This window comes from Hemitrygon akajei, chromosome 24 (assembly GCF_048418815.1).
Source record: "Hemitrygon akajei chromosome 24, sHemAka1.3, whole genome shotgun sequence".
Classification (NCBI taxonomy): domain Eukaryota; kingdom Metazoa; phylum Chordata; class Chondrichthyes; order Myliobatiformes; family Dasyatidae; genus Hemitrygon; species Hemitrygon akajei.
In genome coordinates, this window is record NC_133147.1 from 28,057,024 (window position 1) to 28,343,501 (window position 286,478).

The 286,478-nt window shown below is 52.9% G+C and overlaps 4 protein-coding genes across 8 annotated transcripts; 3 read left to right on the forward strand and 1 right to left on the reverse strand.

Moving 5' to 3' along the window:
• The first annotated feature begins 1,151 nt into the window (after positions 1-1,151).
• On the forward strand, positions 1,152-15,482 carry LOC140715603 (uncharacterized). 2 transcript variants are annotated; one of them, XM_073027972.1, is made up of 4 exons: positions 1,152-1,347; positions 9,995-10,055; positions 10,927-10,977; positions 13,999-15,482. In XM_073027972.1, exons 2-4 carry the CDS (start codon positions 10,040-10,042, stop codon positions 15,309-15,311), a joined length of 1,380 nt encoding a protein of 459 aa, XP_072884073.1. In that variant the 5' UTR covers positions 1,152-1,347; positions 9,995-10,039; the 3' UTR covers positions 15,312-15,482. The 2 variants fall into 2 exon arrangements, with proteins under 2 accessions (XP_072884073.1, XP_072884074.1); XM_073027973.1 differs by lacking the exon at positions 10,927-10,977.
• A 2,286-nt stretch (positions 15,483-17,768) lies between these two features.
• On the forward strand, positions 17,769-31,596 carry LOC140715604 (caspase-14-like). Of its 4 annotated transcripts, none has more exons than XR_012096169.1 (8): positions 17,769-17,910; positions 21,875-21,957; positions 22,372-22,524; positions 24,648-24,864; positions 27,278-27,385; positions 30,122-30,231; positions 31,086-31,234; positions 31,272-31,596. XR_012096169.1 is itself a non-coding variant. In XM_073027974.1 (7 exons), the coding sequence occupies exons 1-7, from the start codon at positions 17,874-17,876 to the stop codon at positions 31,182-31,184; spliced, it is 807 nt and encodes a 268-aa protein (XP_072884075.1). In that variant the 5' UTR covers positions 17,769-17,873; the 3' UTR covers positions 31,185-31,265. The 4 variants fall into 4 exon arrangements, 1 of the variants encoding a protein (XP_072884075.1); XR_012096171.1 differs by lacking the exon at positions 17,769-17,910 and adding an exon at positions 21,324-21,345 and having other exon boundaries at positions 31,272-31,595; XR_012096170.1 differs by lacking the exon at positions 17,769-17,910 and adding an exon at positions 21,719-21,749.
• Positions 31,597-50,126: 18,530 nt separating this feature from the next.
• Positions 50,127-75,006, forward strand: cenpk (centromere protein K). The gene is made up of 12 exons (XM_073028061.1): positions 50,127-50,234; positions 54,880-54,942; positions 59,589-59,615; positions 61,215-61,352; positions 62,257-62,316; positions 64,307-64,379; positions 65,998-66,044; positions 67,632-67,714; positions 69,430-69,528; positions 69,906-70,038; positions 74,045-74,101; positions 74,344-75,006. The coding sequence occupies exons 1-12, from the start codon at positions 50,127-50,129 to the stop codon at positions 74,500-74,502; spliced, it is 1,047 nt and encodes a 348-aa protein (XP_072884162.1). The 3' UTR covers positions 74,503-75,006.
• A 6,184-nt stretch (positions 75,007-81,190) lies between these two features.
• Positions 81,191-232,339, reverse strand: LOC140715991 (UDP-glucuronosyltransferase 2C1-like). Its single transcript, XM_073028619.1, is given in 3 exon segments — positions 81,191-82,069; positions 82,071-83,336; positions 232,231-232,339. Coding segments are annotated over 3 exon segments (1,635 nt in total). The 5' UTR covers positions 232,249-232,339; the 3' UTR covers positions 81,191-81,718.
• Between the last annotated feature and the right edge of the window lie 54,139 nt (positions 232,340-286,478).

Below are 286,478 nucleotides of genomic sequence, written 5' to 3' on the forward strand. Positions count from 1 at the left end.
AAATGGTCGATCGATCAAAGGACATCTGAAACAAATCAGAAATATTCAAAGCTTATCTTCTTTCCAAAATAACAACTATTCACTAGACCTAAAACCTCGGCTACAACTGGAATGGAGTTAACATAGTCCAATCCCTCTCTGGGGTCCAGAAAAACACACGGAGTTGAATCTTTGGGAAATAATTTTAATCGAGCTGGATATTGAAGTGATGCTAATAATCCCTTATCATAGGATATCTTCATGGTTGGAACGAATTTAAACCGCAGGTCCATAACTTCCCGTGGATAATCTTCACAGAAACGAATCTCGGAACCTTTAAATTTAAAAACTGTGTTTCCTTGCATATTTCATGAATTGGTCTTTAACTTTGAAACGAAGGAATCAGACCATAACTGACCTTGGTTTATCCGGGTCCCGAGATTTCCAAGTGAAAATTCTATGCGCTCTTTCGATGTCGGGAGGTTGAGGTAAAATACCTGGAAACAGAGATTGAAACAAGTTAGTTGAAATAAATCTCCAGTCTCAGATCCTTCCTTCGATCCAACAATTCGAATATTATTCCGACGAGATCTTGCTTCCAAATCGATAATCTCATCTTGAAACTTTTCCAAAGTGAGCTGAAATCTCCGCGATTTGACGCTTCGCCTCTTCAAGTTCAGAATTCAGGGAAATAATATTTTCCTGCACAAATTGAAAACTCTCTCGTAACGACTTCATCTCAGAAGAGGTAGCATCCAGTTTTACCGTGTTGTTGTCCATGTTTTTATCGCGACCCATCAGCGAATGTTCTAGATGCTCAGCCCAAGCAGGTGCTTCCTCTGATTTTATTCCCCTGTCCATTGCTGGGTTCAGGAAGCTGCTTTCCACTTCTTAAAGATTGTGACGTAGTAACAACTCTACCCCTCTAAGATCCGACAAATAAAAGTTAAAAATTCAACTGGGGAAAAGGAAGAACTAATTGCAGCCACACAGATCTGTGGTCACTCCATTAGACAGTAGGCGGAGTCTCAATCCTCGGTAATTTCTACGGTGAGGACATCTTCGGCAGAGCTTTGCGGGCTGAAGGGCCTGTATTGTGCTGCAGGATTTCTATGTTTCTAAATGCAGACAGCACAATGAGTTAAATTGAACCACGAAGGCAAAATTCGAAGGGTGAAGAATGCAGGACTGAAAGAGCACGAAGCATTCAGAATGAGCTGGAAGAACTCGTGACGCCATGGGACACGGGTCAGTCTGACATCGTGGGCGTCACTGAGTCGCGGCTGAAAGAAGGCCAGAGTCGGGAGCGTAACATCAGAGGATGGAAAGGACAGACGGGCAGGCAAAGGCGGAGGTGTGGCTCCGTTGGTAAGAGGTGGAATTACATCTTTGGAAAGAGGTGACAGCGGGTCAGAGGATGCTGAGTCTTTGTGGGTGGAGTTAAGAAACTGCAAGAGTGACAAAAACAGTGAAGGGAATCATATACGGGCCTCCAAATAGTAGCCAAGATGTGGGGTTGAGATTGCAAAGGGAGCTGGAAAAGGCATATAATAAGGGTAATGTCACAATCGTAATGGGGACTTCAATATGCAAGGGGATTGGGAAAATCAGATCGCAAGAGAGAAGGCTAACAAGAAGGCTTTTTACAGCAGCTTAGAAACATCTCCTCTGTACCTACTTCCAAGCACCTTAAAACTGCGCCCTATTGTGCTAGCCATTTCAGCCCCGGGGAAAAGCCTCTGACTATCCACACGATCAATGCCTCTCATCATCTTATACACCTCTCTCAGGTCACCTCTCATCCTCCGTTGCTCCAAGGAGAAAAGGCCAAGTTCACACAACCTATTGTCATACAGCATGCTCCCCAATGCCTTGTAAATCTCTTCTGCACCCTTTCTATAGTTTCCACATTGTTCCTGTAGTGAGCTGACCAGAATTGAGCACAGTACTCCAAGTGGGGTCTGACCAGGGTCCTTTATAGCTGCAACATCACCTCTCGGCCCCTTAACTCAATCTCATGGTTGTTGAAGGCCAATGTGGCCTTCTAAACCACAGAGTCAACCTGCGCAGCTGCTTTGAGCGTCCTATGGACTCGGACCCCAAGATCCCTCTGATCCTCCACACTGCCAAGAGTCTTACCATTAATACTATACTTTGTCATCATATTTGACCTACCAAAATAAACCACCTCACACTTATCTGGGTTGAACTCCATCTGCCACTTCTCAGCCCAGTTTTGCATCCTATCAATGTCCCGCTGTAACCTCTGACAACCCTCCACACGATCCACAACACCCCCAACCTTTGTGTCATCAGCAAATATACTAGCCATCCCTCCACTTCCTCATCCAGGTCATTTATAAAAATCATGGAGAAGAGCAGGGGGTCCCAGAACAGATCCCTGAGGCACACAACTGTTCACCGACCTCCATGCAGAATATAAACCGTCTACGACCACTCTTTTCCTTCTGTGAGCAAGCCAGTTCTGGATCCACAAAGCAATGTCCCCTTGGATCCCATGCCTCCTAACTTTCTCAATAAGCCTTGCATGGGATACCTTGTCAAATGCCTTGTATATACACTGCATCTACGGCTCTACCTTCATCAATGTGTTTAGTCACATCCTCAAAAAGTTCAATCAGGCTCATTAGGCACAACCTGCCTTTCACAAAGCCATGCTGACTATTCCTAATCATATTTTGCCTCTCCAAGTGTTCATAAATCCTGCCTCTCGTGATCTTTTCCATCAACTTACCAACCACTGAAGTAAGACTCACCGGTCTATAATTTCCTGGGCTCTCTACTCCCTTTCTTTAATAAGGGAACAACATCTGCAACTCTCCAATCCTCCGGAACCTCCCTCTTTCCCACTGATGATACAAAGATCATTGCCAGAGGCTCAGCAATCTCCTCCCTCACCTCCCTCAGTACCCTGGGGTACATCTCATCCGGTCCCAGAGACTTATTCAAATCGATGCTTTTCAAAAGCTCCAGCACATCTTCTTTCTTAACATCTATATGCTCAAGCTTTTCAGTCCACTGTAAGTCATCCCTACAATCGTCAAGATCCTTTTCCATAGTGAATGCTGAAGCAAAGTATTCATTAAGTACCTCTGCTATCTCCTCCAGTTCCATGCACACTTTTCCACTGTCACACTTGATTGGTCCAATTCTCTCATGTCTTATCCTCGTGCTCTTCACATACTGTAGAATGTCTTGGGGTTTTCCTCAATTCTGCTCACCAAGGCCTTCTCATGGTCCCTTCTGGCTCTCCTCATTTCAATCTTAAGTTCCTTCCTGCTAGCCTTATAATCTTCTAGATCTCTATCAGTACTTAGTTTTTTGAATCTTTTGTAAGCTTTTCCTTTCTTCTTGATTAAGTTTTCAACAGCTTTTGTACACCACAGTTCCTGTACCCTACCATCCTTTCCCTGTCTCATTGGGACGTATCTACACAATATTCCCTGGTCATTTCCCACATTTCTTCCGTACATTTCCCTGAGAACATCTGTTCCCAATTTGTGCTACAAAGTTCCTGCCTGATATTTTCATATTTCCCCTTATTCCAATTAAACACTTTCCTAACTTGTCTGTCCCCATCCCGCTCCAATGTTCTGGTAATGGAGATAGAATTGTGATCACAGTCTCCAAAATGCTCTCCCACTGAGAGATCTGACACCTGACCAGGCTCTTTACCCAATAGCAGATCAAGAACCACCTCTCCTCTTATAAGCTTATCTACATATTGTGTCAGGAAACCTTCTTGAACACACCTAACAAACTCCACCCCATCTAAACCCCTTGCTCTAGGGAGATGCCAATCGACATTCGGGAAATTAAAATCCCTCATCACAACAACCCTGTTATCATTACACGTCTCCATAACCTGTCTCCCTATCTGCTTCTCGATGTCCCTATTACTATTGGGTGGCCTATAAAAAACACCCATTTAAACCATCCGATTAAACGAAAGAAGATTTTCAAAGTATTCCAAAGACTTAATGCTCATATTATTTTTGTACAAGAAACTCATGTGAGGAAGGAGGACAAATATCGCTTTTTTAGGTCTTGGCGGGGTCAACAGTATCATTCGAATTCGAATGCCAAAGTTAAGGGAGTTTCAATTTTTATTGACTCCTCTATTGCATTTGTTCAACACGATATCCTTTCGGATCCGAATGGTAGATTTTTGTTAATTACGGGTTTACTCGGTAATAAAAAGGTTGCTATGGTTAATGTTTATGCCCCGAATGTGGATTGTCCTGACTTTTTTAAGTCCTTATTTACTTTTTTACCTAATTTAAATGAATATAAGTTAATAATGGGTGGTGACTTTAATTGTTGTTTAATTCCTTTGATGGACAAATCTACACCTATTCAGACTTTACCCAATAAGTCGGCCACTTGTATTAATTCCTTTTTGACTGATAATGGAGTTTTTGATATTTGGAGATTTCGTCATCCTAATGACAAAGAGTTTTCTTTTTTCTCACATGTTTATCACTCCTATTCGAGAATTGATTATTTTTTTATTGACTCTTGTTTTATTCCATCGGTAATTGGTTGTAATTATGATATTATAGCTATTTCTGACCATGCTCCATTAAAACTTTCTATTAATCTTACGGATACAGCTTTAAATGCTAGACAATGGCGATTTGACTCTACCTTATTGCAAGAACCGGACTTTATTAAATTTATGAAGGAACAGATTGATTTCTTCTTTTCAACTAATTCCACGGAGGATATCTCATGCGGAACACTTTGGGACACTTTAAAAGCGTATATACGTGGACAGATTATCTCGTATTCTGCTGGTCTGAGAAAACGCATTAAGAAGGAAACTCTTTTACTGGTTGATAAAATTAAAGAGATTGACAAGAAATATTCGACTACTCCTAGCATGGAACTTTATAAACAAAGGGTTGAACTTCAAATGGAACATAGTTTATTACTTACATCTCCGATAGAAAATCAATTAATGAAAACCAGATCTGATTTCTATATACATAGTGATAAATCAGGAAAACTGTTAGCTAGTCAGCTGAAGAATGTTTCAGTTAAACGCCAGATTACTAAGGTTCGACAGCAGAATGGGGATTTGACAGTTAACCATGATGACATAAATAAGTCTTTTCAAGACTTTTATACCTCCCTGTATAAATCTGAATTCCCTCAGGATCATAATACCATGTGTGATTTTCTCGGGAAATTGAATTTTCCAAAACTATCATCTGATGATCTTTCAGTAATAGATACTCCGTTTACGGATGCGGAAATTAAAGGGGTTATTTCCTCAATGAATTCTGGGAAAGCACCAGGTCCAGATGGGTATACAGTAGAATTTTTTAAATGTTTTTCTGATACTCTATCTCCTTGGCTATGCAAGGTTTTTGAAGAAGCAATTAGATTGGGGAAGTTGCCACAATCTTTTTATAGAGCTTCCATTTCTTTAATACTGAAGAAAGATAAAGACCCTACTGATTGTGCATCCTACAGACCAATATCTTTATTGAATGTGGATTCTAAGATTTTTTCCAAGTTGCTGGCTTCTAGGTTGGAGAAGGTATTACCCCAAATTATTTCGGAAGACCAAACCGGTTTTATTAAAAATCGCTATTCTTTTTTCAATGTTAGGAGATTATTGAATATTGTTTATACTCCTTCACATAATACTTCAGAATGTGTTATATCATTAGATGCGGAAAAAGCATTTGATAGAGTTGAATGGCCTTACTTATTTTATGTGTTGGAGAAGTTTAATTTCAGTCCGACCTTCATTTCTTGGATTAAACTGATATATCAAACTCCAGTAGCCTCGGTGTTTACTAATAATCAAAGATCTCAATTTTTTCGTTTATTTCGGGGCACTAGACAAGGTTGTCCTCTTAGTCCATTACTATTTAACATCGCTTTAGAACCTTTGGCAATTGCCATCAGAGAATCACAGGATATTTTGGGTATTAATCGTGGAACAGATATTCATAAGGTATCTTTATATGCAGACGATTTATTATTATTAATCTCTAATCCTGAGAAATCTATTCCAGCAGTCTTATCATTGTTGGCTCAATTTAGTGAGTTTTCTGGGTATAAGTTAAATCTTAATAAGAGTGAATTGTTTCCTTTGAATAGACAGGTCCCAAATTATGGTATTTTACCTTTTAAATTAGCTAATGATTCTTTTACTTATTTAGGGATTAAAATTACCAAAAACCATAAAGAATTATTTCGGTTTAATTTTTTACCCTTAATTGATCAGATTAAAGGTTTGTTTACTAAGTGGTCACCATTATCTTTATCTCTGATATGTAGGATTAATGCTATTAAGATGGTTATTTTACCTAAATTTTTATATGTTTTTCAAGCGGTACCAATTTTTATTCCGAAATCCTTTTTTACTAATGTTGATTCAAAAATTTCTTCATATATATGGCAGAATAAAAATCCCAGGTTAGGTAAAATATACTTACAGAAGACAAAGAAGGATGGTGGGTTGGCATTGCCTAATTTCAGATTTTATTATTGGGCAGTTAATATTAGATATTTGATATGTTGGTTGAAAGAATGGGATGGTCCTTTTGGCCCCCATTGGGTGAGTTTGGAAACCAAATCGGTTTCTGCTTATGCTCTGGGTTCTATCTTAGGGACATCTCTCCCTTTTGCTCTTTCTAAATTGCCGAAGCGAATTGACAACCCGATAGTTAAATATACCTTACGTATATGGTTTCAATTTCGGAAATTTTTCGGGTTGACTCAATTCGTGTTAAATAGTCCTATTGTATCTAATTGTTTTTTCCACCCCTCAATTATAGATCATGCTTTTTTGGCTTGGAAAACTAAGGGATTATTAAGATTTTCCGACTTATTTTTGGACAACTGTTTTATGTCCTTTGAGCAACTAGCTAATAAATATAATTTGCCTAGATTTCATTTTTTTAGATACTTACAGGTTAGGCATTTTTTAAGTACGGTACTTCCTTCGTTCCCAAATTCTCTGTCTTCAGATACTTTGGAAAGTTTGTTTGAATTAAACCCTTTTCAAAAAGGGCTTATATCAAAACTTTATAATATAATTATGAAGATACGTTCAGTGACCTTTGATAAGACCAAAAATGATTGGGAAAGAGAACTTAATCTTATTATTCCTATTGAGAATTGGGATAGAATTCTTAAATTAGTTAATACATCATCTATATGTGCCAAACATTCATTATTACAATTTAAGGTTGTACATAGGGCCCATATGTCCAAGGATAAATTAGCTCATTTTTATTCTCATATAAACCCTATTTGTGACAGATGTCAATTAGAAATCGCTTCTTTAACTCATATGTTTTGGTCATGTCCACTTTTGAGAAAATATTGGAAAGATATTTTTGATATTATTTCGGCGGTATTGAACATTGATTTACAACCCCATCCTATTACCGCAATTTTTGGTTTACCGATGATGGACTTACTTCACTTATCTCCTTCCGCCTGTCGAATGATTGCTTTTCTCACTTTGATGGCTAGAAGATCTATTTTGTTGAATTGGAAGGAAATTAATCCTCCCACGGTATTTCATTGGCTTTCTCAAACTATGTTATGTCTAAATTTAGAAAAAATTAGAAGTGCTGTATTTGATACTTCTATTAAATTTGAAAAGATATGGAGACCATTTATTCAATATTTTCATATGATGTAATGGCCCTGTGCCAGGCTTATCGGTTTTTTTTCAGCTTTAATCGTATGTATGTTGAGAGGATCGGAGTTGACGTCATTGATGTTTATGTATGCTCGTGAGATACTATGAACAGCCCTTTTTTTCTCTTTTTTAAAAGTTTTTTTTATTTTTTTTCTTCTTTGTTTTTTTTTCTTTTTCTTGATACTAGATTAGTAGATTAGCTAACTTTCTTAGATAGATTTTTTTTTCTCTTTTTTATACTATATATTATGGAATATCTAAACTTACCTTGTTCATATATATACTATATGGTTTATGTTTTGGGAAACTTACTTATCCTGTATTCATTGTTTATGTATTTCTTTATGTATAATGGGAGTCTATATATTTGTAATCCCTTACCATTATTTGAATTGTATCTCATTCATAATATTCTAAATATTAATAAAAAGATTGAAAGAGAAAAAACACCCAGTAGAGTTATTGACCCCTTCCTGTTTCTAACTCCATCCACAGAGACTCCGTGGACAATCCCTCCATGTCTTTCTCCTTTTCTGCAGCCGTGACACTATCTCTGATCAGCAGTGCCATCCCCCACCTCTTTTGCCTCCCTCCCTGTCCTTTGTGAAATATCTAAAGCCCGGTACTTGAAGTAACCATTCCTGCCCCTGAGCCATCCAAGTCTCTGTAATGGCCACAACATCGTAGCTCCAAGTACTGATCCATGCTCTAAGCTCATCTGCTTTGTTCAGAATACTCCTTGCATTAAAATAGACACATCACAAACCATCAGTCTGAGCACATCCCTTCCCTATCACCTGCCTATCCTCCCTCTCGCACTGTCTCCAAGCTTTCTCTATTTGTGACCCAACCGCCCCTTCCTCCTTCTCTTCAGTTCAGTTCCTACCCCAGTAATTCTAGTTTAAACTCTCCCCAATAGCCTTAGCAAACCTCCCTGTCAGGATATTGGTCCCGCTGGGATTCAAATGCAACCCGTCCTTTTTGTACAGGTCACGCCTGCCCCAAAAGAGATCCCAATGATCCAGAAATCTGAATCCCTGCCCACTGCTCCAATCACTCAGCCACGCAGTTACCCTCCACCTTATACAGTTCCTCTACTCACTGTCAAGAGGACACAGGTTTAAGGTGCTGGGAGTAGGTACAGAGGAGATGTCGGGGGTAAGTTTTTTACTCAGAGAGTGGTGAGTGTGTGGAATGGGCTGCTGGTAACGGTGGTGGAGGTGGATACGATAGGGTCTTTTAAGAGACTTTTAGATAGGTACATGGAGCTTAGAAAAATAGAGGGCTATAGGTAAGCCTAGTGATTTCTAAGGTAGGGACACGTTCAGCACAACTTTGTGGGCCGAAGGGCCTGTATTGTGCTGTAGGTTTTCTATGTTTCTCCCCTCCCTCCTTTCCTTCCCCTCTCCCATTCCCTCCACTACCTTGTGCTCCTCCTCCCCCGAGCCCATCCGCTCTTCCTCTCCTCCCCAAATACCTCCTCCCCCTCCCCTCCCTCCCCCACGCCCCTCCTCCCACCCCTCACCCACATCACAAACAACCCTCCCCAGTCTGGCCCGGGTCACAATGCCTCCCTGTCAGTGAGGGCCCTGAGGGGACGGGGGAAGGGCAGACATTGCCTGGACCCTGCCAGGGTCAGACCCCACCTCAGTCGGGTCAGAGACAGAGAGAGAGGGAACGGAAGAGAGGGTCTGCTGTGGGGAAAGAGAGCATCGAGACCTGTGAGGGAAAGTGAGGGAGAGGGAGACGGGAGGTGGAGAGACAGAACATCAGGACTGAGAGAGCCTCAAGCCCGCGACTGAGAGAGCGAGCAAAGGCAGGAGGAGAGAGAGGCCGTTGAGACTGCGAGTGAGAGAGTCGGAGAGAAGGAGAGAGAGCACCTCAGGATTGTGACAGAGGAGGAGGAGAAGCCTCAACAGGGCTCTCACCCCCTCCTCCCAATGGCTCTACTCCTGTCGTGGAGAAACATAGTGGTGGGTGAGGCAGGGAACCCCTGTTCGAGGGTGTCAGAGGGAGCAGAATGCTGCGAGTACCTCGGGCAGATCCTCCTCGCTTCCTTTGGCTCTGTTATCCTCGTTATCATCATCATCAACACCATTCTCATGGTGAGAGTCTTCAATAGTCAACACCCCCCAGATTACCCATTCTCCCCTCCCCTTCCCCCACACCCTCACCCTCCCCTCTCCGACTGTGTGTGTGTGTGAGAGAGAGAGAGAGAGAGAGAGAGAGAGAGAGGGCGAGAGGGAGAGAGAGAGAGAGAGAGAGTGAGTGAGTGAGTGAGTGAGTTCCAGCTCTCTTTGTGACCTGTGACTCTTCATTCTACAGGTTTATTCCAAGTTCCCGATCGCAGCCATTGGTCATAAACGCAAGATGGTTCAGAGAGAACGTGAGTGTTGACTTGGAAGCAACGTCATGGTGAAAGGGCAAAATCTGCACCGTGGATCCATCACCATTTCCCTCTGTCCTGGGGGGCGGAGAGGCAGAATGGGGTAAAGAGAGAGAGAGAGGGGAGGGAGAATGGTGAGAGAGAGATATAGAGGGGAGTGAGAATGGGGTAGAAATAGAGGGGAGGGAGAAAGAATGGGGAGAGGGAGAGGGGGAATAGTGGCAGAGAAACAGGAGAAAGAATGGGAGAGGAAAATGGAGAGGGAGAGGAAGGAAGAGAGGAAGAATGTGGAAGAGAGAGGGGGATGAAGAGTGACAGGGAGAATGGGAAAGGGACAGAGAGAGAGAGAGAGAGGGGGGGGAGTGAGAATGGGGTAGAAATAGAGGGGAGGGAGAATGGTGAGAGAGATATAGAGGGGAGTGAGAATGGGGTAGAAATAGAGGGGAGGGAGAAAGAATGGGGAGAGGGAGAGGGGGAATAGTGGCAGAGGAAGGAAGAGAGGAAGAATGTGGAAGAGAGAGGGGATGAAGAGTGAGAGAAAGGGAGAGAGAGGGAGAGGAGAATAGAGGGGGAAGGGAGAAAGGGAAAATGAGAGGGAGAAAGGGAAATAGAGGAAGTAAACGATAGTGAGAAGTGGGGGGGAGACGGAGACGGGAATGCTATCCATAGACACTCACTACAGAGAGAGAGAGGGCAGATGAGGAACTGTGGAAATGAGAGGGAATAACAGAGGGTTGTAGGAGGGAGTGAGTGAGTTGGAGGTTTTACAAACAAGCGAGGGGTCTGTGTGAGTTGTGAGGCACACTCCCTCCCTTGGCAAGGGGTTGGTGAGGGAGTCATACACTGACTGAGGGTCTGTGTTCCTCCGCAGGTAGGGGATTCCTGAGGCTGGAGTCCTCGCTCCTTATGGGAGCCGCAGCAGGTAAGTCCTGGGGAGGTGGAGGGGGGCGTAAATGCAGCTGATCACATCAGTCCTCCACGAGATTCCTCATCCCTCCCCTTGAGGTTCCACTCCCTCAAGGTGTTAAATCAAGAGATCTCTCTCTGAGATTCCTCAACAGGTACAACGGGTGTGTCACACAAAATGCTGGAGGAACTCAGCAGGCCAGGCAGCATCTGTGGAAAAGAGAACAGTCGATGTTTCAGCGGGACAGAAGTTCAGTCCTGTTGAAGGGTCTCGGCTCAAACCGTCGACTGTATAGATGCTGCCTGGTCTGCTGAGTTCCTCCCGCATTGTGTGTTTTGCTTTGGATTTCCAGCATCTGCAGATTTTCTCTTGTTTGGGACAACTGATATATCCCTCTGTTAGAGAACCCTCTCCCACAGTGGAGCAGTGGGGTGGGGGGGGGGAGGAGGACAGGAAGGTTGAATTGTGGAATTTTTTGGGAGCAGTACAAAGTATATATATCTCACTGTCTACAACCCTGAGATTTGTTTTCCTGTGGGCATACTGAACAAATCTATGGAATAGTAACTATAACCCAATGAAAGATCAACCAGAGAGCAGAAGACAACAAATGCAAAAAAAAAAAAATCAGAAATAAATAATGAAATAATGAGATAAAGAGTTCCTAACGTGAGATCATTGGTTGTAGAAACATTTCAATGATGAGGCAAGTGAGTGTAGCTATCCCTTTTTGTTCGAGAGCCTGATGGTTGAGGGGTAGTAACTGTTCTTGAACCTGGAGGTGCGAGTCCTGAGGCTCCTGTACCTTCTACCTGATGGCAGCAGTGAGAAGAGAGCCTGGCCTGGGTGGTGGGGATCTCTGATGATGGATGCTGCTTTCCTACAGCAATCTTTCCTGTAGATGTGCTGAATGGTTGGGAGGGTTTTGCCCCTGATGTACTGGGCCAAATCCACTACCTGTTGGAGGATTTTCCACTCAAAGACATTGGTGTTTCCATACCAGGCTGTAACGCAGCCAATCAGCACAATCACCACCACACATCTGTAAAACGTTGTCACTCTCCACCACACATCTGTAAAACTGTCACTCTCCACCACACATCTGTAAAACTTTGTCACTCTCCACCACACATCTGTAAAACTTTGTCAAAGTTTTAGATGCCATGCCAAACCTCTGCAGGAAGTAGAGGTGCTGCTGTGCTGATGCCAATTGTACGGCAAGAGATTTGGAGGGGTGTGCAGATCGCTGTGTTCAAGGGGCAGAACAGGGGAGGTGTCAACGGACCTCAGGGGTCAGTACAGGAGAGGTGTTAGACGTGGGACCTCAGGGGTCAGTACAGGAGAGGTGTCAGACGTAGGACCTCAGGGGTCAGTACAGGAGAGGTGTCAGATGTGGGATCTCAGGGGTCAGTACAGGAGAGGTGTTAAACGTAGGACCTCAGGGGTCAGTACAGGAGAGATGTCAGACATGGGACCTCAGGGGTCAGTACAGGAGGGGTGTCAGACGTGGGACCTCAGGGGTCAGTACAGGAGCGGTGTCAGACGTAGGACCTCAGGAGTCTGTGGACTGAGATCCATTTGCCCTCCCTGAATTACACAGCTCCCCAGTCATCCACAATATTAATCTTCGCCACCAATGTCACCTCATTTCATGTTGTCTGCAAGCTCACTGAGATTGTGTGGTTTGATCGGGTGTGAGGTTCATGGAAAGTTGGTGTTGTGGTCAGTGTAGAAGGTTGTCGTTGGTTACAACAGGACATTGACAGGATGCAGAGCTGGGCTGAGAAGAGGCAGATGGAGTTCAAGCTGGAAAAGTGTGAAGTGATTCACTCTGGAAGGTCAAATCTGAAGACAGGACTCTTAGCAGCGTGAAGGAACAGAGGGATGTTGGGTCCTCATGCGTAGAGCCCTGAAAATTGCAGTGCTAGATGATGGGGTGGCTAAGAAGCTGTTTGGTGTGTTGGGCTTCATCAGACCAGAGCCACGAGATGATGTTGCAGCTCGACAAAACTCTGACTGGAAAACACTTGGAGTTTTGTGCTCAGTTCTGGTCACTTCCTTACAGGGAGGATGTGGGAGCTTTCGAGAGAGTGAAGAGGAGATTTACCAGGATACTGCCCAGATTAGAGAGTGTGTCTAATGAGGAAAATTTGAGTGAGCTGGGGCTTCTCTGTCTGGGTTGAAGGAGGATGAGAGGTGACTTGACAGACGTGTACAAGATGATCAGAGGCAGAGACAGAGTGGACAGCCCGAGACCTTTTCCCGGGGCAAAAATGGCCAATACAAGGGGGCAAAATTTTCAGGTGTTTGGAGGAAAGAACAGGTAGATTTTTTGAAAATACAACCGTGCTGGGTGTGTGGAATGTGCTCCCAGAGGCTGACACATCGGGTATTTGAGAAAGTTTCAGAGAGACACTGGAAGATTGAACACTATTAAACACTACAAATTACAGTAAGTATATATAAAATAAATTAAATAATTAGAGGAAAAAGAGAGGGAAAATACTGAGTAAGGATTCACAGGTTCACTGTCCATTCAGAAATCTGATGGCGGAGGGGATGAAGCTGTTTCTGAATCATTGAGTGTGTGTCTTCAGACTCCTGTCCCCCCTCCGTGAGGCAGCAATGAGACGAGGGCTGGTCCTGGGTGAGGGGCGTCCGCAGTGACGGATGCTGACTTTTCGAGGCATCACCTTTCGAAGGTGTGCTCGATGCTGGGGAGGCCAGTGCTGAGTTCACAACTTCCTGCAACTTTTCCCTGATCCTGTGCGGCCTCGTGGCCCCGCACATCGGTCTCGCCCGAAGCTCTTGTATCCTGGGAAGGGGGTGCGTGTCGAGGGCTGGTTTTGGTGTAGGGGAGTGGTGTAGGTAGATCAAGGGTGTGTTCAGGGGGTCGAGAGTGGGGGGGGGGGTTGTCTTCTACCATGACACAAACTGAATCATGTTTCGCTTTCTCTCTCCTCCCTACCTCCATCCCATCCCTTCCCTTCTCACTCCCCTCCCTCCCCCTACTCTCTCTTCCTCCTCTACCCTCAGGCGAGCCTGCGCCAGTCCCTCCCTCGCTGCCCTCCTGCCTCTCCCCCTGCCCCTCCCCTTTGCCCCAGGCGAGCCGCGGCCTGAGTGGAGGAGATCCACCGCGGGGGACGCCCACCCCAACACCCTCCCTCGCCGACCCCGAGGAGGCAGAGCCCAAAAAGGGGCTGAGAGGCGACTCTCGCTCCCTCCCCCACACTCGCCTCTGCCCCCCTGCCTCCCAGGGGCAGCCTGCCCCTCCCTGTGGCTCCGTGAGCCCCCCCACCTCACTCGGCAGTGTGGCCTACAATGGAGGCAGCGACCAGGAGGAGATGGAGACGGACCCGCCCTCCCCCACCCCCTCTCTTCCTCACTACCCTCGGGATTACCACACCTCCCCCTCCTACCGCTCCTCCCACCCTTCCCCATCCCTCCGCTCTCGTGCCACCAACTCCCTCGTCTCTCACCATCCCTCCCTCTCCCTCGACTCTACCCATACCGCACCCAGCCTCATCTCCCGGCGTTCCTACTCCCTCGCCTCCACCCGCCCCACCCCCTCCCTCATCTCCCGGCCCACACCTTCCCTCGTCTCGTCTGTCCCCTCCCAGTCCCTTGCCTCCTCAGAGTCCACCTCCCCCTCTCCTTCATCCTCCCCTTCCCCCTGCCCCTCCGTCGTCCAGCAGGATTCCCGCCCTCCTACCTCTGTGGGCGAGGAGGAAGAGAGTGAGCAGGAAGGGTCGGGTGAGGAATACACTCCTCCGCCCACCATCCACCTGGTCCCCAACCCCCGCCTCCATCGGGCTCTCCCTCCCCATGAGGGAACCACACTTCCTACCAGCCGGTTGCCCCTCCCCTCCCCCTCCTCAGCCTCGCCCCCACACCCTCCCACTCTCCCATCGGGATCCCACCCTCCCACCTCTGAGGAAGAGGATTCATCCTCGCCCCACACTCCTCATCCGGGTGAGGAGGGAGGTCGACTCTGGGACGGTGGGTGTGTCCACCGGGTGCTCCCTCACTCTGAGGGGACGCTTCCCCGGGGTCGCCTCCCCGTCACCTCCCCCCACTCCGTCCTCCTGAGGGGAGGGGAAGAACAAGTCCGAGTGTACCGCCGGGTTCCTATTGCCCACCGCCAGCTGAGGACTCAGCCCCGGGAACAGACTCCACCCTCCCCTCCCCCTCCCTCCCGCCCCCTTTGCCCCCATCCTTCTCTTTGGCCAAAGGCCCACCACCAGGAGCCGGGAGCGAGTGTCCCTTCCCCACGGGACGGCCCACGGGGGCCTGTGTGTGACGCCAGGAACCGGGGTTCTCGGTTCTGTCAGGGGTGGGGTGAACAATAGCCCCCTCCCCCCACAACACAAATCCGAGGCATCACAAGGAAGAGAGAAGGATCCTCGACATCCCCTCCTACCACTGACACCCTACTTCCCCACCAACAGACTCTTCCCTCGCCCTGGACTCCGAACGTCTGCGGGGACAAGATGCACAGATCGAGCTCCATAACAAAATAAAGTGTCAACATTAACTGTCTGGTCTCTGGGTCGTCACTGGGAGGGGAGGGGCGAGGCGTGAGGGAGGGGTTTGAACAGGAGGATGGGGAGTGTAGGGGTTACAGAGATAGGGAGGGGGTGAGGGAGTGGTTTGAACAGGAGGATGAAGAGTGTAGGGGTTACAGAGATAGGGAGGGGTTTGAACAGGAGGACAGGGTCTGTAGGGGTTACAGAGATAGGGAGGGGGTGAGGGAGGGGTTTGAACAGGAGGACGGGGAGTGTAGGGGTTACAGAGATAGGGAGGGGGTGAGGGAGGGGTTTGAACAGGAGGACGGGGAGTGTAGGGGTTACAGAGATAGGGAGGGGGTGAGGGATGGGTTTGAACAGGAGGAAGGGGAGTGTAGGGGTTACAGAGATAGGGAGGGGGTGAGGGAGGGGTTTGAACAGGAGGATTGGGAGTGTAGGGTTACAGAGATAGGGAGGAGGTGAGGGAGGTGTTTGAACAGGAGGACAGGGAGTGTAGGGGTTACAGAGATAGGGAGGGGGTGAGGGAGGGGTTTGAACAGGAGGACGGGGAGTGTAGGGGTTACAGAGATAGGGAGGGGGTGAGGGATGGGGTTGAACAGGAGGACGGGGAGTGTAGGGGTTACAGAGATAGGGAGGGGGTGAGGGAGGGGTTTGAACAGGAGGACAGGGAGTGTAGGGGTTACAGAGATAGGGAGGGGGTGAGGGAGGGGTTTGAACAGGAGGACAGGGTCTGTAGGGGTTACAGAGATAGGGAGGGGTTTGAACAGGAGGACGGGGAGTGTAGGGGTTACAGAGATAGGGAGTGGTTTGAACAGGAGGACGGGGAGTGTAGGGGTTACAGAGATAGGGAGGGGGTGAGGGAGGGGTTTGAACAGGAGAACGGGGAGTGTAGGGGTTACAGAGATAGGGAGGGTGTGAGGGAGTGGTTTGAACAGGAGGACGGGGAGTGTAGGGTTACAGAGATAGGGAGGGGATGAGGGAGGGGTTTGAACAGGAGGACGGGGAGTGTACGGTTTACAGAGATAGGGAGGGGGTGAGGGAGGGGTTTGAACAGGAGGACGGGGAGTGTAGGGGTTACAGAGATAGGGAGGGGTTTGAACAGGAGGACGGGGAGTGTAGGGGTTACAGAGATAGGGAGGGGTGAGGGAGGGGTTTGAACAGGAGAACGGGGAGTGTAGGGGTTACAGAGATAGGGAGGGGTTTGAACAGGAGGACAGGGTCTGTAGGGGTTACAGAGATAGGGAGGGGGTGAGGGAGGGGTTTGAACAGGAGGACGGGGAGTGTAGGGGTTACAGAGATAGGGAGGGGTTTGAACAGGAGGACGGGGAGTGTAGGGGTTACAGAGAGAGGGAGGGGTTTGAACAGGAGAACGGGGAGTGTAGGGGTTACAGAGATAGGGAGGGGGTGAGGGAGTGGTTTGAATAGGACGGGGAGTGTAGGGTTACAGAGATAGGGAGGGGGTGAGGGAGGGGTTTGAACAGGAGGACGGGGAGTGTACGGTTTACAGAGATAGGGAGGGGGTGAGGGAGGGGTTTGAACAGGAGGACGGGGAGTGTAGGGGTTACAGAGATAGGGAGGGGGTGAGCAAGGGGTTTGAACAGGAGGACAGGGAGTGTAGGGGTTACAGAGATAGGGAGGGGTTTGAACAGGAGGACGGGGAGTGTAGGGGTTACAGAGATAGGGAGGGGTTTGAACAGGAGGACGGGGAGTGTAGGGGTTACAGAGATAGGGAGGGGTTTGAACAGGAGGACAGGGAGTGTAGGGGTTACAGAGATAGGGAAGGGGTGAGGGAGGGGTTTGAACAGGAGGACAGGGAGTGTAGGGGTTACAGAGATAGGGAAGGGATGAGGGAGGGGTTTGAACAGGAGGACGGGGAGTGTAGGGGTTACAGAGATAGGGAGGGGTTTGAACAGGAGGACAGGGAGTGTAGCGGTTACAGAGATAGGGAAGGGATGAGGGAGGGGTTTGAACAGGAGGACGGGGAGTGTAGGGGTTACAGAGATAGGGAGGGGTTTGAACAGGAGGACAGGGAGTGTAGCGGTTACAGAGATAGGGAAGGGATGAGGGAGGGGTTTGAACAGGAGGACGGGGAGTGTAGGGTTACAGAGATAGGGAGGGGTTGTGGGAGGGGTTTGAACAGGAGAATGGGGAGTGTAGGGTTACAGATATAGGGATGGGGGTGAGGGGGGGTTTGAACTAGAGGATGGGGAGTTTAGGGTTAAAGAGGATGTATTTGTTCCGGGTTGGGAATGGGCGTGTCAGAAATGCTGCAGGAAACCACGGCACAGACCCACCCTTGTACGAATCTCAACCCGACCCTGGCAATCTGGGAACGTTGCCAGTGATTAACGACTGACCAGACCTGCCCACAATACCCCAGACGTTATGGGCTTGCTGTATTCCCAGTTTCCGGAGGAAAGAGGTGATTTATCCGTACCTATGCAAGAAAGCCAGCTGATTCCAGGAAATGAGACTCCCCTTCCCGGAATCGTCAGGAGTTGGGATGTGGGTGATGGGGACGACACAGAGGGAGAAGGAAATAGGGGAGGGGAAGAGTGAGACAAAGAGTGTGAGGATAGGGGGGAGAGGGAGGTGGGAGAAGGGTTGGGTGGAGTGGGAAGTGGGAGAAGGGTTAGGGGGGCGTGGGAGGTGGGAGGTGGGAGAAGGGGTGGGGGTGTGAGGATAGGGGTGAGAGGGAGGTGGGAGTTGGAGTGGGGGTGTGAGGGAGGTGGGAGAAGGGCTGGGGGTGTGAGGATAGGGGTGAGACGGAGGTGGGAGAAGGGAGGGGGTGTATGGAAGTGACTGGCCCGGATGTTTGGAAGATGATTTGGGAAATCGGAAAGGTCAGGAACAGGCCGAATTGAGGTGGTGCCGTCCAGCCTGTGGAAGATTTTGCACTGGGTCAGAGTGGAAAGGTCAGGCTGTGGAGGTCGGAGGTGAGGGATGGGCCGGTTCAGGTCACTGCTCCACGACCTTTACTCGGCTCTGCGCTGAACTGAGGCTCTGTTCTGAACGTCATTTGTCTGTGTTCATTGTTCACAAGGTTTCTGCTTTTTCTCTCTCTTTGCCCCTAGGGGTGTGACGATCTTTGTTAAGGGTTTTATTGGGTATCTTTGTCTTGTGGCTGCCCGTTAGGAGACAGATCTCAAGCTTGTAGGTATATACTCCGATTCTAAAATGGACTTCGGATTCTCTGAGCGAGAGGATATCACGAAGCTGGAGAGGGGGCTTTCATTCAAAATGCTGGTGGAACTGAGCAGGCCAGGCAGCATCTGTGGGAAAATGTACGGGCTGAGACCCCTGAAACGTTGTCTGTACTTTTACTGGACCCTCCAACAAACTGCAATTGACCATAAGACATAAGATCCAAATTAGGCCATTCAGCCCATTGAGTCTGCTGCACCATTCCACCCCATCCACCTGCCTTCTCCCTGTAACCTTTGACACCTCAATTAATCAAGTACATGTCAACCTCCGCTTTAAATATAGCCAAAGACTCGGCCTCCACAGCTGCCTGTGGCAATGAACGGGCTCAAGAATCCCTCCTCACCTCTCTTTCACCATCCTCTGCAAGTTCCAAGTTGCAAACTTCCGCAGCCGTCCCATTGAAAGTGTCCTGACTGGTCGCATCACCGTCTGGTTCAGCAATTCCAACGTGCAGGGGCGCCAGTAGCTGCAGAGAGTGGTGGGTGGATCAGGGCACAACCTTCCCCCACCGTCTGTCGTATCTGCAGGAGACGTTGCCACAAGAAAGCAACATGGATTATCAAAGGAATCCCAAACGACCCACCTACTCACAGCTCCCACTGGGCAGGAAGTACAGATGCCCCACATCAGGGACAACAGTCCCACATCACCAGGCTCAGGGACAACAGTCCTACATCACCAGGATCAGGGACAACAGTCCCACATCACCAGGCCCTGGACAACAGTCCCACATCACCAGGATCAGGACAACAGTCCCACATCACCAGGCTCAGGGACAACAGTCCCACATCACCAGGATCAGGGACAACAGTCCCACATCACCAGGCCCTGGACAACAGTCCCACATCACCAGGATCAGGACAACAGTCCCACATCACCAGGCTCAGGGACAACAGTCCCACATCACCAGGCTCAGGGACAACAGTCCCACATCACCAGGATCAGGACAACAGTCCCACATCACCAGGCTCAGGGACAACAGTCCCACATCACCAGGATCAGGACAACAGTCCCACATCACCAGGATCAGGACAACAGTCCCACATCACCAGGCTCAGGGACAACAGTCCCACATCACCAGGATCAGGAACAACAGTCCCACATCACCAGGCTCAGGGACAATGATTTCCCTTCAAGATTTCGATTCTTAAACCAGCCGGAAGAACCCTAATCACGACCCGGTACAGCAACACTGTGACCACTTCGACTTCATTGTACTAAATTTCTTCATCTTAACCCTGTCACCCCAACTGGGGCAGAGGCTGCCGTCCGCAGTTCGTCAGAGTCCTCTGTCCTGGGCCAGTCTTTCTAGTCCATGTAAGGCCCAGTGTATGCCGTTCGGCCCATCAATTCTGTTCCACCATTTCATCATGGCTGACCAGTTTCCTGCTGAGCCCCATTCACCTGCCTTCTCCCCGTAATCTTTCACTGATCGAGAATCTACCAGCTCCCCTTAATTGCCTCTATTTTGAGGGTGTGCCCTCTGGTCCTAGACTCCAGCACCATAGGAAACGTCCTCTCCATGTCCACTGTATCGGGGCCTTTCAACATTCAATATGTTTCAATAAGATCCCCCCTCATTGACTGATCGAGAATCTACCAGCTCCCCTTAAATGCCCCAGTGACCTGGCCTCCTCTGTTGTCCGTGGCAACGAGTTCCACAGATTTACCACCTTCTGGATGAAGAAAATCCTGCTCATCTTTGTTCTAAATGGACATCCCTCTATTTTGAGGGTGTGCCCTCTGGTCCGAGACTCCAGCACCATAGGAAACATCCTCTCCATGTCCACTGTATCGGGGCCTTTCAACGTTCAATACGTTTCAATAATATCTGTCTGTTCTCTTCGATTAGAAAATAGTCTATGCTTTTATTCCTTCCAGTAACGTGCATGAGCATTTAGGTTCAAAGCAAGTCTATTATCAAAGTATATATTTGTCACCATGTACAACCCTGAGATCTGTTTTCTTGTGGGCATACTCAACAAGAATATCGAATAATAACTAGAGCAGAATTATTGAAAGACCACCCAATTAGGGCATTAAACCAAAGGACAGATACAACACGTTGCAGAAATACAAAAAGAAGAAATAATAATAAATAAATAAGTGAGAATGAGATGAAGAGCCCTTGAAAGTGGGTACATAGGTTACGGGAAGAGTTCAATGACGGGGCAAGTGAAGTTATCCCCTCTGATTGAAGAGCCTGATGTTTGGGATAGTGACTGTTCCCCGTCAGGCTTTTCCGCTCACAGGGATGAGGTCTTTGGAGATTCTGTTGATGTGTCTGTAGTGTTGGGTTTCGAAGGGATGGGGTTTCTAGCCCCATGTTCAACCCTCGTTCTTTCACAGTCAGGCTTGGGACCGGACACGGTGGGGGTGTCGTTTTGCAGTAAAATGGAGTTTGTCTTTTTGTTCTTGTTGTGTTCTCCCTTTTAAAAATTATACTTCTCTTCTGAATGTTGCGATTCTGATGCATTGCTGGCAGTTCTGGACTCCTCCTCCAGCGGAGGTTCACGAGAATGAAAGGGTTAACGCGTAAGGAGTGTTTGGTGACTCTGGGTCTGTACTCGCTGGACTTTAAGCAGAAGAATAGGGCGGGGAGAGATCTCATTGAAACCGATCATCCATCAACAACTCTCCGAGACGTGAGGTGAGGTATGGGAGGAGCCATGGTCTGTGGGAGGAGCCACAGGAGCAGTCAGCAGGGGGGCGTGTCCAGACAGGTATATGTAGTTCACCACAATACTGAAAGCTTTAGTTCACATTTTTGACGAATTGGGTGCTTGCTGTTTTCTTTGAACAGGTTCCGTGCTGTCTGCAGGAGGACGATTTCAGGGTTGGACACTGTAGACATACTCTGAGAATAAATGTACTTTGGATCTTTGAGCAGTGTCTGGGATGGGATGGGATGGGTCTTTAATGATGTTACGAGAGCACCAAAGGCATCAGGAGTTCCAGATTGTTTCCAGGTCCGGTGGTTGAGTTCCAATGATGTTCTGAGCCGTGCTAATCACTGGAGTGTTTTGTGATCTGTCTTGATGCAGCTGGAACACCGTACGGTCACTCTGTGTCAGGATGCTCTCTTGTCACACATCAATAAAAGCTGGCCAGCTATTTTTTAATGTCTCCTCTGTCTTATGGGATCCAGGGCTTTGTTGACCTTGAATTTGTTTCCTCAGAAGTGGACAGCTGTGCCTCGGAGTCCCCTCGTCAGGGCAATGATGTGTCGTCGTCACCGAGAGCCTCTGGGCCGCAGGATCAGGTGGGTCAGGGAGGAGGGGGTGGACGCGTCTGGTGAAACGGTTTGAGCTCATTACACAGCAGAGGGCGGTGGGGGATGTGGGGAGGAATCCTTTAAACAGCATGGGCGTTGACCAGACCCTGGGTGTGGCATCACACGGGAGTCCAACTCGCAGGGCACATGGGAGGGGGGCTAAGGAGGCCGGACGTGTGGGCGCGGTGAGTTGCCCGGCTGGCAGACCAGCGAGGACGTTGAGAGTCTCGTCACAGACTCCTTACAGGCAGCGGCAGGAATTGAACCCAGATTGCTGGCGCTGTGAAGGCGTTACGCTAACCGCGAAGCTACTGCAGATTCATTCATTGAAGCTGTTCAGGGGTTTGTAGGTAATGGTGGGGCAGGAACGTGACGTGACGTTTCCCCTGTTCCATCCCACAGGATGACCGCTACAACATGTCCGGAGTAAGGAAGGCCTTCATCCTGTGCGTCACAGAGGAGAGACGAGGGGCCACAATAGATCTGATTAATCTCCAGGAAATATTGCAGAGCTTGGGTTTCGAAGTGTCTAAATGTATCAACCCCTCTGGCGAGGTGAGGTATCTTCATAGTGATCGTTCACTGCACAGGGTCAATATTTCCCACTCACTCTCAGAGAAACTGGGGGCATTAATCCGACTGGCGAGGTGAGGTATCTTCATAGTGATCGTTCACTGCACAGGGTCAATATTTCCCACTCATTCCCAGAGAAACTGGGGGCATTAATCCAACTGGCGAGGTGAGGTATCTTCATAGTGATCGTTCACTGCACAGGGTCAATATTTCCCACTCATTCCCAGAGAAACTGGGGGCATTAATCCGACTGGCAAGGTGAGGTATCTTCATAGTGATCGTTCACTGCACAGGGTGAATATTTCCCACTCACTCCCAGAGAAACTGGGGGCATTAATCCGACTGGCAAGGTGAGGTATCTTCATAGTGATCGTTCACTGCACAGGGTGAATATTTCCCACTCACTTCCAGAGAAACTGGGGGCATTAATCCGACTGGCAAGGTGAGGTATCACAACAGGACTTGTCAATCTGCCCGTAAGTCAGTTAGGTTTTAGCCCTTTTAATTCAGTACATAATTCCTCAGGTCACACCCGTGTTGGGAAAGGGGTTCTCAACTTTGAGAAGGGTTGAAGCCGGAACAGGTTTGTTATTGTCACGCGTACAATGAGGAGGAGATGCCACCTCTTTGCACACTGTGGCCTTGTGAAGAGGGTCTGCCGAAGGTTGCAGGGAGCCGCAAGTCACTACGAGGAGGAGGGGAGATGGACCGGCCGTGATAAAATGGCGGAGCAGACTCCATGGGCCAAACGGCATAATTCTGCTCCTTCGTCTTAAAGTCTTATGATCAAACCCCGGCATCTGCTTGGCCGAGGATTGCTCTGATCTCCCGGGAGGGGTGGGACACGCAGTGACAGACAACGAGTGAGACCCCAGTGAAGGATTCCCAAAACGTGCTGCCCCAGTTCCATTTGCCTGTACTTGGCCCGTGTCATAGGATACCACCCACCGCGTGACAATTTACCAATTTACTAACTTCTTATCGTTTTCTGTTTTTACGACTTCAAAGATCTGTATGGGTGGGAAGCAACTCTAATGTTTAGACTGTGCTTGTTGTTGTGTAGTTAATATTTCAGTAATCCTGTGTATATACTGGCTAATTAAGCATTCCTGTTCATTTAAATAATCCATTACAGGTTATATGTATAAATACGTGAATTGCACAATTCTGTCGTATTCAATGCAGTTTGCCCTCTCCAGGAAGGGTGTTGAGGCATTGGAGAGGGGGCAGAAGGGGATTACCAGAATATTGCCTGGTTTAGAGGGCCTGAGCTATCACGAGAGGCTGGATAAACTTGGGTGGTTTTCCCTGGAGTGCCGGAGGCCGAGGGGGATCTGATAGAGGTTTACAAGATTATGAGAGGCATCGATAGAGTAGACAGGGAGTATCTGTTTCCCAGGGTGGAGATGTTTAATACCAGAGGGGCATGCATTGCAGGTGAGAGGGGGTGGGTTGAAAGGGGTAAGTTTTTTACCCAGTGCCTGCAATGCACTCCCTGCTGTGGTGGTAGAGGCAAACACATTAGAGGTTTCTAACAGCCGTTCGGATCGGCAGGTAAATGTGAGGAAGATGGAGGGATTAGTGATTGGGTGTATTTGATTTACTTTTCAGCTGGGTCAGCACAACACTGTGGGCCGAATGGCCTGTTCCTGTGCTGTACTCTTCTACGTTCTATCATTGTGGTGAACTACATTTACCTGTCTGGACACGCCCCTCTGCTGACTGCTCCTGTGGCTCCTCCCACAGACCCCTGTATAAAGGTGATGGGGCACTGCTCCCCCCTCAGTCTCCAGGATGTTGTGTGGTGGTCTCTTGCAGCTAATAAAAGCCTGTCGTTTGCCTCCCGTCTCCGAGAGTTATTGATGGTGCATCAATCATGCTACCACGTGACACGTGCACGCCTTGCATGAAGTAATCCCAAAGTTAGACCCACATTCCCGGACTCCCGTGTCTTCCTTTGAATTAGTTTAATGTTTTGAAATGTCAAACCTGTACTCGCTCGGCATCTGAACCCAGTTTGGATCCAGGGCGAGGAGTGATGGTCCCTCGAACCGTGGCCGGAGGGGCAGTAAACAGGGGCATTCACACCTTGGCTCTTCACGCAGGAAATCCTCCCCTCCCTGGAGAAGTACCGAGACAGCATCGAGGACGAAGTCTGCTGCTCCTTCGTGTTCATTCTGGCGCACGGGTCGGAGGGCAAGGTGAGGGGTCGTGACGGTGAAGAGGCTGACCTTGAGGAGATCTTCGACATGTTCAACAACGAGGAGTGTCTTCATCTGCAGCAGAAACCCAAGGTGTTCGTCATCCAAGCCTGCCGAGGAGGTGAGACCAGAGAGACAGAGAGAGACACACAGACAGAGAAAGAGAGGAAAGCAAAGAGGCAGAGAGAGGGAGACAGAGACAGAGAGACAGAGAGAGAGACACAGACAGACAGACAGAGAGAGACACACACAGACAGGCAGAGAAAGAGAGGAAAGCAAAGAGACAGAGAGAGTGACAGAGACAGGGAGACAGAGAGAGACATACAGACAGACAGACAGAGAGACAGGGAGAGAGAGAGATTGACAGAGAGGGATAGATAGACAGCCAGAGAGAGAGCGGAAGATGAGATGGGGAGAGACAGGCAGTCAGAGTAAGAGACAGAGAGACTGTGTGAGAGAGACAGAGATATGAGATATGACAGACACTCGGTGAGAGAGAGAAGGAGACTGAGAGGAGAGCAGGCAAACCAGAGGAGAGGAAAGGGGGAAAGAGAGGGAGTGATACGAGAGTGATGGGGGAAGGTGAGATGCGGAGGGGGACGAGAGGAAAAGGGAATGAGAAGGGATGGGAGGGGTTAACAGGAAGATTAGTGGAAGAAGCAACTTGGGGAACTTAGGCAAATTCACTGCACGTCTCACCACACCCCCCTCCGTAACGGGGGTGAGAGAGGGTAGAGACAGAGAGAGGTGAGGGAAATGAAGAGGGAGAAAGAGAGAAGGAAACAGAGGGTTGAGGAGAGAGAGAGAGAGAGTGACAAAGAGGGAGAGGTACAGGGGTCTCGGGATTATTTCCAAATACAGCTTTCCCCAATCACCCAGATTCGTACTGACGGGTGGAAGATATTCCTGTACCACTCCGACAGGACCAAAACCCCCCACACAACAGGAAGACGTGTCCTTCCTCAGTACTGGCACAAGGTCAATCAGGGTCGGGTGAGAGGAGTGGGGTAGGGTGAGGGGAATGGGTGATGGGGGTGGGATAGGGGATGGGGTGAGGTGATGCGGTTGGGGTGAGTGTTTGGGGTAAGGGTTTTGGGGTGGGGGATAGGGTGAGTGGGATGGAGTGAGGGGATAGGGTGGGGGTGCTGGGGTGGGGGGAGCTTCACTCTGTGTCTGACCCCGTGAGTGTGTGATGGGACGATGTGGAGGGAGTTTCACTCTGCGTCTGACCCCGGGAGTGTGTGATGGGACGGTGTGGAGGGAGTTTCACTCTGCGTCTGACCCTGGGAGTGTGTGATGGGGACGGTGTGGAGGGAGATTCACTCTGTGTCTGACCCCGGGAGTGTGTGATGGGACGGTGTGGAGGGAGATTCACTCTGAGTCTGACCCTGGGAGTGTGTGATGGGGACGGTGTGGAGGGAGATTCACTCTGTGTCTGACCCCGGGAGTGTGGGACGGGACGGTGTGGAGGGAGTTTCACTCTGTGTCTGACCCCGGGAGTGTGTGATGGGATGGTGTGGAGGGAGATTCACTCTGAGTCTGACCCCGGGAGTGTGTGATGGGACGATGTGGAGGGAGTTTCACTCTGCGTCTGACCCCGGGAGTGTGTGATGGGACGGTGTGGAGGGAGTTTCACTCTGCGTCTGACCCTGGGAGTGTGTGATGGGGACGGTGTGGAGGGAGATTCACTGTGTGCCTGACCCGGGAGTGTGTGATGGGACGGTGTGGAGGGAGTTTCACTCTGTGTCTGACCCCGGGAGTGTGTGATGGGACGGTGTGGAGGGAGTTTCAGTCTGTGTCTGACCCCGGGAATGTGTGATGGGACGGTGTGGAGGTAGCTTTACTCTGAGTCTGACCCCGGGAGTGTTCGATGGGACGATGTGGAGGGAGTTTCACTCTGCATCTGACCCCGGGAGTGTGTGATGGGACGGTGTGGAGGGAGTTTCACTCTGCGTCTGACCCTGGGAGTGTGTGATGGGACGGTGTGGAGGTAGCTTTACTCTGAGTCTGACCCCGGGAGTGTTCGATGGGACAGTGTGGAGGGAGTTTCACTCTGTGTCTGACTCCGGGAGTGTGTGATGGGACGGTGTGGAGGGAGGTTCACTCTGTGTCTGACCCCGGGAGTGTGTGATGGGACGGTGTGGAGGGAGTTTCACCGTGTGTCTGACCCCGGGAGTGTGTGATGGGTTGGTGTGGAGGGAATTTCACCCTGTGTCTGACCCCGGGAGTGTGTGATGGGACGGTGTGGAGGGAGTTTCACCCTGTGTCTGACCCCGGGAGTGTGTGATGGGTCGGTGTGGAGGGAATTTCACCCTGTGTCTGACCCCGGGAGTGTGTGATGGGACGGTGTGGAGGGAGTTTCACCCTGTGTCTGACCCCGGGAGTGTGTGATGGGACGGTGTGGAGGGAGTTTCACTCTGCGTCTGACCCCGGGAGTGTGTGATGGGTCGGTGTGGAGGGAATTTTGACTTTATGTCTGACTATGGGATTGTGTGATGAGATATATAATGGAAAGTTTTTATGTATTTTTCTAGATAAGAAAGACCATGGTACTGTTTCGTCCGGCTTCCGCGCTTTGTCTTCGGAACCTGAGGAACTCCCGATGGTTTCCGACACCTTTGTCGTGTATCCCTCACGACCAGGTTAGTTGTGTCCTTGCTCCATCGTCAATCCCAATCCGCCCTGAGTCTGCTCTTCCCTGTCCTGAATGCCATCCACATTCCATTCCCAGGCCTCCAAAGCATCCACAATTCCAGTCTTCCAAATCCCCATCCCAATCTACCAAATCCCCATCCCAGTATACCCAGTCACAATCCCAACGTATCCAACATTGCAATTTTCACAATATGCTTCCCAAAGAATGCATAATCCTTATCTCCCCAATCCCCACCCCAAAACATCCACGATTTCAACTTCCCATACCAACCCAAAATGCCCAGGATTCTGCTCTTCCATTACCTCATTCCAAAGTGTCAGCAATTCCAGTTTTCCCAATCCCCATTCCAAAACAGTCAATCTCACATATTCCAGACCCAAATCCCAACCCAGGAAACGCCTGACGAAGGGTCTCGGCCCAAAACGTCAACAGTGCTTCTCCCTATAGATGCTGCCTGGCCTGCTGTGTTCCACCAGCAATTTGTGTGTGTTGCTTCAATTTCCAGCATCTGCAGATTTCCTCAAGTTTCCCCACGAAAGGCCCTAACACCTGGATTTCTCCCAGCCTCCATTTGGCAACATGCATAGCAAGATCCCACAGTCAGTGATTGTTGGACCCCTATGGTTGTCCAAGGCCCCCCCTCTACCCCACATCCCAGGCAGGGAGTCTTACTCCATACTGGATCTTCATATCGTGGGGAGGGGGGTATTGAGGCGGTACGGTTGTCTTCCTAATGAGTGGTCAAGGAGGGTTGAGGGGCCAAATAGCCTCTTCATGGTCATCTGTTAGAGCTCAGCTGTCCATCTGTGCTACATGTTGCACCTTACAGCCAGGGTTTGACACCAGTTTCTGTGCCTCTCTTCCCCACCGATTCACGCAAACATTTTCATTAACTGGTTTATCATTGTCACGTGTACCGAGGCCCAGTGAAAAGCTTTGCAGGCCGTCCATACAGATCATTTTACCACCACAATGCTGCCGGTATTCAGGGCAGCAATGAAGGGTCTCCATCTCGGACAGTGTTCAGGGCTTCCTTCATTATGTCAGTAGCTTCCTCTTCTTTTCCACGACTGTCAGTTACTCAAGTCCCAGATGGAAACTCAGGAAGACCATCGCACTCAGATGTAGAAGAATTCACTGCTGTTTCTGAAATACGCCAATGTTGTTGGTACCAATGTGTTCCAGGACCTCTGGCTGTTCTCCTTCCCACTTCAGGATATCGTGGATGCAATTAGAAACATCCCGGACCCTGGCACCTGGGAAGCAAACTACCATCCGTGTTTCTTACCTGTGTCTCAGAATCGCCTGTCTAACCCCCTGACTATAGAGTCCCCTATCACTGCTGCCTTCCTCTTCCTTTCCAAACCCTTCTGAGCCATGGGGCCGGACTCTGTGCCAGAGCCACGGCCACTGTTTCTTCCCCAAGGTAGGCCGTCAACCACCCCCCCCACCCCAAACCGTACTCAAGCAGGAGAACTTATTGTCAAGGGTACAGCCACAGGGGTGCTGTCTAGTATCTAACTCCTGCCCTTCCCTCTCCTGACTGTTACCCACTTATCTGTCTCCCCAGGCCCTGGCCCTATAGCTCCTCTCTGTCACCTCCTCACTCCCCCTGACCAGTCGAAGGTCACTGAGCTGCATCTCCAGTTCCCTAACCCGGTCCCTAAGGAGCACCTGGTGCAGATGTGGCCGTCCGGGAGGCTGGGAGCCTCCAAGATTTCCCACACCTGACACCGAGCACAGAACACTGGCCTCACACACGTTCTTCCTGTCTGTATTCTACACAGATAACCTACCGCACCTTGACCATTTAACGCCGAAGCCCCGTTGAGCCAAAGCCTTCCTACTCTGTTTCCCTCTACTCTGACGCCCACTCTATAAGGTGTCTCCTTTTAAACGCTTCTCATTGTTCTCCCTGGCTGACGTCCACGCGCTCGCGCAGTCGTGCCCTGATCAAGTTGGACTTCTTAGGTTTTTGACCACCAGGAAGCTGTCTCACACGTTCAGTAGCGCCATGTTGATGGAAAATTCCAGGAATGAAAGGTTAATCATGTGAGCACCGATTGAAAGCTCCGGGCTTATACTTGCTGGAGCGTAGAAGAACTGGGGGAAAGATCTCACTGAAACAGATCGGATTTTGAAAGGCCCAGATAGACTGGACATAGAGAATATGTTTCCAATAGCGGATGAATCTTGGGCCAGCCCCAGAAAAGACGGACGTCCCATTCAAACAGAGATGAGGAAGAATTTCCTTATGCAGAGGGTGATGAATCTGTGGAATTCATTGCTACAGACAGCTGTAGAGGCCAAATCATCGAGTGAGGTTGATAGGTTCTTGATCAGTCAGGGCATGAAAGGTTACAGAGAGAAGGCGGGAGAATGGGACTGAGAGGAAAATGGATCAGCCATGATGAGGTGACTCGAGCAGACTCAATGAGCCGATCTCTCTGTCCATTCATTCACTCCTGCGGCCTTGGTGTCACAAAATCTGCAGAGTTGACGTGCCTCCACGATCACCTGCAACCTCGGCCAGAACTGCTTCTTACTCTGGATTTAGCTCTCCGCAGGTCGTACCTGTTTATTCTTCTACAGGCCTGGGTTGCCAAACTTAAATGCCACAGATCTAGCCCTCAGCACACCACGAACCTCCCGGTTCATCCACGGCTTTTCACTTGGTTCCCACCCTGTCCTCCATCCTAATTGCTCTGTGATTCCTCGGCAGGTTACGTGGCCTATCGGCACACAGCCAAGGGATCATACATGATCACGTTCATGACGGAGGTCTTCAAAAGCCACGGGAACCAGGAGCATCTGTATGACCTGTTCGTCAGGGTAAGACAGAGTTAAGGCGATTGGGGTGTGAGGGAAGAGGGAGGGAGATTGATTTATCCCTCAGCCCCTCTCGAGTGGTACTCAGAGGGGAGAAGGTCCTCGTTTCCCTTGTTTGTCAGTTGGAATATGTCGGAGGATCTCAGCAGATCAGGCAAAGACTATGGACTGGAATAAACAGTCGACGTTTCAGGCCGAGACCCTTCATCGGGACTGGAAAGGAAGGGGGAAGAAGCCGAACAAAAAAGTGGGGAGGGGGAAAGGGGGAGGAGCAAAGGTTGGCAGGAGACAGGCGAGGCAGGAAGCAAGAATCTGGGAGGTGATTGGTGGAAGAGGGAAATGGTGAAGAAGGAGGAATCTGATAGGAGAGGGCAATGGATCATGGGAGAAAGGGAAGGAGGAGGGGCACCAGCAGGAGGTGATGGCAAGTGAGGAGAAGAGAAGGGGTAATAGGCGAGCCAGAATGGAGAATGAAGAGAGAAGGGGAGGGGAGAAATTACCGGAGGTTAGAGAAATCAGTGTTCATACCACCAGGTTGTGGACCATCCCGATGGAATAGGAGGTGTTTCTCCTCCAACCTGAGTGTGGCCTCGTCACGGCAGGAAAGGAGGCCGTGGAGTAACATGTCGGAAAGGGAATGGGGGAGGAATTTAAACGAGTGGCCACCTGCCTGTTGTGGGGGATGGAGCGAAGGTGCTGAAAGAAGCCCCCCACCATCCCCCGACCTACATTGGGTCTGACCGATGGAGATTTCCAGCATCAGTAGAATCTCTGGTGTTTGTGTTGGGTTTACCTGTTGGGCCTTGAATTCCTGCTGGCCTTTTCTCTGACTGAACCAACACGATTGGGTCTTTCAGGTGAACCGACGGATGGTGAGCGGAAAATATAACGAAAACAAGACCACTGTGGTGATGGAATCGACCCTGACCAAGGCCGTCTACCTCAAACGCACCTGATACTGAAGATTGAGGCACTCCGCCCAAACCCCTCCCCTCTTCCTCCTCCCCTCCCACTCCCCACCTGCCCTCTCCTCTCCTCCTCACCTCCCCCTCTCCCCACCTGCCCATCCCTCTCCCCTCTCCCCCTCCCTCTCTCCCCACTCCCCACCTGCCCTCTCCTCTCCTCCTCCACGCCCTCCCCCCATCTGCCCTCTTTACTCCCCACCTGCTCTCCCACACTCTCCCCTTTGCTTCCTCCCCTCTCCCCTCTCCCCTCCCCCTCCGTTCCACAGGACACACTTCCTGAGACTCAGTTCCGCTCACTCTCGTTTCGTTGTGAGAGCTCGGGCCCTGCGGAGTTTGTCGATTTGGGTGGACGTCCTGCATCGAGTAATAATGAAGACTGGCAATAAATCGGAATATTTTAATCTAATGTAGAACTTTCTGACCATTTATTCACGTCTGGGCTCTCGATGTCTCACGTTTCCCCACTCAGCTGCCTCCTCGCCCCGGAACCACTGTGGGGAAGGGGTTCCCATTGTGCTGTTGTAGAGGGAGTTTGAGGAGTCAGACCCATCGATGATTCTATATTTCCAGAAAGGATGGTGGACCTTTTTTGCTGGAGTTTACAGAATGGGGGGGGAGGTGCTGGGAGGGTCACATTGAAACCTGCACTTTTCAGCAGTAGTTTTTTTGAAAGTGTTGCTTCCTCTGACATTTTCTGTGATTATACTGAATCGCTTGAAGGGGAGCACAAATGTAATTTGTATCACGTAGGAATTTGGAGAAACAGGGAATTAACTTTCATTGAATATAATGTGTGTAATTGCATAACGGTGTTGATCAACTAATAGATCAACAAAGCTAAAAATATTTTGTTGATGATTTTCATTTGTGTTCAGTGTCTGGGGCTTCTCGCTGAAGTTTCCAACAACAATCAGCCAGCATTGATGGATTCCAGTTGCCCTGATACCACAATGTCCTGGTGAAACCTTTCACCGTGCTCGTCACTGACAGCGACAAGATCGGCCGGGAAGAAGTCTAAATGGGAATTCAGAAAATGAATCTTTAGTGACGTTGCACTTCATGGTTTTGTACGCTTGAAGCACGTTGTCGGCCAGTTGAACGTAGTTTGGTGTGCTGAGTATTATCAAAGTAGATATATGTCACCCGGAGATTCATTGTTAATTTTTTTTACTGCGATGTAGCACGGAATAGGCCTTTCTGGCTCTTTCAGCCATGCTGCCCAGCAGTCGTGTTTTATCCCCAGCCTAATCAATAACCAATTAACCTAGCAACCAGGTCCTCTGTCCGTGGGAGGAAGCTGGAGCACCCGGAGGAAACTCACGCTGTCAATGGGAGAACGTACAAACCTTACAGACAGCGGCGGAATACTCAATAAATCCATAATAGAAACAATGAAAGATTAAACATTTAACTAGTGTGCAAAAGACAACAAACCATGCAAATACAAAAAAGGTAAATAATAACAGTAAATAAATAAGCAATCTTTACCTCCCTCTTCAACGCTTGACTTCCTCACTGGAAGACCACAAACAGTGCAGACTGGAAATAACATCTCCTTGCTGACAATCTCCACGGTGTATTATCTCCTGATAGTTATCACTGGAGGAATCCAGCATACACAATATTAGTGCAGACATCTGGCGCGGATAATGGCCTGCCTTCATACAATGCTATCCACAGTTGCATCCTCCAAAGTTTCTTTTTCATTGTAACATTCAAGGTGATTGTTGCTGCCTTCATACTCTTCCTAGGTGCTAACTTATTGAAGTGGTGAAATTGTTTCATTTTCACTCCCGGTCGTTTCTGGCATCTCCGACCCCGAATGCTTGAATCTGCAGAGAGCAAGACAGTTCGGAATTGACCTAGTGCTTATTTCTCGCCAACTGTCAGTGACAAAAATCACACACACACACACACACACACACACACACACACACACACACACACACACACACACACACACACACACACAGACACGCACACACACACACACGCACGCACGCGCACGCGCACGCGCACGCGCACACGCACGCGCACGCACACGCACACGCACACACACACGCACACACGCGCACACACGCACACGCACACGCACACACGCGCACACGCACACACGCGCACACTCACACACACGCACACACACACACACACAGACACACACACACACAGACACACACACACACAGAGACACACACACACACACACACACACACACACACACACACACACACACACACACACACACACACACACACACACACACACACCCCTTCGCCGAGCAGTGCAGCCTCCGGTGGCACACAAGTCGAGACAACTGACACTTCTCCACAAACTATCGATGCAGTTTCTTATCACAAATGCAAGAGATTCTGCAGGTGCTGGAAATCCAAGACAACACAGACAAAATGCTGGAAGAACTTGGCATCTGTGGAAATGAATAAATAGTCATCAAAGAAGGGTCTCGGCCGCAAACCCCCAACACCATTCCCTCCTACCTACACGATGTCCATATCCCGCCATCTTCCTCATTAATGTGCCTGTCTAAACGTCTCCTGAAAGCCTCTAATGGATTTGCCTCAACATCATACCAGGCAGCGCATTCCAGGCGTCCGCCACTCTGAGTAAAAAACACCTTCAATATGTGCCCTCTGGTAGCAGACATTTCTACCAAGGGGAAAGAAAGATACTCTCTGACCACTCTATCTATGCTTCTTATAAGCTTATCGTCATAGACAAGTACAGCACAGAAACAGGCTTTTCGGCCCATCTAGCCCATGCCGAACCATTAACACTGTGCGCTCACATCGACTTGCACCGATCCATAACCTGCCATACCCCTCATGTTCCCCTTAAACTTTACACCTTTCAGCCTTAACCCATGGCCTCTATTTATAGTCCCACCCAACCTTAGTGACTAAAGCCTGCTTGCATTTACCCCGTCTATAACCCCTCATAATTTTGTACATCTCACACCTCCTCTCAAGGAATAAAGTCCCAACCTATTCAATCTTTCCATATAACTGAGGTCCTGCAGAGCTGGCAACATCCTAGTAAATCTTCTCTGTATCCTTTCATTCTTAGTTATATCTTTCCTTATTTGGGACAGCTCTTACAGAACAAAAGCTAATCAAGAAAATTGTCAGGATTCTCAGTTTATTTGGGACACCGTGCTGCTTAAACGGAGCAGGAGACTGTTCAAAAGTTCAACGCAGATTTATTTATCGAAGTACAGGTACGCCACCAGATACAACCCTGAGATTCTTTTCAGCAGACGATGGACTCACTTTCAAGCATTTGTCATCTCGTGTTCTTGATACTTATTTGTTATTATTTCGTTTTTTTCTTTTGTATTTTGATTGCCTTTTGCACACTGATCGTTTGTACTGTGAACGCTCAGGGACCACGCCACTGTGTCCAGCAGGACTTCCTGTGTTGCCTATGGCCTGGTGGTCAAAGGTGCTGGTCTGAAGGATAGGTAGTGCAGCAATATCCAGCTGACTGGGACTTTGCACAGGGACAGGGCCAGGCCCGCCCCTCGCAGCAGAGGGGGCAGGGAGCATCTTGGCACCTAGTGGTACTTGCTGCCCACACACAACCTGATGCTGCCACACGTGAAGCTGGTGATCAGGATGAGGGAGATATTGGGAACAGTTTTGCCCCGTCGTCCAGGGACTTGTGCATGGTGACCCATCTGACCACACTCCAGATGAAGACAGCTCAGGTGATTTCCGAGCTGGAGGAGTGGGAGATAAACATAGAAAATAGGTGCAGGAGTAGGCCGTTCGGCCCTTCGAGCCTGCACCACCATTCAGTATGATCATGGCTGATCATCCAACTCAGAACCCTGTACCTGCTTTCTCTCCATACCCACTGATCCCTTTAGCTACAAGGGCCATATCTAACTCCCTCTTAAATATAGCCAATGAACCGGCCTCAACTGTTTCCTGTGGCAGAGAATTCCACAGATTCACCACTCTCTGTGTGAAGAAGTTTCTCCTCATCCCGGTCCTAAAAGGCTTCCCTTTTATCCTTAAACTGTGACCCCTCATTCTGGACTTCCCCAACATCGGGAACAATCTTCCTGCATCTAACCTGTCCAATCCCTTTAGAATTTTATACGTTTCAATAAGATCCCCCCTCCATCTTCTAAATTCATGGGCCACACCTGCACCAAGTACAGCAACCCTGAGAGCACCTCACACCCCATGACCAGGATTTTCCCCATTTTTGATAAGGAGTGTCCTCTACCACAGTCCCAATTTCTGTTTACCTTCCCAGTCCGCTCCAGCCAATTCTTGTTGCACGCCTCGGCCCTTCCAAACCCGATCCCCAACACCTTCACGTATCAGGATCATTCGGGCCAGTTGGCAAAGAGCGTGGCTTCGCTCTTCCTGTGGTTGACCCTGGCCCCCGACGCCAGCTCAAACGGGTCGCGGACGCTAATCAACCTGCGAAATGACCTGTGATCAGAGCAGAAGATGGTGACATTGTCCATGTCCAGGGAGGTTGTCACTTGGGTCCCTCTGCAGCCTGGCAGTGTCACCCCTCTTTATGCCCTCATCCTTCCTGATGGCTTCAGCAAAGGGATCTATGCAGCACACAAATAAGACAAAGGAGAGAGGACAACCGTGCCGGACTCCAGACCTGATGGGGAAGCTGTCTGTTTCCCTCCCGTTGACTTGGACTGCGCTACAGATGTCCGTGTAGAGCAGTTGTATCCAATTCCTGATTTCCTCCCCAAATCCCATTTTGGGAGAGTACGTCCATCATGCACGCGTGTGATATCCTATCAAAGGCCTTCTCCTGGTCCGAGCTGACCAGGCAGGCGTCTACACTTCCCCCCACCCCCCACACCGTCCTGAACATAGCAGTGTGAGGCTGTCAAGGTTCTTCCATCCAGCTACAGCACAGGTTTGGGCCGGGTGGATCAGAACAGAATTGACCCTATTGGCAATAGCCTTGGAGAGGATCATATGGTCCACATTCCGGGGTGATATGGGTTTCCTGTTGTTAATGTCGCCCCTTTTTGCCTTCTGCTTGTAGATAGGGTAATGATACCCTTCTTCATGGATTCCAACATGTTGACAACTGGAAGCATAGTCTTGTACACTTCCAGCAGGATGGGGCCATCCAGTCCCACAGAGCCGAGTACAACACAGCCAGTGATCCCTTGCTGGAGTCGAAGGAATGGATGGAGTCCGTCAGCTCGGCCAGGGGCATTGGCTAGTCCAGATTCTCCCACTTGCTGTCGTCTACGACCTGCGTGATAGACGGCAGGAACTTCTGGGAGGCTGTGGTGCCAGTGGCTTTTCTGTCAAACAGACTGGCATAGAAGGACCTACAGATCCTCAATACGTCTGTCTGCGAGGACACGACTGAGCCGTCTTCCTTAAGGCTGTGGATGGCAGAACTCCCCCCCCGTGAACCTTTGGCAAGAAGAAACATGAGCACATCTCATCCTGTTCCACAGTGTGGACCCTCGATCGGAAGATAATCTTGGACTTGCATCCACCTCCTTTGAGTGCAGAAGGAGAAGTTGCTGCAACTCTGTCTGGAGTTTACGCAGCTCCCTCTGCCTCGCTTTCGGGATACCCTTGCGGATGAAGAACCTCTTGATGTTCTCCTTGGTGGCTTCCCACCGGTGAACCGGGGAATCAAAGCAGGCTTTCGAGGTTCTCCAACCTGTGTACTCCTCTGGTTCCTTAACGTTCTCTGGGGTCTCTGGTGGAAACATTCAGCTTCCACGTTGCCCCGCCTGCTTTCTGGTTCTCTTGCAGGTGACGGGTGGATCTGACTGTTAAAGTTAAGTTAAAGTCTGTCCTGAGCCATCAGGCCAGTGCTTATGCCAGTTTCTGTGGCGTGAAGCGACTGAGAGTATGAGATTCTGCCCCCCCCCACCCCGGATAGGACGCCAGTCTACCCCCCCAGCATTTTGCCGGTACCCATATTCAGAGGGGTGGACTGGAGCAGTGTGCGGTTAAGTGCCTTGCTCAAGGACACAACACGTGGCCTCGGCTGGGCTCGAACTCACGACCTTCAGATCGCTAGTCGAATACCTTAACCACCTGGCCACGCGCCACATGGATCTGACCGTGATGGACTCCAAGTGGATCCAGGAGCGGGCTGAACCGTCCGATTGTGACCAGCTGGCTTGTGGCTGTACTCTGCCTGTGGTGTCGCCCAGCTTGGCTGTTTTGACCGTTTCCATCGGGAATCTGGAGGTGCTGTCCAGCCTACCGACTGATCGCCCAGCCACACAATGCCGTTGAAGTCTCTGGCTGGGACGTCGCCGACAGCGCTGGGAGCTGCTCGAGAACGGCCAGCCGCCCACTCCGCGCGGGTGAGACGTACACATAGACAAGCTGGGGCAGAGCATTTTGGTGTTTTATGTCTGACATGAGGAGACCCCCTCCCCCAACCACCTCTAACTTGGGTCCAATCATAGACAAGGGAAAATCTGCCGATGCTGGAAATCCGAGCAACTCCGGAAGCTGGAGGAACTCAGCAGGCCAGGCAGCATCTATGGAAAAGAGAACGGTCAACGTTTCAGGCCGAGACCCTCTGGCCGGACTGGGGAAAACAAAAGATGAGGAGTCGAGTTAAAAGGTGAAGAGAGTGAAGGGAAAACCACAAGGTGATGTGAAACCAGGAGGGGAGAGGGGGGTAAAGAGCTGGGAAGTTGATTGGTGAAAGGGATACAGGGCTGGGGAAGAGGGAGTCTGACAGAAGAGGACAGAAGGCCATAGAAGAAAGAAAAGGGGGGAAAAGAATCGGAGGGAGGCGATGGGCGGGTAAGGAGATAAGGTGAGAGAGGGAAAGGGGGGGGGAATGGTGAGGTGGGGGGGGGGGGCCTCTCTGAAAGTTTGAAAAATCGATGTTCATGCCTTCAGGTTGGAGGCCGCCCAGACGGAATACAAGGCGTAGCTTCTCCAGTCTGAGTGTGACCTCATCCCGGCAGTAGAGGAGGCCGTGGGCTGACATGTCGGAATGGGAACGGGAAGTGGAATTAAAGTGGGTGGCCACTGGGAGATCCTGCTCCCGGTGTGGCCTCCCGCATATCGGTGAGACCCGATGTACACCCTATCCTCGTTATATGCGGGGGATACGTTCCTCGCAGTCGACGCATAATGTGAATTATTATTTAAATGGCGAAAATAGGGAATCGTTCCAGAGGGCTTCCTAAATATGTTTTATCTGTAATTTATTCACATTTTCATACCAATACGACACAACAGCGGTATCACAAGGCACATTTGTATTATATGCCATCAATTTAAGGCAATATTCAATGTAATAGATCATAGAAAGTTAACATATTAGGGTGTGCAGTACTCACCAACAGTGGCAGGTGTGTTCACTCCGGGAGATGAGTGGTGGTTGTGGGTGTCGGGCAACTTTACATGGAGAAGGTGGATGGTTGTGGGTCGTCAGGATCATATCGAGCTCAGCAAGGGGTGAAGGAAGACTCACAAAACTCTTAGAGCTGCCTGCACAGGTTTGAAGAAAGTGGTGAGGGTTGTTTGCTTGGCAGCGTTTTTTTTTGCTTGTAGGGAAGAAGGGCTGACGGCAGGGAACGACTGAAATGCTGACTCCGTTCTAAACTTGGGCCCATGTCCATCGCCATTTCTGCCAAGTGTTCCGACTTCCACCAGTCCCTCACCGTTGGTAAACTCCCAGCATTTTCAAAATCCTCTGTTGTTTGCAGCATCTGAGAGATAGTTCGCCGTAAAATAATACGCCTTGAATGTGGGTCACACCTTGTCGAGTGGTTGAATCAGCGATGTTGTGTTAGGCGGCAGGAAACGCACTGTTATGTTGGGATGAGTGCTGTCCAAATGTTTAGGATGGGCTGGCGCATTGTCAAAGCAACAAAAGAACTTTAAAGGCAGGATTCTGTTCCCGGCAGTAGCGTCCCAGAGCTGTGTTACCTTCACCTGATGTTGCGCTGTTTATAATTTCCAACTTTTTTTCAAATATTAAAGCGGTTCTCTGCTGCTGGCTGATGGCCCAGGACATGACGTCGGACGCTTAGGAGGCGTAGTTAAATATTTCAAGCACAAAATCCCTGCACCATAGCTAAAGCCAACAGAAGTTTAAGAGTGCAAGATCGCACATCCACACCTTGCCAAAACCAATGCGAGACTGGCGGGAGTGAGACTTGCACACGTGACGTATTGGCGGGAAAGCGGCGCTTCTCGCATAACTGTGAGTTTTGGACGCATATAAGGAGACGCTGGTAGAAATAGTTTCCTCGTATAACTGTGAATCCACATTGTCTGAAGACGCATAGAACGAGGATAGGGCGTAAATTGGGAGACCGCTTCGGGGAGCCCCGCAGAAAAAGCGGGATCTCCCTGCAGCCACCCATTTCAATTTCACTTCCTATTCACCCCTCCCATCACCTACCACCTTCGTCCTCTCCGCTCCCTCCCCCCACCACCTTCTCATCTTTCTTTCCAGCCCCGAAGAAGTGTTTCAGCCCGACAGTTTCCATAGATGGCGCCTGGCCTGGCTGAGTTCCTCCAGCATCTGGTGCGTGCTGCCTTAACTTGGGGGATTGAGAAGTTTGCCTCTCCGCAACAGAATCCCCAGGTGAGAGGCACGACGGTCATTGTCCCCCCTGACCACACCGGCAAACCCTGGGTCATTGCCGAGATGTGGTAGCCCACACTCCTGCAAGAATTCGTGTCAGCCCTGACATCGTCCAAGTACACCGCACACACTTAATGATGCCGGTTTTAAGTCCGCCATTGCCCACTTTTTACTTCTCTGTGTCACAGTCTATATTTCATGGTCCTGAGCCTTCGTGAATTCTTACGCCATCTGTGGGCTCAGATACTGACAATAGTCCTCCCCCTGGGTGTGGTGGTGTCGGTTCGGTGCCTGTGGGCAGAGGGGTTGTTGTACACCGTTTCGCCTTGGCTTTCAGTTCCTCTGCCCTCTGGTGCCGTTTGAGGCTTGTTCCTCTTCTCCCTCGGCCCTCGCCTCCTCCTTTGGCTCAAATGAAGCTTCGGCTCGGAAGAGGTGTTGGCTCTGGGTAAGTTTCTGTTAAAGTTCCCTTTTCTCTCTCTCTCTGTGAAGTGTAGTAAGTGGCTCTGTGTGTTCTGCATTCCAGATGTTGGAGTCTCACAGGGAACCACATCTGCATGAACTGCATCGGGCTGCAGCCCCTTGAAGACCACGTTAGGGATTTGGAGCAGCAGCTGGGTGTCCAGAGTAGCAGGACTGTGTCTCCTGAAAAAACCCCCACAGGGAAAGAAGGCAAAGAATTGTCATCAAGGCAGAAAACTTAACAGAGAAGGAATGAAGGATCTGACAGCAGTAACTCTGAGTAGTTTACATGGGACAGGAAAGGAATGGAGGGTTATGGGCTGAGTGCGGGTCGCTGGGACTAGGTGAGAGTAAGCGTTCGGCATGGACCAGCAGGGCCGAAATGGCCTGTTTCCGTGCTGTAGTTGTTATATGGTTACACGGGAGACCGAGGAGATCATCGATCAGAGTTACAGGGAAGTAGTTACCCCAAAGCTGCAGGAGGTGAGTGTCTGGGAGACTGTCAGGAGGAATGGAAATGAGAATAGGCAGTTAGCACAGAGCACCCCTGTGGCCATTCCCCTCAAAAATAAGTATACAGTTTTGGATACCATAGTGGGGGATTGCTGGCACTGAGCGTGGGTCCATGGTGCAGAAGGTAAAGTGGGAGAAGAAGGGAGTGGTAGGAATAGTCAGCGGAACGGACAGGAGTAGTAATTTCTGGATTGCTGCCTGTACTAGTGAGGGTAGAAACAGGATGAAATGGCAGATAAATGTGTGGGGGGCAGGGCTTCAGGTTCTTGGATGACTGGGATCTCTTCTGGGGGAGGTAGGACCTGTTCAAAAGGGACGGTCGCACCTGAACCCGAGGGGGTACCGATACTCTCGCGGGCAGGTTTATTGGAGCTGTTAGGGAGGGTTTAAGATCATTCGGCGGGGTGGGGGGGGGTGGGAACTGGAATGAAGGGACTCAGGATAGGATGGATGGTTAAAAAAAACCAAAGATAGTGCACAGTCAGACTGTCAGGAAGGGCAGACAGATGACAGGACAAAATTGCAGCCAGCAGGGTGAGTTTCAGTGCATTAGGGATGCAGATTCAAAAAGGGTAGCAAATGCTGCCCTCAAAGTGTTCTATCTCATAGAGCTTAACCTAATTTGGCAGGGGGATAGGAACCGGAGTGATAGGGCTGAGGAAGGGGGAAAACAAATAAATCAAAGATAGCGTGCAACAGAGATGATAGAAAGAACAGGCAGGAGATGAGGCTAATCACAGTCATTGGGAAGATTTACAAAGCAACAGAGGCGTGGTGTAATTAAAACAGAAAACAATAAATACTGGACCGCAAGTGTTAAATGTGAATGCGCGCAGCATTAAGAAATAAAATGGATGATCTTGAAATTCAGCTACAGGTGGCAAGTATGACATTGTGGCCTTCTCTGAAACTTGGCTAAAGAATGGCTGCCATTGGGAGCTGATCGTCCAAGGATATACGGCGTATCGGAAAGATGGGTTAGTAAGCAGAGGGGGTGGTGTGGCCCTGTGTATAAGAAATAATATTAAATCCTTAGAAAGGGATGACATAGGATCAGAAGGTGTAGGGTCTCTATGAGTTGAATTAAGAAATTCCGGGATGTGGATTACAAATTACAGCAGGAGATGGAAAAGGTGTGTCAGAAGGGCAATGTCATGATAAAAGTTGGGGATTTTAACATGAAAGTGGATTGGGTAAACCAGGTCAGTACTAGACCTCGAGAGAGAATTTGTAGAAGGTCTTAAGGGATGGCTTTTTAGAACAGCTTGTTGTTGAGCCCACTAGGGGATCGGCTGTGCTGGATTGGGTGTTGTGCAATGATCCAGAGGTGATAAGAGAGGTTAAGGTTAAGGAACCCTTAGGGAACAGTGATCACAATATGATCGAGTTAACTTTGAAGTTTGAGAAAGAGAAACTAAATTCCAATGTGTCGGTATTTCAGTGAAATAAAAGAAATTACAATGGCATGAGAGGGGAACTGGCCAAAGTTGACTGGAAAGGGACACTAGCAGGAAGGACAGCAGAGCAGCGATGGCTGGAGTTTGCTAAAAATGAAGGAAGTGCAAGACAGATATTCCAAATAATAATATTGAGTGGAATGGAAGACACTACCTGACACTACTGTGGCTGACAAGTGAAGTCAGAGCCAAAGTAAAAGCAAAAGAGAGGACATACAAGGAAGCCAAAGCTAGTGGGAAGATAGAGAATTGGGAAGCTTTTAAAAACTTGCAGAAGAAAACTAAGAAAGTAATTAGATTAATTATGAAAGGAAGTTTGTAACTAATATCAAAGAAGATACTAAAAGCTTTTTTAAGTATATAAAGGGTAAAAGAGAGTTCGAGGGTAGATATAGAATCAATAGAAAATGACGCTGGAGATACTGTAATGAGAGACGCAGAGATGGCAGAGGAACTGAATGTATATTTTGCATCAGTCTTCACAGTGGAAGACATCTACAGTATACCAGACATTCAAGAGTGTCAGTATGTGAAGTTTGTGCAGTGAAAATTACGACTGAGAAGGTGCTCAGGAAGCTTAATGGTCTGAGGATGGACCAGATGGAATGCATCCTCGGGTTCTGAAGGAAGTAGCTGGAGAGATTGTGGAGGCATTAATAATGACCTTTCAAGAATCAATAGATTCTGGCATTGTACCGGATGACTGGAAAACTGCAAATGTTACTTCACTATTTGAGAGTGCAGGAGGCAGCAGAAACTATAGACCTGTTAGCCTGACATCAGTGGTTGGGAAGTTGTTGGAACAATGTTACTGACGTGGATAGAGCATTGGCTGATTGGTAGGAGGCCTCACCTTGAGTATTGAGAACAGTTCTGGGCTTCTCATCTAAGACAAAATGTGCTGGTATTGGAGAAGATCCAGAGGAGGTTCACAAGGATGATTCCAGGAATGAAAGAGTTATCATTCGAGGAACATTTCATAGCTCTGGGTCTGTACTTGCTGGGATTTAGAAGGATGAGTGAGGGGGGAATCTCGTTGAATGCTGAAAGGCCCAGTCAGAATAGATGTGGAAAGGGTGTATGATGGGACAAGAGGGCACATCCTCAGCATAGAGGGGCATCCATTTAAAACAGAGATGCAGAGAAATTGCTGTAGGCAGAGGGTGGTGGATTTGTTACCACAGGCAGCTGTGGAGGCCGGGTGGTCGGGTGCATTTAAGGCAGAGAGTGATAGGTTCTAGATTGGACTTGTCATCAAAGGTTATGGGGAGAAGTTCGGGGAGTGGGGCTGAGGAGGGGTAAAAAAAAAAGGATCAGGGATTAGCCATGATGGAATGGTGAAGCAGAATTGACGGGCCGAATGGCCTAATTCTGCTTATGGTCTTATCCTGTGTGGGTGGGGTGTTTGCCCTTCCTCAGTCCCGGTTATTGATCTTGTGCCGGGCATTGCCTCTGCACGGATGGAGGGTGCATCCGCATCTCGGTAGCAGGCACCACCCCCGGTCGCCGGCATGTCCGCTGGCCCCCTGTCTACTACTTAGCCAAAAGTCCGAGAGGCTATCAAATTTAACTTCACTACCTCGCTGAAATTAAAACTCATTTAGTTCACGGACCGTTGCCATGGCAACCCTTTGGCGCCTTTTTAACTCGCTCTTTTTAGATGGACCTTATTCTTAGTGACGCGCTTCCGCTTCCGGACACTTCTGGCCCCGCCCCTCCCCTCCCCTCCTCGTTTCTCCCCGCTCACGGTTCAATCACCTCCCTCCCGCCCTCGTTATTCTGCCTGGTCCCCGTAATCTCCTGGCTAATCAGGAGCCTATCAACCCCCGCTTTAAATGCGAATAGTGGATTCCAGTTAATTGGGCCATCAGTTAATCTGGGCAGCCGCTTGGAGTCTGAGCACAGAAACAGGCCATTCGTCCCATCCAGTTCGTGCCGTACCATCTAAACTGCCTACTCCCATCGAGCTTCCCCGGGACCACAGCATCTGTATCCCTCCCATCCAAGCTATTAAACTTCTCTTACAAGTTGAAATCGAGCTCACGTATGCAACTTGTGCTGGCAGCTCATTCCACACTCTCACAACCCTCTGAGTGAAGAAGTTTCCTCTCATGTTCCCTTTAAACCCATGACCTCTAGTTGTAGTCTCACTCATCCTCAGTGCAAACAGCCTACTTGCATTTACCCTATCTATACCCCTCCGGATTTAGTCTAACTCTATCAAATCTCCTCTCAATCGTAGAACATAAGAAATAGGAGCAGGAGTAGGCCATCCAGCCCATCGAGCCTGCCCCATCGTTCAATAAGATCATGGCTGATCTGTCCGTAAACTCAGCTCTATCTACCTGCCTTTTCCCCTTAACCCTTAATTCCCCTACTATGTAGAAACCTATCTAACTGTATCTTAAATATGCTTAGTGAAGAAGCCTCAACTGCTTCCCTGGGCAGAGAATTCCACAGATCTTCTACATCCCAGGGAATAAATTCCTAACCGATTCAATCTTCCCATATAACTCAGGTCCTCCAGACCCGGCCACATCCTTGTAAATTTTCTCTGCACTCTTTCAAACTTATTTGCACCCTTACTGTGGGTAGGTGACCAAAACTGTCCACAATACTCAAAACTCAGCCTCACCAACGTCTTCCACAACTTCAACATAACATCCCATCTCTTCTGACTCTTAATAGCAGTTGTCAGTCCAACTTAAAGGCGCATTACTGCCACCAACTGGACTGGAGTGTGGTGTAGAGAGCTGGGAAATGAAACCCTACTAGTCCTTCATCAAAACTAAATTAACCCCAAAAGTCCTATAGTCCTAAGTCTTTCAATAATGAAAGACAATATTGTGAATTAAATTAAAGTCACTTCCATAACTTAAGGTTTTTAAATGAAAACTGTCAACCCCTAGAGATATTAGTACAGCCTGCATTTGCTTTCTTTCAACCTTGTATGCTTCACATTGTAAAATAATGTGTTCAGCTGTTCCATAATGTTGACAATTGTGATCCATTTTCTTAGTCATTCCCCAAACATCTCCAAGTTTAATATCCCTAGTGAACTTTTCTCTCAACATTTGCTACTTTCCTCAGCATCTTGGGGTCTGAGTCCATAGGACGCTCAAAGCAGCTGTGCAGGTTGACTCTGTGGTTAAGAAAGCATACGGTGCTTTGGCCTTCATCAATCGGGGGATTGAGTTCAAGAGCTGAGAGGTAATTTTGCAGCTATATCGGACCCTAGTCAGACCCCACTTGGAGTACTGTGCTCAGTTCTGGTCGCCTCACTACAGGAAGGATGTGGAAGCCATAGAAAGGGTGCAGAGGAGATTTAAAAGGATGTTACCCGGATTGGGGAGCATGCCTTATGAGAACAGGTTGAGTGAATTCGGCCTTTTTTTCCTTGGAGTGACAGAGGATGAGAGGTGACCTGATGGAGGTGTATAAGATGATGAGAGGTATTGATCGTGTGGATAGTCAGAGGCTTTTCCCCAGGGCTGAAATGGCTAGCACGAGAGGGCACAGTTTTAAGGTGCTTGGAAGTAGGTACAGAGGAGATGTCGGGGGTAAGTTTTTTACGCAGGGAGTGGTGAGTGTGTGGAATGGGCTGCCGGTGACGGTGGTGGAGGTGGATACGATAGGGTCTTTTAAGAGACTCCTGGACAAGTACACGGAACTCAGAAAAATAGAGGGCTACGGGTAACCCGAGGTAATTTCTAAGGCAGGGACATGTTCAGCACAGTTTTGTGGACCGAAGGGCCTGTATTGTGCTGTAGGTTTTCTAAGTTTCTATGCCCTGTCCCTTGTATACTTAGTAAGATTACTTGGAGACTGATACTTCTTAACTTTCCTAAGTGCTTTATTTCTCTCCCTAACTACTTCTGCACACTTCTCAGTCCACATGGTACGGCCTTTCTCCTATTAATGCCCTTTTAAATAGGGATCACTTCCACTGCAGCTGGATGAATGATGTGGCAAAACCTTTCGCTGCAGAAATCCACATCAACCTCAACATTTCGCCCAGACGTTTATCACATAAAACCTCAAACTTCTCCCAATTTGCTTTACCAAGATTTCATCTCCTAAAAGTGGCCTCCTGCCCCCCGATATAAATCCACACCCAAGTTTATAAATACAGGAAAATGGTCACTCCCCGGTGTTCCGCCTCCCATCGCATCCCACTCACTCACTCCAGCCAGAACGTTAAATCCTTGGCAGGTTCAGATCTAATGAACATTAAAAATGTCATACCTCTGCCATCATTAAGACACACAAGCTGCGAAATATCGAAAATCTCCTCTAAAATCAGACCATCGCCATCACTCCGCGAACCACCCCACAGTGAACTATGTGCGTTAAAACCCCCCCCCCCCCACCACGCCATACAGCCCGAAGTGAGCTAGAGTTTTCTCAAAAGCTTCCCACAAGGACTGTAAGAATTTACCACTTTAATGCCCCTCCCTGTGGAATCAAAAACTTCTACGACAAGTGCCTGATACACTTCATTCACACCCACAACTCTGCATCTTCCCCCTCTCCTTATAAAACTTGCCACACCACCCCTCTACCAGCGAACCTATTTACAATATAATCCTGCAAAGAAAAACTTAAATGCAGTAGCACGTAACGTCAAGTGGATTTGATAACTTAGAGATAAACTTGAAGCCTTGACCATCAGAAATCAGGCTTCTCTCATTCCACTGCAATATTCTTATGGAGTAGTGGGCCTCCGTTAGTCTCGATAGACCACGAATTTACGCCTTGGAAGGTTTCCAGGGCGCAGGCCTGGACAGGGTTGTATGGGAGACCGGCAGTTGCCCAAGCTACAAGTCTCCCCTCTCAACACCACCGATGTTGTCCAAGGGAAGGTCATTAGGACCCATACAGCTTGGCACCGGTGTCATCGCAGAGCAATGTGTGGTTAAGTGCCTTGCTCAAGGATACACACGCGCTGCCTTAGCTGAGGCTCGAACCAGTGACCTTCAGATCACTAGACAAACGTCTTAGTCACTTGACCATGTGCCAACACAATATTCTTATACCTAATATGTATTTTCTTTTCAAATCTTTTTATTATTATTATTATTCAAAATACACAGGTACATCGAAGTAACAACACTTACAATGCCTCAAAAAAACTTATCTTAAAGATTGAAAATTTTTGTGTACTTTCACAAGGAGACTGAAATACAGATACCCCACCCATCAGAGCTTCATTTACAGCTTCCCACATAACGCCAGATATACCCAGATACTTCTCAGCAGCTTTCACAAGAACTCTAATTTTCTCAGTACATCTAGATATCTGAGCAGTACAATTCCCCACGTCCATTATAAGCATCACAAACTTCATTTTATCTACTGGTAAAGTCTCTTTAGTCAGAGAAGTATGATGCTGACATGTAGCCTCTGACTTCATATTCTGTTCTCTGACGGAGAGTACATTATCAACGTTCAGCTTAACTTTTTGCAAGGCCTCTGCATAAGACACACCTAACTGTACTTCAACCTGTTGAACTTGAGCTGCCTTCTTAAGCACCTCGCATCCTTGATAACATACACTATGTCCCCCACCACAGTTACAACAATTAAACTTTACTCCTCCACCGTCTTCATACTTACGTTGCCTACCACACTTACTTCATCTTAGTTTTCCCCGGCATACTGTCGCAACATACCCCAAACCTCTGACATTTGTGACGTCTAAGCAGAGGTGGAATATGAGCTTGAATATTATTACTAACGTACCCCAAACTAACTTTTACGGGGAGTTCAACTTCATCAAAATAAATCAATACAGATAAACTATCCGTCCTTTCCCCAATTCTGACTACTTGCAATCTCTTTACCTCCTTAACCTTGCCTCCCAATAAATGAGATTTAACCACGTCTATCGAAATCTCCACTGGAACACCCATTATAACACCTCTATTTTGATCAGGCAACATGGACACTATCCTTTTGCCAAGTAAAGTCGTCTACCGTAATGCCGTCTCACACTGTTTCTTATCCTTACAAACGATTAACACATCCCCGAGCACATATATTCCCTGTGGCCGATTTTAACTCTGTGGTTAATTTAATGGGGTCGACAGAAGAAGGCTTTTCTGGGTCAAATTTAAACAATACCCTGAAATCTTTCAATTCTTACCCCACTACTTTGAAATCTCCTACTATCTTTCCTTTCGGTTAGTCCTGACGAAGGGTCTCGGCCCGAAACGTCGACAGTGCCTCTCCCTATAGATGCTGCCTGGCCTGCTGTGTTCCACCAGCATTTTGTGTGTGTTGTTGTTTGAATTTCCAGCATCTGCAGATTTCCTTGTGTTTGCCCCTGAAATCTTTCCTTTATTTCTCCAAAGTATCCTGCCCTTCCTCTCCATCACTTGAAATTATTCCGTTTCTTTTTCCAGATCTAGATTCAACTTCATTCCAACCTCCACCCACCCTCACCCGAACCCTCCATTTGTGGTTCCTTTTCCAGATCCTGCCCCCTATATCCCAACAGAACCCCCCCCCCCCACACACACCACTCACAGCCAGAGCCGAGCCAACTCACACCAGAACCTGCAGCCTAAGAGCCTCGACTGAACCGGGCCAAGCTGATAAGCCATCCCCTCTTTTGTACTCAATACTTCGATTAATGGAGGCCAAGATGCCAAGAGCTTTTTTTAGGACCCTGTCAACCGGTGACGCCACTTTCAACCAATTATGGACCTGTAATCCCAGATCCCTTTCCTCTATCAAACTTCTATTTATAACTTTTATTAATAGTTAAATTATACAAGTAGTGCAAAATTATAAATTTAAAAAAAGTCGTGAGGTAGTGTGATGGGTTCATTTACGGGATCATTCCCATGAACCTGCTCTGGACCCTCTCCAATGTCAGCACATCTTTTCTTAGTTAAGGGACCCAAATCTGCTCACAATACTCCAGTTGTCTGTTTGGCTTTTTGAAAAAACATTGGGCTTTATGATATTGTTTGAGTTATTTTCTGAGGGAGGTTAATTTAGGGAGAGTGTTTCCCGTCTCTTTGTTGTCAGTCGGCCCTCCGGCCAGTAGGCGGCGGTAAGGCGCCTGACGTCGGCCCTCCGGCCAGTAGGCGGCGGTAAGGCGCCTGACGTCGGCCCTCCGGCCAGTAGGCGGCGGTAAGGCGCCTGACGTCGGCCCTCCGGCCAGTGGGCGGCGGTAAGGCGCCTGACGTCGGCCCTCCGGCCAGTAGGCGGCGGTAAGGCGCCCGACGTCGGCCCTCCGGCCAGTAGGCGGCGGTAAGGCGCCTGACACCGGCCGTCCGGCCAGTAGGCGGCGGTAAGGCGCCTGACACCGGCCCTCCGGCCAGTAGGCGGCGGTAAGGCGCCTGACGTCGGCCCTCCGGCCAGTAGGCGGCGGTAAGGCGCCTGATGCCGGCCCTCCGGCCAGTAGGCGGCGGTAAGGCGCCCGACACCGGCCCTCCGGCCAGTAGGCGGCGGTAAGGCGCCTGACGTCGGCCCTCCGGCCAGTAGGCGGCGGTAAGGCGCCTGATGCCAGCCCTCCGGCCAGTAGGCGGCGGTAGGGCGCCTGACGTCGGCCCTCCGGCCAGTAGGCGGCGGTAAGGCGCCTGACGTCGGCCCTCCGGCCAGTAGGCGGCGGTAAGGCGCCTGACACCGGCCCTCCGGCCAGTAGGCGGCGGTAAGGCGCCCGACACCGGCCCTCCGGCCAGTAGGCGGCGGTAAGGCGCCTGACGTCGGCCCTCCGGCCAGTAGGCGGCGGTAAGACACCCGACACCGGCCCTCCGGCCAGTAGGCGGCGGTAAGACACCCGACACCGGCCCTCCGGCCAGTAGGCGGCGGTAAGGCGCCTGACGTCGGCCCTCCGGCCAGTAGGCGGCGGTAAGGCGCCTGACGCCGGCCCTCCGGCCAGTAGGCGGCGGTAAGGCGCCTGATGCCGGCCCTCCGGCCAGTAGGCGGCGGTAAGGCGCCTGATGCCAGCCTTCACGAATGGCGAACGACGGGAGAACGGGAGAACGAAAAGGCGCCAATCGTCAGTGAAGTGAGTGAATCTTCAATTTCAGTGAGAACCTGAGTGAACTTGAATATAAATTTAAATTTAAGCAGGAGCGGCGATGTTCGGGCGAGCCTCCAGTCCCGAGTCTGAATGGACTCGCTTACAAAATTTCCTCATCTCACCTTCTCGATGCTTATTGCTTATTTACTTATTATTGCACAGCTTGGTTTTTTTTGTACGTTCAGTACCCAAAGCTTTCAAGGCCGCAGATTCAATTGGCAATTTTTACACATCCGCTCAGAACTAACTTATTTAATCTTGCTTTTAACTTCCTGTCTTTATTTCGTGTTTACTCTTATTTTTTATTTCATTTGCGTATTTGTGTTTTATCCCGTTGTAAAGCATTTTGAACCATATCATCTGGATGAAACGTGCTCTATAAATACAACTATTATTAGTAGTACATTGTTTATCCTGGTGGCGCAGTCTTCCATTGAATCTTATATTTATTTTCTTTACTGTTTCTTATATTTATTGTGAATGCCCGCAAGAAAATAAATCTCAGGGGTGAAGACCATTAGACATAGGAGCAGAATGAGGCCGTTCAGCCCATCAAGTTGTACTGTATATGCTGACATAAATGTACTGGACAACAAGGATTTTGCTCCTTGAATACTTTTGGGTGTATCTTACGGATATTCGAGCTGCTGATCATGAAAATCACCGTGAAATTTCCCTATCACGCATCGATTTTTTTAAAAAAAAAAGAAAGTCGCCCATACTTGTTTCTCGGTTCATAATTCAAGTCAAAATTACTCTTCTGGCTTTTAATGGCAGTTGGCAACGTAAAGACGCGTTCCTGCCACGAACTGGACCGGAGTGTGGTGTAGAGAGCTAAAATGAAAGTCTTACTAGTTCTTCATCAAATGAAAACTATGGTAAGTTACCCCCAAAAGCTCTGTAGATGATAAATAATGAAAGACAACATTGTGAGTTAGATAAAGGTCACTTCCATAACTTAGTAACTTAAACTTAAAATGAAAACTGTCAATCCCCAAAGCAGCCTGCGTTTGCTTTCTATCAACATTGTACGCTTCACGTTGTAAAAGCGTGTGTCCAGCTGTTCCATAATGACGACAAAACCTACACTCCCCACAGTGATGCTTTCCAACAAGATGCAAGGAATAATTAAGCATAGTATGCCCGATTCTAAGTCGAGTCAAGTATCTGGGAGTACAGTTAGACGAGAAGCTAGACTGGACTGCCAACACAGATGCCTTGTGCAGGAAGGCACAGAGTCGACTGTACTTCCTTAGAAGGTTGGCGTCATTCAATGTCTGTAGTGAGATGCTGAAGATGTTCTATAGGTCAGTTGTGGAGAGCGCCCTCTTCTTTGTGGTGGCGTGTTGGGGAGGAAGCATTAAGAAGAGGGACGCCTCACGTCTTAATAAGCTGGTAAGGAAGGCGGGCTCTGTCGTGGGCAAAGTACTGGAGAGTCTAACATCGGTAGCTGAGCGAAGGGCGCTGAGTAGGCTACGGTCAATTATGGAAAACTCTGAGCATCCTCTACATAGCACCATCCAGAGACAGAGAAGCAGTTTCAGCGACAGGTTACTATCGATGCAATGCTCCTCAGACAGGATGAAGAGGTCAATACTCCCCAATGCCATTGGGCTTTACAATTCAACCGCCAGGACTTAAGAACTTTTTAAAAGCTATTATTAATGCTTTTTGAGATAGTGATTTAGATGCATATCATATTTTTTACTGAGTTAAGTATTGTATGTAATGAGTTTTTGCTACAACAAGTGTATGGGACATTGGAAAAAAAGTTGAATTTCCCCATGGGGATGAATAAAGTATCTATCCATCTATCTGTCTATCTATCTATCTATAATTCCTTTACTTCTTGTCTTACCCCCTTCTCCCATCAATCCAACAGTTTATGTATTCTGGAAAGGTGCCTCCCCTTATGCCCATTATCCCACAAATCTTGCCATAATCCCCCAATTCTTAGTCCCACCGTCACCTTGCTAAGTGGAAGGCCTGTGTCCACAGATGAACTTTTAACAGCTCTTTTGGCCAAACAATCAGCCCGCTCATTGCCCTCAACACCTCTGTGTGCTGCGACCCTTAAGCAGAGAACACGTAGGCCGATACTTTGAATACGAAAGTAAAAGTTTGAAGAGCTTCCAGCAATTAATCTGACCTGCTGCTGGAATGACCTGTTTTAAGAGTAGTCAAAACCGAAAAGAATCCGAACAAATTATAACTTTGCAAGGACAGGTTTCCTCCACCCACTGGAAGCCCAAAATGATGTCAACCGGTTCTGCTGTATAAGTGGTTAGTAAGACTTCTCTTTATTGTTACCAGTAACTCAGGGACAAAAAACAGCCACACCAACATTCCCAGTTAAATTATCTTTTGATCCATCAGTAAAAATGGTTAACATATCACCATAAGTTTCCTTAACATATTGATGAACAGCAGTCAACTTTAATTGACTTTGGACTCCTGCAGGCCAGGAGGATGATAGCTTTATCTTGGAGTAAAATGGATATACCTTCGATACATGTATGGGTGAAGGAGATGACATCTTGTATTGGAGAGACTGACTTACATAACCAGAGGAAGGGCAGGAGAATTTGAAAATGTGTGGAGACCTTTATTGGAGTTTCTTGGACGTCAAGGTGCAGAGTCATTTTGAAATATCTGTGTGTTGTTGAGTGCTTCTAGGGTTTTTTTTTTCTGATGTGTTTTTATTTTATTCCTTTGTTAAATATGTGAAGTATGTGAAATGTTATTTTTCTTTTCCTTTGATGTCCATGAGGACATGTTTCACTATTTAGTTTAATAATTATTATTGTTTGTATATGTGAAATATATGTAAAGTTCAATAAAAATATTGTTTAAAGAAACGTACTGATGAACCAACAGACTCAGGCATATCGGGATCTTTGGACTTCATTAAATTATGGAACATAAAATCAACTAAAGTAATTGGGGGGAAAAACTGGTGGGGTTACTGCAAAAGCTACCATGGGTGATAATTCCTCTGCCCCCTCAAATTAACCCAGTATGTTAACAACAACTTCAGCCTCTGAAACTGTCAGGGTAATTGTCCCATTTCAACCAGTAAAGGTGAAGTAGGAGACGACCTTACTGCACCACAACACGGTCTTAGAGCCTGAGCTTGTATCACATCCAAACATGTTGAATTTTAAGTTGAAGCTGATCCATAAGCCACACAGTCAAGTGCAGATCTAATTAAACAAATTTAAATAAGGGATTTTCGTGTAGACCCCAAGAATACCCACATAGACACCTAATTGTTGTCATGATTAAGGAAGGCATTTTTTGTTGGTTTGTAAGTCAGGCAATTCAAAGAACTTCTAGGGGGACCGGAGAAAAATCACATGGAAGACATTCATGGCTGTTGCTGAAAATTTTCTTGGCATCTACAGAGCACCAAACTACATGCAACTGACTGACAACGTGCTTCAAGCATACAAGACCATGAAGTGCAAATTGTCACTAAAGATTCATTTTCTGCTTTCCCGTTTAGACTTCTGCCCTGCCAGACTCGTCACTGTCAGTGACGAGCACGGTGAAAGGTTTCACCAGGACGTTGTGGTATCAGGGCAACTGGAATCCATCACCAAACAAGAGCAAATCTTTAGATGCTGGAAATCCAAACAACACACACAAAATGCTGGAGGAACTCGGCAGGCCAGGCAGCATCTACGGAAAAAAGTATAGTTGACATTTCAGGCCAAGGGTTTCTGCCTGAAACGCCGATTACATTTTTTTTCCATAGATGCTGCCTGGCCTGCTGAGTTCCGCCAGTACTTTGTGTTTGTTGCTTGGAATCCATCAATGCTGGCTGATTATTGTTGGACCCTTGGACGAGAAGCCTCAGACATGGAGTCCAAATAAATTATCAACAAAACATTTTTAGCAACACACACAAAATGCTGGTGGAACGCAGCAGGCCAGGCAGCATCTATAGGGAGAAGCACAGTCGACGTTTTGGGCCGAGACCCTTCGACGAAGATCCTGACGAAGGGTCTCGGCCCAAAACGTCGACAGCACTTCTCCCTATGGATGCTGCCTGGCCTGCTGAGTTCCACCAGCATTTTGTGTGTGTTGCTTAAATTTACAGCATCTGCAGATTTCCTCATGTTTGCCTTTTAAAAACATTTTTAGCTTAGTTAATCTATTGCAAAGTGTCAGCACCGTTTATATTCGATAAAAGTTAATTGCTTGTTTCTCTAAATTCCCATGTGATACAAGTAGTCTGAAATTATATTTGTGTTGGGCTTCAAGCGGTCTATCATAAGCTAAAATAATTCTGAGGAAGCAACTCTTCCAAGAAGAAGCAACTCTTCAAAACATTTGTTTTGCAGAGTAATAAATTTACATTGAACTTTGAGTATGAGTGTGTGAGACTTCTGCCCCTTGTGTACTGGGGTGGTGAGACCCCTGGGCAATGGGGAGAATGAGTGGAGAGATGGCAGCGATTGGGGAGGTTGAAGTGTCCGTAGGAAAGGGTTTTGATGCTGCCCAGGTGATTGTGTGTGTGTGTGTGTGAGTGAGTAGGATAAATAGCGGTCCAGGTCACCACTATTTCTCTTAATACACTCCCTCGTGCCCACCAACAATTGACGACTGCATCTTTTCTTCCCCCTAGGAGGGCGTACGGACAATGGAAGGAGGAACTCAGTTTTCAGCGCCCCAGGATCGGACCCCCACGGTCAGCAGGTTTCCCAGCATCCCCAGACACGGGCGTATACCTCACAACCTTTTCATCCCCGTGACACCCCTCCCCGTCTCTGTGGCCACCTCTGGCCCTGCACACCCCTCTCTGCCCCGCACCACCGTTCCACCTCAGAATCAGAATCACTGGCATATGTCGTGGTTTTGCCGTAGCAGTACTTAATAGTAAAAACTATAAACTACAGTAAGTACAGTAAAAGAAAATGAAACTAAGTCATGCAAAAAGAAAGGAAGAGAGGCAGAAGAAAGGCAATTATAGGCCATGTAGCCTGACCTCAGCGGTTGGGAAGATGTTGGAATCGATTATCAAGGATGAGGTCTCAAGGTTCTTGGAGGCACATGGTAAAATAGGCCGTAGTCAGCATGGTTTCCTCAAGAGAAAATCTTGCCTGACAGATCTGTTGGAATTCTTTGATGAAATAACAAGCAGGGTAGACACAGGACAATCGGTGAATGTTGTGTACTTGGACTTTCAGAAGGCCTTTGACAAGGTGCTGCACGTGAGGCTGCTTACCAAGATCAGAACCCTTGGTATTACAAGAAAGATACTAGCATGGATAGAGCACTGGTTGCTTGGTAGGAGGCAAAGAGTGGGAATAAAGGGACCCTTTTCTGGTTGGCTGCCGGTGACTGGTGGTGTTCCACAGGGGTACGTGTTGGGGCCGATTCTTTTTACATTATATGTCAGTGATTTAAATGATGGAATTGATGGTTTTGTTGCAAAGTTTACAGATGATATGAAGATAGGTGGAGGGGCAGGTGGTGGTGAGGAAGCAGAGAGGCTACAGAGTTTACAAGAATGGGCAAAGAAATGGCAGATGAAATATGGTATTGGGAAGTGTAGGGTCATGCACTTTGGTAGAAGGAATAAACGCACAGACTGTTTTCTAAATGGTGAGAAAATTCAAAAATCTGAGGTACAAAGGGGCTCGGGATTCCTTATGCAGAATTTCCTGAAGGTTAACTTACAGGTTGAGTCAGTGGTAAGGAAGGCAAATTCAGTGTTAGGAATCATTTTGCGAGGATTAGAATATAAATGCAAGGAAGTAATTCTGAGGCTGTATAAGGCACTGGGGAGGCCTCACTTGGAGTATTGTGAGCAGTTTTGGGCCCCTTATCTAAGAAAGGATGTGCTGACATTGGAGAGGGTTCAAAGGAAGCTCACGAAAATAATGCTGGAAATGAAAGGGTTAACATATGGGGAGTATTTGATGGCTCTGGGACTGTGCTCACTGGAATTTAGAAGAATGAGGGGTATCTCATTGAAACCTGTCGAATGTTGAAAGGCCAAGATAGAGTGGATGTTTCCTATGGTGGAAGAGTCTAGGACCAGAGGGCACAGCCTCAGAATAGAGGGATGTCCCTTTAGAACGGAGAGGAGGAGGCATTTCTTTTGCCGGAGGGTGGTGAATTTGTGGAGTTTGTTGCCACAGGCGGCTGTGCAGGCCAAGTCATTGGGCGTATTTAAGGCAGAGGTTGATAGGTTCTTGATTAGTCAGGGCGTGAAGGGATACGGGGAGAAGGCTGGAGAATGGGGTTGAGAGGGAAATGGATCAGCCATGATGAAATGGCGGAGCAGACTCGATGGGCCAAATGGTCTCGTTTTGCTCCCTTGTCTTGTGGTTTTAAATACGGAGGTTGTGCTCGTGGGTTCATTGTCCATACAGTGAGTCTGAGTGAGGAAGTGGAACTGTGACTCTGGGAATGAAGAACTATCCAAAAACAGTGAGAAAGCAATGAAGAGTTAAAAGGTGCCAAAGGTTGCTCCGACGACTGTCGGTGAAGTGAGTGAATTCAGTTTCAGTTTCAGTGAGAAACTGAGTTAGTTTTAATTTTAGAGAGTGAGGCTGAGGGAGTGAATTTGAGTGACTGAGCGAGTCCTGAGTCAGCAGTACATTGCTATACAAAGTAATAAAAACTAAATTACAATGAGTTATACATTTAAAAATATGAAATTTAAAAAGTAGCGAGGTTGTGCTCATGGGTTCAATGTCCATTCAGAAATCTGCTGGTGGAGGGGAAGAAGCTGTTCCTAAAACATTGAGTGTGGATCTGCAGGCTCTTGTACCTCCTTCCTGATGGTAGCAATGAGAAGAGAGCATGTCCTGGGTGATGGGGTCCTTAATGATGTCCCACTCTCTCTCACTCTGTCCCCTCTGTCCCTTGATCTGTTCCTCACTTGCTCTGCCTGTCCCCTTCCCCTTCCTCATTCTATCCTTTCCCCTCCTTCGCTCTGTCCTTCCCCCTCCCTCACTCTGTCCTTCCCCTCCCTCGTTCTGTCCTCCCTCTCCCTCACTCTGTCCTCCCCTCCCTCGCTCTGTCCTCCCCACTCCCTCGCTCTGTCCTTCCCCCTCCCTCGCTCTCTCCTTCCCCTCCCTCACTCTACTCTCTCCCCTTCCCTCACTCTGCCCCTCCCCCTCCCTTGTTCTGCCCCTCCCTCTCTCTAGCTTGTGTTACCGCTCTCTAGCCAGCACTGTGATACCTTTTGTGTCTGGCACTAATCCGACATTAATCCTTCTGTTTTTCACTTCACACAAGAGGTAATTTACAGTCACCAGTTAACCTGCCCACATTGTATGACTTTGGAGTATTTTATTTTTATTTGGGGATACAGAAGGATAACAGGCTGTTCCGGTCTAGCGAGCCCACACCGCTCGATTACACCGCTTGTTTTGGGGCGTCACGGTAACGTAGCAGCTAGTGCGATGCCCGGGGCATTGGAGTTCAATCCTGGCCTCCCCTGCAAAGAGCATTTCTACGCTCTCCCCGTGGCCGCGTGGGTTCCCTCCGGGTGCTCCGGTTTCCTCCCACAGTCCAAAGACGTACCGGGTGTTAGGTTACTGGCTCATAAATCCTCCCATGATTAGGTTAGGGTTAAATCAGGGTTTACCGGGTGGTGGGGCTCGAAGGACCCTCTCCATGCAGTACCTCTAAATAATTATTTAAAAATAACCTTCTACATAGTACACCCGTGGACTATGGGAGGAAGCCGGAGCACCTGGAGAAAACCCAAGCATTCCACGGGTGGAACGTAGAGAGGCTCCTTACAGAGAATGTGGAGTTGAACCCTGAACTTCGAACTCTGCACTGAGCTGTAATGGCATCGCGCCAACCTCTATACTACCATGACTGACGTAGGATTTCTGAGACTACACACACACAGACTGACAAACCACACGATTTATTATTTTGGGGGCATGCTGGAGTTCGGAGTGCAACTCCGGCATCCTCTGCAAGGAGCCTCTGCACGTCCTCCCCGTGACCACGCGTGTTTTCCCTGGGTCCGGTCCCCTCCCGCAGTCCAAAGACGTACCGATTGCTTAATGGCTCATTGTAAATTGTCCCACGATTAGATTAGGGTTAAATCGGCGTTTACTGTGCAACACGGCTTCAAGGTCGGGAAGGGAATTGAACCGGGGTCGCTGATGCTGTGAAGCGTTGTGTGAATCGCTGCCCATCCTGCATTCTGGTGCAGGCAATGAATGGAGGGGTAATGGAGCACGTGCAGGAAGATGGGATTAGCAGAATTGTGATGGGCTGAAGGGCCTGTTTCTGCACTGTGGTGCCCTGTTCTACATAGCAGAAAACCAGGACACCCTGTTGGGAGCTCATATATTCACAGGGAGAGTGTAACCTTAAATAGATTGAGTGGCCACTTTATCAGGTGAATGAAATGGCTATGAGTGGACAGTGAAATTCTGATCCTGATCCCAGAATTCAGGCTGGTGGTCAAACGTGGACTGGCCCAATCTTTCTGGGGGAGCATTCAATGTTCGAAGATTTACGCCACAGTTTCACGTTCCCCAGCCCTGACTGACAGCCCCTTTTTCTTTGATGCAGGGGAATCTGTTTAACTAGCAGTGGCAAGTCATAGATTTGAGAGAAACACACACAAAATGCTGGAGGAGGTCAGCAGTGGGCAGCACCTATGGAAAAAGTGAACGGTTCGGGCTGTGATCCTTCATCAGGGCTGGAAAGGAAGGGGGGCAGAAGCCAGAATAAGGTGGTGGGGAGAGGGGAAGGACAGTCTGCCAGGTGAGGGGGAGAGTGAGTGAGTGGAAGAGGAGGGGGGAAGGAAGGAAGAAACTGGGAGGTGATAGGTGGAAAATATAAAGAGCTGAAGAAGAAGGAATCTGATAGGAGAGTGGACCGTAGGAGAAAGGGAAGGAGGAGGGGCACCAGAGGGAAGTGAGGAGGAGAAGGGGTGAGAGGGGATGCAGAATGGAGAATGGGAAAGGAGAGAAAGGGAAGTTGCTGGAAGATGGAGAAATTGATGTTTATGCAATCAGGTTGGAGGCTCCTCCCTCCTCCATCCTCCATCCTCTGTCCTCCATCCACCCACCCACTTTCCCCCACACCTGTCACCTGCCAGCTTATACTCCTCCTCACCCCCCCAGCTTTTTGTTCTGTCTTCTCCCTACTTCCTTTCCAGTCCTGACGAAGGGTCTTGGCCTATAATAGACGCAGCTTGACCTGCTGAGTTCTTCCAGCATTTTGTGTGTTGTTTAGCTGGATGGGGGGGGCGGGGGGAGGGGGAATGGCTTGCCACCTTGCAGAACTTCAGGTCACCAGAACTGCGTGCTCTGTATGACGACCTCTCCTCTCTCTCTTCTCTTTGCCCAGGAACTCCAGGACCAACTCCTCAAGGAGGTGAGAGGTTCGTTCCCTTCGCTTCGACCCTACCTACTACACGGTGGAGGGGGTGGACAAGGAAGGAGCGCTGTGCGAGGATGGGAGGGGGTCGAGGAGGGAGCACTGTGCGAGGATGGGAGGGGGTCGAGGAGGGAGCACTGTGCGAGGATGGGAGGGGGTCGAGGAGGGAGCACTGTGCGAGGATGGGAGGGGGTCGAGGAGGGAGCACTGTGTGAGGATGGGAGGGGGTCGAGGAGGGAGCACTGCGAGGATGGGAGGGGGTCGAGGAGGGAGCACTGTGCGAGGATGGGAGGGGGTCGAGGAGGGAGCACTGCGAGGATGGGAGGGGGTCGAGGAGGGAGCACTGTGCGAGGATGGGAGGGGGTCGAGGAGGGAGCACTGTGCGAGGATGGGAGGGGGTCGAGGAGGGAGCACTGTGAGGATGGGAGGGGGTCGAGGAGGGAGCACTGTGCGAGGATGGGAGGGGGTCGAGGAGGGAGCACTGTGTGAGGATGGGAGGGGGTCGAGGAGGGAGCGCTGTGCGAGGATGGGAGGGGGTCGAGGAGGGAGCACTGTGCGAGGGTGGGAGGGGGTCGAGGAGGGAGCACTGTGCGAGGATGGGAGGAGGTCGAGGAGGGAGCACTGTGCGAGGATGGGAGGGGGTCGAGGAGGGAGCGCTGTGCGAGGATGGGAGGGGGTCGAGGAGGGAGCGCTGTGCGAGGATGGGAGGGGGTCGAGGAGGGAGCGCTGTGCGAGGATGGGAGGGGGCCGAGGAGGGAGCACTGTGCGAGGATGGGAGGGGGTCGAGGAGGGAGCACTGTGCGAGGATGGGAGGGGGCCGAGGAGGGAGCACTGTGCGAGGATGGGAGGGGGTCGAGGAGGGAGCACTGTGCGAGGATGGGAGGGGGTCGAGGAGGGAGCACTGTGCGAGGATGGGAGGGGGTCGAGGAGGGAGCACTGCGAGGATGGGAGGGGGTCGAGGAGGGAGCACTGCGAGGATGGGAGGGGGTCGAGGAGGGAGCACTGTGCGAGGATGGGAGGGGGTCGAGGAGGGAGCACTGTGCGGGGATGGGAGGGGGCCGAGGAGGGAGCGCCGTGGGAGGACAGGCGGGGGTTGGGGGCAGCGCAGTGAGGAGGGACCACTGCGGGGGAGAGGGGTGTTCAGGCAAAGAGTCGGTGCTGCCTGGGCACGGGTCAGGAGGCATCGCCCTGCGAGCAGAGCGGGATCAGATGAGGAGGGAGCCTCCGCCAGAGGATGAAGGAGTGCTGCGGAAGGAGGAGGTGGGTTTATTTGAGGAGGGAGTACTGCAGGAGGAGAGGTTGGGTGAGGAAGGAGCACCAAGGGAGAGGGGCACGGGGGTTTAGGCAAGGAGAGAGTGCTGCAAGGGGACAAGAGGGAGCGCTGTGGGGGGGGGGGGGTTATGCTGGGCAGGGAATGCCATACCGCAGAAGAGAAAAGCACAGTGGGGGTCAGGGGAGGGCATGGATGAGGGAGTACTGTGAGGGGAGTGGAGGGGTGTTGGGAAGGGAGTTAGTGGGTAGAAGAAGGGAGTGATTCACTCCAACTCTGAGCTTCCCCCGAATGCCAGGTCCTAATTTTGTGTTGAATCCCGGCAGGCGCGGGATCTGGCCAGGCGTTCGGCACTGTATCAGAGCTGCCTGCCCCCACCACTGACCGCAGAGTCGGCTGTCTCGTCATCGGCAGAGGAACTGGTCCTTGAGGAGTGCAACCAGGCCTGGGGGGAGCTGGGCGAGGTAAGAATCCGCCCAAACCCCCCTCTTCCCTCTTCCCTTACTGTTGCTTCCTGAAACCAGCCCTCCCCCCTTCTCATGATGAGGTGACCAGAACTGAGCACAATACTCCCAAGAGTATTGGTCTGACTAGGGTTTTATAGAGCTGCAACATTACCTGGCGGTTCATGATCTCAATCCCCTGACCAATGAAGGCCAACACTCGGTGCCGCATCGTATGACATGGCAGTCGTGGCCTTTCCGTGACTGTGGTTGTTCTTGGCAAATCCTTCTACAGAGTGGTTTGCCTTTTGGGCAGTGTCTATGTAAGAAGGGTGACCCCAGCCGTTATCAGCACTCTTCAGAGATTGTATGCCTAGCGTCAGTGGTCGCATAACCAGGAATGAAAGGGTTAATAACACGAGGAGCGTATGATGGCCCTGGGCCTGTATCCGCTGGAGTTTAGAAAAATGGGGTGGGGGCAGAGATCTCATTGAAACCTATTGAATAATGAAAGACTGAGATAGAGTCCATATGGAAAGGATGTTTCCGACAGTTGGGCAGTCTAGGGCCAGAGGGCACAACCTCAAAATAGAAGGACATCCCTTTAGAACGGAGATGAGGAGGAATTTCTTCAGTCAGAGGGTGGTGAATCTGTGGAACTCATTGCCGCAGATGTCCGTAGAGGCCAAATTGTTTGATACATTTAAAGCAGAGGTTGATAGGTTCGTGGCTAGTAAGGGTTCGTCTTATGTTCTATATCCTATGGATACTAGTCTGACATTCCCATCCTGGAGAAAGAAGGTTGTTTCGAATTTCCTGATGGGACAGGGATGGGTGAGGGGTGGGGGCAGAGGGCAGCGCTTGTGGAAGTTTGTGCTTCCGTTTCCCAGTGGCCTTGGTCACCCTAACTCTCCCACTTGATCAGTTTCAGGACAAGCTGACCCTGTGCGACCCGAGGCCGGAGGTTCAGGACTCGGAGAACCCGGTGAGTGAGTGCTACGACAGACTGGGGAGGGTGAATGAACCCCCACCCTGGGACACCATTTATTGCTCATTCCTGACGTTGGGGGGGGGGGGGGGGGGCTCGTTGTTGGCACGAGGCTTGAATCGGAAAGGCAAGTCCTTAAGCGACAGAAGCAGAATTAGATGACTTGGCCGATCATGTGATCACCCTTACCTTCAAACACTGCTGATTTTTGTTTTATTTTGCCCCCCTTCTCTCTGTAACCTTTAACGTCCTCTCCAATTCAAAACCTATCAGCCTCTGCCTTAATTACACCCAGTGAATTGGCCTGAATTCTACAGATTCTCCACCCTGGGGCTAAAGAAATCCCTGCTCACCTCTGTTCCAAAGGGATATCCTGTTCTGAGGCCGTGCCCTCTGGTGCTAGACTTCCCCGTTATAGGAAACATCCTCTCCACATCCATTCTGTTGATGCCTTCCAATATTCAATAGTTTAAAATGAGATCCGCCCCCCCCTTTCATTCCCATGAGCCTCCTCTCCAACGCCAACACATCCTTTCTTAGATATGGGGCCTGAAACTGCTCAGAAAGGGGACTGATATGACTGGCGGGGGAGGGAGGGGGATCAGCAGACTCAGTGGACCTTATAGCCTGAAACTGAGCTGTATCTCTTGACAATTTCAGTTTTGATTCAGGGGTTTGAGGTGGGGAGGGGTTAGAGGAGGTGCGGAATGACGTTTGTCCTGCTCCCTCTGTTCAGTTCACTTTCTAATCTCGCTCTGCACTAATCCAGCCGCCATTCCCTCCTCCTCCCCCCACTGAGCCATTACATTGCCTCGCCCAGCTGGGGTTCGGAGTTATGAGGGAGGAGGGTGGATGAGTGGCTGTGGCAGTTAGAGGGGGTGGTAAGATCCGAGGTGGGAGAGATCCCAGCGAATACAAGGAGGAATTTCTTCAGCCAGAGTCCGGTGAATCTGTGGAATTCATTGCTGCAGGTGGCTGTGGAGACCAATTTAAAACGGAGGTTGGTAGGTTCTTAATGAGTAAGGGTGTCAAAGGTCACTTGGAGAATGGGGTTGAGAGGGAAAATAAATCAGTCATGAATAGCCTAATTCTGCTCCTATGTCTTGTGGGTGGTTTTATCCTCCGTGTTCCTGTCAACTTCTCCTGAAAGTTCTACCCCGCACTTGGGGTGATTTATCCACCAACTCGTACAGCATCTGTGGGACGCGGGACAGGAGTGGGGGCGGGGGAAGAATAGGGTATCTGCTCAGTGGAGCAGAGAATGTCGGGACCATGCACGAGGATTTGCGTGCAGGCGGTCAGAGGCCCAGACTGAACTCAGCTCTCTGGTGACATCAGGGAGTTTGCCAAGCCCCCTCTTCGTGGGGCCGGAGAGCCAGGTTAGATCCTGACCTCTGGTGTCGTCCCCGCCCTCACCCGCTGTTGTTCAGAGACCCAGGGACCGGGAGTTACAGACCATCCTGGGGCAGCAGTGACCAATTAGGTGGGGACGGCGCGGTAGCGGTTAGCGCGATGCTGGTACAGCTCGGGGTGTCGGGATTCGAAGTTCAAACCCGACGCCATTCAGTGCTCCTCGTAAGCTGCCTAGGTTTCTTCCGGGTACTCTGGTTTCCTCCCACAGTCCCAAGACTGGAACAGTTTGTAGGCTAATTGGTCATTGTAGCACAAAAATACAACTGCAGATGCTGTGGATCAAAGAATACGTACACAACGCTGGAAGAACTCAGCAGGCCAGGCAGCATCCGTGAAAAACGTTGGTCATTGTAGATTGTCCAATGATTAGGTCAGGGTTAAATCAGTGGGCGGCTGGACGAGCCAGTTCTGCACAGTATCTCTAAACAAATAACCAGATTCCCATTGTGTTCTAGCCAGCACGCATGGGCCGAGAGGCCTGTTCCCACACTGCTGAGCCGGAGGGAGATTTTCCCCACCGTCCCACCCCACCAATGACTTTGCCTCTTTTTACCCTCCTTCCCCACCCTGCTAGCTGGCTGTGCTGTTTGCTCGAGAGAGGGTTCTGCTGGCGGAGTTGAACGTTCAGAAGAACAGGCACCCCAAGCGTGAGTAGCGGCCTCGCTCCCTCCTCGCGTTTTCGCCTCGGCCACCGTGGTGCCTCCCCAGACGGCCAAGACCCCCGTAAGCGGCAACCTCCGAACTCCCCTCCTCCCGATTCCCTCTGTGTGTCCAAAACCCCTTCAGTTTGTTCCCCTGAGGCAGAGAATCCATCTCCAGGAGCTCTCCTTCATAAGACACTGATTGTGGCGTGTCTGGAATTCCTACCAAGGTGGAGAATCTATCTCCGGGAGCTCCCCTCCCCATGACACCACTTGGGATGTGTCCGGAATCCCTCTTAGCACAGAGAATCCATCTCCAGGAGCTCTTCTCTGTGAGACACCGCTTGGGGCATGTCCGGAGTCCTTCCCCTTCCTTCGCCCTCCCGTCTGTCGGATTATCATACGGTGAAAAGCTCACCTCGCCTGCGGTTTCAGAACAGAAACAGGCCGTTAAGTCCATCTACTCCGTGTCAAGCTGTTAATCTGCCAAGTCCCACTGACCCACACCTGGACCATAGATATGGGTCTTGATTGTGGACTGAGAGTGGGAAGGAGGCCGGTAGGGGGGGAATCATGGCTGGGAAAAGGGGAAGGGAGCGGGAAGCACCAGGGAGACATTCAGTAATGACCTTGCCTGGTGTCTCAGGGCTGGATGTGTCTGCACCCGCACCAACTCCCCACCCCAGCACTCCTTCTCTGCGATCTGTCCTACATCACTCCCTCGGTACTCGACCCTCACCGTCCCCAACGTCCTTCATTCCTGCCAGATTTACAAATTCCCTCTCCGCTCCACGTTGACAAATACAGTTCTGTGCAAAAGTCTTAGGCACCCAAGCTATATATACATGCCTCAGACTTCAGCACAGTACTATAGGTGAGATCATTATTCAGTGCATTGAGGTAAAACGCCAGAATGCAGAATAAAGTGTAACAGTGACAGAGAAAGGGCAGCGCAGGCAGACAGTAAGGTACAGGATCACGACGAGGTAGATTATAAGGCCACCTTGCAACACAGGTAACTCAGGAACTCAGTAGGTCAGGCAGCATCCATAAACATTGTGGGCGGAAAAACCCTTCATCAGGACTGGAAAGAAAGGTCGAAAAGGAAGGTGGGGGAGGGGATGGGTGAAGTCAGGTGGGTGGTGGGGGGAAAATGAAGTAAGAAGCTGGGAGGTGATTGGCAGAAAAGGGAACAGGCTGGAGAGGTGAGTGGACCATGGGAGAAAGGGAAGGAGCGGGGGCACTAGTGAGAGGTGATAGGCAGGTGAGAACAAGTAGGAGGTCAGAGCGGGAAGGGGGAGGGAAAAATCAAGCTGTACTTGAGCCTGGTAGTACGTGCTCTCTGCAGCCATATAACACTTCAGTCAGACCGCACTGACTGAATGGGTCACCTCTGGCCCACTGTCTCTCCGCTACACTCTTACCCTTTGTGCTTTCGACCTCTGCAAACCAAGGCTGGGACAGGGACTGTGCACACCAGTGGAGATTTGGTGAGTGCTCCCCCACTGCCCCCTCCACTTCCTTCCCATCCCACATTGCCCTAGGGCATTAGTAAGGGCAGCTGCTGCCTGCGAAACATCCCAGATCTCTGCTGGCAACAGTCAAACCTCCTATATCTTCACAGCCCTGCCTGTCAACAAGGAAGTGCTCACCTGCTTGGGAAAGCAAGAGGTAAGGAATCTGCTTCAGAAAACTGCTTGCCCTATTCCAAGCTTGCTGTACTTCCATCCCATCGAACCTAGGAGGATGTGGATGGAGTTTCACTCAGTGTCTGACCCCGGGAGTGTGTGATGGGATGGTGTGGAGGGAGCTTCACTCTGTGTCTGACCCCGGGAGTGTGTGATGGGACGGTGTGGAGGGAGTTTCACTCTGTGTCTGACCCCGGGAGTGTGTGATGGGATGGTGTGGAGGGAGATTCACTCTGTGTCTGACCCCGGGAGTGTGTGATGGGACGATGTGGAGGGAGTTTCACTCTGTGTCTGATCCCGGGAGTGTGTGATGGGACGGTGCGGAGGGAGATTCACTCTGTGTCTGACCCCGGGAGTGTGTGATGGGACGGTGTGGAGGGAGCTTCACTCTGTGTCTGACCCCGGGAGTGTGTGATGGGACGGTGTGGACGGAATTTCACTCTCTGCCTGACCCCGGGAGTGTGTGATGGGACGGTGTGGAGGGAGTTTCACTCTGTGTCTAGTCCACTTTATTTCAGCAAGCTCTTTATTTCTATTGGTTGAATGTATGCACAGAGAAGCATTGAAAAAGGAAACTGGGTCCAGATTCACAGTTGCAGATTCATGGTGGAGACAGCAGAGGGTGCTGCTGTCCCACTTTCTAGATAAAGCGCTATTGCCTGCAAGTTTCCATTCAAAATCACAGCAGATAGGAGTGTGTGATGGAACAGTCTGGAGAAAGTTTCACTCTGTGTGTGATGGGATGGTGTGGAACTTGTTTCACTCTGTGTCTGACCCTGGGAGTGTGTGATGGGAAGGTGTGGATGGAGTTTCACTCTGTGTCTGACCCCGGGAGTGTGTGCTGGCACGGTGTGGAGGGAGTTTCACTCTGTGTCTGACCCCGGGAGTGTGTGGGTGGCAGCTTCGCTGTGTTACACCTTGGAAGTGTGTGATGCAATTTTGTGGTAGGGTGTTCACTCTGTGTGCAAACCCCAGTATTTTGTGGTGGGAGCTTCGCTCTGTGTTTAATCCTGGGAGTGTTAAATGGTGAGGTCTCGTGGGAGCATTACTCTGTGTTTGACCCAACAAATGTGTTATGGGACAGTGTGGTGGGAGTTTCAGTCTGTGTCCAACCTGGGAGTACTTGATGGGACGATGTAGAGGAAGCTTCACTCAGTGTCTGATCCCAGGAGCATAGAGGGAATTTTACACTGTTGCTGACTCCAGGAATGTGTGATGAGCATGTGTCGAGGAAATCTCACTCTCTGTCTGACCCCGGGAATGTGTGATGGGACGGTGTTGTGGGAGATTCACTCTGTGTCTGACCCCAGGAGTGTGTGATGGGACAGTGTGGTGGGAGTTTCACTCTGTGCCTGATCCCAGGAATTTGTTATGGGGCAGTGTTAAGGGAGCTTCATTCTCTGTGTAATCCTTGGAATAAGTAATGGCATGGTTTAGAAAGAGCTTCACACTGTGCCTGATCGAGTGAGTGATGGGACGGTGTGGAGGGAGCTTTACTCCATCAAACAGAGTGTTTGACAATGTGTAGAGTGTACCTGACTCTCTCTCTCACTCGCTCTCTCTCTCTCAGTTACAGTCGACTGGTCAGCAGCTGGAAGTGATTCTGTCCTGCGTTCGTGCCCGTAAGAAATCCTTGCAAGAGCGCTTGGAGAGGTATGTTGATTGGGGATCGAATCCCAGCAGCCACTCTGACCCACCTCTCCTACCCTCCCATCTGTCAAACCATGCCTCTCCAAGTTTATAGAATGCCGTCTGTGGGGGCCAAGTCCTTGGGTATATTTAAAATAGAGGTTTATAGGTTCTTGATTGGTCTCCCTCCCCTGCCACTCATTTTCTATATTATATGTAATTAAACTATTATTTTTATTTGCATATCAAATATAGTGATATACATTTACATCAAGCTAAATCGGTGAGATTAGTGGTGGGGACAGCCTGCAAATGTCGCCATTTTTCCACCGCCAATTTTGCATGCCCCCAACTCCCTAACCCTGACCCCTGTGTCTTTGAACTCAAAACCTCGATCTTATCGCTGCAAAATGTCACTGAGCTGTGAACCCCGATTGAGTTGTGGCTGGGGTTTGTTTGTTTTTTTTTTAATTTTTAGATTATAGGGACAGAGAGAAGAGTTAGGAGTCAGAGATCGAGTGGATATAGAGAGGCTGTTTCCTCCAGTGGGGGAGCTTTGGACCAGAAGGCACAGCCTCAGAATTGAAGGATGATGCTACTTTAAGATATGAGGAGCGTTTGACGGCTCTGACCCTATACTCACTGGAGTTTAAAAGAATGGGGGGTAGGGGATCTTGTAGAAATCTATCAAATATTGAAAGGCCTTGATAGAGAGAATGTTTCCTATAGTGGAGAAGTTTAGAACTCTGCATATAAAGCAGAGGTCGATAGGTTCTTGATTCAAAGGTCAAACTTAATGTCAGAAAAATGTATATGATATACATCCTGAAATGCTTTTACTTCGCAAACATCCACGAAAACAGAGAAGTGCCCCAAAGAATGAACGATAGTTAAACGTGAAAACCCCAGAGTACCCTCTAGCTGCCCCTCCCACACGTAAGCGGCTGCAAGCAATGATCCCCCTCCCCCCACCAGTGAATAAAAACACGCATTGGTATCATCACTGAGCCCAAGCGTGTGCTAAGCAATAGCAAAGACACAGACCAAAGTTGCCCCAAAAGCTTCGCATTTCATCCAAAATTCGACAAACCACAGGTTCTCTCTCTCCCTGGCAAGGTGTCCCCCATTTTCACAGCGAGCGTGAGACATAACAACAACCCGCAGGTATACGATCTTAAAAGTCCGTTTTGTTGCTTTTTTTGAGCTCTGTGTCCAAAGATCGCAAAGACCTCGGGTCTTTGGGCCCACAGTGAAAGATTTTCCAGCCTCCCCAATGACACAGTCTCCTGCTGTGACACCAACCCTCGATATGCCCGTCTCCAGAGCCCCGAGATCTTAGGCTTCTGAACACGATTGAGATTCTCAGGCCAAACCCTTGGCATGTCGAATAACAGCCAGTCGTGGAAACCCGAGAGCGGGTCCCATTCCCGCAAAGAACCAAAGTCAGCGTGTAACTCCAGTTCAGGGTCTTCAAAAGAACCCTGAAAGGGAAAAATAAAGATATTAAAGGTAGAACTAGAGCTGTTTCTGAAGGTGCAAGCAGAGGAGTCGCCGTTAGGCGCCATGATCCCTCCTAAGCTCTAGTGATTAGTCAGAGTGTCAAAGGTTCCGTGGAGAAGGCAGGAGAATGGGGTGGAGAGGGATAGTAAATCAGCCATGATGGAATGCCAGAGTAGACTCGATGGACTGAATGGCCTCACTCTGCTCCAATGCCCTCTTCTCTTGTGGCCGCAATGCAGGGAGCAGAAGTGGCTGGAAGAGCAGCAGGAGATTGCGAAGTCGCTGCAGGAGCGAGACGAGGAACGCCAGACTGTCTTCCACAGTCTCTCGGAGAACAGGTGAGGCAAGGGGGGTGGTACGCAGTGCGGGGCGGTGAGGTAGGAGGGGTAACAGGACAGGAGTGCTGGAGGGTAGAGGGGCAAATGGAGGGTTCAGGGATGTAGTGCTGCAAGAAAGGAAGCAGGGAGGCAGCTTCCTGAGGAGGGGGTCTGGATCCAGGGGCAGAAAGGATGGAGGGAGTGGCTTTGAGGAGAAGGGGCAGTGTTGCCAGAGTGGCAAAGTTGAGGGGCAGTAGGGGAAGGAGGGTGGGGTGGTGAGGAGGGAAAGGCAGCAGGGAAGGAGTGACATGGCGAGGGAGGGAACGAGGAGGAGGGGGGTGCCGGAGAGGGAAATGTGGCATTTCAATGACCCTCCCCTCTGCCACCCTCTTACCCAGTGCCTTGCAGAAGATGAGGAGAGACCTGGAGAGACTGACCGTGCTGAAGGAGAGGCTGCTGAACGCCCTGGGCAGTTTCCTGGACGAGCACTACCCTCCCCCCAGTGTGGCAGAGACTGGCGGCAGAAAGAAGGTAGGTGGAGGCTCGAGGGCCTGCGGCCAGAGAGAGAGATTTTAAAAAGATCAGCTTTACTTGTGTAGCATCTGTGCCCCCAGTTTACCCCCGTTCGCCTAGGGTGAACCGCCGTTGCCCCGCCAATAGTGCAATACTACGGTGTAATGCCTCCCTCCCCAGTACACACAACACAAATATCAGACAATACACCAAAGGCAAATAAATAATTACAACTTTAGTTATTTCTTAGTGATGGGTTAGTAGAAACAGATAACCTAAAGGTACCAAATCGGTAAGTTCATCAGTATGTGCACATAATATTTTAATACGTTGGAGCTCTCGCCTCTGGTTCCATCCACAACGACCTTTGGCCACCATCCCGAACCACCGACTTCCAGTATCCGCTGTCCGCTCTTCACACGTCCGTCCTCCTCACTCACCTCCCTAAAAAAGCCCGTGAACTCCTGCTCAGCTCACACATACAAGATAGCATAACAATTCTCCATTGGTTAGTTCCCCCCTTATCTGCAGTTATAACCCAAACATTCCAGCTATAGAAACCCATTACAGCATTAAGTAACATTACAGAGAAGCCATTTCATTATAACAATACAGTGAAGCCATTGGTACTGAGAGCCCTACACTTGTGAAGAGTACATCAAAACATCGGGCACCACAATGGCGTAGCGGTTAGTGTGGTGATATCACAGCTCAGGACATTCCAGATTGTGGAGTTCAATACCATCGCTGCCTGTAAGGAGTTCGTACGTTCTCCCCGTGACCACATGGGTTTCCTCCAGGTGCCCAGGTTTCCTCCCACAGTCCAAAGGAGTACTGTTTGGTAGGTTAATTGGTCACTGTAAATTGTCTCGTGATTAGGCTGGGGTTAAATAGGTGGGTTGCTGGTCATTGCAGCTCGTTGTGTTGGAAGGGCCTGTTCTGCGATGTGTCTCTAAGTAAATAAATGACTAAAGATCGTGAAATGTTTAATTTGGGGTCAACGGCGACCACCACAATCCGAGGATGTGCTGGGACCAGCCTGCAAGTATCTGGCACCATTTTAGCCATCTCACAACTCACTAACTCTTTCCCGTACGTCTTTGGACTGTGGGAGGAAACCCACGCGGTCACGGGGAGAACGTACAAACTCCTTACAGGCAGCGGCAGGAACCGAACCCGGGTTACTGGCACTGCAAGTGTCACACTAACTGCTACGTCACGTGCCCGCCTCTGTCTCACCTCATCATTCCTGCCGTCTCACTAGTCCTTTGCAAATAACAAAAAGATTGATTAAGAAGGGGAAGATAGATTATGAAAGTAAATTGGCGAAAAACATAAAAGCAGATAGTAAGAGTTTTTATAGTTACATAAAAAGAAAAAGGGTGGCTAAAGTAAATGTTGGTCCCCTAGAAGATGAGACGGGGAAATTAATGGTAGGGGACATGGAGATGGCGGAAACGCTGAACAAATATTTTGTATCAGTTTTTACAGTAGAGGACACTCAAAATATCCCAACACTGGATAAACAGGGGGCTCTAGGGGGAGAGGAGCTAACTACGATTCAAATCACCAAGGAAATGGTACTTGATAAATTAATGGGACTGAAGGTGGATAAATCCCCTGGACCGGATGGCTTGCATCCTAGGGTCTTAAGGGAAGTGGCGGTCGGGATTGTGGATGCATTAGTGATAATTTTTCAAAACTCGCTGGACTCGGCAATGGTCCCAGCAGATTGGAAAAATGCTAATGTAACTCCTTTATTTAAAAAGGGCAATAGACAAAAGGCTGGGAATTATAGGCCAGTTAGCCTAACATCTGTGGTTGGCAAAATGTTGGAATCGATAATTAAGGAAACAGTAACAGGGCATTTGGATAAACATAGCTTATAGGACAAAGTCAGCATGGCTTTACAAAAGGGAAGTCATGTTTGACAAATTTGTTGGAGTTCTTTGAAGACATAACATATAGGGTAGATAAAGGGGAACCAGTGGATGTGGTGTATTTGGACTTCCAAAAGGCATTTGACAAGGTGCCACACCAAAGATTATTACTTAAAGTAAAAAATCATGGGATTGGGGATAATATTCTGGCATGGGTGGAGGCTTGGCTTTCTAACAGAAAACAGAGAGTTGGGATAAATGGTTTATTCTCAGACTGGCAGTTGGTGACTAGTGGTGTTCCGCAGGGGTCAGTGTTGGGACCCCAACTCTTTACAATTTATATTAATGATTTGGAGAAAGGGACTAAGTGCAACGTATCGAAGTTTGCTGATGACACAAAGATGGGAGGGAGTGTAATGAGTGCGGAGGACATTGAAACCCTGCAGGGGGACATAGATAGGCTGAGTGATTGGGCAGACATTTGGCAGATGAAATATAATACTGACAAGTGTGAGGTCTTGCACTTTGGCAGGAAAAATAATAGAGCAAGTTATTATCTAAATGGAGAGAAACTGGAAAGTGCTTCTGTGCAAAGGGATCTGGGGGTCCTGGTGCAGGAAACACAAAAAGTTAGTATGCAAGTGCAGCAGGTGGTCAAGAAGGCCAATGGAATGCTGGCTTTTATTGCTAGGGGGATGGAGTATAAGAACAGGGAGGTCTTACTGCAGTTGTACCGGGTATTGGTGAGACCACACCTGGAGTACTGCGTACAGTTCTGGTGTCCATAGTTAAGAAAGGACATACTGGCTCTCGAGGCTGTGCAGAGAAGGTTCACTAGGTTAATTCCGGGGATGGGTGGGTTGATGTATGATGAGAGGTTGAGTAGATTGGGACTCTACTCATTGGAGTTCCGAAGAATGAGAGGCGATCTTATTGAAACATATAAGATTGTGAAGGGGCTTGATCGGGTGGATGTGGGGAGAATGTTCCCAATGATGGGTGAAACTAGGACTAGGGGGCATAATCTTAAAATAAGGGGATGCCGTTCCAGGACTGAGGTGCGGAGAAATTTCTTCACTCAGAGGGTAGTGGGGCTGTGGAATTTACTGCCCCAGAGAGCTGTGGAAGCTACTACACTCAATAAATTCAAAACGGAGATAGACATTTTCCTGGATAAAAATGGCATTAGGGGATACGGTGAGCGAGCAGGTAAGTGGACATGAGGCCAGGTTTAGATCAGCCATGTGATCTCCTGGACCAGTTTTCGATAGCCTGGATGGGTCGGAGAGGAATTTTCCAGATTTTTTCTCCTCAATTGGCAACTCGGTTTTTTTCCCCCGGGTGATCACATGGGTTTGGGCGGGATGAATAATAAAATAAAATGGGCGGCATGGTGCCCTGTTGGTTGGCACTGTTGCCTTGTGGGATTCAGTGAAAACTAGAGCTAAGATTGGATCAGCCATGATCTTGTTGAATAGCGGAGCAGGCTTGAGGGGCCGATTGGCTTACTCCTGCTCCTATCTCTTATGTTTGCGGGTGTTCAGTGGTGCAGCTGCAGGAGGAAGAGGTTTGAGGTGATTTATTTTATTGAGAGAGACAGAATGGAGAAAGCCCTTCCAGCCCTTTCAGCTGCACCGCCCAGCATCACCCAGCACCCTCGATTTAACCCTAGACTAATCACGGGACAATTTACAATGACCAATTAACCTACTAACCAGAATATCTTTGGACTGTGGGCAGGAAACCCACACGTTCCACAGGGAAAACGTACAGACCCCTTAGAGAGGACGCGGGAATTGAACTCCGAACTCCGACCCTGTAATAACTTCACACTGACCGTTATGCTCCCAGAGGGCAAGGGGTAGAGTTTAAGGGGCAGCGATGAGTGGTTACGGGGTGGGAAAGGGGAGGAGGTTAGAGGTTATTTGGGTGGAAGATAGGATCAGGGGAGAGGAGACAGGAGATGGAGGGCGGAGGGCTGGAGTGAGGTTAACAGTGGGAGGAGGTTGGGGATTGCTGTGATGTGGGAAAGGAGGCTTCCCTGTGGATGGGGAGCCACACCGGAGGGGTGATCGGTGGGATCTGGGGCTGTCTCAGTCCCAGGGTGGGAGTATTAACTCAGCTTGTTCTTCCGTCCTGTGCAGAGATTGCCCCATCCTGGAAACGTTTTGAACCTCATCACCTTCCACGAAATGCTCGAGGTGAGGAGATCTTCGGTGCCCCTTTCCCCTCCCCCACTCCCACTTTCTCCCCACTTACACCCTCTTCCTTGTCACTCCTCTCCCTCCACCCTCTCCCCTCCCCTGCCTATCTACCCCTTCCCCACCTCTCTCCCCTATCCCCTTTTTCCACTCCCCTACCCCCCCCTTGCCCCACTCTCTCCCTCTCTCCCCCTTTCCTCGTCAGTGATCTAACAGACACTCCTCTTTTTTCCCTCCGGCAGCGCCTGATGACCCAGATGATGAGAAGCCCCCATGACCCCTACCTGGAGTTGGACGAGACATACTGGCCCCCGTACGTGGAAGCACTCCTGCGTTATGGGGTGGCTCTGCGAGATCCCCAGGACCCCCACCGCATCCGCCTGGAGGATTTCTGCGAGTAGCCGAGGAATGGAGGAGGTTCCCGCTTCTCCTCTGTGCCCACCACATTCCCCCCTCCTACCCCATCCACTGGGAGCAAATGAGACCGGGTGCTTGACTGGGAACTTCAGAGGTGTCCCCACACAATGATCTGTCCCTATGGGAGGAGAGTGTTTGTGCCCATGCAGAGTGAGTGTGTGTGTCTGTGAGAGAGAGGGGCACTGTGTGTGTGTGTGTAAGAGAGGGGGGACTGTTCAGTGTGTGTGTGAGAGAGGTGAGGGGAAGCTGTGTGTCAGAGGGGGAGAGAAGGGGTGATTTCCCTGTGTGTGTGGAATCTGTCACAAGTACATCTGTCAGACGGAAATCCTGCAGAGGTCTGCCTGTTACTGTTTCAGTTTGATTTAACTGTGTGGTTTGCTTCGACATTCATAAGGTGACCTCCTCACTGAGGGTTTGGAGTCTGTTAATGTGGAGGCACAATTGTTTTTTTGTATACTAGTTTTGTAAATAAAATATGGTCGTCTTTACACACTGAGTGAAACTCCCTCCACACTGTCCCATCACACACTCCCGGGGTCAGACACAGAGTGAATCTCCCTCCACACCGTCCCATCACACACTCCCGGGGTCAGACACAGAGTGAAGCTCCCTCCACACTGTCCCATCACACACTCCCGGGGTCAGACACAGAGTGAATCTCCCTCCACACCGTCCCATCACACACTCCCGGGGTCAGACACAGAGTGAAGCTCCCTCCACACTGTCCCATCACACGCTCCCGGGGTCAGACACAGAGTGATGCTCCCTCCACACCGTCCCATCACACGCTCCCGGGGTCAGACACAGAGTGAATCTCCCTCCACACCGTCCCATCACACACTCCCGGGGTCAGACACAGAGTGAAGCTCCCTCCACACTGTCCCATCACACGCTCCCGGGGTCAGACACAGAGTGATGCTCCCTCCACACCGTCCCATCACACGCTCCCGGGGTCAGACACAGAGTGAATCTCCCTCCACACCGTCCCATCACACACTCCCGGGGTCAGACACAGAGTGAATCTCCCTCCACACCGTCCCATCACACACTCCCGGGGTCAGACACAGAGTGAATCTCCCTCCACACCGTCCCATCACACACTTCCGGGGTCAGACACAGAGCGAAGCTCCCTCCACACCGTCCCATCACACACTCCCGGGGTCAGACACAGAGCGAAACTCCCTCCACACCGTCCCATCACACACTCCCGGGGTCAGACACAGAGTGAAACTCCCTCCACAACATCCCATCACACACTCCCGGGGTCAGACACAGAGTGAATCTCCCTCCACACCGTCCCATCACACACTCCCGGGGTCAGACACAGAGTGAAACTCCCTCCACAACGTCCCATCACACACTCCCGGGGTCAGACACAGAGTGAATCTCCCTCCACACCGTCCCATCACACGCTCCCGGGGTCAGACACAGAGTGAAGCTCCCTCCACACTGTCCCATCACACACTCCCGGGGTCAGACACAGAGTGATGCTCCCTCCACACCGTCCCATCACACGCTCCCGGGGTCAGACACAGAGTGAATCTCCCTCCACACCGTCCCATCACACACTCCCGGGGTCAGACACAGAGCGAAACTCCCTCCACACTGTCCCATCACACACAGACAAGTGTGAGGTTTTGCAGTTCAGTAGGACCAACCAGGGTAGGTCTTATAATGTGAACGGTAGAGAACTGAGGAGGGCAGTAGGAGAAAGGAATACAGGTCCATAATTCGTTGAAAGTGGCATCACAGGGAGGTAGGGCCATAAAGCTTTTTGGCACATTGGCCTTCATTAATAAGTGTAATGAGTACTGTACAGGAGTTGGGATGTTATGTAGAAGGTGTTGCTGGGGTCTAATTTGGATATTGTGTGCAGTTCTGGTCACCTAGCTATGGGAAGGATATCTATAAGGTTGAAAGAGTGCAGAGAAAATTTAAAAGGATGTTACCGGGGCTGGTCAACTTGAGTTACAGAGGAGGGTTGAATAGATTAAGACTTTATCCCCTGGAGCAAAGGAAAATGAGGGAGGATTTGATAGATATATGCAAAATTATGAGGGGTATAAGCAGGGTGAATGCGAAAGGCTTTTCCGCTGAAGTTGGCTGAGACTCCAAATAGAGGTCATAGGTTAAGGGTGAAAGTTGAAGTATTTAAGGGGACCACGAGAGGGAAACTTCTTCACTCAGTGAAGAACGAGCTGCCAGAAGAAGTGGTGGGTAAGATTTCGATCGCAACATGTAAGGGACGTTTGGATGAGTACATGGACGGGAGGGGTCTGGGGCTGGGCGGATTAACAGTCCCAGCACAGACTGGATGGGCCAAAGGGTCTTTCTGTGCTGCAATGCTCTACGACTCTTATGAGATGGCAGACGAGGGCGAGGAAGTGAGAAGTAAGCAGGCCCAACCCATGAAGACTCCCTCCACCGTGAAACAGCACAGTGACAAGCCCCCAATGAGCCTGCCAAGTTATAGCCATGTGACCAATTAACTTACTAACTCATACGTCCTTGAACTGTGGGAGGAAACCAGAGCACCCGGTGGAAACCCACTCAGTCACAGAGAGTGTACAAACTATAAAGGCAACAGCGGGAATTGAACCGGGGTCCCTCGCGATGCACTAACTGCTATGCTACCATGCTGACCTCGGGTCGTGGGTGGCTGGTAAGAGTGTATTTGGGGCTCACACAGCTCATTAATATCACAGTTTTATTGAGAAACAGCGAGTGACAAACACGAGAGACAGCACAAGTTCTGGACTACCCACTCCCCCCAGTGGGCTGAATGAATGCACAGATGGCCACTGCTATGACCTGGTTAGATAGCCTTCCTCTGACCCTGGTATCCCTGGGGAGATCAGCATGTGGTACTCCCTGCCCCGAAGAAGGTGGGGCTGAGCTGCCGCAGTCTGTGTGGGGAAGGGGCTTCCAGGGCAGCGGTGAGGTAAGAGTTACGAGATACGGACCCAGCAACGGCCAAGGAGCAGAGATAGGCCCTGTCTCAGTGGCCACTTTATTAGCTGCACTTCGTTAATACAAATCAGCCAATCACGGGGCAGCAACTCAATGCATAAAAGCAGGCAGACGTGGTCAAAAGGTTCAGCTGTTCAGACCAATCAGATTAGAAACGTACAGCACAACACAGGCCCTTTGGCTCACAAAGCTGTGGAGAACATGACCCTACCTTAGAACTACCTAGGCTTTACCCATAGCCCTCTATGTTTCTAAGCTCCATGTAGCCATCCAGGAGTCTCTTAAAAGACCCTATTGTTTCCGCCTCCACCACCGCTGCCGGCAGCCCATTCCACACACTCACCACTCTCTGAGTAAAAAACTTACCCCTGACATCTCCTCTGTACCTGCTTCCAAGCACCTTAAAGCTATGCCCTCTGGTGCTAGCCATTTCAGCCCTGGGGAAGAACTGCGACCCAAGTGACTTTGTGGAATGATCGTTGGTGCCAGGCCAGGTGGTTTGGGTATTTCAGAAGCTGCTGATCTCTAGGGATTTTCACGCACAAAAGTCCCTAGAGTTTATGGAGATTTGGTGCGAAAAATGAAGAAAAGAAAATCCAGTACTCTGGGTGAAAACACACCATTAATGAGAGAGGAGAACGGCCAGACAGGAGGGTGACAGCAACTCAGATAACCACACGTTACAACAGTGGTGCGCAGAAGAGCATCTCTGAACACAGAACACATCAAACCTGGCAGTGGACGGGCTACAGCAGCAGAAGACCAGGAACATACACTCAGTGGCCTCTTCATGAGGTACAGGAGTGGGGTCTAATATTGTGGCCCCTGAGTGTATTTTCCCCAAGTCAGGACTGCAGCCGGCACAGGTCGTGTTTTACCCCCACCCTGCAAGGCGGTGTGTTCAGTAAGGTCGTCTGGTCGAGTGACAGGGTACTTGGTATATTGTTTTCAGTCTGGTCGCCTCATTATAGGGTGCAGAGGAGATTTACCAGGATTATGAGGAGAGGTTGAGCGAAATCAGGCTTTTCTCTTTGGGGCAAAAGAGGCTGAGAGCTGCCGATGCAGATATACAAAATGGTAAGGGGCGAGTGTCAGATGGACAGCCAGAGACTTCTCCCCAGGTTGCAATGAGGGGGCATATTTCAAAGGAAAATGTCAGATGTAGGGTTTTTTTTACAGTGCGGTAAGTGCATGGTGTTCCCTGCCAGGGGGGTAATGGCACATGGATGGTAGAATGTGGAAGGGAAGGATTGGATTGATCTTGGAGTTTGTGTAATGGTCAACACAACATCATGGGCTGTGCTGTCGTGTTCAATGTTCCAGCGCCTTGGCAGGTCGTGTCCGGCGAGTTTCTTTGATCAGGGGAAAGGGTTAATGGACGAGGACCATTTGATGGCTCTGGGGTGCACTTGATGGAGTTTAGAAAAATGGGTGGGGGGGGTGTGGAACTTCATTGAAACCTATCAAATTTTGTAAGGTCTTGATAGAGTGGACTTGGAGATGTTCCCTATGGTGGGGGAGTCTAGATCTAGAGGGCACTGAGTCAGAGTACAGGGATGTCCATTTAGATCAGAGATGAGAAGGAATTTCTTTAGCCAGAGGGTGGTGAATCTGTGGAATTCGCTGCCACAGACAGCTATGGAGGCCAAGTCATTTGATATATTTAAAGTGGGGGTTGATAGTTTCTTTAGTTAGTCAGAGTGTCAAAGGTTATGGGGAGAAAGCAGGAGAATGGGGTTGAGAGGGATAATAAATCAGCCATGATGGAATGTTGCAGTGGACTCGAAGGGCTGAATGGCCTAATTTTGCTCCTATGTCTTATGGACTGACTCAGGGCTGACTTGCTATGACTTGTACTGATCCATGTTCAGTGAGGGTCCCAGATGTGATTTTTATTTCCCCCAGAGTCTGTCGATGACAGAAAACCGGACAGATTCAGGAGAGAACGCAGGAGGCACGGGCACATGGAGGGGTGGGCCAAACCACAGCAGGTGCCATTTAAAGGAGGGAAATGTACGTGTTGGAGCACAGGATCGGAAAAAGCTGTAGAAAGTTGTAAACTCAGCCAGCTCATCCAGGCCAACTTCAAAAGGCAATGCCTCAGAATGGCGGCATCCATCATTAAAGACCCCAACACCCAGGACATGCCCTCTTCTCATTGATACCATCAGGGAGGAGGTACAGAAGCCTGGAGAGACTTGCACAACGATTCAAGAACAGCTTCTTCCCCTCTGCCATCTGATTTCTGAATGGACATTGAACCCATGAACTCTACCTCAATATGTTTTTTTAGCTCTACTTATTTAAATATATATATTATTGTAATTTGTTTTTGATTATGTATTGCTCTGTAACAACAAATTTCATGACCTCTGTCAATGATATTAAACCTGATTCTGATTCTGAGATGGCAGGTCAAGGACCTAGGGAGCCCTTACAGGCCAGGCCCCCCCAAAGCAAACATTTGGGGGCAGTGAATGGTTTAGAAGGCAAATGGTATGCTGGGCTTCGTTACAAAAGGGCTGGAGGACAGGGGTAAAGATGTGGAGGAAGTCAGTGGGTCGAGCAGAGAGTTGGGGGAGGAGTGTGGAGAAGATGTGAGCCTCTCTATCTCCTATTGCATGGGCGGGGGGGGGGGGGGGAGGTTGTGGTTGGCAGGAACAATAACATGGCTGATATATAGGGATATGGATCGTACATGGGTAGAAGAGGTTTGGTTTGATCCAGTACAGTCTTCACTGCAAATTTAATGGGCTGAATGGCCTGTCCTGGTCATGGAGTTAGTATGGTATTAGGCTCTTCAGCCCAACTGGTCCATGCTGGCCAGGATGTCCCCACCCCATTGTCCCCTGTATCCCTCTGAACATCTCCTATCCGTTGCTTTTCCCAACGCCCTCAAAATGCCGACAGAACTCAGCAGGTCAGGCAGTGTCTAATGGAAGGGAATAAACAGCCCAGACCCTTCATCAGGACGGTCCTCTGAACCAGCCACTTACTCCACCCTCTCGTCAAAGATTACCCCCCTCGGGTTCCTACTCAACCCGTCCCCTCTCACCTTCAAGCTGCGGCCTCTAGTGTTTCACTCCTCCCCCCACTCCCCCTCGATTCTGGGGAGGAGTAAAAATGGTCCGAGCACCTTCACCTATCTATGAGGTTGGGTATTGTTTATTATCGTTGGAACACACCACAGCGATTCCTAATACAGTAAATTCTGGTTCATTACGCCAACAGTTAATCAGAGCAGGTGCTTACTTGGGGATAACTCTGAAGGAATGAAAACCGATCGAGAAAATTGCCAGGATTGCTTTCCCTTATTGAGGGCACCATGCTGCTTCACTGGGACAGGAGACTTGCCGAACAGTTTCCCAGTAGCATCAGTCACATGAACTTGTGCAGCCGTTGGACACTACGCTCTGCTTAAAGAGTGACCAGTCTTTAAATAGCATCAGTTGTGCGTGCTTCTGACTTTTGTCACAGAGTTGGCGAGAAATAAGTGTCAAGCCAACTGGGAACTGTTCTGCTCTCTGCGGTTTTCAAGCATTCAGGCTTGGAGATGGCAGAAACAGCCAGGAGTGAAAATGAAACGATTTCACTACCTCAACAAGTTAGGCACTACGAAGAATTTGAAAATAGCCACAATCATCCTGAATATGAAAATTTGGAGTGTATGCAATTGTTGAAAGTATTGTATGAAGGCTGATGTAGGTGTCTACACCTTTTATTGAGTACATTGGATGAATTTCTTCACTGAGAACTATTAGGAACTAATACACAGTGCTGTAGTAGTATTGGTGGTGTTTTCATTCCTTCCATATTTAAATACATAATTTGATACTCAGTTTGTCCTGCTTAATACATTCTTGACTATTTCCATGAAACTTTGGCTAATTCGGCCAGCCAAAATGCACTGGTCCCGAAGTGTCCCAATTAACCAGAATCCACCATACGTGTAAAGGTTGATTCCTTGATGTTTTAGTATAGTCACCCATCAGTCTCCTACCCCCTGAGGCCATTCACCATCTCCATGCCAACCCCCCCACGATAAATTTATACACTTTTGTATGGTCACCCGACATTTTCCTATACGTTAAAGGACAAAATCCAAGTCTATCCACCCCCCCCCCTTTATCTCAGTCCCTTGAGAGCTAGCAGTGCTCTTCTCAGCTGCCCCATACTGTAGGCTGTTCTATGTGGCTACCCCTCACATGATTCTCCACCCTCATTCTTAACTCACTCCTGTTTCCACTTGCCTCTTCTCAGGGCCCTGCAGAGCCGTTTGATCAGCAGGATGGACAAGAGGAGCCCGCCGGCGGCCAGCCCGCCCAGGAACGCCACCACGTCCAGTCCGTGGTAGACGTGCCAGGGCAGGTCGAGGCCAGCGTGCCGCAGGTGGGACGTGCCGCCGTGCCGCAGCACGAACTCCACCCAGAAGATGGCGCGCTGCAGCGGCGTCTGCTGCTGGTCGCGGTGCAGGGCGGAGAGGTGACGCATGTGGCGGCGGTACGAGAGGCCCGGGCCCTCCACCACGTCCCGCACAGCGGCCTCCAGCTCGTCGGCCTGCAGGTTAGGGACGTCCAGCACCCCGCGCGGCCCCCCGGGCCTTCAGACGGGCCATGTTGTCGAACTGGTCGAAGATGAGGGGCAGCCCCACCACCGGCACCCCGTGGTAGATGGCCTCGTACAGGCCATTAGTGCCCCCGTGGGTGACGAAGGCCACGACCTTGGGGTGGCCCAGCAGGTCGTTCTGGGGCAGCCATTCAACAACAAGGGTGTTATTGCCCAGCCCACGGGGCCGGGCACCCTGGTGGCGCCAGATTACCCGCTGGGGCAGCCGGCTGAAGGCCGTTGCCATGGTCTCAGCGAGCCAGTCGGGGGGATGGGTCACCAGAGTCCCCAGCGAGACCAGCACCACACCGGGCTCACCGGCACCCTGCACGAACTCCTCCAGCTTGGCAGGGAGGGGCTGGGCCGGCTGGCACTGGAAGCCGCCCACGTAGACCATGTTGGGGACAGTGGGCCGCGGGAACTCCAGCACAAAGTCCACCCGCATCAGCCACACTTCGGCGGCCAGCGTCACTTGCCGCAGGCTGGTGCCCGGCCCCAGGTACTGCTGGCAGATCTCCTCGTAGCCGCTCTCCACCATGACGCCCAAGAAGGTGGTGCTCACGAAGTACAGGACGGTGTTGAACAGGCGCTGGCTGAAGGTCATGCTGTCAGACAGACGACTTCCCACCACTGGCACGTAGGAGGTGGGCGAGGGGGCCAGCAGCTGGTGGCAGTCACCGCTGGTGACCCAGCGGGCATTGTAGACCAGAGGGAGGCCCAGGTGCCAGGCGAGAATGGCACCAGTGGGGAACAGCGAGTCAGCGAGAACCAGCTGGAAGCCAGCCTCCTTTATTTTGGCCATCAGCTGCTGGTCCTCGAACAGCTGCCGGATGAAGCTTTGTACAATCTCGTGAGTCTGGGTGAGCATGTGGTGGAGGTTGCGGTTATTGCGCAGGAAGGCCAGGAGGGTGTAGCCGTCCCGGAAGACTTCCAAGGTCTCCAGCACCAGGTTGGAGAGCATCTCCCTGTCCTCAACAATGCCCAGCTTCTCTGTGGTGCGCACAATGATGGAGCGGTACAGGGTGGGGTCTTCCTGGATGTACCAGCTGGAGTAGGAGTGCAGCACGCTGAGGGAGTGCCCGCGAGCGTGGAGCTCCTGCATCAGGATCCGCATGTTGATCCAGTGACTGCCGTCCACTGGCACCACCAGGATATTGGCACACGCCGCTCCGGGAGCCAACACGGCCAGCAGGAGACCGGCCATGCCCAGCAGGCGGTTGCCCGCAGTCTTCATCCCAGGATTCTAGAGAGAGGGAAGAAAAGAATTAGTTAGCTTGTGCCCAGTTCGTTACGTTCCTACTGCACTGTGATGGGATGGAGTGTGTGGATGAGATAATGCAGAGGGAGCTTCACTCTGTGTCTGACCCCTTTTTTTTATTATTACAAAATTCTTTATGACAAATATCGGTGCTATAAAATATATACAAAACAGTGACAAACACAATTACTTCACTACAACTAGACAATAGACATTACACCAAAATGTTGTCATCTCTATCCACGATGGCATTTACACCCCGCGGAGCCCAACGGTCTCGAAACTCCTCTAACGTCGCCATGGACTGCGCGTGTTCTTTTTCAATATTTACCCGGGCACGAACATACCCTCTAAACATTGCCAGGGTGTCTGCCGGGGGAGATCCTCCCGCCACCCGTTTCCAAGACCCTCGGATGGCGGATCTGTGTCTGACCCCAGGAGTGTGTGATGGGACGGTGTGGAGGGAGCTTCACTCTGTGTCTGACCCTGGGAGTGTGTGATGGGATGGTGTGGAGGGAGTTTTACTTTGTGTCTGACCCTGGGAGTGTGTGATGGGACGGTGTGGAGGGAGCTTCACTCTGTGTCTGACCCCGGGAGTGTGTGATGGGACGCTGTGGAGGGAGCTTCACTCTGTGTCTGACCCCGGGAGTGTGTGATGGGACGGTGTGGAGGGAGCTTCACTCTGTGTCTGACCCCGGGAGTGTGTGATGGGACGGTGTGGAGGGAGCTTCACTCTGTGTCTGACCCCGGGAGTGTGTGATGGGACGGTGTGGAGGGAGCTTCACTCTGTGTCTGACCCCGGGAGTGTGTGATGGGACGGTGTGGAGGGAGTTTCACTCTGTGTCTGACCCCGGGAGTGTGTGATGGGACGGAGTGCAGGGAGATACACACCGTGTCTGACCCTGGGAGTGTGTGATGGGACGGTGTGGAGGGAGTTTCACTCTGTGTCTGACCCCGGGAGCGTGTGACGGGACGGTGTGGAGGGGGTTTCACTCTATCTGACCCGGGAGAGTGTGATGGGACGGTGTGGAGGGAGCTTCACTCTGTGTCTGACCCCGGAAGTGTGTGATGGGACGGTGTGGAGGGAGCTTCACTCTGTGTCTGACCCCGGGAGTGTGTGATGGGACGGTGTGGAGGGAGCTTCACTCTGTGTCTGACCCCGGGAGTGTGTGATGGGACGCTGTGGAGGGAGCTTCACTCTGTGTCTGACACCGGGAGTGTGTGATGGGACAGTGTGGAGGGAGCTTCACTCTGTGTCTGACCCCGGGAGTGTGTGATGGGACGGTGTGGAGGGAGTTTCACTCTGTGTATGACCCCGGGAGTGTGTGATGGGACGGAGTGCAGGGAGATACACACCGTGTCTGACCCTGGGAGTGTGTGATGGGACGGTGTGGAGGGAGTTTCACTCTGTGTCTGACCCCGGGAGCGTGTGACGGGACGGTGTGGAGGGGGTTTCACTCTATCTGACCCGGGAGAGTGTGATGGGACGGTGTAGAGGGAGCTTCACTCTGTGTCTGACCCCGGGTGTGTGTGATGGGACGGTGCGGAGGGAGTTTCACTCTGTGTCTGACCCCGGGAGTGTGTGATGGGACGGTGCGGAGGGAGATTCACTCTGTGTCTGACCCCGGGTGTGTGTGATGGGACGGTGCGGAGGGAGTTTCACTCTGTGTCTGACCCCGGGAGTGTGTGATGGGACGGTGAGGAGGGAGATTCACTCTGTGTCTGACCCCGGGAGTGTGTGATGGGACGGTGCGGAGGGAGTTTCACTCTGTGTCTGACCCCGGGAGTGTGTGATGGGACGGTGTGGAGGGAGATTCACTCTGTGTCTGACCCCGGGAGTGTGTGATGGGACGGTGAGGAGGGAGATTCACTCTGTGTCTGACCCCGGGAGTGTGTGATGGGAAGGTGTGGAGGGAGTTTCACTCTGTGTCTGACCCCGGGAGTGTGTGATGGGACGGTGTGGAGGGAGTTTCACTCTGTGTCTGACCCCGGGAGTGTGTGATGGGACGGTGTGGAGGGAGTTTCACTCTGTGTCTGACCCCGTTAGTGTGTGATGGGACGGTGTGGAGGGAGCTTCACTCTGTGTCTGACCCCGGGAGTGTGTGATGGGACGGTGTGGAGGGAGTTTCACTCTGTGTCTGACCCCGTTAGTGTGTGATGGGACGGTGTGGAGGGAGCTTCACTCTGTGTCTGACCCCGGGAGTGTGTGATGGGACGGTGTGGAGGGAGATTCACTCTGTGTCTGACCCTGGGAGTGTGTGATGGGACGGTGCGGAGGGAGTTTCACTCTGTGTCCGACCCCCGGAGTGTGTGATGGGACGGTGTGGAGGGAGTTTCACTCTGTGTCTGACCCCGGGAATGTGTGATGGGACGGTGTGGAGGGTGCTTCACTCTGTGTCTGACCCCGGGAGTGTGTGATGGGACGGTGTGGAGGGTGCTTCACTCTGTGTCTGACCCCGGGAGTGTGTGATGGGACGGTGTGGAGGGAGATTCACTCTGTGTGTGACCCCGGGAGTGTGTGATGGGACAGTGTGGAGGGTGCTTCACTCTGTGTCTGACCCCGGGAGTGTGTGATGGGACGGTGTGGAGGGTGCTTCACTCTGTGTCTGACCCCGGGAGTGTGTGATGGGATGGTGTGTTGGCACCAGAAGAGTTGTGACATCCTCGGACTGTGCTTGATATTGATGTGAAATGTTGCTCTTCGGGGTACATTTCGATGTACGTGTTGCTACGTTCTTTGAAGTGTGGGGGACGAGGAAGAACCCTTGCTGGGGATGAGGGATATGGTCTCTCTCCCTTTTCTTTTCCCCCTTGTTGGGAGATTCCGGAGTAAATGCCAGTGTATTCTGAGTGAATAACTGCGACGCATTTTCAACATGGTGCACAGGGCAGCCTCTGTATGCTGGTGCTGGAGGGAGGGAGTGTTGGGTGGGGTTCCGTTTGAGCAAGCCACTGTCCTGGATTGGGCACACTGAGGATTGTTGATGGCAACACTCAGTCCAGGCCAGTGGGGAGTGTCCCTCACACTCCTGATGTAGATGGGGGAAGGGGTAATGTGGCAGATGTGGAGTGCATGGACTAACTCCACCCAAGCCAGTGGGGAGTGACCTTTACACTCCTGATGTAGATGAGGGAAGGGGTAATGTGGCGGATGTGGAATGCATGGACTAACTCCACCCAAGCCAGTGGGGAGTGACACTCACACTCCTGATGTAGATGGGGAAAAGGGAAATCCAGCGGATGTGGAGTGCATGGACTAACTCCACCCAAGCCAGTGGGGAGTGACACTCACACTCCTGATGTAGATGGGGGAAGGGGTAATGTGGCGGATGTGGAGAGCATGGACTAACTCCACCCAAGCCAGTGGGGAGTGACACTCACACTCCTGATGTAGATGGGGGAAGAAGTAATGTGGCGGATGTGGAGAGCATGGACTAACTCCATCCAGGGACATGGCGAGTGTCCCTCACACTCCTGACTTGTAGATGGGGGAGAGACAATGGGGAGTCTATGGAACAACTCCACCCAGGGGCAACACACTCCTGACATGGCTTGTAGATAAAAGGGTGGGGATATCGGTGGGGGGGGGGGGGTGGCGACTTGCTCCCCAACGGGTCCAGTTGTTTTCATAACATTTACAGTGTGGTTGGAGGACTTGGCACAACAGGAGAAAAATCTGCAGATGCTGGAGATCCGAGCAAAAATGCTGGAGGAACTCAGCAGGCCAGGCAGCATCTCTGGAAAAAAGTACAGTCGACGTTTTGGGCCGAGACCTTCCGGCAGGACTGGAGAGTAAAAAGGACAGGGCAGTGGGTTTGGTAGGTGCAGGTTGTGACCGCCCCTCTGGAGGGAGGTGGCCTTCGTCTGGCATTTGGGTGGAGAGAACATTCCTGTATCTCACCTGGTTCTGGTGGGCTCAGTGCTAGTCATTGCCACCAGCCAAGGGCAGACCATGGGGCGCCTGGGGTGGGGGTTTGCAGGGCAGTGTTGGTGAGACTTTGTGCATACTCCCCGGCCACAGTGTTATTGTTGAATTGAACTTACATTTAATGACAACCAGGGAGAACTTGAGGCAGTATGAAAAAGGCCCTTCAGCCAATGGGTGCATGCTAGCACATCTACACTAATCCTGTACTGATCCAATTCATTCTCCCCATGTTCCAACCAGCTCTCCCCACCCCTCGCCCATGTGATTGTACCTAACACCCACAAGCATATTGGGATGTCAGAGGACGAGCTTGCAAACTCCACAGCGAGAGTGAGAGAGATAGGCAGGCAGGCAGACAAACAGATAGAGGGACCGAGAGGTGAAGAGTGTGAGAGAGAGAGAGAGAGAGAGAGAGAGAGATACAGTTAGGGGGAGGGGAGAGGGGGAGAGAGAGAGACAGAGACAAACACACGCACACGCGCGTGTCAGGATTTGACTGGGATTTCTGGGAAAAACGGAGAGACAGAGAGACAGATACAGAGAGTGAGGGACAGACAGATAAAGAGAGAGACAGACAGATACAGAGAGTGAGGGATAGACAGATACAGAGAGAGAGACAGACAGATACAGAGTGGGGGAGAGACAGATACAGATAGAGACAGACAGATACTGAGAGTGAGGGACAGACAGATAAAGAGAGAGACAGACAGATACAGAGAGTGAGGGATAGACAGATACAGAGAGAGACAGACAGATACAGAGTGGGGGATAGACATAGAGACAGACAGATACTGAGAGTGAGGGAGAGACAGATAAAGAGAGTGAGGGAGAGACAGATACAGAAAGTGAGGGACAGACAGATACAGAGAGTCAGGGAGAGACAGATACAGATTGTGTGGGAGAGATAGATACAAAGAGAGACAGACAGATACAGAGAGAGCGAGAGACATATACAAAGAGTGAGGGAGAGACAGATACAGAGAGAGACAGACCGATAAAGAGAGTGAGGGAGAGACAGATACAGAGAGAGACAGATAGATACAGAGAGTGAGGGAGAGACAGATACAGAGAGAGACAGACCGATAAAGAGAGTGAGGGAGAGACAGATACAGAGAGACAGACAGATACAGAGAGAGACAGACCGATAAAGAGAGTGAGGGAGAGACAGATACAGAGAGAGACAGACCGATAAAGAGAGTGAGGGAGAGACAGATACAGAGAGAGACAGACAGATACAGAGTGGGGGAGAGACAGATACAGAGAGTCAGGGAGAGACAGATACAGATTGTGTGGGAGAGATAGATACAAAGAGAGACAGACAGATACAGAGAGAGCGAGAGACATATACAAAGAGTGAGGGAGAGACAGATACAGAGAGAGACAGACTGATAAAGAGAGTGAGGGAGAGACAGATACAGAGAGAGACAGACAGATACAGAGTGGGGGAGAGACAGATACAGAGAGTCAGGGAGAGACAGATACAGATTGTGTGGGAGAGATAGATACAAAGAGAGACAGACAGATACAGAGAGAGCGAGAGACATATACAAAGAGTGAGGGAGAGACAGATACAGAGAGAGACAGACTGATAAAGAGAGTGAGGGAGAGACAGATACAGAGAGAGACAGACAGATACAGAGAGTGAGGGAGAGACAGATACAGAGAGAGACAGACCGATAAAGAGAGTGAGGGAGAGACAGATACAGAGAGAGACAGACAGATACAGAGAGTGAGGGAGAGTCAGATACCGAGAGAGTGAGAGACAGTTACAGATTGTGAGGGAGAGACAGATACAGAGGGAGACAGACAGATACAGAGAGAGACAGACCGATAAAGAGAGTGAGGGAGAGACAGATACAGAGAGAGACAGACCGATAAAGAGAGTGAGGGAGAGACAGATACAGAGAGAGACAGACTGATAAAGAGAGTGAGGGAGAGACAGATACAGAGAGAGACAGACAGATACAGAGAGTGAGGGAGAGACAGATACAGAGAGAGACAGACCGATAAAGAGAGTGAGGGAGAGACAGATACAGAGAGAGACAGACCGATAAAGAGAGTGAGGGAGAGACAGATACAGAGAGAGACAGACAGATACAGATTGTGAGGGAGAGACAGATACAGAGAGACAGACAGATACAGAGAGAGACAGACCGATAAAGAGAGTGAGGGAGAGACAGATACAGAGAGAGACAGACCGATAAAGAGAGTGAGGGAGAGACAGATACAGAGAGAGACAGACAGATACAGAGTGGGGGAGAGACAGATACAGAGAGTCAGGGAGAGACAGATACAGATTGTGTGGGAGAGATAGATACAAAGAGAGACAGACAGATACAGAGAGAGCGAGAGACATATACAAAGAGTGAGGGAGAGACAGATACAGAGAGAGACAGACTGATAAAGAGAGTGAGGGAGAGACAGATACAGAGAGAGACAGACAGATACAGAGTGGGGGAGAGACAGATACAGAGAGTCAGGGAGAGACAGATACAGATTGTGTGGGAGAGATAGATACAAAGAGAGACAGACAGATACAGAGAGAGCGAGAGACATATACAAAGAGTGAGGGAGAGACAGATACAGAGAGAGACAGACTGATAAAGAGAGTGAGGGAGAGACAGATACAGAGAGAGACAGACAGATACAGAGAGTGAGGGAGAGACAGATACAGAGAGAGACAGACCGATAAAGAGAGTGAGGGAGAGACAGATACAGAGAGAGACAGACAGATACAGAGAGTGAGGGAGAGTCAGATACCGAGAGAGTGAGAGACAGTTACAGATTGTGAGGGAGAGACAGATACAGAGGGAGACAGACAGATACAGAGAGAGTCAGTCAGATTCCGAATAAAGATGATGATAATGACAGATACAGAGAGACAGATATATAGTGAGAGACAGACAGATATAGAGAGAGAGAGAGACAGATACAGAAGGAGAGACACGTACAGAGAGTGAGTGAGAGACAAATACAGAGGGTGAGTTAGAGACAGATACAGCGAGAGAGTGACAGATACGGAGACAGACAGATACAGAGAGAGACAGATAGAGAGAGTGAGCGAGGCCGATACAGAGAGACAGACAGATACAGAGAGAGACAGACAGATACAAAGAGTGAGAGACAGACAGATACAGAGAGAGACAGACAGATACAAAGAGTGAGAGACAGACAGATACAGAGAGTGAGGGAGAGACAGATACAGAGAGAGAGTGAGAGACAGAGATACAGACAGACAGATACACAGAGGTGTGAGACAGATACAGCGAGTTAGCGAGACACAGACAGATACAGAGAGTGAGAGACAGACAGATACAGAGGCTGTGTGAGAGACAGATACAGAGAGTGAGGGAGAGACAAATACAGAGAGAGAGAGAGACAGATACAGAGAGAGACAGACAGATACAGAGAGTGAGGGAGAGACAGATACAAAGAGAGACAGACAGATACTGAGAGTGAGGGAGAGACAGATACAGAGAGTGTGGGAGATACAGATACAAAGAGAGACAGACAGATACAGAAAGTGAGGGAGAGACAGATACAGAGAGAGACAGACAGATACAGAGAGTGAGGGAGAGACAGATACAGAGAGAGACAGACCGATAAAGAGAGTGAGGGAGAGACAGATACAGAGAGAGACAGACAGATACAGAGAGTGAGGGAGAGTCAGATACCGAGAGAGTGAGAGACAGTTACAGATTGTGAGGGAGAGACAGATACAGAGGGAGACAGACAGATACAGAGAGAGTCAGTCAGATTCCGAATAAAGATGATGATAATGACAGATACAGAGAGACAGATATATAGTGAGAGACAGACAGATATAGAGAGAGAGAGAGACAGATACAGAAGGAGAGACACGTACAGAGAGTGAGTGAGAGACAAATACAGAGGGTGAGTTAGAGACAGATACAGCGAGAGAGTGACAGATACGGAGACAGACAGATACAGAGAGAGACAGATAGAGAGAGTGAGCGAGGCCGATACAGAGAGACAGACAGATACAGAGAGAGACAGACAGATACAAAGAGTGAGAGACAGACAGATACAGAGAGAGACAGACAGATACAAAGAGTGAGAGACAGACAGATACAGAGAGTGAGGGAGAGACAGATACAGAGAGAGAGTGAGAGACAGAGATACAGACAGACAGATACACAGAGGTGTGAGACAGATACAGCGAGTTAGCGAGACACAGACAGATACAGAGAGTGAGAGACAGACAGATACAGAGGCTGTGTGAGAGACAGATACAGAGAGTGAGGGAGAGACAAATACAGAGAGAGAGAGAGACAGATACAGAGAGAGACAGACAGATACAGAGAGTGAGGGAGAGACAGATACAAAGAGAGACAGACAGATACTGAGAGTGAGGGAGAGACAGATACAGAGAGTGTGGGAGATACAGATACAAAGAGAGACAGACAGATACAGAAAGTGAGGGAGAGACAGATACAGAGAGGGGAGAGGCAGATACAGAGAGGAGAGAGACAGACAGAGACAGTTGTCAGGATCGAACCAGGATTTCTGGCACTGAGAGGCAGTAGCTTTACTGTGAATCTCAGTGACCAAACCTTCTGGATTCTGGGGGGGAAGTGAGGTTCACGCAGGAAGGCAGTGATGAGGTGCCTCGCTGAGTGGCGGACGGGAGGATGAGGGCGGATGCTGCGGGAGGGAGAGGGAGCTGGAATGCCTGGCTAGCTGGGGTCCATCCCAGCCCACAGGCAGGGAAGAAGGGCTGATGAGAGAACGAGGGGTTGCTGGCGGACGCAGAAGTGGGTGTCAGGGCTGGAGGAATGGAATGCAGGTTCAGGCAGAGGTGAAGATTCCACAATCCCAGCCAACTGGCGACACAGACGCTCCTCTCAGATGATGGGGGTGATAAGGCTGGCCTCCGAGGCAATAGAGTGTGGGCCAAGGAATGTACTTTTCGGAAGGGGTACAGAGGTTGGGTGGAGGGCAAAAGGAAGGTCAGTGGCCCTTCCCCACGGCTATCACCTTGTTCTTCCCAGCTCCCATGCACAGGACGATCCTGGGGTGGGGTGGTCTTAGAAAGTCAACCATTAGGACCATTCAGGGAGACCGGGCTGCTCAGGAAAGGGTGAGGCTTGGGAGGCATTGACAGTTTCCACACCGAGGGTGAATAAAACTGGGTCTGTGCCTGGAGAAGGGACCTTCATATCTGTTACCCCTTCCCTGTATGTAATGTAACCCCCTCCCCATACCCCTCCCTGTCTCCATAACCTCTCCCTACACCCCTCCCCATCTCTGTAACCTCCTCCAGTACCTACCCCCCTCTCCGTAACACCCCTTCCCGTCATTGTAACCCTCTCTCCCTACACCACTCCCAGTCTCTGTAACCCCTTCTTTCACCATAGCCCACCCTGTCTCTGTAACCCCGTCTCCCCTACAATCCTCACTGTCTCTGAGACTGCCCTCAGTTCCCACACCCATCCCCAAATCTGTAGCCCCCTATAGTACCCTCCCTGTCTGTAAACCCCTCAGCACCACCCTGCCTCTCTCCCAACCCCAGGCACACCAGTACATCCAATCCCCAGTAATATTACCAGACACCCAGACCATCCAATCTCATCTTAAAGCTTCTCTGCATTTGCCTTAGTTCCACTGCCCTCTCTAGCTCCCGGCCACACACCAGGGGAACGATATAACCCTCGGAGCCGGGATGTGGCGACACGGTTAGCGCACCTCTTTGCAGCGCCGGCAACCCAGGTTCAATTCCCGCCGCCGCCACTGAGGAGACCGCGTGGGTTTCCTCCGGGAGCCCCCGTTTCCCCCGCACAGTCCGGAGACGTGCCCATTGGTGAATGGTGGTGACAATCGCGGGCTGCCATCCCCCTCCCTCGCACTGTGTTGGTCATTGACGCAAAATGGTGCACTTCACGGTTCGTGCGGTGTTTCAATACATGCGTGACCGATCGTTAATTTTTTTTGTAATGATACGCAGGGCAGGGGTCACAGAGGGCAGGGGTCGCACGGGGTCAGGGTCACACGGAGCTGGGTCTCTGTTCCCCCTCTTAAGTGGATTTTCCCCAGGGTTTGTCTGAGAAAGGATGTTTTGGCCTTGGTCCAGAGGAGGTGCGCGGGAATGAAGGGGTTAACATTTGAGGACCATTGATGGGTCTGGGCCTGTACTCACTGGAGTTTAGAAGAACGGGGGGGGGGGGGTGTTGAAACATATTGAACATTGAAAGGCCTGGGCAGAGCAGACGCGGAGAGGATGTTTTCGATAGTTGGGGGGAGTCGAGGACCAGAGGGCACAGCCTCAAAAGAGGAGCACGTCCCTTTAGAAGGGAGATAAGGGGGACATTTCTTTAGGCAGGTGAGCTGTGGGTGCACGGCCGCGCAGTGACTGAAGTGCTCCCACGCACGTTGCCTTTGTTGCTGGAATGAAGACGGACAAGAGAAGGGTTAGATAGATAGATAGATAGATAGATACTTTATTCATCCCCATGGGGAAATTCAACTTTTTTCCAATGTCCCATACACTTGTTGTAGCAAAACTAATTACATACAATACTTAACTCAGTAAAAAATATGATATGCATCTAAATCACTATCTCAAAAAGCATTAATAATAGCTTTTAAAAAGTTCTTAAGTCCTGGCGGTTGAATTGTAAAGCCTAATGGCATTGGGGAGTATTGACCTCTTCATCCTGTCTGAGGAGCATTGCATCGATAGTAACCTGTCGCTGAAACTGCTTCTCTGTCTCTGGATGGTGCTATGTAGAGGATGTTCAGAGTTTTCCATAATTGACCGTAGCCTACTCAGCACCCTTCGCTCAGCTACCGATATTAAACTCTCCAGTACTTTGCCCACGACAGAGCCCGCCTTCCTTACCAGCTTATTAAGACGTGAGGCGTCCCTCTTCTTAATGCTTCCTCCCCAACACGCCACCACAAAGAAGAGGGCGCTCTCCACAACTGACCTATAGAACATCTTCAGCATCTCACTACAGACATTGAATGACGCCAACCTTCTAAGGAAGTACAGTCGACTCTGTGCCTTCCTGCACAAGGCATCTGTGTTGGCAGTCCAGTCTAGCTTCTCGTCTAACTGTACTCCCAGATACTTGTAGGTCTTAACCTGCTCCACACATTCTCCATTAATGATCACTGGCTCCATATGAGGCCTAGATCTCCTAAAGTCCACCACCATCTCCTTGGTCTTGGTGATATTGAGACGCAGGTAGTTTGAGTTGCACCATATCACAAAGTCCTGTATCAGTTTCCTATACTCCTCCTCCTGTCCATTCCTGACACACCCCACTATGGCCGTGTCATCAGCGAACTTCTGCACATGGCAGAAGTTACATGTTTCACGGAACATGTAAGATTTCTTTGTTGTCCTGTATTTCACCATACCCTTCGATTAGTTTGTTTCCCCCCAATTTTCATTCTCAATAATCATGGTATGCATATCACAAAGAAAATCATTTAAAGTTGCCCCTCCCCCGCCCAGTTTCCAAGCCGGGCGTAAACATGTCCCGGCCGGAGCGATGTCTCTAGCTGTCAAAGGAAAACTAGAGGCATCACTGGGAGGGGAATCTGTGGAAGTCACTGTCACAGGCGGCCGTGGAAGCCAAGTCTTTGGGTATTTTAAAATCGGAGGTTGATAGGTTATTGATTAGTGAGGGCTTCAAAGGTTACGGGGAGAATGGGGTCGTGAGGGATAATAAATCAGCCCTGAAGACAGAAAGGAGTCGATGGGCCAAATGGTCTCATTCCGTTCTCTGGTGTCCGGTCTGAGTTTCCCCAGCCTCATCCATGGAAGAGGGAGAGATCTCCTGAGCCTGTTCTGACGGGTCAGACTGAGAGTGACGGTTGGGCATTGCCGCCCCGAGCAAGGGGAGACGGGGGGTAGGGGTGGGGGTGCTGTCTGAGCGAATCCGATCCGGGCAGAGGGGGAGAACGGGCTGGACGAACTCAGCCGCCCGGCGGGCGTGCGCTCCGCGTTCCGGATTCCCGCATCGGCCGAGCTCCGCCTGAAGAGAACTTTAATGTTGTGTACCCAGCGTGAACGTATCGTCCGGTCTGACCCTCAGAGAGAGAGAGGGGGAAAGGGGAAGAGAGAGGTGGACACATACACAGTGACATAGAGGCACACGTACACATACTGACAGACACAGACAGACACAGAGTGAGAGAGAGAGTGAGGCAGAGAGAGAGAGAATCACACACACACACACACACACACACACACAGTGAGACAGATAGACAGACACACAGAGTGAGACAGACAGACACACAGAGTGAGAGAGAGTGAGGCAGAGAGAATCACAGACACACACACACACACACACACACATTGAGACAGAGAGAGACACACACACTCAGGGTGAGAGAGACACACACACACACTCAGGGTGAGACAGACAGACACACAGAGTGAGAGAGAGTGAGGCAGAGAGAGAGAATCACAGACACAGACACACACACACACATTGAGGCAGAGAGAGAGACACACACACACTCAGGGTGAGACAGAGAGACACACACACACATTCAGGGTGAGAGAGACACACACACACTCAGGGTGAGACAGAGAGAGACACACACACTCAGGGTGAGAGAGACACACACACACACACAGAGTGAGACAGACAGACACACAGAGTGAGAGAGGGTGAGGCAGAGAGAGAGAATCACAGACACACACACACACACACACACATTGAGACAGAGAGAGACACACACACTCAGGGTGAGAGAGAGACACACACACACTCAGGGTGAGAGAGAGACACACACACACACACACTCAGGGTGAGACAGACAGACACACAGAGTGAGAGAGAGTGAGGCAGAGAGAGAGAATCACAGACACACACACACACACATTGAGGCAGAGAGAGAGAGACACACACACATTCAGGGTGAGAGAGACACACACACACTCAGGGTGAGACAGAGAGAGACACACACACTCAGGGTGAGAGAGACACACACACACACAGAGTGAGACAGACAGACACACAGAGTGAGAGAGGGTGAGGCAGAGAGAGAGAATCACAGACACACACACACACACACACATTGAGACAGAGAGAGACACACACACTCAGGGTGAGAGAGAGACACACACACACTCAGGGTGAGAGAGAGAGACACACACACACACTCAGGGTGAGACAGACAGACACACAGAGTGAGAGAGAGTGAGGCAGAGAGAGAGAATCACAGACACACACACACACATTGAGACAGAGAGAGACACACACACTCAGGGTGTGAGAGACACACACACACACTCAGGGTGAGACAGAGAGAGAGACACACACACTCAGGGTGAGAGAGAGACACACACACAGAGTGAGACAGAGAGAGACACACACACTCAGGGTGAGAGAGAGACACACACACACAGTGAGACAGAGAGAGAGAGACACACACTCAGGGTGAGACAGAGAGAGAGAGACACACACACTCAGGGTGAGAGAGACACACACACACAGTGAGACAGAGAGAGAGACACACACACTCAGGGTGAGAGAGAGAGACACACACACAGTGAGACAGAGAGAGACACACACACTCAGGGTGAGAGAGAGACACACACACAGTGAGACAGACAGAGAGACACACACAGGGTGAGAGAGACACACACACACTCAGGGTGAGAGAGACACACACACACACAGAGTGAGACAGAGAGAGACACACACACTCAGGGTGAGACAGAGAGAGACACACACACACTCAGGGTGAGAGAGAGACACACACACACAGTGAGACAGAGAGAGAGACACACACACTCAAGGTGAGAGAGAGACACACACACACTCAGGGTGAGAGAGAGACACACACACACAGTGAGACAGAGAGAGACACACACACACTCAGGGTGAGCCTGAGAGAGAGACACACACACACTCAGGGTGAGAGAGAGAGACACACACACAGTGAGACAGAGAGAGACACACACACACTCAGGGTGAGAGAGAGACACACACACACACAGTGAGACAGAGAGAGACACACACACACTCAGGGTGAGAGAGAGACACACACACACACACTGAGACAGAGAGAGACACACACACACTCAGGGTGAGACAGAGAGAGAGACACACACACACTCAGGGTGAGACAGAGAGAGAGACACACACACTCAGGGTGAGAGAGAGAGACACACACACACAGTGAGACAGAGAGAGACACACACACTCAGGGTGAGAGAGAGAGACACACACACAGTGAGACAGAGAGAGACACACACACACTCAGGGTGAGAGAGAGACACACACACACAGTGAGACAGAGAGAGACACACACACACTCAGGGTGAGAGAGAGACACACACACACACACTGAGACAGAGAGAGACACACACACACTCAGGGTGAGACAGAGAGAGAGACACACACACACTCAGGGTGAGACAGAGAGAGAGACACACACACTCAGGGTGAGAGAGAGAGACACACACACACACAGTGAGACAGAGAGAGACACACACACTCAGGGTGAGAGAGAGAGACACACACACAGTGAGACAGAGAGAGACACACACACACTCAGGGTGAGAGAGAGACACACACACACAGTGAGACAGAGAGAGAGACACACACACTCAGGGTGAGAGAGAGAGAGAGACACACACACTCAGGGTGAGAGAGAGACACACACACACAGTGAGACAGAGAGAGACACACACACACTCAGGGTGAGACAGAGAGAGAGACACACACACACAGTGAGACAGAGAGACACACACACTCAGGGTGAGAGAGAGAGAGAGACACACACACTCAGGGTGAGAGAGAGACACACACACACAGTGAGACAGAGAGAGACACACACACACTCAAGGTGAGACAGAGAGAGAGACACACACACTCAGGGTGAGAGAGAGAGAGAGAGACACACACTCAGGGTGAGAGAGAGACACACACACACAGTGAGACAGAGAGAGAGACACACACACTCAGGGTGAGAGAGAGACACACTCACACACACAGTGAGACAGAGAGAGAGACACACACACTCAGGGTGAGAGAGAGAGAGAGAGAGACACACACTCAGGGTGAGAGAGAGAGACACACACACAGTGAGACAGAGAGAGACACACACACACTCAGGGTGAGACAGAGAGAGAGACACACACTCAGGGTGAGAGAGAGACACACACACACAGTGAGACAGAGAGAGAGACACACACACTCAGGGTGAGAGAGAGACACACACACACAGTGAGACAGAGAGAGACACACACACACACAGTGAGACAGAGAGAGAGACACACACACTCAGGGTGAGAGAGAGACACACACACACTCAGGGTGAGACAGAGAGAGACACACACACAGTGAGACAGAGAGAGACACACACACAGTGAGACAGAGAGAGAGACACACACACTCAGGGTGAGAGAGACACACACACACTCAGGGTGAGAGAGAGACACACACACACAGTGAGACAGAGAGAGACACACACACACTCAGGGTGAGAGAGAGACACACACACAGTGAGACAGAGAGAGACACACACACACTCAGGGTGAGAGAGAGACACACACACACAGTGAGACAGAGAGAGACACACACACACTCAGGGTGAGAGAGAGACACACACACAGTGAGACAGAGAGAGAGACACACACACTCAGGGTGAGAGAGACACACACACACTCAGGGTGAGAGAGAGACACACACACACAGTGAGACAGAGAGAGACACACACACACTCAGGGTGAGAGAGACACACACACACACTCAGGGTGAGAGAGAGACACACACACTCAGGGTGAGACAGAGAGAGAGACACACACACACAGTGAGAGAGAGAGAGAGACACACACACTCAGGGTGAGAGAGACACACACACACTCAGGGTGAGACAGAGAGAGAGACACACACACTCAGGGTGAGAGGTGGAATTTGGGCTGGAATCAGGACCTCTGGCGCTGTGAGGCATCAGCTCTACCCATCCCATTGAAATTCAGTGCAACCCACTTGCATCCCTCGGCCTCGACTGCATGGACAGCTCAGACCGTCAGCCACAGCGAGAAAGCGCGGCGCACCCAACTCCTCGTTCCCTCTTCTCGCCGGAGACCCTCTGCCCCCTTCCAACCACCCTCCACCTCCCTACCCGGAGAGCCCTGGGCGGTGACGCGGAGGAGACCCTACCATCACCAGACTCCGCGGCCGCCAGGCATCCACGAGCGGTACAGAGAAGTCACTAGTAGTCGCGTACCTGGTACAGACAGAGAGAGCAACAGCAGCAGTGCCAATCCAGTCTCTGCAAAGGAGTTGTCAGCTTGTCAATACTCTACACTGAGGGTGGGTGTGACTCTTCAGGAAATCTGACAGGAAATCTGATGAGAGGCTGACTAACAGCTCAGAGTACAAGAACTGCGAGGTAATGTTGCAGCTCCACAAAACCCTGGTCGGACCCCACTTGGAGTGTTGTGTTCCGTTCTGGTCGCCGCACGGCAGGAAGGATGCGGGAGCTTTAGAGAGGGTTCAGAGGAGATTTACCAGGACGTTGTCTGGATTAGAGAGCACGTTTCATGAGGACAGGCTGAGTGAGTTAGAGCTTTTCCGTCTGAAACTTGGTGGCCTACCAGCACACGGAGACAGCCGTGGGGGGGATGCTGCCGGCTGGCACGTTCTCGGCTGCAGGAGTCCGTGCTGAGGGACGCACTCAGGCTCGGTGCAGCCACTGCAAGGGCCCGGCGGGGTAGGACCACAGTCCAGGGTTCTTCTCCCGCGGGAGTTGAGGGGTAGCGGGGGGCAGGGTGTATACCCCTGAACAAACGTATGTAAGTATGAAGTAACAGAGGGCCACCTGGGAATGTAAAGACTGTAATGGAAACATTTGTAAAGGACTGAGAGTCATTGAATGGTTTATTGTACCTAATTTTATTTTTGAATAAAGTGTATTTTGTTTAAAAAAAAGAGCTTTTCTGTCTGGTGCAAAGCAGACTGAGGGTTGACAAGATAGTAAGAGGCATCAATAGGGTGAACTGCCAGAGAGATTTTCCCCCCAAGGACAGAAATGGTTAATGCGAGGGAGCCCAATTTTAAGGTGGTTGAAGGGGAGTATAGAGGTAGGTTTTGCCTTACACAGAAGGTGGTAGGAACTGGTGGAGACAGGTACATTCGGGACATTTAAGAGACATAATAGAAAAATGGAGGGTTATGTAGGAGGGAAGGGTTAGATTGATCCCTGAGTAGTTTAAGGAACCTGTACGGTGCTGGAATGACTTGTTCCAACTCACCTACCACCAGAGACATTTTCCTCCAACGCGCCCTCACACCGACCCTCACAGCAGGATCGTAACAGAGACGACTTCAGGGCACGCCCAGTGTCCCCTCGACCGCTTCCCCCCCCCCACCCCCTTCAAAGATGCCACCCGCCTCTGCCCCTCTCCCAAAACCCGGCTCACGGACAACTTCCACCGAACGCCGCCCGAGGACGATAAGACGGAGTCCTGACCTCACGATCTACCTCGTCGCCATCTTGCCTGCACTGCGCTCTCTCTGTGCTTTGATATGGCCTTTCTCAGTGGCCTTTGATATGGACTACGGATTGGCCTTTGGGCCTCGATCTAGACCTCTTATCAGCCTTCGGGCTTTGATCTGGGCCTCTGACCGGCCTTCGGGCATTGATCTCGACCTCCAATAAGCCTTTGGCCTTTGACCCAGAACTCCACTGGACTTCGACTGATTTAGAGAAGGAGGTTGTCATTTAATTTTGCCACAAAGATGGAGGGGTAGGTGGGGGGGTGGGGGAGCAGGTGCACACAGACACAGCTTTGAAGAGGAACCCAGACAACCTCTAGCAAAGTACCCGGAGTTAGGCAGCAGGTTCTGGGAACAGGATTCCTAGCTGATTAAAATCAGTTTCTGTGCTCGAAGACTTTTGTAAGCATTTCAGCCAGCATAATGAAGTTGGCTTGTTCTCCTTGTTTTTAAATTAAGCCTCGTCAATCTGTCATCAGCACAATTTCAACAGAGGAATCCCCTACAAAACACTAACACTACCCTCACATGTCTGTCTCTGATCTGCCGCTCGGGATCAGCTTATCTTGTTCTGTTTCGTATATCGACTTGCGACTTCAACCCATGTCTGACCCCGGGAGTGTGTGATGGGACAGTGTGGAGGGAGCTTCACTCTGTGTCTGACCCCGGGTGTGTGTGATGGGACGGTGTGGAGGGAGTTTCACTCTGTGTCTGACCCCGGGAGTGTGTGATGGGACGGTGTGGAGCGAGGTTCACTCTGTGTCTGACCCCGGGAATGTGTGATGGGACGGTGTGGAGGGAGCTTCACTCTGTGTCTGTCACCGTGAGTGTGTGATGGGACGGTGTGGAGGGAGCTTCACTCTGTGTCTGACCCCGGGAGTGTGTGATGGGACGGTGTGGAGGGAGCTTCACTCTGTGTCTGACCCCGGGAGTGTGTGATGGGACGGTGTGGAGGGAGTTTCACTCTGTGTCTGACCCCGGGTGTGTGTGATGGGACGATGTGGAGGGAGTTTCACTCTGTGTCTGACCCCGGGTGTGTGTGATGGGACGATGTGGAGGGAGTTTCACTCTGTGTCTGACCCCGGGAGTGTGTGATGGGACGGTGTGGAGGGAGCTTCACTCTGTGTCTGACCCCGGGAGTGTACGATGGGACGGTGTGGAGGGAGCTTCACTCTGTGTCTGACCCCTGGAGTGTGTGATGGGACGGTGTGGAGGGAGCTTAACTCTGTGTCTGACCCCGGGAGTGTGTGATGGGACGGTGTGGAGGGAGCTTCACTCTGTGTCTGACCCCGGGAGTGTGTGATGGGACGGTGTGGAGCGAGGTTCACTCTGTGTCTGACCCTGGGAATGTGTGATGGGACGGTGTGGAGGGAGCTTCACTCTGTGTCTGTCACCGTGAGTGTGTGATGGGACGGTGTGGAGGGAGCTTCACTCTGTGTCTGACCCCGGGAGTGTGTGTGATGGGACGGTGTGGAGGGAGCTTAACTCTGTGTCTGACCCCGGGAGTGTGTGATGGGATGGTGTGGAGGGAGCTTCACTCTGTGTCTGACCCCGGGAGTGTGTGATGGGACGGTGTGGAGGGAGTTTCACTCTGTGTCTGACCCCGGGAATGTGTGATGGGACGGTGTGGAGGGAGCTTCACTCTGTGTCTGTCACCGTGAGTATGTGATGGGACGGTGTGGAGGGAGCTTCACTCTGTGTCTGACCCCGGGAGTGTGTGATGGGACGGTGTGGAGGGAGTTTCACTCTGTGTCTGACCCCGGGAGTGTGTGATGGGACGGTGTGGAGGGAGCTTCACTCTGTGTCTGTCACCGTGAGTGTGTGATGGGACGGTGTGGAGGGAGCTTCACTCTGTGTCTGACCCCGGGAGTGTGTGATGGGACGGTGTGGAGGGAGTTTCACTCTGTGTCTGACCCCGGGAGTGTGTGATGGGACGGTGTGGAGGGAGGTTCACTCTGTGTCTGACCCTGGGAGTATGTGGTGGGACGGTGTGGAGGGATCTTCTGTCTGTCTCTCATTCAGATTTATGTAACAGAGGTACATGGAAGCATACAGTGACCTGCGTTGTTTGCGTTACCGACCGGGTTGGGGCTGACCGCTAGCGTCCCACCCATTCCAGCACCAGCGTAGACAGTTCTTCAATCCCTGGACGGGCCTCGTCTGGACTTCCAGTCCTTCTCCCTGGATTCTTACACACAGACATCGTGCCTCCACCTGACGGCTTCTCTCTGGGGTTTGCTGGTCAGGTCTTTAGTCTTTGGGACTCACACAGGCCTGAGGTTGTGTGCGTTTCTAGGTGAGGAGTTCGAGGGGATGTGTGCGAGCGTCCTGTTAGGGATCTGGAATGCACTGTCAGGAGATGGAGGTATGTTTTCACCCAGACTGTGCTCACTATACAGAACAAACTGCCAGAGGTAGCAACTATCTATCTATCTATCTCTCGATCTCTCTACCGATTTATCTATCTATCTGCTTAACTATCTATTTATGTATCTATCCATCTGTCTCTGTCTAATTAATTATCTATCTGCCTATGTACGTATCTATCTATTCATCTGTCTATCTAACTGTCTATCTATCTATCCATCTATGTATCTGTCTGTATCTATCTATCTTATCTATTTATCCCTCTGTCTATCTACCTGTCTATCTATTTGTCTATCTATATCGATCTATCTATTTATTTAATAGATAGATAGACAGATATCTGTTAGTTAGTTAGTTAGTTAGTTAGGGATACTGTGTGGAATAGGCCCTTCTGACCCCAGCAACGCACTGACTAATCCTAGCCTAATCACAGGACAATTTACAAAGAGCAGTTTTGACCAAAACACCATTATCTACAGGAGCAGAATTTGTCCCATCGAGTCTACTCTGCCATTTCATGGCGGCTGATCCACTTTCCCTCTCGACCCCTGTCCCTTCACACCCTGACCAACCTAGAATCTATCACCCTCCATTTTAAATGACTTGGCCTCCACAGCCACCTGCGGCAATGAAGTCCACAGATCTTCCACCCTCTGGCCGAAGAAATTCCTCCTCATCTCTGTTCTAAAAGGACGCAGCCTTAGAATAGACTCTCCCACCATCGGAAGCATCCTCTCCACGCCTACTCTTTCGAGACTTTTCACCATTCGATGGGTCTCACGGAAGTCACCCCCACTCTTCGACCTACTAACCGGTACGTCTTTGGGCTGTGGGAGGAGACAGGAGCACCAGGGGAAAACCACGTGGTCGCAGGAAGGAAGGCACGAGTTTGCTTACGGAGGATGCTGGGATTGAACCCTGAAGTCCAACGCTCTGTGCTGGATTAGCATCGCGCTAACCACGACAGTGGCACCCCAGTTAAGGTTACGGCAGCTAAGAGGCACGAAAGTTCTGGAGAAAAACGTGGTGAAGTGGGAAATGCTTAGATGGGGCATCCTGGCCCAGCATGGAGCAATTGGGCCAAAAGGCCTGTTTCTGTGCTGGGCAGATGATTGGCTGACTGGCAGGAGGGAACAATTCTGGATTGGTTTCTGGAGGACTGGAAAGTTGCAAATGTCATTTCACTCTTTCAGAAGGGAGGGAGGTCAAAGGAAGGAAATTTAAGGTCAGTTAGCCTGACTTCAGTGGTTGGGAAGATGTTAGAGTCCTTTATAAGGATGAGATTTCGGGGCACTTGGGCGCACATGATAAAATAGGCCAAAGTCAGCATTGTTTCCTCAAGGGGAAATCTTTCCTGATAAACCTTCTGGAATTTTTTTGAGGAAATGACAAACAGAAGAGATAAAGGAGAGTCAGGGGATATCGTGTACTTGAATTTTCAGAAGGCCTCTGACCAGGTGTTAACAAGATAGAGCCCATGGTATTACAGGCATGGATAGAGCATTGGCTGATTGGCAGAAGGCAAAGATTGGGAATAAAGGGAGCCTTTTCTGATTGGCCGCCGGTGACTAGCAGTATTCCGCAGGGGTCGCTGTGAGGACCGATCAATCATTTGGATGGCGGAATTGATGGCTTTGAGGCCAAGTTTGCGGATGAAATGAAGATAGGTGGGTGGGGGTGGGGGGGGGGGGCGGAAGTGTTGAGGAAGCAGGGAGCCTGCAGAAAGATTCGGACGGATTAGGAGAATGGACAAAGAAGCGGCGGATGGAATACGTTGTAGGGAAGTGTATGGTCGTGCACTTTGGTAGAAGGAATAAAGTTGTAGACTATTTTCTGAACGGGGAGCGAGTTCAAAAACCCGAGGTGCAAAAGGACCCGGGAGTATTTGTGCAGAATTCCCTAAAGGTTAACTTGCAGGCTGAGTCTGTGCCGTGTCTGCATTCATTTCGAGAGGACTAGAATATCGAAGCAAGGATGTGACGCTGAGGCTTTATAAGGCCCTGGTCAGACCGCAGTCAGAGTATCGTCAGCAGGGCTGGGCCCCCGATCTGAAAAAGGACGAGCTGGCACTGAAGGGGGCTCAAAGGAGGTTTCCTATAGAGGGGGAGTCTAGGACCAGGGGATACAGCCTCAGAATACAAGGACGTCCCTTTAGAACAGAGATGCGGAGGAATTTCTTCATCCAGAGGGTAAAGAATATGTGGAATTCCTTGCCACAGACAGCTTTGGCGGGCAAGTCACTGGGTGTGTTTAAAACGGAGGTAGATAGGTTCTTGATTAGCAAAGGCATCAAGGGTTGCAGGGAGAAGGCAGACTTACCAATGGTGCCAATTCCAGGGCAATAGCAGCTGGTGAGACGAAGTGATAAGATGGTGGTGGCGCCCTCATCCCCGCCCCCAGTCCCAACAACAGGTGCCTGGCACCCTGCCAGGGCCGGGCAGTGCCACATTCCGTGATGCTCACAAAAGATCTGCAATAGCTTGCACACAGGATTTTATTTTGTTTTTAATCTGTTTGTCCTGGGATGGATGCCAGGAATGGAACCAGGTAAACAACTTTCCGAGGGAGAGGACTTCAAAAGCACGTCCCTCCCACTGTCAGGAAATGCAGAGCAACACCGATGATTCAGCGGCGCACGGCAACTTTAATGAATAGCCCGCAGAATAGCATGCCACGAGGGGGGCCATGCGACAAGAGGCGGGCAGGAACTAAACACAAGATGAAACGAGGCAAGCTTCCGGCAGGGAGGATGCAGGCCAGGGGCAGCCGGTGCGATGACTGGACAAGGACTGTGGGTGCCAGCTGGGGTTTAAATAGGCTGCAGGCGACGAGTCTGGAACAAGCAGCCGGGTGCGCGAAGACTGGGAGACGGCTGCAGGTGCCCACGGGAGAGCGGTCCACCAGCTGAGTTCGTGCCGGCCCTCGCGACAAGGTCTCGCCGCTTTGCCCGTCTCCGTCTCCCCGTCCGTAAGGCTGAATCACTCCCAGGAGTTTCAGGTCCCCCGCCTCACCGAGATTCTTCTTCCCCACTGCTGAGAGCCAGATTTGATCTTGACCTCTGCTAGCGAGGCCAGAAATAGGAAGACTATACGGTTTAACACGCGGCTCTGAGGAACAGGCGTAAGAGGGGGAGAGCGTCAGATTTTTGGACCGTTGGGCTCTCTCCCAGGGAAGGTGGGACTTGTACTGAAAAGATAGTTTGCACCCGAACTGGAAGGGGAATTGTATCCTATTGGGAAGGTTTGCTAGTGTTGCATGGGGGGGCGGGGGGGGGGTTTAAACCAGAGTTGCAGGGAGATGGGAACCAGAGTGCCAGAACAGTTGGTGGAGAGAGATGTTGTTAAGACCTTAAACAAAATCAGGAATCAAAAAAGTTTAGCATGGTGCGAGCTGCCAGAAGCATCATGGGAAATGCAGATGAGCTCTGGGCATGGAATTATGATATTGTGGCCATTAGTGAGACTTGGTTACAGGAGGGGCAGAACTGGCAGCTCAATATTCTGGGGTTCCATTGTCTTCGATGTGACAGAGCCGGGGGCGGGGGGGGGGGATTAAAGCGGGAGGGGTGGCATGGGAAAATGTCACGGCAGTGCTCAGACAGGACGGATTGGAAAACTCGTCTATTGAAACATTCAGGGTGGAATTGAGGAATAAGAAAGGTATCACCATGTTGATGGGGCTATATTACACCACCCAAAAGTCCCAGGGATTTAGGGGAACAAATTTGTAAAGAGCTGGCAGACTGTTGCAAGAAACATAACGGTTGTTATAGTAGGTGATTTTAATTTTCCACATACTGACTGTGAATCCCATTCTGTAAAAGATGGGATAGAGTTTGGCAAATCTGTTCAGGAACCGGAGCACCAGGTCAACAGCAGATGCCATCTCCCTGGCACTACGTTCCTCCTCAGAACACCTTGAGAATAAAGACGCATATGTAAGGCTCCTTTTCATCAACTACAGCTCTGCCTTTAATACCATCATTCCAAATAAACTGATTCCTAAGCTCCGGAACCTGGGTCTCAGCACTCAGATCTGCAGCTGGATCTTCAACTTCCTCACAGACAGGACCCAGGCTGTAAAAACAGGGGACAAGCTCTCCTCTACAATCACTCTGAGCACCGGTGCCCCACAAGGCTGTGTACTCAGCCCCCTGCTGTACTCACTGTACACCCAGGATTGTGTAGCCAAGTTTCCATCAAACTCAATATATAAGTTTGCTGATGACACCATAATTGTGGGCCGTATCTTGGGTAATGATGAGTCTGCATACAGACAGGAAATTAAGAACCTGGTGGCATGGTGTGAAGACAATAACCTATCCCTCAACGTCAGCAAGACGAAGGAATTGGTTATTGACTTCAGAAGGAGTAGCGGACCGCACGACCCCATCTACATCGGTGGTGCGCAGGTGGAACAGGTCAAAAGCTTTAAGTTCCTCGGGGTGAAGATCACAAATGACCTGACTTGGTCTAACCAAGCAGAGTCCACTGCCAAGAAGGCCGACCAGCACCTTTACTTCTTGAGAAAGCTGAAGAAATTTGGCCTGTCCCCCTAAAAACCTCACGAATTTTTACAGGTGCACCGTAGAAAGCATTCCTCGAGGGTGCATCACAACCTGGTATGGAAGTTGTCCTGTCCAAGACCGGAAGAAGCTGCAGAAGATCGTGAACTTAGCCCAGCACATCACACAAACCAATCTTCCATCCTTGGACTCACTTTACACCACACTCTGTTGGAGCAGTGCTGCCAGGATAATCAAGGATACGACCCACCCAGCCAACACACTTTTTGTCCCACTTCCCTCTGGGAGAAGGTTCAGGAGCATGAAGACTCGTACGGCCAGATTTTGGAACAGCTTCTTTCCAACTGTGATAAGACTGCTGAACAGATCCTGACCCGGATCAGGGCCCTACCTTCCAAATATCTGGACCTGACTTGCACTACCTTACTTTCCCTTTTCTATTTTCTAATTATGATTTATAATTTAAAAAAAAATATTTACTTCGATTTGTACTTCAGGGAGCGCGAAGCACAGAAACAAATATCACTGTGATGATTGTATGCTCTAGTATCAATTGTTTGGTGACAATTAAGTATAATGATAATGATAATGAAAGTTTTCTTAATTGTTACAGAGAGGTCCCAACCACAGAGTGTGCGATACTTGATCTGCTATTAGGGACTGAGACGGGGCAGTTGACAGAAGTTTGTGTAGGGGATCGCTTTGCATCCAGTGATCAGAAAGGATGTGGCAAGTGCAGATTGGGACAGGCTGTTTTCTGACAAAGGTGTACTTGGTAAGTGTGAGGCCTTCAAGAGTGACATTTTGCGAGTCGGCTTGTACGTGCCTGTCAGGATAAAAGGCAGGGATAGCAGCTGTGGGGAACTTTGGTTTTCGAGAGATATTGAGGCCCTGGTTAAGAAAAAAAAAGGAGGTGCATTGCAGGTATAGGCAGGTAGGGAAAAACGAGGTCCCTGGGGAGTATAGGAAATGCAAGAGGACACTTCAGGAAGAAATCAGCAGGGATAAAAGAGGGCATGAGGCTGCTCTAGTAGACAAGGGGAAGGAGAATCCTGAGGGCTTCTACAGAAGGGACAAAACTGGTCCTCTGGAAGATCAGGACGGAAATCTAGGAGCCAGAAGTGATGGGGGAGATCTTAAATAAAGTTTTTGCATCCGTATTTACTCAGGAGACGGACGCAGAGTCTATAGTAGCCAGGCCAAGTGGCACCAACTTCATGGACCGTGTAAGATTCCACGGGAGGAGGTGCTGCCTCGGATCCTCTGAGGGAGACAAGTGCAGAAATTGCCGGAACCCCTGCTGAGATATTTAAATCAACCTTAGTGGCAGGTGAGGTACCAGAGAATTGGAGGATAGCCAATTTTGTTCTGCTGTTTAAGAAAATCTCTAAAAATAACCAGTGATTTATAGGCAAATGAGCCTGACATCAGTATTGGAAAGCATTCTAAAAGGGTGATTGATAAGTTTGTGGCCTAAGGCAGAAGGAGTCAATTTTAGAAAACCGAGCATATTTATTTTCCCTACATTTACACACTTAGTCCAGCGGTCGTGGAGCATACGGATCCCTTCTGTGTAGAAATTGGCGTCTTGGACGTCCAGAAATGGTCCACAGCATGGGGTGATTGATAAGTTCGTGGCCTAAAGTAGGAGTTGAGTTATTAACTTCAAACTTTCTGCATTTTCACTCAAAGAGTTGAACTGTACGTGCCTGTAACGAGAGCTGTGTAACTCATCTCCTTCTACCTTAGGCCCCAAACTTATCAACCACCCCTGCTGTGGACCGCTTCTACAAAGAAGGGATCCGTATGCTCCACGACCGCTGGAGTAAGTGTGTACGTGTAGGAGGGGACAACGTTGAAAAATAAATGTGCTAGGTTTTCTAAAATTGACTCCTTCTACCTCAGGCCATGAATTTATCAATCACCCCTCGTATATATGAGTATTTGGATAGACAGGGACTGATTAAGAATAGTCAGCATGGCTTTGTGTTTGGTAGGTTGTGTCTAACCGATCTCATAGCGTTTTTCAAGGAAGTTACCAGGAAAGTTGACCAAGGCATGCAGTGGATGTTGTGTACATGGACTCCAGCGAGGCTTTTGACAAGGTCCCGCATGGGAGGTCGGTCAGGGAGGTTCAGTCGCTCGGCATTCAAGATGAGGTCACAAATTGGGTGAGACATTGACTTTGTGGGAGAAGCCAGAGAGTGGTTGCCTCTCTGACTGTTGTGGCCCAGGGACCGGTGCTGGGTCTGTTGTTGGTTGTCATCTCTATCGATGATCTGGATGATAACGTGGTCCACCGAATCAGCAGATTTGACGATGACACCAAGACTGGGGGGAGCACTGAACAGTGAGGAAGACCATCATGACCTACAGTGAGATCCGGACCAGTTGGAAAAATGGACTGAAAAGTGGCAGATGGAATTTAATGCAGGCAAGTGGGAGGTGTTGCACTTTGGTAGGACCAACCAGGGTAGGTCTTACACAGTGAACGGCAGGGTATGAGGAGTGCGGTCGAACAAAAGGAAAACAGGTCCATAATTTATTGAGAGTGCCATCCTGGGTAGATAGGTTTCCTAAAGAGAGCTTTTGGCACATTGGTCTTCGTAAATCAAAGCATCGAGTACAGGAGATGGAATGATACGTTGAAGTTGTACAAGATGTTGGTGAGGCCTGATTTGGAGTATGGTGTGTGGTTTTGGTCACCTACCTACAGGAAAGATGTAAATAAGTTTGAAAGAGTGCAGAGAAAATTTACAAGACTGTTGCCGGGTCTGGGGGATCTGAGTTGTGAGGAAAGATTGAATAGGTTAGAACGTTCCTCCTTGGAATGCAGGAGACTGAGGGGAGATTTGATAGAGGTGAACAGAATTATGAGGGGTACAGGTAGGGTAAATGCAAGAAGGCTTGTTCCACTGAGGTTGGGTGGGACTCCAACCAGAGGTCGTGGGTTAAGGGTGAAAGGTGTTAAAAGGAACATGAAGGAAACTACCAGGAAATCTGCAGATGCTGGAAATTCAAACAATGAAGAAAACGTCTTCACTCGGAGGGTAGTGAGAGTGTGCAACGAACTACCAGCGCAAGTGTGCGTAGGAGCTTGTTTCCGTCATTTTAGAGAAGTTTGGATAGGTACATGGATGGTTGGGGCGTGGAGGGCTCTGGTCACCGGTGCTTAGACAGTTTAGATAGTTCTGCACGGACTGGATGTGGCGAAGGGCTTGCATCGAGATTGCACGCACCACTTGTGCAGGCTTGCTCAATCTTATGTCGTTCTGGATAACCTCCATCAAATCACCTCTTTCAACTTTCTTTACATCTTCCCTGCAGACAGGCAACCCGAAGTGCACACAATACTCCAGACTGGGCCCCACCCAACGTCTTCTACAACCTCAACCTGACACCCCAGCTCCTGTAGTCAGCACGACGATAAGGCCGCACACTGGCCTTATCTGGCCAAAAGCTTTCTTTACGACCCTACCTACCTGGGATGCCACTTTCGATGAGTTATGGACCTTACAGGGTAGTGTGTGCCTTCTACTCCCTCTCACCGAACCTGTGAAACTGATTTTATGCAACAGTTATTCCCAGGAATCCTATATATTCCTGTTTATTTAGAAATCCATCTCAGAACAGGCCCTTCCAGTCCAACGAGTTACACTGCTCAGCAACCCACCTACTTTACCCTAGCCTAAACACTAAACAATATCCAATGACCAACTAAACTACTACCTGGCCTTTGGACTGTGGGAGGAAACGCACATAGTCGTGGGGAGAACATACAAACTCCACACAGCTGGCATCAGAAATGAACTCTGACCACCCACTCCTCAAACCGTCTTAGTGTCGTGCTGCTACTGTGGCACCCGGCCTATGCCTCAAACACGCATACCCACCCCCACCTGCCCGGCTCGGGAACAGAGACCCATTCTGCGGCGCCAGGACGAGGCAAGAGCCCTCCGTTTGGGCTAGTGCCCCCAGGAAGGGCCCCGAGGGTGTGTTCCTGCTTATTGGCTGCCGGTGATTGAGAGACGCTCCCTAACAGCAAGAACTTGGGAAAAACTGAAGAGGTGCCAGGGGCAGATTTGAAAGGGTGTTCACCCGTTCAATTCCCCACCTGTGTGCCTCACCGCCCAGGCTTGGTCTTGGAGACAGAGGGGTGTTGGGCAGGGAGGGGTTAGTGAACATAGGGGGTTACAGAGATGGGGAGAGTTGTTGGGGCTGGAGAGGGTTACAGAGATGGGGAGGGGTGTAGGGGCTGGAGAGGGTTACAGAGATGGGGAGGGTGTAGGGGATGGAGAGGGTTACAGAGATGGGGAGGGGTGTAGTGGCTGGAGAGGGTTACAGAGATGGGGAGGGGTGGAGGGGCTGGAGAGGGTTACAGAGATGGGGAGGGGTGTAGTGGCTGGAGAGGGTTACAGAGATGGGGAGGGGTGGAGGGGCTGGAGAGGGTTACAGAGATGGGGAGGGGTGTAGTGGCTGGAGAGGGTTACAGAGATGGGGAGGGGTGTAGGGGCTGGAGAGGGTTACAGAGATGGCGAGGGGTGTAGGGGCTGGAGAGGGTTACAGAGATCGGGAGGGGTGCAGGGGCTGGAGAGGGTTACAGAGATGGGGAGGGGTGGAGGGGTTGCAGAGGGTTACAGGGATGGGGAGGGGTGTAGGGGCTGGGGAAGGTTACACAGATGGGGAGGGGTGTAGGGACTGGAGAAGGTTTCAGAGATGGGGAAGGGTGTAGGGGCTGGGGAGGGTTACAGAGATGGGGAGGGGTGTAGGGACTGGAGAGGGTTACAGAGATGGGGAGGGCTGTAGGGACTGGAGAGGGTTACAGAGGTGGGGAGGGGTGTAGGGACTGGAGAGGGTTACAGAGATGGGGAGGGGTGTAGGGACTGGAGAGGGTTACAGAGATGGGGAGGGGTGTAGGGACTGGAGAGGGTTACAGAGATGGGGAAGGGTGTAGGGGCTGGAGAGGGTTACAGAGATGGGGAGGGGTGCAGGGACTGGAGAGGGTTAGAGATGGGGAGGGGTGTAGGGACTGGAGAGGGTTACAGAGATGGGGAGGGGTGTAAGGGCTGGGGAGGGTTACAGAGATGGGGAGGGGTGCAGGGACTGGAGAGGGTTAGAGATGGGAAGGGGTGTAGGGGCAGGGGAGGGTTACAGAGATGGGGAGGGGTGTAGGGGCTGGAGAGGGTTACAGAGATGGGGAGGGGTGTAGGGGCTGGAGTGGATTACAGAGATGGGGAGGGGTGTAGGGGCTGGAGTGGATTACAGAGATGGGGAGTGGTGCAGGGACTGGAGAGGGTTAGAGATGGGGAGGGGTGTAGGGACTGGAGAGGGTTACAGAGATGGGAAGGGGTGTAGGGGCAGGGGAGGGTTACAGAGATCGGGAGGGGTGTAGGGGCTGGAGAGGGTTACAGAGATGGGGAGGGGTGTAGGGGCTGGAGTGGATTACAGAGATGGGGAGGGGTGTAGGGGCTGGAGTGGATTACAGAGATGGGGAGTGGTGCAGGGACTGGAGAGGGTTACAGAGATGGGGAAGGGTGTAGGGGCAGGGGAGGGTTACAGAGATGGGGAAGGGTGTAGGGGCAGGGGAGGGTTACAGAGATGGGGAGGGGTGTAGGGGCTGGGGAGGGTTACAGAGATGGGGAGGGGTGGAAGGGCTGGGGAGGGTTACAGAGATGGGGAGGGGTGTCGGGACTGGAGAGGGTTACAGAGATGGGGAGGGGTGTAGGGACGAGAGGGTTACAGAGATGGGGAGAGGTGTTGGGGCTGGAGAGGGTTACAGAGATGGGGAGGGGTGTAGGGACTGGAGAGGGTTACAGAGATGGGGAAGGGTGTAGGGGCTGGAGAGGGTTACAGAGATGGGGAGGGGTGTAGGGGCTGGAGAGGGTTACAGAGATGGGGAGGGGTGTAGCGACTGGAGAGGGTTACAGAGATGGGGAGGGGGGTAGGGGCTGGGGAGGGTTACAGAGATGGGGAGGGGTGGAAGGGCTGGGGAGGGTTACAGAGATGGGGAGGGGTGTAGGGGCTGGAGTGGATTACAGAGATGGGGAGGGGTGCAGGGACTGGAGAGGGTTACAAAGATGGGGAGTGGTGCAGGGACTGGAGAGGGTTAGAGATGGGGAGGGGTGTACGGACTGGAGAGGGTTACAGAGATGGGGAGGGGTGGAAGGGCTGGGGAGGGTTACAGAGATGGGGAGGGGTGTAGGGGCTGGAGTGGATTACAGAGATGGGGAGGGGTGTAGGGGCAGGGGAGGGTTACAGAGATGGGGAGGGGTGTAGGGGCAGGGGAGGGTTACAGAGATGGGGAGTGGTGCAGGGACTGGAGAGGGTTAGAGATGGGGAGGGGTGTAGGGACTGGAGAGGGTTACAGAGATAGGGAGGGGTGTAGGGACTGGAGAGGGTTACAGAGATGGGGAAGGGTGTAGGGGCAGGGGAGGGTTACAGAGATGGGGAGGGGTGTAGGGGCTGGAGTGGATTACAGAGATGGGGAGTGGTGCAGGGACTGGAGAGGGTTAGAGATGGGGAGGGGTGTAGGGACTGGAGAGGGTTACAGAGATGGGGAAGGGTGTAGGGGCAGGGGAGGGTTACAGAGATGGGGAGGGGTGTAGGGACAGGAGAGGGTTACAGAGATGGGGAGGGGTGTAATGGCTGGGGAGGGTTACAGAGATGGGGAGGGGTGTCGGGACTGGAGAGGGTTACAGAGATCGGGAGGGGTGTAGGGACTGGAGGATGTTACACAGATGGGGAGGGGTGTAGGGACTGGAGACGGTTACAGAGATGGGGAGGGGTGTAGGGACGAGAGGGTTACAGAGATGGGGAGAGGTGTTGGGGCTGGAGAGGGTTAGATATGGGGAGGGGTGTAGGGACTGGAGAGGGTTACAGAGTTGGGGAGGGGTGTAGGGACTGGAGAGGGTTACAGAGATCGGGAGGGGTGTAGGGACTGGAGGATGTTACACAGATGGGGAGGGGTGTAGGGGCTGGAGAGGGTTAGATATGGGGAGGGGTGTAGGGACTGGAGAGGGTTACAGAGTTGGGGAGGGGTGTAGGTGCTGGAGAGGGTTACAGAGATCGGGAGGGGTGTAGGGGCTGGGGAGGGTTAGAGAGATGGGGAGGGGTGTAGGGGCTGGAGAGGATTACAGAGATGGGGAGGGGTGTAGGGGCTGGAGAGGGTTACAGAGATGGGGAGGGGTGTAGGGACTGGAGAGGGTTACAGAGATGGGGAGGGGTGTAGGGACTGGAGAGGGTTACAGTGATGGGGAGGGGTGTAGGGGCTGGGGAGGGTTACAGAGATGGGGAGGGGTGTAGGGGCTGGGGAGGGTTAGAGAGATGGGGAGGGGTGTAGGGGCTGGAGAGGATTACAGAGATGGAGAGGGGTGTAGGGGCTGGAGAGGGTTACAGAGATGGAGAGGGGTGTAGGGGCTGGAGAGGGTTACAGAGATGGGGAGGGGTGTAGGGGCTGGGGAGGGTCAGAGAGATGGGGAGGGGTGTAGGGGCTGGAGAGGATTACAGAGATGGGGAGGGGTGTAGGGGCTGGAGAGGGTTACAGAGATGGGGAGGGGTGTAGGGACTGGAGAGGGTTACAGAGATGGGGAGGGGTGTAGGGACTGGAGAGGGTTACAGTGATGGGGAGGGGTGTAGGGACGAGAGAGTTACAGAGATGGGGAGAGGTGTTGGGGCTGGAGAGGGTTACAGAGATGGGGAGGGGTGTAGGGGCTGGAGAGGGTTACAGAGGTGGAGGGTGCAGGGTTTGGAGAAGGTTATAGAGACAGGGAGAGGTTTAGGGGAGGGAGAGGGATACAGAAATGGGGGGGGGGGTGTAGGGACTGGAAAGGGTTACAGAGATGGGGAGGGGTGTAGGGACTGGGGAGGGTTACAGAGTTGGGGAGGGGTGTAGGGACTGGTGAGGGTAAAAAGAGATGGGGAGGGATGTAGGGGCTGGAGAGGGTTACAGAAATGGGGAGGGGTGTAGGGACTGGAGAGGGTTACAGAGATGGGGAGGGGTGTAGGGACTGGAGAGGGGTACAGAGATGGGGAGGGGTGTAGGGACTGGAGAGGGTTACAGAGATGGGGAGGGGTGTAGGGACTGGAGAGGGTTACAGAGATGGGGAGGGGTGTAGGGACTGGAGAGGGTTACAGAGATGGGGAGGGGTGTAGGGACTGGAGAGGGTTACAGAGATGGGGAGGGGTGTAGGGACTGGAGTTGATTACAGAGATGGGGAGGGGTGTACGGGCTGGAGAGGGTTACAGAGATGGGGAGGGGTGTAGGGGCTGGAGAGGGTTACAGAGATTGGGAGGGGTGTAGGGGCTGGAGTGGATTACAGAGATGGGGAGTGGTGCAGGGAATGGAGAGGGTTAGAGATGGGGAGGGGTGTAGGGACTGGAGAGGGTTAGAGATGGGGAGGGGTGTAGGGACTGGAGAGGGTTACAGAGATGGGGAAGGGTGTAGGGGCAGGGGAGGGTTACAGAGATGGGGAGGGGTGTAGGGGCTGGAGTGGATTACAGAGATGGGGAGTGGTGCAGGGACTGGAGAGGGTTAGAGATGGGGAGGGGTGTAGGGACTGGAGAGGGTTACAGAGATGGGGAAGGGTGTAGGGGCAGGGGAGGGTTACAGAGATGGGGAGGGGTGTAGGGGCTGGAGTGGATTACAGAGATGGGGAGTGGTGCAGGGACTGGAGAGGGTTACAGAGATGGGGAGGGGTGTAGGGACTGGAGAGGGTTACAGAGATGGGGAAGGGTGTAGGGGCAGGGGAGGGTTACAGAGATGGTGAGGGGTGTAGGGGCTGGAGTGGATTACAGAGATGGGGAGGGGTGTAATGGCTGGGGAGGGTTACAGAGATGGGGAGGGGTGGAAGGGCTGGGGAGGGTTACACAGATGGGGAGGGGTGTCGGGACTGGAGAGGGTTACAGAGATGGGGAGGGGTGTAGGGACTGGAGAATGTTACACAGATGGGGAGGGGTGTAGGGACTGGAGACGGTTACAGAGATGGGGAGGGGTGTAGGGACGAGAGGGTTACAGAGATGGGGAGAGGTGTTGGGGCTGGAGAGGGTTACAGAGATGGGGAGGGGTGTAGGGGCTGGAGAGGGTTACAGAGATCGGGAGGGGTGTAGGGACTGGAGGATGTTACACAGATGGGGAGGGGTGTAGGGACTGGAGACGGTTACAGAGATGGGGAGGGGAGTAGGTGCTGGAGAGGGTTACAGAGATCGGGAGGGGTGTAGTGGCTGGAGAGGGTTACAGAGATGGAGAGGGGTGTAGGGGCTGGAGAGGGTTACAGAGATGGGGAGGGGTGTAGGGGCTGGGGAGGGTTAGAGAGATGGGGAGGGGTGTAGGGGCTGGAGAGGATTACAGAGATGGGGAGGGGTGCAGGGGCTGGAGAGGGTTACAGAGATGGGGAGGGGTGTAGGGGCTGGGGAGGGTTAGAGAGATGGGGAGGGGTGTAGGGACTGGAGAGGGTTACAGAGATGGGGAGGGGTGTAGGGGCTGGGGAGGGTTAGAGAGATGGGGAGGGGGTGTAGGGGCTGGAGAGGATTACAGAGATGGGGAGGGATGTAGGGGCTGGAGAGGGTTACAGAGATGGGGAGGGGTGCAGGGGCTGGAGAGGGTTACAGAGATGGGGAGGGGTGCAGGGGCTGGAGAGGGTTACAGAGATGGGGAGGGGTGTAGGGGCTGGGGAGGGTTAGAGAGATGGGGAGGGGTGTAGGGGCTGGAGAGGATTACAGAGATGGGGAGGGATGTAGGGGCTGGAGAGGGTTACAGAGATGGGGAGGGGTGTAGGGGCTGGAGAGGGTTACAGAGATGGGGAGGGGTGTAGGGACTGGAGAGGGTTACAGTGATGGGGAGGGGTGTAGGGACGAGAGGGTTACAGAGATGGGGAGAGGTGTTGGGGCTGGAGAGGGTTACAGAGATGGGGAGGGGTGTAGGGGCTGGAGAGGGTTACAGAGGTGGAGGGTGCAGGGTTTGGAGAAGGTTATAGAGACAGGGAGAGGTTTAGGGGAGGGAGAGGGTTACAGAAATGGGGGGGGGGTGTAGGGACTGGAAAGGGTTACAGAGATGGGGAGGGGTGTAGGGACTGGGGAGGGTTACAGAGTTGGGGAGGGGTGTAGGGACTGGTGAGGGTAAAAAGAGATGGGGAGGGATGTAGGGGCTGGAGAGGGTTACAGAAATGGGGAGGGGTGTAGGGACTGGAGAGGGTTACAGAGATGGGGAGGGGTGTAGGGACTGGAGAGGGGTACAGAGATGGGGAGGGGTGTAGGGACTGGAGAGGGTTACAGAGATGGGGAGGGGTGTAGGGACTGGAGAGGGTTACAGAGATGGGGAGGGGTGTAGGGACTGGAGAGGGTTACAGAGATGGGGAGGGGTGTAGGGACTGGAGTTGATTACAGAGATGGGGAGGGGTGTAGGAGCTGGAGAGGGTTACAGAGATGGATAGGGGTGTAGGGGCTGGAGAGGGTTACAGAGATGGGGAGGGGTGTAGGGACTGGAGAGGATTACAGAGGGGGAGGGGTGCAGGGAGTGGAGAGGGTTACAGAGATCGGGAGGGGTGTAGGGACTGGAGGATGTTACACAGATGGGGAGGGGTGTAGGGACTGGAGACGGTTACAGAGATGGGGAGGGGAGTAGGTGCTGGAGAGGGTTACAGAGTTGGAGAGGGGTGTAGGGGCTGGAGAGGGTTACAGAGATGGAGAGGGGTGTAGGGGCTGGAGAGGGTTACAGAGATGGGGAGGGGTGTAGGGGCTGGGGAGGGTTACAGAGATGGAGAGGGGTGTAGGGGCTGGAGAGGGTTACAGAGATGGGGAGGGGTGTAGGGGCTGGGGAGGGTTAGAGAGATGGGGAGGGGTGTAGGGGCTGGAGAGGATTACAGAGATGGGGAGGGGTGTAGGGGCTGGAGAGGGTTACAGAGATGGGGAGGGGTGTAGGGACTGGAGAGGGTTACAGAGATGGGGAGGGGTGTAGGGACTGGAGAGGGTTACAGTGATGGGGAGGGGTGTAGGGACGAGAGGGTTACAGAGATGGGGAGAGGTGTTGGGGCTGGAGAGGGTTACAGAGATGGGGAGGGGTGTAGGGGCTGGAGAGGGTTACAGAGATGGGGAGGGGTGAAGGGACTGGAGATGGTTACAGAGGTGGAGGGTGCAGGGTTTGGAGAAGGTTATAGAGACAGGGAGAGGTTTAGGGGAGGGGAGAGGGTTACAGCAATGGGGGGGGGTGTAGGGACTGGAAAGGGTTACAGAGATGGGGAGGGGTGTAGGGACTGGGGAGGGTTACAGAGTTGGGGAGGGGTGTAGGGGACAGGTGAAGGTAAAAAGAGATGGGGAGGGATGTAGGGGCTGGAGAGGCTTACAGAAATGGGGAGGGGTGTAGGGACTGGAGAGGGTTACAGAGATGGGGAGGGGTGTAGGGACTGGAGAGGGTTACAGAGATGGGGAGGGGTGTAGGGACTGGAGAGGGTTACAGAGATGGGGAGGGGTGTAGGGACTGGAGTTGATTACAGAGATGGGGAGGGGTGTAGGGGCTGGAGAGGGTTACAGAGATGGGGAGGGGTGTAGGGGCTGGAGAGGGTTACAGAGATGGGGAGGGGTGTAGGGGCTGGAGAGGGTTACAGAGATGGGGAGGGGTGTAGGGGCTGGAGAGGGTTACAGAGATGGGGAGGGGTGTAGGGACTGGAGAGGGTTACAGAGACGGGGAGGGGTGTAGGGACTGGAGAGGGTTACAGAGATGGGGAGGGGTGTAGGGACTGGAGTTGATTACAGAGATGGGGGAGGGGTGTAGGGGCTGGAGAGGGTTACAGAGATGGGGAGGGGTGTAGGGGCTGGAGAGGGTTACAGAGATGGGGAGGGGTGTAGGGGCTGGAGAGGGTTACAGAGATTGGGAGGGGTGTAGGGACTGGAGTTGATTACAGAGATGGGGAGGGGTGTACGGGCTGGAGAGGGTTACAGAGATGGGGAGGGGTGTAGGGACTGGAGAGGGTTAGAGATGGGGAGGGGTGTAGGGACTGGAGAGGGTTAGAGATGGGGAGGGGTGTAGGGACTGGAGAGGGTTACAGAGATGGGGAAGGGTGTAGGGGCAGGGGAGGGTTACAGAGATGGGGAGGGGGTGTAGGGACTGGAGAGGGTTACAGAGATGGGGAGGGGTGTAGGGGCTGGAGTGGATTACAGAGATGGGGAGTGGTGCAGGGACTGGAGAGGGTTAGAGATGGGGAGGGGTGTAGGGACTGGAGAGGGTTACAGAGATGGGGAAGGGTGTAGCGGCTGGAGAGGGTTACAGAGATGGGGAGGGGTGTAGGGGCAGGGGAGGGTTACAGAGATGGGGAGGGGGTGGTCGGGGCTGGAGTGGATTACAGAGATGGGGAGGGGTGTAATGGCTGGGAGGGTTACAGAGATGGGGAGGGGTGGTAGGGGCTGGGGAGGGTTACAGAGATGGGGAGGGGTGTCGGGACTGGAGAGGGTTACAGAGATGGGGAGGGGTGTAGGGACTGGAGAGGGTTACAGAGATGGGGAGGGGTGTAGGGACGAGAGGGTTACAGAGATGGGGAGAGGTGTTGGGGCTGGAGAGGGTTACAGAGATGGGGAGGGGTGTAGGGGCTGGAGTGGATTACAGAGATGGGGAGGGGTGTAGGGGCTGGAGTGGATTACAGAGATGGGGAGTGGTGCAGGGACTGGAGAGGGTTAGAGATGGGGAGGGGTTGTAGGTACTGGAGAGGGTTACAGAGATGGGGAGAGGTGTTGGGGCTGGAGAGGGTTACAGAGATGGGGAGAGGTGTTGGGGCTGGAGAGGGTTACAGAGATGGGGAGAGGTGTTGGGGCTGGAGTGGATTACAGAGATGGGGAGGGTGTAGGGGCTGGAGTGGATTACAGAGATGGGGAGTGGTGCAGGGACTGGAGAGGGTTAGAGATGGGGAGGGGTGTCGGGACTGGAGAGGGTTACAGAGATGGGGAGGGGTGTAGGGACGAGAGGGTTACAGAGATGGGGAGAGGTGTTGGGGCTGGAGAGGGTTACAGAGATGGGGAGGGGTGTAGGGGCTGGAGTGGATTACAGAGATGGGGAGGGGTGTAGGGGCTGGAGTGGATTACAGAGATGGGGAGTGGTGCAGGGACTGGAGAGGGTTAGAGATGGGGAGGGGTGTAGGTACTGGAGAGGGTTACAGCGATGGGGAAGGGTGTAGGGGCAGGGGAGGGTTACAGAGATGGGGAGAGGTGTTGGGGCTGGAGAGGGTTACACAGATGGGGAGGGGTGTAGGGGCTGGAGTGGATTACAGAGATGGGGAGTGGTGCAGGGACTGGAGAGGGTTAGAGATGGGGAGGGGTGTAGGTACTGGAGAGGGTTACAGCGATGGGGAAGGGTGTAGGGGCAGGGGAGGGTTACAGAGATGGGGAGGGGTGTAGGGGCTGGAGTGGATTACAGAGATGGGGAGGGGTGTAATGGCTGGGGAGGGTTACAGAGATGGGGAGGGGTGGAAGGGCTGGGGAGGGTTACAGAGATGGGGAGGGGTGTAGGGACAGGAGAGGGTTACAGAGATCGGGAGGGGTGTAGGGACTGGAGGATGTTACACAGATGGGGAGGGGTGTAGGGACTGGAGACGGTTACAGAGATGGGGAGGGGTGTAGGGACGAGAGGGTTACAGAGATGGGGAGAGGTGTTGGGGCTGGAGAGGGTTACAGAGATGGGGAGGGGTGTAGGGGCTGGAGAGGGTTACAGAGATCGGGAGGGGTGTAGGGGACTGGAGGATGTTACACAGATGGGGAGGTGTGTAGGGACTGGAGACGGTTACAGAGATGGGGAGGGGTGTAGGTGCTGGAGAGGGTTACAGAGATCGGGAGGGGTGTAGGGGCTGGAGAGGGTTACAGAGATGGAGAGGGGTGTAGGGGCTGGAGAGGGTTACAGAGATCGGGAGGGGTGCAGGGGCTGGAGAGGGTTACAGAGATGGGGAGGGGTGTAGGGGCTGGGGAGGATTAGAGAGATGGGGAGGGGTGTAAGGGCTGGGAGGGTTACAGAGATGGGGAGGGGTGCAGGGACTGGAGAGGGTTAGAGATGGGGAGGGGTGTAGGGGCAGGGGAGGGTTACAGAGATGGGGAGGGGTGTAGGGGCTGGAGTGGATTACAGAGATGGGGAGGGGTGTAGGGGCTGGAGTGGATTACAGAGATGGGGAGTGGTGCAGGGACTGGAGAGGGTTAGAGATGGGGAGGGGTGTAGGGACTGGAGAGGGTTACAGAGATGGGGAAGGGTGTAGGGGCAGGGGAGTGTTACAGAGATGGGGAGGGGTGTAGGGGCTGGAGTGGATTACAGGGAGGGGAGGGGTGTAGGAGCTGGGGAGGGTTACAGAGATGGGGAGGGGTGGAAGGGCTGGGGAGGGTTACAGAGATGGGGAGGGGTGTCGGGACTGGAGAGGGTTACAGAGATGGGGAGGGGTGTAGGGACGAGAGGGTTACAGAGATGGGGAGAGGTGTTGGGGCTGGAGAGGGTTACAGAGATGGGGAGGAGTGTAGGGACGAGAGGGTTACAGAGATGGGGAGGGCTGTAGGGACTGGAGAGGGTTACAGAGGTGGGGAGGGGTGTAGGGACTGGAGAGGGTTACAGAGATGGGGAGGGGTGTAGGGACTGGAGAGGGTTACAGAGATGGGGAAGGGTGTAGGGGCTGGAGAGGGTTACAGAGATGGGGAGGGGTGTAGGGACTGGAGAGGGTTACAGAGATGGGGAAGGGTGTAGGGGCTGGAGAGGGTTACAGAGATGGGGAGGGGTGTAGCGACTGGAGAGGGTTACAGAGATGGGGAGGGCTGTAGGGACTGGAGAGGGTTACCAGAGGTGGGGAGGGGTGTAGGGACTGGAGAGGGTTACAGAGATGGGGAGGGGTGTAGGGACTGGAGAGGGTTACAGAGATGGGGAAGGGTGTAGGGGCTGGAGAGGGTTACAGAGATGGGGAGGGTGTAGGGACTGGAGAGGGTTACAGAGATGGGGAAGGGTGTAGGGACTGGAGAGGGTTACAGATATGGGGAGGGGGGTAGGGGCTGGGTAGGGTTACAGAGATGGGGAGGGGTGGAAGGGCTGGGGAGGGTTACAGAGATGGGGAGGGGTGTAGGGGCTGGAGTGGATTACAGAGATGGGGAGGGGTGCAGGGACTGGAGAGGGTTAGAGATGGGGAGGGGTGTAGGGACTGGAGAGGGTTACAGAGATGGGGAGGGGTGTAAGGGCTGGGGAGGGTTACAGAGATGGGGAGGGGTGCAGGGCCTGGAGAGGGTTAGAGATGGGGAGGGGTGTAGGGACTGGAGAGGGTTACAGAGATGGGGAAGGGTGTAGGGGCAGGGGAGGGTTACAGAGATGGTGAGGGGTGTAGGGGCTGGAGTGGATTACAGAGATGGGGAGTGGTGCAGGGACTGGAGAGGGTTAGAGATGGGGAGGGGTGTAGGGGCTGGAGTGGATTACAGAATGGGGAGGGGTGTAATGGCTGGGGAGGGTTACAGAGATGGGGAGGGGTGGAAGGGCTGGGGAGGGTTACAGAGATGGGGAGGGGTGTCGGGACTGGAGAGGGTTACAGAGATGGGGAGGGGTGTAGGGACTGGAGAGGGTTACAGAGATCGGGAGGGGTGTAGGGACTGGAGGATGTTACACAGATGGGGAGGGGTGTAGGGACTGGAGACGGTTACAGAGATGGGGAGGCATCTAGGTGCTGGAGAGGGTTACAGAGATCGGGAGGGGTGTAGGGGCTGGAGAGGGTTACAGAGATGGAGAGGGTGTAGGGGCTGGAGAGGGTTACAGAGATGGAGAGGGGTGTAGGGGCTGGGGAGGGTTAGAGAGATGGGGAGGGGTGTAGGGGCTGGAGAAGGTTTCAGAGATGGGGAGGGGTGTAGGGGCTGGACAAGGTTTCAGAGATGGGGAGGGGTGTAGGGGCTGGAGAAGGTTTACAGAGATGGGGAGGGGTGTAGGGGCTGGAGAAGGTTTCAGAGATGGGGAGGGGTGTAGTGGCTGGAGAGGATTACAGAGATGGGGAGGGGTGTAGGGGCTGGAGAGGGTTACAGAGATGGGGAGAGGTGTAGGGACGAGAGGGTTACAGAGATGGGGAGAGGTGTTGGGGCTCGAGAGGGTTACAGAGATGGGGAGGGGTGTAGGGGCTGGAGAGGGTTACAGAGGTGGAGGGTGTAGGGTTTGGAGAAGGTTATAGAGACAGGGAGAGGATTAGGGGAGGGAGAGGGTTACAGAAATGGGGGGGGGGTGTAGGGACTGGAAAGGGTTACAGAGATGGGGAGGGGTGTAGGGTCAGGAGAGGGTTACAGAGATGGGGAGGGGTGTAGTGGCTGGAGAGGGTTACAGAGATGGGGAGGGGTGTAGGGGCTGGAGAGGGTTACAGAGATCGGGAGGGGTGTAGGGACTGGAGGATGTTACACAGATGGGGAGGGGTGTAGGGACTGGAGACGGTTACAGAGATGGGGAGGGGAGTAGGTGCTGGAGAGGGTTACAGAGATCGGGAGGGTTGTAGGGGCTGGAGAGGGTTACAGAGATGGAGAGGGGTGTAGGGGCTGGAGAGGGTTACAGAGTAGGGGAGGGGTGTAGGGGCTGGGGAGGGTTAGAGAGATGGGGAGGGGTGTAGGGGCTGGAGAGGGTTACAGAGATGGGGAGAGGTGTAGGGACGAGAGGGTTACAGAGATGGGGAGAGGTTGTTGGGGCTGGAGAGGGTTACAGAGATGGGGAGGGGTGTAGGGGCTGGAGAGGGTTACAGAGGTGGAGGGTGCAGGGTTTGGAGAAGGTTATAGAGACAGGGAGAGGTTTAGGGGAGGGAGAGGGTTACAGAAATGGGGGGGGTGTAGGGACTGGAAAGGGTTACAGAGATGGGGAGGGGTGTAGGGACAGGAGAGGGTTACAGAGATGGGGAGGGGTGTAGTGGCTGGAGAGGGTTACAGAGATGGGGAGGGGTGGAGGGGCTGGAGAGGGTTACAGAGATGGGGAGGGGTGTAGGGACGAGAGGGTTACAGAGATGGGGAGAGGTGTTGGGGCTGGAGAGGGTTACAGAGATGGGGAGGGGTGTAGGGACAGGAGTTGATTACAGAGATGGGGAAGGGTGTAGGGATGAGAGTGTTACAGAGATGGGGAGGGGTGTAGGGACTGGTGAGGGTTGCAGAGATGGGGAGGGGTGTAGGGACTGGGGAGGGTTACAGAGTTGGGGAGGGGTGTAGGGACTGGTGAGGGTAAAAAGAGATGGGGAGGGATGTAGGGGCTGGAGGAGGGTTACAGAAATGGGGAGGGGTGTAGGGACTGGAGAGGGTTACAGAGATGGGGAGGGGTTGTAGGGACTGGAGAGGGGTACAGAGATGGGGAGGGGTGTAGGGACTGGAGAGGGTTACAGAGTTGGGGAGGGGTTGTAGGGACTGGAGAGGGTTACAGAGATGGGGAGGGGTGTAGGGACTGGAGTGGATTACTGAGATGGTGAGGGGTGTAGGGGCTGGAGAAGGTTACAGAGACGGGGAGGGGTGTAGGGGCTGGAGAGGGTTACAGAGACGGGGAGGGGTGTAGGGACTGGAGAGGGTTACAGAGGATGGGGAGGGGTGTAGGGACTGGAGTTGATTACAGAGATGGGGAGGGGTGTACGGGCTGGAGAGGGTTACAGAGATGGGGAGGGGGTGTAGGGGCTGGAGAGGGTTACAGAGATTGGGAGGGGTGTAGGGGCTGGAGAGGGTTACAGAGATGGAGAGGGGTGTAGGGGCTGGAGAGTGTTACAGAGATGGGGAGGGGTGTAGGGACTGGAGAGGATTACAGAGATGGGGAGGGGTGTAGGGGACTGGAGAGGATTACAGAGATGGGGAGGGGTGTAGGGGGCTGAAGAGGGTTACAGGGTTGGGGAGGGGTGTAGGGAGTGGAGAGGGTTACAGAGATGGGGAGGGGTGTAGGGACTGGAGAGGGGTTACAGAGATGGGGAGGGGTGTAGGGACTGGAGTTGATTACAGAGATGGGGAGGGGTGTACGGGCTGGAGAGGGTTACAGAGATGGGGAGGGGTGTAGGGGCTGGAGAGGGTTACAGAGATGGAGAGGGGTGTAGGGGCTGGAGAGTGTTACAGAGATGGGGAGGGGTGTAGGGACTGGAGAGTGTTACAGAGATGGGGAGGGGTGTAGGGACTGGAGAGTGTTACAGAGATGGGGAGGGGTGTAGGGGCTGGAGAGTGTTACAGAGATGGGGAGGGGTGTAGGGACTGGAGAGTGTTACAGAGATGGGGAGGGGTGTAGGGACTGGAGAGGATTACAGAGATGGGGAGGGGTGCAGGGGCTGAAGAGGGTTACAGAGTTGGGGAGGGGGTGTAGGGAGTGGAGAGGGTAACAGAGGTGGGGAGGGGTGTAGGGACTGGACTGGATTACTGAGATGGGGGAGGGGTGCAGGGACTGGAGTGGGTTACAGAGATGGGGATGGGTGTAGGGACTGGAGTGGATTACTGAGATGGGGAGGGGGTGCAGGACGAGAGAGGGTTACAGATATGGGGAGGGGTGGAGGGGCTGGAGAGGTTTACAGTTATGGGGAGGGGTGGAGGGGCTGGAGTGGGTTACAGATATGGGGAGGGGTGGAGGGGCTGGAGAGGGTTACAGAGATGGGGAGGGGTGTAGGGGCTGGAGAGGTTTACAGAGATGGGGAGTGGTGTAGGGGCTGGAGAGGGTTACAGAGATGGGGAGGGTTGTAGGGACTGGAGAGGGTTACAAAGATGGGGAGGGGTGTAGGGGCTGGAGAGGGTTACAGAGATGGGAGGGGTGTAGGGACTGGTGAGGGTTGCAGAGATGGGGAGGGGTGTAGGGACTGGGGAGGGTTACAGAGTTGGGGAGGGGTGTAGGGACTGGTGAGGATTACAGAGATGGGGAGGGGTGTAGGGGCTGGAGAGGGTTACAGAGATGGGGAGGGGGTGTAGGGACTGGAGAGGGTTAGAGATGGGGAGGGGTGTAGGGACTGGAGAGGGTTACAGAGATGGGGAGGGGTGTAAGGGCTGGGGAGCGTTACAGAGATGGGGAGGGGGTGCAGGGACTGGAGAGGTTTAGAGATGGGGAGTGGTGTAGGGACTGGAGAGGGTTACAGAGATGGGGAAGGGTGTAGGGGCAGGGGAGGGTTACAGAGATGGGGAGGGGTGTAGGGGCTGGAGTAGATTACAGAGATGGGGAGGGGTGCAGGGGACTGGAGAGGGTTAGAGATGGGGAGGGGTGTAGGGGCAGGGGAGGGTTACAGAGATGGGGAGGGGTGTAGGGACTGGTGAGGGTAAAAAGAGATGGGGAGGGATGTAGGGGCTGGAGAGGGTTACAGAAATGGGGAGGGGTGTAGGGACTGGAGAGGGTTACAGAGATGGGGAGGGGTGTAGGGACTGGAGAGGGGTACAGAGATGGGGAGGGGTGTAGGGACTGGAGAGGGTTACAGAGTTGGGGAGGGGTGTAGGGACTGGAGAGGGTTACAGAGATGGGGAGGGGTGTAGGGACTGGAGTGGATTACTGAGATGGTGAGGGGTGTAGGGGCTGGAGAAGGTTACAGAGACGGGGAGGGGTGTAGGGGCTGGAGAGGGTTACAGAGACGGGGAGGGGGTGTAGGGACTGGAGAGGGTTACAGAGATGGGGAGGGGTGTAGGGACTGGAGTTGATTACAGAGATGGGGAGGGGTGTACGGGCTGGAGAGGGTTACAGAGATGGGGAGGGGTGTAGGGGCTGGAGAGGGTTACAGAGATTGGGAGGGGTGTAGGGGCTGGAGAGGGTTACAGAGATGGAGAGGGGTGTAGGGGCTGGAGAGTGTTACAGAGATGGGGAGGGGTGTAGGGACTGGAGAGGATTACAGAGATGGGGAGGGGTGTAGGGGACTGGAGAGGATTACAGAGATGGGGAGGGGTGGTAGGGGCTGAAGAGGGTTACAGGGTTGGGGAGGGGTGTAGGGAGTGGAGAGGGTTACAGAGATGGGGAGGGGTGTAGGGACTGGAGAGGGTTACAGAGATGGGGAGGGGGTGTAGGGACTGGAGTTGATTACAGAGATGGGGAGGGGTGTACGGGCTGGAGAGGGTTACAGAGATGGGGAGGGGTGTAGGGGCTGGAGAGGGTTACAGAGATGGAGAGGGGTGTAGGGGCTGGAGAGTGTTACAGAGATGGGGAGGGGTGTAGGGACTGGAGAGTGTTACAGAGATGGGGAGGGGTGTAGGGACTGGAGAGTGTTACAGAGATGGGGAGGGGTGTAGGGGCTGGAGAGTGTTACAGAGATGGGGAGGGGTGTAGGGACTGGAGAGTGTTACAGAGATGGGGAGGGGTGTAGGGACTGGAGAGGATTACAGAGATGGGGAGGGGTGCAGGGGCTGAAGAGGGTTACAGAGTTGGGGAGGGGTGTAGGGAGTGGAGAGGGTAACAGAGGTGGGGAGGGGTGTAGGGACTGGACTGGATTACTGAGATGGGGAGGGGTGCAGGGACTGGAGTGGGTTACAGAGATGGGGATGGGTGCAGGGACTGGAGTGGATTACTGAGATGGGGAGGGGTGCAGGGACGAGAGAGGGTTACAGATATGGGGAGGGGTGGAGGGGCTGGAGAGGTTTACAGTTATGGGGAGGGGTGGAGGGGCTGGAGTGGGTTACAGATATGGGGAGGGGTGGAGGGGCTGGAGAGGGTTACAGAGATGGGGAGGGGTGTAGGGGCTGGAGAGGTTTTACAGAGATGGGGAGTGGTGTAGGGGCTGGAGAGGGTTACAGAGATGGGGAGGGTTGTAGGGACTGGAGAGGGTTACAAAGATGGGGAGGGGTGTAGGGGCTGGAGAGGGTTACAGAGATGGGGAGGGGTGTAGGGACTGGTGAGGGTTGCAGAGATGGGGAGGGGTGTAGGGACTGGGGAGGGTTACAGAGTTGGGGAGGGGTGTAGGGACTGGTGAGGATTACAGAGATGGGGAGGGGTGTAGTGGCTGGAGAGGGTTACAGAGATGGGGAGGGGTGTAGGGACTGGAGAGGGTTAGAGATGGGGAGGGGTGTAGGGACTGGAGAGGGTTACAGAGATGGGGAGGGGTGTAAGGGCTGGGGAGCGTTACAGAGATGGGGAGGGGTGCAGGGACTGGAGAGGTTTAGAGATGGGGAGTGGTGTAGGGACTGGAGAGGGTTACAGAGATGGGGAAGGGTGTAAGGGCTGGGGGAGCGTTACAGAGATGGGGAGGGGTGCAGGGACTGGAGAGGTTTAGAGATGGGGAGTGGTGTAGGGACTGGAGAGGGTTACAGAGATGGGGAGGGGTGTTGGGGCAGGGGGAGGGTTACAGAGATGGGGAGGGGTGTAGGGGCTGGAGTAGATTACAGAGATGGGGAGGGGGTGCAGGGACTGGAGAGGTTTAGAGATGGGGAGTGGTGTAGGGACTGGAGAGGGTTACAGAGATGGGGAGGGGTGTTGGGGCAGGGGAGGGTTACAGAGATGGGGAGGGGGTGTAGGGGCTGGAGTAGATTACAGAGATGGGGAGGGGTGCAGGGACTGGAGAGGGTTAGAGATGGGGAGGGGTGTAGGGGCAGGGGAGGGGTTACAGAGATGGGGAGGGGTGTAGGGGCAGGGGAGGGTTACAGAGATGGGGAGGGGTGCAGGGACTGGAGAGGGTTAGAGATGGGGAGGGGGTGTAGGGACTGGAGAGGGGTTACAGAGATGGGGAGGGGTGTAAGGGCTGGGGAGGGTTACAGAGATGGGGAGGGGTGCAGGGACTGGAGAGGGTTAGAGATGGGGAGGGGTGTAGGGACTGGAGAGGGTTACAGAGATGGGGAAGGGTGTAGGGGCAGGGGAGGGTTACAGAGATGGGGAGTGGTGCAGGGACTGGAGAGGGTTAGAGATGGGGAGGGGTGTAGGGACTGGAGAGGGTTACAGAGATGGGGAGGGGTGTAGGGGCTGGAGTGGATTACAGAGATGGGGAGTGGTGCAGGGACTGGAGAAGGTTAGAGATGGGGAGGGGTGTAGGGACTGGAGAGGGTTACAGAGATGGGGAAGGGTGTAGGGGCAGGGGAGGGTTACAGAGATGGGGAGGGCTGTAGGGGCTGGAGTGGATTTCAGAGATGGGGAGTGGTGCAGGGACTGGAGAGGGTTAGAGATGGGGAGGGGTGTAGGTACTGGAGAGGGTTACGGAGATGGGGAAGGGTGTAGGGGCAGTGTTGGGTTACAGAGATGGGGAGGGGTGTAGGGGCTGGAGTGGATTACAGAATGGGGAGGGGTGTAATGGCTGGGGGAGGGTTACAGAGATGGGGAGGGGTGGAAGGGCTGGGGAGGGTTACAGAGATGGGGAGGGGTGTTGGGACTGGAGAGGGTTACAGAGATGGGGAGGGGTGTAGGGACTGGAGAGGGTTACAGAGATCGGGAGGGGTGTAGGGACTGGAGGATGTTACACAGATGGGGAGGGGTGTAGGGACTGGAGACGGTTACAGAGATGGGGAGGGGTGTAGGGACGAGAGGGTTACAGAGATGGGGAGAGGTGTTGGGGCTGGAGAGGGTTACACAGGATGGGGAGGGTTTGTAGGGGCTGGAGAGGGTTACAGAGATCGGGAGGGGTGTAGGGACTGGAGGATGTTACACAGATGGGGAGGGGTGTAGGGACTGGAGACGGTTACAGAGATGGGGAGGGGAGTAGGTGCTGGAGAGGGTTACAGAGATCGGCTGGGGTGTAGGGGCTGGAGAGGGTTACAGAGATGGAGAGGGGTGTAGGGGCTGGAGAGGGTTACAGAGATGGGGAGGGGTGTAGGGGCTGGGGAGGGTTAGAGAGATGGGGAGGGGTGTAGGGGCTGGAGAGGATTACAGAGATGGGGAGGGGTGTAGGGGCTGGAGAGGGTTACAGAGATCGGGGAGAGGTGTAGGGACGAGAGGGTTACAGAGATGGGGAGAGGTGTTGGGGCTGGAGAGGGTTACAGAGATGGGGAGGGATGTAGGGGCTGGAGAGGGTTACAGAGGTGGAGGGTGCAGGGTTTGGAGAAGGTTTATAGAGACAGGGAGAGTTTAGGGGAGGGAGAGGGTTACAGAAATGGGGGGGGGTGTAGGGACTGAAAGGGTTACAGAGATGGGGAGGGGTGTAGGGACAGGAGAGGGTTACAGAGATGGGGAGGGGTGTAGTGGCTGGAGGAGGGTTACAGAGATGGGGAGGGGTGGAGGGGCTGGAGAGGGTTACAGAGATGGGGAGGGGTGTAGGGACGAGAGGGTTACAGAGATGGGGAGAGGTGTTGGGGCTGGAGAGGGTTACAGAGATGGGGAGGGGTGTAGGGGCTGGAGAGGGTTACAGAGATGGGGAGGGGTGTAGGGGACTGGAGAGGGTTACAGAGATGGCGAGGGGTGTAGGGGCTGGGGAGGGTTACAGAGATGGGGAGGGGTGGAGGGGCTGGAGAGGGTTACAGAGATGGGGAGGGGTGTAGGGGACTGGAGAGGGTTACAGAGATGGCGAGGGGTGTAGGGGCTGGGGAGGGTTACAGAGATGGGGAGGGGTGGAGGGGTTGCAGAGGGTTACAGAGATGGGGAGGGGTGTAGGGACGAGAGAATTACAGAGATGGGGAGAGGTGTTGGGGCTGGAGAGAGTTACAGAGATGGGGAGGGGTGTAGGGGCTGGAGAGGGTTACAGAGATGGGGAGGGGTGTAGGGGCTGGAGAGGGTTACAGAGATGGGGAGGGGTGGAGGGGTAGCAGAGGGTTACAGAGATGGGGAGGGGTGTAGGGCTGGAGAGGGTTGCAGAGATGGGGAGGGGTGTAGGGACTGGGGAGGGTTACAGAGTTGGGGAGGTGTGTAGGGACAGGTGAGGGTAAAAAGAGATGGGGAGCGATGTAGGGGCTGGAGAGGGTTACAGAAATGGGGAGGGTGTAGGGACTGGAGAGGGTTACAGAGATGGGGAGGGGTGTAGGGACTGGAGAGGGTTACAGAGATGGGGAGGGGTGTAGGGACTGGAGAGGGGTACAGAGATGGGGAGGGGTGTAGGGACTGGAGAGGGTTACAGAGATGGGGAGGGGTGTAGGGACTGGAGAGGGTTACAGAGATGGGGAGGGGGTGTAGGGACTGGAGTTGATTACAGAGATGGGGAGGGGTGTACGGGCTGGAGAGGGTTACAGAGATGGGGAGGGGTGTAGGGGCTGGAGAGGGTTACAGAGATTGGGAGGGGTGTAGGGGCTGGAGAGGGTTACAGAGATGGAGAGGGGTGTAGGGGCTGGAGAGTGTTACAGAGATGGGGAGGGGTGTAGGGGCTGGAGAGTGTTACAGAGATGGGGAGGGGTGTAGGGGCTGGAGAGGGTTACAGAGATGGGGAGGGGTGTAGGGACTGGAGAGTGTTACAGAGATGGGGAGGGGTGTAGGGGACTGGAGAGTGTTACAGAGATGGGAGGGGTGTAGGGGCTGGAGAGTGTTACAGAGATGGGGAGGGGTGTAGGGACTGGAGAGTGTTACAGAGATGGGGAGGGGTGTAGGGACTGGAGAGGATTACAGAGATGGGGAGGGGTGCAGGGGCTGAAGAGGGTTACAGAGTTGGGGAGGGGTGTAGGGAGTGGAGAGGGTAACAGAGGTCGGGAGGGGTGTAGGGACTGGACTGGATTACTGAGATGGGGAGGGGTGCAGGGACTGGAGTGGGTTACAGAGATGGGGATGGGTGTAGGGACTGGAGTGGATTACTGAGATGGGGAGGGGTGCAGGGACGAGAGAGGGTTACAGATATGGGGAGGGGTGGAGGGGCTGGAGAGGTTTACAGTTATGGGGAGGGGTGGAGGGGCTGGAGTGGGTTACAGATATGGGGAGGGGTGGAGGGGCTGGAGAGGGTTACAGAGATGGGGAGGGGTGTAGGGGCTGGAGAGGTTTACAGAGATGGGGAGTGGTGTAGGGGCTGGAGAGGGTTACAGAGATGGGGAGGGTTGTAGGACTGGAGAGGGTTACAAAGTTGGGGAGGGGTGTAGGGGCTGGAGAGGGTTACAGAGATGGGGAGGGGTGTAGGGACTGGTGAGGGTTGCAGAGATGGGGAGGGGTGTAGGGACTGGGGAGGGTTACAGAGTTGGGGAGGGGTGTAGGGACTGGTGAGGATTACAGAGATGGGGAGGGGTGTAGGGGCTGGAGAGGGTTACAGAGATGGGGAGGGTGTAGGGACTGGAGAGGGTTAGAGATGGGAGGGGTGTAGGGACTGGAGAGGGTTACAGAGATGGGGAGGGTGTAAGGGCTGGGGAGCGTTACAGAGATGGGGAGGGGTGCAGGGACTGGAGAGGTTTAGAGATGGGGAGTGGTGTAGGGACTGGAGAGGGTTACAGAGATGGGGAAGGGTGTAGGGGCAGGGGAGGGTTACAGAGATGGGGAGGTGTGTAGGGGCTGGAGTAGATTACAGAGATGGGGAGGGGTGCAGGGACTGGAGAGGGTTAGAGATGGGGAGGGGTGTAGGGGCAGGGGAGGGTTACAGAGATGGGGAGGGGTGTAGGGGCAGGGGAGGGTTACAGAGATGGGGAGGGGTGCAGGGACTGGAGAGGGTTAGAGATGGGGAGGGGTGTAGGGACTGGAGAGGGTTACAGAGATGGGGAGGGGTGTAAGGGCTGGGGAGGGTTACAGAGATGGGGAGGGGTGCAGGGACTGGAGAGGGTTAGAGATGGGGAGGGGTGTAGGGGACTGGAGAGGGTTACAGAGATGGGGAAGGGTGTAGGGGCAGGGGAGGGTTACAGAGATGGGGAGTGGTGCAGGGACTGGAGAGGGTTAGAGATGGGGAGGGGTGTAGGGACTGGAGAGGGTTACAGAGATGGGGAGGGGTGTAGGGGCTGGAGTGGATTTACAGAGATGGGGAGTGGTGCAGGGACTGGAGAGGGTTAGAGATGGGGAGGGGTGTAGGGACTGGAGAAGGTTAGAGATGGGGAGTGGTGCAGGGACTGGAGAAGGTTAGAGATGGGGAGGGGTGTAGGGACTGGAGAGGGTTAGAGATGGGGAGTGGTGCAGGGACTGGAGAAGGTTAGAGATGGGGAGGGGTGTAGGGACTGGAGAGGGTTAGAGATGGGGAGTGGTGCAGGGACTGGAGAAGGTTAGAGATGGGGAGGGGTGTAGGGACTGGAGAGGGTTACAGAGATGGGGAAGGGTGTAGGGGCAGGGGAGGGTTACAGAGATGGGGAGGGGTGTAGGGGCTGGAGTGGATTTCAGAGATGGGGAGTGGTGCAGGGACTGGAGAGGGTTAGAGATGGGGAGGGGTGTAGGTACTGGAGAGGGTTACGGAGATGGGGAAGGGTGTAGGGGCAGTGTTGGGTTACAGAGATGGGGAGGGGTGTAGGGGCTGGAGTGGATTACAGAATGGGGAGGGGTGTAATGGCTGGGGAGGGTTACAGAGATGGGGAGGGGTGGAAGGGCTGGGGAGGGTTACAGAGATGGGGAGGGGTGTCGGGACTGGAGAGGGTTACAGAGATCGGGAGGGGTGTAGGGACTGGAGGATGTTACACAGATGGGGAGGGGTGTAGGGACTGGAGACGGTTACAGAGATGGGGAGGGGTGTAGGGACGAGAGGGTTACAGAGATGGGGAGAGGTGTTGGGGCTGGAGAGGGTTACAGAGATGGGGAGGGTTGTAGGGGCTGGAGAGGGTTACAGAGATCGGGAGGGGTGTAGGGACTGGAGGATGTTACACAGATGGGGAGGGGTGTAGGGACTGGAGACGGTTACAGAGATGGGGAGGGGAGTAGGTGCTGGAGAGGGTTACAGAGATCGGCTGGGGTGTAGGGGCTGGAGAGGGTTACAGAGATGGAGAGGGGTGTAGGGGCTGGAGAGGGTTACAGAGATGGGGAGGGGTGTAGGGGCTGGGGAGGGGTTAGAGAGATGGGGAGGGGTGTAGGGGCTGGAGAGGATTACAGAGATGGGGAGGGGTGTAGGGGCTGGAGAGGGTTACAGAGATGGGGAGAGGTGTAGGGACGAGAGGGTTACAGAGATGGGGAGAGGTGTTGGGGCTGGAGAGGGTTACAGAGATGGGGAGGGATGTAGGGGCTGGAGAGGGTTACAGAGGTGGAGGGTGCAGGGTTTGGAGAAGGTTATAGAGACAGGGAGAGGTTTATGGGAGGGAGAGGGTTACAGAAATGGGGGGGGGGTGTAGGGACTGGAAAGGGTTACAGAGATGGGGAGGGGTGTAGGGACAGGAGAGGGTTACAGAGATGGGGAGGGGTGTAGTGGCTGGAGAGGGTTACAGAGATGGGGAGGGGTGGAGGGGCTGGAGAGGGTTACAGAGATGGGGAGGGGTGTAGGGACGAGAGGGTTACAGAGATGGGGAGAGGTGTTGGGGCTGGAGAGGGTTACAGAGATGGGGAGGGGTGTAGGGGCTGGAGAGGGTTACAGAGATGGCGAGGGGTGTAGGGGCTGGGGAGGGTTACAGAGATGGGGAGGGGTGGAGGGGCTGGAGAGGGTTACAGAGATGGGGAGGGGTGTAGGGGACTGGAGAGGGTTACAGAGATGGCGAGGGGTGTAGGGGCTGGGGAGGGTTACAGAGATGGGGAGGGGTGGAGGGGTTGCAGAGGGTTACAGAGATGGGGAGGGGTGTAGGGACGAGAGAATTACAGAGATGGGGAGAGGTGTTGGGGCTGGAGAGAGTTACAGAGATGGGGAGGGGTGTAGGGGCTGGAGAGGGTTACAGAGATGGGGAGGGGTGTAGGGGCTGGAGAGGGTTACAGAGATGGGGAGGGGTGGAGGGGTAGCAGAGGGTTACAGAGATGGGGAGGGGTGTAGGGGCTGGAGAGGGTTGCAGAGATGGGGAGGGGTGTAGGGACTGGGGAGGGTTACAGAGTTGGGGAGGTGTGTAGGGACAGGTGAGGGTAAAAAGAGATGGGGAGGGATGTAGGGGCTGGAGAGGGTTACAGAAATGGGGAGGGTGTAGGGACTGGAGAGGGTTACAGAGATGGGGAGGGGTGTAGGGACTGGAGAGGGGTACAGAGATGGGGAGGGGTGTAGGGACTGGAGAAGGTTACAGAGATGGGGAGGGGTGTAGGGACTGGAGAGGGTTACAGAGATGGGGAGGGGTGTAGGGACTGGAGAGGGTTACAGAGATGGGGAGGGGTGTACGGACTGGAGTTGATTACAGAGATGGGGAGGGGTGTACGGGCTGGAGAGGGTTACAGAGATGGGGAGGGGTGTAGGGGCTGGAGAGGGTTACAGAGATCGAGAGGGGTGTAGGGGCTGGAGAGTGTTACAGAGATGGGGAGGGGTGTAGGGACTGGAGAGGATTACAGAGATGGGAGGGGTGCAGGGGCTGAAGAGGGTTACAGAGATGGGGAGGGGTGTAGGGACTGGACTGGATTACTGAGATGGGGAGGGGTGCAGGGACTGGAGTGGGTTACAGAGATGGGGATGGGGTGTAGGGACTGGAGTGGATTACTGAGATGGGGAGGGGTGCAGGGACGAGAGAGGGTTACATATATGGGGAGGGGTGGAGGGGCTGGAGAGGGTTACAGGTATGGGGAGGGGTGGAGGGGCTGGAGAAGGTTACAGATATGGGGAGGGGTGGAGGAGCTGGAGAGGGTTACAGAGATGGGGAGGGGTGTAGGGGCTGGAGAGGGTTACAGAGATGGGGAGGGTTGTAGGGACTGGAGAGGGTTACAAAGATGGGGAGGGGTGTAGGGACTGGGGAGGGTTACAGAGTTGGGGAGGGGTGTAGGGACTGGTGAGGGTTACAGAGATGGGGAGGGGGTGTAGGGGCTGGAGAGGGTTACAGAGATGGGGAGGGGTGTAGGGACTGGAGAGGGTTACAGAGATGGGGAGGGCTGGAGGGGTTGCAGAGGTTTACAGAGATGGGGAGGGGTGTAGGGGCTGGGGAAGGTTACACAGATGGGGAGGGGTGTAGGGACTGGAGAAGGTTTCAGAGATGGGGAAGGGTGTAGGGGCTGGGGAGGGTTACAGAGATGGGGAGGGGTGTAGGGACTGGAGAAGGTTACAGAGATGGGGAGGGGTGTTGGGGCTGGAGGGGTTACAGAGGTGGAGGGTGTAGGGTTTGGAGAAGGTTATAGAGACAGGGAGAGGTTTAGGGGAGGGAGAGGGTTACAGAGATGGGGAGGGGTGTAGGGACTGGAAAGGGTTACAGAGATGGGGAGGGGTGTAGGGACTGGAGAGGGTTACAGAGATCGGGAGGGGTGGAGGGGTTGCAGAGGGTTACAGAGATGGGGAGGGGTGTAGGGGCTGGGGAAGGTTACAAAGATGGGGAGGGGTGCAGGGACTGGAGAGAGTTAGAGATGGGAAGGGGTGTAGGGACTGGAGAGGGTTACAGAGATGGGGAGGTGTGTAGTGGCTGGAGAGGGTTACAGAGATGGGGAAGGGTGTAGGGGCTGGGGAAGGTTACAGAGATGGGGAGAGGTGCAGGGACTGGAGAGGATTAGAGATGGGGAGGGGTGTAGGGACTGGGGAGGGTTACAGAGATGGGGAGGGGTGTTGAGACTGGAGAGGGTTACAGAGATGGGGAGGGGTGTAGGGGCTGGAGAGGGTTACAGAGATGGGGAGGGGTGTAGGGGCTGGAGAGGGTTAAAGAGATGGGGAGGGGTGTAGGGGCTGGAGAAGGTTTCAGAGATGGGGAGGGGTGTAGTGGCTGGAGAGGGTTACAGAGATGGGGAGGGGTGTAGGGGCTGGAGAGGGTTACAGAGATGGGGAGGGGTGTAGGGGCTGGAGAGAGTTACAGAGATGGGGAGAGGTGCAGGGACTGGAGAGGGTTAGAGATGGGGAGGGGTGTAGGGGCTGGAGAGGGTTACAGAGATGGGGAGGGGGTTAGGGACGGGAGAGGATTACAGAGATGGGGAGGGGTGTAGGGACTGGAGTGGATTACTGAGATGGGGAGGGGTGCAGGGACGTGAGAGGGTTACAGATATGGGGAGGGGTGTAGGGACTGGAGGATGTTACACAGATGGGGAGGGGTGTAGGTGCTGGAGAGGGTTACAGAGATCGGGAGGGGTGCAGGGGCTGGAGAGGGTTACAGAGATGGGGAGGGGTGAAGGGGCTGCAGAGGGTTACAGAGATGGGGAGGTGTGTAGGGGCTGGGGAAGGTTACAAAGATGGGGAGGGGTGTAGGGGCTGGGGAGGGTTAGAGAGATGGGGAGGGGTGTAGGGGCTGGAGAGGGTTACAGAGATCGGGAGGGGTGTAGGGACTGGAGGATGTTACACAGATGGGGAGGGGTGTAGGTGCTGGAGAGGGTTACAGAGATCGGGAGGGGTGCAGGGGCTGGAGAGGGTAACAGAGATGGGGAGGGGTGAAGGGGCTGCAGAGGGTTATAGAGATGGGGAGGGGTGTAGGGGCTGGGGAAGGTTACAGAGATGGGGAAGGGTGTAGGGGCTGGGGAGGGTTACAGAGATGGGGAGGGTTGTAGGGACTGGAGTTGATTACAGAGATGGGGAGGGGTGTAGGGGCTGGAGAGGGTTACAGAGATGGGGAGAGGTGTTGGGGCTGGAGGGGTTACAGAGGTGGAGGGTGTAGGGTCTGGAGAAGGTTATAGAGATAGGGAGAGGTTTAGGGGAGGGAGTGGGTTACAGAAATGGGGAGGGGTGTAGGGACAGGAGAGGGTTACAGAGTGGGGGAGTGGTGTAGGGGCTGGAGAGGGTTACAGAGATCGGGAGGGGTGCAGGGGTTGGAGAGGGTTACAGAGATGGGGAGGGGTGTTGGGGCTGGGGGGGTTACAGAGGTGGAGGGTGTAGGGTTTGGAGAAGGTTATAGAGATGGGGAGGGGTGTAGTGGCTGGAGAGGGTTACAGAGATGGGGAGGGGTGGAGGGGATGCAGAGGGTTACAGAGATGGGGAGGGCTGTAGGGGCTGGGGAAGGTTACAGAGATGGGGAAGGGTGTAGGGGCTGGAGAGGGTTACAGATATGGGGAGGGGTGTAGGGACTGGAGAGGGTTACAGAGATGGGGAGGGGTGTAGTGGCTGGAGAGGGTTACAGAGATGGGGAGGGGTGTAGGGGCTGGGGAGGTTTACAGAGATGGGGAGGGGTGTAGGGACTGGAGAGGGTTACAGAGATGGGGAGGGGTGTAGTGGCTGGAGAGGGTTACAGAGATGGGGAGGGGTGTAGGGGCTGGAGAAGGTTTCAGAGATGGGGAGGGGTGTAGTGGCTGGAGAGGGTTACAGAGATGGGGAGGGGTGTAGGGGCTGGAGAGGGTTACAGAGATGGGGAGGGGTGTAGGGGCTGGAGTTGATTACAGAGATGGGGAGGGGTGTAGGGACTGGGGAGGGTTACAGAGATGGGGAGGGGTGTAGGGGCTGGGGGGGTTACAGAGGTGGAGGGTGTAGGGTTTGGAGAAGGTTATAGAGATGGGGAGGGGTGTAGTGGCTGGAGAGGGTTACAGAGATGGGGAGGGGTGTAGGGGCTGGAGAGGGTTACAGAGATGGGGAGGGGTGTAGGGGCTGGAGTTGATTACAGAGATGGGGAGGGGTGTAGGGACTGGGGAGGGTTACAGAGATGGGGAGGGGTGTAGGGGCTGGAGAGGGTTACAGAGATGGGGAGGGGTGTAGGGACTGGAGAGGGTTACAGAGATGGGGAGGGGTGTAGGGGCTGGAGAAGGTTTCAGAGATGGGGAGGGGTGTAGTGGCTGGGGAGGGTTACAGAGATGGGGAGGGGTGTAGGGGCTGGAGAGGGTTACAGAGATGGGGAGGGGTGTAGGGGCTGGAGAGGGTTACAGAGATGGGGAGAGGTGCAGGGACTGGAGAGGGTTAGAGATGGGGAGGGGTGTAGGGACTGGAGAGGGTTACAGAGATGGGGAGGGCTGTAGGGACTGGAGAGGGTTACAGTGACGGGGAGGGGTGTGGGGGCTGGAGAGGGTTACAGAGATGGGGAGGGGTGTAGGGGCTGGGGAAGGTTACAGAGATGGGGAGGGGTGTAGGGACTGGAGTTGATTACAGAGATGGGGAGGGGTGTAGGGACTGGAGTTGATTACAGAGATGGGGAGGGGTGTAGGGGCTGGAGAGGGTTACAGAGATGGGGAGGGGAGTAGGGACTGGAGTTGATTACAGAGATGGGGAGGGGTGTAGGGGCTGGAGTGGGTTACAGAGATGGGGAGGGGTGTAGGGACTGGAGTTGATTATAGAGATGGGGAGGGGTGTAGGGGCTGGAGAGGGTTACAGAGATGGGGAGGTGTGTAGGGGTTGCAGAGGGTTACAGAGATGGGGAGGGGTGTAGGGGCTGGGGAAGGTTACAAAGATGGGGAGGGGTGTAGGGACTGGAGTTGATTAACAGAGATGGGGAGGGGTGTAGGGACTGGAGAGGGTTACAGAGATGGGGAGGGGTGTAGGGACTGGAGAGGGTAACAGAGATGGGGAGGGGTGTAGGGACTGAAGAGGGTTTGAAAGATGGGGAGGGGTGTAGGGACTGTAGTTGATTACAGAGATCGGGAGGGGTGCAGGGGCTGGAGAGGTTTACAGAGATGGGGAGGGGTGTAGGGGTTGCAGAGGGTTACAGAGATTGGGAGGGGTGTAGGGGCTGGGGAAGGTTACAAAGATGGGGAGGGGTGTAGGGACTGGAGTTGATTACAGAGATGGGGAGGGGTGTAGGGGCTGGAGAGGGTTACAGAGATGGGGAGGGGTGTAGGGACTGGAGTTGATTACAGAGATGGGGAGGGGTGTAGGGGCTGGAGAGGGTTACAGAGATGGGGAGGGGTGTAGGGACTGGAGTTGATTACAGAGATGGGGAGGGGTGTAGGGGCTGGAGAGGGTTACAGAGATGGGGAGGGGTGTAGGGACTGGAGTTGATTACAGAGATGGGGAGGGGTGTAGGGACTGGAGTTGATTACAGAGATGGGGAGGGGTGTAGGGGCTGGAGAGGGTTACAGAGATGGGGAGGGGTGTAGGGACTGGAGTTGATTACAGAGATGGGGAGGGGTGTAGGGGCTGGAGAGGGTTACAGAGATGGGGAGGGGTGTAGGGACTGGAGTTGATTACAGAGATGGGGAGGGGTGTAGGGACTGGAGTTGATTACAGAGATGGGGAGGGGTGTAGGGGCTGGAGAGGGTTACAGAGATGGGGAGGGGTGTAGGGACTGGAGTTGATTACAGAGATGGGGAGGGGTGTAGGGGCTGGAGAGGGTTACAGAGATGGGGAGGGGTGTAGGGACTGGAGTTGATTACAGAGATGGGGAGGGGTGTAGGGGCTGGAGAGGGTTACAGAGATGGGGAGGGGTGTAGGGACTGGAGTTGATTACAGAGATGGGGAGGGGTGTAGGGGCTGGAGAGGGTTACAGAGATGGGGAGGTGTGTAGGGACTGGAGTTGATTACAGAGATGGGGAGGGGTGTAGGGACTGGAGTTGATTACAGAGATGGGGAGGGGTGTAGGGGCTGGAGAGGGTTACAGAGATGGGGAGGGGTGTAGTGGCTGGAGAGGTTTACAGAGATGGGGAGGGGTGTAGGGGCTGGAGAGGGTTACAGAGATGGGGAGGGGTGTAGGGGCTGGAGAGGGTTACAGAGATGGGGAGAGGTGCAGGGACTGGAGAGGGTTAGAGATGGGGAGGGGTGTAGGGACTGGAGAGGGTTACAGAGATGGGGAGGGGTGTAGGGACTGGAGAGGGTTACAGTGACGGGGAGGGGTGTAGGGGCTGCAGAGGGTTACAGAGATGGGGAGGGGGGTTGGGACGGGAGAGGATTACAGAGATGGGGAGAGGTGTAGGGACTGGAGTGGATTACTGAGATGGGGAGGGGTGCAGGGACGAGAGAGGGTTACAGATATGGGGAGTGGTGTAGGGACTGCAGAGGGTTACAGATATCGGGAGGGTTGTACGGACTGGAGGATGTTACACATATGGGGAGGGGTGTAGGTGCTGGAGAGGGTTACAGAGATCGGGAGGGGTGCAGGGGCTTGAGAGGGTTACAGAGATGGGGAGGGGTGAAGGGGCTGCAGAGGGTTACAGAGATGCGGAGGGGAGTAGGGGCTGGGGAAGGTTACAAAGATGGGGAGGGGTGTAGGGGCTGGGGAGGGTTAGAGAGATGGGGAGGGGTGTAGGGACTGGAGAGGGTTACAGAGATGGGGAAGGGTGTACGGGCTGGGGAGGTTTACAGAGATGGGGAGGGGTGTAGGGGCTGGAGAGGTTTACAGAGATGGGGAGGGGTGTAGGGACTGGAGAGGGTTACAGAGATGGGGAGGGGTGTAGGAACTGGAGTTGATTACAGAGATGGGGAGGGGTGTCGGGGCTGGAGAGGGTTACAGAGATGGGGAGAGGTGTAGGGACGAGAGGGTTACAGAGATGGGGAGAGGTGTTGGGGCTGGAGGGGTTACAGAGGTGGAGGGTGTAGGGTTTGGAGAAGGTTATAGAGACAGGGAGAGGTTTAGGGGAGGGAGAGGGTTACAGAAATGGGGAGGGATGTAGGGGCTGGAGAGGGTTACAGAGATGGGGAGGGGTGTAGTGGCTGGAGATGGTTACAGAGATGGGGAGGGGTGTAGGGACAGGAGAGGGTTACAGAGTTGGGGAGGGGTGTAGGGGCTGGAGAGGGTTATAGAGATCTGGGAGGGGTGCAGGGGCTGGAGAGGGTTACAGAGATTGGGAGGTGTGTAGGGACTGGAGTTTATTACAGAGATGGGGAGGGGTGTAGGGAGTGGAGTTGATTACCGAGATGGGGAGGGGTGTAGGGGCTGGAGAGGGTTACAGAGATGGGGAGGGGTGTAGGGGCTGGAGAGGGTTACAGAGATGGGGAGGGGTATAGGGGCTGGAGAAGGTTACAGAGAAAGGGAGGGGTGGAAGGGATGGGGAGGGTTACAGAGATGGGGATGGGTGTAGGGACTGGAGAGGGTTACAGAGATGGGGAGGGGTGTAGGGGCTGTAGTGGGTTACAGAGACTGGGAGCGCTGTAGGGACTGGAGGATGTTACAGAGATGGGGAGGTGTGTAGGTACTGGAGTTGATTACAGAGATGGGGTGGGGTGTAGGAACTGGAGTTGATTACAGAGACTGGGAGCGCTGTAGGAACTGGAGTTGATTACAGAAATGGGGAGGGATGTAGGAACTGGAGAGGGTTACAGAGATGGGGAGGGGTGTAGGGACTGGAGAGGGTTACAGAGATGGTGAGGGGTGTAGGAACTGGAGAGGGTTACAGAGATGGTGAGGGGTGTAGGAACTGGAGTGGATTACAGAGATGGGGAGGGGTGTAGAGACTGGAGAGGGTTACAGAGATGGGGAGGGGTGTAGGGACTGGAGTGGATTACAGAGATGGGGAGGGGTGTAGGAACTGGAGAGGGTTACAGAGATGGTGAGGGGTGTAGGAACTGGAGAGGGTTACAGAGATGGGGAGGGGTGTAGGGACTGGAGAGGGTTACAGAGATGGGGAGGGGTGTAGGAACTGGAGAGGGTTACAGAGATGGTGAGGGGTGTAGGAACTGGAGAGGGTTACAGAGATGGGGAGGGGTGTAGGGACTGGAGAGGGTTACAGAGTTGGGGAGGTGTGTAGGAACTGGAGTGGATTACAGAGATGGGGAGGGGTGTAGGGGCTGGAGAGGGTTACAGAGATGGGGAGGGGTGCAGGGACGAGAAAGGGTTACAGTTATGGGGAGGGGTGGAGGGGCTCGAGGGGGTTACAGAGATGGGGAGCGGTGTAGTGGCTGGAGAGGGTTACAGAGATGGGGAGGGGTGTAGGGGCTGGAGAGGGTTACAGAGATGGGGAGGGGTGTAGGGACTGGAGAGGGTTACAGAGATGGGGAGGGGTGTAGGGTCTGGGGATGGTTACAGAGATCGGGAGGGGTGTAGGGTCTGGGGAAGGTTACAGATATGGGGAAGGGTGTAGGGGCTGGGGAGGGTTACAGAGATGGGGAGGGGTGTGGGGGCTGGAGAGGTTTACAGAGATGGGGAGGGGTGTAGGGACTGGAGTGGATTACTGAGATGGGGAGGGGTGCAGGGACGAGAGAGGGTTACAGAGATCGGGAGGGGTGTAGGGACTGGAGGATGTTACACAGATGGGGAGGGGTGTAGGGACTTGAGGGGGTTACAGAGATGGGGAGGTGTGCGGGGGCTGGAGACGGTTAAAGAGATGGGGAGGGGTGTAGGTGCTGGAGAGGGTTACAGAGATAGGGAGGGGTGTAGGGACTGGAGAGGGTTACAGAGGTGGGGAGGGGTGTAGGGACTGGAGAGGGTTACAGAGATGGGGAAGCGTGTAGGGGCTGGAGAGGGTTACAGAGATGGGGAGGGGTGTAGGGACTGGAGAGGGTTACAGAGATGGGGAGGGGTGTTGGGGCTGGAGGGGTTACAGAGGTGGAGGGTGTAGGGTTTGTAGAAGGTTATAGAGACAGGGAGAGGTTTAGGGGAGGGAGAGGGTTACAGAGATGGGGAGGGGTGCAGGGACTGGAAAGGGTTACAGAGATGGGGAGGGGTGTAGGGACAGGAGAGGGCTACAGAGATGGGGAGGGGTATAGTGGCTGGAGAGGGTTACAGAGATGGGGAGGGGTGGAGGGGTTGCAGAGGGTTACAGAGATGGGAAGGGGTGGAGGGGCTGGAGAGGGTTACAGAGATGGGGAGGGGTGCAGGGACTGGAGAGAGTTAGAGATGGGGAGGGGTGTAGGGACTGGAGAGGGTTACAGAGATGGGGAGGGGTGTAGCGGCTGGAGAGGGTAACAGAGGTGGGGAGGGGTGTAGGGACTGGAGAGGGTTACAGAGATTGGGAGGGGTGTAGGGGCTGGAGTGGGTTACAGAGATGGGGAGGGGTGCAGGGGCTGGAGAAGGTTTCAGAGATGGGGAGGGGTGTAGTGGCTGGAGAAGTTTACAGAGATGGGGAGGGGTGTAGGTGCTGGAGAGGGTTACAGAGATGGGGAGGGGTGTAGGGACTGGAGAGGGTAACAGAGATGGGGAGGGGTGCAGGGGCTGGAGAAGGTTTCAGAGATGGGGAGGGGTGTAGTGGCTGGAGAAGTTTACAGAGATGGGGAGGGGTGTAGGTGCTGGAGAGGGTTACAGAGATGGGGAGGGGTGTAGGGGCTGGAGAGGGTTACAGAGATGGGGAGGGGTGCAGGGGCTGGAGAAGGTTTCAGAGATGGGGAGGGGTGTAGTGGCTGGAGAAGTTTACAGAGATGGGGAGGGGTGTAGGGGCTGGAGAAGGTTACAGAGATGGGGAGGGGTGTAGGGACTGGAGAGGGTTACAGAGATGGGGAGGGGTGTAGGGACTGGAGAGGGTAACAGAGATGGGGAGGGGTGTAGGGGCTGGAGAAGGTTTCAGAGATGGGGAGGGGTGTAGTGGCTGGAGAGGGTTACAGAGATGGGGAGGGGTGTAGGGGCTGGAGAGGGTTACAGAGATGGGGAGGGGTGTAGGGGCTGGAGTTGATTACAGAGATGGGGAGGGGTGTAGGGACTGGGGAGGGTTACAGAGATGGGGAGGGGTGTAGGGGCTGGAGAGGGTTACAGAGATGGGGAGGGGTGTAGGGACTGGAGAGGGTTACAGAGATGGGGAGGGGTGTAGGGGCTGGAGAAGGTTTCAGAGATGGGGAGGGGTGTAGTGGCTGGAGAGGGTTACAGAGATGGGGAGGGGTGTAGGGGCTGGAGAGGGTTACAGAGATGGGGAGGGGTGTAGGGGCTGGAGAGGGTTACAGAGATGGGGAGAGGTGCAGGGACTGGAGAGGGTTAGAGATGGGGAGGGGTGTAGGGACTGGAGAGGGTTACAGAGATGGGGAGGGCTGTAGGGACTGGAGAGGGTTACAGTGACGGGGAGGGGTGTGGGGGCTGGAGAGGGTTACAGAGATGGGGAGGGGTGTAGGGGCTGGGGAAGGTTACAGAGATGGGGAGGGGTGTAGGGACTGGAGTTGATTACAGAGATGGGGAGGGGTGTAGGGACTGGAGTTGATTACAGAGATGGGGAGGGGTGTAGGGGCTGGGGAAGGTTACAGAGATGGGGAGGGGTGTAGGGACTGGAGAGGGTTACAGAGATGGGGAAGGGTGTGGGTACTGGAGAGGGTTACAGAGATGGGGAGGGGTGTAGGGGCTGGAGAGGGTTACAGAGATGGGGAGGGGAGTAGGGACTGGAGTTGATTACAGAGATGGGGAGGGGTGTAGGGGCTGGAGTGGGTTACAGAGATGGGGAGGGGTGTAGGGACTGGAGTTGATTATAGAGATGGGGAGGGGTGTAGGGGCTGGAGAGGGTTACAGAGATGGGGAGGTGTGTAGGGGTTGCAGAGGGTTACAGAGATGGGGAGGGGTGTAGGGGCTGGGGAAGGTTACAAAGATGGGGAGGGGTGTAGGGACTGGAGTTGATTAACAGAGATGGGGAGGGGTGTAGGGACTGGAGAGGGTTACAGAGATGGGGAGGGGTGTAGGGACTGGAGAGGGTAACAGAGATGGGGAGGGGTGTAGGGACTGAAGAGGGTTTGAAAGATGGGGAGGGGTGTAGGGACTGTAGTTGATTACAGAGATCGGGAGGGGTGCAGGGGCTGGAGAGGTTTACAGAGATGGGGAGGGGTGTAGGGGTTGCAGAGGGTTACAGAGATTGGGAGGGGTGTAGGGGCTGGGGAAGGTTACAAAGATGGGGAGGGGTGTAGGGACTGGAGTTGATTACAGAGATGGGGAGGGGTGTAGGGGCTGGAGAGGGTTACAGAGATGGGGAGGGGTGTAGGGACTGGAGTTGATTACAGAGATGGGGAGGGGTGTAGGGGCTGGAGAGGGTTACAGAGATGGGGAGGGGTGTAGGGACTGGAGTTGATTACAGAGATGGGGAGGGGTGTAGGGGCTGGAGAGGGTTACAGAGATGGGGAGGTGTGTAGGGACTGGAGTTGATTACAGAGATGGGGAGGGGTGTAGGGACTGGAGTTGATTACAGAGATGGGGAGGGGTGTAGGGGCTGGAGAGGGTTACAGAGATGGGGAGGGGTGTAGTGGCTGGAGAGGTTTACAGAGATGGGGAGGGGTGTAGGGGCTGGAGAGGGTTACAGAGATGGGGAGGGGTGTAGGGGCTGGAGAGGGTTACAGAGATGGGGAGAGGTGCAGGGACTGGAGAGGGTTAGAGATGGGGAGGGGTGTAGGGACTGGAGAGGGTTACAGAGATGGGGAGGGGTGTAGGGACTGGAGAGGGTTACAGTGACGGGGAGGGGTGTAGGGGCTGCAGAGGGTTACAGAGATGGGGAGGGGGGTTGGGACGGGAGAGGATTACAGAGATGGGGAGAGGTGTAGGGACTGGAGTGGATTACTGAGATGGGGAGGGGTGCAGGGACGAGAGAGGGTTACAGATATGGGGAGTGGTGTAGGGACTGCAGAGGGTTACAGATATCGGGAGGGTTGTACGGACTGGAGGATGTTACACAGATGGGGAGGGGTGTAGGTGCTGGAGAGGGTTACAGAGATCGGGAGGGGTGCAGGGGCTTGAGAGGGTTACAGAGATGGGGAGGGGTGAAGGGGCTGCAGAGGGTTACAGAGATGCGGAGGGGAGTAGGGGCTGGGGAAGGTTACAAAGATGGGGAGGGGTGTAGGGGCTGGGGAGGGTTAGAGAGATGGGGAGGGGTGTAGGGACTGGAGAGGGTTACAGAGATGGGGAAGGGTGTACGGGCTGGGGAGGTTTACAGAGATGGGGAGGGGTGTAGGGGCTGGAGAGGTTTACAGAGATGGGGAGGGGTGTAGGGACTGGAGAGGGTTACAGAGATGGGGAGGGGTGTAGGAACTGGAGTTGATTACAGAGATGGGGAGGGGTGTCGGGGCTGGAGAGGGTTACAGAGATGGGGAGAGGTGTAGGGACGAGAGGGTTACAGAGATGGGGAGAGGTGTTGGGGCTGGAGGGGTTACAGAGGTGGAGGGTGTAGGGTTTGGAGAAGGTTATAGAGACAGGGAGAGGTTTAGGGGAGGGAGAGGGTTACAGAAATGGGGAGGGATGTAGGGGCTGGAGAGGGTTACAGAGATGGGGAGGGGTGTAGTGGCTGGAGATGGTTACAGAGATGGGGAGGGGTGTAGGGACAGGAGAGGGTTACAGAGTTGGGGAGGGGTGTAGGGGCTGGAGAGGGTTATAGAGATCTGGGAGGGGTGCAGGGGCTGGAGAGGGTTACAGAGATGGGGAGGTGTGTAGGGACGAGAGTGTTACAGAGATTGGGAGGTGTGTAGGGACTGGAGTTTATTACAGAGATGGGGAGGGGTGTAGGGAGTGGAGTTGATTACCGAGATGGGGAGGGGTGTAGGGGCTGGAGAGGGTTACAGAGATGGGGAGGGGTGTAGGGGCTGGAGAGGGTTACAGAGATGGGGAGGGGTATAGGGGCTGGAGAAGGTTACAGAGAAAGGGAGGGGTGGAAGGGATGGGGAGGGTTACAGAGATGGGGATGGGTGTAGGGACTGGAGAGAGTTAGAGATGGGGAGGGGTGTAGGGACTGGAGAGGGTTACAGAGATGGGGAGGGGTGTAGCGGCTGGAGAGGGTAACAGAGGTGGGGAGGGGTGTAGGGACTGGAGAGGGTTACAGAGATGGGGAGGGGTGTAGGGGCTGGAGAGGGTTACAGAGATGGGGAGGGGTGCAGGGGCTGGAGGGGTTACAGAGGTGGAGGGTGTAGGGTTTGGAGAAGGTTATAGAGACAGGGAGAGGTTTAGGGGAGGGAGAGGGTTACAGAAATGGGGAGGGATGTAGGGACAGGAGAGGGTTACAGAGTTGGGGAGGGGTGTAGGTGCTGGAGAGGGTTATAGAGATCTGGGAGGGGTGCAGGGGCTGGAGAGGGTTACAGAGATGGGGAGGGGTGTAGGGACGAGAGTGTTACAGAGATTGGGAGGTGTGTAGGGACTGGAGTTGATTACAGAGATGGGGAAGGGTGTAGGGACTGGAGTTGATTACAGAGATGGGGAGGGGTGTAGGGGCTGGAGAGGGTTACAGAGATGGGGAGGGGTGTAGGGCCTGGAGAGGGTTACAGAGGTGGGGAAGGGTGCAGGGACTGGAGAGGGTTAGAGATGGGGAGGGGTGTTGGGGCTGGAGGGGTTACAGAGGTGGAGGGTGTAGGGTTTGGAGAAGGTTATAGAGACAGGGAGAGGTTTAGGGGAGGGAGAGGGTTACAGAGATGGGGAGGGGTGTAGGGACTGGAAAGGGTTACAGAGATGGGGAGGGGTGTAGGGACTGGAGAGGGTTACAGAGATCGGGAGGGGTGGAGGGGTTGCAGAGGGTTACAGAGATGGGGAGGGGTGTAGGGGCTGGGGAAGGTTACAAAGATGGGGAGGGGTGCAGGGACTGGAGAGAGTTAGAGATGGGGAGGGTGTAGGGACTGGAGAGGGTTACAGAGATGGGGAGGGTGTAGGGACTGGAGAGGGTTACAGAGATGGGGAGGTGTGTAGTGGCTGGAGAGGGTTACAGAGATGGGGAAGGGTGTATGGGCTGGAGAGGGTTACAGAGATGGGGAGGGGTGTAGGGGCTGGAGAGGGTTACAGAGATGGGGAGGGGTGTAGGTGCCGGAGAGGGTTACAGAGATCGGGAGGGGTGCAGGGGCTGGAGAGGGTTACAGAGATGGGGAGGGGTTGAAGGGGCTGCAGAGGGTTACAGAGATGCGGAGGGGAGTAGGGGCTGGGGAAGGTTACAAAGATGGGGAGGGGTGTAGGGGCTGGGGAGGGTTAGAGAGATGGGGAGGGGTGTAGGGGCCAGAGAGGGTTACAGAGATGGGGAAGGGTGTAAGGGCTGGGGAGGGTTACAGAGATGGGGAGGGGTGTAGGGGCTGGAGAGGTTTACAGAGATGGGGAGGGGTGTAGGGACTGGAGAGGGTTACAGAGATGGGGAGGGGTGTAGGAACTGGAGTTGATTACAGAGATGGGGAGGGGTGTACGGGCTGGAGAGGGTTTGAAAGATGGGGAGGGGTGTAGGGACTGGAGTTGATTACAGAGATCGGGAGGGGTGCAGGGGCTGGAGAGGTTTACAGAGATGGGGAGGGGTGTAGGGGTTGCAGAGGGTTACAGAGATTGGGAGGGTTGTAGGGGCTGGGGAAGGTTACAAAGATGGGGAGGGGTGTAGGGACTGGAGTTGATTACAGAGATGGGGAGGGGTGTAGGGGCTGGAGAGGGTTACAGAGATGGGGAGGTGTGTAGGGACTGGAGTTGATTACAGAGATGGGGAGGGGTGTAGGGACTGGAGTTGATTACAGAGATGGGGAGGGGTGTAGGGGCTGGAGAGGGTTACAGAGATGGGGAGGGGTGTAGTGGCTGGAGAGGTTTACAGAGATGGGGAGGGGTGTAGGGGCTGGAGAGGGTTTCAGAGATGGGGAGGGGTGTAGGGGCTGGAGAGGGTTACAGAGATGGGGAGAGGTGCAGGGACTGGAGAGGGTTAGAGATGGGGAGGGGTGTAGGGACTGGAGAGGGTTACAGAGATGGGGAGGGGTGTAGGGACTGGAGAGGGTTACAGTGACGGGGAGGGGTGTAGGGGCTGCAGAGGGTTACAGAGATGGGGAGGGGGGTAGGGACGGGAGAGGATTACAGAGATGGGAAGAGGTGTAGGGACTGGAGTGGATTACTGAGATGGGGAGGGGTGCAGGGACGAGAGAGGGTTACAGATATGGGGAGTGGTGTAGGGGCTGGAGAGGGTTACAGAGATGGGGAGGGGTGTAGGGGCTGGAGAGGGTTACAGAGGTGGGGAGGGGTGTAGGGACTGGAGAGGGTTACAGAGATGGGGAGGGGTATAGAGGCTGGAGAAGGTTACAGAGAAAGGGAGGGGTGGAAGGGATGGGGAGGGTTACAGAGATGGGGATGGGTGTAGGGACTGGAGAGGGTTACAGAGATGGGGAGGGGTGTAGGGGCTGTAGTGGGTTACAGAGACTGGGAGCGCTGTAGGGACTGGAGGATGTTACAGAGATGGGGAGGTGTGTAGGTACTGGAGTTGATTACAGAGATGGGGAGGGGTGTAGGAACTGGAGTTGATTACAGAGATGGTGAGGGGTGTAGGGGCTGGAGAGGGTTACAGAGGTGGGGAGGGGTGCAGGGACGAGAAAGGGTTACAGAAATGGGGAGGGGTGTAGGGACTGGAGTGGATTACAGAGATGGGGAGGGGTGTAGGAACTGGAGTTGATTACAGAAATGGGGAGGGATGTAGGAACTGGAGAGGGTTACAGAGATGGTGAGGGGTGTAGGGGCAGGAGAGGGTTACAGAGGTGGGGAGGGGTGCAGGGACGAGAAAGGGTTACAGAAATGGGGAGGGGTGTAGGGACTGGAGTGGATTACAGAGATGGGGAGGGGTGTAGGGGCTGGAGAGGGTTACAGAGATGGGGAGGGGTGCAGGGACGAGAAAGGATTACAGATATGGGGAGGGGTGGAGGGGCTCGAGAGGGTTACAGAGATGGGGAGCGGTGTAGTGGCTGGAGAGGGTTACAGAGATGGGGAGGGGTGTAGGGGCTGGAGAGGGTTACAGAGATGGGGAGGGGTGTAGAGACTGGAGAGGGTTACAGAGATGGGGAGGGGTGTAGGGTCTGGGGATGGTTACAGAGATCGGGAGGGGTGTAGGGTCTGGAGAGGGTTACAGAGATGGGGAGGGGTGTAGGGTCTGGGGAAGGTTACAGATATGGGGAAGGGTGTAGGGGCTGGGGAGGGTTACAGAGATGGGGAGGGGTGTAGGGGCTGGAGAGGTTTACAGAGATGGGGAGGGGTGTAGGGACTGGAGTGGATTACTGAGATGGGGAGGGGTGCAGGGACGAGAGAGGGTTACAGAGATCGGGAGGGGTGTAGGGACTGGAGGATATTACACAGATGGGGAGGGGTGTAGGGACTGGAGGGGGTTACAGAGATGGGGAGGGGTGCGGGGGCTGGAGACGGTTAAAGAGATGGGGAGGGGTGTAGGTGCTGGAGAGGGTTACAGAGATAGGGAGGGGTGTAGGGACTGGAGAGGGTTACAGAGGTGGGGAGGGGTGTAGGGACTGGAGAGGGTTACAGAGATGGGGAAGCGTGTAGGGGCTGGAGAGGGTTACAGAGATGGGGAGGGGTGTAGGGACTGGAGAGGGTTACAGAGATGGGGAGGGGTGTAGGAACTGGAGTTGATTACAGAGATGGGGAGGGGTGTAGGGGCTGGAGAGGGTTACAGAGATGGGGAGAGGTGTAGGGACGAGAGGGTTACAGAGATGGGGAGAGGTGTAGGGACGAGAGGGTTAGAGATGGGGAGGGTTGTTGGGGCTGGAGGGGTTACAGAGGTGGAGGGTGTAGGGTTTGGAGAAGGTTATAGAGACAGGGAGAGGTTTAGGGGAGGGAGAGGGTTACAGAAATGGGGAGGGAAGTAGGGACAGGAGAGGGTTACAGAGTTGGGGAGGGGTGTAGGGGCTGGAGAGGGTTATAGAGATCTGGGAGGGGTGCAGGGGCTGGAGAGGGTTACAGAGATGGGGAGGTGTGTAGGGGTTGCAGAGGGTTACAGAGATGGGGAGGGGTGTAGGGGCTGGGGAAGGTTACAAAGATGGGGAGGGGTGTAGGGACTGGAGAGGGTTACAGAGATGGGGAGGTTTGTAGGGACGAGAGTGTTTCAGAGATTGGGAGGTGTGTAGGGACTGGAGTTGATTACAGAGATGGGGAAGGGTGTAGGGACTGGAGTTGATTACAGAGATGGGGAGGGGTGTAGGGGCTGGAGAGGGTTACAGAGATGGGGAGGGGTGTAGGGGCTGGAGAGGGTTACAGAGGTGGGGAAGTGTGCAGGGACTGGAGAGGGTTAGAGATGGGGAGGGGTGTTGGGGCTGGAGGGGTTACAGAGGTGGAGGGTGTAGGGTTTGGAGAAGGTTATAGAGACAGGGAGAGGTTTAGGGGAGGGAGAGGGTTACAGAGATGGGGAGGGGTGTAGGGACTGGAAAGGGTTACAGAGATGGGGAGGGGTGTAGGGACTGGAGAGGGTTACACAGATGGGGAGGGGTGTAGGGGCTGGAGTTGATTACAGAGATGGGGAGGGGTGGAGCGGTTGCAGAGGGTTACAGAGATGGGGAGGGGTGTAGGGGCTGGGGAAGGTTACAAAGATGGGGAGGGGTGCAGGGACTGGAGAGAGTTAGAGATGGGGAGGGGTGTAGGGACTGGAGAGGGTTACAGAGATGGGGAAGGGTGTATGGACTGGAGAGGGTTACAGAGATGGGGAGGGGTGTAGGGGCTGGAGAGGGTAACAGAGGTGGGGAGGGGTGTAGGGACTGGAGAGGGTTACAGAGATGGGGAGGGGTGTAGGTGCTGGAGAGGGTTACAGAGATCGGGAGGGGTGCAGGGGCTGGAGAGGGTTACAGAGATGGGGAGGGGTGAAGGGGCTGTAGAGGGTTACAGAGATGGGGAGGGGTGTAGGGGCTGGGGAAGGTTACAAAGATGGGGAGGGGTGTAGGGGCCAGAGAGGGTTACAGAGATGGGGAAGGGTGTACGGGCTGGGGAGGGTTACAGAGATGGGGAGGGGTGTAGGGGCTGGAGTGGTTTACAGAGATGGGGAGGGGTGTAGGGACTGGAGAGGGTTACAGAGATGGGGAGGGGTGTAGGAACTGGAGTTGATTACAGAGATGGGGAGGGGTGTAGGGGCTGGAGAGGGTTACAGAGATGGGGAGAGGTGTAGGGACGAGAGGGTTACAGAGATGGGGAGAGATGTTGGGGCTGGAGGGGTTACAGAGGTGGAGGGTGTAGGGTTTGGAGAAGGTTATAGAGACAGGGAGAGGTTTAGGGGAGGGAGAGGGTTACAGAAATGGGGAGGGATGTAGGGGCTGGAGAGGGTTACAGAGATGGGGAGGGGTGTAGTTGCTGGAGATGGTTACAGAGATGGGGAGGGGTGTAGGGACAGGAGAGGGTTACAGAGTTGGGGAGGGGTGTAGGGGCTGGAGAGGGTTATAGAGATCTGGGAGGGGTGCAGGGGCTGGAGAGGGTTACAGAGATGGGGAGGTGTGTAGGGACGAGAGTGTTACAGAGATTGGGAGGTGTGTAGGGACTGGAGTTTATTACAGAGATGGGGAGGGGTGTAGGGAGTGGAGTTGATTACAGAGATGGGGAGGGGTGTAGGGGCTGGAGAGGGTTACAGAGATGGGGAGGGGTGTAGGGGCTGGAGAGGGTTACAGAGGTGGGGAGGGGTGTAGGGACTGGAGAGGGTTACAGAGATGGGGAGGGGTATAGGGGCTGGAGAAGGTTACAGAGAAAGGGAGGGGTGGAAGGGATGGGGAGGGTTACAGAGATGGGGATGGGTGTAGGGACTGGAGAGGGTTACAGAGATGGGGAGGGGTGTAGGGGCTTTAGTGGGTTACAGAGACTGGGAGCGCTGTAGGGACTGGAGGATGTTACAGAGATGGGGAGGTGTGTAGGTACTGGAGTTGATTACAGAGATGGGGAGGGGTGTAGGAACTGGAGTTGATTACAGAGACTGGGAGCGCTGTAGGAACTGGAGTTGATTACGGAGGTGGGGAGGTGTGTAGGGACTGGAGTGGATTACAGAGATGGGGAGGGGTGTAGGGACTGGAGAGGGTTACAGAGATGGGGAGGGGTGTAGGGTCTGGGGATGGTTACAGAGATGGGGAGGGGTGTAGGGTCTGGAGAGGGTTACAGAGATGGGGAGGGGTGTAGGGACTGGAGTTGATTACAGATATGGGGAAGGGTGTAGGGACTGGAGTTGATTACAGAGATGGGGAGGGGTGTAGGGGCTGGAGAGGGTTACAGAGATGGGGAGGGGTGTAGGGGCTGGAGAGGGTTACAGAGGTGGGGAAGGGTGCAGGGACTGGAGAGGGTTAGAGATGGGGAGGGGTGTTGGGGCTGGAGGGGTTACAGAGGTGGAGGGTGTAGGGTTTGGAGAAGGTTATAGAGACAGGGAGAGGTTTAGGGGAGGGAGAGGGTTACAGAGATGGGGAGGGGTGTAGGGACTGGAAAGGGTTACAGAGATGGGGAGGGATGTAGGGACTGGAGAGGGTTACAGAGATGGGGAGGGGTGGAGGGGTTGCAGAGGGTTACAGAGATGGGGAGGGGTGTAGGGGCTGGGGAAGGTTACAAAGATGGGGAGGGGTGCAGGGACTGGAGAGAGTTAGAGATGGGGAGGGGTGTAGGGACTGGAGAGGGTTACAGAGATGGGGAGGTGTGTAGTGGCTGGAGAGGGTTACAGAGATGGGGAAGGGTGTATGGACTGGAGAGGGTTACAGAGATGGGGAGGGGTGTAGGGGCTGGAGAGGGTAACAGAGGTGGGGAGAGGTGTAGGGACTGGAGAGGGTTACAGAAATGGGGAGGGGTGTAGGTGCTGGAGAGGGTTACAGAGATCGGGAGGGGTGCAGGGGCTGGAGAGGGTTACAGAGATGGGGAGGGGTGAAGGGGCTGCAGAGGGTTACAGAGATGCGGAGGGGAGTAGGGGCTGGGGAGGGTTAGAGAGATGGGGAGGGGTGTAGGGGCCAGAGAGGGTTACAGAGATGGGGAGGGGTGTACGGGCTGGGGAGGGTTACAGAGATGGGGAGGGGTGTAGGGGCTGGAGAGGTTTACAGAGATGGGGAGGGGTGTAGGGACTGGAGAGGGTTACAGAGATGGGGAGGGGTGTAGGAACTGGAGTTGATTACAGAGATGGGGAGGGGTGTAGGGGCTGGAGAGGGTTACAGAGATGGGGAGAGGTGTAGGGACGAGAGGGTTACAGAGATGGGGAGAGGTGTTGGGGCTGGAGGGGTTACAGAGGTGGAGGGTGTAGGGTTTGGAGAAGGTTATAGAGACAGGGAGAGGTTTAGGGGAGGGAGAGGGTTACAGAAATGGGGACGGATGTAGTGGCTGGAGAGGGTTACAGAGATGGGGAGGGGTGTAGTGGCTGGAGATGGATACAGAGATGGGGAGGGGTATAGGGACAGGAGAGGGTTACAGAGTTGGGGAGGGGTGTAGGGGCTGGAGAGGGTTATAGAGATCTGGGAGGGGTGCAGGGGCTGGAGAGGGTTACAGAGATGGGGAGGTGTGTAGGGACGAGAGTGTTACAGAGATTGGGAGGTGTGTAGGGAGTGGAGTTGATTACAGAGATGGGGAGGGGTGTAGGGGCTGGAGAGGGTTACAGAGATGGGGAGGGGTGTAGGGGCTGGAGAGGGTTACAGAGGTGGGGAGGGGTGTAGGGACTGGAGAGGGTTACAGAGATGGGGAGGGGTATAGGGGCTGGAGAAGGTTACAGAGAAATGGAGGGGTGGAAGGGATGGGGAGGGTTACAGAGATGGGGATGGGTGTAGGGACTGGAGAGGGTTACAGAGATGGGGAGGGGTGTAGGGGCTTTAGTGGGTTACAGAGACTGGGAGCGCTGTAGGGACTGGAGGATGTTACAGAGATGGGGAGGTGTGTAGGTACTGGAGTTGATTACAGAGATGGGGAGGGGTGTAGGAACTGGAGTTGATTACAGAGACTGGGAGCGCTGTAGGAACTGGAGTTGATTACAGAGATGGGGAGGGATGTAGGAACTGGAGAGGGTTACAGAGATGGGGAGGGGTGTAGGGACTGGAGAGGGTTACAGAGATGGGGAGGGGTGTAGGGGCTGGAGAGGGTTACAGAGATGGGGAGGGGTGTGGGGACTGGAGAGGGTTACAGAGATGGGGAGGGGTGTAGGGACTGGAGAGGGTTACAGAGATGGGGAGGGGTGTAGGGGCTGGAGAGGGTTACAGAGATGGGGAGGGGTGTAGGGACTGGAGTGGATTACAGAGATGGGGAGGGGTGTAGGGACTGGAGTGGATTACAGAGATGGGGAGGGGTGTAGGGGCTGGAGAGGGTTACAGAGATGGGGAGGGGTGTGGGGACTGGAGAGGGTTACAGAGATGGGGAGGGGTGTGGGGACTGGAGTGGATTACAGAGATGGGGAGGGGTGTAGGGGCTGGAGAGGGTTACAGAGATGGGGAGGGGTGTGGGGACTGGAGAGGGTTACAGAGATGGGGAGGGGTGTGGGGACTGGAGAGGGTTACAGAGATGGGGAGGGGTGTGGGGACTGGAGAGGGTTACAGAGATGGGGAGGGGTGTAGGGACTGGAGAGGGTTACAGAGATGGGGAGGGGTGTGGGGACTGGAGTGGATTACAGAGATGGGGAGGGGTGTAGGGGCTGGAGAGGGTTACAGAGATGGGGAGGGGTGTGGGGACTGGAGAGGGTTACAGAGATGGGGAGGGGTGTGGGGACTGGAGAGGGTTACAGAGATGGGGAGGGGTGTGGGGACTGGAGAGGGTTACAGAGATGGGGAGGGGTGTAGGGACTGGAGAGGGTTACAGAGATGGGGAGGGGTGTGGGGACTGGAGAGGGTTACAGAGATCGGGAGGGGTGTGGGGACTGGAGAGGGTTACAGAGATGGGGAGGGGTGTAGGGACTGGAGAGGGTTACAGAGATGGGGAGGGGTGTGGGGACTGGAGAGGGTTACAGAGATCGGGAGGGGTGTGGGGACTGGAGAGGGTTACAGAGATGGGGAGGGGTGTAGGGACTGGAGAGGGTTACAGAGATCGGGAGGGGTGTGGGGACTGGAGAGGGTTACAGAGATGGGGAGGGGTGTGGGGACTGGAGTGGATTACAGAGATGGGGAGGGGTGTAGGGACGAGAGGGTTACAGAGATGGGGAGGGGTGTAGGGACGAGAGGGTTACAGAGATGGGGAGGGGTGTAGGGACTGGAGGATGTTACAGAGAAGGGGAGGGGTGTAGGGACTGGAGTGGATTACAGAGATGGGGAGGGGTGTAGGGACGAGAGGGTTACAGAGATGTGGAGGGGTGTAGGGACTGGAGGATGTTACAGAGAAGGGGAGGGGTGTAGGGACTAAGAGTGTTACAGAGATCGGGAGGGGTGTAGGGACTGGAGGATGTTACAGAGAAGGGGAGGGGTGTAGGGACTAAGAGTGTTACAGAGATCGGGAGGGGTGTAGGGACTGGAGTGGATTACAGAGATGGGGAGGGGTGTAGGGACGAGAGGGTTACAGAGATGGGGAGGGGTGTAGGGACGAGAGGGTTACAGAGATGGGGAGGGGTGTAGGGACGAGAGGGTTACAGAGATGGGGAGGGGTGTAGGGACTGGAGGATGTTACAGAGAAGGGGAGGGGTGTAGGGACTAAGAGTGTTACAGAGATCGGGAGGGGTGTAGGGACTGGAGTGGATTACAGAGATGGGGAGGGGTGTAGGGACGAGAGGGTTACAGAGATGGGGAGGGGCGTAGGGACTGGAGAGGGTTACAGAGATGGGGAGGGGTGTAGGGACTGGAGTGGATTACAGAGATGGGGAGGGGTGTAGGGACTGGAGAGGGTTACAGAGATGGGGAGGGGTGTAGGGGCTGGAGAGGGTTACAGAGATGGAGAGGGGTGTAGGGACTGGAGAGGGTTACAGAGATGGGGAGGGGTGTAGGGGCTGGAGAGGGTTACAGAGATGGGGAGGGGTGTAGGGGCTGGAGAGGGTTACAGAGATGGGGAGGGGTGTAGGGGCTGGAGAGGGTTACAGAGATGGGGAGGGGTGTAGGGGCTGGAGAGGGTTACAGAGATGGGGAGGGGTGTAGGGGCTGGAGAGGGTTACAGAGATGGGGAGGGGTGTAGGGACTGGAGAGGGTTACAGAGATGGGGAGGGGTGTAGGGGCTGGAGAGGGTTACAGAGATGGGGAGGGGTGTAGGGGCTGGAGAGGGTTACAGAGATGGGGAGGGGTGTAGGGACTGGAGTGGATTACAGAGATGGGGAGGGGTGTAGGGGCTGGAGAGGGTTACAGAGATGGGGAGGGGTGTAGGGGCTGGAGAGGGTTACAGAGATGGGGAGGGGTGGAGGGGTTGCAGAGGGTTACAGAGATGGGGAGGGGTGTAGGGGCTGGAGAAGGTTACAGAGATGGGGAGGGGTGTAGGGACTGGAGAGGGTTACAGAGATGGGGAGGGGTGTAGGGGCTGGAGAGGGTTACAGAGATGGGGAGGGGTGTAGGGACTGGAGTGGATTACAGAGATGGGGAGGGGTGTAGGGGCTGGAGAGGGGTACAGAGATGGTGAGGGGTGTGGGGACTGGAGAGGGTTACAGAGATGGGGAGGGGTGTAGGGGCTGGAGAGGATTACAGAGATGGGGAGGGGTGTAGGGGCTGGAGTGGATTACAGAGATGGGGAGGGGTGTAGGGGCTGGAGAGGGTTACAGAGATGGGGAGGGGTGCAGGGACGAGAAAGGGTTACAGATATGGGGAGGGGTGGAGGGGCTCGAGAGGGTTACAGAGATGGGGAGCGGTGTAGTGGCTGGGGAAGGTTACAGAGATGGGGAGGGGTGTAGGGGCTGGAGATGGTTACAGAGATGGGGAGGGGTGCAGGGACGAGAAAGGGTTACAGATATGGGGAGGGGTGGAGGGGCTCGAGAGGGTTACAGAGATGGGGAGCGGTGTAGTGGCTGGGGAAGGTTACAGAGATGGGGAGGGGCGTAGGGACTGGAGGGGGTCACAGAGGTGGGGAGGTGTGTAGGGACTGGAGTTGATTACAGAGATGGGGAGGGGTGTAGGGACTGGAGTTGATTACAGAGATGGGGAGGGGTGTAGGGACTGGAGTTGATTACAGAGATGGGGAGGGGTGTAGGGGCTGGAGAGGGTTACAGAGATGGGGAGGGGTGTAGGGGGCTGGAGAGGGTTACAGAGATGGGGAGGGGTGTAGTGGCTGGAGAGGGTTACAGAGATGGGGAGGGGTGTAGGGGCTGGAGAGGGTTACAGAGATGGGGAGGGGAGTAGGGACTGGAGTTGATTACAGAGATGGGGAGGGGTGTAGGGGCTGGAGAGGGTTACAGAGATGGGGAGGTGTGTAGGGGTTGCAGAGGGTTACAGAGATGAGGAGGGGTGTAGGGGCTGGGGAAGGTTACAAAGATGGGGAGGGGTGTAGGGACTGGAGTTGATTAACAGAGATGGGGAGGGGTGTAGGGACTGGAGAGGGTAACAGAGATGGGGAGGGGTGTAGGGACTGAAGAGGGTTTGAAAGATGGGGAGGGGTGTAGGGACTGGAGTTGATTACAGAGATCGGGAGGGGTGTAGGGGCTGGAGAGGTTTACAGAGATGGGGAGGGGTGTAGGGGTTGCAGAGGGTTACAGAGATTGGGAGGGGTGTAGGGGCTGGGGAAGGTTACAGAGATGGGGAGGGGTGTAGGGACTGGAGTTGATTACAGAGATGGGGAGGGGTGTAGGGACTGGAGTTGATTACAGAGATGGGGAGGGGTGTAGGTGCTCGAGAGGGTTACAGAGATGGGGAGGGGTGTAGGGACTGGAGTTGATTACAGAGATGGGGAGGTGTGTAGGGACTGGAGTTGATTACAGAGATGGGGAGGGGTGTAGGGACTGGAGTTGATTACAGAGATGGGGAGGGGTGTAGGGGCTGGAGATGGTTACAGAGATGGGGAGGGGTGTAGGGACTGGAGTTGATTACAGAGATGGGGAGGGGGTGTAGGGGCAGGAGAGGGTTACAGAGATGGGGAGGGGTGTAGGGACTGGAGTTGATTACAGAGATGGGGAGGGGTGTAGGGACTGGAGTTGATTACAGAGATGGGGAGGGGTGTAGGGGCTGGAGAGGGTTACAGAGATGGGGAGGGGTGTAGTGGCTGGAGAGGTTTACAGAGATGGGGAGGGGTGTAGGGGCTGGAGAGGGTTACAGAGATGGGGGAGGGGTTGTAGGGGCTGGAGAGGGTTACAGAGATGGGGAGAGGTGCAGGGACTGGAGAGGGTTAGAGATGGGGAGGGGTGTAGGGACTGGAGAGGGTTACAGAGATGGGGAGGGGTGTAGGGACTGGAGAGGGTTACAGAGATGGGGAGGGGGTGTGGGGACTGGAGTGGATTACAGAGATGGGGAGGGGTGTAGGGGCTGGAGAGGGTTACAGAGATGGGGAGGGGTGTGGGGACTGGAGAGGGTTACAGAGATGGGGAGGGGTGTGGGGACTGGAGAGGGTTACAGAGATGGGGAGGGGTGTGGGGACTGGAGAGGGTTACAGAGATGGGGAGGGGTGTAGGGACTGGAGAGGGTTACAGAGATGGGGAGGGGTGTGGGGACTGGAGAGGGTTACAGAGATCGGGAGGGGTGTGGGGACTGGAGAGGGTTACAGAGATGGGGAGGGGTGTAGGGACTGGAGAGGGTTACAGAGATGGGGAGGGGTGTGGGGACTGGAGAGGGTTACAGAGATCGGGAGGGGTGTGGGGACTGGAGAGGGTTACAGAGATGGGAGGGGTGTAGGGACTGGAGAGGGTTACAGAGATCGGGAGGGGTGTGGGGACTGGAGAGGGTTACAGAGATGGGGAGGGGTGTGGGGACTGGAGTGGATTACAGAGATGGGGAGGGGTGTAGGGACGAGAGGGTTACAGAGATGGGGAGGGGTGTAGGGACGAGAGGGTTACAGAGATGGGGAGGGGTGTAGGGACTGGAGGATGTTACAGAGAAGGGGAGGGGTGTAGGGACTGGAGTGGATTACAGAGATGGGGAGGGGTGTAGGGACGAGAGGGTTACAGAGATGTGGAGGGGTGTAGGGACTGGAGGATGTTACAGAGAAGGGGAGGGGTGTAGGGACTAAGAGTGTTACAGAGATCGGGAGGGGTGTAGGGACTGGAGGATGTTACAGAGAAGGGGAGGGGTGTAGGGACTAAGAGTGTTACAGAGATCGGGAGGGGTGTAGGGACTGGAGTGGATTACAGAGATGGGGAGGGGTGTAGGGACGAGAGGGTTACAGAGATGGGGAGGGGTGTAGGGACGAGAGGGTTACAGAGATGGGGAGGGGTGTAGGGACTGGAGGATGTTACAGAGAAGGGGAGGGGTGTAGGGACTAAGAGTGTTACAGAGATCGGGAGGGGTGTAGGGACTGGAGTGGATTACAGAGATGGGGAGGGGTGTAGGGACGAGAGGGTTACAGAGATGGGGAGGGGCGTAGGGACTGGAGAGGGTTACAGAGATGGGGAGGGGTGTAGGGACTGGAGTGGATTACAGAGATGGGGAGGGGTGTAGGGACTGGAGAGGGTTACAGAGATGGGGAGGGGTGTAGGGGCTGGAGAGGGTTACAGAGATGGAGAGGGGTGTAGGGACTGGAGAGGGTTACAGAGATGGGGAGGGGTGTAGGGGCTGGAGAGGGTTACAGAGATGGGGAGGGGTGTAGGGGCTGGAGAGGGTTACAGAGATGGGGAGGGGTGTAGGGGCTGGAGAGGGTTACAGAGATGGGGAGGGGTGTAGGGGCTGGAGAGGGTTACAGAGATGGGGAGGGGTGTAGGGGCTGGAGAGGGTTACAGAGATGGGGAGGGGTGTAGGGACTGGAGAGGGTTACAGAGATGGGGAGGGGTGTAGGGGCTGGAGAGGGTTACAGAGATGGGGAGGGGTGTAGGGGCTGGAGAGGGTTACAGAGATGGGGAGGGGTGTAGGGACTGGAGTGGATTACAGAGATGGGGAGGGGTGTAGGGGCTGGAGAGGGTTACAGAGATGGGGAGGGGTTGTAGGGGCTGGAGAGGGTTACAGAGATGGGGAGGGGTGGAGGGGTTGCAGAGGGTTACAGAGATGGGGAGGGGTGTAGGGGCTGGAGAAGGTTACAGAGATGGGGAGGGGTGTAGGGACTGGAGAGGGTTACAGAGATGGGGAGGGGTGTAGGGGCTGGAGAGGGTTACAGAGATGGGGAGGGGTGTAGGGACTGGAGTGGATTACAGAGATGGGGAGGGGTGTAGGGGCTGGAGAGGGGTACAGAGATGGTGAGGGGTGTGGGGACTGGAGAGGGTTACAGAGATGGGGAGGGGTGTAGGGGCTGGAGAGGATTACAGAGATGGGGAGGGGTGTAGGGGCTGGAGTGGATTACAGAGATGGGGAGGGGTGTAGGGGCTGGAGAGGGTTACAGAGATGGGGAGGGGTGCAGGGACGAGAAAGGGTTACAGATATGGGGAGGGGTGGAGGGGCTCGAGAGGGTTACAGAGATGGGGAGCGGTGTAGTGGCTGGGGAAGGTTACAGAGATGGGGAGGGGTGTAGGGGCTGGAGATGGTTACAGAGATGGGGAGGGGTGCAGGGACGAGAAAGGGTTACAGATATGGGGAGGGGTGGAGGGGCTCGAGAGGGTTACAGAGATGGGGAGCGGTGTAGTGGCTGGGGAAGGTTACAGAGATGGGGAGGGGCGTAGGGACTGGAGGGGGTCACAGAGGTGGGGAGGTGTGTAGGGACTGGAGTTGATTACAGAGATGGGGAGGGGTGTAGGGACTGGAGTTGATTACAGAGATGGGGAGGGGTGTAGGGACTGGAGTTGATTACAGAGATGGGGAGGGGTGTAGGGGCTGGAGAGGGTTACAGAGATGGGGAGGTGTGTAGGGGCTGGAGAGGGTTACAGAGATGGGGAGGGGTGTAGTGGCTGGAGAGGGTTACAGAGATGGGGAGGGGTGTAGGGGCTGGAGAGGGTTACAGAGATGGGGAGGGGAGTAGGGACTGGAGTTGATTACAGAGATGGGGAGGGGTGTAGGGGCTGGAGAGGGTTACAGAGATGGGGAGGTGTGTAGGGGTTGCAGAGGGTTACAGAGATGAGGAGGGGTGTAGGGACTGGAGTTGATTATAGAGATGGGGAGGGGTGTAGGGGCTGGAGAGGGTTACAGAGATGGGGAGGTGTGTAGGGGTTGCAGAGGGTTACAGAGATGAGGAGGGGTGTAGGGGCTGGGGAAGGTTACAAAGATGGGGAGGGGTGTAGGGACTGGAGTTGATTAACAGAGATGGGGAGGGGTGTAGGGACTGGAGAGGGTAACAGAGATGGGGAGGGGTGTAGGGACTGAAGAGGGTTTGAAAGATGGGGAGGGGTGTAGGGACTGGAGTTGATTACAGAGATCGGGAGGGGTGTAGGGGCTGGAGAGGTTTACAGAGATGGGGAGGGGTGTAGGGGTTGCAGAGGGTTACAGAGATTGGGAGGGGTGTAGGGGCTGGGGAAGGTTACAGAGATGGGGAGGGGTGTAGGGACTGGAGTTGATTACAGAGATGGGGAGGGGTGTAGGGACTGGAGTTGATTACAGAGATGGGGAGGGGTGTAGGTGCTCGAGAGGGTTACAGAGATGGGGAGGGGTGTAGGGACTGGAGTTGATTACAGAGATGGGGAGGTGTGTAGGGACTGGAGTTGATTACAGAGATGGGGAGGGGTGTAGGGACTGGAGTTGATTACAGAGATGGGGAGGGGTGTAGGGGCTGGAGATGGTTACAGAGATGGGGAGGGGTGTAGGGACTGGAGTTGATTACAGAGATGGGGAGGGGTGTAGGGGCAGGAGAGGGTTACAGAGATGGGGAGGGGTGTAGGGACTGGAGTTGATTACAGAGATGGGGAGGGGTGTAGGGACTGGAGTTGATTACAGAGATGGGGAGGGGTGTAGGGGCTGGAGAGGGTTACAGAGATGGGGAGGGGTGTAGTGGCTGGAGAGGTTTACAGAGATGGGGAGGGGTGTAGGGGCTGGAGAGGGTTACAGAGATGGGGAGGGGTGTAGGGGCTGGAGAGGGTTACAGAGATGGGGAGAGGTGCAGGGACTGGAGAGGGTTAGAGATGGGGAGGGGTGTAGGGACTGGAGAGGGTTACAGAGATGGGGAGGGGTGTAGGGACTGGAGAGGGTTACAGTGACGGGGAGGGGTGTAGGGGCTGCAGAGGGTTACAGAGATGGGGAGGGGGGTAGGGACGGGAGAGGATTACAGAGATGGGGAGAGGTGTAGGGACTGGAGTGGATTACTGAGATGGGGAGGGGTGCAGGGACGAGAGAGGGTTACAGATATGGGGTGTGGTGTAGGGACTGGAGAGGGTTACAGAGATCGGGAGGGTTGTACGGACTGGAGAGGGTTACAGAGATGGGGAGGGGTGTAGGGACTGGAGAGGGTTACAGAGATGGGGAGGGGTGCAGGGACGAGAGAGGGTTACACAGATGGGGAGGGGTGTAGGTGCTGGAGAGGGTTACAGAGATCGGGAGGGGTGCAGGGGCTGGAGAGGGTTACAGAGATGGGGAGGGGTGTAGGGGCTGGAGAGGTTTACAGAGATGGGGAGGGGTGTAGGGACTGGAGAGGGTTACAGAGATGGGGAGGGGTGTAGGAACTGGAGTTGATTACAGAGATGGGGAGTGGTGTAGGGGCTGGAGAGGGTTACAGAGATGGGGAGAGGTGTAGGGACGAGAGGGTTACAGAGATGGGGAGAGGTGTTGGGGCTGGAGGGGTTACAGAGGTGGAGGGTGTAGGGTTTGGAGATGTTATAGAGACAGGGAGAGGTTTAGGGGAGGGAGAGGGTTACAGAAATGGGGAGGGATGTAGGGGCTGGAGAGGGTTACAGAGATGGGGAGGGGTGTAGTGGCTGGAGATGGTTACAGAGATGGGGAGGGGTGTAGGGACAGGAGAGGGTTACAGAGTTGGGGAGGGGTGTAGGGGCTGGAGAGGGTTATAGAGATCTGGGAGGGGTGCAGGGGCTGGAGAGGGTTACAGAGATGGGGAGGTGTGTAGGGACGAGAGTGTTACAGAGATTGGGAGGTGTGTAGGGACTGGAGTTTATTACAGAGATGGGGAGTGGTGTAGGGAGTGGAGTTGATTACAGAGATGGGGAGGGGTGTAGGGGCTGGAGAGGGTTACAGAGATGGGGAGGGGTGTAGGGGCTGGAGAGGGTTACAGAGGTGGGGAGGGGTGTAGGGACTGGAGAGGGTTACAGAGATGGGGAGGGGTATAGGGGCTGGAGAAGGTTACAGAGAAAGGGAGGGGTGGAAGGGATGGGGAGGGTTACAGAGATGGGGATGGGTGTAGGGACTGGAGAGGGTTACAGAGATGGGGAGGGGTGTAGGGGCTGTAGTGGGTTACAGAGACTGGGAGCGCTGTAGGGACTGGAGTTTATTACAGAGATGGGGAGTGGTGTAGGGAGTGGAGTTGATTACAGAGATGGGGAGGGGTGTAGGGGCTGGAGAGGGTTACAGAGATGGGGAGGGGTGTAGGGGCTGGAGAGGGTTACAGAGGTGGGGAGGGGTGTAGGGACTGGAGAGGGTTACAGAGATGGGGAGGGGTATAGGGGCTGGAGTGGGTTACAGAGATGGGGAGGGGTGTAGGGTCTGGGGATGGTTACAGAGATCGGGAGGGGTGTAGGGTCTGGAGAGGGTTACAGAGATGGGGAGGGGTGTAGGGTCTGGGGAAGGTTACAGATATGGGGAAGGGTGTAGGGGCTGGGGAGGGTTACAGAGATGGGGAGGGGTGTAGGGGCTGGAGAGGTTTACAGAGATGGGGAGGGGTGTAGGGACTGGAGAGGATTACAGAGATGGGGAGGGGGTTAGGGACGGGAGAGGATTACAGAGATGGGGATGGGTGTAGGGACTGGAGTGGATTACTGAGATGGGGAGGGGTGCAGGGACGAGAGAGGGTTACAGAGATCGGGAGGGGTGTAGGGACTGGAGGATGTTACACAGATGGGGAGGGGTGTAGGGACTGGAGGTCGTTACAGAGATGGGGAGGGGTGCGGGGGCTGGAGACGGTTAAAGAGATGGGGAGGGGTGTAGGTGCTGGAGAGGGTTACAGAGATAGGGAGGGGTGTAGGGAATGGAGAGGGTTACAGAGGTGGGGAGGGGTGTAGGGACTGGAGAGGGTTTCAGAGATGGGGAAGCGTGTAGGGGCTGGAGAGGGTTACAGAGATGGGGAGGGGTGTAGGGACTGGAGAGGGTTACAGAGATGGGGAAGGGTGCAGAGACTGGAGAGGGTTTGAGATGGGGAGGGGTGTTGGGGCTGGAGGGGTTACAGAGGTGGAGGGTGTAGGGTTTGGAGAAGGTTATAGAGACAGGGAGAGGTTTAGGGGAGGGAGAGGGTTACAGAGATGGGGAGGGGTGCAGGGACTGGAAAGGGTTACAGAGATGGGGAGGGGTGTAGGGACAGGAGAGGGTTACAGAGATGGGGAGGGGTGTAGTGGCTGGAGAGGTTTACAGAGATGGGGAGGGGTGGAGGGGTTGCAGAGGGTTACAGAGATGGGGAGGGGTGTAGGGGCTGGGGAAGGTTACAAAGATGGGGAGGGGTGCAGGGACTGGAGAGAGTTAGAGATGGGGAGGGGTGTAGGGACTGGAGAGAGTTAGAGATGGGGAGGGGTGTAGGGACTGGAGAGGGTTAGAGATGGGGAGGGGTGTAGGGACTGGAGAGGGTTACAGAGATGCGGAGGTGTGTAGTGGCTGGAGAGGGTTACAGAGATGGGGAGGGGTGTAGGGACTGGAGAGGGTAACAGAGATGGGGAGGGGTGTAGGGACTGAAGAGGGTTTGAAAGATGGGGAGGGGTGTAGGGACTGGAGTTGATTACAGAGATCGGGAGGGGTGCAGGGACTGGAGACGGTTACAGAGATGGGGAGGGGTGTAGGGGCTGGAGAGGTTTACAGAGATGGGGAGTGGTGTAGGGGTTGCAGAGGGTTACAGAGATGGGGAGGGGTGTAGGGGCTGGGGAAGGTTACAAAGATGGGGAGGGGTGTAGGGACGAGAGGGTTACAGAGATGGGGAGAGGTGTTGCGGCTGGAGGGGTTACAGAGGTGGAGGGTGTAGGGTTTGGAGAAGGTTATAGAGACAGGGAGAGGTTTAGGGGAGGGAGAGGGTTACAGAAATGGGGACGGATGTAGGGGCTGGAGAGGGTTACAGAGATGGGGAGGAGTGTAGTGGCTGGAGATGGTTACAGAGATGGGGAGGGGTGTAGGGACAGGAGAGGGTTACAGAGTTGGGGAGGGGTGTAGGGGCTGGAGAGGGTTATAGAGATCTGGGAGGGGTGCAGGGGCTGGAGAGGGTTACAGAGATGGGGAGGTGTGTAGGGACTGGAGAGGGTTACAGTGATGGGGAGGTGTGTAGGGACGAGAGTGTTACAGAGATTGGGAGGTGTGTAGGGAGTGGAGTTGATTACAGAGATGGGGAGGGGTGTAGGGGCTGGAGAGGGTTACAGAGATGGGGAGGGGTGTAGGGGCTGGAGAGGGTTATAGAGGTGGGGAGGGGTGTAGGGACTGGAGAGGGTTACAGAGATGGGGAGGGGTATAGGGGCTGGAGAAGGTTACAGAGAAAGGGAGGGGTGGAAGGGATGGGGAGGGTTACAGAGATGGGGATGGGTGTAGGGACTGGAGAGGGTTACAGAGATGGGGAGGGGTGTAGGGGCTTTAGTGGGTTACAGAGACTGGGAGCGCTGTAGGGACTGGAGGATGTTACAGAGATGGGGAGGTGTGTAGGTACTGGAGTTGATTACAGAGATGGGGAGGGGTGTAGGAACTGGAGTTGATTACAGAGACTGGGAGCGCTGTAGGAACTGGAGTTGATTACAGAGATGGGGAGGGGTGTAGTGACTGGAGTGGATTACAGAGATGGGGAGGGGTGTAGGGGCTGGAGAGGGTTACAGAGATGGGGAGGGGTGCAGGGACGAGAAAGGGTTACAGATATGGGGAGGGGTGGAGGGGCTCGAGAGGGTTACAGAGATGGGGAGCGGTGTAGTGGCTGGGGAAGGTTACAGAGATGGGGAGGGGTGTAGGGACTGGAGTTGATTACAGAGATGGGGAGGGGTGTAGGGACTGGAGTTGATTACAGAGATGGGGAGGGGTGTAGGGGCTGGAGAGGGTTACAGAGATGGGGAGGGGAGTAGGGACTGGAGTTGATTACAGAGATGGGGAGGGGTGTAGGGGCTGGAGTGGGTTACAGAGATGGGGAGGGGTGTAGGGACTGGAGTTGATTATAGAGATGGGGAGGGGTGTAGGGGCTGGAGAGGGTTACAGAGATGGGGAGGTGTGTAGGGGTTGCAGAGGGTTACAGAGATGGGGAGGGGTGTAGGGGCTGGGGAAGGTTACAAAGATGGGGAGGGGTGTAGGGACTGGAGTTGATTAACAGAGATGGGGAGGGGTGTAGGGACTGGAGAGGGTTACAGAGATGGGGAGGGGTGTAGGGACTGGAGAGGGTAACAGAGATGGGGAGGGGTGTAGGGACTGAAGAGGGTTTGAAAGATGGGGAGGGGTGTAGGGACTGGAGTTGATTACAGAGATCGGGAGGGGTGCAGGGACTGGAGACGGTTACAGAGATGGGGAGGGGTGTAGGGGCTGGAGAGGTTTACAGAGATGGGGAGTGGTGTAGGGGTTGCAGAGGGTTACAGAGATGGGGAGGGGTGTAGGGGCTGGGGAAGGTTACAAAGATGGGGAGGGGTGTAGGGACTGGAGTTGATTACAGAGATGGGGAGGGGTGTAGGGACTGGAGTTGATTACAGAGATGGGGAGGGGTGTAGGGACTGGAGTTGATTACAGAGATGGGGAGGGGTGTAGTGACTGGAGAGGGTTACAGAGATGGGGAGGGGTGTAGGGACTGGAGTTGATTACAGAGATGGGGAGGGGTGTAGTGACTGGAGTTGATTACAGAGATGGGGAGGGGTGTAGTGACTGGAGAGGGTTACAGAGATGGGGAGGGGTGTAGTGACTGGAGAGGGTTACAGAGATGGGGAGGGGTGTAGGGACTGGAGAGGGTTACAGAGATGGGGAGGGGTGTAGGGACTGGAGTTGATTACAGAGATGGGGAGGGGTGTAGGGGCTGGAGATGGTTACAGAGATGGGGAGGGGTGTAGGGACTGGAGTTGATTACAGAGATGGGGAGGGGTGTAGGGGCTGGAGAGGGTTACAGAGATGGGGAGGGGTGTAGGGACTGGAGTTGATTACAGAGATGGGGAGGGGTGTAGGGACTGGAGAGGGTTACAGAGATGGGGAGGGGTGTAGGGACTGGAGTTGATTACAGAGATGGGGAGGGGTGTAGGGACTGGAGTTGATTACAGAGATGGGGAGGGGTGTAGGGGCTGGAGAGGGTTACAGAGATGGGGAGGGGTGTAGTGGCTGGAGAGGTTTACAGAGATGGGGAGGGGTGTAGGGGCTGGAGAGGGTTACAGAGATGGGGAGGGGTGTAGGGGCTGGAGAGGGTTACAGAGATGGGGAGAGGTGCAGGGACTGGAGAGGGTTAGAGATGGGGAGGGGTGTAGGGACTGGAGAGGGTTACAGAGATGGGGAGGGGTGTAGGGACTGGAGAGGGTTACAGTGACGGGGAGGGGTGTAGGGGCTGCAGAGGGTTACAGAGATGGGGAGGGGGGTAGGGACGGGAGAGGATTACAGAGATGGGGAGAGGTGTAGGGACTGGAGTGGATTACTGAGATGGGGAGGGGTGCAGGGACGAGAGAGGGTTACAGATATGGGGAGTGGTGTAGGGACTGGAGAGGGTTACAGAGATCGGGAGGGTTGTACGGACTGGAGGATGTTACACAGATGGGGAGGGGTGTAGGTGCTGGAGAGGGTTACAGAGATCGGGAGGGGTGCAGGGGCTGGAGAGGGTTACAGAGTTGGGGAGGGGTGTAGGGGCTGGAGAGGGTTATAGAGATCTGGGAGGGGTGCAGGGGCTGGAGAGGGTTACAGAGGTGGGGAGGGGTGTAGGGGCTGGAGAGGGTTATAGAGATCTGGGAGGGGTGCAGGGGCTGGAGAGGGTTACAGAGATGGGGAGGTGTGTAGGGACGAGAGTGTTACAGAGATTGGGAGGGGTATAGGGGCTGGAGAAGGTTACAGAGAAAGGGAGGGGTGGAAGGGATGGGGAGGGTTACAGAGATGGGGATGGGTGTAGGGACTGGAGAGGGTTACAGAGATGGGGAGGGGTGTAGGGGCTTTAGTGGGTTACAGAGACTGGGAGCGCTGTAGGGACTGGAGGATGTTACAGAGATGGGGAGGTGTGTAGGTACTGGAGTTGATTACAGAGATGGGGAGGGGTGTAGGAACTGGAGTTGATTACAGAGACTGGGAGCGCTGTAGGAACTGGAGTTGATTACAGAGATGGGGAGGGATGTAGGAACTGGAGTTGATTACAGAGATGGGGAGGTGTGTAGGGACTGGAGTTGATTACAGAGATGGGGAGGGGTGTAGGGACTGGAGTTGATTACAGAGATGGGGAGGGGTGTAGGGGCTGGAGAGGGTTACAGAGATGGGGAGGGGAGTAGGGACTGGAGTTGATTACAGAGATGGGGAGGGGTGTAGGGGCTGGAGTGGGTTACAGAGATGGGGAGGGGTGTAGGGACTGGAGTTGATTATAGAGATGGGGAGGGGTGTAGGGGCTGGAGAGGGTTACAGAGATGGGGAGGTGTGTAGGGGTTGCAGAGGGTTACAGAGATGGGGAGGGGTGTAGGGGCTGGGGAAGGTTACAAAGATGGGGAGGGGTGTAGGGACTGGAGTTGATTAACAGAGATGGGGAGGGGTGTAGGGACTGGAGAGGGTAACAGAGATGGGGAGGGGTGTAGGGACTGAAGAGGGTTTGAAAGATGGGGAGGGGTGTAGGGACTGGAGTTGATTACAGAGATCGGGAGGGGTGCAGGGGCTGGAGAGGGTTACAGAGATGTGGAGGGGTGTAGGGACTGGAGAGGGTTACAGAGATGTGGAGGGGTGTAGGGACTGGAGAGGGTTTCAGAGATGGGGAGGGGTGTAGGGACTGGAGTTGATTACAGAGATGGGGAGGGGTGTAGGGACTGGAGAGGGTTACAGAGATGGGGAGGGGTGTAGGAACTGGAGTTGATTACAGAGATGGGGAGTGGTGTAGGGGCTGGAGAGGGATACAGAGATGGGGAGAGGTGTAGGGACGAGAGGGTTACAGAGATGGGGAGAGGTGTTGGGGCTGGAGGGGTTACAGAGATGGAGGGTGTAGGGTTTGGAGATGTTATAGAGACAGGGAGAGGTTTAGGGGAGGGAGAGGGTTACAGAAATGGGGAGGGATGTAGGGGCTGGAGAGGGTTACAGAGATGGGGAGGGGTGTAGTGGCTGGAGATGGTTACATAGATGGGGAGGGGTGTAGGGACAGGAGAGGGTTACAGAGTTGGGGAGGGGTGTAGGGGCTGGAGAGGGTTATAGAGATCTGGGAGGGGTGCAGGGGCTGGAGAGGGTTACAGAGATGGGGAGGTGTGTAGGGACGAGAGTGTTACAGAGATTGGGAGGTGTGTAGGGACTGGAGTTTATTACAGAGATGGGGAGTGGTGTAGGGAGTGGAGTTGATTACAGAGATGGGGAGGGGTGTAGGGGCTGGAGAGGGTTACAGAGATGGGGAGGGGTGTAGGGGCTGGAGAGGGTTACAGAGATGGGGAGGGGTATAGGGGCTGGAGAAGGTTACAGAGAAAGGGAGGGGTGGAAGGGATGGGGAGGGTTACAGAGATGGGGATGGGTGTAGGGACTGGAGAGGGTTACAGAGATGGGGAGGGGTGTAGGGGCTGTAGTGGGTTACAGAGACTGGGAGCGCTGTAGGGACTGGAGGATGTTACAGAGATGGGGAGGTGTGTAGGGACTGGAAAGGGTTACAGAGATGGGGAGGGGTGTAGGGTCTGGGGATGGTTACAGAGATCGGGAGGGGTGTAGGGTCTGGAGAGGGTTACAGAGATGGGGAGGGGTGTAGGGTCTGGGGAAGGTTACAGATATGGGGAAGGGTGTAGGGGCTGGGGAGGGTTACAGAGATGGGGAGGGGTGTAGGGGCTGGAGAGGTTTACAGAGATGGGGAGGGGTGTAGGGACTGGAGTGGATTACTGAGATGGGGAGGGGTGCAGGGACGAGAGAGGGTTACAGAGATCGGGAGGGGTGTAGGGACTGGAGGATGTTACACAGATGGGGAGGGGTGTAGGGACTGGAGGGGGTTACAGAGATGGGGAGGGGTGCGGGGGCTGGAGACGGTTAAAGAGATGGGGAGGGGTGTAGGTGCTGGAGAGTGTTACAGAGATAGGGAGGGGTGTAGGGACTGGAGAGGGTTACAGAGGTGGGGAGGGGTGTAGGGACTGGAGAGGGTTACAGAGATGGGGAAGCGTGTAGGGGCTGGAGAGGGTTACAGAGATGGGGAGGGGTGTAGGGACTGGAGAGGGTTACAGAGATGGGGAAGGGTGCAGTGACTGGAGAGGGTTAGAGATGGGGAGGGGTGTTGGGGCTGGAGGGGTTACAGAGGTGGAGGGTGTAGGGTTTGGAGAAGGTTATAGAGACAGGGAGAGGTTTAGGGGAGGGAGAGGGTTACAGAGATGGGGAGGGGTGCAGGGACTGGAAAGGGTTACAGAGATGGGGAGGGGTGTAGGGACAGGAGAGGGTTACAGAGATGGGGAGGGGTGTAGTGGCTGGAGAGGGTTACAGAGATGGGGAGGGGTGGAGGGGTTGCAGAGGGTTACAGAGATGGGGAGGGGTGTAGGGGCTGGGGAAGGTTACAAAGATGGGGAGGGGTGCAGGGACTGGAGAGAGTTAGAGATGGGGAGGGGTGTAGGGACTGGAGAGGGTTACAGAGATGGGGAGGTGTGTAGTGGCTGGAGAGGGTTACAGAGATGGGGAAGGGTGTATGGACTGGAGAGGGTTACAGAGATGGGGAGGGGTGTAGCGGCTGGAGAGGGTTACAGAGATGGGGAGGGGTGTAGGGGCTGGAGAGGGTTACAGAGATGGGGAGGGGTGCAGGGGCTGGAGAAGGTTTCAGAGATGGGGAGGGGTGTAGTGGCTGGAGAGGTTTACAGAGATGGGGAGGGGTGTAGGTGCTGGAGAGGGTTACAGAGATGGGGAGGGGTGTAGGGGCTGGAGAGGGTTACAGAGATGGGGAGAGGTGCAGGGACTGGAGAGGGTTAGAGATGGGGAGGGGTGTAGGGACTGGAGAGGGTTTCAGAGATGGGGAGGGCTGTAGGGACTGGAGAGGGTTACAGTGACGGGGAGGGGTGTAGGGGCTGGAGAGGGTTACAGAGATGGGGAGGGGGGTAGGGACGGGAGAGGATTACAGAGATGGGGAGGGGTGTAGGGACTGGAGTGGATTACTGAGATGGGGAGGGGTGCAGGGACGAGAGAGGGTTACAGATATGGGGAGTGGTATAGGGACTGGAGAGGGTTACAGAGATCGGGAGGGTTGTACGGACTGGAGGATGTTACACAGATGGGGAGGGGTGTAGGTGCTGGAGAGGGTTACTGAGATCGGGAGGGGTGCAGGGGCTGGAGAGGGTTACAGAGATGGGGAGGGGTGAAGGGGCTGCAGAGGGTTACAGAGATGCGGAGGGGAGTAGGGGCTGGGGAAGGTTACAAAGATGGGGAGGGGTGTAGGGGCTGGGGAGGGTTAGAGAGATGGGGAGGGGTGTAGGGGCCAGAGAGGGTTACAGAGATGGGCAAGGGTGTACGGGCTGGGGAGGGTTACAGAGATGGGGAGGGGTGTAGGGGCTGGAGAGGTTTACAGAGATGGGGAGGGGTGTAGGGACTGGAGAGGGTTACAGAGATGGGGAGGGGTGTAGGAACTGGAGTTGATTACAGAGATGGGGAGGGGTGTAGGGGCTGGAGAGGGTTACAGAGATGGGGAGAGGTGTAGGGACGAGAGGGTTACAGAGATGGGGAGGGGTGTAGGGGCTGGAGGGGTTACAGAGGTGGAGGGTGTAGGGTTTGGAGAAGGTTATAGAGACAGGGAGAGGTTTAGGGGAGGGAGAGGGTTACAGAAATGGGGAGGGATGTAGGGACAGGAGAGGGTTACAGAGTTGGGGAGGGGTGTAGGGGCTGGAGAGGGTTATAGAGATCTGGGAGGGGTGCAGGGGCTGGAGATGGTGACAGAGATGGGGAGGTGTGTAGGGGTTGCAGAGGGTTACAGAGATGGGGAGGGGTGTAGGGGCTGGGGAAGGTTACAAAGATGGGGAGGGGTGTAGGGACTGGAGAGGGTTACAGAGATGGGGAGGGGTGTAGGGGCTGCAGAGGGTTACAGAGATGGGGAGGGGGGTAGGGACGGGAGAGGATTACAGAGATGGGGAGAGGTGTAGGGACTGGAGTGGATTACTGAGATGGGGAGGGGTGCAGGGACGAGAGAGGGTTACAGATATGGGGAGTGGTGTAGGGACTGGAGAGGGTTACAGAGATCGGGAGGGTTGTACGGACTGGAGGATGTTACACAGATGGGGAGGGGTGTAGGTGCTGGAGAGGGTTACAGAGATCGGGAGGGGTGCAGGGGCTGGAGAGGGTTACAGAGATGGGGAGGGGTGAAGGGGCTGCAGAGGGTTACAGAGATGCGGAGGGGAGTAGGGGCTGGGGAAGGTTACAAAGATGGGGAGGGGTGTAGGGGCTGGGGAGGGTTAGAGAGATGGGGAGGGGTGTAGGGGCCAGAGAGGGTTACAGAGATGGGGAAGGGTGTAGGGGCAGGGGAGGGTTACAGAGATGGGGAGGGGTGTAGGGGCTGGAGTGGTTTACAGAGATGGGGAGGGGTGTAGGGACTGGAGAGGGTTACAGAGATGGGGAGGGGTGTAGGAACTGGAGTTGATTACAGAGATGGGGAGTGGTGTAGGGGCTGGAGAGGGATACAGAGATGGGGAGGGGTGTAGGGGCTGGAGAGGGTTACAGAGATGGGGAGAGGTGTAGGGACGAGAGGGTTACAGAGATGGGGAGAGGTGTTGGGGCTGGAGGGGTTACAGAGGTGGAGGGTGTAGGGTTTGGAGATGTTATAGAGACAGGGAGAGGTTTAGGGGAGGGAGAGGGTTACAGAAATGGGGAGGGATGTAGGGGCTGGAGAGGGTTACAGAGATGGGGAGGGGTGTAGTGGCTGGAGATGGTTACATAGATGGGGAGGGGTGTAGGGACAGGAGAGGGTTACAGAGTTGGGGAGGGGTGTAGGGGCTGGAGAGGGTTATAGAGATCTGGGAGGGGTGCAGGGGCTGGAGAGGGTTACAGAGATGGGGAGGTGTGTAGGGACGAGAGTGTTACAGAGATTGGGAGGTGTGTAGGGACTGGAGTTTATTACAGAGATGGGGAGTGGTGTAGGGAGTGGAGTTGATTACAGAGATGGGGAGGGGTGTAGGGGCTGGAGAGGGTTACAGAGATGGGGAGGGGTGTAGGGGCTGGAGAGGGTTACAGAGGTGGGGAGGGGTGTAGGGACTGGAGAGGGTTACAGAGATGGGGAGGGGTATAGGGGCTGGAGAAGGTTACAGAGAAAGGGAGGGGTGGAAGGGATGGGGAGGGTTACAGAGATGGGGATGGGTGTAGGGACTGGAGAGGGTTACAGAGATGGGGAGGGGTGTAGGGGCTGTAGTGGGTTACAGAGACTGGGAGCGCTGTAGGGACTGGAGGATGTTACAGAGATGGGGAGGTGTGTAGGGACTGGAAAGGGTTACAGAGATGGGGAGGGGTGTAGGGTCTGGGGATGGTTACAGAGATCGGGAGGGGTGTAGGGTCTGGAGAGGGTTACAGAGATGGGGAGGGGTGTAGGGTCTGGGGAAGGTTACAGATATGGGGAAGGGTGTAGGGGCTGGGGAGGGTTACAGAGATGGGGAGGGGTGTAGGGGCTGGAGAGGTTTACAGAGATGGGGAGGGGTGTAGGGACTGGAGTGGATTACTGAGATGGGGAGGGGTGCAGGGACGAGAGAGGGTTACAGAGATCGGGAGGGGTGTAGGGACTGGAGGATGTTACACAGATGGGGAGGGGTGTAGGGACTGGAGGGGGTTACAGAGATGGGGAGGGGTGCGGGGGCTGGAGACGGTTAAAGAGATGGGGAGGGGTGTAGGTGCTGGAGAGTGTTACAGAGATAGGGAGGGGTGTAAGGACTGGAGAGGGTTACAGAGGTGGGGAGGGGTGTAGGGACTGGAGAGGGTTACAGAGATGGGGAAGCGTGTAGGGGCTGGAGAGGGTTACAGAGATGGGGAGGGGTGTAGGGACTGGAGAGGGTTACAGAGATGGGGAAGGGTGCAGTGACTGGAGAGGGTTAGAGATGGGGAGGGGTGTTGGGGCTGGAGGGGTTACAGAGGTGGAGGGTGTAGGGTTTGGAGAAGGTTATAGAGACAGGGAGAGGTTTAGGGGAGGGAGAGGGTTACAGAGATGGGGAGGGGTGCAGGGACTGGAAAGGGTTACAGAGATGGGGAGGGGTGTAGGGACAGGAGAGGGTTACAGAGATGGGGAGGGGTGTAGTGGCTGGAGAGGGTTACAGAGATGGGGAGGGGTGGAGGGGTTGCAGAGGGTTACAGAGATGGGGAGGGGTGTAGGGGCTGGGGAAGGTTACAAAGATGGGGAGGGGTGCAGGGACTGGAGAGAGTTAGAGATGGGGAGGGGTGTAGGGACTGGAGAGGGTTACAGAGATGGGGAGGTGTGTAGTGGCTGGAGAGGGTTACAGAGATGGGGAAGGGTGTATGGACTGGAGAGGGTTACAGAGATGGGGAGGGGTGTAGCGGCTGGAGAGGGTTACAGAGATGGGGAGGGGTGTAGGGGCTGGAGAGGGTTACAGAGATGGGGAGGGGTGCAGGGGCTGGAGAAGGTTTCAGAGATGGGGAGGGGTGTAGTGGCTGGAGAGGTTTACAGAGATGGGGAGGGGTGTAGGTGCTGGAGAGGGTTACAGAGATGGGGAGGGGTGTAGGGGCTGGAGAGGGTTACAGAGATGGGGAGAGGTGCAGGGACTGGAGAGGGTTAGAGATGGGGAGGGGTGTAGGGACTGGAGAGGGTTTCAGAGATGGGGAGGGCTGTAGGGACTGGAGAGGGTTACAGTGACGGGGAGGGGTGTAGGGGCTGGAGAGGGTTACAGAGATGGGGAGGGGGGTAGGGACGGGAGAGGATTACAGAGATGGGGAGGGGTGTAGGGACTGGAGTGGATTACTGAGATGGGGAGGGGTGCAGGGACGAGAGAGGGTTACAGATATGGGGAGTGGTATAGGGACTGGAGAGGGTTACAGAGATCGGGAGGGTTGTACGGACTGGAGGATGTTACACAGATGGGGAGGGGTGTAGGTGCTGGAGAGGGTTACTGAGATCGGGAGGGGTGCAGGGGCTGGAGAGGGTTACAGAGATGGGGAGGGGTGAAGGGGCTGCAGAGGGTTACAGAGATGCGGAGGGGAGTAGGGGCTGGGGAAGGTTACAAAGATGGGGAGGGGTGTAGGGGCTGGGGAGGGTTAGAGAGATGGGGAGGGGTGTAGGGGCCAGAGAGGGTTACAGAGATGGGCAAGGGTGTACGGGCTGGGGAGGGTTACAGAGATGGGGAGGGGTGTAGGGGCTGGAGAGGTTTACAGAGATGGGGAGGGGTGTAGGGACTGGAGAGGGTTACAGAGATGGGGAGGGGTGTAGGAACTGGAGTTGATTACAGAGATGGGGAGGGGGTGTAGGGGCTGGAGAGGGTTACAGAGATGGGGAGAGGTGTAGGGACGAGAGGGTTACAGTGATGGGGAGGGGTGTAGGGGCTGGAGGGGTTACAGAGGTGGAGGGTGTAGGGTTTGGAGAAGGTTATAGAGACAGGGAGAGGTTTAGGGGAGGGAGAGGGTTACAGAAATGGGGAGGGAAGTAGGGACAGGAGAGGGTTACAGAGTTGGGGAGGGGTGTAGGGGCTGGAGAGGGTTATAGAGATCTGGGAGGGGTGCAGGGGCTGGAGATGGTGACAGAGATGGGGAGGTGTGTAGGGGTTGCAGAGGGTTACAGAGATGGGGAGGGGTGTAGGGGCTGGGGAAGGTTACAAAGATGGGGAGGGGTGTAGGGACTGGAGAGGGTTACAGAGATGGGGAGGTGTGTAGGGACTGGAGAGGGTTACAGAGATGGGGAGGGGTGTAGGTGCTGGAGAGGGTTACTGAGATCGGGAGGGGTGCAGGGGCTGGAGAGGGTTACAGAGATGGGGAGGGGTGAAGGGGCTGGAGAGGTTTACAGAGATGGGGAGGGGTGTAGGGACTGGAGAGGGTTACAGAGATGGGGAGGGGTGTAGGAACTGGAGTTGATTACAGAGATGGGGAGGGGTGTAGGGGCTGGAGAGGGTTACAGAGATGGGGAGAGGTGTAGGGACGAGAGGGTTACAGAGATGGGGAGGGGTGTAGGGGCTGGAGGGGTTACAGAGGTGGAGGGTGTAGGGTTTGGAGAAGGTTATAGAGACAGGGAGAGGTTTAGGGGAGGGAGAGGGTTACAGAAATGGGGAGGGAAGTAGGGACAGGAGAGGGTTACAGAGTTGGGGAGGGGGGTAGGGGCTGGAGAGGGTTATAGAGATCTGGGAGGGGTGCAGGGGCTGGAGATGGTGACAGAGATGGGGAGGTGTGTAGGGGTTGCAGAGGGTTACAGAGATGGGGAGGGGTGTAGGGGCTGGGGAAGGTTACAAAGATGGGGAGGGGTGTAGGGACTGGAGAGGGTTACAGAGATGGGGAGGTGTGTAGGGACTGGAGAGGGTTACAGAGATGGGGAGGGGTGTAGGGACTGGAGAGGGTTACAGAGATTGGAAGGTGTGTAGAGACTGGAGTTGATTACAGAGATGGGGAGGGGTGTAGGGGCTGGAGAGGGTTATAGAGATCTGGGAGGGGTGCAGGGGCTGGAGAGGGTTACAGAGATGGGGAGGTGTGTAGGGACGAGAGTGTTACAGAGATTGGGAGGTGTGTAGGGACTGGAGTTTATTACAGAGATGGGGAGGGGTGTAGGGAGTGGAGTTGATTACAGAGATGGGGAGGGGTGTAGGGGCTGGAGAGGGTTACAGAGATGGGGAGGGGTGTAGTGGCTGGAGATGGTTACAGAGATGGGGAGGGGTGTAGGGACAGGAGAGGGTTACAGAGTTGGGGAGGGGTGTAGGGGCTGGAGAGGGTTATAGAGATCTGGGAGGGGTGCAGGGGCTGGAGAGGGTTACAGAGATGGGGAGGTGTGTAGGGACGAGAGTGTTACAGAGATTGGGAGGTGTGTAGGGACTGGAGTTTATTACAGAGATGGGGAGGGGTGTAGGGAGTGGAGTTGATTACAGAGATGGGGAGGGGTGTAGGGGCTGGAGAGGGTTACAGAGATGGGGAGGGGTGTAGGGGCTGGAGAGGGTTACAGAGATGGGGAGGGGTGTAGGGACTGGAGTTTATTACAGAGATGGGGAGGGGTGTAGGGACTGGAGTTTATTACAGAGATGGGGAGGGGTGTAGGGAGTGGAGTTGATTACAGAGATGGGGAGGGGTGTAGGGGCTGGAGAGGGTTACAGAGATGGGGAGGGGTGTAGTGGCTGGAGATGGTTACAGAGTTGGGGAGGGGTGTAGGGGCTGGAGAGGGTTATAGAGATCTGGGAGGGGTGCAGGGGCTGGAGAGGGTTACAGAGATGGGGAGGTGTGTAGGGACGAGAGTGTTACAGAGATTGGGAGGTGTGTAGGGACTGGAATTTTTTACAGAGTTGGGGAGGGGTGTAGGGACTGGAGTTGATTACTGAGATGGAGAGGGGCGTAGGAACTGGAGTTGATTACAGAGATGGGGAGGGGTGTAGGGACGAGAGGGTTACAGTGATGGGGAGAGGTGTAGGGACTGGAGAGCATTACAGAGATGGGAGGGGTGTAGGGACTGGAGGATGTTACAGAGATGGGGAGAGGTGTAGGGACTGGAGGATGTTACAGAGATGGGGAGGGGTGTAGGGACTGGAGAGGGTTACAGAGATGGGGAGGGGAGTAGGGACGAGAGTGTTACCGAGATGGGGAGGGGTGTAGGGACTGGAGTTGATTACAGAGATGGGGAGGGGTGTAGGGACTTGAGAGGGTAACAGAGGTCAGGAGGTGTGTAGAGATTGCATTTGATTACAGAGATGGGGAGGGGTGTAGGGACTGGAGTAGATTTCAGAGATGGGGAGGGGTGTAGGGACTGGAAAGGGTTACTGAGATGGAGAGGGGTGTAGGGACTGGAGAGGGTTATAGATATGGGGAGGGGTGTTGGGACTGGAGAGGGTTACAGAGATGGGGAGGGGCGTAGGGACTGGAGAGGGTTATAGATATGGGGAGGGGTGTAGGGACTGGAGAGGGTGACAGAGATGGGGAGGGGCGTAGGGACTGGAGTTGATTACAGAGATGGGGAGGTGTGTAGGGACTGGAGTTGATTACAGAGATGGGGAGGTGTGTAGAGACTGGAGTTGATTACAGAGAAGGGGAGGGGTGTAGGGACGAGAGGGTTACAGAGATGGGGAGGGGTGTAGGGACGAGAGTGTTACAGAGATGGGGAGGGGCGTAGGGAAGAGTAGTTTACAGAGATGGGGAGGGGTGTGGAGACTGGAGAGGGTTATAGATATGGGGAGGGGTGTAGGGACTGGAGAGGGTTATAGATATGGGGAGGGGTGTAGGGACTGGAGAGGGTTATAGATATGGGGAGGGGTGTAGGGACTGGAGAGGGTGACAGAGATGGGGAGGGGCGTAGGGACTGGAGTTGATTACAGAGATGGGGAGGTGTGTAGGGACTGGAGTTGATTACAGAGATGGGGAGGTGTGTAGAGACTGGAGTTGATTACAGAGAAGGGGAGGGGTGTAGGGACGAGAGGGTTACAGAGATGGGGAGGGGTGTAGGGACGAGAGTGTTACAGAGATGGGGAGGGGCGTAGGGAAGAGTAGTTTACAGAGATGGGGAGGGGTGTGGAGACTGGAGGATGTTACAGAGATGGGGAGGGGTGTCGGGACTGGAGTTGATTACAGAGAAGGGGAGGGGTGTAGGGACGAGAGGTTTACAGAGATGGGGAGGGGCGTAGGGAAGAGTAGTTTACAGAGATGGGGAGGGGTGTGGAGACTGGAGGATGTTACAGAGATGGGGAGGGGTGTCGGGACTGGAGTATTTTACAGAGACGGGGAGTGGTGTAGGGACTGGAGAGGGTGACAGAGATGGGGAGGGGCGTAGGGACTGGAGTTGATTACAGAGATGGGGAGGTGTGTAGGGACTGGAGTTGATTACAGAGATGGGGAGGGGTGTATGAACTGGAGTTGATTACAGAGATAGGGAGGGGTGTAGGGACGAGAGGGTTACAGTGATGGGGAGGGGGGTAGGGGCGAGAGTGTTACAAAGATGGGGAGGGGTGTAGGGACTGGAGTTGATTACTGAGATAAGAGGTGTGCAGGGACTGGAGTTGATTACAGCGATGGGGTGGGGTGTAGGGACTGGAGTTGATTACAGAGATGGGGAGGGGTGTAGTGTCTGGAGTATATTACAGAGATGGGGAGCGGGGTAGGGACTGGAGTTGATTACAGAGAAGTGGAGGCGTGTAGGGACTGGAGTTGATTACAGAGATGTGGAGGGGTGTAGGCACTGGAGAGTGTTACAGAGATGGGGAGGGGTGTAGGGACTGGAGTTGATTACAGAGAAGTGGAGGCGTGTAGGGACTGGAGTTGATTACAGAGATGTGGAGGGGTGTAGGCACTGGAGAGTGTTACAGAGATGGGGAGGGGTGTAGCGTCTAGAGAGGGTTACAGAGATGGGGAGGGGTGTAGGGACTGACGTTGATTACAGAGATGGGGAGCGGTGTAGGGACGAAAGTGTTACAGAGATGGGGAGGGGTGTAGGGACTGGAGTTGATTAGAGAGATGGGGAGGGGTGTAGGGACTGGAAAGGGTTACAGAGATGGGGAGGGGCGTAGGGACTGGAGGGGGGTAACAGAGGTGGGGAGGTGTGTAGGGACTGGAGTTGATTACAGAGATGGGGAGGGGTGTAGGGACTGGAGTAGATTACAGAGATGGGGAGGGGTGTAGGGACGAGTGTGTTACAGAGATGCGGAGGGGTGTAGGGACTGGAGGATGTAACAGAGATGGGGAGGGGTGTAGGGACGAGAGGGTTACAGAGATGGGGAGGGGTGTAGGGTCGAGAGTGTTACAGAGAATGGGAGGGGTGTAGGGATTGGAGTTGATTACAGAGATGGGGAGGGGGGGTAGGGGCGAGAGTGTTACAGAGATGGGGAGTGGTGTAGGGACTGGAGTTGATTACTGAGATGGGGAGGGGTGTAGGGTCTGGAATTTTTTACAGAGATGGGGAGGGGTGTAGGGACTGGAGTTGATTACAGAGATGGGGAGGGGTGTAGGGTCTGGAGTATATTACAGAGATGGGGAGGGGGGTAGGGACGAGAGTGTTACAGAGATGCGGAGGGGTGTAGGGACTGGAGTTGATTACAGAGAAGGGGAGGCGTGTAGGGACTGGAGTTGATTACAGAGATGGGGAGGGTTGTAGGGACTGGAGAGGGTTACAGAGATGGGGAGGGGGTGTAGCGTCTAGAGAGGGTTACAGAGATGGGGAAGGGTGTAGGGACTGGCATTGATTACAGAGATGGGGAGCAGTGTCGGGACGAAAGTGTTACAGAGATGGGGAGGGGTGTAGGGACTGGAGTTGATTAGAGAGATGGGGAGCGGTGTAGGGACTGGAAAGGGTTACAGAGATGGGGATGGGTGTAGCGACTGGAGTTGATTACAGAGATGGGGAAGGGTGTCGGGACTGGAGTTGATTACAGAGATGGGGATGGGTGTAGCGACTGGAGTTGATTACAGAGATGGGGAAGGGTGTAGGGATGAGAGTGTTACAGAGATGGGGAGGGGTGTTGGGACTGGAAAGGGTTACAGAGATGGGGAGGTGTAGGGACTGGAGACGGTTACAGAGATGTGGAGTGGTGTAGGCACTGGAGATTGTTACAGAGATGGGGAGGGGTGTAGGGACGAGAGGGTTACAGTGATGGGGAGGGGTGTAGGGACGAGAGTGTTACAGAGATGGGGAGGTGTGTAGGGACTGGAGTTGATTACAGAGATGGGGAGGGGTGTAGGGACTGGAGTTGATTACAGAGACGGGGAGAGGTGTAGGGACTGGAGAGGGTTACAGAGATGGGGAGGGGCGTAGGGACTGGAGTTGATTACAGAGATGGGGAGGGGTGTAGGGTCTGGAGTTGATTACAGAGATGGGGAGGGGTGTAGGGACTGGAGTTTTTTACAGAGATGGGGAGGGGTGTAGGGACGAGAGGGTTACAGAGATGGGGAGGGGTGTAGGGACGAGAGTGTTACAGAGATTGGGAGGTGTGTAGGGACTGGAGTTGATTACAGAGATGTGGAGGGGTGTAGGGACTGGAGTTGATTACAGAGATGGTTAGGGGTGTAGGAACTGGAGTTGATTACAGAGATGGGAGGGGTGTAGGGACTGTAGGATGTTACAGAGATAGGGAAGGGTGTAGGGACTGGAGGATGTTACAGAGAAGGGGAGGGGTGTAGGGACTGGAGTTGATTACAGAGATGGGGAGGTGTGTAGGGAATGTAGTTGATTACAGAGATTGGGAGGGGTGTAGGGGCTGGAAAGGGTTACAGAGAAGGGGAGGGGTGTAGGGACTGGAGTTGATTACAGAGATGGGGAGGTGTATATTAACTGGAGTTGATTACAGAGATGGGAGGGGTGTAGGGACTGTAGGATGTTACAGAGATAGGGAAGGGTGTAGGGACTGGAGGATGTTACAGAGAAGGGGAGGGGTGTAGGGACTGGAGTTGATTACAGAGATGGGGAGGTGTGTAGGGAATGTAGTTGATTACAGAGATTGGGAGGGGTGTAGGGGCTGGAGAGGGTTACAGAGATGGGGAGGGGTGTAGGGACTGGAGTTGATTAGAGAGATGATGAGGGGTGCAGGGACTGGATTTGATTACAGAGATGGGGAGGGGGGTAGGGACGAGAGGGTTACAGAGATGGGGAGGGGTGTAGGGACGAGTGTGATACAGAGATGCGGAGGGGTGTAGGGACTGGAGGATGTAACAGAGATGGGGACGGGTGTAGGGACGAGAGTGTTACAGAGATGGGGAGGGGTGTAGGGACTGGAGTTGATTAGAGAGATGGGGAGGGGTGTTTTGGGGCTGGAGTTGATTACAGAGATGTGGAGGGGTGTAGGGACTGGAAAGGGTTACAGAGATGGGGAGGGGTGTAGGGACTGGAAAGGGTTACAGAGATGGGGAGGGGTGTAGGGACTGGAGAGGGTTACAGAGTTGGGGAGGGGTGTAGGGACTGGAGTTGATTACAGAGATGGGGAGGCGTGTAGGGACTGGAAAGGGTTACAGAGATGGGGAGGGGTGTAGGGACTGGAGAGTGTTACAGAGATGGGGAGGGGTGTAGGGACTGGAGTTGATTACAGAGATGGGGAGGGGTGTAGGGACTGGAGTTGATTACAGAGATGGGGAGGCGTGTAGGGACTGGAGCAGATTACAGAGATGGGGAGGGGTGTAGGGACGAGTGTGTTACAGAGATGCGGAGGGGTGTAGGGACTGGAGGATGTTACAGACATGGGGAGGGGTGTAGGGACGAGAGTGTTACAGAGATGGGGAGGGGTGTAGAGACTGGAGGATGTTACAGAGATGGGGAGGGGTGTCGGGACTGGAGTATTTTACAGAGACGGGGAGTGGTGTAGGGACTGGAGAGTGTTACAGAGATGGGGAGGGGCGTAGGGACTGGAGAGGGTTACAGAGATGTGGGGGTGTGTAGGGACTGGAGAGGGTTACAGAGATGGAGAGGGGCGTAGGGACTGGAGTTGATTACAGAGATGGGGAGGTGTGTAGGGACTGGAGTTGATTACAGAGATGGGGAGGGATGTAGGAACTGGAGTTGATTACAGAGATGGGGAGGGGTGTAGGGACGAGAGGGTTACAGAGATGGGGAGGGGTGTAGGGACTGGAGAGCGTTACAGAGATGGGAGGGGTGTAGGGACTGGAGGATTTTACAGAGATGGGGAGAGGTGTAGGGACTGGAGAGGGTTACAGAGATGGGGAGGGGAGTAGGGACGAGAGTGTTACCGAGATGGGTAGGGGTGTAGGGACTGGAGTTGATTACAGAGATGGGGAGGGGTGTAGGGACTTGAGAGGGTAACAGAGGTCGGGAGGTGTGTAGAGATTGCATTTGATTACAGAGATGGGGAGGGGTGTAGGGACTGGAGTAGATTTCAGAGATGGGGAGGGGTGTAGGGACTGGAAAGGGTTACTGAGATGGGGAGGGGTGTAGGGACTGGAGAGGGTTATAGAGATGGGGCGGGGTGTAGGGACTGGAGAGGGTTACAGATATGGGGAGGGGTGTTGGGACTGGAGAGGGTTACAGAGATGGGGAGTGGAGTAGGGACGAGAGTGTTACAGTGATGGGGAGGGGTGTAGGGACTGGAGTTGATTACAGAGATGGGGAGGGGTGTAGGGACTGGAGTTGATTACAGAGATGGGGAGGGGTGTAGTGTCTGGAGTTGATTACAGAGATGGGGAGGGGTGTAGGGACTGGAGTTGTTTACAGAGATGGGGAGGGGTGTAGGGACTGGAGTTTTTTACAGAGATGGGGAGGGGTGTAGGGACGAGAGGGTTACAGAGATGGGGAGGGGTGTAGGGACGAGAGTGTTACAGAGATTGGGAGGTGTGTAGGGACTGGAGTTGATTACAGAGATGTGGAGGGGTGTAGGGACTGGAGTTGATTACAGAGATGGGGAGGGGTGTAGTGTCTGGAGTTGATTACAGAGATGGGGAGGGGTGTAGTGTCTGGAGTTGATTACAGAGATGGGGAGGGGTGTAGGGACTGGAGTTTTTTACAGAGATGGGGAGGGGTGTAGGGACGAGAGGGTTACAGAGATGGGGAGGGGTGTAGGGACGAGAGTGTTACAGAGATTGGGAGGTGTGTAGGGACTGGAGTTGATTACAGAGATGTGGAGGGGTGTAGGGACTGGAGTTGATTACAGAGATGGTTAGGGGTGTAGGAACTGGAGTTGATTACAGAGATGGGAGGGGTGTAGGGACTGTAGGATGTTACAGAGATAGGGAAGGGTGTAGGGACGAGACTGTTACAGAGATGGGGTGGGGTGTAGGGACTGGAGTTGATTACAGAGATGGGGAGGTGTGTAGGGAATGTAGTTGATTACAGAGATGGGGAGGGGTGTTGGGACTGGAGTTGATTACAGAGATGGGGAGGGGTGTAGGGACGAGAGGTTTATAGAGGTGGGGAGGGGTGTAGGGACTGGAGTTGATTAGAGAGATGGGGAGGGGGGGTAGGGACGAGAGGGTTACAGAGATGGGGAGGGGTGTAGGGACGAGAGTGTTACAGAGATGGGGAGGGGTGTAGGGACTGGAGTTGATTAGAGAGTTGGGGAGGGGTGTAGGGACGAGAGGGTTACAGAGATGGGGAGGGGTGTAGGGACGAGAGTGTTACAGAGATGGGGAGGGGTGTAGGGACTGGAGTTGATTAGAGAGATGGGGAGGGGTGTAGGGACGAGAGTGTTACAGAGATGGGGAGGGGTGTAGGGACTGGAGTTGATTAGAGAGATGGGGAGGGGTGTTTTGGGGCTGGAGTTGATTACAGAGATGTGGAGGGGTGTAGGGACTGGAAAGGGTTACAGAGATGGGGAGGGGCGTAGGGACTGGAGGGGGTAACAGAGGTGGGGAGGTGTGTAGGGACTGGAGTTGATTACAGAGATGGGGATGCGTGTAGGGACTGGAGCAGATTACAGAGATGGGGAGGGGTGTAGGGACGAGTGTGTTACAGAGATGCGGAGGGGTGTAGGGACTGGAGGATGTTACAGACATGGGGAGGGGTGTAGGGACGAGAGTGTTACAGAGATGGGGAGGGGTGTAGAGACTGGAGGATGTTACAGAGATGGGGAGGGGTGTCGGGACTGGAGTATTTTACAGAGACGGGGAGTGGTGTAGGGACTGGAGAGTGTTACAGAGATGGGGAGGGGCGTAGGGACTGGAGAGGGTTACAGAGATGTGGGGGTGTGTAGGGACTGGAGAGGGTTACAGAGATGGAGAGGGGCGTAGGGACTGGAGTTGATTACAGAGATGGGGAGGGGTGTAGGGACTGGAGTTGATTACAGAGATGGGGAGGGATGTAGGAACTGGAGTTGATTACAGAGATGGGGAGGGGTGTAGGGACGAGAGGGTTACAGTGATGGGGAGGGGTGTAGGGACGAGAGTGTTACAGAGATGGGGAGGGGTGTAGGGACTGGAGAGCGTTACAGAGATGGGGAGGGGAGTAGGGACGAGAGTGTTACCGAGATGGGTAGGCGTGTAGGGACTGGAGTTGATTACAGAGATGGGGAGGGGTGTAGGGACTTGAGAGGGTAACAGAGGTCGGGAGGTGTGTAGAGATTGCATTTGATTACAGAGATGGGGAGGGGTGTAGGGACTGGAGTAGATTTCAGAGATGGGGAGGGGTGTAGGGACTGGAGTTGATTACAGAGATGGGGAGGGGTGTAGGGACTGGAGAGGGTTATAGAGATGGGGCGGGGTGTAGGGACTGGAGAGGGTTACAGATATGGGGAGGGGTGTTGGGACTGGAGAGGGTTACAGAGATGGGGAGGTGTGTAGAGACTGGAGTTGATTACAGAGAAGGGGAGGGGTGTAGGGACGAGAGGGTTACAGAGATGGGGAGGGGTGTATGAACTGGAGTTGATTACAGAGATGGGGAGGGGTGTAGGGACTGGAGTTGATTACAGAGATGGGGAGGCGTGTAGGGACTGGAGCAGATTACAGAGATGGGGAGGGGTGTAGGGACGAGTGTGTTACAGAGATGCGGAGGGGTGTAGGGACTGGAGGATGTTACAGACATGGGGAGGGGTGTAGGGACGAGAGTGTTACAGAGATGGGGAGGGGTGTAGAGACTGGAGGATGTTACAGAGATGGGGAGGGGTGTCGGGACTGGAGTATTTTACAGAGACGGGGAGTGGTGTAGGGACTGGAGAGTGTTACAGAGATGGGGAGGGGCGTAGGGACTGGAGAGGGTTACAGAGATGTGGGGGTGTGTAGGGACTGGAGAGGGTTACAGAGATGGAGAGGGGCGTAGGGACTGGAGTTGATTACAGAGATGGGGAGGTGTGTAGGGACTGGAGTTGATTACAGAGATGGGGAGGGATGTAGGAACTGGAGTTGATTACAGAGATGGGGAGGGGTGTAGGGACGAGAGGGTTACAGAGATGGGGAGGGGTGTAGGGACTGGAGAGCGTTACAGAGATGGGAGGGGTGTAGGGACTGGAGGATTTTACAGAGATGGGGAGAGGTGTAGGGACTGGAGAGGGTTACAGAGATGGGGAGGGGAGTAGGGACGAGAGTGTTACCGAGATGGGTAGGGGTGTAGGGACTGGAGTTGATTACAGAGATGGGGAGGGGTGTAGGGACTTGAGAGGGTAACAGAGGTCGGGAGGTGTGTAGAGATTGCATTTGATTACAGAGATGGGGAGGGGTGTAGGGACTGGAGTAGATTTCAGAGATGGGGAGGGGTGTAGGGACTGGAAAGGGTTACTGAGATGGGGAGGGGTGTAGGGACTGGAGAGGGTTATAGAGATGGGGCGGGGTGTAGGGACTGGAGAGGGTTACAGATATGGGGAGGGGTGTTGGGACTGGAGAGGGTTACAGAGATGGGGAGTGGAGTAGGGACGAGAGTGTTACAGTGATGGGGAGGGGTGTAGGGACTGGAGTTGATTACAGAGATGGGGAGGGGTGTAGGGACTGGAGTTGATTACAGAGATGGGGAGGGGTGTAGTGTCTGGAGTTGATTACAGAGATGGGGAGGGGTGTAGGGACTGGAGTTGTTTACAGAGATGGGGAGGGGTGTAGGGACTGGAGTTTTTTACAGAGATGGGGAGGGGTGTAGGGACGAGAGGGTTACAGAGATGGGGAGGGGTGTAGGGACGAGAGTGTTACAGAGATTGGGAGGTGTGTAGGGACTGGAGTTGATTACAGAGATGTGGAGGGGTGTAGGGACTGGAGTTGATTACAGAGATGGGGAGGGGTGTAGTGTCTGGAGTTGATTACAGAGATGGGGAGGGGTGTAGTGTCTGGAGTTGATTACAGAGATGGGGAGGGGTGTAGGGACTGGAGTTTTTTACAGAGATGGGGAGGGGTGTAGGGACGAGAGGGTTACAGAGATGGGGAGGGGTGTAGGGACGAGAGTGTTACAGAGATTGGGAGGTGTGTAGGGACTGGAGTTGATTACAGAGATGTGGAGGGGTGTAGGGACTGGAGTTGATTACAGAGATGGTTAGGGGTGTAGGAACTGGAGTTGATTACAGAGATGGGAGGGGTGTAGGGACTGTAGGATGTTACAGAGATAGGGAAGGGTGTAGGGACGAGACTGTTACAGAGATGGGGTGGGGTGTAGGGACTGGAGTTGATTACAGAGATGGGGAGGTGTGTAGGGAATGTAGTTGATTACAGAGATGGGGAGGGGTGTTGGGACTGGAGTTGATTACAGAGATGGGGAGGGGTGTAGGGACGAGAGGTTTATAGAGGTGGGGAGGGGTGTAGGGACTGGAGTTGATTAGAGAGATGGGGAGGGGGGTAGGGACGAGAGGGTTACAGAGATGGGGAGGGGTGTAGGGACGAGAGTGTTACAGAGATGGGGAGGGGTGTAGGGACTGGAGTTGATTAGAGAGATGGGGAGGGGTGTAGGGACGAGAGGGTTACAGAGATGGGGAGGGGTGTAGGGACGAGAGTGTTACAGAGATGGGGAGGGGTGTAGGGACTGGAGTTGATTAGAGAGATGGGGAGGGGTGTAGGGACGAGAGTGTTACAGAGATGGGGAGGGGTGTAGGGACTGGAGTTGATTAGAGAGATGGGGAGGGGTGTTTTGGGGCTGGAGTTGATTACAGAGATGTGGAGGGGTGTAGGGACTGGAAAGGGTTACAGAGATGGGGAGGGGCGTAGGGACTGGAGGGGGGTAACAGAGGTGGGGAGGTGTGTAGGGACTGGAGTTGATTACAGAGATGGGGATGCGTGTAGGGACTGGAGCAGATTACAGAGATGGGGAGGGGTGTAGGGACGAGTGTGTTACAGAGATGCGGAGGGGTGTAGGGACTGGAGGATGTTACAGACATGGGGAGGGGTGTAGGGACGAGAGTGTTACAGAGATGGGGAGGGGTGTAGAGACTGGAGGATGTTACAGAGATGGGGAGGGGTGTCGGGACTGGAGTATTTTACAGAGACGGGGAGTGGTGTAGGGACTGGAGAGTGTTACAGAGATGGGGAGGGGCGTAGGGACTGGAGAGGGTTACAGAGATGTGGGGGTGTGTAGGGACTGGAGAGGGTTACAGAGATGGAGAGGGGCGTAGGGACTGGAGTTGATTACAGAGATGGGGAGGGGTGTAGGGACTGGAGTTGATTACAGAGATGGGGAGGGATGTAGGAACTGGAGTTGATTACAGAGATGGGGAGGGGTGTAGGGACGAGAGGGTTACAGTGATGGGGAGGGGTGTAGGGACGAGAGTGTTACAGAGATGGGGAGGGGTGTAGGGACTGGAGAGCGTTACAGAGATGGGGAGGGGAGTAGGGACGAGAGTGTTACCGAGATGGGTAGGCGTGTAGGGACTGGAGTTGATTACAGAGATGGGGAGGGGTGTAGGGACTTGAGAGGGTAACAGAGGTCGGGAGGTGTGTAGAGATTGCATTTGATTACAGAGATGGGGAGGGGTGTAGGGACTGGAGTAGATTTCAGAGATGGGGAGGGGTGTAGGGACTGGAGTTGATTACAGAGATGGGGAGGGGTGTAGGGACTGGAGAGGGTTATAGAGATGGGGCGGGGTGTAGGGACTGGAGAGGGTTACAGATATGGGGAGGGGTGTTGGGACTGGAGAGGGTTACAGAGATGGGGAGGTGTGTAGAGACTGGAGTTGATTACAGAGAAGGGGAGGGGTGTAGGGACGAGAGGGTTACAGAGATGGGGAGGGGTGTATGAACTGGAGTTGATTACAGAGAAGGGGAGGGGTGTAGGGACGAGAGGGTTACAGAGATGGGGAGGGGCGTAGGGAAGAGTAGTTTACAGAGATGGGGAGGGGTGTGGAGACTGGAGGATGTTTCAGAGATGGGGAGGGGTGTAGGGACTGGAGAGGGTGACAGAGTTGGGGAGGGGTGTAGGGACTGGAGTTGATTACAGAGATGGGGAGGGGTGTAGGGACTGGAGTTGATTACAGAGATGGGGAGGTGTGTAGGGACTGGAGTTGATTACAGAGATGGGGAGGGGTGTGGAGACTGGAGGATGTTTCAGAGATGGGGAGGGGTGTAGGGACTGGAGAGGGTTACAGAGATGGGGAGGGGCGTAGGGACTGGAGTAGATTACAGAGATGGGGAGGGGTGTAGGGGCTGGAGTTGATTACAGAGATGGGGAGGGGTGTAGGGACGAGTGCTTTACAGAGATGGGGAGGGGTGTAGAGACGAGTGTGTTACAGAGATGGGGAGGGGTGTAGGGACTGGTGTTGATTACAGAGATGGGGAGGGGTGTAGGGACGAGTGTGTTACAGAGATGCGGAGGGGTGTAGGGACTGGAGGATGTAACAGAGATGGGGAGGGGTGTAGGGACGAGTGTGTTACAGAGATGCGGAGGGGTGTAGGGACTGGAGGATGTAACAGAGACGGGGAGGGGTGTAGGGACGAGTGTGTTACAGAGATGGGGAGGCGTGTAGGGAAGAGTAGTTTACAGAGATGGGGAGGTGTGTAGAGACTGGAGGATGTTACAGAGATGGGGAGGGGTGTCGGGACTGGAGTATTTTACAGAGACTGGGAGTGGTGTAGGGACTGGATAGTGTTACAGAGATGGGGAGGGGCGTAGGGACTGGAGTTGATTACAGAGATGGGGAGGGGTGTAGGAACTGGTGTTGATTACAGAGATGGGGAGGGGTGTAGGAACTGGTGTTGATTACAGAGATGGGGAGGGGTGTCGGGACAAGAGGGTTACGGTGATGGGGAGGGGTGTAGGGACTGGAGGATGTTACAGAGATGGGGAGGGGTGTAGGGACTGGAGTTGATTACAGAGAAGGGGAGGGGTTTAGGGACGAGAGGGTTACAGAGATGGGGTGGGGTGTAGGGACGAAGTGATTACAGAAATGGAGAGGGTGTACGGACTGGAGAGGGTTACAGAGATGGGGAGGGGTGTAGGGGCTGGAGTGGGTTACAGAGATGGGGAGGGGTGTAGGGACTGGAGTTGATTACTGAGAAGGGGAGTGGTGTAGGGACGGGAGGGTTACAGAGATGGGGAGGGGTGTAGGGTCGAGAGTGTTACAGAGAATGGGAGGGGTGTAGGGATTGGAGTTGATTACAGAGATGGGGAGGGGGGTAGGGGCGAGAGTGTTACAGAGATGGGGACAGGTGTAGGGACTGGAGTTGATTACTGAGATGGGGAGGGGTGTAGGGACTGGAGTTGATTACAGAGATGGGGAGGGGTGTAGGGTATGGAGTATATTACAGAGATGGGGAGGGGTGTAGGGACTGGAGTTGATTACAGAGATGGGGAGGGGTGTAGGGTATGGAGTATATTACAGAGATGGGGAGGGGTGTAGGGACTGGAGGATGTTACAGAGATGGGGAGGTGTGTAGGGACTGGAGTTGATTACAGAGATGGGGAGGGGTGTAGGGACTGGAGTTGATTACAGAGAAGGGGAGGCGTGTAGGGACTGGATTTGATTACAGAGATGGGGAGGGTTGTAGGGACTGGAGAGGGTTACAGAGATGTGGAGGGTTGTAGGCACTGGAGAGTGTTACAGAGATGGGGAGTGGTGTAGCGTCTAGAGAGGGTTACAGAGATGGGGAAGGGTGTAGGGACTGGCATTGATTACAGAGATGGGGAGCGGTGTCGGGACGAATGTGTTACAGAGATGGGGAGGGGTGTAGGGACTGGAGTTGATTAGAGAGATGGGGAGGGGTGTAGGGACTGGAAAGGGTTACAGAGATGGGGATGGGTGTAGGGACAGGAGAGTGTTACAGAGATGGGGAAGGGTGTTGGGACTGGAAAGGGTTACAGAGATGGGGAGGGGCGTAGGGACTGGAAAGGGTTACAGAGATGGGGAGGGGCGTAGGGACTGGAGAGGGTAACAGATGTGGGGAGGTGTAGGGACTGGAGTTGATTACAGAGATGGGGAGGGGTGTAGGGGCTGGAGTAGATTACAGAGATTGGGAGGGGTGTAGGGACGAGAGTGTTTTTAGAGATCCGGAGGGATGTAGGGACTGGAGTTGATTACAGATATGGGGAGGGGTGTATGGACTGGAGTTCATTACAGAGATGGGGAGGGGTGTAGGGACTGGAGAGGGTTACATGAATGGGAGGGGTGTAGGGACTGGAGAGGGTTATAGAGATGGGGAGGGGTGTAGGGACTGGAGAGGGTTGCAGAGATGGGGAGCGGTGTATGGACTGGAGACGGTTACAGAGATGTGGAGTGGTGTAGGCACTGGAGATTGTTACAGAGATGGGGAGGGGTGTAGGAACTGGAGTTGATTACAGAGATGGGGAGGGGTGTAGGGACGAGAGGGTTACAGTGATGGGGAGGGGTGTAGGGACGAGAGTGTTACAGAGATGGGGAGGGGTGTAGGGACTGGAGTGCGTTACAGAGATGGGAGGGGTGTAGGGACTGGAGGATGTTACAGAGATGGGGAGAGGTGTAGGGACTGGAGAGGGTTACAGATATGGGGAGGGGTGTTGGGACTGGAGAGGGTTACAGAGATGGGGAGCGGTGTAGGGACGAGAGTGTTACAGCGATGGGGAGGGGTGTAGGGACTGGAGTTGATTACAGAGATGGGGAGGGGTGTAGGGACTGGAGTTGATTACAGAGACGGGGAGAGGTGTAGGGACTGGAGAGGGTTACAGAGATGGGGAGGGGCGTAGGGACTGGAGTTGATTACAGAGATGGGGAGGGGTGTAGGGTCTGGAGTTGATTACAGAGATGGGGAGGGGTGTAGGGACTGGAGTTTTTTACAGAGATGGGGAGGGGTGTAGGGACGAGAGGGTTACAGAGATGGGGAGGGGTGTAGGGACGAGAGTGTTACAGAGATTGGGAGGTGTGTAGGGACTGGAGTTGATTACAGAGATGTGGAGGGGTGTAGGGACTGGAGTTGATTACAGAGATGGTTAGGGGTGTAGGAACTGGAGTTGATTACAGAGATGGGAGGGGTGTAGGGACTGTAGGATGTTACAGAGATAGGGAAGGGTGTAGGGACTGGAGGATGTTACAGAGATGGGGTGGGGTGTAGGGACTGGAGTTGATTACAGAGATGGGGAGGTGTGTAGGGAATGTAGTTGATTACAGAGATGGGGAGGGGTGTTGGGACTGGAGTTGATTACAGAGATGGGGAGGGGTGTTGGGACGAGAGGTTTATAGAGGTGGGGAGGGGTGTAGGGACTGGAGTTGATTAGAGAGATGATGAGGGGTGCAGGGACTGGATTTGATTACAGAGATGGGGAGGGGTGTAGGGACGAGACTGTTACAGAGATGGGGAGGGGTGTAGGGACTGCAGTTGATTAGAGAGATGGGGAGGGGTGTTTTGGGGCTGGAGTTGATTACAGAGATGTGGAGGGGTGTAGGGACTGGAAAGGGTTACAGAGATGGGGAGGGGCGTAGGGACTGGAGGGGGTAACAGAGGTGGGGAGGTGTGTAGGGACTGGAGTTGATTACAGAGATGGGGAGGCGTGTAGGGACTGGAGCAGATTACAGAGATGGGGAGGGGTGTAGGGACGAGTGTGTTACAGAGATGCGGAGGGGTGTAGGGACTGGAGGATGTTACAGACATGGGGAGGGGTGTAGGGACGAGAGTGTTACAGAGATGGGGAGGGGTGTAGAGACTGGAGGATGTTACAGAGATGGGGAGGGGTGTCGGGACTGGAGTATTTTACAGAGACGGGGAGTGGTGTAGGGACTGGAGAGTGTTACAGAGATGGGGAGGGGTGTAGGGACTGGAGAGGGTTACAGAGATGGAGAGGGGCGTAGGGACTGGAGTTGATTACAGAGATGGGGAGGGGTGTAGGGACTGGAGTTGATTACAGAGATGGGGAGGGATGTAGGAACTGGAGTTGATTACAGAGATGGGGAGGGGTGTAGGGACGAGAGGGTTACAGTGATGGGGAGGGGTGTAGGGACTGGAGAGCGTTACAGAGATGGGAGGGGTGTAGGGACTGGAGGATTTTACAGAGATGGGGAGAGGTGTAGGGACTGGAGAGGGTTACAGAGATGGGGAGGGGAGTAGGGACGAGAGTGTTACCGAGATGGGTAGGGGTGTAGGGACTGGAGTTGATTACAGAGATGGGGAGGGGTGTAGGGACTTGAGAGGGTAACAGAGGTCGGGAGGTGTGTAGAGATTGCATTTGATTACAGAGATGGGGAGGGGTGTAGGGACTGGAGTGGATTACAGAGATGGGGAGGGGTGTAGGGACTGGAGTTGATTACAGAGATGGGGAGGGGTGTAGGGACTGGAAAGGGTTACTGAGATGGGGAGGGGTGTAGGGACTGGAGAGGGTTATAGAGATGGGGCGTGGTGTAGGGACTGGAGAGGGTTACAGATATGGGGAGTGGTGTTGGGACTGGAGAGGGTTACAGAGATGGGGAGGTGTGTAGAGACTGGAGTTGATTACAGAGAAGGGGAGGGGTGTAGGGACGAGAGGGTTACAGAGATGGGGAGGGGTGTATGAACTGGAGTTGATTACAGAGAAGGGGAGGGGTGTAGGGACGAGAGGGTTACAGAGATGGGGAGGGGCGTAGGGAAGAGTAGTTTACAGAGATGGGGAGGGGTGTAGGGACTGGAGAGGGTGACAGAGATGGGGAGGGGCGTAGGGACTGGAGTTGATTACAGAGATGGGGAGGTGTGTAGGGACTGGAGTTGATTACAGAGATGGGGAGGGGTGTATGAACTGGAGTTGATTACAGAGATGGGGAGGGGTGTAGGGACGAGAGTGTTACAGTGATGGGGAGGGGTGTAGGGACGAGAGGGTTACAGAGATGGGGAGGGGTGTAGGGACGAGAGTTTTACAGAGATGGGGAGGGGTGTAGGGTCTGGAGTATATTACAGAGATGGGGAGGGGGGTAGGGGGTGAGAGTGTTACAAAGATGGGGAGGGGTGTAGGGACTGGAGTTGATTACTGAGATGAGATGTGTGCAGGGACTGGAGTTGATTACAGCGATGGGGAGGGGTGTAGGGACTGGAATTTTTTACCGAGATGGGGAGGTGTGTAGGGACTGGAGTTGATTACAGAGATGGGGAGGGGTGTAGGGACTGGAGTTGATTACAGAGATGGGGAGGGGTGTAGTGTCTGGAGTATATTACAGAGATGGGGAGCGGGGTAGGGACGAGAGTGTTACAGAGATGCGGAGGGGTGTAGGGACTGGAGTTGATTACAGAGAAGTGGAGGCGTGTAGGGACTGGAGTTGATTACAGAGATGTGGAGGGGTGTAGGCACTGGAGAGTGTTACAGAGATGGGGAGGGGTGTAGCGTCTAGAGAGGGTTACAGAGATGTGGAGGGGTGTAGGGACTGACGTTGATTACAGAGATGGGGAGCGGTGTAGGGACTGGAGTTGATTAGAGAGATGGGGAGGGGTGTAGGGACTGGAAAGGGTTACAGAGATGGGGAGGGGCGTAGGGACTGGAGGGGGGTAACAGAGGTGGGGAGGTGTGTAGGGACTGGAGTTGATTACAGAGATGGGGAGGGGTGTAGGGACTGGAGTAGATTACAGAGATGGGGAGGGGTGTAGGGACTGGAGGGGGGTAACAGAGGTGGGGAGGTGTGTAGGGACTGGAGTAGATTACAGAGATGGGGAGGGGCGTAGGGACTGGAGGGGGTAACAGAGGTGGGGAGGTGTGTAGGGACTGGAGTAGATTACAGAGATGGGGAGGGGTGTAGGGACTGGAGTAGATTACAGAGATGGGGAGGGGCGTAGGGACTGGAGGGGGGTAACAGAGGTGGGGAGGTGTGTAGGGACTGGTGTTGATTACAGAGATGGGGAGGTGTGTAGGGACGAGTGCGTTACAGAGATGGGGAGGGGTGTAGGGACTGGTGTTGATTACAGAGATGGGGAGGTGTGTAGGGACGAGTGCGTTACAGAGATGCGGAGGGGTGTAGGGACTGGAGGATGTAACAGAGATGGGGAGGGGTGTAGGGACGAGTGTGTTACAGAGATGGGGAGGGGTGTAGGGACTGGTGTTGATTACAGAGATGGGGAGGGGTGTAGGGACGAGTGTGTTACAGAGATGCGGAGGGGGTGTACGGACTGGAGGATGTAACAGAGATGGGGAGGGGTGTAGGGACGAGTGTGTTACAGAGATGCGGAGGGGTGTAGGGACTGGAGAGGGTAACAGAGGTGGGGAGGTGTGTAGGGACTGGAGTTGATTACAGAGATGGGGAGGGGCGTAGGGAAGAGTAGTTTACAGAGATGGGGAGGGGTGTGGAGACTGGAGGATGTTACAGAGATGGGGAGGGGTGTCGGGACTGGAGTATTTTACAGAGACGGGGAGTGGTGTAGGGACTGGAGAGGGTGACAGAGATGGGGAGGGGCGTAGGGACTGGAGTTGATTACAGAGATGGGGAGGGGTGTAGGGACTGGAGTTGATTACAGAGATGGGGAGGGGTGTATGAACTGGAGTTGATTACAGAGATGGGGAGGGGTGTAGGGACGAGAGGGTTACAGTGATGGGGAGGGGTGTAGTGACGAGAGTGTTACAGAGATGGGGAGGGGTGTAGGGTCTGGAGTATATTACAGAGATGGGGAGGGGTGTAGGGACTGGAGTTGATTACAGAGATGGGGAGAGGTGTTGGGGCTGGAGAGGGTTACAGAGATGGGCAGGGGTGTAGGAACTGGAGTTGATTACTGAGATGGGAGGTGTGTAGGGACTGGAGTTGATTACAGAGATGGGGAGTGGTGTAGGGACTGGAGTTGATTACAGAGATGGGGAGGTGTGTAGGGACTGGAGTAGATTACAGAGATGGGGAGGGGTGTAGGGACTGGAGTAGATTACAGAGATGGGGAGGTGTGTAGGGATTGGAGTTGATTACAGAGATGGGGAGGGGTGTAGGGACTGGAGTAGATTACAGAGATGGGGAGGGGTGTAGGGACTGGAGTAGATTACAGAGATGGGGAGGGGTGTAGGGACGAGAGGGTAACAGAGGTGGGGAGGGGTGTAGGGACTGGAGTTGATTACAGCGATGGGGAGGGGTGTAGGGGCTGGAGACGGTTACAGAGATGTGGAGAGGTGCAGGGACTGGAGAGGGTTACAGAGATGGGGAGGGGTGTAGGGACTCGAGAGTGTTACAGAGATGGGGAGGGGTGTAGGGGCTGGAGTAGATTACAGAGATGGGGAGGGGTGTAGGGACTGGAGTTGATTACAGCGATGGGGAGGGGTGTAGGGACTCGAGAGTGTTACAGAGATGGGGAGGGGTGTAGGGACTGGAGTTGATTACAGAGAAGGGGAGGCGTGTAGGGACTGGAGAGGGTTACAGAGATGGGGAGGGTTGTAGGGACTAGAGAGGGTTACAGAGATGTGGAGGGGTGTAGGCACTGGAGAGTGTTACAGAGATGGGGAGGGGTGTAGTGGCTGGAGAGTGTTACAGAGATGGGGAGTGGAGTAGCGTCTAGAGAGGGTTACAGAGATGGGGAAGGGTGTAGGGGCTGGAGTTGATTACAGAGATGGGGAGGGGTGTAGGGACTGGAGTAGATTACAGAGATGGGGAGGGGTGTAGGGACTGGAATTTTTTACAGAGATGGGGAGGGGTGTAGGGACTGGAATTTTTTACAGAGATGGGGAGGGGTGTAGGGACTGGAGAGGGTTACAGAGATGGGGAGGGGTGTATGGACTGGAGAGGGTTACAGAGATGGGGAGGGGTGTAGGGACTGGAATTTTTTACAGAGATGGGGAGGGGTGTAGGGACTGGAGGATGTTACAGAGATGGGGAGGGGTGTCGGGTCTGGAGTATTTTACAGAGACTGGGAGTGGTGTAGGGACTGGATAGTGTTACAGGGATGGGGAGGGGCGTAGGGACTGGAGTTGATTACAGAGATGGGGAGGGGTGTAGGAACTGGTGTTGATTACAGAGATGGGGAGGGGTGTAGGGACTGGTGTTGATTACAGTGATGGGGAGGGGTGTCGGGACAAGAGGGTTACAGTGATGGGGAGGGGTGTAGGGACGAGAGAGTTACAGAGATGGGGAGGGGTGTAGGGACTGGAGAGCGTTACAGAGATGGGAGGGGTGTAGGGACTGGAGGATGTTACAGAGATGGGGAGGGGTGTAGGGACTGGAGTTGATTACAGAGAAGGGGAGGTGTTTAGGGACGAGAGGGTTACAGAGATGGGGTGGGGTGTAGGGACGAAGTGATTACAGAAATGGAGAGGGTGTACGGACTGGAGAGGGTTACAGAGATGGGAGGGGTGTAGGGACTGGAGGATGTTATAGAGATGGGTAGGTGTGTAGGGACTGGAGGATGTAACAGAGATGGGGAGTTGTGTAGGGACTGGTGTTGATTACAGAGATGGGGAGGGGTGTAGGGACGGGAGGGTTACAGAGATGGGGAAGGGGTGTAGGGTCGAGAGTGTTACAGAGAATGGGAGGGGTGTAGGGACTGGAGGATGTTACAGAGATGGGTAGGTGTGTAGGGACTGGAGGATGTAACAGAGATGGGGAGTTGTGTAGGGACTGGTGTTGATTACAGAGATGGGGAGGGGTGTAGGGACTGGAGTTGATTACAGAGAAGGGGAGGCGTGTAGGGACTGGAGTTGATTACAGAGATGGGGAGGGTTGTAGGGACTGGAGAAGGTTACAGAGATGTGGAGGGGTGTAGGCACTGGAGAGTGTTACAGAGATGGGGAGTGGTGTAGCGTCCAGAGAGGGTTACAGAGATGGGGAAGGGTGTAGGGACTGGCGTTGATTACAGAGATGGGGAGCGGTGTTGGGATGAAAGTGTTACAGAGATGGGGAGTGGTGTAGGGACTGGAGTTGATTAGAGAGATGGGGAGGGGTGTAGGGACTGGAAAGGGTTACAGAGATGGGGAGGGGTGTTGGGACTGGAGTTGATTACAGAGATGGGGAAGGGTGTAGGGATGAGAGTGTTACAGAGATGGGGAGGGGTGTTGGGACTGGAAAGGGGTACAGAGATGGGGAGGGGCGTAGGGACTGGAAAGGGTTACAGAGATGGGGAGGGGCGTAGGGACTGGAGTTGATTACAGAGATTGGGAGGGGTGTAGGGACGAGAGTGTTTTTAGAGATCCGGAGGGATGTAGGGACTGGAGTTGATTACAGAGATGGGGAGGGGTGTATGGACTGGAGTTGATTACAGAGATGGGGAGGGGTGTAGGGACTGGAGAGGGTTACAGTGATGGGGAGGGGTGTAGGGACTGGAGAGGGTTGCAGAGATGGGGAGCGGTGTATGGACTGGAGACGGTTACAGAGATGTGGAGTGGTGTAGGCACTGGAGATTGTTACAGAGATGGGGAGGGGTGTAGGAACTGGAGTTGATTACAGAGATGGGGAGGGGTGTAGGGACGAGAGGGTTACAGTGATGGGGAGGGGTGTAGGGACGAAAGTGTTACAGAGATGGGGAGGGGTGTAGGGACTGGAGGATGTTACAGAGATGGGGAGAGGTGTAGGGACTGGAGAGGGTTACAGAGATGGGGAGGGGAGTAGGGACGAGAGTGTTACAGCGATGGGGAGGGGTGTAGGGACTGGAGTTGATTACAGAGATGGGGAGGGGTGTAGGGACTGGAGTTGATTACAGAGACGGGGAGGGGTGTAGGGACTGGAGAGGGTTACAGAGATGGGGAGGGGCGTAGGGACTGGAGTTGATTACAGAGATGGGGAGGGGTGTAGGGACTGGAGTTGATTACAGAGATGGGGAGGGGTGTAGGGACTGGAGTTTTTTACAGAGATGGGGACGGGTGTAGGGACGAGAGGGTTACAGAGATGCGGAGGGGTGTTGGGACTGGAGTTGATTACAGAGATGGGGAGGGGTGTAGGGACTGGAGTTTTTTACAGAGATGGGGACGGGTGTAGGGACGAGAGGGTTACAGAGATGGGGAGGGGTGTTGGGACTGGAGTTGATTACAGAGATGGGGAGGGGTGTAGGGATGAGAGTGTGACAGAGATTGGGAGGTGTGTAGGGACTGGAGTTGATTACAGAGATGTGGAGGGGTGTAGGGACTGGAGTTGATTACAGAGATGGGAGGGGTGTAGGGACTGTAGGATGTTACAGAGATAGGGAAGGGTGTAGGGACTGGAGGATGTTACAGAGAAGGGGAGGGGTGTAGGGACTAAGAGTGTTACAGAGATGGGGAGGAGCGTATGGACGAGACTGTTACAGAGATGGGGTGGGGTGTAGGGACTGGAGTTGATTACAGAGATGGGGAGGTGTGTAGGGACTGGAGTTGATTACAGAGATGGGGAGGGGTGTAGGGACGAGAGGGTTATAGAGGTGGGGAGGGGTGTAGGGACTGGAGTTGATTACAGAGATGGGGAGGGGTGTAGGGACGAGAGGGTTACAGAGATGGGGAGAGGTGTAGGGACGAGAGTGTTACAGAGATGGGGAGAGGTGTAGGGACGAGAGTGTTACAGAGATGGGGAGGGGTGTAGGGACTGGAGTTGATTAGAGAGATGGGGAGGGGTGTTTTGGGGCTGGAGTTGATTACAGAGATGTGGAGGGGTGTAGGGACTGGAAAGGGTTACAGAGATGGGGAGGGGCGTAGGGACTGGAGGGGGTAACAGAGGTGGGGAGGTGTGTAGGGACTGGAGTTGATTACAGAGATGGGGAAGCGTTTAGGGACTGGAGCAGATTACAGAGATGGGGAGTGGTGTAGGGACGAGTGTGTTACAGAGATGCGGAGGGGTGTAGGGACTGGAGGATGTTACAGACATAGGGAAGGGTGTAGGGACGAGAGTGTTACAGAGATGGGGAGGGGTGTAGAGACTGGAGGATGTTACAGAGATGGGGAGGGGTGTCGGGACTGGAGTATTTTACAGAGACGGGGAGTGATGTAGGGACTGGAGAGTGTTACAGAGATGGGGAGGGGCGTAGGGACTGGAGAGGGTTACAGAGATGTGGGGGTGTGTAGGGACTGGAGAGGGTTTCAGAGATGGAGAGGGGCGTAGGGACTGGAGTTGATTACAGAGATGGGGAGGGGTGTAGGGACGAGAGGGTTACAGAGATGGGGAGGGGTGTAGGGACGAGAGTGTTACAGAGATGGGAGGGGTGTAGGGACTGGAGGATGTTACAGAGATGGGGAGAGGTGTAGGGACTGGAGAGGGTTACAGAGATGGGGAGGGGAGTAGGGACGAGAGTGTTACCGAGATGGGGAGGGGTGTAGGGACTGGAGTTGATTACAGAGATGGGGAGGGGTGTAGGGACTTGAGAGGGTAACAGAGGTCAGGAGGTGTGTAGAGATTGCATTTGATTACAGAGATGGGGAGGGTTGTAGGGACTGGAGTAGATTTCAGAGATGGGGAGGGGTGTAGGGACGAGAGTGTTACAGAGATGGGGAGGGGTGTAGGGACTGGAGTTGATTACAGAGATGGGGAGGGGTTTAGGGACTGGAGAGGGTTACTGAGATGGGGAGGGGTGTAGGGACTGGAGAGGGTTATAGAGATGGGGCGGGGTGTAGGGACTGGAGAGGGTTACAGAGATGGGGAGGTGTGTAGAGACTGGAGTTGATTACAGAGAAGGGGAGGGGTGTATGGACGAGAGGGTTACAGAGATGGGGAGGGGCGTAGGGAAGAGTAGTTTACAGAGATGGGGAGGGGTGTGGAGACTGGAGGATGTTACAGAGATGGGGAGGGGTGTCGGGACTGGAGTATTTTACAGAGACGGGGAGTGGTGTAGGGACTGGAGAGGGTGACAGAGATGGGGAGGGGCATAGGGACTGGAGTTGATTACAGAGATGGGGAGGTGTGTAGGGACTGGAGTTGATTACAGAGATGGGGAGGGGTGTATGAACTGGAGTTGATTACAGAGAAGGGGAGGGGTGTAGGGACGAGAGGGTTACAGAGATGGGGAGGGGCGTAGGGAAGAGTAGTTTACAGAGATGGGGAGGGGTGTGGAGACTGGAGGATGTTACAGAGATGGGGAGGGGTGTCGGGACTGGAGTATTTTACAGAGACGGGGAGTGGTGTAGGGACTGGAGAGGGTGACAGAGATGGGGAGGGGCGTAGGGACTGGAGTTGATTACAGAGATGGGGAGGTGTGTAGAAACTGGAGTTGATTACAGAGATGGGGAGGGGTGTATGAACTGGAGTTGATTACAGAGATGGGGAGGGGTGTAGGGACGAGAGGGTTACAGTGATGGGGAGGGGTGTAGTGACAAGAGTGTTACAGAGATGGGGAGGGGTGTAGGGTCTGGAGTATATTACAGAGATGGGGAGGGGGGTAGGGGCGAGAGTGTTACAAAGATGGGGAGAGGTGTTGGGGCTGGAGAGGGTTACAGAGATGGGGAGGAGTGTAGGAACTGGAGTTGATTACTGAGATGGGAGGTGTGCAGGGACAGGAGTTGATTACAGCGATGGGGAGTGGTGTAGGGACTGGAATTTTTTACAGTGACGGGGAGGGGTGTAGGAACTGGTGTTGATTACAGTGATGGGGAGGGGTGTAGGGACTGGAGGATGTTACAGAGATGGGGAGGGGTGTAGGGACTGGAGTTGATTACAGAGAAGGGGAGGTGTTTAGGGACGAGAGGGTTACAGAGATGGGGTGGGGTGTAGGGACGAAGTGATTACAGAAATGGAGAGGGTGTACGGACTGGAGAGGGTTACAGAGATGGGAGGGGTGTAGGGACTGGAGGATGTTATAGAGATGGGTAGGTGTGTAGGGACTGGAGGATGTAACAGAGATGGGGAGTTGTGTAGGGACTGGTGTTGATTACAGAGATGGGGAGTTGTGTAGGGACTGGAGTTTTTTACAGAGATGGGGAGAGGTGTAGGGACGGGAGGGTTACAGAGATGCGGAGGGGTGTAGGGACGAGAGTGTTACAGAGATGCGGAGGGGTGTAGGGACTGGAGTTGATTACAGAGAAGGGGAGGCGTGTAGGGACTGGAGTTGATTACAGAGATGGGGAGGGTTGTAGGGACTGGAGAAGGTTACAGAGATGTGGAGGGGTGTAGGCACTGGAGAGTGTTACAGAGATGGGGAGTGGTGTAGCGTCCAGAGAGGGTTACAGAGATGGGGAAGGGTGTAGGGACTGACGTTGATTACAGAGATGGGGAGCGGTGTAGGGACGAAAGTGTTACAGAGATGGGGAAGGGTGTAGGGACTGGCGTTGATTACAGAGATGGGGAGCGGTGTAGGGACGAAAGTGTTACAGAGATGGGGAGTGGTGTAGGGACTGGAGTTGATTAGAGAAATGGGGAGGGGTGTAGGGACTGGAAAGGGTTACAGAGATGGGGATGGGTGTAGGGACAGGAGTTGATTACAGAGATGGGGAAGGGTGTAGGGATGAGAGTGTTACAGAGATGGGGAGGGGTGTTGGGACTGGAAAGGGTTACAGAGATGGGGAGGGGCGTAGGGACTGGAGAGGGTAACAGATGTGGGGAGGTGTAGGGACTGGAGTTGATTACAGAGATTGGGAGGGGTGTAGGGACGAGAGTGTTTTTAGAGATCCGGAGGGATGTAGGGACTGGAGTTGATTACAGAGATGGGGAGTGGTGTAGGGACTGGAGAGGGTTATAGAGATGGGGCGGGGAGTAGGGACTGGAGAGGGTTGCAGAGATGGGGAGCGGTGTAGGCACTGGAGATTGTTACAGAGATGGGGAGGCGTGTAGGGACTGGAGTTGATTACAGAGATGGGGAGGGGTGTAGGGACTGGAGACGGTTACAGAGATGTGGAGTGGTGTAGGCACTGGAGATTGTTACAGAGATGGGGAGGGGTGTAGGAACTGGAGTTGATTACAGAGATGGGGAGGGGTGTAGGGACGAGAGGGTTACAGTGATGGGGAGGGGTGTAGGGACGAAAGTGTTACAGAGATGGGGAGGGGTGTAGGGACTGGAGTTGATTACAGAGATGGGGAGGGGTGTAGGGACTGGAGAGCGTTACAGAGATGGGAGGGGTGTAGGGACTGGAGGATGTTACAGAGATGGGGAGAGGTGTAGGGACTGGAGAGGGTTACAGAGATGGGGAGGGGAGTAGGGACGAGAGTGTTACAGCGATGGGGAGGGGTGTAGGGACTGGAGTTGATTACAGAGATGGGGAGGGGTGTAGGGACTGGAGTTGATTACAGAGACGGGGAGGGGTGTAGGGACTGGAGAGGGTTACAGAGATGGGGAGGGGCGTAGGGACTGGAGTTGATTACAGAGATGGGGAGGGGTGTAGGGACTGGAGTTGATTACAGAGATGGGGAGGGGTGTAGGGACTGGAGTTTTTTACAGAGATGGGGAGGGGTGTAGGGACGAGAGGGTTACAGAGATGCGGAGGGGTGTAGGGACGAGAGGGTTACAGAGATGGGGAGGGGTGTAGGGACTGGAGTTGATTACAGAGACGGGGAGGGGTGTAGGGACTGGAGAGGGTTACAGAGATGGGGAGGGGCGTAGGGACTGGAGTTGATTACAGAGATGTGGAGGGGTGTAGGGACTGGAGTTGATTACAGAGATGGTTAGGGGTGTAGGAACTGGAGTTGATTACAGAGATGGGAGGGGTGTAGGGACTGTAGGATGTTACAGAGATAGGGAAGGGTGTAGGGACTGGAGGATGTTACAGAGAAGGGGAGGGGTGTAGGGACTAAGAGTGTTACAGAGATGGGGAGGAGCGTATGGACGAGACTGTTACAGAGATGGGGTGGGGTGTAGGGACTGGAGTTGATTACAGAGATGGGGAGGGGTGTAGGGACTGGAGAGCGTTACAGAGATGGGGAGGGGTGTAGGGACTGGAGAGCGTTACAGAGAAGGGGAGGGGTGTAGGGACTAAGAGTGTTACAGAGATGGGGAGGAGCGTATGGACGAGACTGTTACAGAGATGGGGTGGGGTGTAGGGACTGGAGTTGATTACAGAGAAGGGGATGGGTGTAGGGACTGGAGTGGATTACAGAGATTGGGAGGTGTGTAGGGACTGGAGTTGATTACAGAGATGGGGAGGGGTGTAGGGACTGGAGTTGATTAGAGAGATGGGGAGGGGTGTAGGGACTGGATTTGATTACAGAGATGGGGAGGGGTGTAGGGACGAGAGGGTTACAGAGATGGGGAGAGGTGCAGGGACTGGAGTTGATTACAGAGATGGGGAGGGGTGTATGAACTGGAGTTGATTACAGAGATGGGGAGGGGTGTAGGGACGAGAGGGTTACAGAGATGGGGAGGGGTGCAGGGACTGGAGTTGATTACAGAGATGGGGAGGGGTGTATGAACTGGAGTTGATTACAGAGATGGGGAGGGGTGTAGGGACGAGAGGGTTACAGAGATGGGGAGAGGTGTAGGGACGAGAGTGTTACAGAGATGGGGAGGGGTGTAGGGACTGGAGTTGATTAGAGAGATGGGGAGGGCTGTTTTGGGGCTGGAGTTGATTACAGAGATGTGGAGGGGTGTAGGGACTGGAAAGGGTTACAGAGATGGGGAGGGGCGTAGGGACTGGAGGGGGTAACAGAGGTGGGGAGGTGTGTAGGGACTGGAGTTGATTACAGAGATGGGGAGGCGTTTAGGGACTGGAGCAGATTACAGAGATGGGGAGGGGTGTAGGGACGAGTGTGTTACAGAGATGCGGAGGGGTGTAGGGACTGGAGGATGTTACAGACATGGGGAAGGGTGTAGGGACGAGAGTGTTACAGAGATGGGGAGGGGTGTAGAGACTGGAGGATGTTACAGAGATGGGGAGGGGTGTCGGGACTGGAGTATTTTACAGAGACGGGGAGTGGTGTAGGGACTGGAGAGTGTTACAGAGATGGGGAGGGGCGTAGGGACTGGAGAGGGTTACAGAGATGTGGGGGTGTGTAGGGACTGGAGAGGGTTTCAGAGATGGAGAGGGGCGTAGGGACTGGAGTTGATTACAGAGATGGGGAGGGGTGTAGGGACTGGAGTTGATTACAGAGATGGGGAGGGGTGTAGGGACGAGAGGGTTACAGAGATGGGGAGGGGTGTCGGGACTGGAGTTGATTACAGTGATGGGGAGGGGTGTAGGGACGAGAGTGTTACAGAGATGGGGAGGGGTGTCGGGACTGGAGAGCATTACAGAGATGGGAGGGGTGTAGGGACTGGAGGATGTTACAGAGATGGGGAGAGGTGTAGGGACTGGAGAGGGTTACAGAGATGGGGAGGGGAGTAGGGACGAGAGTGTTACCGAGATGGGGAGGGGTGTAGGGACTGGAGTTGATTACAGAGATGGGGAGGGGTGTAGGGACTTGAGAGGGTAACAGAGGTCAGGAGGTGTGTAGAGATTGCATTTGATTACAGAGATGGGGAGGGTTGTAGGGACTGGAGTAGATTTCAGAGATGGGGAGGGGTGTAGGGACGAGAGTGTTACAGAGATGGGGAGGGGTGTAGGGACTGGAGTTGATTACAGAGATGGGGAGGGGTGTAGGGACTGGAGTTGATTACAGAGATGGGGAGGGGTGTAGGGACTGGAAAGGGTTACTGAGATGGAGAGGGGTGTAGGGACTGGAGAGGGTTATAGAGATGGGGCGGGGTGTCGGGACTGGAGAGGGTTACAGATATGGGGAGGGGTGTTGGGGCTGGAGAGGGTTACAGAGATGGGGAGGTGTGTAGAGACTGGAGTTGATTACAGAGAAGGGGAGGGGTGTAGGGACGAGAGGGTTACAGAGATGGGGAGGGGTGTAGGGACTGGAGTAGATTACAGAGATGGGGAGGGGTGTAGGGACTGGAGTTGATTACAGAGATGGGGAGGGGTGTAGGGACTGGAAAGGGTTACTGAGATGGAGAGGGGTGTAGGGACTGGAGAGGGTTATATAGATGGGGCGGGGTGTCGGGACTGGAGAGGGTTACAGATATGGGGAGGGGTGTTGGGACTGGAGAGGGTTACAGAGATGGGGAGGTGTGTAGAGACTGGAGTTGATTACAGAGAAGGGGAGGGGTGTAGGGACGAGAGGGTTACAGAGATGGGGAGGGGTGTATGAACTGGCGTTGATTACAGAGAAGGGGAGGGGTGTAGGGACGAGAGGGTTACAGAGATGGGGAGGGGCGTAGGGAAGAGTAGTTTACAGAGATGGGGAGGGGTGTGGAGACTGGAGGATGTTACAGAGATGGGGAGGGGTGTCGGGACTGGAGTATTTTACAGAGACGGGGAGTGGTGTAGGGACTGGAGAGGGTGACAGAGATGGGGAGGGGCGTAGGGACTGGAGTTGATTACAGAGATGGGGAGGTGTGTAGGGACTGGAGTTGATTACAGAGATGGGGAGGGGTGTATGAACTGGAGTTGATTACAGAGATGGGGAGGGGTGTAGGGACGAGAGGGTTACAGTGATGGGGAGGGGTGTAGGGACGAGAGTGTTACAGAGATGGGGAGGGGTGTAGGGTCTGGAGTATATTACAGAGATGGGGAGGGGGGGTAGGGGCGAGAGTGTTACAAAGATGGGGAGGGGTGTAGGGACTGGAGTTGATTACAGAGAAGTGGAGGCGTGTAGGGACTGGAGTTGATTACAGAGATGTGGAGGGGGTAGGCACTGGAGAGTGTTACAGAGATGGGGAGGGGTGTAGGGACTGACGTTGATTACAGAGATGGGGAGCGGTGTAGGGACGAAAGTGTTACAGAGATGGGGAGGGGTGTAGGGACTGGAGTTGATTACAGAGATGGGGAGGGGTGTAGGGACTGGAGTATATTACAGAGATGGGGAGGGGGGTAGGGGCGAGAGTGTTACAAAGATGGGGAGGGGTGTAGGGACTGGAGTTGATTACAGAGAAGTGGAGGCGTGTAGGGACTGGAGTTGATTACAGAGATGTGGAGGGGGTAGGCACTGGAGAGTGTTACAGAGATGGGGAGGGGTGTAGGGACTGACGTTGATTACAGAGATGGGGAGCGGTGTAGGGACGAAAGTGTTACAGAGATGGGGAGGGGTGTAGGGACTGGAGTTGATTACAGAGATGGGGAGGGGTGTAGGGACTGGAAAGGGTTACAGAGATGGGGAGGGGCGTAGGGACTGGAGGGGGTAACAGAGGTGGGGAGGTGTGTAGGGACTGGAGTTGATTACAGAGATGGGGAGGGGTGTAGGGACTGGAGGATGTAACAGAGATGGGGAGGGGTGTAGGGAAGAGTAGTTTACAGAGATGGGGAGGTGTGTAGAGACTGGAGGATGTTACAGAGATGGGGAGGGGTGTAGGGACGAGTGTGTTACAGAGATGGGGAGGGGCGTAGGGAAGAGTAGTTTACAGAGATGGGGAGGTGTGTAGAGACTGGAGGATGTTACAGAGATGGGGAGGGGTGGAGGGATGAGAGGGTTACAGAGATGGGGAGGGGCGTAGGGAAGAGTAGTTTACAGAGATGGGGAGGTGTGTAGAGACTGGAGGATGTTACAGAGATGGGGAGGGGTGGAGGGATGAGAGGGTTACAGAGATGGGGAGGGGCGTAGGGAAGAGTAGTTTACAGAGATGGGGAGGTGTGTAGAGACTGGAGGATGTTACAGAGAAGTGGAGGGGTGTCGGGACTGGAGTTGATTACAGAGATGGGGAGGGGTGTAGGGACTGGAAAGGGTTACAGAGATGGGGAGGGGCGTAGGGACTGGAGGGGGGTAACAGAGGTGGGGAGGTGTGTAGGGACTGGAGTTGATTACAGAGATGGGGAGGGGTGTAGGGACTGGAGGATGTAACAGAGATGGGGAGGGGTGTAGGGAAGAGTAGTTTACAGAGATGGGGAGGTGTGTAGAGACTGGAGGATGTTACAGAGATGGGGAGGGGTGTAGGGACGAGTGTGTTACAGAGATGGGGAGGGGCGTAGGGAAGAGTAGTTTACAGAGATGGGGAGGTGTGTAGAGACTGGAGGATGTTACAGAGATGGGGAGGGGTGGAGGGATGAGAGGGTTACAGAGATGGGGAGGGGCGTAGGGAAGAGTAGTTTACAGAGATGGGGAGGTGTGTAGAGACTGGAGGATGTTACAGAGAAGTGGAGGCGTGTAGGGACTGGAGTTGATTACAGAGATGTGGAGGGGGTAGGCACTGGAGAGTGTTACAGAGATGGGGAGGGGTGTAGGGACTGACGTTGATTACAGAGATGGGGAGCGGTGTAGGGACGAAAGTGTTACAGAGATGGGGAGGGGTGTAGGGACTGGAGTTGATTACAGAGATGGGGAGGGGTGTAGGGACTGGAAAGGGTTACAGAGATGGGGAGGGGCGTAGGGACTGGAGGGGGTAACAGAGGTGGGGAGGTGTGTAGGGACTGGAGTTGATTACAGAGATGGGGAGGGGTGTAGGGACTGGAGGATGTAACAGAGATGGGGAGGGGTGTAGGGAAGAGTAGTTTACAGAGATGGGGAGGTGTGTAGAGACTGGAGGATGTTACAGAGATGGGGAGGGGTGTAGGGACGAGTGTGTTACAGAGATGGGGAGGGGCGTAGGGAAGAGTAGTTTACAGAGATGGGGAGGTGTGTAGAGACTGGAGGATGTTACAGAGATGGGGAGGGGTGGAGGGATGAGAGGGTTACAGAGATGGGGAGGGGCGTAGGGAAGAGTAGTTTACAGAGATGGGGAGGTGTGTAGAGACTGGAGGATGTTACAGAGATGGGGAGGGGTGTCGGGACTGGAGTATTTTACAGAGACTGGGAGTGGTGTAACGACTGGATAGTGTTACAGAGATGGGGAGGGGCGTAGGGACTGGAGTTGATTACAGAGATGGGGAGGGGTGTAGGAACTGGTGTTGATTACAGAGATGGGGAGGGGTGTAGGAACTGGTGTTGATTACAGAGATGGGGAGGGGTGTCGGGACAAGAGGGTTACAGTGATGGGGAGGGGTTTAGGGACGAGAGAGTTACAGAGATGGGGAGGGGTGTAGGGACTGGAGAGCGTTACAGAGATGGGAGGGGTGTAGGGACTGGAGGATGTTACAGAGATGGGGAGGGGTGTAGGGACTGGAGTTGATTACAGAGAAGGGGAGGGGTTTAGGGACGAGAGGGTTACCGAGATGGGGTGGGGTGTAGGGACGAAGTGATTACAGAAATGGAGAGGGTGTACGGACTGGAGAGGGTTACAGAGATGGGAGGGGTGTAGGGACTGGAGGATGTTACAGAGATGTGTAGGTGTGTAGGGACTGGAGGATGTAACAGAGATGGGGAGTTGTGTAGGGACTGGTGTTGATTACAGAGATGGGGAGGGGTGTAGGGACTGGAGTTGATTACTGAGAAGGGGAGGGGTGTAGGGACGGGAGGGTTACAGAGATGGGGAGGTGTGTAGGGTCGAGAGTGTTACAGAGAATGGGAGGGGTGTAGGGATTGGAGTTGATTACAGAGATGGCGAGGGGGGGTAGGGGCGAGAGTGTTACAGAGATGGGGACAGGTGTAGGGACTGGAGTTGATTACTGAGATGGGGAGGGGTGTAGGGACTGGAGTATATTACAGAGATGGGGAGGGGTGTAGGGACTGGAGAGGGTTACAGAGATGGGGAGGGGTGTAGGGGCGAGAGTGTTACAGAGATGGGGACAGGTGTAGGGACTGGAGTTGATTACTGAGATGGGGAGGGGTGTAGGGACTGGAATTTTTTACAGAGATGGGGAGGGGTGTAGGAACTGGAATTTTTTACAGAGATGGGGAGGGGTGTAGGGACTGGAATTTTTTACAGAGATGGGGAGGGGTGTAGAGACTGGAATTTTTACAGAGATGGGGAGGGGTGTAGGGACTGGAATTTTTTACAGAGATGGGGAGGTGTGTAGGGACTGGAGTTGATTACAGAGACGGGGAGTGGTGTAGGGACTGGAGAGGGTGACAGAGATGGGGAGGGGTGTAGGGACTGGAGTTGATTACAGAGGTGGGGAGGTGTGTAGGGACTCGAGTTGATTACAGAGATGGGGAGGGGTGTAGGGACTGGAGTTGATTACAGAGATGGGGAGGTGTGTAGGGACTGGAGTTGATTAGAGAGATGGGGAGGGGTGTAGGGACTGGAGTTGATTAGAGAGATGGGAAGGGGTGAGGGACTGGTGAGGGTGACAGAGAAGGGGAGGGGTGTAGGGACTGGAGTTGATTAGAGAGATGGGGAGGGGTGTAGGGACTGGAGTTGATTAGAGAGATGGGGAGGGGTGTAGGAACTGGAGTTGATTACAGAGATGGGGAGGGGTGTAGGAACTGGAGTTGATTACAGAGATGGGGAGGGGTGTTGGGACTGGAAAGGGTTACAGAGATGGGGAGGGGCGTAGGGACTGGAGAGGGTAACAGATGTGGGGAGGTGTAGGGACTGGAGTTGATTACAGAGATGGGGAGGGGTGTAGGGGCTGGAGTAGATTACAGAGATTGGGAGGGGTGTAGGGACGAGAGTGTTTTTAGAGATCCGGAGGGATGTAGGGACTGGAGTTGATTACAGAGATGGGGAGGGGTGTATGGACTGGAGTTGATTACAGAGATGGGGAGGGGTGTAGGGACTGGAGAGGGTTATAGAGATGGGGCGGGGTGTAGGGACTGGAGAGGGTTGCAGAGATGGGGAGCGGTGTATGGACTGGAGACGGTTACAGAGATGTGGAGTGGTGTAGGCACTGGAGATTGTTACAGAGATGGGGAGGGGTGTAGGAACTGGAGTTGATTACAGAGATGGGGAGGGGTGTAGGGACGAGAGTGTTACAGAGATGGGGTGGGGTGTAGGGACTGGAGAGCGTTACAGAGATGGGGAGGGGTGTAGGGACTGGAGAGGGTTACAGAGATGGGGAGGGGAGTAGGGACGAGAGTGTTACAGCAATGGGGAGGGGTGTAGGGACTGGAGTTGATTACAGAGATGGGGAGGGGTGTAGGGACTGGAGTTGATTACAGAGACGGGGAGAGGTTTAGGGACTGGAGAGGGTTACAGAGATTGGGAGGGGCGTAGGGACTGGAGTTGATTACAGAGATGGGGAGGGGTGTAGGGTCTGGAGTTGATTACAGAGATGGGGAGGGGTGTAGGGACTGGAGTTTTTTACAGAGATGGGGAGGGGTGTAGGGACGAGAGTGTTACAGAGATTGGGAGGAGCGTATGGACGAGACTGTTACAGAGATGGGGTGGGGTGTAGGGACTGGAGTTGATTACACAGATGGGGAGGGGTGTAGGGACGAGAGGGTTACAGTGATGGGGAGGGGTGTAGGGACTGGAGTTGATTAGAGAGATGGGGAGGGGTGTAGGGACTGGAGTTGATTAGAGAGGTGGGGAGGGGTGTAGGGACTGGAGTTGATTAGAGAGATGATGAGGGGTGCAGGGACTGGATTTGATTAGAGAGGTGGGGAGGGGTGTAGGGACTGGAGTTGATTAGAGAGGTGGGGAGGGGTGTAGGGACTGGAGTTGATTAGAGAGATGATGAGGGGTGCAGGGACTGGAGTTGATTAGAGAGATGATGAGGGGTGCAGGGACTGGATTTGATTACAGAGATGGGGAGGGGTGTAGGGACGAGAGGGTTACAGAGATGGGGAGGGGTGTAGGGACTGGAGTTGATTAGAGAGATGGGGAGGGGTGTTTTGGGGCTGGAGTTGATTACAGAGATGTGGAGGGGTGTAGGGACTGGAAAGGGTTACAGAGATGGGGAGGGGCGTAGGGACTGGAGGGGGTAACAGAGGTGGGGAGGTGTGTAGGGACTGGAGTTGATTACAGAGATGGGGAGGGGTGTAGGGACTGGAGGATGTTACAGACATGGGGAGGGGTGTAGGGCCGAGAGTGTTACAGAGATGGGGAGGGATGTAGAGACTGGAGGATGTTACAGAGATGGGGAGGTGTGTAGGGACTGGAGTAGATTACAGAGATGGGGAGGGGTGTATGGACTGGAGTTGATTACAGAGATGGGGAGTGGTGTCGGGACTGGAGTATTTTACAGAGACGGGGAGTGGTGTAGGGACTGGAGAGTGTTACAGAGATGGGGAGGGGCGTAGGGACTGGAGTTGGTTACAGAGATGGGGAGGGGTGTAGGGACTGGAATTTTTTACAGAGATGGAGAGGGGTGTAGGGACGAGAGTGTTACAGAGATGGGGAGGGGTGTAGTGTCTGGAGTATATTACAGAGATGGGGAGCGGGGTAGGGACGAGAGTGTTACAGAGATGCGGAGGGGTGTAGGGACTGGAGTTGATTACAGAGATGGGGAGGGGTGTAGGGACGAGAGGGTTACAGTGATGGGGAGGGGTGTAGGGACGAGAGTGTTACAGAGATGTGGAGGTGTGTAGGGACTGGAGAGCGTTACAGAGATGGGAGGGTTGTAGGGACTGGAGGATGTTACAGAGATGGGGAGAGGTGTAGGGACTGGAGAGGGTTACAGAGATGGGGAGGGGAGTAGGGACGAGAGTGTTACCGAGATGGGGAGGGGTGTAGGGACTGGAGTTGATTACAGAGATGGGGAGGGGTGTAGGGACTTGAGAGGGTAACAGAGGTCGGGAGGTGTGTAGAGATTGCATTTGATTACAGAGATGGGGAGGGGTGTAGGGACTGGAGTAGATTTCAGAGATGGGGAGGGGTGTAGGGACGAGAGTGTTACAGAGATGGGGAGGGGTGTAGGGACTGGAGTTGATTACAGAGATGGGGAGGGTGTAGGGACTGGAAAGGGTTACTGAGATGGGGAGGGGTGTAGGGACTGGAGAGGGTTATAGAGATGGGGCGGGGTGTAGGGACTGGAGAGGGTTACAGAGATGGGGCGGGGTGTTGGGACTGGAGAGGGTTACAGAGATGGGGAGGGGTGTAGGGACTGGAGTTGATTACAGAGATGGGGAGGTGTGTAGAGACTGGAGTTGATTACAGAGAAGGGGAGGGGTGTAGGGACGAGAGGGTTACAGAGATGGGGAGGGGTGTATGAACTGGAGTTGATTACAGAGATGGGGAGGGGTGTAGGGACGAGAGGGTTACAGAGATGGGGAGGGGCGTAGGGAAGAGTAGTTTACAGAGATGGGGAGGGGTGTGGAGACTGGAGGATGTTTCAGAGATGGGGAGGGGTGTAGGGACTGGAGAGGGTGACAGAGATGGGGAGGGGCGTAGGGACTGGAGTTGATTACAGAGATGGGGAGGTGTGTAGGGACTGGAGTTGATTACAGAGATGGGGAGGGGTGTATGAACTGGAGTTGATTACAGAGATGGGGAGGGGTGTAGGGACGAGTGGGTTACAGTGATGGGGAGGGGTGTAGGGACGAGAGTGTTACAGAGATGGGGAGGGGTGTAGGGTCTGGAGTATATTACAGAGATGGGGAGTGGGGTAGGGGCGAGAGTGTTACAAAGATGGGGAGGGGTGTAGGGACTGGAGTTGATTACTGAGATGAGAGGTGTGCAGGGACTTGAGTTGATTACAGCGATGGGGAGGGGTGTAGGGACTGGAATTTTTTACAGAGATGGGGAGGGGTGTAGTGACTGGAATTTTTTACAGAGATGGGGAGGGGTGTAGGGACTGTAGGATGTTACAGAGATGGGGAGGGGTGTAGGGACTGGAGAGGATTACAGAGATGGGGAGGGGTGTAGGCACTGTAGGATGTTACAGAGATGGGGAGGGGTGTAGGGACTGGAGAGGGTTACAGAGATGGGGAGGGGTGTAGGGACTGGAATTTTTTACAGAGATGGAGAGGGGTGTAGGGACGAGAGTGTTACAGAGATGGGGAGGGGTGTAGTGTCTGGAGTATATTACAGAGATGGGGAGCGGGGTAGGGACGAGAGTGTTACAGAGATGCGGAGGGGTGTAGGGACTGGAGTTGATTACAGAGATGTGGAGGGGTGTAGGGACGAGAGTTTTACAGAGATGGGGAGGGGTGTAGTGTCTGGAGTATATTACAGAGATGGGGAGCGGGGTAGGGACGAGAGTGTTACAGAGATGCGGAGGGGTGTAGGGACTGGAGTTGATTACAGAGAAGTGGAGGCGTGTAGGGACTGGAGTTGATTACAGAGATGTGGAGGGGTGTAGGCACTGGAGAGTGTTACAGAGATGGGGAGGGGTGTAGCGTCTAGAGAGGGTTACAGAGATGGGGAGGGGTGTAGGGACTGACGTTGATTACAGAGATGGGGAGCGGTGTAGGGACGAAAGTGTTACAGAGATGGGGAGGGGTGTAGGGACTGGAGTTGATTAGAGAGATGGGGAGGGGTGTAGGGACTGGAAAGGGTTACAGAGATGGGGAGGGGCGTAGGGACTGGAGGGGGTAACAGAGGTGGGGAGGTGTGTAGGGACTGGAGTTGATTACAGAGATGGGGAGGGGTGTAGGGACTGGAGTAGATTACAGAGATGGGGAGGGGTGTAGGGACGAGTGCGTTACAGAGATGCGGAGGGGTGTAGGGACTGGAGGATGTAACAGAGATGGGGAGGGGTGTAGGGACGAGTGTGTTACAGAGATGGGGAGGGGTGTAGGGACTGGTGTTGATTACAGAGATGGGGAGGGGTGTAGGGACGAGTGTGTTACAGAGATGCGGAGGGGTGTAGGGACTGGAGGATGTATCAGAGATGGGGAGGGGTGTAGGGACGAGTGTGTTACAGAGATGCGGAGGGTTGTAGGGACTGGAGGATGTAACAGAGACGGGGAGGGGTGTAGGGACGAGTGTGTTACAGAGATGGGGAGGGGTGTAGGGACTGGAGTTGATTACAGAGAAGGGGAGGTGTGTAGGGACGAGAGGATTACAGAAATGTAGTGGGGTGTAGGGACTGGAGAGGGTTACAGAGATGGGTAGGTGTGTAGGGACTGGAGAGGATGTTACAGAGATGGGGAGGTGTGTAGGGACTGGAGAGGGTTACAGAGATGGGGAGGTGTGTAGGGACTGGAGAGTGTTACTGAGATGGGGAGGTGTGTAGGGACTGGAGAGGGTTACAGAGATGGGTAGGTGTGTAGGGACTGGAGGATGTTACAGAGATGGGGAGGGGTGTAGGGACTGGTGTTGATTACAGAGATGGGGAGGGGTGTAGGGGCAGGGGAGGGTTACAGAGATGGGGAGGGTTGTAGCGACTGGAGGATGTTACAGAGATGGGGAAGGGTGTGGGTACTGGAGAGGGTTACAGAGATGGGGAGGGGTGTAGGGACTGGAGAGAGTTACAGAGATGGGGTGTGGTGTAGGGACGAGAGTGTTACAGAGATGGGGAGGGGTGTAGGGACTGGAGAGCGTTACAGAGATGGGAGGGGTGTATGGACTGGAGGATGTTACAGAGATGGGGAGAGGTGTAGGGACTGGAGAGGGTTACAGAGATGGGGAGGGGAGTAGGGACGAGAGTGTTACAGAGATGGGGCGGGGTGTAGGGACTGGAGTTGATTACAGAGATGGTTAGGGGTGTAGGAACTGGAGTTGATTACAGAGATGGGGAGGTGTGTAGGGCCTCGAGTTGATTACAGAGATGGGGAGGGGTGTAGGGACTGGAGAGGGTTACAGAGATGGGAGGGGTGTAGGGACTGGAGTTGATTACAGAGATGGTTAGGGGTGTAGGAACTGGAGTTGATTACAGAGATGGGGAGGGGTGTAGGGACTGGAGAGGGTTACAGAGATGGGAGGGGTGTAGGGACTGGAGGATGTTACAGAGATGGGGAGGGGTGTAGGGACTGGAGTGGATGACAGAGATCGGGAGAGGTGTAGGGACTGGAGTTGATTACAGAGATGGGGAGGGGCGTAGGGACTGGAGAGGGTTACAGAGATGGGGAGGTGTGTAGGGACTCGAGTTGATTACAGAGAAGGGGAGTGGTGTAGGGACTGGAGTTGATTACAGAGAAGGGGAGGTGTGTAGGGACGAGAGGGTTACAGAGATGGGGAGGTGTGTAGGGACTGGAGGATGTTACAGAGATGGGGAGGGGTGTAGGGACTGGAGGATGTTACAGAGATGGGCCCGGGTGCAGGGGCTGGAGAGGGTTACAGAGATGGGGAGGTGTGTAGGGACTGGAGGGGGTAACAGAGGTGGGGAGGTGTGTAGGGACTCGAGTTGATTACAGAGATGGGGAGGTGTGTAGGGACGGGAGTGTTACAGAGATTGGGAGGGGTGTAGGGACGAGAGTGTTACAGAGAATTGGAGCTGTGTAGGGATTGGAGTTGATTACAGAGATGGGAAGGGGTGAGGGACTGGAGAGGGTTACAGAGATGGGGAGGTGTGTAGGGACTGGAGTTGATTACAGAGATGGGGAGGGGTTTAGGGACTGGAGAGGGTTACTGAGATGGGGAGGGGTGTAGGGACTGGAGAGGGTTATAGAGATGGGGCGGGGTGTAGGGACTGGAGAGGGTTACAGAGATGGGGAGGTGTGTAGAGACCAGAGTTGATTACAGAGAAGGGGAGGGGTGTATGGACGAGAGGGTTACAGAGATGGGGAGGGGCGTAGGGAAGAGTAGTTTACAGAGATGGGGAGGGGTGTGGAGACTGGAGGATGTTACAGAGATGGGGAGGGGTGTCGGGACTGGAGTATTTTACAGAGACGGGGAGTGGTGTAGGGACTGGAGAGGGTGACAGAGATGGGGAGGGGCGTAGGGACTGGAGTTGATTACAGAGATGGGGAGGTGTGTAGGGACTGGAGTTGATTACAGAGATGGGGAGGGGTGTATGAACTGGAGTTGATTACAGAGATGGGGAGGGGCGTAGGGACTGGAGTTGATTACAGAGATGGGGAGGTGTGTAGGGACTGGAGTTGATTACAGAGATGGGGAGGGGCGTAGGGACTGGAGTTGATTACAGAGATGGGGAGGGATGTAGGGACTGGAGTTGATTACAGAGATGGGGAGGGGTGTAGGGACTGGAGTTGATTACAGAGATGGGGAGGGGTGTATGAACTGGAGTTGATTACAGAGATGGGGAGGGGTGTAGGGGCAGGAGTTGATTACAGAGATGTGGAGGGGTGTAGGCACTGGAGAGTGTTACAGAGATGGGGAGGGGTGTAGGGACTGACGTTGATTACAGAGATGGAGAGCGGTGTAGGGACTGGAAAGGGTTACCGAGATGGGGATGGGTGTAGGGATGAGAGTGTTACAGAGATGGGGAGGGATGTTGGGACTGGAAAGTGTTACAGAGATGGGTAGGGGTGTAGGGATGAGAGTGTTACAGAGATGGGGAGGGATGTTGGGACTGGAAAGTGTTACAGAGATGGGGAGGGGTGTAGGGACTGGAGTTGATTAGAGAGTTGGGGAGGGGTGTAGGGACTGGAAAGGGTTACCGAGATGGGGATGGGTGTAGGGACTGGAGTTGATTACACAGATGGGGAGGGGTGTAGGGGCTGGAGTAGATTACAGAGATGGGGAAGGGTGTAGGGACTGGAGTTGATTACAGAGATGGGGAAGGGTGTAGGGACTGGAGTTGATTACAGAGATGGGGAGGGGTGTATGGACTGGAGTTGATTACAGAGATGGGGAGGGGTGTAGGGACTGGAGAGGGTTACAGAGATGGGGAGGGGTGTAGGGACTGGAGACGGTTATAGAGATGGGGCGGGGTGTAGGGACTGGAGAGGGTTGCAGAGATGGGGAGCGGTGTATGGACTGGAGACGGTTACAGAGATGTGGAGTGGTGTAGGCACTGGAGATTGTTACAGAGATGGGGAGGGGTGTAGGAACTGGAGATGATTACAGTGATGGGGAGGGGTGTAGGGACGAGAGTGTTACAGAGATGGGGACGGGTGTAGGGACTGGAGAGCGTTACAGAGATGGGAGGGGTGTAGGGACTGGAGGATGTTACAGAGATGGGGAGAGGTGTAGGGACTGGAGAGGATTGCAGAGATGGGGAGGGGAGTAGGGACGAGAGTGTTACAGCGATGGGGATGGGTGTAGGGACGAGAGGGTTACAGAGATGGGGAGTGGTGTAGGGACGAGAGTGTTTCAGAGATGGGGAGGGGTGTAGCGACTGGAGTTGATTACAGAGATGGGGAGGTGTGTAGGGACTGGTGTTGATTACAGAGATGGGGAGGGGTGTTGGGACTGGAGTTGATTACAGAGATGGGGAGGGGTGTAGGGACGAGAGGGTTATAGAGGTGGGGAGGGGTGTAGGGACTGGAGTTGATTAGAGAGATGGGGAGGGGTGTTTTGGGGCTGGAGTTGATTACAGAGATGAGGAGGGGTGTAGGGACTGGAAAGGGTTACAGAGATGGGGAGGGGCGTAGGGACTGGAGGGGGTAACAGAGGTGGGGAGGTGTGTAGGGACTGGAGTTGATTACAGAGATGTGGAGTGGTGTAGGGACTGGAGTACATTACAGAGATGGGGAGGGGTGTAGGGACAAGTGTGTTACAGAGATACGGAGGGGTGTGGGGACTGGAGGATGTTACAGACATGGGGAGGGGTTTAGGGACTGGAGAGGGTTATAGAGACGGGGAGGGGTGTAGGGACTGGAGAATGTTACAGAGACGGTAGGGGTGTAGGGACTGGAGGATGTTTCAGAGAAGGGGAGGTGTGTAGGGACGAGAGGGTTACAGAGATGGGGAGGGGTGTAGGGACTGGAGAGGGTTACAGAAATGGGGAGGTGTGTAGGGACTGGAGAGGGTTACAGAGACGGGGAGGGTTGTAGCGACTGGAGGATGTTACAGAGATGGGGAAGGGTGTGGGTACTGGAGAGGGTTACAGAGATGGGGAGGGGTGTAGGGACTGGAGAGAGTTACAGAGATGGGGTGTGGTGTAGGGACGAGAGTGTTACAGAGATGGGGAGGGGTGTAGGGACTGGAGAGCGTTACAGAGATGGGAGGGGTGTATGGACTGGAGGATGTTACAGAGATGGGGAGAGGTGTAGGGACTGGAGAGGGTTACAGAGATGGGGAGGGGAGTAGGGACGAGAGTGTTACAGAGATGGGGCGGGGTGTAGGGACTGGAGTTGATTACAGAGATGGTTAGGGGTGTAGGAACTGGAGTTGATTACAGAGATGGGAGGGGTGTAGGGACTGTAGGATGTTACAGAGATAGGGAAGGGTGTAGGGACTGGAGGATGTTACAGAGAAGGGGAGGGGTGTAGGGACTGGAGTTGATTACAGAGATTGGGAGGGGTGTAGGGACGAGAGGGTTATAGAGGTGGGGAGGGGTGTAGGGTCTGGAGTTGATTACAGAGATTGGGAGGGGTGTAGGGACGAGAGGGTTACAGAGATGGGGAGGGGTGCAGGGTCTGGAGTTGATTACAGAGATGGGGAGGGATGTAGTGACGAGAGGGTTACAGAGATGGGGAGGGGTGTAGGGACGAGAGTGTTACAGAGATGGGGAGGGGTGTAGGGACTGGAAAGGGTTACAGAGATGGGGAGGGGCGTAGGGACTGGAGGGGGTAACAGAGGTGGGGAGGTGTGTAGGGACTGGAGTAGATTACAGAGATGGGGAGGTGTGTAGGGACGAGAGGTTTACAGAGATGCGGAGGGGTGTAGGGACTGGAGGATGTAACAGAGATGGGGAGGGGTGTAGGGACGAGTGTGTTACAGAGATGGGGAGGGGTGTAGGGACTGGTGTTGATTACAGAGATGGGGAGGGGTGTAGGGACTGGAGTTGATTACAGAGAAGGGGAGGTGTGTAGGGACTGGAGACGGTTACAGAGATGGGAGGGGTGTAGGGACGAGAGTGTTACAGAGATGGGGAGGGGTGTAGGGACTGGAGTTGATTAGAGAGATGGGGAGGGTTGTAGGGATTGGAGTTGATTACAGAGATGGGAAGGGGTGAGGGACTGGAGAGTGTAACAGAGGTGGGGAGGGGTGTAGGGACTGGAGGATGTTACAGAGATGGGGAGGTGTGTAGGGACTGGTGTTGATTACAGAGATGGGGAGGTGTGTAGGGACTGGTGTTGATTACAGAGATGGGGAGGGGTGTAGGGACTCGAGTTGATTACAGAGATGGGGAGGTGTGTAGGGACGGGAGTGTTACAGAGATTGGGAGGGGTGTAGGGACGAGAGTGTTACAGAGAATTGGAGGTGTGTAGGGATTGGAGTTGATTACAGAGATGGGAAGGGGTGAGGGACTGGAGAGGGTAACAGAGGTGGGGAGTTGTGTAGGGACTGTAGTTGATTACAGAGATGGGGAGGTGTGTAGGGACTGGAGTTGATTACAGAAACAGGGAGGGGTGTAGGGACTGGAGGATGTTACAGAGATGGGGAGGGGTGTGGGGACTGGAGAGCATTACAGAGATGGGGAGGGGTGTAGGGACTGGAGAGGGTTACAGAGATGGGGAGGGGTGTAGGGACTGGAGACGGTTACAGAGATGCGGAGGGGTGTAGGGACTGGAGTTGATTACAGAAACAGGGAGGGGTGTAGGGACTGGAGGATGTTACAGAGATGGGGAGGGGTGTGGGGACTGGAGAGCATTACAGAGATGGGGAGGGGTGTAGGGACTGGAGAGGGTTACAGAGATGGGGAGGGGTGTAGGGACTGGAGACGGTTACAGAGATGGGGAGGGGTGTGGGGACTGGAGAGCGTTACAGAGATGGGGAGGGGTGTGGGCACTGGAGAGGGTTACAGAGATGGGGAGGGGTGTAGGGACTGGAGACGGTTACAGAGATGGGGTGTGGTGTAGGGACGAGAGTGTTACTGAGATGGGGAGGGGTGTAGGGGCTGAAGAGGGTTACAGAGTCGGGGACGGGTGTAGGGACTGGACAGGTTTACAGAGACAGGGAGCGGTGTAGGTACTGGAGGATGTTACAGAGATGGGCCCGGGTGTAGGTACCGGAGTGGGTTACAGAGATGGGGAGGGGTGTAGGGACGAGAGTGTTACAGAGATTGGGAGGGGTGTAGGGACTGGAGGATGTTACAGAGATGGGGAGGGGTTTATGGACTGGAGAGGGTTATAGAGATGGGCCCGGGTGTAGGGACTGGAGTGGGTTACAGAGACGGGGACGGGTGTAGGGACTGGACAGGTTTACAGAGACAGGGAGTGGTGTAGGTACTGGAGTTGATTAGAGAGATGGGGAGGGTTGTAGGGACTGGAAAGGGTTACAGAGATGGGGAGGGGCGTAGGGACTGGAGGGGGTAACAGAGGTGGGGAGGTGTGTAGGGACTGGAGTTGATTACAGAGATGTGGAGTGGTGTAGGGACTGGAGTACATTACAGAGATGGGGAGGGGTGTAGTGTCTGGAATGGGTTACAGAGATGGGGAGGGGCGTAGGGACTGGAGAGGGTAACAGAGGTGGGGAGGTGTGTAGGGACTGGAGTTGATTACAGAGATGGGGAGGGGTGTAGGGACTGGAGTAGATTACAGAGATGGGGAGGGGTGTAGGGATGAGTGTGTTACAGAGATGCGGAGGGGTGTAGTGACTGGAGTTGATTACAGAAACTGGGAGGGGTGTAGGGACTGGAGGATGTTACAGAGATGGGGAGGGGTTTATGGACTGTAGAGAGTTATAGAGACGGGGAGGGGTGTAGGGACTGGAGGATGTTACAGAGACGGGGAGGGTTGTAGGGACTGGAGGATGTTACAGAGATGGGGAGGGGTGTGGGGACTGGAGAGGGTTACAGAGATGGGGCGGGGTGTAGGGACTGGAGACGGTTACAGAGATCGGGTGTGGTGTAGGGACGAGAGGGTTACTGAGATGGGGAGGGGTGTAGGGGCTGAAGAGGGTTACAGAGACGGGGACGGGTGTAGGGACTGGACAGGTTTACAGAGACTGGGAGCGGTGTAGGTACTGGAGGATGTTACAGAGATGGGCCCGGGTGTAGGGACTGGAGTGGGTTACAGAGATGGGGAGGGGTGTAGGGACGAGAGTGTTACAGAGATTGGGAGGGATGTAGGGACTGGAGTTGATTAGAGAGATGGGGAGGGGTGTTTTGGGGCTGGAGTTGATTACAGAGATGTGGAGGGGTGTAGGGACTGGAAAGGGTTACAGAGACGGGGAGGGGTGTAGGGACGAGAGGGTTACAGAGATGGGGAGGTGTGTAGGGACTGGAGAGTGTTACAGAGACGGGGAGGGTTGTAGGGACTGGAGGATGTTACAGAGATGGGGAGGGGTGTGGGGACTGGAGAGGATTACAGAGATGGGGCGGGGTGTAGGGACTGGAGACGGTTACAGAGATGGGGTGTGGTGTAGGGACGAGAGGGTTACTGAGATAGGGAGGGGTGTAGGGGCTGAAGAGGGTTACAGAGACGGGGACGGGTGTAGGGACTGGACAGGTTTACAGAGACAGGGAGCGGTGTATGTACTGGAGGATGTTACAGAGATGGGCCCGGGTGTAGGGACTGGAGTGGGTTACAGAGATGGGGAGGGGTGTAGGGACTGGAGTTGATTAGAGAGATGGGGAGGGGTGTTTTGGGGCTGGAGTTGATTACAGAGATGTGGAGGGGTGTCGGGACTGGAAAGGGTTACAGAGATTGGGAGGTGTGTAGGGACTGGAGTTGATTACAGAGATGTGGAGTGGTGTAGGGACTGGAGTAGATTACAGAGATGGGGAGGGGTGTAGGGACAAGTGTGTTACAGAGATGCGGAGGGGTGTGGGGACTGGAGGATGTTACAGACATGGGGAGGGGTTTAGGGACTGGAGAGGGTTATAGAGACGGGGAGGGGTGTATGGACTGGAGAATGTTACAGAGACGGTAGGGGTGTAGGGACTGGAGGATGTTTCAGAGAAGGGGAGGGGTGTAGGGACGAGAGGGTTACAGAGATGGGGAAGGGTGTAGGGACTGGAGAGGGTTACAGAAATGGGGAGGTGTGTAGGGACTGGAGAGGGTTACAGAGACGGGGAGGGTTGTAGCGACTGGAGGATGTTACAGAGATGGGGAGGGGTGTGGGTACTGGAGAGGGTTACAGAGATGGGGAGGGGTGTAGGGACTGGAGAGGGTTACAGAGATGGGGTGTGGTGTAGGGACGAGAGTGTTACAGAGATGGGGAGGGGTGTAGGGACTGGAGAGCGTTACAGAGATGGGAGGGGTGTATGGACTGGAGGATGTTACAGAGATGGGGAGAGGTGTAGGGACTGGAGAGGGTTACAGAGATGGGGAGGGGAGTAGGGACGAGAGTGTTACAGAGATGGGGCGGGGTGTAGGGACTGGAGTTGATTACAGAGATGGTTAGGGGTGTAGGAACTGGAGTTGATTACAGAGATGGGAGGGGTGTAGGGACTGTAGGATGTTACAGAGATAGGGAAGGGTGTAGGGACTGGAGGATGTTACAGAGAAGGGGAGGGGTGTAGGGACTGGAGTTGATTACAGAGATTGGGAGGGGTGTAGGGACGAGAGGAGTACAGAGATGGGGAGGGGTGCAGGGACTGGAGTTGATTACAGAGATGGGGAGGGATGTAGGGACGAGAGGGTTACAGAGATGGGGAGTGGTGTAGGGACGAGAGTGTTACAGAGATGGGGAGGGGTGTAGGGACTGGAAAGGGTTACAGAGATGGGGAGGGGCGTAGGGACTGGAGGGGGTAACAGAGGTGGGGAGGTGTGTATGGACTGGAGTTGATTACAGAGATCGGGAGGGGTGTAGGGACTGGAGTAGATTACAGAGATGGGGAGGGGTGTAGGGACGAGTGTGTTACAGAGATGCGGAGGGGTGTAGGGACTGGAGGATGTAACAGAGATGGGGAGGGGTGTAGGGACGAGTGTGTTACAGACATGGGGAGGGGTGTAGGGACTGGTGTTGATTACAGAGATGGGGAGGGGTGTAGGGACTGAAGTTGATTACAGAGAAGGGGAGGTGTGTAGGGACGAGAGGGTTACAGAGATGGGGAGGGGTGTAGGGACGAGAGGATTACAGAAATGTAGTGGGGTGTAGGGACTGGAGAGGGTTACAGAGATGGGGAGGGGTGTAGGGACTCGAGTTGATTACACAGAAGGGGAGGTGTGTAGGGACGGGAGTGTTACAGAGATTGGGAGGGGTGTAGGGACGAGAGTGTTACAGAGAATTGGAGGTGTGTAGGGATTGGAGTTGATTACAGAGATGGGAAGGGGTGAGGGACTGGAGAGGGTTACAGAGGTGGGGAGGTGTGTAGGGACTGGAGTTGATTACAGAGATGGGGAGGGGTGTAGGGACTGGAGTAGATTACAGAGATGGGGAGGGGTGTAGGGACTGGAGTTGATTACAGAAACAGGGAGGGGTGTAGGGACTGGAGGATGTTACAGAGATGGGGAGGGGTTTATGGACTGGAGAGGGGTATAGAGACGGGGAGGGGTGTAGGGACTGGAGGATGTTACAGAGACGGGGAGGGCTGTAGGGACTGGAGGATGTTACAGAGATGGGGAGGGGTGTAGGGACTGGAGAGGGTTACAGAGATGGGGAGGGGTGTAGGGACTGGAGTTGATTACAGAAACAGGGAGGGGTGTAGGGACTGGAGGATGTTACAGAGATGGGGAGGGGTTTATGGACTGGAGAGGGGTATAGAGACGGGGAGGGGTGTAGGGACTGGAGGATGTTACAGAGATGGGGAGGGGTGTAGGGACTGGAGGATGTTACAGAGATGGGGAGGGGTGTGGGGACTGGAGTTGATTACAGAAACAGGGAGGGGTGTAGGGACTGGAGGATGTTACAGATGGGGAGGGGTTTATGGACTGGAGAGGGGTATAGAGACGGGGAGGGGTGTAGGGACTGGAGGATGTTACAGAGACGGGGAGGGGTGTAGGGACTGGAGAGCGTTACAGAGATGGGGAGGGGTGTAGGGACTGGAGAGGGTTACAGAGATGGGGAGGGGTGTAGGGACTGGAGACGGTTACAGAGATGGGGAGGGTTGTGGGGACTGGAGAGCGTTACAGAGATGGGGAGGGGTGTGGGGACTGGAGAGGGTTACAGAGATGGGGAGGGGTGTAGGGACTGGAGACGGTTACAGAGATGGGGTGTGGTGTAGGGACGAGAGTGTTACTGAGATGGGGAGGGGTGTAGGGGCTGAAGAGGGTTACAGAGTCGGGGACGGGTGTAGGGACTGGACAGGTTTACAGAGACAGGGAGCGGTGTAGGTACTGGAGGATGTTACAGAGATGGACCCGGGTGTAGGGACTGGAGTGGGTTACAGAGATGGGGAGGGGTGTAGGGACGAGAGTGTTACAGAGATTGGGAGGGGTGTAGGGACTGGAGTTGATTAGAGAGATGGGGAGGGTTGTAGGGACTGGAAAGGGTTACAGAGATGGGGAGGGGCGTAGGGACTGGAGAGGGTAACAGAGGTGGGGAGGTGTGTAGGGACTGGAGTTGATTACAGAGATGGGGAGGGGTGTAGGGACTGGAGTAGATTACAGAGATGGGGAGGGGAGTAGGGACTGGAGGGGGTTACAGAGATGGGGAGGGGTGTAGGGATGAGTGTGTTACAGAGATGCGGAGGGGTGTAGGGACTGGAGTTGATTACAGAAACAGGGAGGGGTGTAGGGACTGGAGGATGTTACAGAGATGGGGAGGGGTTTATGGACTGGAGAGGGTTATAGAGACGGGGAGGTGTGTAGGGACTGGAGAGGGTTACAGAGACGGGCGGGTTGTAGGGACTGGAGGATGTTACAGAGATGGGGAGGGGTGTGGGGACTGGAGAGGGTTACAGAGATGGGGCGGGGTGTAGGGACTGGAGACGGTTACAGAGATCGGGTGTGGTGTAGGGACGAGAGTGTTACAGAGATTGGGAGGGGTGTAGGGACTGGAGTTGATTAGAGAGATGGGGAGGGGTGTTTTGGGGCTGGAGTTGATTACAGAGATGTGGAGGGGTGTAGGGACTGGAAAGGGTTACAGAGACGGGGAGGGGTGTAGGAACGAGAGGGTTACAGAGATGGGGAGGTGTGTAGGGACTGGAGAGGGTTACAGAGACGGGGAGGGTTGTAGGGACTGGAGGATGTTACAGAGATGGGGAGGGGTGTGGGGACTGGAGAGGGTTACAGAGATGGGGCGGGGTGTAGGGACTGGAGACGGTTACAGAGATGGGGTGTGGTGTAGGGACGAGAGGGTTACTGAGATAGGGAGGGGTGTAGGGGCTGAAGAGGGTTACAGAGACGGGGACGGGTGTAGGGACTGGACAGGTTTACAGAGACAGGGAGCGGTGTAGGTACTGGAGGATGTTACAGAGATGGGCCCGGGTGTAGGGACTGGAGTGGGTTACAGAGATGGGGAGGGGTGTAGGGACGAGAGTGTTATAGAGATTGGGAGGGGTGTAGGGACTGGAGTTGATTAGAGAGATGGGGAGGGGTGTTTTGGGGCTGGAGTTGATTACAGAGATGTGGAGGGGTGTCGGGACTGGAAAGGGTTACAGAGATTGGGAGGTGTGTAGGGACTGGAGTTGATTACAGAGATGGGGAGTGGTGTAGGGACTGGAGTAGATTACAGAGATGGGGAGGGGTGTAGGGACAAGTGTGTTACAGAGATGCGGAGGGGTGTAGGGACTGGAGGATGTTACAGACATGGGGAGGGGTTTAGGGACTGGAGAGGGTTATAGAGACGGGGAGGGGTGTAGGGACTGGAGAATGTTACAGAGACGGTAGGGGTGTAGGGACTGGAGGATGTTTCAGAGAAGGGGAGGGGTGTAGGGACGAGAGGGTTACAGAGATGGGGAAGGGTGTAGGGACTGGAGAGGGTTACAGAAATGGGGAGGTGTGTAGGGACTGGACAGGGTTACAGAGACGGGGAGGGTTGTAGCGACTGGAGGATGTTACAGAGATGGGGAGGGGTGTGGGTACTGGAGAGTTTTACAGAGATGGGGTGTGGTGTAGGGACGAGAGTGTTACTGAGATTGGGAGGTGTGTAGGGGCTGGAGAGGGTTACAGAGACTGGGACGGGTGTAGGGACTGGAGAGGGTTACAGAGATTGGGAGGGGTTTAGGGACTGGAGAGGGTTACAGAGATGGTGAGTGCTGTAGGGACGAGAGGGTTACAGAGATGGGGAGGGTTGTAGTGGCTGGAGAGGGTTACAGAGACGGGGACGGGTGTAGGGACTGGATAGGTTTACAGAGACTGGGAGCGCTGTAGGGACTGGAGGATGTTACAGAGATGGGGAGGGGTGTAGGAATGAGAGGGATATAGAGATGGGGAGGGGTGTTGGGACTGGAGAGGGTTACAGAGATGGGGAGGGGTGTATGGACGAGAGGGTTACGGAGATGGGGCCGGGTGTAGGGACTGGAGAGGATTACAGAGATTGGGAGGTGTGTAGGGACTGGAGAGGGTTACAGAGATGGGGAGGGGTATAGGGATGAGAGGGTTACAGAGATGGGGAGGGTTGTTGGGACTGGAGAGGGTTACAGAGATTGGGAGGGGTGTAGGGACGAGAGGGTTACAGAGATGGTGCCGGGTGTAGGGACTGGAGAGGGTTACAGAGATGGTGCCGGGTGTAGGGACTGGAGAGGGTTACAGAGATGGGGAGGGGTGTAGGGACTGGAGTTTATTACAGAAACAGGGAGGGGTGTAGGGACTGGAGGATGTTACAGAGATGGGGAGGGGTTTATGGACTGGAGAGGGGTATAGAGACGGGGAGGGGTGTAGGGACTGGAGGATGTTACAGAGACGGGGAGGGGTGTAGGGACTGGAGGATGTTACAGAGATGGGGAGGGGTGTGGGGACTGGAGTTGATTACAGAAACAGGGAGGGGTGTAGGGACTGGAGGATGTTACAGAGATGGGGAGGGGTTTATGGACTGGAGAGGGGTATAGAGACGGGGAGGGGTGTAGGGACTGGAGGATGTTACAGAGACGGGGAGGGGTGTAGGGACTGGAGGATGTTACAGAGATGGGGAGGGGTGTGGGGACTGGAGAGCGTTACAGAGATGGGGAGGGGTGTAGGGACTGGAGAGGGTTACAGAGATGGGGAGGGGTGTAGGGACTGGAGACGGTTACAGAGATGGGGAGGGTTGTGGGGACTGGAGAGCGTTACAGAGATGGGGAGGGGTGTGGGGACTGGAGAGGGTTACAGAGATGGGGAGGGGTGTAGGGACTGGAGACGGTTACAGAGATGGGGTGTGGTGTAGGGACGAGAGTGTTACTGAGATGGGGAGGGGTGTAGGGGCTGAAGAGGGTTACAGAGTCGGGGACGGGTGTAGGGACTGGACAGGTTTACAGAGACAGGGAGCGGTGTAGGTACTGGAGGATGTTACAGAGATGGACCCGGGTGTAGGGACTGTAGTGGGTTACAGAGATGGGGAGGGGTGTAGGGACGAGAGTGTTACAGAGATTGGGAGGGGTGTAGGGACTGGAGTTGATTAGAGAGATGGGGAGGGGTGTTTTGGGGCTGGAGTTGATTACAAAGATGTGGAGGGGTGTAGGGACTGGAAAGGGTTACAGAGATGGGGAGGTGTGTAGGGACTGGAGAGGGTTACAGAGACGGGGAGGGTTGTAGGGACTGGAGGATGTTACAGAGATGGGGAGGGGTGTGGGGACTGGAGAGGGTTACAGAGATGGGGCGGGGTGTAGGGACTGGAGACGGTTACAGAGATGGGGTGTGGTGTAGGGACGAGAGGGTTACTGAGATAGGGAGGGGTGTAGGGGCTGAAGAGGGTTACAGAGACGGGGACGGGTGTAGGGACTGGACAGGTTTACAGAGACAGGGAGCGGTGTAGGTACTGGAGGATGTTACAGAGATGGGCCCGGGTGTAGGGACTGGAGTGGGTTACAGAGATGGGGAGGGGTGTAGGGACGAGAGTGTTATAGAGATTGGGAGGGGTGTAGGGACTGGAGTTGATTAGAGAGATGGGGAGGGGTGTTTTGGGGCTGGAGTTGATTACAGAGATGTGGAGGGGTGTCGGGACTGGAAAGGGTTACAGAGATTGGGAGGTGTGTAGGGACTGGAGTTGATTAGAGAGATGGGGAGTGGTGTAGGGACTGGAGTAGATTACAGAGATGGGGAGGGGTGTAGGGACAAGTGTGTTACAGAGATGCGGAGGGGTGTAGGGACTGGAGGATGTTACAGACATGGGGAGGGGTTTAGGGACTGGAGAGGGTTATAGAGACGGGGAGGGGTGTAGGGACTGGAGAATGTTACAGAGACGGTAGGGGTGTAGGGACTGGAGGATGTTTCAGAGAAGGGGAGGGGTGTAGGGACGAGAGGGTTACAGAGATGGAGAAGGGTGTAGGGACTGGAGAGGGTTACAGAAATGGGGAGGTGTGTAGGGACTGGAGAGGGTTACAGAGACGGGGAGGGTTGTAGCGACTGGAGGATGTTACAGAGATGGGGAGGGGTGTGGGTACTGGAGAGTTTTACAGAGATGGGGTGTGGTGTAGGGACGAGAGTGTTACTGAGATTGGGAGGTGTGTAGGGGCTGGAGAGGGTTACAGAGACTGGGACGGGTGTAGGGACTGGAGAGGGTTACAGAGATTGGGAGGGGTTTAGGGACTGGAGAGGGTTACAGAGATGGTGAGTGCTGTAGGGACGAGAGGGTTACAGAGATGGGGAGGGTTGTAGTGGCTGGAGAGGGTTACAGAGACGGGGACGGGTGTAGGGACTGGATAGGTTTACAGAGACTGGGAGCGCTGTAGGGACTGGAGGATGTTACAGAGATGGGGAGGGGTGTAGGAATGAGAGGGTTACAGAGATGGGGAGGGGTGTTGGGACTGGAGAGGGTTACAGAGATGGGGAGGGGTGTATGGACGAGAGGGTTACGGAGATGGGGCCGGGTGTAGGGACTGGAGAGGGTTACAGAGATTGGGAGGTGTGTAGGGACTGGAGAGGGTTTCAGAGATGGGGAGGGGTATAGGGATGAGAGGGTTACAGAGATGGGGAGGGTTGTTGGGACTGGAGAGGGTTACAGAGATTGGGAGGGGTGTAGGGACGAGAGGGTTACAGAGATGGTGCCGGGTGTAGGGACTGGAGAGGGTTACAGAGATGGGGCCGGGTGTAGGGACTGGAGAGGGTTACAGAGATGGGGAGGGGTGTAGGGACTTGAGGATGTTACAGAGATGGGGAAGTATGTAGGGACTGGAGGTTGTTACAGAGATGGGGAGCACAAATCAATCCCTTATTCCGGAACAGAACCGTGTGGGAAATGGTCACAGAACCTGCGTGCGACCAATTAGGCAAACAATGAGTCGGCACATATCCCTCCGTTGAAGAGCACTCACCGTCCCTCCAACAACATCCTGATGGTATCTACCTCCACCACCAACTCTGACAGTGCACTCCAGCCAGCCTGTGCTCTGTGTGTGTAAAAAAATAACTTGGCCCAAATTTCTCCTCTGAACTTCCCCCTTAATACTTGCCCTCTGGTATGAGGTGTTTCGAACCTCGGAGAAAGATACCGCCTGTCTACTGTAGCTATTAGGCGTAGTGGTGGTGGAGTGGTTAGCAGAACACTTTGCAGTGCAGGGGTCACGGTTCAATCCCCGTCAGTGCCCTGCAAGGAGATTGTACATTTCCCCTCCCATCCCCCGTGTCTGCAAGGGTTCCTCCCGCAGTCCAAAGCTGTACGAGTCGGCAGGTTAAATGGTAAATTGGCAAGGCTGAAGAGTCTGTTCCGAGCTGTTTCTGAATAAATAAACTTCTATCAGTTCTCCCCTTTGCCTCAATGATCTAGAAACAGCGTAATTACTGCACCCTGAAAAATCACACCCTGTAGTTCCTCCACAACAGCTACTTTTGACGCAAGAGATAGTGACATGGACATTGTCAGACACAGAGTAAAACTCCCTCCACACCGTCCCATCACACACTCCCAGGGTCAGACACAGAGTAAAACTCCCTCCACACCGTCCCATCACACACTCCAATCCACTTGTACCCATTTCACGCTCCCGGCCACCTGTTCCACGTACCTTGCTGACTTTCACCATTCGTGTGGGTTGTGTTCGTCCCTGTGGTCACGGTGTGAATCTTGTCTCTGCAACACTGTGGGTTTCCAAACGAGGGGGGATGGAGTGTGCCTGCCTTTCCCGGGATGCAATGCCTGGGTCTGTACTCTCCTGGGGGATGTTAGTCAGGAGTTTTCAAGGCCAGATTGAGGAGTGGAGGGCTCCTGGCTTCCTTCTCTCTGTTGGAAAGTGGCCAAATTCATCCCTTGCAGGCCCACGGGCCTCACATCCACCCTTTCATGGCCAGGATGCAGCCGAGCATCAGTCCAGGTGTGACGAGTGCTCCTGCCTGCAGCCCACAGGTAATCAGCTTCCCATCCCACATCGGCTCTCCCCAGGATCCTGGGGGTACATTCCCCTTTTCAGAGGAGATCTAGCTTCATTCCCGTCCTCAGGGCCCTGCTGTGCCCCGGGAGTGACTGATGGGACGGTGTGGAGGAAGCCTCACTCTGTGTCTGACTCCGGGAGCGTGTGATGGGACGGTGTGGAGGGAGTTTCTCTCTGTGTCTGACCCCGGGAGTGTGTGATGGGACGGTGTGGAGGGAGTTTCACTCTGTGTCTGACCCCGGGAGTGACTGATGGGACGGTGTGGAGGGAGTTTCTCTCTGTGTCTGACCCCGGGAGTGTGTGATGGGATGGTGTGAAGGGTGTTTCACTCTGTGTCTGACCCCGGGAGTGTGTGATGGGACGGTGTGGAGGGAGATTCACTCTGTGTCTGACCCCGGGAGTGTGTGATGGGACGGTGTGGAGGGAGTTTCACTCAGTGTCTGACCCCGGGAGTGTGCGATGGGACAGTGTGGAGGGAGCTTCACTCTGTGTCTGACTCCGGGAGTGTGTGATGGGACGGTGTGGAGGGAGTTTCACTCTGTGTCTGACCCCGGGAGTGTGTGATGGGACGGTGTGGAGGGAGTTTCACTCTGTGCCTGACCCCGCGAGTGTGTGATGGGACGGTGTGGAGGGAGATTCACTCTGTGTCTGACCCCGGGAGTGTGTGGTGGGACAGTGTGGAACGAGTTTCACTCAGTGTCTGACCCCGGGAGTGTGTGGTGGGACGGTGTGGAGGGAGCTTCACTCTGTGTCTGACCCCGGGAGTGTGTGATGGGACAGTGTGGAACGAGTTTCACTCAGTGTCTGACCCCGGGAGTGTGTGGTGGGACTGTGTGGAGGGAGCTTCACTCTGTGTCTGACCCCGGGAGTGACGGATGGGATGGTGTGGAGGGAGTTTCACTCTGTGTCTGACCTCGGGAGTGTGTGATGGGACGGTGTGGAGTGAGTGTCACTCTGTGTCTGACCCCGGGAGTGTGTGATGGGACGGTGTGGAGGGAGCCTCACTCTGATTCTGACCCTAGGAGTGTGTGATGGGACGGTGTGGAGGGAGTTTCACTCTGTGTCTGACCCCGGGAGTGTGTGATGGGACGGTGTGGAGGGAGCTTCACTCTGTGTCTGATCCCGGGAGTGTGTGATGGGACGTTCTGGAGGGAGCTTCACTCTGTGTCTGACCCCGGGAGTGTGTGATGGGACGGTGTGGAGGGAGCTTCACTCTGTGTCCGACCCCGGGAGTGTGTGTGATGGGACGGTGTGGAGGGAGCTTCACTCTGTGTCTGACCCCGGGAGTGTGTGATGGGACGGTGTGGAGGGAGCTTCACTCTGTGCCTGACCCCGGGAGTGTGTGATGGGACGGTCTGGAGGGAGATTCACTCAGTGTCTGACCCCGGGAGTGCGTGATCGGACGGTGTGGAGGGAGCTTCACTCTGTGTCTGACCCCGGGAATGTGTGATGGGACGGTGTGGAGGGAGCTTCACTCTGTGTCTGACCCCAGGAGTGTGTGATGGGACGGTGTGGAGGGTGCTTCACTCTGTGCCTGACCCCGGGAGTGTGTGATGGGACGTTGTGGAGGGAGATTCACTCAGTGTCTGACCCCGGGAGTGTGTGATGGGACGGTGTGTAGGGAGTTTCACTCTGTGTCTGATCCCGGGAGTGTGTGATCGGACGGTGTGGAGGGAGCCTCACTCTGATTCTGACCCTGGGAGTGTGTGATGGGACGGTGTGGAGGGAGTTTCACTCTGTGTCTGACCCCGGGAGTGTGTGATGGGACGGTGTGGAGGGAGCTTCACTCTGTGTCTGATCCCGGGAGTGTGTGATGGGACGTTCTGGAGGGAGCTTCACTCTGTGTCTGATCCCGGGAGTGTGTGATCGGACGGTGTGGAGGGAGCCTCACTCTGATTCTGACCCTAGGAGTGTGTGATGGGACGGTGTGGAGGGAGTTTCACTCTGTGTCTGACCCCGGGAGTGTGTGATGGGACGGTGTGGAGGGAGCTTCACTCTGTGTCTGATCCCGGGAGTGTGTGATGGGACGTTCTGGAGGGAGCTTCACTCTGTGTCTGACCCCGGGAGTGTGTGATGGGACGGTGTGGAGGGAGCTTCACTCTGTGTCCGACCCCGGGAGTGTGTGTGATGGGACGGTGTGGAGGGAGCTTCACTCTGTGTCTGACACCGGGAGTGTGTGATGGGACGGTGTGGAGAGAGTTTCACTCTGTGTCTGACCCCGGGAGTGTGTGATGGGACGGTGTGGAGGGAGCTTCACTCTGTGTCTGACACCGGGAGTGTGTGATGGGACAGTGTGGAGAGAGTTTCACTCTGTGTCTGACCCCGGGAGTGTGTGATGGGACAGTGTGGAGGGAGCTTCACTCTGTGTCTGACACCGGGAGTGTGTGATGGGACGGTGTGGAGGGAGTTTCACTCTGTGTCTGACCCCGGGAGTGTGTGTGATGGGACGGTGTGGAGGGAGCTTCACTCTGTGTCCGACCCCGGGAGTGTGTGATGGGACGGTGTGGAGGGAGCTTCACTCTGTGTCCGACCCCGGGAGTGTGTGATCGGACGGTGTGAAGGGAGTGTGTGATGGAACGGTGTGGAGGGAGCTTCACTCTGTGTCCGACCCCGGGAGTGTGTGATGGGACGGTGTGGAGGGAGCTTCACTCTGTGTCCGACCCCGGGAGTGTGTGATGGGACGGTGTGGAGGGACTGTGTGATGGAACGGTGTGGAGGGAGCTACACTCTGTGTCCGACCCCGGGAGTGTGTGATGGGACGGTGTGGAGGGAGCTTCACTCTGTGTCCGACCCCGGGAGTGTGTGATGGGACGGTGTGAAGGGAGTGTGTGATGGAACGGTGTGGAGGGTGCTTCACTCTGTGTCCGACCCCGGGAGTGTGTGATGGGACGGTGTGGAGGGAGTGTGTGATGGGACGGTGTGGAGGGAGCTTCACTCTGTGTCCGACCCCGGGAGTGTGTGATGGGACGGTGTGGAGGGAGTGTGTGATGGGACGGTGTGGAGGGAGCTTCACTCTGTGTCCGACCCCGGGAGTGTGTGATCGGACGGTGTGGAGGGAGTGTGTGATGGGACGGTGTGGAGGGAGCCTCACTCTCATTATTGCCCCTCCTGCACTGCGGTGCTCCCTGCAAACCAGCCCCAAGGAATTACTGTACATCGATACACGCTGGGTCGGGTGCTTCTGCAGGCTGAGTGTCCGTGGGTGGGTCACACCTCTCCTAACCCTCCTGCTTGCCCTGAGGAAACCTCTCCCCACCCTCCAAGCACGTGCCCTGAGCAAATCCTGTTCTGGTCACTGACACCCTCTGTGTAAGCATGTGTGACTCGACCTGCTGCATCGTGTCACCTCCCCTCCGCTGACAGCACTCATCCGTGCGTTGTTAAATATCACACCAGTAGATACTTCAGTCGGGTTTTCTGGAGAATTGGTCTGTCGCCAAGGAGTCCAGCAAATTTCTCCAGGCGTACAGTCAGGAGCGTTCTGACCGTCTGGGATGGAGCGGCCACAGCGCCGGATCGGGAGAGGCTGCGGAAAGTTGCAAACTTAGCGAGTCACGGGCACTCGCCTCCCCAGCATTGAGAACTCCTTCAAAAGACGATGCCTCAAAAAGTCGGCATCCATCATTAAGGACCCCCACCACCCAGGACGTGCCCTCTTCTGGTTGCTGTCATCGGGGAGGAGGTACAAAAGCCCAAAGACAGGCACTCAGCCATTCAGGAAGAGCTTCCCTCCGCCATCAGATTTCTGACTGGACATTGAACCCATGAACATTACCCCACTCCCTCATCCTCTCTTACAGGAGCCCGAAGACATACACTCAACCATTCAGGAATGGCTTCCTCCCCTCTTCTCTATCACTCTACTACTCTCTCTCTCCCTCTCTCTTTCTCCCTCTCTCTCATCCCCCCTCTCTCTCCCTCTCTCTTTCCCCCTCCCTCTCTCTCCCCCCTCTCTCCCCCTCTCTCCCTCCCTCTCTCTACACTCTCTTTCTCTCTCCCTATACTCTATTTTCTCTCTCAGGTGCAGATTACATTCCACGCTGTCTGTCGCTGCTACAGTTTTTGTTGTATACAGCTTTCCCGGTTGTAGTTTTTCATCTGCACTGCCTGTCTCGGATGGCATTTATACTCTGTGCTGTCAGCCCTTGGTGAGGTTTGTATTTCGCACTGTCTCTCCCTACTCAGAATACGATCTGCACTGCCACACTCTGGCGGTGTGCGTACTCTGCACTGTGTCTCCCGGTGCGACTTATACTACACACTGCGACACTCTGGTGTAGTTTCTACTCTACATTGCCTCTCCCTTGTGTGGTTTATGATCTACACTGCCACTCTCCGGTGGTGTTTGTATTCTACACTGGCTCTCCCTGCTGCGGTTTATTCTCTCCACTGTCCCTCTGTAGTGTGGGTTGTAGTCTGCACTGGCTCTCCCTGTTTCTGGGGAAACTCTGCACTGGATCTCCCTGGGACCATTGTGCACTGCATTCTCTTCATTCTCTACTCTGTCCCTCCATGGTGCAGATTACACTCTACCCTGTCTCTCCCCGGTGAATTTTAAACTCTACACTGTCTCTCCCTAATGCAACTAAAACCCTGCACTGCCTCTCCCTGGTGTGGTGTACGGTATACTCTGCAATACCCGTGCCTAGTGTGCTTTATACGTGCCTTGCCGCTCACTGGTGCTGGTTAAACTGCTGCACATTTTCTACTCTGCACTGTCTGTCCCGGGAGTGATTTATGTTCAGCACTGACTCTCCCTGCTGTTGTGAATACTCGACACTGGCTCAGTCGGGTGTGGTTTTTACTTATCACCATCCCTCCCTGATGTGTATCCTACTCTGCCCCTTCCGTCCGTCCAGCGGGCTGTACTCAGCAGTGAAACTTCCAAGTGCAGTTCCTCCGAATTGTCTCCCCCTGGTGCAGTTTATCCTCTGCTTGCTATGGCTGTTTATAATTTACACTGCCTGTTCTTGATGAGGTTTATACTTGAAACTGTCTAGACGCCCCCCGTCAGTTTTAAACTTGACCCTTTCTCTCCCCAGTGAGGTTTACATTCTACACTGTCTCCCCCCAGTGAGGTTTATACTCTACACTGTCTCCCCCCAGTGAGGTTTACACTCTACACTGTCTCCCCCCAGTGAGGTTTATACTCTACACTGTCTCCCCCCAGTGAGGTTTACACTCTACACTGTCTCCCCCCAGTGAGGTTTATACTCTACACTGTCTCTCCCCAGAGACGTTTACACTCTACACTGTCTCCCCGCAGTCAGGTTTACACTCTACACTGTCTCTCCCCAGTGAGGTTTACACTCGATACTGTCCCTCCCTGGTGAGGTTTATTCTCTACAACTGTCCCTACACAGTGAGGTTTACACTCTACACTGTCTCTCCCCAATGAGGTTTATACTCGACACTGTCTCTCCACAGTGAGGTTTATACTCTACACCGTCTCTCCCCAGTGAGGATTACACTCGATGCTGTCTCTCCCCAGTGAGGTTTACACTCTATAGTGTCCCTCCCCAGTGAGGTTTAAACACTACACTGTCTCTCCCCAATGAGGTTTACACTCAACACAGTCTCTCAACAGTGAGGTTTATGAACTGCACTGTCTCTCCCCAGTGAGGTTTAAACTAGAAACTGTCTCTCCACAGTGAGGTTTATACTGACACTGTCTCTCCCCAGTGTGGTTTACACTCCATACTGTCTCCCCAGTGAGGTTTATACTCTACGTTGTCAATCCCCAATGTGGTTTACACTCCATACTGTCTCTCCCCAGTGAGGTTTAACTCGACACTGTCTCTCCCCAGTGAGGTTTACACTCGACACAGTCTCACCCCAATGTGGTTTATACTCGACACTGTCTCTCCCCAGTGATGTTTATGCCCTACACTGTCTCTCCCCAGTAAGGTTTACACTCGTTACTGACTCTCCCCAGTAGGTTTATACCCTACACTGTCTCTCCCCAGTGAGAGTTACACACGACACTGTCTCTCCCCAGTGAGGTTTATACTCGACACTGTCTCTCCCTAGTGAGGTTTATTCTCTACAACTGTCCCTACACAGTGAGGTTTACACTCTACACTGTCTCTCCCCAGTGAGGTTTACACTCTACAGTGTCCCTCCCCAGTGAGGTTTATACACTACACTGTCTCCCCCCAGTGAAGTTTATACACTACACTGTCACTCCCCAATGAGGTTTACACTTGACACAGTCTCTCCACAGAGAGGTTTATACTCGACACTGTCTATCCCCAGTGATGTTGATGAACTGCACTGTCTCTCCCCAGTAAGGTTTACACTCGAAACTGTCTCTCCCCTGTGAGGTTTATACTCTACACTGTCTCTCCCCAGTGAGGTTTACGCTTGACACTGTCTCTCCCCAGTGAGGTTTATACTCGACACTGTCTCTCCCCAGAGACGTTTACATTCTACACTGTCTCCCCGCAGTCAGGTTTACACTCTACACTGTCTCTCCCCAGTGAGATTTACACTCGATACTGTCTCTCCCTGGTGAGGTTTATTCTCTACAACTGTCCCTACACAGTGAGGTTTACACTCTACACTGTCTCTCCCCAATGAGGTTTATACTCTACACTGTCTCTCCCCAGTGAGGTTTATTCCCTACATTATCTCTCCCCAGTGAGATTTACACTCTACACTGTCCCTCCCCAGTGAGGTTATGCTCTACACCGTCTCTCCCCAGTGAGGATTACACTCGATACTGTCTCTCCCCAGTGAGGTTTACACTCTACAGTGTCCCTCCCCAGTGAGGTTTAAACACTACATTGTCTCTCCCCAATGAGGTTTACACTCAACACAGTCTCTCCACAGTGAGGTTTATACTCGACACTGTCTCTCCCCAGTGATGTTTATGAACTGCACTGTCTCTCCCCAGTAAGGTTTAAACTAGAAACTGTCTCTCCACAGTGAGGTTTATACTCTACGCTGTCCCTCCCCAGTGAGGCTTATACTGACACTGTCTCTCCCCAGTGTGGTTTACACTCCATACTGTCTCTCCCCAGTGAGGTTTATACTCTACGTTGTCACTCCCCAATGTGGTTTACACTCCATACTGTCTCTCCCCAGTGAGGTTTAACTCGACACTGTCCCTCCCCAGTGAGGTTTACACTCGACACAGTCACTCCCCAATGTGGTTTACACTCCATACTGTCTCTCCCCAGTGAGGTTTAACTCGACACTGTCCCTCCCCAGTGAGGTTTACACTCGACACAGTCTCTCCCCAATGAGGTTTATACTCGACACTGTCTCTCCCCAGTGATGTTTATGCCCTACACTGTCCCTCCCCAGTGAGAGTTACACACGACACTGTCTCTCCCCAGTGAGGTTTATACTCGACACTGTCTCTCCCCAGTGAGGTTTATTCTCTACAACTGTCCCTACACAGTGAGGTTTACACTCTACACTGTCTCTCCCCAGTGAGGTTTCCACTCTACAGTGTCCCTCCCCAGTGAGGTTTACACTCTACACTGTCCCTCCCCAGTGAGGTTTACACTCTACACTGTCTCTCCCCAGTGAGGTTTATACACTACACTGTCTCTCCCCAGTGAAGTTTATACACTACACTGTCACTCCCCAATGAGGTTTACACTCGACACAGTCTCTCCACAGAGAGGTTTATACTCTACACTGTCTCTCCCCAGTGAGGTTTACACTCGACACTGTCTCTCCCCAGTGATGTTTATGCCCTACAATGTCTCTCCCCAGTAATAGTTATACTCGATACTGTCTCTGCCCAGTGAGGTTTATACTTCAACACAGTCTCTCCCCAGTGAGGTTTATAATCAACACTATCTCTCCCCAGTCCGGTTTACACTCTACAGTGTCTCTCCCCAGTGAGGTTTATACTCTACACTGTCTCTCCCCAGTGAGGATAATACTCTACACTGTCTCTCCCCAGTGAGGTTTATTCTCGATACTGTCTCGCCCCAGTAAGGTTTATACTCGACACTGTCTCTCCCCAGTGAGGTTTATACTCTACACTGTCTCTCCCCAGTGATGTTTATACTCCACACTGCCTCTCCCCAGTGATGTTTATGAACTGTACTGTCTCTCCCCAGTGATGTTTAAACTGGAAACTGTCTCTCCACAGTGAGGTTTATACTCAACACTGTCTCTCCCCAGTAATGTTTACACTCGATACTGTCTCTGCCCAGTGAGGTTTATACTTCAACACAGTCTCTCCCCAGTGAGGATAATACCCTACACTGTCTCTCCCCAGTGAGGTTTATACTCTACGCTGTCTCACCCCGATGTGGTTTACACGCCATACTGTCTCTCCCCAGTGAGGTTCACACTCGACAATGTCTCTCACCAGTGAGGGTTACACTCGACACTGTCTCTCCCCAGTGATGTTTATACTCCACACTGGCTCTCCCCAGTGATGTTTATGAACTGTACTGTCTCTCCCCAGTGATGTTTATGAACTGTACTGTCTCTCCCTAGTGAGGTTTACACTCTACACTGTCTCCCCCCAGTGAGGTTTATACCCTGCACTGAGTCTCCCCAGTGAGGTTTACACTCGACACTGTCTCTCCCCAGTGAGGTTTATTCTCTACACTGTCTCTCCCCAATGAGGTTTACACTCGACACAGTCTCTCCCCAATGAGGTTTATACTCGACACTGTCTCTCCCCAGTGAGGTTTATTCTCTACACCTGTCCCTACACAGTGAGGTTTACACTCTACACTGTCTCTCCCCAGTGAGGTTTACACTCTACAGTGTCCCTCCCCAGTGAGGTTTATACACTACACTGTCTCTCCCCAGTGAAGTTTATACACTACTCAGTGTTTACCTCCCCAATGAGGTTTATACTCGACACTGTCTATTCCCAGTGATGTTGATGAACTGCACTGTCTCTCCCCAGTAAGTTTTACACTCGAAACTGTCTCTCCCCTGTGAGGTTTATACTCTACACTGTCTCTCCCCAGTGATGTTTATGAACTACACTGTCTCTCCCCAGTGAGGTTTATACTCGACACTGTCTCTCCCCAGTGATGTTTATGAACTACACTGTCTCTCCCCAGTGAGGTTTACACTCGACACTGTCTCTCCCCAGTGATGTTTATGCCCTACACTGTCTCTCCCCAGTAATATTTACACTGGATACTGTGTCTGCCCAGTGAGGTTTATACTTCAACACAGTCTCTCCTCAGTCAGGTTTATAATCAACACTATCTCTCCCCAGTCCGGTTTACACTCTACAGAGTCTCACCCCAGTGAGGTTTATACTCTACACTGTCTCCCCCCAGTGAGGTTTATACTCTACACTGTCTCTCCCCAGTAAGGTTTATACCCTACACTGAGTCTCCCCAGTTATGTTTACACTCGACACTGTCTCTCCCCAGTGAGGTTTATACCCAACACTGTCTCTCCCCAGTGATGTTTATACCCAACACTGTCTCTCCCCAGTGATGTTTATACCCAACACTGTCTCTCCCCAGTGATGTTTATACCCAACACTGTCTCTCCCCAGTGAGGTTTACACTCGACACTGTCTCTCCACAGTGATGTTTATGCCCTACACTGTCTCTCCCCAGTGAGGTTTATACTCTACACTGTCTCTCCCCAGTGATGTTTATACTCCACACTGTCTCTCCCCAGTGATGTTTATGAACTGTACTGTCTCTCCCCAGTGATGTTATAGAACTGTACTGTCTCTCCCTAGTGAGGTTTACACTCTACACTGTCTCCCCCCAGTGAGGTTTATACCCTACACTGAGTCTCCCCAGTTATGTTTACACTCGACACTATCTCTCCCCAGTAAGGTTTATACTCGATAATGTCTCAACCCAGTGAGGTTTATAATCAACACTATCTCTCCCCAGTGCGTGTTACACTCTACAGTGTCTCTCCCGTGAGGCTTTACTCTACACTCTCTCTCCCCAGTGAGGATTATACCCTACACTGTCTCTCCCCAGTGAGGTTTATACTCAACACTGTCTCTCCCCAGTGAGGATTATACTCGACACTGTCTATCCCCAGTGAGGTTTACACTCGATACTGTCTCTCCCCAGTGAGGTTTATACACTACACTGTCTCTCCCCAGTGAGGTTTACACTCGACACTGTCTCTCCCCAGTGAGGTTTACACTCGATACTGTCTCTCCCCAGTGAGGTTTATACACTACACTGTCTCTCCCCAGTGAGGTTTACACTCGACACTGTGTCTCCCCAGTGATGTTTATGCCCTACACTGTCTCTCCCCAGTAATATTTACACTGGATACTGTCTCTGCCCAGTGAGGTTTATACTTCAACACAGTCTCTCCTCAGTCAGGTTTATAATCAACACTATCTCTCCCCAGTCCGGTTTACACTCTACAGAGTCTCACCCCAGTGAGGTTTATACTCTACACTGTCTCCCCCCAGTGAGGTTTATACTCTACACTGTCTCTCCCCAGTGATGTTTATACCCAACACTGTCTCTCCCCAGTGATGTTTATACCCAACACTGTCTCTCCCCAGTGAGGTTTATACCCAACACTGTCTCTCCCCAGTGATGTTTATACCCAACACTGTCTCTCCCCAGTGATGTTTATACCCAACACTGTCTCTCCCCAGTGAGGTTTATACCCAACACTGTCTCTCCCCAGTGATGTTTATACCCAACACTGTCTCTCCCCAGTGATGTTTATACCCAACACTGTCTCTCCCCAGTGAGGTTTATACCCAACACTGTCTCTCCCCAGTGAGGTTTACACTCGACACTGTCTCTCCACAGTGAGGTTTACACACGACACTGTCTCTCCCCAGTGAGGTTTACACACGACACTGTCTCTCCCCAGTGAGGTTTACACTCGACACTGTCTCTCCCCAGTGATGTTTATACTCCGCACTGTCTCTCCCCAGTGAGCATTATACTCGATACTGTCTCTCCCCAGTGAGGTTTATACTCGACACTGTCTCTCCCCAGTGATGTTTATACTCGATACTGTCTCTCCCCAGTGAGGTTTATACTCGACACTGTCTCTCCCCAGTGATGTTTATACTCCGCACTGTCTCTCCCAGTGAGGTTTATACCCTACACTGAGTCTCCCCAGTTATGTTTACACTCGACACAGTCTCTCCCCAGTGATGTTTATAATCAACACTATCTCTCCCCAGTGCGATTTACACTCTACAATGTCTCTCCCCAGTGAGGTTTATACTCGACACTGTCTCTCCCCAGTGAGGTTTATAATCAACACTATCTCTCCCCAGTGCGATTTACACTCTACAATGTCTCTCCCCAGTGAGGTTTATACTCTACACTGTCTCCCCCCAGTGAGGTTTATTCTCTACACCTGTCCCAACACAGTGAGGTTTACACTCTACACTGTCTCTCCCCAGTGAGGTTTATACTGACACTGTCTCTCCCCAGTGAGGTTAACACTCGAAACTGTCTCTCCCCAGTGTGGTTTATACTGGACACTGTCTCTCCCCAGTGATGTTTATGCCCTACACTGTCTCTCCACAGTGAGGTTTATACTCAACACTGTCTCTCCCCAGTGAGGATTATACTCGACACTGTCTATCCCCAGTGAGGTTTACACTCGATACTGTCTCTCCCCAGTGAGGTTTATACTCAACACTGTCTCTCCCCAGTGAGGTTTATACTCGACACTGTCTCTCCCCAGTGATGTTTATGCCCTACACTGTCTCTCCCCAGTGAGGTTTATACTCTACGCTGTCTCACCCCGATGTGGTTTACACGCCATACTGTCTCTCCCCAGTAAGGTTTACACTCGTTACTGACACTCCCCAGTAGGTTTATGCCCTACACTATCTCCCCCCAGTGAGAGTTACACACGACACTGTCTCTCCCCTGTGAGGATTACACTCGACACTGTCTCTCCCCAGTGAGGTTTACACTCGATACTGTCTCTGCCCAGTGAGGTTTATACTTCAACACAGTCTCTCCCCAGTGAGGTTTATAATCAACACTATCTCTCCCCAGTCCGGTTTACACTCTACAGTGTCTCTCCCCAGTGAGGTTTATACTCTACACTGTCTCTCCCCAGTGAGGATAATACTCTACACTGTCTCTCCCCAGTGAGGTTTATTCTCGATACTGTCTCGCCCCAGTAAGGTTTATACTCGACACTGTCTCTCCCCAGTGAGGTTTATACTCTACACTGTCTCTCCCCAGTGATGTTTATACTCCACACTGCCTCTCCCCAGTGATGTTTATGAACTGTACTGTCTCTCCCCAGTGATGTTTAAACTGGAAACTGTCTCTCCACAGTGAGGTTTATACTCAACACTGTCTCTCCCCAGTAATGTTTACACTCGATACTGTCTCTGCCCAGTGAGGTTTATACTTCAACACAGTCTCTCCCCAGTGAGGATAATACCCTACACTGTCTCTCCCCAGTGAGGTTTATACTCTACGCTGTCTCACCCCGATGTGGTTTACACGCCATACTGTCTCTCCCCAGTGAGGTTCACACTCGACAATGTCTCTCACCAGTGAGGGTTACACTCGACACTGTCTCTCCCCAGTGATGTTTATACTCCACACTGGCTCTCCCCAGTGATGTTTATGAACTGTACTGTCTCTCCCCAGTGATGTTTATGAACTGTACTGTCTCTCCCTAGTGAGGTTTACACTCTACACTGTCTCCCCCCAGTGAGGTTTATACCCTGCACTGAGTCTCCCCAGTGAGGTTTACACTCGACACTGTCTCTCCCCAGTGAGGTTTATTCTCTACACTGTCTCTCCCCAATGAGGTTTACACTCGACACAGTCTCTCCCCAATGAGGTTTATACTCGACACTGTCTCTCCCCAGTGAGGTTTATTCTCTACACCTGTCCCTACACAGTGAGGTTTACACTCTACACTGTCTCTCCCCAGTGAGGTTTACACTCTACAGTGTCCCTCCCCAGTGAGGTTTATACACTACACTGTCTCTCCCCAGTGAAGTTTATACACTACTCAGTGTTTACCTCCCCAATGAGGTTTATACTCGACACTGTCTATTCCCAGTGATGTTGATGAACTGCACTGTCTCTCCCCAGTAAGTTTTACACTCGAAACTGTCTCTCCCCTGTGAGGTTTATACTCTACACTGTCTCTCCCCAGTGATGTTTATGAACTACACTGTCTCTCCCCAGTGAGGTTTATACTCGACACTGTCTCTCCCCAGTGATGTTTATGAACTACACTGTCTCTCCCCAGTGAGGTTTACACTCGACACTGTCTCTCCCCAGTGATGTTTATGCCCTACACTGTCTCTCCCCAGTAATATTTACACTGGATACTGTGTCTGCCCAGTGAGGTTTATACTTCAACACAGTCTCTCCTCAGTCAGGTTTATAATCAACACTATCTCTCCCCAGTCCGGTTTACACTCTACAGAGTCTCACCCCAGTGAGGTTTATACTCTACACTGTCTCCCCCCAGTGAGGTTTATACTCTACACTGTCTCTCCCCAGTAAGGTTTATACCCTACACTGAGTCTCCCCAGTTATGTTTACACTCGACACTGTCTCTCCCCAGTGAGGTTTATACCCAACACTGTCTCTCCCCAGTGATGTTTATACCCAACACTGTCTCTCCCCAGTGATGTTTATACCCAACACTGTCTCTCCCCAGTGATGTTTATACCCAACACTGTCTCTCCCCAGTGAGGTTTACACTCGACACTGTCTCTCCACAGTGATGTTTATGCCCTACACTGTCTCTCCCCAGTGAGGTTTATACTCTACACTGTCTCTCCCCAGTGATGTTTATACTCCACACTGTCTCTCCCCAGTGATGTTTATGAACTGTACTGTCTCTCCCCAGTGATGTTATAGAACTGTACTGTCTCTCCCTAGTGAGGTTTACACTCTACACTGTCTCCCCCCAGTGAGGTTTATACCCTACACTGAGTCTCCCCAGTTATGTTTACACTCGACACTATCTCTCCCCAGTAAGGTTTATACTCGATAATGTCTCAACCCAGTGAGGTTTATAATCAACACTATCTCTCCCCAGTGCGTGTTACACTCTACAGTGTCTCTCCCGTGAGGCTTTACTCTACACTCTCTCTCCCCAGTGAGGATTATACCCTACACTGTCTCTCCCCAGTGAGGTTTATACTCAACACTGTCTCTCCCCAGTGAGGATTATACTCGACACTGTCTATCCCCAGTGAGGTTTACACTCGATACTGTCTCTCCCCAGTGAGGTTTATACACTACACTGTCTCTCCCCAGTGAGGTTTACACTCGACACTGTCTCTCCCCAGTGAGGTTTACACTCGATACTGTCTCTCCCCAGTGAGGTTTATACACTACACTGTCTCTCCCCAGTGAGGTTTACACTCGACACTGTGTCTCCCCAGTGATGTTTATGCCCTACACTGTCTCTCCCCAGTAATATTTACACTGGATACTGTCTCTGCCCAGTGAGGTTTATACTTCAACACAGTCTCTCCTCAGTCAGGTTTATAATCAACACTATCTCTCCCCAGTCCGGTTTACACTCTACAGAGTCTCACCCCAGTGAGGTTTATACTCTACACTGTCTCCCCCCAGTGAGGTTTATACTCTACACTGTCTCTCCCCAGTGATGTTTATACCCAACACTGTCTCTCCCCAGTGATGTTTATACCCAACACTGTCTCTCCCCAGTGAGGTTTATATCCAACACTGTCTCTCCCCAGTGATGTTTATACCCAACACTGTCTCTCCCCAGTGATGTTTATACCCAACACTGTCTCTCCCCAGTGAGGTTTATACCCAACGCTGTCTCTCCCCAGTGATGTTTATACCCAACACTGTCTCTCCCCAGTGATGTTTATACCCAACACTGTCTCTCCCCAGTGAGGTTTATACCCAACACTGTCTCTCCCCAGTGAGGTTTACACTCGACACTGTCTCTCCACAGTGAGGTTTACACACGACACTGTCTCTCCCCAGTGAGGTTTACACACGACACTGTCTCTCCCCAGTGAGGTTTACACTCGACACTGTCTCTCCCCAGTGATGTTTATACTCCGCACTGTCTCTCCCCAGTGAGCATTATACTCGATACTGTCTCTCCCCAGTGAGGTTTATACTCGACACTGTCTCTCCCCAGTGATGTTTATACTCGATACTGTCTCTCCCCAGTGAGGTTTATACTCGACACTGTCTCTCCCCAGTGATGTTTATACTCCGCACTGTCTCTCCCCAGTGAGGTTTATACTCGATACTGTCTCTCCCCAGTGAGGTTTATACTCGACACTGTCTCTACCCAGTGATGTTTATACTCCGCACTGTCTCTCCCCAGTGATGCTTATGAACTGTACTGTCTCTCCCCAGAGAGGTTTACACTCTACACTGTCTCCCCCAGTGAGGTTTATACCCTACACTGAGTCTCCCCAGTTATGTTTACACTCGACACAGTCTCTCCCCAGTGATGTTTATAATCAACACTATCTCTCCCCAGTGCGATTTACACTCTACAATGTCTCTCCCCAGTGAGGTTTATACTCGACACTGTCTCTCCCCAGTGAGGTTTATAATCAACACTATCTCTCCCCAGTGCGATTTACACTCTACAATGTCTCTCCCCAGTGAGGTTTATACTCTACACTGTCTCCCCCCAGTGAGGTTTATTCTCTACACCTGTCCCAACACAGTGAGGTTTACACTCTACACTGTCTCTCCCCAGTGAGGTTTATACTGACACTGTCTCTCCCCAGTGAGGTTAACACTCGAAACTGTCTCTCCCCAGTGTGGTTTATACTGGACACTGTCTCTCCCCAGTGATGTTTATGCCCTACACTGTCTCTCCACAGTGAGGTTTATACTCAACACTGTCTCTCCCCAGTGAGGATTATACTCGACACTGTCTATCCCCAGTGAGGTTTACACTCGATACTGTCTCTCCCCAGTGAGGTTTATACTCAACACTGTCTCTCCCCAGTGAGGTTTATACTCGACACTGTCTCTCCCCAGTGATGTTTATGCCCTACACTGTCTCTCCCCAGTGAGGTTTATACTCTACGCTGTCTCACCCCGATGTGGTTTACACGCCATACTGTCTCTCCCCAGTGAGGTTCACACTCGACACTGTCTCTCCCCAGTGAGGTTTATGCCCTACACTGTCTCTCCCCAGTAAGGTTTACACTCGTTACTGACTCTCCCCAGTAGGTTTATGCCCTACACTATCTCCCCCCAGTGAGAGTTACACACGACACTGTCTCTCCCCTGTGAGGATTACACTCGACACTGTCTCTCCCCAGTGAGGTTTACACTCGACACTGTCTCTCCCCAGTGATGTTTATGCCCTACACTGTCTCTCCCCAGTAAGATTTACACTCGATATTGTCTCTCTCCAGTGAGGTTTATACTTCAACACTGTCTCTCCCCAGTGAGGTTTATAATCAACACTATCTCACCCCAGTCCGGTTTACACTCTACAGTGTCTCTCCCCAGTGAGGTTTATACTCTACACTGTCTCTCCCCAGTGAGGATTATACCCTACACTGTCTCTACCCAGTGAGGTTTATACTCTACACTGTCTCTCCCCAGTGAGGTTTATACTCGATACTGTCTCTCCCCAGTGAGGTTTATACTCGACACTGTCTCTCCCCAGTGAGGTTTATACTCGACACTGTCTCTCCCCAGTGATGTTTATACTCGATACTGTCTCTCCCCAGTGAGGTTTATACTCGACACTGTCTCTCCCCAGTGATGTTTATACTCCGCACTGTCTCTCCCCAGTGAGGTTTATACTCGATACTGTCTCTCCCCAGTGAGGTTTATACTCGACACTGTCTCTCCCCAGTGATGTTTATACTCCGCACTGTCTCTCCCCAGTGATGCTTATGAACTGTACTGTCTCTCCCCAGAGAGGTTTACACTCTACACTGTCTCCCCCAGTGAGGTTTATACCCTACACTGAGTCTCCCCAGTTATGTTTACACTCGACACAGTCTCTCCCCAGTGATGTTTATAATCAACACTATCTCTCCCCAGTCCGGTTTACACTCTACAGAGTCTCACCCCAGTGAGGTTTATACTCTACACTGTCTCCCCCCAGTGAGGTTTATACTCTACACTGTCTCTCCCCAGTAAGGTTTATACCCTACACTGAGTCTCCCCAGTTATGTTTACACTCGACACTGTCTCTCCCCAGTGAGGTTTATACCCAACACTGTCTCTCCCCAGTGATGTTTATACCCAACACTGTCTCTCCCCAGTGATGTTTATACCCAACACTGTCTCTCCCCAGTGATGTTTATACCCAACACTGTCTCTCCCCAGTGAGGTTTACACTCGACACTGTCTCTCCACAGTGATGTTTATGCCCTACACTGTCTCTCCCCAGTGAGGTTTATACTCTACACTGTCTCTCCCCAGTGATGTTTATACTCCACACTGTCTCTCCCCAGTGATGTTTATGAACTGTACTGTCTCTCCCCAGTGATGTTATAGAACTGTACTGTCTCTCCCTAGTGAGGTTTACACTCTACACTGTCTCCCCCCAGTGAGGTTTATACCCTACACTGAGTCTCCCCAGTTATGTTTACACTCGACACTATCTCTCCCCAGTAAGGTTTATACTCGATAATGTCTCAACCCAGTGAGGTTTATAATCAACACTATCTCTCCCCAGTGCGTGTTACACTCTACAGTGTCTCTCCCGTGAGGCTTTACTCTACACTCTCTCTCCCCAGTGAGGATTATACCCTACACTGTCTCTCCCCAGTGAGGTTTATACTCAACACTGTCTCTCCCCAGTGAGGATTATACTCGACACTGTCTATCCCCAGTGAGGTTTACACTCGATACTGTCTCTCCCCAGTGAGGTTTATACACTACACTGTCTCTCCCCAGTGAGGTTTACACTCGACACTGTCTCTCCCCAGTGAGGTTTACACTCGATACTGTCTCTCCCCAGTGAGGTTTATACACTACACTGTCTCTCCCCAGTGAGGTTTACACTCGACACTGTGTCTCCCCAGTGATGTTTATGCCCTACACTGTCTCTCCCCAGTAATATTTACACTGGATACTGTCTCTGCCCAGTGAGGTTTATACTTCAACACAGTCTCTCCTCAGTCAGGTTTATAATCAACACTATCTCTCCCCAGTCCGGTTTACACTCTACAGAGTCTCACCCCAGTGAGGTTTATACTCTACACTGTCTCCCCCCAGTGAGGTTTATACTCTACACTGTCTCTCCCCAGTGATGTTTATACCCAACACTGTCTCTCCCCAGTGATGTTTATACCCAACACTGTCTCTCCCCAGTGAGGTTTATACCCAACACTGTCTCTCCCCAGTGATGTTTATACCCAACACTGTCTCTCCCCAGTGATGTTTATACCCAACACTGTCTCTCCCCAGTGAGGTTTATACCCAACACTGTCTCTCCCCAGTGATGTTTATACCCAACACTGTCTCTCCCCAGTGATGTTTATACCCAACACTGTCTCTCCCCAGTGAGGTTTATACCCAACACTGTCTCTCCCCAGTGAGGTTTACACTCGACACTGTCTCTCCACAGTGAGGTTTACACACGACACTGTCTCTCCCCAGTGAGGTTTACACACGACACTGTCTCTCCCCAGTGAGGTTTACACTCGACACTGTCTCTCCCCAGTGATGTTTATACTCCGCACTGTCTCTCCCCAGTGAGCATTATACTCGATACTGTCTCTCCCCAGTGAGGTTTATACTCGACACTGTCTCTCCCCAGTGATGTTTATACTCGATACTGTCTCTCCCCAGTGAGGTTTATACTCGACACTGTCTCTCCCCAGTGATGTTTATACTCCGCACTGTCTCTCCCCAGTGAGGTTTATACTCGATACTGTCTCTCCCCAGTGAGGTTTATACTCGACACTGTCTCTACCCAGTGATGTTTATACTCCGCACTGTCTCTCCCCAGTGATGCTTATGAACTGTACTGTCTCTCCCCAGAGAGGTTTACACTCTACACTGTCTCCCCCAGTGAGGTTTATACCCTACACTGAGTCTCCCCAGTTATGTTTACACTCGACACAGTCTCTCCCCAGTGATGTTTATAATCAACACTATCTCTCCCCAGTGCGATTTACACTCTACAATGTCTCTCCCCAGTGAGGTTTATACTCGACACTGTCTCTCCCCAGTGAGGTTTATAATCAACACTATCTCTCCCCAGTGCGATTTACACTCTACAATGTCTCTCCCCAGTGAGGTTTATACTCTACACTGTCTCCCCCCAGTGAGGTTTATTCTCTACACCTGTCCCAACACAGTGAGGTTTACACTCTACACTGTCTCTCCCCAGTGAGGTTTATACTGACACTGTCTCTCCCCAGTGAGGTTAACACTCGAAACTGTCTCTCCCCAGTGTGGTTTATACTGGACACTGTCTCTCCCCAGTGATGTTTATGCCCTACACTGTCTCTCCACAGTGAGGTTTATACTCAACACTGTCTCTCCCCAGTGAGGATTATACTCGACACTGTCTATCCCCAGTGAGGTTTACACTCGATACTGTCTCTCCCCAGTGAGGTTTATACTCAACACTGTCTCTCCCCAGTGAGGTTTATACTCGACACTGTCTCTCCCCAGTGATGTTTATGCCCTACACTGTCTCTCCCCAGTGAGGTTTATACTCTACGCTGTCTCACCCCGATGTGGTTTACACGCCATACTGTCTCTCCCCAGTGAGGTTCACACTCGACACTGTCTCTCCCCAGTGAGGTTTATGCCCTACACTGTCTCTCCCCAGTAAGGTTTACACTCGTTACTGACTCTCCCCAGTAGGTTTATGCCCTACACTATCTCCCCCCAGTGAGAGTTACACACGACACTGTCTCTCCCCTGTGAGGATTACACTCGACACTGTCTCTCCCCAGTGAGGTTTACACTCGACACTGTCTCTCCCCAGTGATGTTTATGCCCTACACTGTCTCTCCCCAGTAAGATTTACACTCGATATTGTCTCTCTCCAGTGAGGTTTATACTTCAACACTGTCTCTCCCCAGTGAGGTTTATAATCAACACTATCTCACCCCAGTCCGGTTTACACTCTACAGTGTCTCTCCCCAGTGAGGTTTATACTCTACACTGTCTCTCCCCAGTGAGGATTATACCCTACACTGTCTCTACCCAGTGAGGTTTATACTCTACACTGTCTCTCCCCAGTGAGGTTTATACTCGATACTGTCTCTCCCCAGTGAGGTTTATACTCGACACTGTCTCTCCCCAGTGAGGTTTATACTCGACACTGTCTCTCCCCAGTGATGTTTATACTCGATACTGTCTCTCCCCAGTGAGGTTTATACTCGACACTGTCTCTCCCCAGTGATGTTTATACTCCGCACTGTCTCTCCCCAGTGAGGTTTATACTCGATACTGTCTCTCCCCAGTGAGGTTTATACTCGACACTGTCTCTCCCCAGTGATGTTTATACTCCGCACTGTCTCTCCCCAGTGATGCTTATGAACTGTACTGTCTCTCCCCAGAGAGGTTTACACTCTACACTGTCTCCCCCAGTGAGGTTTATACCCTACACTGAGTCTCCCCAGTTATGTTTACACTCGACACAGTCTCTCCCCAGTGATGTTTATAATCAACACTATCTCTCCCCAGTGCGATTTACACTCTACAATGTCTCTCCCCAGTGAGGTTTATACTCGACACTGTCTCTCCCCAGTGAGGTTTATAATCAACACTATCTCTCCCCAGTGCGATTTACACTCTACAATGTCTCTCCCCAGTGAGGTTTATACTCTACACTGTCACCCCCCAGTGAGGTTTATTCTCTACACCTGTCCCTACACAGTGAGGTTTACACTCTACACTGTCTCTCCCCAGTGAGGTTTATACTCTACACTGTCTCCCCACAGTGAGGTTTATACTCCACACTGTCTCTCCCCAGTGATGTTTATGAACTGTACTGTCTCTCCCCAGTGATGTTTATGAACTGTACTGTCTCTCCCTAGTGAGGTTTACACTCTACACTGTCTCCCCCCAGTGAGGTTTATACCCTACACTGAGTCTCCCCAATTATGTTTACACTCGACACTATCTCTCCCCAGTAAGGTTTATACTCGATAATGTCTCAACCCAGTGAGGTTTATAATCAACACTATCTCTCCCCAGTGCGATTTACACTCTACAGTGTCTCTCCCCAGTGAGGTTTACACTCGATAATGTCTCTCCCCAGTGAGGTTTATAATCAACACTATCTCTCCCCAGTGCGATTTACCCTCTACAGTGTCTCTCCCCAGTGAGGTTTACACTCGATAATGTCTCTCCCCAGTGAGGTTTATAATCAACACTATCTCTCCCCAGTGCGATTTACCCTCTACAGTGTCTCTCCCCAGTGAGGTTTATTCTCTACACTATCTCTCCCCAGTGACGTTTTCACTCTACACTGTCCCTCCCCAGTGATGTTTATACTCTACGCTGTCTCTCCCCAGTGAGTGTTACACTCGATACTGTCTCTCCCCAGTGAAGTTTATACACTACACTGTCACTCCCCAATGAGGTTTATACTCGACACAGTCTCTCCCCAGTGAGGTTTATACTCGACACTGTCTCTCCCCAGTGATGTTGATTAACTGCACTGTCTCTCCCCAGTAAGGTTTACACTCGATAATGTCTATCCCCAGTGAGGTTTATAATCAACACTATCTCTCCTCAGTCCGGGTTACACTCTACAGTGTCTCTCCCCAGTGAGGTTTATACTCTACACTGTCTCTCCCCAGTGAGGACTATACCCTACACTGTCTCTACCCAGTGAGGTTTATACTCTACACTGTCTCTCCCCAGTGAGGTTTATACTCGATACTGTCACTCCCCAGTGAGGTTTATACTCGACACTGTCTCTCCCCAGTGATGTTTATACTCCACATTGTCTCTCCCCAGTGTGGTTTATACCCAACACTGTCTCTCCACAGTGAGGTTTACACTCTACACTGTCTCTCCACAGTGATGTTTATGCCCTACACTGTCTCTCCACAGTGAGGTTTATACTCTACACTGTCTCTCCCCAGTGAGGTTTATACCCAACACTGTCTCTCCACAGTGAGGTTTACACTCGACACTGTCTCTCCACAGTGAGGTTTATGCCCTACACTGTCTCTCCCCAGTGAGGTTTATACTCTACACTGTCTCTCCACAGTGTTTATACTCTACACTGTCTCTACCCAGTGAGGTTTATACTCGACACTGTCTCTCCCCAGTAAGGTTTATACTCGATACTGTCTCTCCCCAGTGATGTTTATGAACTGTACTGTCTCTCCCCAGTGATGAATATGAACTGTAATGTCTCTCCCCAGTGAGGTTTACACTCTACACTGTCTCCCCCCAGTGAGGTTTATACCCTACACTGAGTCTCCCCAGTTATGTTTACACTCGACACTGTCTCCCCCCAGTGAGGTTTATACCCTACACTGAGTCTCCCCAGTTATGTTTACACTCGACACTGTCTCTCCCCAGTGAGGTTTATACCCTACACTGAGTCTCCCCAGTTATGTTTACACTCGACACTGTCTCTCCCCAGTAAGGTTTACACTCGATAATGTCTCGCCCCAGTGAGGTTTATAATCAACACTGTCTCTCCACAGTGAGGTTTACACTCGACACTGTCTCGCCCCAGTGAGGTTTATAATCAACACTAACTTTCCCCAGTGCGATTTACACTCTACAGTGTTTCTCCCGTGAGGCTTATACTCTACACTCTCTCTCCCCAGTGAGGTTTATACCCTACACTGTCTCTCCCCAGTGATGTTTATGAACTGTACTGTCTCTCCCTAGTGAGGTTTACACTCTACACTGTCTCCCCCAGTGAGGTTTATACCCTACACTGAGTCTCCCCAGTTATGTTTACACTCGACACTGTCTCTCCCCAGTAAGGTTTACACTCGATACTGTCTCAACCCAGTGAGGTTTATAATCAACACTATCTCTCCCCAGTGCGATTTACACTCTACAGTGTCTCTCCCCAGTGAGGTTTACACTCGATAATGTCTCTCCCCAGTGAGGTTTACACTCGATAATGTCTCTCCCCAGTGAGGTTTATAATCAACACTATCTCTCCCCAGTGCGATTTACCCTCTACAGTGTCTCTCCCCAGTGAGGTTTATTCTCTACACTATCTCTCCCCAGTGACGTTTTCACTCTACACTGTCCCTCCCCAGTGATGTTTATACTCTACACTGTCTCTCCCCAGTGAGTGTTACACTCGATACTGTCTCTCCCCAGTGAAGTTTATACACTACACTGTCACTCCCCAATGAGGTTTATACTCGACACAGTCTCTCCCCAGTGAGGTTTATACTCGACACTGTCTCTCCCCAGTGATGTTGATTAACTGCACTGCCTCTCCCCAGTAAGGTTTACACTCGATAATGTCTCTCCCCAGTGAGGTTTATAATCAACACTATCTCTCCTCAGTCCGGGTTACACTCTACAGTGTCTCTCCCCAGTGAGGTTTATACTCTACACTGTCTCTCCCCAGTGAGGACTATACCCTACACTGTCTCTACCCAGTGATGTTTATACTCCGCACTGTCTCTCCCCAGTGAGGTTTATACTCGATACTGTCTCTCCCCAGTGAGGTTTATACTCGACACTGTCTCTCCCCAGTGATGTTTATACTCGATACTGTCTCTCCCCAGTGAGGTTTATACTCGACACTGTCTCTCCCCAGTGATGTTTATACTCCGCACTGTCTCTCCCCAGTGAGGTTTATACTCGATACTGTCTCTCCCCAGTGAGGTTTATACTCGACACTGTCTCTCCCCAGTGATGTTTATACTCCGCACTGTCTCTCCCCAGTGATGCTTATGAACTGTACTGTCTCTCCCCAGAGAGGTTTACACTCTACACTGTCTCCCCCAGTGAGGTTTATACCCTACACTGAGTCTCCCCAGTTATGTTTACACACGACACAGTCTCTCCCCAGTGATGTTTATAATCAACACTATCTCTCCCCAGTGCGATTTACACTCTACAATGTCTCTCCCCAGTGAGGTTTATACTCTACACTGTCTCTCCCCAGTGAGGTTTATAATCAACACTATCTCTCCTCAGTCCCGGTTACACTCTACAGTGTCTCTCCCCAGTGAGGTTTATACTCTACACTGTCTCTCCCCAGTGAGGACTATACCCTACACTGTCTCTACCCAGTGATGTTTATAATCCGCACTGTCTCTCCCCAGTGAGGTTTATACTCGATACTGTCTCTCCCCAGTGAGGTTTACACTCGACACTGTCTCTCCCCAGTGATGTTTATACTCGATACTGTCTCTCCCCAGTGAGGTTTATACTCGACACTGTCTCTCCCCAGTGATGTTTATACTCCGCACTGTCTCTCCCCAGTGAGGTTTATATTCGATACTGTCTCTCCCCAGTGAGGTTTATACTCGACACTGTCTCTCCCCAGTGATGTTTATACTCCGCACTGTCTCTCCCCAGTGATGCTTATGAACTGTACTGTCTCTCCCCAGAGAGGTTTACACTCTACACTGTCTCCCCCAGTGAGGTTTATACCCTACACTGAGTCTCCCCAGTTATGTTTACACTCGACACAGTCTCTCCCCAGTGATGTTTATAATCAACACTATCTCTCCCCAGTGCGATTTACACTCTACAATGTCTCTCCCCAGTGAGGTTTATACTCGACACTGTCTCTCCCCAGTGAGGTTTATAATCAACACTATCTCTCCCCAGTGCGATTTACACTCTACAATGTCTCTCCCCAGTGAGGTTTATACTCTACACTGTCACCCCCCAGTGAGGTTTATTCTCTACACCTGTCCCTACACAGTGAGGTTTACACTCTACACTGTCTCTCCCCAGTGAGGTTTATACTGACACTGTCTCTCCCCAGTGAGGTTAACACTCGAAACTGTCTCTCCCCAGTGTGGTTTATACTGGACACTGTCTCTCCCCAGTGATGTTTATGCCCTACACTGTCTCTCCACAGTGAGGTTTATACTCAACACTGTCTCTCCCCAGTGAGGATTATACTCGACACTGTCTATCCCCAGTGAGGTTTACACTCGATACTGTCTCTCCCCAGTGAGGTTTATACTCAACACTGTCTCTCGCCAGTGAGTTTTATACTGACACTGTCTCTCCCCAGTGAGGTTTATACTGGACACTGTCTCTCCCCAGTGATGTTTATGCCCTACACTGTCTCTCCACAGTGAGGTTTATACTCTACGCTGTCTCACCCCGATGTGGTTTACACGCCATACTGTCTCTCCCCAGTGAGGTTCACACTCGACAATGTCTCTCACCAGTGAGGGTTACACTCGACACTGTCTCTCCCCAGTGAGGTTTATACTCGACACTGTCTCTCCCCAGTGATGTTTATGCCCTACACTGTCTCTCCCCAGTAAGGTTTACACTCGTTACTGACTCTCCCCAGTAGGTTTATGCCCTACACTATCTCCCCCCAGTGAGAGTTACACACGACACTGTCTCTCCCCAGTGAGGTTTACACTCGACACTGTCTCTCCCCAGTGAGGTTTACACTCGACACTGTCTCTCCCCAGTGATGTTTATACTGGACACTGTCTCTCCCCAGTGATGTTTATGCCCTACACTGTCTCTCCCCAGTGAGAGTTACACACGACACTGTCTCTCCCCTGTGAGGATTACACTCGACACTGTCTCTCCCCAGTGAGGTTTACACTCGACAGTGTCTCTCCCCAGTGACGTTTATGCCCTACACTATCTCTCCCCAGTAAGATTTACACTCGATACTGTCTCTCCCCAGTGAGGTTTATACTTAAACACTGTCTCTCCCCAGTGAGGTTTATAATCAACACTATCTCACCCCAGTCCGGTTTACACTCTACAGTGTCTCTCCCCAGTGAGGTTTATACTCTACACTGTCTCTCCCCAGTGAGGATTATACCCTACACTGTCTCTACCCAGTGAGGTTTATACTCTACACTGTCTCTCCCCAGTGAGGTTTATACTCTACACTGTCTCTCCCCAGTGAGGTTTATACTCGATACTGTCTCTCCCCAGTGAGTTTATACTCGACACTGTCTCTCCCCAGTGATGTTTATGCCCTACACTGTCTCTCCCCAGTAAGATTTACACTCGATACTGTCTCTCCCCAGTGAGGTTTATACTTCAACACTGTCTCTCCCCAGTGAGGTTTATAATCAACACTATCTCTCCCCCGTCCGGTTTACACTCTACAGTGTCTCTCCCCAGTGAGGTTTATACTCTACACTGTCTCTCCCCAGTGAGGATTATACCCTACACTGTCTCTACCCAGTCCGGTTTACACTCTACAGTGTCTCTCCCCAGTGAGGTTTATACTCTACACTGTCTCTCCCCAGTGAGGTTTATACTCGACACTGTCTCTCCCCAGTGATGTTTATACTCGATACTGTCTCTCCGCAGTGAGGTTTATACTCGACACTGTCTCTCCCCAGTGATGTTTATACTCCGCACTGTCTCTCCCCAGTGAGGTTTATACTCGATACTGTCTCTCCCCAGTGAGGTTTATACTCGACACTGTCTCTCCCCAGTGATGTTTATACTCCGCACTGTCTCTCCCCAGTGAGGTTTATACTCGATACTGTCTCTCCCCAGTGAGGTTTATACTCGACACTGTCTCTCCCCAGTGATGTTTATACTCCGCACTGTCTCTCCCCAGTGATGCTTATGAACTGTACTGTCTCTCCCCAGAGAGGTTTACACTCTACACTGTCTCCCCCAGTGAGGTTTATACCCTACACTGAGTCTCCCCAGTTATGTTTACACTCGACACAGTCTCTCCCCAGTGATGTTTATAATCAACACTATCTCTCCCCAGTGCGATTTACACTCTACAATGTCTCTCCCCAGTGAGGTTTATACTCGACACTGTCTCTCCCCAGTGAGGTTTATAATCAACACTATCTCTCCCCAGTGCGATTTACACTCTACAATGTCTCTCCCCAGTGAGGTTTATACTCTACACTGTCTCCCCCCAGTGAGGTTTATTCTCTACACCTGTCCCTACACAGTGAGGTTTACACTCTACACTGTCTCTCCCCAGTGAGGTTTATACTGACACTGTCTCTCCCCAATGAGGTTAACACTCGAAACTGTCTCTCCCCAGTGTGGTTTATACTGACACTGTCTCTCCCCAGTGAGGTTAACACTCGAAACTGTCTCTCCCCAGTGTGGTTTATACTGGACACTGTCTCTCCCCAGTGATGTTTATGCCCTACACTGTCTCTCCACAGTGAGGTTTATACTCAACACTGTCTCTCCCCAGTGAGGTTTATACTCTACACTGTCTCTCCACAGTGAGGTTTACACTCTACACTGTCTCTCCCCAGTGAGGTTTATACTGACACTGTCTCTCCCCAGTGAGGTTAACACTCGAAACTGTCTCTCCCCAGTGTGGTTTATACTGGACACTGTCTCTCCCCAGTGATGTTTATGCCCTACACTGTCTCTCCACAGTGAGGTTTATACTCAACACTGTCTCTCCCCAGTGAGGATTATACTCGACACTGTCTCTCCCCAGTGAGGTTTATACTCTACACTGTCTCCCCCCAGTGAGGTTTATTCTCTACACCTGTCCCTACACAGTGAGGTTTACACTCTACACTGTCTCTCCCCAGTGAGGTTTATACTGACACTGTCTCTCCCCAGTGAGGTTAACACTCGAAACTGTCTCTCCCCAGTGTGGTTTATACTGGACACTGTCTCTCCCCAGTGATGTTTATGCCCTACACTGTCTCTCCACAGTGAGGTTTATACTCAACACTGTCTCTCCCCAGTGAGGATTATACTCGACACTGTCTATCCCCAGTGAGGTTTACACTCGATACTGTCTCTCCCCAGTGAGGTTTATACTCAACACTGTCTCTCGCCAGTGAGTTTTATACTGACACTGTCTCTCCCCAGTGAGGTTTATACTGGACACTGTCTCTCCCCAGTGATGTTTATGCCCTACACTGTCTCTCCACAGTGAGGTTTATACTCTACGCTGTCTCACCCCGATGTGGTTTACACGCCATACTGTCTCTCCCCAGTGAGGTTCACACTCGACAATGTCTCTCACCAGTGAGGGTTACACTCGACACTGTCTCTCCCCAGTGAGGTTTATACTCGACACTGTCTCTCCCCAGTGATGTTTATGCCCTACACTGTCTCTCCCCAGTAAGGTTTACACTCGTTACTGACTCTCCCCAGTAGGTTTATACTCGATACTGTCTCTCCCCAGTGAGGTTTATACTCGATACTGTCTCTCCCCAGTGAGGTTTATACTCGATACTGTCTCTCCCCAGTGAGGTTTATACTCGATACTGTCTCTCCCCAGTGAGGTTTATACTCTACACTGTCTCTCCCCAGTGATGTTTATACTCCGCACTGTCTCTCCCCAGTGAGGTTTATACTCGATACTGTCTCTCCCCAGTGAGGTTTATACTCGACACTGTCTCTCCCCAGTGATGTTTATACTCCGCACTGTCTCTCCCCAGTGATGCTTATGAACTGTACTGTCTCTCCCCAGAGAGGTTTACACTCTACACTGTCTCCCCCAGTGAGGTTTATACCCTACACTGAGTCTCCCCAGTTATGTTTACACTCGACACAGTCTCTCCCCAGTGATGTTTATAATCAACACTATCTCTCCCCAGTGCGATTTACACTCTACAATGTCTCTCCCCAGTGAGGTTTATACTCTACACTGTCTCTCCCCAGTGAGGTTTATAATCAACACTATCTCTCCTCAGTCCCGGTTACACTCTACAGTGTCTCTCCCCAGTGAGGTTTATACTCTACACTGTCTCTCCCCAGTGAGGACTATACCCTACACTGTCTCTACCCAGTGATGTTTATACTCCGCACTGTCTCTCCCCAGTGAGGTTTATACTCGATACTGTCTCTCCCCAGTGAGGTTTACACTCGACACTGTCTCTCCCCAGTGATGTTTATACTCGATACTGTCTCTCCCCAGTGAGGTTTATACTCGACACTGTCTCTCCCCAGTGATGTTTATACTCCGCACTGTCTCTCCCCAGTGAGGTTTATATTCGATACTGTCTCTCCCCAGTGAGGTTTATACTCGACACTGTCTCTCCCCAGTGATGTTTATACTCCGCACTGTCTCTCCCCAGTGATGCTTATGAACTGTACTGTCTCTCCCCAGAGAGGTTTACACTCTACACTGTCTCCCCCAGTGAGGTTTATACCCTACACTGAGTCTCCCCAGTTATGTTTACACTCGACACAGTCTCTCCCCAGTGATGTTTATAATCAACACTATCTCTCCCCAGTGCGATTTACACTCTACAATGTCTCTCCCCAGTGAGGTTTATACTCGACACTGTCTCTCCCCAGTGAGGTTTATAATCAACACTATCTCTCCCCAGTGCGATTTACACTCTACAATGTCTCTCCCCAGTGAGGTTTATACTCTACACTGTCTCCCCCCAGTGAGGTTTATTCTCTACACCTGTCCCTACACAGTGAGGTTTACACTCTACACTGTCTCTCCCCAGTGAGGTTTATACTGACACTGTCTCTCCCCAGTGAGGTTAACACTCGAAACTGTCTCTCCCCAGTGTGGTTTATACTGGACACTGTCTCTCCCCAGTGATGTTTATGCCCTACACTGTCTCTCCACAGTGAGGTTTATACTCAACACTGTCTCTCCCCAGTGAGGATTATACTCGACACTGTCTATCCCCAGTGAGGTTTACACTCGATACTGTCTCTCCCCAGTGAGGTTTATACTCAACACTGTCTCTCGCCAGTGAGTTTTATACTGACACTGTCTGTCCCCAGTGAGGTTTATACTGGACACTGTCTCTCCCCAGTGATGTTTATGCCCTACACTGTCTCTCCACAGTGAGGTTTATACTCTACGCTGTCTCACCCCGATGTGGTTTACACGCCATACTGTCTCTGCCCAGTGAGGTTCACACTCGACAATGTCTCTCACCAGTGAGGGTTACACTCGACACTGTCTCTCCCCAGTGAGGTTTATACTCGACACTGTCTCTCCCCAGTGAGGTTTATACCCAACACTGTCTCTCCCCAGTGATGTTTATGCCCTACACTGTCTCTCCCCAGTAAGGTTTACACTCGTTACTGACTCTCCCCAGTAGGTTTATGCCCTACACTATCTCCCCCCAGTGAGAGTTACACACGACACTGTCTCTCCCCTGTGAGGATTACACTCGACACTGTCTCTCCCCAGTGAGGTTTACACTCGACACTGTCTCTCCCCAGTGAGGTTTACACTCGACACTGTCTCTCCCCAGTGATGTTTATGCCCTACACTGTCTCTCCCCAGTAAGATTTACACTCGATACTGTCTCTCCCCAGTGAGGTTTATACTTCAACACTGTCTCTCCCCAGTGAGGTTTATAATCAACACTATCTCACCCCAGTCCGGTTTACACTCTACAGTGTCTCTCCCCAGTGAGGTTTATACTCGACACTGTCTATCCCCAGTAAGATTTACACTCGATACTGTCTCTCCCCAGTGAGGTTTATACTCTACACTGTCTCTCCCCAGTGAGGATTATACCCTACACTGTCTCTACCCAGTGAGGTTTATACTCTACACTGTCTCTCCCCAGTGAGGTTTATACTCGATACTGTCTCTCCCCAGTGAGTTTATACTCGACACTGTCTCTCCCCAGTGATGTTTATGCCCTACACTGTCTCTCCCCAGTAAGATTTACACTCGATACTGTCTCTCCCCAGTGAGGTTTATACTTCAACACTGTCTCTCCCCAGTGAGGTTTATAATCAACACTATCTCTCCCCCGTCCGGTTTACACTCTACAGTGTCTCTCCCCAGTGAGGTTTATACTCTACACTGTCTCTCCCCAGTGAGGATTATACCCTACACTGTCTCTACCCAGTCCGGTTTACACTCTACAGTGTCTCTCCCCAGTGAGGTTTATACTCTACACTGTCTCTCCCCAGTGAGGTTTATACTCGACACTGTCTCTCCCCAGTGATGTTTATACTCGATACTGTCTCTCCGCAGTGAGGTTTATACTCGACACTGTCTCTCCCCAGTGATGTTTATACTCCGCACTGTCTCTCCCCAGTGAGGTTTATACTCGATACTGTCTCTCCCCAGTGAGGTTTATACTCGACACTGTCTCTCCCCAGTGATGTTTATACTCCGCACTGTCTCTCCCCAGTGAGATTTATACTCGATACTGTCTCTCCCCAGTGAGGTTTATACTCGACACTGTCTCTCCCCAGTGAAGTTTATACTCCGCACTGTCTCTCCCCAGTGATGCTTATGAACTGTACTGTCTCTCCCCAGAGAGGTTTACACTCTACACTGTCTCCCCCAGTGAGGTTTTTTACCCTACACTGAGTCTCCCCAGTTATGTTTACACTCGACACAGTCTCTCCCCAGTGATGTTTATAATCAACAATATCTCTCCCCAGTGCGATTTACACTCTACAATGTCTCTCCCCAGTGAGGTTTATACTCGACACTGTCTCTCCCCAGTGAGGTTTATAATCAACACTATCTCTCCCCAGTGCGATTTACACTCTACAATGTCTCTCCCCAGTGAGGTTTATACTCTACACTGTCTCCCCCCAGTGAGGTTTATTCTCTACACCTGTACCTACACAGTGAGGTTTACACTCTACACTGTCTCTCCCCAGTGAGGTTTATACTGACACTGTCTCTCCCCAGTGAGGTTAACACTCGAAACTGTCTCTCCCCAGTGTGGTTTATACTGGACACTGTCTCTCCCCAGTGATGTTTATGCCCTACACTGTCTCTCCACAGTGAGGTTTATACTCAACACTGTCTCTCCCCAGTGAGGATTATACTCGACACTGTCTATCCCCAGTGAGGTTTACACTCGATACTGTCTCTCCCCAGTGAGGTTTATACTCAACACTGTCTCTCGCCAGTGAGTTTTATACTGACACTGTCTCTCCCCAGTGAGGTTTATACTGGACACTGTCTCTCCCCAGTGATGTTTATGCCCTACACTGTCTCTCCACAGTGAGGTTTATACTCTACGCTGTCTCACCCCGATGTGGTTTACACGCCATACTGTCTCTCCCCAGTGAGGTTCACACTCGACAATGTCTCTCACCAGTGAGGGTTACACTCGACACTGTCTCTCCCCAGTGAGGTTTATACTCGACACTGTCTCTCCCCAGTGATGTTTATGCCCTACACTGTCTCTCCCCAGTAAGGTTTACACTCGTTACTGACTCTCCCCAGTAGGTTTATGCCCTACACTATCTCCCCCCAGTGAGAGTTACACACGACACTGTCTCTCCCCAGTGAGGTTTACACTCGACACTGTCTCTCCCCAGTGATGTTTATGCCCTACACTGTCTCTCCCCAGTAAGATTTACACTCGATACTGTCTCTCCCCAGTGAGGTTTATACTTCAACACTGTCTCTCCCCAGTGAGGTTTATAATCAACACTATCTCACCCCAGTCCGGTTTACACTCTACAGTGTCTCTCCCCAGTGAGGTTTATACTCTACACCGTCTCTCCCCAGTGAGGATTATACCCTACACTGTCTCTACCCAGTGAGGTTTATACTCTACACTGTCTCTCCCCAGTGAGGTTTATACTCGATACTGTCTCTCCCCAGTGAGGTTTATACTCGACACTGTCTCTCCCCAGTGATGTTTATGCCCTACACTGTCTCTCCCCAGTAAGATTTACACTCGATACTGTCTCTCCCCAGTGAGGTTTATACTTCAACACTGTCTCTCCCCAGTGAGGTTTATAATCAACACTATCTCTCCCCAGTCCGGTTTACACTCTACAGTGTCTCTCCCCAGTGAGGTTTATACTCTACACTGTCTCTCCCCAGTGAGGATTATACCCTACACTGTCTCTTCCCAGTCCGGTTTACACTCTACAGTGTCTCTCCCCAGTGAGGTTTATACTCTACACTGTCTCTCCCCAGTGAGGTTTATACTCTACACTGTCTCTCCCCAGTGAGGTTTATACTCGACACTGTCTCTCCCCAGTTAGGTTTATACTCGACACTGTCTCTCCCCAGTGATGTTTATACTCGATACTGTCTCTCCCCAGTGAGGTTTATACTCGACACTGTCTCTCCCCAGTGATGTTTATACTCCGCACTGTCTCTCCCCAGTGAGGTTTATACTCGATACTGTCTCTCCCCAGTGAGGTTTATACTCGACACTGTCTCTCCCCAGTGATGTTTATACTCCGCACTGTCTCTCCCCAGTGAGGTTTATACACGATACTGTCTCTCCCCAGTGAGGTTTATACTCGACACTGTCTCTCCCCAGTGATGTTTATACTCGATACTGTCTCTCCCCAGTGAGGTGTATACTCGACACTGTCTCTCCCCAGTGATGTTTATACTCCGCACTGTCTCTCCCCAGTGAGGTTTATACTCGATACTGTCTCTCCCCAGTGAGGTTTATACTCGACACTGTCTCTCCCCAGTGATGTTTATACTCCGCACTGTCTCTCCCCAGTGAGGTTTATACTCGATACTGTCTCTCCCCAGTGAGGTTTATACTCGACACTGTCTCTCCCCAGTGATGTTTATACTCGATACTGTCTCTCCCCAGTGAGGTTTATACTCGACACTGTCTCTCCCCAGTGATGTTTATACTCCGCACTGTCTCTCCCCAGTGAGGTTTATACTCGATACTGTCTCTCCCCAGTGAGGTTTATACTCGATACTGTCTCTCCCCAGTGATGTTTATACTCCGCACTGTCTCTCCCCAGTGATGCTTATGAACTGTACTGTCTCTCCCCAGAGAGGTTTACACTCTACACTGTCTCCCCCAGTGAGGTTTATACCCTACACTGAGTCTCCCCAGTTATGTTTACACTCGACACAGTCTCTCCCCAGTGATGTTTATAATCAACACTATCTCTCCCCAGTGCGATTTACACTCTACAATGTCTCTCCCCAGTGAGGTTTATACTCGACACTGTCTCTCCCCAGTGAGGTTTATAATCAACACTATCTCTCCCCAGTGCGATTTACACTCTACAATGTCTCTCCCCAGTGAGGTTTATACCCTACACTGTCTCTCCCCAGTGAGGTTTATAATAAACACTGTCTCCCCCCAGTGAGGTTTATACCCTACACTGAGTCTCCCCAGTTATGTTTACACTCGACACTGTCTCTCCCCAGTGAGGTTTATACTCGATAATGTCTCTCCCCAGTGAGGTTTATAATCACCACTATCTCTCCCCAGTCTGGGTTACACTCTACAGTGTCTCTCCCCAGTGAGGTTTATACTCTACACTGTCTCTCCCCAGTGAGGATTATACCCTACACTGTCTCTACCCAGTGTGGTTTATACTCTACACTGTCTCTCCCCAGTGAGGTTTATACTCGATACTGTCTCTCCCCAGTGAGGTTTATACTCGACACTGTCTCTCCCCAGTGATGTTTATACTCCACACTGTCTCTCCCAGTGATGCTTATGAACTGTACTGTCTCTCCCCAGTGAGGTTTATACTCGATACTGTCTCTCCCCAGTGAGGTTTATACTCTACACTGTCTCCCCCCAGTGAGGTTTATACTCCACACTGTCTCTCCCCAGTGATGTTTAAGAACTGTACTGTCTCTCCCCAGTGATGTTTATGAACTGTACTGTCTCTCCCTAGTGAGGTTTACACTCTACACTGTCTCCCCCCAGTGAGGTTTATACTCGATACTGTCTCTCCCCAGTGAGGTTTATACTCGACACTGTCTCTCCCCAGTGATGTTTATGCCCTACACTGTCTCTCCCCAGTAAGATTTACACTCGATACTGTCTCTCCCCAGTGAGGTTTATACTTCAACACTGTCTCTCCCCAGTGAGGTTTATAATCAACACTATCTCTCCCCCGTCCGGTTTACACTCTACAGTGTCTCTCCCCAGTGAGGTTTATACTCTACACTGTCTCTCACCAGTGAGGATTATACCCTACACTGTCTCTACCCAGTCCGGTTTACACTCTACAGTGTCTCTCCCCAGTGAGGTTTATACTCTACACTGTCTCTCCCCAGTGATGTTTATACTCGACACTGTCTCTCCCCAGTGATGTTTATACTCGATACTGTCTCTCCGCAGTGAGGTTTATACTCGACACTGTCTCTCCCCAGTGATGTTTATACTCCGCACTGTCTCTCCCCAGTGAGGTTTATACTCGATACTGTCTCTCCCCAGTGAGGTTTATACTCGACACTGTCTCTCCCCAGTGATGTTTATACTCCGCACTGTCTCTCCCCAGTGAGGTTTATACTCGATACTGTCTCTCCCCAGTGAGGTTTATACTCGACACTGTCTCTCCCCAGTGATGTTTATACTCCGCACTGTCTCTCCCCAGTGATGCTTATGAACTGTACTGTCTCTCCCCAGAGAGGTTTACACTCTACACTGTCTCCCCCAGTGAGGTTTATACTCCACACTGTCTCTCCCCAGTGATGTTTAAGAACTGTACTGTCTCTCCCCAGTGATGTTTATACTCCGCACTGTCTCTCCCCAGTGAGGTTTATACTCGATACTGTCTCTCCCCAGTGAGGTTTATACTCGATACTGTCTCTCCCCAGTGATGTTTATACTCCGCACTGTCTCTCCCCAGTGATGCTTATGAACTGTACTGTCTCTCCCCAGAGAGGTTTACACTCAACACTGTCTCCCCCAGTGAGGTTTATACCCTACACTGAGTCTCCCCAGTTATGTTTACACTCGACACAGTCTCTCCCCAGTGATGTTTATAATCAACACTATCTCTCCCCAGTGCGATTTACACTCTACAATGTCTCTCCCCAGTGAGGTTTATACTCGACACTGTCTCTCCCCAGTGAGGTTTATAATCAACACTATCTCTCCCCAGTGCGATTTACACTCTACAATGTCTCTCCCCAGTGAGGTTTATACCCTACACTGTCTCTCCCCAGTGAGGTTTATAATAAACACTCTCTCCCCCCAGTGAGGTTTATACCCTACACTGAGTCTCCCCAGTTATGTTTACACTCTACAGTGTCTCTCCCCAGTGAGGTTTATACTCTACACTGTCTCTCCCCAGTGAGGATTATACCCTACACTGTCTCTACCCAGTGTGGTTTATGCTCTACACTGTCTCTCCCCAGTGAGGTTTATACTCGATACTGTCTCTCCCCAGTGAGGTTTATACTCGACACTGTCTCTCCCCAGTGATGTTTATACTCCACACTGTCTCTCCCAGTGATGCTCATGAACTGTACTGTCTCTCCCCAGTGAGGTTTATACTCGATACTGTCTCTCCCCAGTGAGGTTTATACTCTACACTGTCTCCCCCCAGTGAGGTTTATACTCCACACTGTCTCTCCCCAGTGATGTTTAAGAACTGTACTGTCTCTCCCCAGTGATGTTTATGAACTGTACTGTCTCTCCCTAGTGAGGTTTACACTCTACACTGTCTCCCCCCAGTGAGGTTTATACTCGATACTGTCTCTCCCCAGTGAGGTTTATACTCGACACTGTCTCTCCCCAGTGATGTTTATGCCCTACACTGTCTCTCCCCAGTAAGATTTACACTCGATACTGTCTCTCCCCAGTGAGGTTTATACTTCAACACTGTCTCTCCCCAGTGAGGTTTATAATCAACACTATCTCTCCCCCGTCCGGTTTACACTCTACAGTGTCTCTCCCCAGTGAGGTTTATACTCTACACTGTCTCTCCCCAGTGAGGATTATACCCTACACTGTCTCTACCCAGTCCGGTTTACACTCTACAGTGTCTCTCCCCAGTGAGGTTTATACTCTACACTGTCTCTCCCCAGTGAGGTTTATACTCGACACTGTCTCTCCCCAGTGATGTTTATACTCGATACTGTCTCTCCGCAGTGAGGTTTATACTCGACACTGTCTCTCCCCAGTGATGTTTATACTCCGCACTGTCTCTCCCCAGTGAGGTTTATACTCGATACTGTCTCTCCCCAGTGAGGTTTATACTCGACACTGTCTCTCCCCAGTGATGTTTATACTCCGCACTGTCTCTCCCCAGTGAGGTTTATACTCGATACTGTCTCTCCCCAGTGAGGTTTATACTCGACACTGTCTCTCCCCAGTGATGTTTATACTCCGCACTGTCTCTCCCCAGTGATGCTTATGAACTGTACTGTCTCTCCCCAGAGAGGTTTACACTCTACACTGTCTCCCCCAGTGAGGTTTATACCCTACACTGAGTCTCCCCAGTTATGTTTACACTCGACACAGTCTCTCCCCAGTGATGTTTATAATCAACACTATCTCTCCCCAGTGCGATTTACACTCTACAATGTCTCTCCCCAGTGAGGTTTATACTCGACACAGTCTCTCCCCAGTGATGTTTATAATCAACACTATCTCTCCCCAGTGCGATTTACACTCTACAATGTCTCTCCCCAGTGAGGTTTATACTCGACACTGTCTCTCCCCAGTGAGGTTTATAATCAACACTATCTCTCCCCAGTGCGATTTACACTCTACAATGTCTCTCCCCAGTGAGGTTTATACCCTACACTGTCTCTCCCCAGTGAGGTTTATAATAAACACTGTCTCCCCCCAGTGAGGTTTATACCCTACACTGAGTCTCCCCAGTTATGTTTACACTCGACACTGTCTCTCCCCAGTGAGGTTTATACTCGATAATGTCTCTCCCCAGTGAGGTTTATAATCACCACTATCTCTCCCCAGTCTGGGTTACACTCTACAGTGTCTCTCCCCAGTGAGGTTTATACTCTACACTGTCTCTCCCCAGTGAGGATTATACCCTACACTGTCTCTACCCAGTGTGGTTTATACTCTACACTGTCTCTCCCCAGTGAGGTTTATACTCGATACTGTCTCTCCCCAGTGAGGTTTATACTCGACACTGTCTCTCCCCAGTGATGTTTATACTCCACACTGTCTCTCCCAGTGATGCTTATGAACTGTACTGTCTCTCCCCAGTGAGGTTTATACTCGATACTGTCTCTCCCCAGTGAGGTTTATACTCTACACTGTCTCCCCCCAGTGAGGTTTATACTCCACACTGTCTCTCCCCAGTGATGTTTAAGAACTGTACTGTCTCTCCCCAGTGATGTTTATGAACTGTACTGTCTCTCCCTAGTGAGGTTTACACTCTACACTGTCTCCCCCCAGTGAGGTTTATACTCGATACTGTCTCTCCCCAGTGAGGTTTATACTCGACACTGTCTCTCCCCAGTGATGTTTATGCCCTACACTGTCTCTCCCCAGTAAGATTTACACTCGATACTGTCTCTCCCCAGTGAGGTTTATACTTCAACACTGTCTCTCCCCAGTGAGGTTTATAATCAACACTATCTCTCCCCCGTCCGGTTTACACTCTACAGTGTCTCTCCCCAGTGAGGTTTATACTCTACACTGTCTCTCACCAGTGAGGATTATACCCTACACTGTCTCTACCCAGTCCGGTTTACACTCTACAGTGTCTCTCCCCAGTGAGGTTTATACTCTACACTGTCTCTCCCCAGTGATGTTTATACTCGACACTGTCTCTCCCCAGTGATGTTTATACTCGATACTGTCTCTCCGCAGTGAGGTTTATACTCGACACTGTCTCTCCCCAGTGATGTTTATACTCCGCACTGTCTCTCCCCAGTGAGGTTTATACTCGATACTGTCTCTCCCCAGTGAGGTTTATACTCGACACTGTCTCTCCCCAGTGATGTTTATACTCCGCACTGTCTCTCCCCAGTGAGGTTTATACTCGATACTGTCTCTCCCCAGTGAGGTTTATACTCGACACTGTCTCTCCCCAGTGATGTTTATACTCCGCACTGTCTCTCCCCAGTGATGCTTATGAACTGTACTGTCTCTCCCCAGAGAGGTTTACACTCTACACTGTCTCCCCCAGTGAGGTTTATACTCCACACTGTCTCTCCCCAGTGATGTTTAAGAACTGTACTGTCTCTCCCCAGTGATGTTTATACTCCGCACTGTCTCTCCCCAGTGAGGTTTATACTCGATACTGTCTCTCCCCAGTGAGGTTTATACTCGATACTGTCTCTCCCCAGTGATGTTTATACTCCGCACTGTCTCTCCCCAGTGATGCTTATGAACTGTACTGTCTCTCCCCAGAGAGGTTTACACTCAACACTGTCTCCCCCAGTGAGGTTTATACCCTACACTGAGTCTCCCCAGTTATGTTTACACTCGACACAGTCTCTCCCCAGTGATGTTTATAATCAACACTATCTCTCCCCAGTGCGATTTACACTCTACAATGTCTCTCCCCAGTGAGGTTTATACTCGACACTGTCTCTCCCCAGTGAGGTTTATAATCAACACTATCTCTCCCCAGTGCGATTTACACTCTACAATGTCTCTCCCCAGTGAGGTTTATACCCTACACTGTCTCTCCCCAGTGAGGTTTATAATAAACACTCTCTCCCCCCAGTGAGGTTTATACCCTACACTGAGTCTCCCCAGTTATGTTTACACTCTACAGTGTCTCTCCCCAGTGAGGTTTATACTCTACACTGTCTCTCCCCAGTGAGGATTATACCCTACACTGTCTCTACCCAGTGTGGTTTATGCTCTACACTGTCTCTCCCCAGTGAGGTTTATACTCGATACTGTCTCTCCCCAGTGAGGTTTATACTCGACACTGTCTCTCCCCAGTGATGTTTATACTCCACACTGTCTCTCCCAGTGATGCTCATGAACTGTACTGTCTCTCCCCAGTGAGGTTTATACTCGATACTGTCTCTCCCCAGTGAGGTTTATACTCTACACTGTCTCCCCCCAGTGAGGTTTATACTCCACACTGTCTCTCCCCAGTGATGTTTAAGAACTGTACTGTCTCTCCCCAGTGATGTTTATGAACTGTACTGTCTCTCCCTAGTGAGGTTTACACTCTACACTGTCTCCCCCCAGTGAGGTTTATACTCGATACTGTCTCTCCCCAGTGAGGTTTATACTCGACACTGTCTCTCCCCAGTGATGTTTATGCCCTACACTGTCTCTCCCCAGTAAGATTTACACTCGATACTGTCTCTCCCCAGTGAGGTTTATACTTCAACACTGTCTCTCCCCAGTGAGGTTTATAATCAACACTATCTCTCCCCCGTCCGGTTTACACTCTACAGTGTCTCTCCCCAGTGAGGTTTATACTCTACACTGTCTCTCCCCAGTGAGGATTATACCCTACACTGTCTCTACCCAGTCCGGTTTACACTCTACAGTGTCTCTCCCCAGTGAGGTTTATACTCTACACTGTCTCTCCCCAGTGAGGTTTATACTCGACACTGTCTCTCCCCAGTGATGTTTATACTCGATACTGTCTCTCCGCAGTGAGGTTTATACTCGACACTGTCTCTCCCCAGTGATGTTTATACTCCGCACTGTCTCTCCCCAGTGAGGTTTATACTCGATACTGTCTCTCCCCAGTGAGGTTTATACTCGACACTGTCTCTCCCCAGTGATGTTTATACTCCGCACTGTCTCTCCCCAGTGAGGTTTATACTCGATACTGTCTCTCCCCAGTGAGGTTTATACTCGACACTGTCTCTCCCCAGTGATGTTTATACTCCGCACTGTCTCTCCCCAGTGATGCTTATGAACTGTACTGTCTCTCCCCAGAGAGGTTTACACTCTACACTGTCTCCCCCAGTGAGGTTTATACCCTACACTGAGTCTCCCCAGTTATGTTTACACTCGACACAGTCTCTCCCCAGTGATGTTTATAATCAACACTATCTCTCCCCAGTGCGATTTACACTCTACAATGTCTCTCCCCAGTGAGGTTTATACTCGACACTGTCTCTCCCCAGTGAGGTTTATAATCAACACTATCTCTCCCCAGTGCGATTTACACTCTACAATGTCTCTCCCCAGTGAGGTTTATACTTTACACTGTCTCCCCCCAGTGAGGTTTATTCTCTACACCTGTCCCTACACAGTGAGGTTTACACTCTACACTGTCTCTCCCCAGTGAGGTTTATACTGACACTGTCTCTCCCCAATGAGGTTAACACTCGAAACTGTCTCTCCCCAGTGTGGTTTATACTGGACACTGTCTCTCCCCAGTGATGTTTATGCCCTACACTGTCTCTCCACAGTGAGGTTTATACTCAACACTGTCTCTCCCCAGTGAGGATTATACTCGACACTGTCTATCCCCAGTGAGGTTTACACTCGATACTGTCTCTCCCCAGTGAGGTTTATACTCAACACTGTCTCTCGCCAGTGAGTTTTATACTGAAACTGTCTCTCCCCAGTGTGGTTTATACTGGACACTGTCTCTCCCCAGTGATGTTTATGCCCTACACTGTCTCTCCACAGTGAGGTTTATACTCTACGCTGTCTCACCCCGATGTGGTTTACACGCCATACTGTCTCTCCCCAGTGAGGTTCACACTCGACAATGTCTCTCACCAGTGAGGGTTACACTCGACACTGTCTCTCCCCAGTGAGGTTTATACTCGACACTGTCTCTCCCCAGTGATGTTTATGCCCTACACTGTCTCTCCCCAGTAAGGTTTACACTCGTTACTGACACTCCCCAGTAGGTTTATGCCCTACACTATCTCCCCCCAGTGAGAGTTACACACGACACTGTCTCTCCCCTGTGAGGATTACACTCGACACTGTCTCTCCCCAGTGAGGTTTACACTCGACACTGTCTCTCCCCAGTGAGGTTTATACTCTACACTGTCTCCCCCCAGTGAGGTTTATACTCCACACTGTCTCTCCCCAGTGATGTTTAAGAACTGTACTGTCTCTCCCCAGTGATGTTTATACTCCGCACTGTCTCTCCCCAGTGAGGTTTATACTCGATACTGTCTCTCCCCAGTGAGGTTTATACTCGATACTGTCTCTCCCCAGTGATGTTTATACTCCGCACTGTCTCTCCCCAGTGATGCTTATGAACTGTACTGTCTCTCCCCAGAGAGGTTTACACTCTACACTGTCTCCCCCAGTGAGGTTTATACCCTACACTGAGTCTCCCCAGTTATGTTTACACTCGACACAGTCTCTCCCCAGTGATGTTTATAATCAACACTATCTCTCCCCAGTGCGATTTACACTCTACAATGTCTCTCCCCAGTGAGGTTTATACTCGACACTGTCTCTCCCCAGTGAGGTTTATAATCAACACTATCTCTCCCCAGTGCGATTTACACTCTACAATGTCTCTCCCCAGTGAGGTTTATACCCTACACTGTCTCTCCCCAGTGAGGTTTATAATAAACACTGTCTCCCCCCAGTGAGGTTTATACCCTACACTGAGTCTCCCCAGTTATGTTTACACTCGACACTGTCTCTCCCCAGTGAGGTTTATACTCGATAATGTCTCTCCCCAGTGAGGTTTATAATCACCACTATCTCTCCCCAGTCTGGGTTACACTCTACAGTGTCTCTCCCCAGTGAGGTTTATACTCTACACTGTCTCTCCCCAGTGAGGATTATACCCTACACTGTCTCTACCCAGTGTGGTTTATACTCTACACTGTCTCTCCCCAGTGAGGTTTATACTCGATACTGTCTCTCCCCAGTGAGGTTTATACTCGACACTGTCTCTCCCCAGTGATGTTTATACTCCACACTGTCTCTCCCAGTGATGCTTATGAACTGTACTGTCTCTCCCCAGTGAGGTTTATACTCGATACTGTCTCTCCCCAGTGAGGTTTATACTCTACACTGTCTCCCCCCAGTGAGGTTTATACTCCACACTGTCTCTCCCCAGTGATGTTTAAGAACTGTACTGTCTCTCCCCAGTGATGTTTATGAACTGTACTGTCTCTCCCTAGTGAGGTTTACACTCTACACTGTCTCCCCCCAGTGAGGTTTATACTCGATACTGTCTCTCCCCAGTGAGGTTTATACTCGACACTGTCTCTCCCCAGTGATGTTTATGCCCTACACTGTCTCTCCCCAGTAAGATTTACACTCGATACTGTCTCTCCCCAGTGAGGTTTATACTTCAACACTGTCTCTCCCCAGTGAGGTTTATAATCAACACTATCTCTCCCCCGTCCGGTTTACACTCTACAGTGTCTCTCCCCAGTGAGGTTTATACTCTACACTGTCTCTCCCCAGTGAGGATTATACCCTACACTGTCTCTACCCAGTCCGGTTTACACTCTACAGTGTCTCTCCCCAGTGAGGTTTATACTCTACACTGTCTCTCCCCAGTGAGGTTTATACTCGACACTGTCTCTCCCCAGTGATGTTTATACTCGATACTGTCTCTCCGCAGTGAGGTTTATACTCGACACTGTCTCTCCCCAGTGATGTTTATACTCCGCACTGTCTCTCCCCAGTGAGGTTTATACTCGATACTGTCTCTCCCCAGTGAGGTTTATACTCGACACTGTCTCTCCCCAGTGATGTTTATACTCCGCACTGTCTCTCCCCAGTGAGGTTTATACTCGATACTGTCTCTCCCCAGTGAGGTTTATACTCGACACTGTCTCTCCCCAGTGATGTTTATACTCCGCACTGTCTCTCCCCAGTGATGCTTATGAACTGTACTGTCTCTCCCCAGAGAGGTTTACACTCTACACTGTCTCCCCCAGTGAGGTTTATACCCTACACTGAGTCTCCCCAGTTATGTTTACACTCGACACAGTCTCTCCCCAGTGATGTTTATAATCAACACTATCTCTCCCCAGTGCGATTTACACTCTACAATGTCTCTCCCCAGTGAGGTTTATACTCGACACTGTCTCTCCCCAGTGAGGTTTATAATCAACACTATCTCTCCCCAGTGCGATTTACACTCTACAATGTCTCTCCCCAGTGAGGTTTATACTTTACACTGTCTCCCCCCAGTGAGGTTTATTCTCTACACCTGTCCCTACACAGTGAGGTTTACACTCTACACTGTCTCTCCCCAGTGAGGTTTATACTGACACTGTCTCTCCCCAATGAGGTTAACACTCGAAACTGTCTCTCCCCAGTGTGGTTTATACTGGACACTGTCTCTCCCCAGTGATGTTTATGCCCTACACTGTCTCTCCACAGTGAGGTTTATACTCAACACTGTCTCTCCCCAGTGAGGATTATACTCGACACTGTCTATCCCCAGTGAGGTTTACACTCGATACTGTCTCTCCCCAGTGAGGTTTATACTCAACACTGTCTCTCGCCAGTGAGTTTTATACTGACACTGTCTCTCCCCAGTGAGGTTTATACTGGACACTGTCTCTCCCCAGTGATGTTTATGCCCTACACTGTCTCTCCACAGTGTGGTTTATACTCTACGCTGTCTCACCCCGATGTGGTTTACACGCCATACTGTCTCTCCCCAGTGAGGTTCACACTCGACAATGTCTCTCACCAGTGAGGGTTACACTCGACACTGTCTCTCCCCAGTGAGGTTTATACTCGACACTGTCTCTCCCCAGTGATGTTTATACTCCGCACTGTCTCTCCCCAGTGAGGTGTATACTCGATACTGTCTCTCCCCAGTGAGGTTTATACTCGAAACTGTCTCTCCCCAGTGATGTTTATACTCCGCACTGTCTCTCCCCAGTGAGCATTATACTCGATACTGTCTCTCCCCAGTGAGGTTTATACTCGACACTGTCTCTCCCCAGTGATGTTTATACTCGATACTGTCTCTCCCCAGTGAGGTTTATACTCGACACTGTCTCTCCCCAGTGATGTTTATACTCCGCACTGTCTCTCCCCAGTGAGGTTTATACTCGATACTGTCTCTCCCCAGTGAGGTTTATACTCGACACTGTCTCTCCCCAGTGATGTTTATACTCCGCACTGTCTCTCCCCAGTGATGCTTATGAACTGTACTGTCTCTCCCCAGAGAGGTTTACACTCTACACTGTCTCCCCCAGTGAGGTTTATACCCTACACTGAGTCTCCCCAGTTATGTTTACACTCGACACAGTCTCTCCCCAGTGATGTTTATAATCAACACTATCTCTCCCCAGTGCGATTTACACTCTACAATGTCTCTCCACAGTGAGGTTTATACTCGACACTGTCTCTCCCCAGTGAGGTTTATAATCAACACTATCTCTCCCCAGTGCGATTTACACTCTACAATGTCTCTCCCCAGTGAGGTTTATACCCTACACTGTCTCTCCCCAGTGAGGTTTATAATAAACACTGTCTCCCCCCAGTGAGGTTTATACTCGATAATGTCTCTCCCCAGTGAGGTTTATAATCACCACTATCTCTCCCCAGTCTGGGTTACACTCTACAGTGTCTCTCCCCAGTGAGGTTTATACTCTACACTGTCTCTCCCCAGTGAGGTTTATACTCTACACTGTCTCTCCCCAGTGATGTTTATACTCGATACTGTCTCTCCCCAGTGAGGTTTATACTCGACACTGTCTCTCCCCAGTGAGGTTTATACTCGACACTGTCTCTCCCCAGTGATGTTTATACTCGATACTGTCTCTCCCCAGTGAGGTTTATACTCGACACTGTCTCTCCCCAGTGATGTTTATACTCCGCACTGTCTCTCCCCAGTGAGGTTTATACTCGATACTGTCTCTCCCCAGTGAGGTTTATACTCGACACTGTCTCTCCCCAGTGATGTTTATACTCCGCACTGTCTCTCCCCAGTGAGGTTTATACTCGATACTGTCTCTGCCCAGTGAGGTTTATACTCGACACTGTCTCTCCCCAGTGATGTTTATACTCGATACTGTCTCTCCCCAGTGAGGTTTATACTCGACACTGTCTCTCCCCAGTGATGTTTATACTCCGCACTGTCTCTCCCCAGTGAGGTTTATACTCGATACTGTCTCTCCCCAGTGAGGTTTATACTCGACACTGTCTCTCCCCAGTGATGTTTATACTCCGCACTGTCTCTCCCCAGTGATGCTTATGAACTGTACTGTCTCTCCCCAGAGAGGTTTACACTCTACACTGTCTCCCCCAGTGAGGTTTATACCCTACACTGAGTCTCCCCAGTTATGTTTACACTCGACACAGTCTCTCCCCAGTGATGTTTATAATCAACACTATCTCTCCCCAGTGCGATTTACACTCTACAATGTCTCTCCCCAGTGAGGTTTATACTCGACACTGTCTCTCCCCAGTGAGGTTTATAATCAACACTATCTCTCCCCAGTGCGATTTACACTCTACAATGTCTCTCCCCAGTGAGGTTTATACCCTACACTCTCTCCCCAGTGAGGTTTATAATAAACACTGTCTCCCCCCAGTGAGGTTTATACCCTACACTGAGTCTCCCCAGTTATGTTTACACTCGACACTGTCTCTCCCCAGTGAGGTTTATACTCGATAATGTCTCTCCCCAGTGAGGTTTATAATCACCACTATCTCTCCCCAGTCTGGGTTACACTCTACAGTGTCTCTCCCCAGTGAGGTTTATACTCTACACTGTCTCTCCCCAGTGAGGATTATACCCTACACTGTCTCTACCCAGTGTGGTTTATACTCTACACTGTCTCTCCCCAGTGAGGTTTATACTCGATACTGTCTCTCCCCAGTGAGGTTTATACTCGACACTGTCTCTCCCCAGTGATGTTTATACTCCACACTGTCTCTCCCAGTGATGCTTATGAACTGTACTGTCTCTCCCCAGTGAGGTTTATACTCGATACTGTCTCTCCCCAGTGAGGTTTATACTCTACACTGTCTCCCCCCAGTGAGGTTTATACTCCACACTGTCTCTCCCCAGTGATGTTTATGAACTGTACTGTCTCTCCCCAGTGATGTTTATGAACTGTACTGTCTCTCCCTAGTGAGGTTTACACTCTACACTGTCTCCCCCCAGTGAGGTTTATACCCTACACTGAGTCTCCCCAGTTATGTTTACACTCGACACTATCTCTCCCCAGTAAGGTTTATACTCGATAATGTCTCAACCCAGTGAGGTTTATAATCAACACTATCTCTCCCCAGTGCGATTTACACTCTACAGTGTCTCTCCCCAGTGAGGTTTACACTCGATAATGTCTCTCCCCAGTGAGGTTTATAATCAACACTATCTCTCCCCAGTGCGATTTACCCTCTACAGTGTCTCTCCCCAGTGAGGTTTATTCTCTACACTATCTCTCCCCAGTGACGTTTTCACTCTACACTGTCCCTCCCCAGTGATGTTTATACTCTACACTGTCTCTCCCCAGTGAGTGTTACACTCGATACTGTCTCTCCCCAGTGAAGTTTATACACTACACTGTCACTCCCCAATGAGGTTTATACTCGACACAGTCTCTCCCCAGTGAGGTTTATACTCGACACTGTCTCTCCCCAGTGATGTTGATTAACTGCACTGTCTCTCCCCAGTAAGGTTTACACTCGATAATGTCTATCCCCTGTGAGGTTTATAATCAACACTATCTCTCCTCAGTCCGGGTTACACTCTACAGTGTCTCTCCCCAGTGATGTTTATACTCTACACTGTCTCTCCCCAGTGATGTTTATACTCGATACTGTCTCTCCCCAGTGAGGTTTATACTCGACACTGTCTCTCCCCAGTGATGTTTATACTCCGCACTGTCTCTCCCCAGTGAGGTTTATACTCGATACTGTCTCTCCCCAGTGAGGTTTATACTCGACACTGTCTCTCCCCAGTGATGTTTATACTCCGCACTGTCTCTCCCCAGTGAGCATTATACTCGATACTGTCTCTCCCCAGTGAGGTTTATACTCGACACTGTCTCTCCCCAGTGATGTTTATACTCGATACTGTCTCTCCCCAGTGAGGTTTATACTCGACACTGTCTCTCCCCAGTGATGTTTATACTCCGCACTGTCTCTCCCCAGTGAGGTTTATACTCGATACTGTCTCTCCCCAGTGAGGTTTATACTCGACACTGTCTCTCCCCAGTGATGTTTATACTCCGCACTGTCTCTCCCCAGTGATGCTTATGAACTGTACTGTCTCTCCCCAGAGAGGTTTACACTCTACACTGTCTCCCCCAGTGAGGTTTATACCCTACACTGAGTCTCCCCAGTTATGTTTACACTCGACACAGTCTCTCCCCAGTGATGTTTATAATCAACACTATCTCTCCCCAGTGCGATTTACACTCTACAATGTCTCTCCCCAGTGAGGTTTATACTCGACACTGTCTCTCCCCAGTGAGGTTTATAATCAACACTATCTCTCCCCAGTGCGATTTACACTCTACAATGTCTCTCCCCAGTGAGGTTTATACCCTACACTGTCTCTCCCCAGTGAGGTTTATAATAAACACTGTCTCCCCCCAGTGAGGTTTATACTCGATAATGTCTCTCCCCAGTGAGGTTTATAATCACCACTATCTCTCCCCAGTCTGGGTTACACTCTACAGTGTCTCTCCCCAGTGAGGTTTATACTCTACACTGTCTCTCCCCAGTGAGGTTTATACTCTACACTGTCTCTCCCCAGTGATGTTTATACTCGATACTGTCTCTCCCCAGTGAGGTTTATACTCGACACTGTCTCTCCCCAGTGAGGTTTATACTCGACACTGTCTCTCCCCAGTGATGTTTATACTCGATACTGTCTCTCCCCAGTGAGGTTTATACTCGACACTGTCTCTCCCCAGTGATGTTTATACTCCGCACTGTCTCTCCCCAGTGAGGTTTATACTCGATACTGTCTCTCCCCAGTGAGGTTTATACTCGACACTGTCTCTCCCCAGTGATGTTTATACTCCGCACTGTCTCTCCCCAGTGAGGTTTATACTCGATACTGTCTCTCCCCAGTGAGGTTTATACTCGACACTGTCTCTCCCCAGTGATGTTTATACTCGATACTGTCTCTCCCCAGTGAGGTTTATACTCGACACTGTTTCTCCCCAGTGATGTTTATACTCCGCACTGTCTCTCCCCAGTGAGGTTTATACTCGATACTGTCTCTCCCCAGTGAGGTTTATACTCGACACTGTCTCTCCCCAGTGATGTTTATACTCCGCACTGTCTCTCCCCAGTGATGCTTATGAACTGTACTGTCTCTCCCCAGAGAGGTTTACACTCTACACTGTCTCCCCCAGTGAGGTTTATACCCTACACTGAGTCTCCCCAGTTATGTTTACACTCGACACAGTCTCTCCCCAGTGATGTTTATAATCAACACTATCTCTCCCCAGTGCGATTTACACTCTACAATGTCTCTCCCCAGTGAGGTTTATACTCGACACTGTCTCTCCCCAGTGAGGTTTATAATCAACACTATCTCTCCCCAGTGCGATTTACACTCTACAATGTCTCTCCCCAGTGAGGTTTATACCCTACACTCTCTCCCCAGTGAGGTTTATAATAAACACTGTCTCCCCCCAGTGAGGTTTATACCCTACACTGAGTCTCCCCAGTTATGTTTACACTCGACACTGTCTCTCCCCAGTGAGGTTTATACTCGATAATGTCTCTCCCCAGTGAGGTTTATAATCACCACTATCTCTCCCCAGTCTGGGTTACACTCTACAGTGTCTCTCCCCAGTGAGGTTTATACTCTACACTGTCTCTCCCCAGTGAGGATTATACCCTACACTGTCTCTACCCAGTGTGGTTTATACTCTACACTGTCTCTCCCCAGTGAGGTTTATACTCGATACTGTCTCTCCCCAGTGAGGTTTATACTCGACACTGTCTCTCCCCAGTGATGTTTATACTCCACACTGTCTCTCCCAGTGATGCTTATGAACTGTACTGTCTCTCCCCAGTGAGGTTTATACTCGATACTGTCTCTCCCCAGTGAGGTTTATACTCTACACTGTCTCCCCCCAGTGAGGTTTATACTCCACACTGTCTCTCCCCAGTGATGTTTATGAACTGTACTGTCTCTCCCCAGTGATGTTTATGAACTGTACTGTCTCTCCCTAGTGAGGTTTACACTCTACACTGTCTCCCCCCAGTGAGGTTTATACCCTACACTGAGTCTCCCCAGTTATGTTTACACTCGACACTATCTCTCCCCAGTGAGGTTTACACTCGATACTGTCTCTCCCCAGTGAGGTTTATACTCAACACTGTCTCTCGCCAGTGAGTTTTATACTGACACTGTCTCTCCCCAGTGAGGTTTATACTGGACACTGTCTCTCCCCAGTGATGTTTATGCCCTACACTGTCTCTCCACAGTGTGGTTTATACTCTACGCTGTCTCACCCCGATGTGGTTTACACGCCATACTGTCTCTCCCCAGTGAGGTTCACACTCGACAATGTCTCTCACCAGTGAGGGTTACACTCGACACTGTCTCTCCCCAGTGAGGTTTATACTCGACACTGTCTCTCCCCAGTGATGTTTATACTCCGCACTGTCTCTCCCCAGTGAGGTGTATACTCGATACTGTCTCTCCCCAGTGAGGTTTATACTCGAAACTGTCTCTCCCCAGTGATGTTTATACTCCGCACTGTCTCTCCCCAGTGAGCATTATACTCGATACTGTCTCTCCCCAGTGAGGTTTATACTCGACACTGTCTCTCCCCAGTGATGTTTATACTCGATACTGTCTCTCCCCAGTGAGGTTTATACTCGACACTGTCTCTCCCCAGTGATGTTTATACTCCGCACTGTCTCTCCCCAGTGAGGTTTATACTCGATACTGTCTCTCCCCAGTGAGGTTTATACTCGACACTGTCTCTCCCCAGTGATGTTTATACTCCGCACTGTCTCTCCCCAGTGATGCTTATGAACTGTACTGTCTCTCCCCAGAGAGGTTTACACTCTACACTGTCTCCCCCAGTGAGGTTTATACCCTACACTGAGTCTCCCCAGTTATGTTTACACTCGACACAGTCTCTCCCCAGTGATGTTTATAATCAACACTATCTCTCCCCAGTGCGATTTACACTCTACAATGTCTCTCCACAGTGAGGTTTATACTCGACACTGTCTCTCCCCAGTGAGGTTTATAATCAACACTATCTCTCCCCAGTGCGATTTACACTCTACAATGTCTCTCCCCAGTGAGGTTTATACCCTACACTGTCTCTCCCCAGTGAGGTTTATAATAAACACTGTCTCCCCCCAGTGAGGTTTATACTCGATAATGTCTCTCCCCAGTGAGGTTTATAATCACCACTATCTCTCCCCAGTCTGGGTTACACTCTACAGTGTCTCTCCCCAGTGAGGTTTATACTCTACACTGTCTCTCCCCAGTGAGGTTTATACTCTACACTGTCTCTCCCCAGTGATGTTTATACTCGATACTGTCTCTCCCCAGTGAGGTTTATACTCGACACTGTCTCTCCCCAGTGAGGTTTATACTCGACACTGTCTCTCCCCAGTGATGTTTATACTCGATACTGTCTCTCCCCAGTGAGGTTTATACTCGACACTGTCTCTCCCCAGTGATGTTTATACTCCGCACTGTCTCTCCCCAGTGAGGTTTATACTCGATACTGTCTCTCCCCAGTGAGGTTTATACTCGACACTGTCTCTCCCCAGTGATGTTTATACTCCGCACTGTCTCTCCCCAGTGAGGTTTATACTCGATACTGTCTCTGCCCAGTGAGGTTTATACTCGACACTGTCTCTCCCCAGTGATGTTTATACTCGATACTGTCTCTCCCCAGTGAGGTTTATACTCGACACTGTCTCTCCCCAGTGATGTTTATACTCCGCACTGTCTCTCCCCAGTGAGGTTTATACTCGATACTGTCTCTCCCCAGTGAGGTTTATACTCGACACTGTCTCTCCCCAGTGATGTTTATACTCCGCACTGTCTCTCCCCAGTGATGCTTATGAACTGTACTGTCTCTCCCCAGAGAGGTTTACACTCTACACTGTCTCCCCCAGTGAGGTTTATACCCTACACTGAGTCTCCCCAGTTATGTTTACACTCGACACAGTCTCTCCCCAGTGATGTTTATAATCAACACTATCTCTCCCCAGTGCGATTTACACTCTACAATGTCTCTCCCCAGTGAGGTTTATACTCGACACTGTCTCTCCCCAGTGAGGTTTATAATCAACACTATCTCTCCCCAGTGCGATTTACACTCTACAATGTCTCTCCCCAGTGAGGTTTATACCCTACACTCTCTCCCCAGTGAGGTTTATAATAAACACTGTCTCCCCCCAGTGAGGTTTATACCCTACACTGAGTCTCCCCAGTTATGTTTACACTCGACACTGTCTCTCCCCAGTGAGGTTTATACTCGATAATGTCTCTCCCCAGTGAGGTTTATAATCACCACTATCTCTCCCCAGTCTGGGTTACACTCTACAGTGTCTCTCCCCAGTGAGGTTTATACTCTACACTGTCTCTCCCCAGTGAGGATTATACCCTACACTGTCTCTACCCAGTGTGGTTTATACTCTACACTGTCTCTCCCCAGTGAGGTTTATACTCGATACTGTCTCTCCCCAGTGAGGTTTATACTCGACACTGTCTCTCCCCAGTGATGTTTATACTCCACACTGTCTCTCCCAGTGATGCTTATGAACTGTACTGTCTCTCCCCAGTGAGGTTTATACTCGATACTGTCTCTCCCCAGTGAGGTTTATACTCTACACTGTCTCCCCCCAGTGAGGTTTATACTCCACACTGTCTCTCCCCAGTGATGTTTATGAACTGTACTGTCTCTCCCCAGTGATGTTTATGAACTGTACTGTCTCTCCCTAGTGAGGTTTACACTCTACACTGTCTCCCCCCAGTGAGGTTTATACCCTACACTGAGTCTCCCCAGTTATGTTTACACTCGACACTATCTCTCCCCAGTAAGGTTTATACTCGATAATGTCTCAACCCAGTGAGGTTTATAATCAACACTATCTCTCCCCAGTGCGATTTACACTCTACAGTGTCTCTCCCCAGTGAGGTTTACACTCGATAATGTCTCTCCCCAGTGAGGTTTATAATCAACACTATCTCTCCCCAGTGCGATTTACCCTCTACAGTGTCTCTCCCCAGTGAGGTTTATTCTCTACACTATCTCTCCCCAGTGACGTTTTCACTCTACACTGTCCCTCCCCAGTGATGTTTATACTCTACACTGTCTCTCCCCAGTGAGTGTTACACTCGATACTGTCTCTCCCCAGTGAAGTTTATACACTACACTGTCACTCCCCAATGAGGTTTATACTCGACACAGTCTCTCCCCAGTGAGGTTTATACTCGACACTGTCTCTCCCCAGTGATGTTGATTAACTGCACTGTCTCTCCCCAGTAAGGTTTACACTCGATAATGTCTATCCCCTGTGAGGTTTATAATCAACACTATCTCTCCTCAGTCCGGGTTACACTCTACAGTGTCTCTCCCCAGTGATGTTTATACTCTACACTGTCTCTCCCCAGTGATGTTTATACTCGATACTGTCTCTCCCCAGTGAGGTTTATACTCGACACTGTCTCTCCCCAGTGATGTTTATACTCCGCACTGTCTCTCCCCAGTGAGGTTTATACTCGATACTGTCTCTCCCCAGTGAGGTTTATACTCGACACTGTCTCTCCCCAGTGATGTTTATACTCCGCACTGTCTCTCCCCAGTGAGCATTATACTCGATACTGTCTCTCCCCAGTGAGGTTTATACTCGACACTGTCTCTCCCCAGTGATGTTTATACTCGATACTGTCTCTCCCCAGTGAGGTTTATACTCGACACTGTCTCTCCCCAGTGATGTTTATACTCCGCACTGTCTCTCCCCAGTGAGGTTTATACTCGATACTGTCTCTCCCCAGTGAGGTTTATACTCGACACTGTCTCTCCCCAGTGATGTTTATACTCCGCACTGTCTCTCCCCAGTGATGCTTATGAACTGTACTGTCTCTCCCCAGAGAGGTTTACACTCTACACTGTCTCCCCCAGTGAGGTTTATACCCTACACTGAGTCTCCCCAGTTATGTTTACACTCGACACAGTCTCTCCCCAGTGATGTTTATAATCAACACTATCTCTCCCCAGTGCGATTTACACTCTACAATGTCTCTCCCCAGTGAGGTTTATACTCGACACTGTCTCTCCCCAGTGAGGTTTATAATCAACACTATCTCTCCCCAGTGCGATTTACACTCTACAATGTCTCTCCCCAGTGAGGTTTATACCCTACACTGTCTCTCCCCAGTGAGGTTTATAATAAACACTGTCTC

Excerpts from the sequence above, each read along its gene's own strand:
- LOC140715604 (XM_073027974.1), top strand. The coding sequence starts at position 17,874 with ATGGGCTTGCTGTATTCCCAGTTTCCGGAGGAAAGAG. Across the intron at positions 21,958-22,371 it reads CCTCTGGGCCGCAGGATCAG|GATGACCGCTACAACATGTC; the intron begins GTGGGTCAGGGA and ends TCCATCCCACAG. Across the intron at positions 27,386-30,121 it reads CGTGTATCCCTCACGACCAG|GTTACGTGGCCTATCGGCAC; the intron begins GTTAGTTGTGTC and ends ATTCCTCGGCAG.
- cenpk (XM_073028061.1), top strand. The coding sequence starts at position 50,127 with ATGCCGGCCCTCCGGCCAGTAGGCGGCGGTAAGGCGCCTGATGCCAGC. Across the intron at positions 61,353-62,256 it reads CCTGGGGGGAGCTGGGCGAG|TTTCAGGACAAGCTGACCCT; the intron begins GTAAGAATCCGC and ends CCACTTGATCAG. Across the intron at positions 66,045-67,631 it reads CCTGCTTGGGAAAGCAAGAG|TTACAGTCGACTGGTCAGCA; the intron begins GTAAGGAATCTG and ends TCTCTCTCTCAG.
- LOC140715603 (XM_073027972.1), top strand. Across the intron at positions 10,978-13,998 it reads CCTTATGGGAGCCGCAGCAG|GCGAGCCTGCGCCAGTCCCT; the intron begins GTAAGTCCTGGG and ends CTCTACCCTCAG.